We start from the raw sequence: 235152 nt of genomic DNA on the forward strand, positions 1-235152 counted from the left end.
AGCTTGATGAAGACCTTAGAGTTTGTGGTCTACGTGGACTGGATCTTCGTCTACTTTTGAACTTCCTCGCTTTGCTGGTCTTCTTCTTGGTCAGGTGCTCAATAATGAACATGTTTGACCCATTTAGAAAGCTGCCCTGTTTCAGCAGGGAAGTTTTTTGTTAATGGTTACTGAACTTCATGATAATCCCTTTTCTCTGGAGCAGGTGGCATGCTTCAAGGGAGTCACAGTCCAGCTTTATCCCCTTCGACAAGAAGAAAGAAGGGCACCTGTTCCTCTGTGGACTCTCGCCGGGTGATGGCTCACCAGCTGGTCAGGGCCCTGTCACCACACCGGCATTAGAGCCAGTGTTGTTTTTGACGGCTGTCTCAGATTTAGACTTAGTCTTAGTCTTCAGGACGGAAACTGTTATTAGTTATAGTCACATTTTGGCCATTACAATATCTGTTAGTTTTAATCGGTTTTAGTCAACTAAAACTTAAAAAGGTTTTAGTTTAGTTTAAGCTAATGTTATGTTGCAAAAAAAGTTGGACTACTGTTGGGCAGAAGATTTTGTTTATGAATTAATGCCCTACTTTATACAACAGTGTCTCACAAAAACTTTGAATATAGCAGATCTAGTTCAACACATCATATTGGTTAATATAGCAGACAAGGTAACAAAATGTACAATAAAGGAATGGTTTTAGACATACAAGGTTTCCATCCCGAAGCAAACACTTCCTGATCTACTATGAATTATGCATTACACACAGATCAATTAAATCTTCATTACTCACAAAAAAGCAAAAAAAAAAAAAACATTCTTCTTTTTACTTTGGTATTTGTGGCTTTATTTGTGAGAATGTTTCCCTTTGTTACCGCTGCTCAGGGGTCAAATTCACAGGGTTTTCATGTAAAAAAAAATACAGATAGAACCTACATAACTGCCTTGTAATGCCATGGCAGTTCAGACCTAAATTGAATGAGTATGGTGACTAAAATGTTGAAATGTGTAAAGGAAACAGAGAAAATGTTTTAATGACCATACAAGGAAAGATTTACATCATGTTTAAATGGATAGAAACAAGAACAATGAGAGAAATATTCACAGATCTATGTACCTTTTCATCTGGCTCTTCATCCAGGAATAATCAGAATGCAATGAAATATTTTATTTGTTTATAATTTAGGGATTGCTTTTGGTAGAAATTAAAGAATGTTTAGTACCACCTCTTGTGAGCTGGAAAAAATAAAATTTTGATAGTTAGACCAAAGGGGGTTTTTTTTATGCTTGGCAAAGGAGGATCAGCCACATAGTTTTTTTTTTTTTTTTTTTTTTTTACAGTGTCCTGTCTGGCAATGTGTCAATAAGAATAATTGTCTTGATGCCAAAAAGAGCCCAACAGATTTTACTTTCACAAGTGGAGCAGTATGGCAATTGCCATACTGCTCCACTTGTTTCATGCATGCAAATTGCTTTATTATAATTATGCAGGGAGTTTTACAGTTTATATGGACACTGCAATGTAAATAGAGCAGAAAAACAGAAGAAGAAAAGGAAAAAAGAAAAAGAAAAGATGAAAGAAAGAAGAGAAAGGAGACAATGACAAAACATTTTCAGTCTGCTTCATCACCTGTAACGAGATGAAAAAAGAACAGCACAACCGAAAGACATGGTACGAGACATAAAATAAATCAACACCTTGAAACTATCGCTAAAGTAATATTATTAAGTCTGACATGTACCGTTGCAACTTAAAAAAAATATGTTTTTTTAAGTAGCAACGGAAGAGCCATACTTCTGAGTGGAGCGTGAACGCAGACTCAACTCAGTGCGCAAAGATGCATTTCTACACAGGTACAGATGGAAGATCAGAACAGAGTTTGTCAGTGTTCAGTGCATGATAACGGACCAGGCTATTTTCTCAGGCCCTGCTGCTGCCGCCATGATCCATCTGTGCTTCTGCAGCACAGGATGCAGTTGCACAGTTGATTAGCAGATTACGGCACGCTGATGCAGTTTAAATGTCTGATCGACGACCCGCTGTTTTTTATTTAGCGTCGTCTTGTCTTGTTGACAAAAACTCCAACCTATGGCTCATCGTGTTTTAGTCAACAAAGATCCATGTTTAGCTCGTGAGTTTTCGTTATTGTCATGAAAAAAAGCGTCAGAGAAATGATTTTGTCATCGTCATTGTTGATAAAAACAACATTGGTAAGAGCAGGGCTTGACACTCAGTCCTGTGATGACATCATTCATTCCGGTTTACTGTTTCAAGTCAGCCACTTGGTCTTCCAAAACTGCAGTCTGTTTGTTATTTTACTTAGCAGTCGTAAAGCCTTCACCTCTTCAACCAAGTCCAGAATGGACTTTTGCTGGAGTTGAATGGCCAAGGTTTCTCCTTAAAGGAAATCCTATACTTTCCTTATCTCCTCAAAACCCTCCAAGGCTGGATTCTTCCTTGGGCCCATGCTGGCAACACCAAGGTAAAAATGGCCAAGCAAATGCCAACAAAATGCAACTTCCAGTGTAACAGGTTACACTCCTGCTAGGGTTTGCTATTTTTCTTGAATAGTTTAACCCCTGTTTAATTGTATTGCAAAGTATATTTTAATTTTGTTAAAATAGCTCGAAACATGATCACATCTACATAATCATATTGCAGCTCACTTGCAACATAATTGTACTTTCTTGCAGTAACAAGAAAGTTTTCTAAATTCTTTGACACTTTAAATCATAAAAACTAACTGAAAAGTAACCTGGGCAAGTAACGAGTTTCTTTCACTGAGCAGAAAATTAGTCAGTAATTCAGTTGCTTTTTTGATAAGTAACTAGTAACTCTACCTAGTTACTTTTTTAAGTATCTTGGCCGACAGTGTTCACCATAAAACTTTAAAGGAATGCTCCTTGGTTCTGGTTGAATTGTCAGGTTCTCTGGTTCATGCTTAACATATTTTACTTCATCACAGGACATTGAGCTTGCTCTATGACATTTAAAATATCTGCTCCTTCTTTGTTAGTTGTTTGTGCTGCATTATTATTTCCAAGACAGCTTCGCTCTAGCACTGGAAGCTTTTTGGTTGCATGTGATGTTCACAGGCGGGACAGGTTTTTGTGTTTGTTACAGTGTAATGTTGTATTGAACTCAGAACAGTTCAACAGACAGGCAGTGGTTCAAAATGTTTAAATAGGAACGCGGGGCTGCCCGTCACCTGCAGGGCTGATCTCTGCAGGGATAGGGAATACAGGTCAGTGACTGGATTGCAGGGCTGATCACGACTTGGAGCAAAGTCACTGACCTGATTCAAAGTTCAGTCCGATCCTGAAGGAAAGAATAGAATCCAAACGGGAGTTGACTCCCCAGCTTGTGGTGGGCCTCTTCCCCCCAGAGTTCCTAAGGAGAGAGAGTGAGAGCAGACCAGGCGCCAGCCGACACCCAGCAGCAACAGCGTCCTTGAGGCTTAGAAGTCGGTAGAACAGAGCAGACAGGGGCAAAGCAAAACTCAGGATCCACAAGGAAGAGACAGGTCACAATCAAGAAAACAGAACAATATTTAGATCACTGGAGTAAATCTCACCAAACTGCTTGAATAATCTGGCGCAGATGGTAGGCTAGCAAACAACATATATAGCTGTGGAACCATATGGAAGTGATCAGCACTAATCAACTGCTTGACCAATTAGAAAGGAGAGCAGGAGTAAATGAAAAAATCAGCGCCAAGAACTTGACAAACGCTGCTCCTTTTGTAATTTTTTTTATTAACTGCTCATGCCCTTTTTTGCTTGTTTTAATGTGTTTTGTTTTTTAGAAGTCATACTTTTCAAATTTGTGTAGTTTTCATTAAAACATCTAATTTAAAATAACAGATAATCATCATTGCAGCAAAAAATGAAATGTATTCTTATATTTTGCCAAACATCTCTTAAGATTGGTTTCTGATCTGCTTAGGATTTTGAACAGATAATGCATACATTTTTTGTCTTACAAAATGTTTAATTTATATTACTATGTGATATAGTGACTTACATCTTTAGTGCTCTAAATATACATTTTTTTTCCCCACACATTTTAAACATTCTCAGTATACAGTCTAAAGCTTGAGCATTTTGTGTCTGTGAATTGCTGAGTTGTTCGTAAAGCTATGCGAGAATTACAGCATGGTGGTTGAAAATAAACCCACATATTTTTCTCTTCCTACAAAAAAATACAAAATGGCATTACATGGATTTTGTGGGACAAATGAGTGAAACAATGAAGCACACCTACTACGCCCTGGCTTCCTTACATGTTGCTCTCAATTGTTTACTTTCCTGATTTCTGTCCCACTGGTGACAGCATCAAAGCAAACCCAGCATGATGGTTTGACCATACACAGGGTGTGTGTGTGTGTGTGTGTGTGTGTGTGTGTATATATATATATATATATATATATATATATATATATAAACGTAAGCATCTTTGTGTGTCTCAAAACGTGTAAATCTTGTTTTGAACTAGTGTCTTAATTAATATACAGATCAGATTCTAATGCCCAAACCGTGCAGTGGAGGATAAGCAAATGTTAATATTTATCACAATGTCTCAAATCTGGTTAACAACATAGTCTTTTGTTTGTATGGAGTCATTGTGACACACAAAAAAAACCACTGCTACAATAACATGGATTTTGTTCATAGCTGTTTGAGCTTTCTACATGTGCACTATAAATAATATTTAGCATTAATGTTATTATTCCTAAATCACAATTGATTACTTACTGATTCTTACTACTTTGTGGCTCAGAACTGGAGCTGTGCTACAGAAATGTTTTTTCCAATTCTTACCAGATTTTCATATTAATTCCCAAAAATCAAATATAAAAACAAATATAGATGTAATTTTTTTCTAATGTTCTTTGAACTTGAATGAAAATGAATACTATTACTTTAATATTCTGCTTTTGAATGTTAATATAATACTAGTATAGTCATGTAATTCGAGTAAATAGTCATGTACTCGAATTACATGACTGCAATATAATTTGAGTTAAGAACTACATAACTTTTTTTTTACTGAAAATATCTTTGTTTAATCACAAATTATTAGGGGTGGAACAGTGCAAAAAAACTCACGGTTCGGTATGTACCTCGGTATGGAACCTACGGTTCGGTACGTTTTCGGTACAGTGCAGGAAAAAAAACATGAACAAAAGGCTATCCTCAAAGGCAACTTTTTATTTTTTTAATTCCTACCTGAAATAGCTGCAACTTTCTATAAAACAAGATAACAAGCAGCATATTGTCAAATATTGATATACATGAAAGGAGTATATTTATAAGTGCATCAGTGCCACACATGGCCTTTCTGGGTATTATTATGCTACAATATAAACGTGCCCTTTTATTCACATAGCTCTGAACATGAGCTGTAGTTTTAAAGCCTTGCCTTTCACATTAATCCACTATGTACAGCTGTGTACTGTACTAATTTAATTTAACATTTTAACATTAAACACCTGCATTTGCCATCACCGACTGTACAGCTATGTACTGTACACCTTTATTGGCAGTGACTATGTCACCTGCTGTTGAAAACACCCTCTCACTGGGTACTAAAATGGCAGGTATGGCCAGGTAACTCTTTGCCAATACGGCAAATTGGGATAAACAGACTCATGTGTTTTCCACCAGGCAAGAGGGTCAGAGTCAACTGAGGTGCAGTCCTTTGCCATGTAACCACTGACCTCTTCTTGCAACTGATGTTTCAAATTTGGCTGGTTCCTTTCCTCAACTTTGAAGAAGGAGCCAAAAAGTTCTGCCATGGCTGACCTCTTCAACGGTTGGGAGGAGGATACCACTGCCATCCCTGGCAAAGCAGTGGCCTCAGCCTGTGAAGTGGATGGACTGTCCTCTGCTGCAGACAGGGTGTTGTCTTTCTGCAAAATTATTTTTTCAGAAAAGACAATAATATTAGAGCATATTATTCCCTTAAGGAATACCATTTATAGTCAGTATATAATAGTAATAATTTGTATAAGGATGGTCAGTTGTATTACATTATAATTTTGACACTGCCACCTGCAGGCGTTTTTTGGTATTGCAGGTAGACAAACAGTCATTGCAATGTCTGACCAAACCCCCATTGGGGGAAGCAGGGAATAATAATAAATTATTATTATTATTATTTTATTAATATTATTACTAGTTATGATAATAATAATGATGATAATAATGATACTAGTTATTGTATAACAAAATAATGATAGTTTTTTATATCCATACCTTTTCTGCTCTGCTCAGAACCTCTTTGATGAGATCTTCACAAACTTTCTGCTAACGGGTTGGACCAGGCGATTCAGTGTTTTGAACCTAGGGCCCAGCGCTGTACATTTATTTAAGAAGTCCCAGAGGTCTGGGTCATCATATCGCCCTTGGAAGTTGTCCCTGATGGCATTTTTTTTATGTCTCTTGCGATTGGTGCATCGGCTGTATTTGTTTCTGTTGATTTCAGAAGTGTAGTTTGCAGTGGCAGGATCATGGGAAGGGATGGGGTGGTTTCTGTGCTCATCACTGCCGTGATTGTCTTCAGTGCCCTCATCATGTCAACTATGGCCTCTGCGTTGGGCAGCTCCAGATCGGAAAGTTTCTGACACTCCTCTCTTGAGTTTCAGCAAGTTGCGACATCACTAATTAGGCAGTGCTTTGGCAAGCCCAGCATTTCTTGCTTGCACTCCAAAAGTGTGCTGTGGTGGTGCTGCGATGGAAAAATCTGACTGTGGATCTCATTTTGGCAAGCAAATGCGAGACCTGCTTGATCTCAAGGGCTTTTTTAGCAGCCATGTTGAGGGTATGCGCAAAGCATGCGATATGCGGCCAGAGTCCTGCTTCCTCAACTGCATTAACAATGTTCCTCGCATTGTCTGTGGTGAAGCCTATGGGCATCCCAGGTTTTTGTAGGTTCGCTCACGACTTCACTCAGCTTTTCAGCCAGATGTTGTTCTTTCAAAGGATGCGTTTGTAGCACTAAGGTCCTCATGACCCACTCAGAGCTTATGAAGTGAGCAGTGACAGTTAGGAAACTCACGGTTGCCTGGGAAGTCCACAAATCTGTTGTGAGTGCAATTGAATGTGCGGCTTTTAATTCCTATTCCACAATTTCTCTTGTTCTGCTATACAAGGCTGGCACTACCGAGTCCCTTACATTGCTGCCAGAAGGAGGATTGTAGCGAGGTTCGAGCACATTCCTTCTACTCAGGAATATGGGCGCATAGCAGATGCGTTGTAGATTCCAATTGCTTCGCTAATTGTTTGTATTCGTATCAAGGGGTTGTTGTAATACATTTGGGAGACATAATTGAACACTTTTCTTCCGTTTCGTGCCTGTGATAGAGATATCTGGGTTGTATCGTTTGATATGTGTCGACGTATTTGAAGTATTCCCACTCATATAATGAACAGGTGTCGAACAACGACGACAGACCGTCTTTGTGTTGTGAACCACTCACTCTCAATCGCTATTATAACTCAGAGGGAACCCGAAGTTATCCCACACCACTGACTTCAATGATGATGGTGGGTTTTCTAATTCTTCGCCACTCGCCATTGTTAGCACTCTCTCGCAACAACACAACAGCGGTACTTTCCCATAGAGTGCAGCTTGTATTTTAAGGTGGTATTTACTATCTAGACTAGGGCTGCAACTAACGATTATTTTGAAAATCGATGAATCGGCCGATTATTTTTTCGATTAATCGATGAATCGGACACAAAATATTTTTTTTATATTAACCTCTTTATTCCAAAATAAAATTTTAGACAGAACAAACAAGCACACAAGTACAGGTTGCTCATTAACTGTACTGGTGCTATATGAAAAATTAAATGTTTGTTTTAAAACTACGCAAACTTACATGAGAAATGTAGCTGTACATCCACAAAATATAGGCTACTTTGTTTCATAAAGCGCAAAAAGAGACATTTTTGTTTTTTAAAGCCCCTAAGGGGTTCAAACAATAGGCCCCCCCCATTTCAACAAATGAGGTTTTTTTAGACTAGAAGAGTTCTGCCTTTTAAGACAGGAAAGTATAGCAGTTAAAGTTGCTACTTGAGAAAATACTGAACCATAGAGATAAAAATAGCCCTGTGATTCAAATTATAAATTGTATTTGGAATAAAAATGAGAGAAGTAGGGGTGCTAAAAAACACATCCTCCAAAGACAGATATTTACATGGGAATGTGGCAGATAATTAATTGACATATTACTGATCTTGCTGGATTTTATTCTGCTTTACTTCCATAAATTGCAGGATCTTCTTTACTTTATCTTTGCCAGAAGATTTAAACTTTAAAAGCCTTGCCCTCATAATTTGCAAGTTATATAAATATAAACGCTGCTTAAGCTAATTCAAATGAAATTAAAAGTAAAATAAGTAGCCAACCTTATCACTGTCTGTAACCTACTAACAAGCTAAGGAAAGCATCAGATGAGCTACCTGAGAAACTAACGTTACGTTTCCCCACTTTAAAATGAAACAAACATGGTTACTCATCCTGCTGATCAGCTCTCTTCACTGCCATCGAAGGCTCCAACATGTTTTCTTTTCAGGTGCTGCGTCATAACAGTGGTGCTTCCGTGCCATGTTTATTTGTCTTTACAAAAGTTGCATGTTACGACTTTTTTCACTTTACAAAGGCTATTTTAATTATTGTGATCAATTTGCGCCGTCAATCCCGGGGCATGCGCGCTTCATTTGCAGTTTGGACGCTGAGGGTAAACTCCTCACTAAAATCCTGCGGCTCGGACTGCAGCGCTGAGAGGGATTCTTGTGGGAGAGGGAGAAAGGCGTTGGGATGGGGGAGGCGCCCCACGGCAGCAGCTGCCGCTGGAGGACAAGAGTAGGAACGATACATGCTTTCACGTAAGAGTCTCCAAAAGCCGCCAGTGACACCGTAAAAAGTCGCCAGATTTGTCGCTAGTCGCTTTTTAAAAAAATAGTCGCTGGAGGGGTCTGAAAAGTCGCTGAGTTGGCAACACTGCAACTGCGGCGCTGACTCGCTCCGCCATATTTTTTTTTCTTCCCCGGGATGACGGCGGCGGCGGATGACGCATTAATCGCGCGACACAACTAATCGATGATTAAATTCGTTGCCAACGCTTTTAAAAGTCGATTTTTATCGATTTTATCGATTCGTTGTTGCAGCCCTAATCTAGACCAATCCAGGCACCAACCAATCAGAGCTTGCAGGTGGTAGTGGTTAAATGGGTCCTGAAGGAAACTCTTGAAAAATAAAAGTTACGTGTCCAGATCAATATTAATCCTCTGTACTGTGTGTATTCTGTGTGGAAATACGCCTGCTGAACCATGACCCCAGTACCGTGATGGTTCGGTACGAATACATATACCGTGCAGGCCATACAAATTATATTGTTTTTGTTTTCTTTTCAACCAGTATATCAATAACATGTTCCACTTTAAGTGGATAAAAGTACAGCATCACCACCAAACCTAATGTGTTGCTGTGGAATGTCTTTAATTTTACCTTTCCTGGTGGGGCCCTGTCATTTTAGGCAGAATGTCTCTGACCCTTTACACAGTGAGACAGCCCCCACACCTCTCCAGCTCCTCCGAGCAGTTGACAGGAACAGACGGAGAGTGTGAGCTGAGATAGCAGAAGGAACCTTGAGTAGGGGCCTATCAGTGGCATGCGGCCTGTATGAGCTGGATGCCACTTGAAGACCTAGCCCTCCATTAATCATATTCAAATCAGCATCCCAATAAAGCCTCTGTAGTGCCTTCCACTTCTAACCCAGCCTTATCTTAATGTGGACAGATGAAACCACACAGTGTTGTCTGTCACTTCTATAGTTTGTAGTCTTACTATCCCATCACTCACCAGTGATTATTGCGCATTTCTTGATGCCTTGAAGCTGTGATGAGAGCTTATAAACAGTTAATGAATTTAATGCAGCAGCAGTACAGGATTTAAATTAGAGGCAATAATATCATGTTCTATAATGTGCTTTGTTTGAGCTTCCACATATACAAAGTGTTCCACTTCACTAAAAACTACTAATAAATCTTTGTTGTCACTGTTGATGTTCAAACTTTACTCATTTCAGCATCAGCTTGAAGTGACAAGTCATTTTTGATAGATCTATCTCAAATGTACAGCTGTTAAAGGAACTCTTTAATTCTACCGAGAGCAGAGGGAGATCTACGCATGTTTGGAAAGATAAGAATTTCATTATACTCTCAAGCAGTATGAATATCGAATAGGAGTTTGTCTCCGACGGCTTGTCTGTGTCTGCATCTCAATGATATGCTGCACAGCGCCAAGATCTGAAAGTGGTGTTTGCCTGTTTTTCCTGCTTGGAAGAGTTGTTGGGAATTACTTTAGCTTTTTCAACGAACATGTAACTGGATCCTGACCTTCGGTGCTTTGCAGAACTGATCCTGCATGGGGCAGATAGCTGAATCAAAGTAACTCTGTAAGTGTATATATTATGTGCTCCTAATGTAGCATGACTACGTACAGTCCCAGCCCATTAGCTGCTATAATCTGACACTGTGTACTGATAAATTTTCTTGTTTTTATTTCACAGAATCATTTATATTCGCTTCTTATAATGTGGAAAATGATGCATTACATGTCATTTCTTGATAAATGATTAGAAATTTGAACCAAATGATAGAATCATACTCTGACACAGATGTCGAAACTCTATTAATGAGGTTTGTATGCAGACTATAATACAATCATTGTTTTGGCTCCAAGTACAAATATGATATGATTAAGCTCTTTATGTTTGCACTATAAGTGCTAATTTGTATAATATTGTCATTTCCATGCAGAGCTTAATGTGGTAATTACTGACCGTCAAGATAAAACTGATCTTTACCTTACAGGCTTAAAACAACCACTTTCCTGTTTCAAGATTTTTTGTAGTTCTTTTTTTTATGTCCATTATGTTCTAGCAATCAAAGATATATAGGTATTTGAAATGCCTTAATAGTTTAAATATCAATTTTAGCTAATATATATATATATATATATATATATATATATATATATATATATATATATATATATATATATATATATATATATATATATATATAAAAGCAAATTCATAAACTATGTATACTTAATGAAAACGGTTTTTAAATAACTGCAATTTTGTTTTATGAGGATTAATTCTAATTGGATGGTTGTAACTGTTGCTTTTGCCATCACATCATTTTTTCCTATTGGGTTAATCATTCCAGCAAAGAAAAGAGAACAGATATATAAATATTAATCTTTGCAGCACTCTGCCCTATTTAGTATGAGGCAAAAATGACTGTTCATAAGTCACTTCGAATCCATGCGAGGCACTTCTCTTCTTTGCTGATGGGGGGGAATCGGGGTGGGTTTGCAGTACTGCTGGCAGATATCGCACATATCTGTTTATGCTTGTTCAACATGCACTTTACTGGACTTCTATTTAGGCTCAAAGAAGGCTATCCAAACAATATTAAGATATACAATACTTTTTGTATCTGTCATGGTCTTGGTTCTGTTTGACTTTACTTTGCTCCTTGTTTTCTAGTTTTATTGGTTTAATTCCAGTTTTGTTGTAATTTATAGATTTATCATAGTTCTCATGTTTTTCTGTTGTCCTCTGTTGCCCGTGTGTGTGTGTGTGTTCCTTTCCCCTTGGCTCCCTCGTTGTCTCCTCACACCTGCTCCTTGTCAACTCGTTAGCCCTGCCTTTGTCTCACTCAGCTATATATGCTCTCCCTCTGCTCTCACTCTTTGCTGGTTCCTTGTCTTTGCTGTCCTCTCATGCTGTTGTCCACCTACCTCATCTCTCCCTGGCTTCTCGTGTCTTGTTTCCCCAGATGTCTCCATAGTTCTGGTTTGCTTTATATTTTTCATGTTGGATTTTGGATTTTTGGATTCCCGACCTCTGTTACCTGTGTTTATTTCATTAAAGCTGCAAGAAATCTCCTCAGCCTCTCTGCCTCTGCATTTGGGTCCTCAAACCACAACTAAACCCTGACAGTATCAAATCTTTTATTTTTTGTCTGTTTGTAAAGGCATATTATGTGACTATACCCCTTTAAGTTTTCCATAATCAGGGAGCCCCCTTTAACAACTAAGAGTCTTTATGTCACTTTTTTTTATATTTCTGACCTATTAACATTTAGATAAAATGAAAGAGGATATGCTTCATCTTCTTATTGAATTATTTTTTTCATATCAGCCAGAAAAGAATCCACATAGTGTAATGGTGCCATTACAACATTTGAATCAGGGGGTTGTCCTATTCTTTATTTTATCAACCTTAATAATAGATCAGCAGCCAGTTTCTCTTATGCATTACTTTTAGCCAAGTAAATACAGACAGTAAGAAATGCCACCTTGCAAAACCTGTAATTGGAATGCTCACCTGGCTAATGTTATGAATTTGAAACCCCTTAATTAATAGGCCACTAGCTTTTGCTGCCCTCTTCCTTTAAATAAACATTATTGTTTGGCTGTAAAACTCTAAAGCTGCACAAAGCAAATTTTCCTTTCTGTCTTTAGCAGCTTTAAAATGTTTCTAAAGGAGGTAAATGGAAATTTCATGAGGCTGAAATCCTCTGAGGTGTTGTCAGAAAACTGCACACAGTGCATTTATTTTCTCAAGCGGCTCTGTGATGCTTTACTGGAAAGAAAGGCAAAAGATGTTAATGAGTTCAGCTTTCTCTGGACACTGCTTCTGTGTACTGCTGCAGTGGGTGTCTAATTTTGCTTTGCCTTTCATTTGTCTGTCATGTGGAAGAAGAACGAATGCCTAAAGGGCTGACTTAAAAGCAAATGCTTTTACAGTATATGTTCACTAAGAACATACACTTTGTACACGGAATGAAGTATTTAAGTTTTTTGAATCTTTTCACAATTTGTCACATAACAAACTCAAGCCTTTTATTTGAATGTTCTGTACAAAAACAAAGCTTGAAATTGCAAAGTCAAAATTAAACAATGCATTGTTATATAATTATGAAAAGTTCATCCCACTTTACCCTGATACAAATAATTAAAATCCAGTCAAATCCAGTTGCCTTACGAATGCTACCGCATTCATAAGGCACCTCTCTAGGCTCAGTAAAAATTAAACTACTTTCATAGGTTTGTTAGAAATAATAGAAATTCAGCATCATGAACACCAATGGAAACTATGGACATGTAAGGAAGGAAGCTGTTGAGGAGCATAAACAGTGTCAGGTAATTAAGCAATACCCGAAGGTTAAAAGTTTTAAGGACATTGATCAACGAGAATGGAAGAAGTTGGAAAGAGTAAAGCACAAAGCAAAATGTGCAAGTTATGGCTATTTGCTAACAGTGTTGTTTTTGACTGCCATCCTCAAATTTGTCTTGGTTTTCGTCTTTAGCACCAAAATTGATATTAGTTTTAGTGCCATTTTAGTCATAATGATATGTGATAGTTTTAGTCCAGTTTTAGTCGACTAAAACTCAAAAAGGTTTTAGTCTAGTTTTCTTCAGTTTTATGTTGCACTTAAAAAAAAAACACTTAACCTTTACATTTTCTAATAAAGACCAGATTTTTTTACCAGACTTGCAGCTCTTGCCTGTCACAGTTCTGGTTCTGTTGTGTTTTTTTTTTTTTGAGTGTTCGGTTTTGCTTTGCTCCATGTTTTAGAGTTTAAGTGGTTTTATTCTTATTTTGTTGTGTTTTACTCTTATCTTCAGTTTTCAGGTTTTTATTTGTTGCCCTCCGCTCCCCTCTTGTGTTCTCCTTTTCCCTAGCTCCTTTGCTCTATTCACACCTGCTCCCAATCTGCTCGTTAGTCCTCTTTTTGTTTCTGTCTCCCATAAATACACTCTCTGTGTAGTTCCTTTGTGCTGGTTCCTCATCTAACTTCCTCCAACTTTGTCTCTGAGTCTTCCTCCTCATAATAATTTCCCCCCCTGATGTTTCCATGGTTTTTGTTTTTTTGGGGACTTTTTTCATGTTTGATTTTTGGATTCCTGCTTCAGTTGTTTGTTTACACTTAATTAAATCATCAAGAAACTCACCTCTGCCTCCCTGCCTCTGCATTTGGTCCTCAAACTTCAACCAAATACTGACATTGCCTAGATACAACTGCTGGAGATACAATGCTGCCGTGCAGTTCATCATTGCTGTTGGGCAGAAAACTGATGTCTATAGTTGAAATAAACTTAATTTTTTTATTAATGCCCTACTTTATAAAATAGGTTGTCACAAAAGTTGTGAGAATAGCAGATCTAGTTCACACATAATATTGGTTAAAATAGTACACAAAAAAAGCAGTTATGTGAAAAATGAAATGGAAAAAATGTGCAACAAATGAAGGGTTTTAGACATAAGGTTTCCATTCAAAGGCAAACACTTCTGATCTACTATAAATTATACATTACATACAAATCAATCAATCTTCATTAGTCCAAAAAAACTAACAAAAATCTTTTTCTTTCTACTTTTGCAATTTTGGCTATATGTCTACAAGTATAGCCCTTGGTTACTGCTGCTCAGAGTCAAAGTAGATTTAAATTCATAGGGGTTATTAAAAATACACTGAGAACCTACGTAATTGCTTTATAATACCATGGCAATCTGGACCTTAATTTCAATATGTTAACTAAAATGTTGAAATATTCAAATATATAAAAAAGTTGAGAGAGAAATATTCAAAGATCCATGTAGCTTTTTATGTGGGTCGTTATCCAAAAATAAACAGTATGCAATGAAATATTGGCTGTCGATAAAATTTAGGAATTCCTTTGGTAGAAATTAAAGAAGGTTATCATCTCTTCCGAGCTCGATAAAATAAAATCTTGATAGTTAGATAAAAGGATTTTTTACGCTTAGTAGAGGATGATCAACTACATATAGTTTATTTAGTAGTGAGGGCAGGTAGAGCCATACCGCTGAGAGTGAACCATCAGTGCGGAGCGTGAAGTGCAGCCTTGGAGCTAAGTGTGCACAAAGACCTATTTCTGCAAAAGCACAGCTGGAAGAGCAGAGTTTGTCAGAGTTAAGCATGCAATACCAGACCATGCCGGATTTCTTCCAACCCCGCCGCTGTTGCCACAGTCCATTTGTGGTCATGCTGAATGTGCACTGCTGCACGCCAGGTGAGTGACATGACCACAGAGGACCCAGCATGGCTGATACTGCTTAGAAGATTACAGCACAATGATGCATTTTAAACCTCTCACCAACAACCCACTAAGATTTTTACTTAGTCTCATCTCGTTGAAGAAAACTCACACCCACGGGTTGTCATGTTTTCGTCATCAAAGATTGATGTCGGTTTGTTGGTTTTCCTTATTGTTATGAAAAAAAAGGAGCATCAATGAAATAATTTCGTCATCGCTGACAAAAACAACACTGCTGGAAGGAATAAGCATTTGAAAAGAGGAAACCTATAGGCCATTGATATCTCTGAAGAGGTGTATAGATCCACAGCTCAGAAAGAATCTGCTGACAACTCCTACTGTAGTTGTATTGGTCATTATGGAGGTGTGGCCTGAAGAAAATAACTTCCTGTATGCAATCTTTGACAACTTTCATGCTGTGAATATATTTTTCCTCAATAAAGGTTTAAGCTAATCAGAGTTTTTTGCACTTTAGATACTGCTAAATGCAGCTCAAATCCAGAGGGTATTAGAGAGAGCAGAAGACTGGAATGGATTTATTTTAGGTGTCATGCAAATTGGTGCCCGGCCCTCATGTGCTTATATGACATTCCACATAGAAAGCAAAGAGTGGAAATATTTTTTAAATATCTCCAAGAAGCTTTTTAACATTTAGACTTCCAAATACATATGTATGGCAATCACTGGATTGATGTTAAAGCTTTTAAATTGCTATTAAGTGTCTTACTTTGGAAAATACGGTATGTGTGCATGCATAAAAAAATTTAATAGAAACGCACAATATGATAAGCCAAAGTCTGCATCAGCCAATTAAATTTTTTTTCGGATAGGTAAAACTGAGCCAGTGTTACTATTCAATTTCTCTTTTGTACAAGTTTCTGTAGAAGTGGAGTGGGTTCCGGGTTTCCCCTAATGTAGTATTTGACTGGCAGGCTTTTTATTCATTGATAAATTTATTAATTTAATTTATTGGCTTATGTTTTTCAACATGCAGAGTGGAAATTTATAAAATGTAATTAAATAAATATTTTCAAATGTCTTGTGTACTTTTATTATCTTTTATGGGGCACAATGGGCCTCTGGTGGGCTGACCTAGAGGCACCTATCCCTAGACTTAGCCCATTTTGGGGGGAAAACCTTGGGTACAAATGCATGGTAAATATAATAAATAATGCCTGTATTTGCTGTAACTCTCATACAAAAGGTTTTTTGATATGTTCAAAACATTGGGCTTAGCTTAGAATCAGACTGTGTATACTTCAATATCAGATGCACTGGCAGCTGATATAAAGTGTTACAAATCAGGTGAAAGACCCTTTTTTACACCAACTTCTTTAAGCAGTGTAATGTCATAGAATATCAAAGCACATGTCAGATTCTGTAGACTCAATGTGACAAGATTTTAGAATTAAGCTGCTCTTTTTACAGTTAGAAATGCAGGTTCACTTTTTACTTCAACTTCTTAAATTACAAGTCTATATAAGCATTAAGGATTTACAATAATACAGGAAAAGATCTAAAATAATTTTCCTGTTTTCTGTTAAGAAGATAACATTTTACAGTACCCATCTCTTGGTCACATTTACAGATGACTGATCTAACCCTCTGCGTGAGCTGTCATCACACCTGTCTAATAATTTAAAGGTGGTGTCACAGGGTTACAACATATTCAGTTTATACAAGCAGCCCTCTGAGCAAAGGTCACCAGTATGGAGCTCTACCAAATCCAATTAGAGGACTGGATAAGCAAGAGAATTTAAAACAAGCAGGACCTGCCTTCAAACTCCTTCATGCTCGAGCAAGCCCTGCTTTTAAAGAGGGTCCTCAGAGGGTGGGTGGATGTAGTGTGATTTGCTTGGAAGAACTACATGTGAATGCTCAGGGACAATAATTTATTACAGTCAAATTAAAAGGAAAAATGAACAGAACCATTAAGCATCACCACTGTTAAACTGCTCAAGGTTGATCCACTAGGTAAAGGATTAGCTGTTTTCTTTTTACCACATTTTGTATTTTTTTATTATTTTTTTACATTGTTTGATGTCCGTTTATGTTTTTATTAATTTGTTTCAGATTTAGTTCTCAGCTAAAACAATTAAAGCATTGCTATTGCTCTTCTTTATTTTGTATTTCTAAATTCATGTTTTGGTGTATTCATCAAATGATACAGAGCTCATATAACTTTTTGCAGATTTTCAATTCAAAATATAAAAATTCAGAGTGCCCTGCAAAAGAAATCATTCCCCCAAAGTTCCATATCTTTAAATTCATATCAGATGTGAATCTCCCAGCCTGCAAGCTGAATCTGCCCTGTATGTTTATTTAAAAAGGTAGAATAAAGCACATCTTTACTTCTGTTTTTGCCATCAGCAACCCTGTTTAATATGATAGATCTGCTAACAATAATGCATAGTTATAAAGCAAAAAAGAATATAATTTTTTATCACTTTGTTTATCAAGTAAAGTCTAGATATTTTGGTCTATGTTTGGATTTAGACACGGAGAGTAAGTACTTTTCTGAAGTACCTGTTGCTGCAAATAAAGCTGCAGGTATTTTTTAATGTCCATTCTTTAAAAATAGTTCAAAGTCATCTGATTTGAGTTTTTGAAATAATATATTTAAGCATTGCCACAGATTCAGTTTTAAGATTAGGCCTTGAGTTTGACAAGGTCGTAACAGTACATTGATAGACCACATGTCAACAGCCAGTGTCATGCATCATTTAACGCATCCTTGGTTCAAAACTCTTAAATCAAAAGGCTCACTTATCCTGTTAGCTCTTAGTCAATTTCTTTGGAGTCTTGGTGAGGATGTCATGTTTAATAATATACCTTTTTACATAACTGCCATTTCTGTGTAAAAAAATGGCTACAAAAAATACTACTCATAGCATAGTTTTCCCCACTAAATTCTTGTGTGATTGACATTACTGAGTATTTAGTTACACTTTTATGGAATGAGCAACATTTCCAAAGACTTCTGCAACACTTACAAAACTGAAATAAAGCCACTAAAATGTCCATCTGTCATGTCCTATTATTAGACCGAAGGAACAGTTTAGTTTATTGAAATATGATGTGAGTTTTACCACTTGGGTACCTTAACTGCAAAAGAGAGGACAATTTCACAGAAAATGCTTAAAGAATACGCTGTTGTGAAGAAGCACCGTGAGGCAAACACTTTCAGTTTTTTCCTGATTTCTGGCAACATGTGTATGATTGACATTATAGTCTTTTGCTAGAAAATGCTTTGATTCTTGTTCGGCGCCAGGCTGTTTCACTCCAATAAGTCCTGCCGCTGAACTAATTGGGCTTTGTGTGACACCTTGAGTTGTTCAGCTGGCTCTGACAGGCGAGAGAAAACTGTCGTAGGTACAGCTGCATGCACTTTAATAAAAACATGTGTAGGCTGGCATCATAGGCTGTCACACTGATTCTAAAAAATAGACTCACCAGTATTCTCTCTTTGACAGGAAGCAACTGACAAGTTTGAGTTTTGACATATTCACACATTTAGTTGGAAAACAAAAATACCTGTCCTTTAACAGTTAATTTTTATGTGAATCGAATGTTTAACCATTAAAAAAAAAACAAGACCCTGCAAAAATGACTTACAGATTTAATTTCTGTATTGTACGAGTAAATAGAATTTAAATGAAGAATAATTATGACACAGTCCCTTGTAATGAAGCTATAGTAGTAGCATTTCCAGTAAAACTGACAGAGAGCTGCTGAGCTTCCTTCCAGAATCTGTGAAAAACTCTTTGCAAGTCTGGGAAATATTGGTGGACAGTGATTTAATAAATCACAATATAATTTAATTTAAGAACAGTGAAATGATTACCGTGCAAGCCAGATGAATTGTAACAAGATTTGTGAATTCACAAACCAGATTCAAGAGACTTAAAATAGAAGTGTTTTGGACCAATTAATGCAATGACGTGTGTGACATCAGCGTGTCAACCATAAGCTGAGGTGTGAAGTAAAACAAATATGGCTTTGCCGGTTTTAGCTGGGATAGCCTCTATTTCTTTTTGAAAAACAAACAAAAGGATTTGACTTTTGCCAGGAAAAAAGTTTGCGCTTCACCCCAACTGGATTTGGTAAGAGTTTGATTTATCAGTTGACTCTGCTAAGTGCTAAGCAGATCAAGCTGCTACTGCTGCTGTTATGGGATAAAAAGTACACAAGAGAGGCAGGTACCCAATCAGCTCGAGGAATTGTATTGAATGTCCCTCCCTTTTGCGAACACTTTATACATGAGGCTTTCCAGATTGATAAGTGTAATTGAGTTTGAATTCTACACAGTATCAATCTGTCTTATGCCAAGTTAGTGATATGATGTGACTTTTCTGATATTTCAATATATATTAGTTTATTATTCCAGATTTTTTTATGTGAGTGATGTTCGGAGTATTATGTAGTTCTGTGTGTTTTTTTTTATAACAAATATTTCTAAAATTGAATTGAATAAATTGAATGAGTTTTTTAAAGATGGTAAAATAATTGTCATGAATATGTACAGACATCTATTGTGTTCTGATGCTTTTACTTTTCATATACATTTCAAACATTATATGGTGACAAAAAGTTAAGAAATATATTGCAATACAGGTTTGCATCATATCCTTAAGACTCAATTGAAACTAGAGATAAACTCCTTAAATAGGACTTTCTGATGCTGAAGAATTTCTTTCTGATAAAATCACCGTATAGAGGCTAAAGAAAATGTAACTAGAGATTAAAAACACCATGTACAGGCCAGCACTGTACCTAGCTGGCCTTTGTTGCTGTGATGCTACCTTGAAAAGTGTAAAAATTGAACTGAAAATGTACCCTGCCAACCGCCCATGGACTGCCTGAGATAGGTGCTGGCCCCACCGCGACCCTGACGGAGTAAGCGAGAGAAGATGATAGATGGATGGATGTAATGTTACAGCCCTCTGCAATAGAAGCACCTTCTACTTAAGTTTCATGTCAGTAGATGAATCCTTTGGAGAAGGCTCTGTGATGATGTTGTCAAGTACAGGGTTGGAAACATAATGCTTTCAGTCTGTTTTTTTCTTTTAAAGATAATGGAAACTTAATGGTAAGTTGACCTTAAAGGTCAGCATCTTTCAGTTGGTAACTTTACATGAGATCCCAAATAAAATAATGGGGCATTCTCCATGGGTCCATCTAATGGGCTCTACTATTTAATATCAACATGATTCTTCAACTCAGATCTTAATAAACAACAACATAAGTTACCATAAGTATGCAGACGACACACAGCTGTACATTATCATCTCTAAAGGAGAGTATGAACCAATTCAAGGGCTTGGTAAATGCATAAAAGAAATGAATGCATGGATGTGCCAATTACCTTCATCTGATAAAAAACATTATAGTCTATGGAACAAAAGAAGGGTGTTTAAATGTTAGCACAGATCTTCAGTTAATATATTCAGAAACTACCAATGAAGCTTCAAATCTGGGTCTAGTAATGAACTCAAAGGTGAATCTATGAAGGCGCATAAAAAAACAACACAGTCGGCTTTCCGTATCCTGAAGAACATCCCCAGGATTAAAGGACTAAGCTCTCATCAGGAGCTTAAAAAACAGTTAGATGCATCCCTCTTTAGTAGAACTGACTGCAAATATCTTTGCAGATCTGCCAAAAAAGTCAATCAAGCAGCTGCAGCTCATCGATAGTGCTGCTTATCTCCTCGCCAAAACTAAGAAAGTGGAGAATATTATCCCCATGCCAAAAGAATTATCCCATATAATTGGTTGTAAACTACTTTACTTATTCTTTAAATCATGGAATGGCTTCACACTCAGCACTGTTACATCAATTTAATGATGAAGATTGGTCTAGATTTTGATTACCATTATCCTAGTGGTCAAAAGATCTCATTTTAACATCATATGACAATTATGTATGAAACACGGATGCCAAATTTTCATTGTAATTTGGTCAAAAGGGTAAATCAACTTGACATGAATTCTATGTCATTTAATTGATCTCATTTTTGCAGATACTTTTGCAGTTTTTTTGAATTTTCAAATAATGATATTGATGTGTGGACATTGTATGTCAAACTTTTGCTAGTAAAATAATTTTTCTGATAATCATTTGGACTTTATTTTTGGAAGTAGGCAAATAATTAATGGGATCAGGGAGAGGGGGAGGACACAGAGCACAGGTCAGCAGGCTGGGACTCAAAACTGTCTCTGACCAATGCTGATGTTCATGGGTAAGGCGCTTAACCCTTCCACCACAGTCGCACCCTTAACTAATTCAATTTCAAAATAGTTACAGAGGAAGAGATCCTGCACTGTCTTGTATTGCAAACATTGTTAACTTCATTTACTTAGAGGGCTGTGAAGTCTGAAGGGATATTCATCAGGATTAAAAACTGATGGTCCTGCAAGATGAAAATGACATAAATGAAGCCAAATCTGTTTTTGTTATGCTTGGATGTTAGATCTTCCAGAGAGTGAGAGTGCAATGGGGTAATAGCTTAAATATAAAGCTGCATTTCCTTGCATCATTTTTTAAAATATATACGTATATATAAATATAATGCGCTATATGAATAGCCTTGCTTATACTTATAATTAGAGGTTTCCATGGGCATAGCCATGTAACAAAAACATGGGAATCTGAAAAAAGCCAATTATGAGAATCAGCACTATTTGCAATTGCAACTTTGAACATTACACTTAGCCTCAGCATTTTTTCTCCATGCCTAAGGGAGCAGTAGCTGCCCCAAAGATCATTCTTGGGCGCTAAAGTTCCTGCTCTGGAGCCAGAGTGGTATGCTGTGGAATCTGAACCAGTGAACTTGCAGCCCTCTGATGACTCATGCTGTAACTACTAGCCTGTGGTGATGTGATGTGTGAGTGGGGCTCGAACCCAGAACCTCAGGATTACAAGCTCTATGCCCTAACCATAGGCTGCCACTCCCCCCATATAATTTATATCTCTGTTTGTATGCTGTCTCTCTCCATAAAATTGACCAACCATAGAGATTTAAGAGATCGTTTCTTTATAATTGAATATTTACAAAATCAAGAAGGTATGAAAAGATTATCTGTCATACCATTTATATCAGTTATTTTAACTCATATTGAGGTTTGTTCTTCTTTTGTATTTCCAACTGGCTCGACCTTCTCTCCGCTGCACAGCTCTGAACACTGTGAATCATTCCTGGTTTTCTCTCCTGCGAGATTGATCTCAGACTGTGAAAGGAAACTTGCCAACTTTACATAATTGGATTTCAACAGATTGCTTCTCTGTTTGAGACTTTCGTCATTTTTTTTTTCTATTAGAGGGAGTAAGCTAAATCTTATTGTCATTTCAATTGCTTTTTTATTGGAGCTTTGCATCAAAGGTGTGAATCCTGTGTATGTTCACATTACAGCTCCTACTACTCAAAACTGACGTGATGCTCTAGGCAAACTTTGAGTTGATTTCTCTTTACAGTACGTATTATTACTATTATCATTACAATTTTGGTGATTGTTTTTGGGGGGTTTTAGAGCAGATTAGGAACAGAATGGCAAGGAAGCCTGTATGCAGCAATGAGATCACAAAACTCCCAACCTTCAGTGCGCCTTTCAGTTCATGCTGCAGACTGCAAACACCCTATTCACTGCACAAAAAGATTTACAGACTAACTTAATTTTTTTTACACAAGCAGTGGCTATGTGGTTATGTCCTACTTGGCAACATAACATTCCTAAGTCACTTTCCCACCTTTCTCGTCCTAAATTCTGCATGCAGAAGGAAAGCTCTGCATTTAGGTGGCTGCTGTGATTAATTTAGACAGAGTGTATTAGAGAAATTGACCGGGATGGCAGAGTGCTTCTTGTTTTTACATATATATTTACCTTTATCTATACAGGTTGTCTCTTAGAGATCCAAGATTTAATTTACTGTTCAATGTTTATGTGTCTTTTTTTTTTTTTACAAATTCACTGTAATATTGCATTTTTACAACACAAACTTTGTGTCTGTTGAAGTGAGACCATACTAACCGGTGCAACTTCAGAGTCCAATAATTTTTAAATTTTTTTTATTTTAAGGGAGAAGTGCAAGATGTAACATGCATTATATGATGCCGATTTGTGTAGATATCATTTTAGTTATTTTAGTTTGCTTTGTATTTTTAACAACTTATACATTCTTTCATCTAACATATCCCTGTAGTATTTTGTCAGCAAACAGATTTCTCTTAAGCCATTTATTTCCTTCTTTCCTTTTTCTGCCACTCGTTTTTTCCATGCGTTTCTTCCATGTTCAGGCCTAAATGTAAAAATAGAGGTGCAGCTTTGGAAAAGCATCACTGCAGCTTCACACCTGACCGCTGAGGTCAGGAGCTGCAGGTGGTTGTCTGCGTGGCTGGAGTTAATAACAAGGACTAACTTCCATTGAATTCTTGCTAATAAAAGGGTTACAGATTTGGCAGAAAGTATAATGTATGAATGTGAGAGGAGAATGTGTATGTTAGAAATAAAAGTATGCTTGTGAGGGATAAAATATATGTGCATGAAAGTTTCAATAAAGGTATATGAGAGTGGCTGTATGATCTACAGTATGGCTTGGACAGCTCCACATATATATATATATATATATATATATATATATATATATATATATATATATATATATATATATATATATATATATATTAGTGCTGTCAATTGATTAATTTTTTTTAATCGCGATTAATCGCATCAATGCCTAAGTTAACTCGCGATTAATCGCATTTTAATCGCAAATTTTTTTTCTGATTGAAAATCATTTAAATACTCTCGATGACATACAAAAAATACAAACAGGCTAGGTTTGTGCCAATGTTCTTTTTTTTAAATGAAAACAGGTCACAGACACTGATTTATGCCATATAAACATATGGCAGGAAGATGGGGAGGCATCTAGCAAAAAATAACAAATATGTAGCCAAAAAAAAGGCCCTGAAAACAGGCTGATGTAAAAGACAGTCTTTACAGTTAATACAGTCTTTTGAACAAAGACAAGTATTTTACCCTACTGCTATAAAATGTAGAAGAGTTAACATTAGATGTTAATTAACCAAGGTAATAATGAACAATTTTCAATCAATACATCAAAATCAATAGACCGACATCACTAGATGGAGGTAGTCTATGCTCTAGAAAGTTACTTTTCAGCCTCTTAACAAAAATGAGAACACACACACACACACACACACCCACGCACCCACCCACCCACACACACACACACACACACACGATACTGACCTGTGGCGTACACAGACAGCAAGAGTGCCGTAGCAGATTCCATTTCACCTCAGTAATCTGTTTTCTCAGCGTATTTCAGGTTGCTATAGGCACCAGACACTCAACTTGTTTGTTGGTGGTGGGGCTTAAAGAAAAGGCACTAGCGCCACCCAGTGTATGAGTGTCTTTTTTCCTTGAGGAGCTCCGCTCTCGAAGCCTATGGAAAATGCATAGACTGGGGGAAAATAGCCCCACCTTCTCGCAGGCTGCAGCGGGATGTACTTGGAAAATTGTACCATAAAACCACATAGCGTTAATCTCACGTTAAAAAAATTATCGCCATTAAAATGGCCTCGCGTTAATGCGATAATAACGCGATAATTTTGACAGCACTAATATATATATATATATATATATATATATATATATATAATATATAATGTTATGGTTGACCCTTTGGTTTGTTTTCCATTTTGTATAATATTTAAGCAGTCTTTAGTTACTCTTTGTTGCCCCCTTGTGCCTGTCTCCTTTCCTCTAGCTCTATTCTAGTCACTTCCATCAACTCCTGCTCCATATCCGCTAATTCCCCCAGTCTTTGTCCGGTCTCTCATATATACTCCCTCTGTGCAGTTCTTCAGCACTTGTTCATGTTGTTTTTTGGCTCCCATGTGTGTTTTCCCTAACATCTCCTGGATTTTTGGTTTTTTTTAGCATTTTGTTTTCTTTTTGGTTTGACTCTTGGCCTTTGCTTCTGTTGCCTTTGGCTTTTAATTTAACCTACAAGAACTCATCTTTACCTCCCTCATCTCTGCATTTGGGTCCTCAACCCACCTCCACCCTCACGTTGACATATAGGTTATATTGGTTGAAATCAGAAAAACAATATTAAAATGCATGCATGGTTTAAAAAATAAAATTGGCCATAAACTTGTTTGTAATGTAGTTCTTACAAGAATTGAACTTTACTTTCGCCGCTCAACATAGGTGTATAATAAATATGACTAGATTTTTTTTAGCAAAGGCTTATTAAAATCTTCAGTGATTAAACTGCAAAATACAGATATTGTGCTATTTTATTTTGCTCTACATTAACCCTAAACTGGTTAAAAAACATGCATCAGCAAACATTGTTTGCTGACTGGCCTCCCCATAAAACCCTCTGGCTCTGCCACTGATTTTCTGAAGACAGAAAATGGTTCAAAGGTGTTTTGTACACATGTTTGGCATTATATTGTAAACAGCTAAAAAGTGGTTTAAAACAAATGTTGCCATGGTTATATACTCAGGAAGGGACCCAACTTTGAGATGCAGAAAACTATAAGATAAAAATGGAATTTCAATGACAAACTAATCGGACTGTATTCCAGGCAGACTTTAAGTCAGTGAACATTTTGAGAAATGTCACCCAGAGAATTTTCTGAAAATTCTCATTGTGCAGCCTGAAAACCAGTGTATTTAGAGCATGTTTGATTAATTAGGAGTCTCCATGTTGGCCAAATTGATTCTAAATAGCCCCTTTTTAAAATGCAGTCTCTAATGTACGATTAAAGTGTTTAAATGAATAGGGTGCATGCACAGCAGTAGGGTGCATGCACAGCAGTATATACTTGGAGAGGATTAACACATGCTGTATCTCGCTACTACATCACTGTTAGCATTGATACAATGCATGGCTATTCAGCAAAGTTCAAGTAAGTTGCACATGACTTTCTATGAAAATGGCTCTTAAACGCAAACATCAATTTTCAGTGTCTTGTGCTATCCATGAATAATGGGAGCAGAGGCCCACAAGGGCTACTGTTACTTAGCTGTAGCCTCATGTATAATTGATGATGAAATGTGTTGCATCGCTTCAGCAACCTTTGCTCTGTTGTACTGGTGCATGGCAGTCCCAGTTTTTGTAACATAGATGTCTGGTGCTGTGTGAGGCAAGATAGACTTTTCCTGCTTAACTCCTATGTAGCCCGCAGTTTGGTGAGGCTTTTGTTTTTGCATTGTCTTAAAGCTCCAGTGTGTAATAATTACAGGGAACATAACATTTACAAACTGAAAAGACTCAATCTTTATGTTTGTGATGCCTTAGAAATTGCTATTTATAATTACATAGTAATCAGTCATCTATGGAGGCAGACATCTTTGCACTATGGCAGCAGAGAGCTGACAAACTAGTGACTGTAGAGATGCTCAAATGTGACTGTGGCAAGTATAGTGTAACAAAAATAATAACCTTACTACATGTAGCGCTCAGAGATGTTAAAAAAAACCAAAACAAACGTATTAAGATAATTTATTTCACAGAGACCACATGGGTATAAACTAAAATTATTTTCTGGATACATACTTCGGTTTCTTCTCTCTGGCTCTTTTGGAGAGTTTTTTTTTTAGTTTTTGCGACACTAGTGGATCGTATTTTTGACAGTATGCTGACAGGCAAGTGGGTATGAGAGAGGGCAAAAGACAAGCGGCAAAGGACCACAGGTCGGATTTGAACCCGGGTTGGCTCCGTTGATGACTAAGGCCTCTGTACATGGGTCATGCGCGCTAACAAGTCCCCCACCTGCACACTGGGACAGTTTTAAATATTGTAAGCTCCAGTCGTTCCGCTAGCACCTCTCCCTTACCCCTGCCCCTTTCTACACACCCAACACAGCCTCTTTGCTCTCTTCTTCTCCCTCTTCCTTGTTTAATAATCCCCCATGCCATAGTGGAGACTCCAGCCGTTTCTCAATATGCGTACTTGTGTGTTCTCATGTGCACGTAAAACGTCATCAGCCTGCCCCAGCAATGTTCCAATTAACAAGAACTTAAGACCGAGAACAGACAAAGTCCCCTGATGTTGTTCTCACCCCTCCCTCTTTACCAAGTATGCATCAGAGTAGGCTTGTATGTTCCCACAATTGACAGCTGTCCCAGCATGGACTGCAGGAAAAACAGGTTCTAGGTTAGCACTCACAGAGCTCAGAGTATTAAATGTTCACTTTTCTATTTACCTTTCTGTTAACTTTTCTGTATAGTTATAGTTTCAACAAGCATCAATCCTAGCTATCAGCGTGTTACCATTTTATGGAATATTGTCTAAATTGTATGTAGTCGGATAGTATGGTAGTGAGGAAACACATTTAACTTGACGCTTTGGGACAGCATTGTTAAGAGGCCAAACAGCAGAAAGCAGACTCTCAATGTGTCAGTTCATCCATTTATTTGGTACAGATTTGTGTCATTCACGTATGGCCATGTTCTTCAGTTAATGAGCTCAACCGATTATGTGTCCTGTGCCACAAAATGACAGCTCTGCCTTTTTTAGCTACAGCGCTCTGAAAAATATTGGGCACATTTCCATAAGTGTTTGGCAAAGTTTGAATTAATAATCGGTGATCCCCTGAGCAGATGCCAATCTTCCAAAGAGAAGTTTGACATTTAAATAAAAACCTCTCATAGCATATAATATGCTGCCAAATATATATTTTCATCACATACTATAAAATATTTTATAACAAGAATGAGTTTGGCAAAATCTGTCCAGGTACTAAAACACTGACAGACTTGGATCATTTTTGTTTAGTTTATGTGGGAAGTAATATTGCCTTCATTCTTTACTCACATGTTGATATTTAAAACTATCAGGTTTACAAATATAAGAGAACAGGCCTTCAAGACACAATCATGATTTAGAGGTGTCCCAGAAAATCTTAAAAATCTATTTTTTTATTTGACATTTGATAAACAGTCCCTTCAAAGTGGTCATCACAAAAATCAGACTTTTTAATTTTGAACGGTGTATGTTAGTTTGGGGATTCGTTAAATCTGTCTGTCAATTTGTGCTTGTATCAATGCTTTTGCTAACCATGACTGGAATAAATTCTGTTAATGCTTAAACATATTTCCTCCTTTGTGTTTACTATCTGAAAACAAAACCCCATTGGATCTGAACCGGGTAAGAAAAGGCTGATTCAGCAAGACATAAAATTATCATATTTTAAAGGAAATTATCATAACCAAAATAGCAAGTCAACTGATGCTCTATAGTTACTCTCATAGATTCATGGTATCATGGATTCATCTGCAGAGCCAGAGTTGTGTTAGGGTAATATATACACTATATTGCCAAAAGTATTTGCTCACCCATCCAAATTATTGGAATCAGGTGTTCCAATCACTTCCATGGCCACAGGTGTATAAATTCAAGCACCTAGGCATGCAGACTGTTTTTACAAACATTTGTGAAAGAATGGGTCGCTCTCAGGAGCTCAGTGAATTCCAGCGTGGAACTGTGATAGGATGCCACCTGTGCAACAAATCCAGTCGTGAAATTTCCTCGCTCCTAAATATTCCACAGTCAACTGTCAGCTGTATTATAAGAAAATGGAAGTGTTTGGGAACGACAGCAACTCAGCCACGAAGTGGTAGGCCACGTAAACTGACGGAGCGGGGTCAGCGGATGCTGACGCGCATAGTGCGAAGAGGTCGCCAACTTTCTGCAGAGTCAATCACTACAGACCTCCAAACTTCATGTGGCCTTCAGATTAGCTCAAGAACAGTGCGCAGAGAGCTTCATGGAATGGGTTTCCATGGTCGAGCAGCTGCATCCAAGCCATACATCACCAAGTGCAATGCAAAGCGTCGGATGCGGTGGTGTAAAGCACGCCGCCACTGGACTCTAGAGCAGTGGAGACGCGTTCTCTGGAGTGACGAATCGCGCTTCTCCATCTGGCAATCTGATGGACGGGTCTGGGTTTGGCGGTTGCCAGGAGAACGGTACTTGTCTGACTGCATTGTGCCAAGTGTAAAGTTTGGTGGAGGGGGGATTATGGTGTGGGGTTGTTTTTCAGGAGCTGGGCTTGGCCCCTTAGTTCCAGTGAAAGGAACTCTGAATGCTTCAGCATACCAAGACATTTTGGACAATTCCATGCTCCCAACTTTGTGGGAACAGTTTGGAGCTGGCCCCTTCCTCTTCCAACATGACTGTGCACCAGTGCACAAAGCAAGGTCCATAAAGACATGGATGACAGAGTCTGGTGTGGATGAACTTGACTGGCCTGCACAGAGTCCTGACCTCAACCCGATAGAACACCTTTGGGATGAATTAGAGCGGAGACTGAGAGCCAGGCCTTCTCGTCCAACATCAGTGTGCGACCTCACAAATGCGCTTCTGGAAGAATGGTCAAAAATTCCCATAAACACACTCCTAAACCTTGTGGACAGCCTTCCCAGAAGAGTTGAAGCTGTTCTAGCTGCAAAGGGTGGACCGACGTCATATTGAACCCTATGGATTAGGAACGGGATGTCACTTAAGCTCATATGTGAGTCAAGGCAGGTGAGCAAATACTTTTGGCAATATAGTGTATGTATATATATATATATATATATATATATATATATATATATATATATATATATATATATATATATATATATATATATATATACATATAGACTACAAGTCAACTATGGCAGCGTACTGGCTAGTAGTTACAGTAGTTGCTATGAATCCAACCTGCAATCTTACTTCTGTCACATTCATGTAGTGTTTTTCCAGGTACATCTCATTTTATCAAATCTTCAAAAAAAAGTTACATTTCAGTTACTGAAAAACACTAAGTAAAATATTGTATTATTAATTACACACAAATTGATGTTTTAAAAATTTTAGTTCTATCAATTCTGATAATTTTCTGCTTGTAGTTTATGAAAACTCATTATAATATCATATACATTTTTCTATACTATTATACCCAGCATTTCGATTAAAGATATAATGTGGCATTTGTTTGTGTGTCTAAAGATGTCTAAGAAAACAAATTTATTATATTCCCTTTAAAACAAAAAAATGTCCTGCAGATTGCACTTAAATAGCTATTTAACAAATGTTATTTTAAATGTAAAATTCAAATCAGTAATTTAAATAACTGATCTTTGCAGTAATTTGTTTACAGTGAGAGGACATATAAAACTGTTATCATTTAATTTTGAGGGAAATAAAGCCAAGGATAAATAAAGTTTATGTAACTGAGCTGTCTTTTGTCATAGTTGGGGGATTAAAGCAAAGCTATGTTTTTCTCTATGGTTGCCATATTTTCTGTCTTTTTGCCTCTACTAATTAAGCCCACTGTTATTTCTTCCAATCTTTTCTTCATATCGGGAGGTGACATTCATACACAGTACTGCCACAGTATTTGCTTACCTGCCTTGACTTATATATGAGCTTAAGTGACATCCCACTCCTAATCCATAGGGGTCCAATATGATGTTGATCTGTATGTTGCAGTTGCTGCTTCAACTCTACTGGGAAGGCTATCCATTAGGTATAGGTGTTTATGGGAATTTGTGACCATTCTTACAGAAGAGTATTTGTGAGGTCACAATCATTTTGGTCGAAGGCCTGGTTCTTAGTCTCTGCTTTAATTCATCTGAAAGGTGTTCTTTTGGATTGAGGTTGGGACGCAAGTGAAGTTTGTCCACACCAGCCTTTTCCATCCATGTCTTTGTGGACCTTGTTTACAGCACTGGTGTACAGTCATGTTGGAAGAGGAAGGGGGCAGCTCCAAACTGTCACCAAAAAGTTGGAAGCGTGGAATTGTCCAAAATGTCTTGGTATGCTGAAACTTTTAGAGGTTCTTTCAATGAAACTAAGGGCCACACACAGCCCCTGAAAAACTTTCCCTCACCATAATCACCCTTTCACCAAATATTACACTTGGCACAACGCAGCCAGACAAGTACTGTTCTCCTGGCAACACATACTCATCTATCAGATTTCCAGATGGAGAAGCATGATTCATCACCCCGGAGAACATTTCTCTACTGCTCTAGAGTCCAGTGGCTGTTGACAGGGCCAATATGGTCATAATGAGCATATCAGCTTCATTTCAGCATAGAAGTGACAACTTTCAACATATCGGTCTGCTACGATGAAATGCGCTGGTGAGAACCCTGAGGGGTACAAAAACAAACTGCTGTAGAGTTGAATGGGACATTAGCTGGTTTATTAAATAGCAGATGGAGAAGTTTTTTTTCCTAAATTAAAATGTGTTGATTGGACTTTCTACAAAAGAATGTTTAATAATCTTGAACTAAAAATACTTTATCTGTACTGCTCATGAATATGTTTGTATTTTGCACACACATGTATATATGCCCAGGTTACTAGATTTAGACTAGAAACCTTTAAGTGCACATTTATGCAACCTTCATCATACTTTATTCTCACAGTGGACCTAGACTTAAGATAAAAAAAAAAAAAAAAAACTCAATCACAGCAACACCTGTGAGCACTAACTCTAAATCTAGAACAAATAAATAATCATTGTGGATATTCAATAATTAACAGTCTGTAAAACATCTATTTTTGGTGTGGAAGATATTGCATTACCCTTAATTTTAGGCCATTGTTTCCCCGGCCTCCTACTCAAAATGGAACCAGAGACCTGGCAGTAATGGGTGTCTTGTCTCCTGGGTGGATCTGCCATGACTGAGACCCAGGGAGAGACAAATTAATTGAAACCACTGGAGTGCATGAAAGGGCAAAAATAAAGGTGACTTTTGGGGATACTCTTGTTTGGGCAAAAAATTCAGGGTAGAACAACCATGTTTCCTATAAACAATATCTATCCGTGTGTCCTTTTGTCTGTTAGTCTGCTGAGAAACTAAAGGTATTTACTTCCAGTGCATGTGAATGTGAGAGAATAATAGTCACAAGAATTACAATAACCTTTAGTCACAAAAGTAATCTCACTCAAGTGTTGCTTTGTTCTTAGTGTATACAAGCCATACATAGGCTTGATAAAAAGAATCAAGATTATATTTGGATTTTTATTTATATTATTTTCTTCAGATTTGCCCTTGCGGTACTGGGGAAATACACCCCAACCCCAACGTTACAAAAAAATGTTTTTACTGTTGACACACCTTCTAATAAGCTGCTCCGGTAAAGTTTACAATGCTCGATGTGCTACGTTAGAACAAAGAAAAATGGAGACTAAATCTTCCTCTCTGCTCTGGATCAGGTAATCCATCACTTTATAATAGAACCATGGGTCTCACCTGAGGAACACAACCTTAAGGTTCTGGTAGAGCATACTTCGCATTGCTTTCACCTACGGAAAGCCAGCTCTCTGTGCAGTTTCCAATCAGCATTTGTTAGAAACTCAGCCAGCTGTTGATCTTGGCTAAATTAAGTTATAATTAGGTCTGTTAAAAAAGTTATTGTTCAGAGGCTTCAAAGTTTTTTTGGTTGATCTAATTTTTACAGATCTAATATGAGGCGCCAACACAGCATCTACAGGTTCGGGCTGCGAGTAAACAGCCTTAAACCGAAGAAACTGTAGAACCTGGACCTCTAAAGAAAGTAATAAATGGGATTGATTTTGACTTCAGCTGGTATAGAAAACCAAGAGCTCCACAGGTGGAATACATTTAAAATGGGCAGTAATTGTATTTTAGACATAACTTTTTTTTCACGTTAAAACATTCATATTTTGCACTGTGAAATCTGTGGTGTAGCTGTGATACAGTATGAGTTCCTATAACTTTTTGGCTGTAACTTTTTTATTACATTTTTTTAGAGTTTCTACAAGAGTCATATAATTGTAAATATTTCAAGATTAATTTCCATGATTAAAAAAACTTTATACATGTCACTAGAATATGAGCAAATCTAAAATGTTTTCTATTTTTCATCTGTACTCCATACTTCCACAAATGTTGTCCAAATGTGCCACTTTAAGAGCTTTTTTAATGTTGTTTGATATAATTAATTAAACTAAATCTTACACAATCAGCGCTGGATGTTTGAGATAAAGCACAACTATCCACAACCTCTGAGATCTGCTTTAGCTCCTCACATCTAAGCTGCATCCACCATATCTGAGAATGTGCAGATTGGCCCTGTTTGCGTTTTTTGCTTTATCATGTACTTGAAGTAAGCACTAAAAAAACTTGCACAGAGCATGCGTCCTAAGCTGTGTGCTTGTTACAAAACGGGAGTTTCATCGTTCTAGAAGACTAAACTAATAAATAATTTAGAACGCCACGTGTTCTTATTCCTGCTATATTTATTTACTTATGCATCTGAGTGTTCTTTGATAAGGAAAACTTAAAAAGGACATTTGCTGAACAAATTTTAAAGGACACTCATGTTTTATTAAACATATTAATCCAAATAAAAATCTTAAATGAATAAATTTTTATTAAGAAACTGATTTGTCATATTTGAAACTGGGATTGAAGAGTAGCTGATTTTCATTTGGCTTGTACATACAGTATCCAGCAGACTGAGAACATTTGTGATGGCGGTCATAAAGACAAGATGCTATTAAAGCCCAAAAATAAGATGAACACAAAGCAAAAAATAACTTCTGCATTTCTCTATTCGGGAGGAAAAAAAAATGTTTTTTGTATTTTCATTATTGGCTTAGAGTCAAAAAACTAATGATACACAAATACAAAATGATACAGAAAAACAATGTTACTCATTGTTTCTATAGGATCTTATTTTATGTGCTACATATATTTTCTATTACACTGAGAATTCAAGAGCAGTGCGCAACTGCACAAGTTTACAGCTTAAAGGAGAATTCCGGTTTTTAACACTTTTAGCCCATTTTCTGTAGTGTCCAGGATGAAATCGAATGATCAACACCAAAATTTTGACAATTGGTCCTGTCTCTGCTTTTTGGCTAATGCAGAATCCCCCCCTGGCTGCTTCAGAATGGCTTTCATAGTGCATGTCCGATAATGTCCTTAAAACAACCTTAAACGTTCTTTTTTTAAAATATGCTACTCACCGGGTCGTCAGCGCTGTTCAACGACGTTCCAAAAAAAGTTTCGTAAAGAAAAAACGTTCCTGTAGTGTTTTATTTAGCATTTTGTAAATCCCATTGAGTTCTGTTGGAAAAGTCAATATTCCTCTGCCACCGGAAACGGAAATGGGGCCTGTTTATACAGTTGTACCTTGGTTTGGGGCACATTCCAACTATTTTGTCCCTGGCCCAGCTGACTCTGGCTCTAGCTATTGTAAAGCTTTGTTGCAGCTCCTTAGCCATGGAGAGCCATCTCATAAAGCACTGTAGACATCATTCTTTGGCTTACCTGAAAACCACACAAAGGTCAGAAGTTTGCTCTGAAAATTGTTGCAAGCGCCTCAGCATCCACTGATTCCATATTGTGCTATTAGTTGACCTACCACTTCATGTCTGAGTCAATGTCACCTCCATTCACCTCCATTCTATAATAGCATAAAGATATTTTAGAACTTAATTTATCACACAGGTGGCATTTTATGTTGTAATGCTGTAGTATACTGGGCTCATATAAGTGACCCATTTTTTTTAAAAAGGGTTGTACACTGATTTTTCCCCCCTAAATCATAGTTACAGGTTTTCTGATATTCTGTTTGGTTCTATAAAATGTCTTTTAAGTACTGTGACATTTCAAAACAGCATATTGATGGTTTTATTCAGGGTTATCATAACATAACATCCATTAAATGTTTTTAGCTCTGTTTCCTTTGCTTCCAACTGAGTATTTTCCCAGTCTGCTAAAGACAGGCTTTTTAGCAGAATAATTCTGTGATTAGTATGTTTCATTTAAGTGTGCTCAGAGTTCACCAACTGCAGCAGTTATTGAAATATGCTGTGCAAATCCCATACTGACTTATACTAAATGCATTTAAATCAATTTTGATTAATTAGATTTGTGATATGGCTATAAAACTAAAGTAACAGCAGCTAGTTTGATATTCTGCCTGTTTATTCTCTGCAAGAGGCATGGGTAGCCACATTGTTAGACATGTCTTCCTTTTCACAAGTGTTCAAGTTCAAAATTCGATTTTCTTTTATTGCAGAGAAATGAATTAACCCCAGTGTCAGTTTTATTCACCATCTCGCCACCTTGTCATGAAATTGGAATGGTAGAAATTTAAATAAATAACCCAACAGCAAGGTCAAGCTTGTTGGTTGTGGGGTAAATTGACTGAGCTCAGTGAAGGCTGACATTTTTCTAGAAGATTGAATTAAAAACTACAAAAACATGCTCAATTTTCTTTTTTCTGAATACCAGAAACATTTTTGGTCACGCTGTGTTTGATTATATTATGCTTACTGGGCTATGCCATTCTTGAACATTCAAATGAGAAACTCAGGTTATATTTGAGAAGTTTATAATTAATTCTTATTTACTTCAGATCTTCTCGGTTTTCTATTATTCAGTTGTTTTTGCAATCTTTATTGATAATCTGTCGTAAAAACTGAATCCCATTCTCAGTTATTTTTTGTTCCTCGGACATTTATATACAACACATTAATGCTAGCGGTGCCTATTTGTAAGTTGTATGTGTATATTGCTGTAAATCAGCATTAAGCAGCAGGATTGTTGTCAGCAAAGTTGACCATCTTTGGACCCCTAAATCCTTTGCCTGTGTTGTATTAAGAAGCTTTGAAAGCCCTCTCATCCTTGCAAACTGAATTTAGACTTTAGTGTTTTCTGCAGTTTGTGAGGTTTTATTCTCCCTTCACTTTTAACAGCTTGATAGATGTGCAACCATTTGGATCAAGTACAGGAGCATAAACAATGAATCCATGAGAACAGGCCATTATTAAAGACCAATAAAACAAGATGACATAAGAATCCTGCATCAAAGTAAGTACTCACTGACCTCCCTGCTGTGTTTAACTTAGAATCACATATTAAATTTCATTACAGCCCTGCTGACATTTTCCTCTTTAAATATTTTATACAACATAATAGCAGTAGGAAAGCAGAGACTTGCCCATCTTAATGCCACACTGTCTCAATTAGAGGCTTATTTCACAAGCACTGAATTAGGAAATTCCACAATAAGAGATTGAGTCAAGCTGGACCTAGTGTGATGAGTGCATCCTAGCTTCATATCTTCATCCAAGCCAGGCTCAATAATCACAGCTATGTCAAGCTAGGGGTAAGCAATCAATCTAAATGTAGGTGCTTCACTTCTTGTAAGAGACTACAATGTTCAGGTTCCTAGATTCTGTTGTGATTCTGCCCTTGTGGACTTTGAATTTTGAGTTTTCACTTATTTAGGTCAATCTGTTTTGTTGATCTTTGGTTTATTTTCCATTTTGTGTTATATTTAAGCAGTCTTCAGTTACACTCTGTTCCCAAAATTTGCCTGTCTCCTTTCATCTAGCTCCCTTCTAGTCACTTCTATCCACACCTGCTCCATATCAGCTGATTACCCAGGTCTTTGATCTGTCTCATATATATGTTCCCCTTGTGCAGTTCTTCAGTGCTGGTCAAGGGCGCAAAAACTAAACTGTTCATAATTTATCATTTATGGTCCACTAGCATTCGTAACATGTAGGCAAATAACTGTCCCCCAGACATCCGGGGTTATATTTTTATATTTATATTTTTTAAAAACAATGCGTCTTATGTATGTTGTATGTTGTGTTGTATGACGTGTTGGAAAGAGCGTAAATTATATCTCACATGTTCACTTTTGATTACAATGTTTACAGTTTATCACTGCTGCACTTTAAGAAATTGAAATATCTTCAGAGCGGTATACAACAAAATTTTGTTCTATACAAATGACGATAAACTTTGTCTAACTCTATGGAGGCCTCAATTCCCACAATCTGAATTAACAGCTAAACACCTAGTGGTTCAGTGTACCAACATTCACAAATGGCAGCGCCTTTCATAACTGGAGTACTAGAATATCCAACAAATGAAAGCTATGTCGATGGGGAACAAGGACACAAAGTCAGATGAGGGCACTGCCATCAACCCCCCTGATATTGGATATCAAGTCCCAATGAATCAAGAACAGTTTTAGTGGAAAAACTACTGACGTAAGAAATAAAATCATGGCTCAGATGAGAACCTTTCAACCCTGGCAAGAGCTAGCAAAGTAAAGTGAGGTACCACTATATGACTTAGACTTAGTCTCAACTATATGAATCCCTTTGGATTACTCCTTTAGGGAAATTCTGGTTCCAGAAGTTTACATATATAGAGTACAAAGAGCAGAGTTCAGCAAGGTGCCATTAAAGATAAAAAATACCTTGTCCCTCTTCCTATCACCTCATCCTCACCCGAAGTGAGGAGTTGTAAAGCTTGATGGCTTGAGTAACACAGCAATCTGTTGGTCCTACAGTTGGGGAGGAGCAATGTCCCACTGATCAGGCTCATCTGAGTGGTGAAGACAGTGTGCAGAGGGTGACTGGCATTGTTCATTACGTCCAGCAGTTTAAGTGTCCTTCTCTCTGCCACCGTCCCCAGAGAGTCCAGCCAATCACAGAGCTGGCTCTCCTGAACAGTTTATCCGGTATGGAGGTGTCCTCCTTGGATGTGCTGCTCCAAGAGGACACTGGCAACCACAGACTGGTAGAACATCTCCAACAGCTCATAGCAGATGTTGAATGACATGTTGAACCTCAGTCTCCTCAGGAAGTACATCCTGCTCCATGTCTTCCTGTGCATGTGTTTGGTGTGTGTTGACCAGTCCAGTTCATTGTTCAGCCACACCCCAAGGTATTGGGATATGAATCCACAGCCTAAGTCCCCTCCAGTAGTACTGGCTTAGTCTTTAATCCATTTCTTTCCTAGTCTATGACGTGCTCCTTTGTCTTGGAGATGTTTAGACCCAGGTGGTTGGTGTGGCAACAGGTGGCAAAGTCGCCTACCAGACTCCTGTACTCTTCCTCTCCTTTGTCCATGACACACCCCACAATGGCTGTCTGTCTTAAACTTGGCGCTGATGGTTTGTTTTTTTCCTTTGCTCCCTGCTCCCCTGTCTAATTGGTTCTGCGGCTGATTAACAACGATCATTTCCACCTGGTTCCTCTGCTATTTATGTTGTGTGCTTGCTTTCCATCAGCACCAGGTTAGTCGAGCATTTTGGTGACACTAACTCTACCTTTCTGTAGTCTGTTCTGTTTTCCTGATTGTGACCTGTTTCTGCCCTGTAGATCTTGCCTTGTCCCTGTCTGCTCTGTTAGTCTGATCTGTTCTGGACTGATTGCTGGATTCTACCGGCTTCTGAACTTGGACCTGCCTTCTGACTCCGGCTTTGGATTTCCCCTTAAGCTGCTTAAGTTGCTGCTCTGTATTGGCTGGCGCCTGCTCTTCTCTCTCTCTCTCTAGGTCCAGTGAACATCTCAATTGCAGACCTCCAATAAAGACCCTTAGTTATAAAGTAGTGGACAAAACCAGTCCCAAACATGATCCACACCTACTGGCTGATGAAGCTGATTTTTCTCCATGAATTCTTAACAACATAAATAACCTGGCTGTTGAAGAGCTGGACCCACCCTCAATGGCTGACCGAGGTTGAAGTGGGCACATGGATCAACAGACGACAGAGGCACGGCAAGGCATTTGAAAAAAAAAAACCACCAGAGGAGCCACACACCAACTACTGGTTGACAGAACAGTCGCCTGAGACTGCAAGACCGGACAAACAAACCTGTGCACAGCATTGGCTGATTACAAGAAAGCCTTCAACTCAGTGCCACTCTCATGGATTCTGGAATCCCTAAAGCTGTACAAGATCAACAACACTGTAAGAGCCTTCATTCCAAAACTCCATGGGGCTGTTCTTCAAGCCCCTTGCAAAAATCTCCTTCAAATGTTGAATATACCAAGAAGATGCTCTGCCCACCTGCTTTTCTGCATAGGCCAAAACCCCCTCTGCCCACTAATGAACAAGGCTGTCTACGGATACTGACTCAGACCATGCATAGTGGATTCAACCTAAATCCAGTATCAACAGAGACTCACCACAAAGAGGGAGGCAGAGGGCTAATGAACATCAGATTGGCCATTGAAGATGAAACATTCAAGCTCCAACAATACATCAGGAAGATGGCCCCAAGGGATGAAGTGCTCGTTGAATTTCTAAAATAGTGGAAGCTGGAAATGAAGGAACTGGAGGAACTATCATGAGAGCAAAAAAACCCTACATGAGATGTACCACCAAAAGATAGCTTAAGTGGCTGATATGACCAAATCCAACCAATGGCTAGAGAGCGCCAGGCTGAAGGATGGCACAGAAGCACTGATCATGGCAGCACAGGAGCAGGCCCTGAGCATCAGAGCAATAAAGGCTTGAGGCTGATTTATACTCAGAAACCAGGACGTCTGCGTGTGTGTCACAGTGAAAAAAAATATGCCTCCGCCCCTGCCACAGACACTCTGCAGTACCACTCCAAAATTGTAGGTGACCGCAGACAGTGACGACAGGAGGCCTCTGATTGGTCAAATCAACATCCACGCTACTCTATGTGTATTTCATGTTTGGTACCGTACCGGCTTGTTTTCTTTGTGTGATTGCCATTGCGGAAAACGACTCATGAAGTTGGACCAGCTAGAAGAGTGAGGTGCCCAAGAATGCTGGGACCCTTTTTCCACCTGGATCCCTGCTCTTTTCCACCCTCATGTCCCTCAGTTGTCGCACAGAATTGCCCCCACTTCCTTACCGCCTCAGCCGTTTCTAGACCCACAGCTAGCTTGTGATTGTTCCTCTTGTGTTTTGGCTTGGAATAACATAGCGCAGACCACCCTACAAGCTCAATGCGACAGACTGCTGCAAGGAGTATAACCAGCCCTTTAGATATACCATACCAAGCAATCCTAGGTGAAGGCTATGCAAAGATGCACCAGAAACAATCCACCATCTCAGAGCAGGTTGTAAGATACTGGCAGGAAAGGAATACATTAACCATCATAACCAAGCAGCTGGTATAGTGTACTGAATAATCTTAGCAAGATACAACCTTACTAAACAAAACTACTAAAGTTCTAGTTTGTCTTGGTGGGTTCTAAGCTGAATCCCCCCAGCTTCACATCAGCTGCTGATACGCACTCCCCTTTCCTCCACTAACCTGTACAAATATGATCAGTATAATAGTATTGTAAAATATGATCAATATAGTGAATAATTTGAAATTAGATACCTAAAAAGAAATAATTTTCTTATAAAATTAACGTATTTTCACGACCATAAGGCGCACCGGACTAAAAGGCGCACTCTCAGTTATGTGTCCCATTTCTGTATTTAACACACACATAAGGCGCACCGGACTATAGGGCGCGTTTTTTATATACAGGTACATGTCCTCTACTACCTTTAAATACCTCTACTGCGTATTTAAAAATACAGCGGGGGCAAAACTGAGTATGACTGTGCTTTATCCATGTATTTATTACAAAGTATTAATCAAACCTGGCAGCTGGCCGTGAGACAGACACATCGCAGATGACACAGCGCTGTGATCACTCCTAAATTAACCTAAAATCCTGAAACCTGCTGACGGAATATGTTCGCTTTTATTGCCGGTATCCTGGTGCCTGCAGCTAAAATTATTTAGATGAAAAACACCTGCCAGCAGCCGTGATGAACCCCAGGCTGCCCAGCCTACAGGCTGCTGATGAAGAGATTTCTGCTGTCAGCGCACCGCTGGTATGTGGGGGTCTGAGCGCCTCCGACAGAAATAGATAATCTGGATGAACTGACTGCAATTATTAAGTTTTCAGGTGGACTTTCTCACTTAAAAACATATTAAAACTACTTTATTCCCACTGATCACAGCAAATATAGCTGCAAGATTTAGATTATTTAGATGAAAAACACCTGCCAGCAGCCGCGGTGAACGAAAGGATTTCTCCTGTCGGCGCACCGCTGGTATGTGGGGGTCTGAGCGCCTCCGACAGAAATAGATAATCTGGATGAACTGACTGCAATTATGAAGTTTTCAGGTGGACTTTCTCACTTAAAAACATATTAAAACTACTTAATTCCCACTGATCACAGCAAATATAGCTGCAAGATTTAGATTATTTAGATGAAAAAACACCTGCCAGCCACCGCGATGAAGAGGAGGAGACGCGCCGGGGCTGCTGTTGAATTAAGTTTTCAGGGAGAAAAATACAGCGGGAGCAAAACTGAGTATGATTGTGCTTTATTCATGTATTTATTACAAAGTATTAATCAAACCCATCAAAGTCATCATCCTCTGTTTCTGAATAAAACAGCTGCGCTAAATCAGACATGCCAGTTTCCCCTTCTTCGCTGTCAGAGTCACTTTCCGTGCAGCGCAGCTCCTCAGAAATAATGCCGGCTTTTGCGAAAGCTTGAACAACAGAGCCAGCAGACACTTTAGTCCAAGCATCTACAATCCATCCGCAAACGATGGCGTAATCTGCCCGGCGCTGCCTTCTTATCCTGAAACTGTGGTCTCCGTCTGTCATCCATCGCTCCCACGCCGCTCGCAGCCTTACTGTGAACGGCCGCTTCAAACCGATGTCGAGCGGTTGAAGCTCCTTTGTCAGACCCCCGGGATAACGGCGAGCACAGCGTTCATTTGATTCATCTTTTTTTCACATCGGCTGTGAGATGGGCACGCAGCGATGGTGATGCGTGGAAAAAACCACCTAGTCTTCTCAGATACACCTGCCTTTCATCATCTCCTCATCGATCCAGCCTTTTCATTTGCGTTAATATCATATGTCATCAGAGCGCTGTACTGTCTCGCTGTCAGCTCCCAGATCAGCTTCTCTGATTGGTTGATGCGGCGCGTCCAGTAGCAAAACTTAAATTTTTCCATGTCGAGCAGCAGCAGCGCGTTGGCGGTGCGTCAGATGCTTAAACGCTCCCGACGTGCTGCACCAAAACGCGCTGCAGGACCTTTTGCTGCACCTATATGCGCGTCAACCATTGACTTTGCATGTAAACTCGCTGCTTCTGCTGCACCTGCTGGGTCCGGTTCACACCGATGTCGAGCGGTTGAACAGCGAGCACAGCGTTAATTTGTTTCCCCATGTTTTTCACATCAGCTGTGAGATGGCCACGCATGGAGTTACATATTAACAGCGATGGTGAGGGGTGGAAAAAAAAACACCTGGTCTCCTTACATTCAGCCACTCTTTCATCATCTCCTCAATGAGGTGGTCTCAAAAGTCGCAGTTACAACACACATAGGGCGCACCGCACCATAGGGCGCACCGCACATTTTGAGGAAAAAAAAAGACGTTTAAGTGCGCCTTATAGTCGTGAAAATACGGTAAGTATTTTATATCATTCTCATTTCACCAATCAAATATATATATATGTTAAAACAAACAACCTTGTATAATAACCAAATAATTTCTAGCTTAATATTTATCAAATAATAGAGCTATTTACTTTAAATATATTCTTGTCTTAGGGCTTTTAAAGCTGTGCAGCAAGTGCTTCTTTATGAATTAAAGTTGCTCCCTTTTCTGAGGGAACTCTATATCCCATCTGTAAATTACTGACATTATTACTTTAAAAGGATTAACTATAATCTGAAGAGAGGTTTTTCTTTTTTTTAACTTAATTTTTCATTAATGAAACCCTTAATCTCCTTGTAAAAGCACACAAACTAAACATTTGAATTAAAATTTCATAGCATTGGGTCAATTTTACAAGCATGGGAAAAAAAGAAAAAAAAAATGAACTTAATATATGAACCTGTCAAAACTAAATGGAATGCTCTCCAATCAGCCAGCTTCTCTAAAGCATAATTTTTGAAATAAAAAAAAAAAAAAGGGAATTCCCAAATATTTTGCAGAATGTACATCTCATCTCTGTCTTCCAGGATGGATATAGATTAAGTTATCCTGTAAACTGGTTGCACTGTTTCATCTCTACTGTTAACTGTGCACTAGAGTCCCTTCTCTCTTATTGCTGCTGGAAGCTTTCACTGCAATACTTCAGGATCAACCGATTGTACACTTATTTTGTGATTGTTGGTCCTGGAGAGCAAATAGACAGCTGTGAAGTTGATTCATATGATGACAATACCGAACCAAAGCCAAACCAATGAAAATAGTTGAATTGCACACACCAGTCTTACCTAAAATTAGTCATCTGTCATATGACCTACTGGAGGAAGGATGATAAAGTCCCTCTTCATTGTCTGAAATACCACAGCTGTCGTACACATTACTCGGGTGACTGACAGCTGCAATTGCCACGCCAAGGAGGAAGCCAGGCAGTGTTGACAGAAGCCTGAGTAGCTGTGATGATACTGTAGGGTGTGAAGATGCTGGTGTTATAGTATCAACAGTTTATGATTGAACCTTTTTTTTCCACCAATATCCTATTTTTCTTTCTTTAATCATAGGTTTACAGAAGGAGTCTTCACGTTTCATTGAAGTACATTTTAACTAGGGCTGCTTCATTGTTTCTCTCCTTGAGCAAAGATATTTTCATTAAATTCTTTCAACATTGTTAATTAATGATTAGTTTTGAAAAAAAGATGGATGACAGTGACATTTACATTATTTGCCCTCTACAAAATGTATTTGTCTTTCTTTCTTGTAGATATAAGCAACATTCTTAGATAAAAAGGAAACATTTAAAAATCAAACAAAGAAAACAAAGAAAGTTATAGGTTTGGGGTTTCTAAATAATTATTTTTTCAATGGTTAAAATGCTATTAAAACCAACTAACCTGTATGAAAATAAGGATTTCCCCATCCACTTTTAAAGGAAACGTCTATTCAGCAAAGCATAATAAACGGATCATTATCTATACTTAAAACTCATGCGATTGTGGTGATTAAATGAATTTAACATTAATCAGTAAAAAAGTAAAAATAATATTTTTGATTGCGATCACTGAGTCTGTGAGTGGCCATTTTTGCCCAAATATAGTAACTCCTCACTCCTGACATCTTCCAGCAATGACGTCACAGTGCGGTAAGCCTGGCTTTACAGGCAACATCAATGGGAACTATTATACACACCTGCAATCAACAACAATTATTTTAGATTTCGAGAGAACTTCAGCATTGAAATTCGCGAGAGCTATAGTTAAAGTGACAATGGCCACGTTCATGGCAGTTGGATGTTGCGATATATTGGGTATTAAAAGTGAAAAAAGAATGAGTTATTTTACCTTTCCGATTCATGATCCACCGAGGGTTTGTCGTTGGATTGCCAACCTGAAGAGGTGGGATTTGCCATCAAACTTCTGGCCAGAGAAAAAAAAAACACATAATATGTAGCAAACATTTCAAAGAAGAATATTTTCAAGATGGCTTGGATAATAGCATGGAGTTACAAACACTAGATAGAGCATTGGGACTTGATCAACAGCCGATAGATACCACAACGTGACGTCACAAACCGGTGGATGCAGTAGTGTTCTTTGAGGAACATGGATGTCTCCAGTAAAGCACATTCAAATGAAAATTACTCCTAATTAAAAACGTTTATCATTTATCGAACAGTATGTAATCATTTTATATTGAAATTACTTTCAGAAGTTTGAATTCCGAATATGACCAGACTTTTCCTTTAAGTCATTACTGCAGTTGCTGTATGAATACATTTTCAAAACAACACCTAGGACTAATAGGTCCTGCCAGACCAATTTTTTAGATAGCTGAGTTCAATTTCACCTGCCTCATTTTACCACCTGACAGGAATAATCAATAACTCACTTTTATCAAACTTATAAGAGAAAAATATATGTCTTAGGGCTGTTTTTGATTATTTCCTTATTGTAGATACTCAAGAACAGACGAAAAACATTTATTGATACCAAGCAGACTGCCAAACCATTTCTAAGATTTTAAGGACTCTAGAAATTTTAAACTTAGAACAGTTAATGAAAAAAGTGTGTAGCTTAAAAAAACACTAAAAAAGAATAGGACTGTGAAAAACATCCAAGGACATAACTACTACGATCATAAAGAACACAAATTTGCTTTAAAAAAAGCATTTTTAAAAAATAAAATATGCTAGTGTTTCTAAACACTGGATACAGTAAATAACGTAAATTTGTCCATTTTCTATTCACAATTATTCAGTATTTATTTGATTATTATTGTTTTACTCTGAATAAAATTACGTTAGAGTTTTGCATTTAACCCATTCAACCAATGAAACTATTTTTGCCCACATTTAGGGGATGATAAATGTAGATTATTTTAATTATTTAATCACTTATTAATTGTATGAATGTTAAATAATGTTTATGAGTTTATATCTTTCACTATTTATGTGCTGGATCAGCCAATCATTGATAGGATTTCTGTTCTCACCATCTTATCTGCTTAAGACACCTTGAGGCTTATTAAAAGGTCTTTACTGAGGTAAAATGCTAGGAATAGTATTAGATTTAAACAAATTCCAAGTTTTGCCTTAAAATGACCTAAGAGCTGCTATTAGGATTCTTGTGAACACAGGCCTTTGTTTTAATCTTTTAACTGCAGGTTCATTTAGAGGTTAACCAACGTTTCTTTATGTGGGTTTTTTTGTTTTCCTTTGCCATTCTGACTTTAAATAAAAGATTTTCTAACTTAGCTTGTCAGCTCACACAAATAAAGAGGTTTACCTAATTCACTGTATGTTAAAGTGAAATGTCTCATTTAGTCTATGTCCACTTAAGTATGCTTTTGCTGAAGAATGACTCTCATATTATCCGCTTCTTTGTGCTACTTGACAAATGAGACTTTTTATTGTCTGTGCAATAAATTGGCAACAGATCTTAGAGCAGTTAAACGCTTAACTTCCAGTGGAATACATTTGTTGGATAGAAAAGGCCTGATGCAACGTAAAGGAATACTTAAGAGGCCTGAGATTTAATACCATGAATTATTTATTTTTGGCACTTTAATGAAACTGAGAAAGGGTTTCCCTATCACTCATAATCTGTATAGCTGGTGTAATGTCACTCTAGCTTTGGGCACTTGCAGTCATTGGATTTCTGTGACAACAAGGCATTAGTGGAGGGGGTTTAGATACATTTTTTATGGCAAAAGAAGACAGATAATCTGAAACTTGTTCAACAGTTTTAGTACTTTTTAGAAGGAAAACTGTTTGATCAGAACTATAACTCTGAAGCCATAATTTATTAAATAGTCCAATTCTTTATTCAAGCTCCCTCTGAGCCAAATGATGCCCTAAAAGTGTATGTTTCCCCACCTCTGTGTAATTTCAAAGACAAGTCGAACAAAACAAGGCAAACACATACGCTTTTGGGCAAAAGAGCCCGTGCTGCTTTACTGCTGCTATGATTATAAAAAACCTTTTGTGGTCATTAACATTTGCCTAAGATCTTCTAGATATAGTTTGATTAGCTCCACATAGGGCCTGTGTCTAATTTTTGTATATTTTGTCATAAACTTGCTAACAATAAAATTGTTACTCAGGGAACTTTGTTTTGAACTATGGTTGGTTCCTTGTTTTGATCCCAGGTTCCTATCTATTCTTGACCTGATTCTTTAACAACACTGTTCAGAAAAGTTGTTAAAAGCAAAGAGACTTTTGCCTGTATGAAATGGTCTGAACATCTCAATGAAATTTAATCCCTTATAAATTTTTAAGGTATTGTGGAGGATTTTTCTGAATATTTTAAAACCCCAATAAGAAAAAATGCACATGTTCAACCCTGTAACAATTCCTGAGAGGGAACGGCTATTAAAACCGTAGGGAAATCATATTTAAATGTCAAATCATTCTGGCTTAAACATGTATTAAAAAGTACTCTTTATCATACGATATTGTCCCAATAAAAAAAAAAAAATCCTGTCTTAAAATCTGTGAGGTCTTTTTCATTTATGCAGGCCAGGTAATTATACTTTAGCTTGTACACCGAAATTCGGCAAATCATATATCAACGGTCATCTGTCAATCACGTTTCACTCATTGCATCTTGATTCATATGTCCCAGCTAATATACGCAACAGTTGAAATAAGAAATAAGAATCATTTACTTTACCCCATGAACACTGTTACTCCCCAGTGTTCATGGGGATGGCCGTCTGTTTCTTTAGCAGATGTAGAGCTAACAGAAATGGCAGCATTGCAAGGCAAGGGCTCAAACAGGCTGTAAGCCTTCTACACCAAACAAAGCTTTTGCCGCCCTGGCGTCCTCTTCCACAATATCTTTATCCCCACTTTCTTCCTCTAAATAAAAAATGTATGACGGTGATGACTCATCCCCGACCTCCGACACAAAACTCTCCTCCTCTTGCATGTTTCCGCTGTCCATAGCGTTCCTTGACAGTGTTGTTCTTAATTGCTACTTGTTCCCAATGTAATTTCCCATTGGGAACCTACTGGCACTAAGCTGCTAACTAGTTAGCAAGATGATTCTGAGAAACCAGCCGCAATCAAAGTTGCTTGCGAACACAACAATCCTGCCCTTTCGATAAACGATAAAAGTCCTGCACTACTCGGGAGAATTTGGAAATGCAACGGTTGGAACAGCTGTTTCCCTACGACTTTAAATGCATGAGAGAGCATGCATGAGACCATTTCTCCTTGTACACTCTCTAAAAGTTGCTGTTCTCATAGCTCATACAAGTTTATTGTGTCAGCCCTAACCCCTCAATCCCTATATAGAGTAGGAACTATATAGTGGACTTTATAGCAGACTTGGTTAACTTAGCATTCGGACAGATAATCATTACTGTTTGCTCCTTGTTGGTCTTGTAACTCTTCCTCCACTGCGCGGTCCTGTGCCATCTTTATTAGTCGCGGCTGTGGAGTAGCGACAGCGGCATGGAGCATTCTTCTGGAAAACCTTGTTAAAACATATTTACATGCATACAATGTCTGATGCTGCAGGTATTCATGCTGTATGAGGTCATTTTTTATTTTATTTTATGTACCCGATTCTGGCTGTAGTGCAGTATTAGGCTGAATGTTGAATCTGGATTTACATTAAAGTTTACATGCTATCCAGACCGCATAGGAAACGAGGTAGGTATCTGTTAATATGAAAAACGAGAGAAAGAAAGTTATGAATTAAGAGGAGGAACAAATTCTATGTGGTAACCTACCTTACAACATTGGTGCAGCTGTTTATAGACATGGCCAGCAGGTCAAAGACGATGCTCTCACCCTGAACTACAGTAGGTAGTGGTTAATCATGTTAGCTATTATAAAATGCTGTCCTTAGCATAGTATAATCCCATTGCCAACTAGTCATTTCTTTAAGTTTAAACCACACTTTTGAATGCTGCCACCCAAACAGATGGTTGTGTACACCCTTCTGCAGATTCCTCTTTGGTGATATTTGGCAGGCTCTATTTCTAGTCAGCGGACTGTGCTTTGAAACTAGAAATCGATAATAAAATAAAAAATAAATTAACAATTCCTGCAAAACAGGTTACAACCAGTTCTGACCTATTATAGATATTTAGTGCCCAACCCTAGTTTTACCTCTACCAACCTTCTATGCAGTTCCACTAAATCATGTTAAGTTTTGTCTTGTCATTAAAACAAGACTTATTAAGAGAGGGGGTTAATGAGGATAGAAGGAATAGTGGTATGATGGGGTTTTAATGCCACCAGGTCTAACAGTGAAAATACACAATAATAATTATTATTGCAGTGAAGTCTGTCATGTACTGTAAAGAGTTTATTGTTGCTATCAGTATGTCATTTTGTCTGGTGAATAATATGTAGGCTGTCGTCATGCACCCGCTTCTGGGTTGGCATATTGTATGTTCGACACTTGTATTTCTAAGTGACCGTAAAGCAGATGCAGCTAGCATTCAAACTCCACTTTTTTTACATAAAGGACTGGAGAAAATTGACTAACCTTTAGGGAGCCATTGGAAACTTTAAAATAAAATGCACTTCATCTTTCATTTTCAAGTCAAGCTTTGGCTGCTGGAGTGGGCCCATACACTGTTTCAAAGCATCAAGAACCCATTCATTCCTGGCAGCAACATGAATCCTGGGTGATCCAGCGATGTCTACTTAGGGCTAAACTCGTGGATGAACCCTGCATAGAACTGTTAGGGCCAAACTAACGTGTTTCTACATTATTTAAGCAGTCTGAATGTAGTTTTTCTTTTAATTACATTGAAAGACAAATAAAAAAAAATACACTTTTTAGGCATTAATGCATATAATGAAATCACTTGTAAACAAAAGATAAATTTCCAGATAACAGCAGAGAAACAGAACTGTCAAATAAATCACCATTATCTGTTTCAGATTATTTCCAACCGTCTTAGTTATTTGGCATATTATGTGAGAAGGTGAAACACCATTACTCTCCTTGTCAAATACATGCTGCAAGAACAAGGGCGTGATTCGTTGGCCACATCACGTCCAAACAGTGTGAACACATCGGCCACTCATTCATACACTGGTACACAGCCAAAGCAAATCACAGCCTGATTTGTACAGTAAGTGAGTGACTGAACCATCTCTATGACAGCTCACTACAAATCACCACTAATTTGTACAGTCCTGAAGAAGGTTAATCATAGCTATTTCTGGTGAATACTACTTGGGGAATCCCTGCTCTTCAGCATTTATCTGTGTTAAGAAGGTTAGCTTGGCAAAGCTAAGGCGGTAAAGGTCAATGATTAGCACTCTTAATGCCATTAAAGCCATATCTATTGCCTGATAAATGTGAAGGAGCGGAAAATGCAGTTAAAGCTTTGTCAATAGCGCACTATGTAATTGAAGTAGCTCATTTGTAGTATAAAACCATAACTGCAGATACATGAACTCAGTGATTGGGTGAATGAATCTTTTGAATGAAAAATTTTGATGTACTGGTTATAGTGATCCAGATCATTCTAAAGAACTGTTGTTCCCATTACTTGTTTCACCAAATTTCAAGTCCAGGAAAAAAAGTAGAATTTGTCGGGTTGACAAAGAACCTGAAACAAAGTTCAATTCCAATAAAATTAATTTCTAAACATATTTGGCTTTCTTTTTTTGCACATTTTTATTTTTATTTTACAATATTATACCCCTCTCCTTCGTGGTCTAGTTCAAGTCTATGCACCTAACAGATTTTCTGTACTTTCTTTTACTCATTGTTTACTAATGAATCACTTATTATCCAAACTAGGAGATTACATCATGGTTCTAATTTCTAGAACTTTTGAAGAAAGCCTAAGGCCAGTTATTCAATAAGGACATGCAAACAATGTGAAAAGAAAAAAATGTGGTGGTTAAATAACATTGAATAAGCTTTCAGCCTCTTTAAAATATTTTTTCTTGTAACTGGCTAACTAACAACAGGTAATACCATGAAATGCTGAAACATGAATCATAGCCTTTTCAAATGCCTTAAGTTTGAGAATTTCTTTTTGTTATTTGTTTGTTTGTTGTGCTTATGCTGAAAGAGAGCCATTGCCTTATCTTTTCTGAACAATAATTGAGAACAAAATAAAAAAAAACAACATCATAGTCTCTCAAAAATATCACGGAACAGGATCTGTGCTCTAAAGGGTGGCAAAGTTGCATGAGCATGTATTTCAAGATAACCTTACAGACTGTTGTTAGGACAAGGACAATGATACAACAGCTGTTTTTATAGTACTGAAATGAAAATAGGGTATTTTGGTGAGCCGCTTTAGCTAACCTTAAACATTTATCAGGAGATTAAATTACTAGGCTCAAAAGAAAAACATTTTCTAAGGTAACTGATCGATCAAAGTAATCCACCTGAACATTTGATATAGAAGGACAGCTAAAAAGCTAATATAGAGTATAGATGACGCTGATGTCTTTTTTCAGAAAAACAGTTTCTCAATTTCTTTGAAAACAAGATGATACTTGCCTTCTGTCTTCTGACATCCACCCGTGACTCTATGCAGAGTAAAGATGGTATTTAAAATGATGAATCAATTCTTCTTCGTATGATATTTTGCTGTAAAAAAATTTGATGATAAGAAAGAGCAGTCTACTCATTAATATCATGTTTTGGGTTCTCCAGGCACCTTCCGTCTCTTTGGTTGCTCTGGGCCCAACTAACAGTTGGTAGCAGTTAGCAACTCAGCAGAGGTGCCAAAGATGGAAAAAACATTATAAGAAGAAATGCAGTAAAGAGTAGTGACTCTAGAGTTTCACTATTATTAACAGCTAGCTTATTACTTTGTTGACATTTTATTCTGGTTTGTTAGAATTCGTATAAATGGCCTTACTTAAACTGTAGTTTCAGGGAGTGTTCTTTGCAGAATAGAAGATCCTTATTAATTCTTGATTTCCAATGATTGATTATATAAAGCAACTTTGCTCCATCCTGTTTAGCCTTCCCCAATTCAGCGACGGTTCAAGGTTTCTTGCAGCCTGCAGACATGTCACATCATGTTTAAACAAAAACATTAAAACAAGGTTTTCATTTTAAAACCTTATATTTTCCTGTGCCCAATCTTTGTTAAATTCAGTCAAAACACATCTGACATAATAATTCTCTTACAAAGTCTTAACATCAACAATGAAAAAGGCAATGGGTTTTTGCAATGGATTCTCTCTTGAATTTCAATGTATTTCATCTTGCTTAAAGTTTTCGCTTTTTCAAATACAGTAAGAACCAAATGGAAACAATTTTTACAAATCTTTTAGTTGTATTGAAGAATAGCTCATGTACAACTCTAACACTTTATTAGGTTTTCTATTTTTATTTCACAAAATATATTGCTGTTTGTTATGTCTTTTGTGATGTAAAGCATATGCCAGGGTTTTATTTATCCGCCCAACCACTCATTCCTTTTGTGATTACATTAATTTAGTCTGTCTTGCAGGAAACTAAATTAGAATGAGTAAATAGCCTCTGGTGATGAGGCGCAGACATCCAGGTCTTTACAATTAGTTTTGTTTTGTGTTAAATTGTTGAAGTTATAGGGATTATTAATACTCTTTTTTTCTGTTAACACACAGCTCACTGAAGCACAGAATTATTTTAAAAGTTTTCTGTTGATCTTTTTCCAAGAATGCACATTCCACATATTACTTTTTTCCTTTGACTTATCCAAGGTCTGACTCTGAAGGTAAAAGGACCAAAGGAACATTCTCTGCAGTAACACTGATTGAGCATTTCAGGCCGACACTATATACATTGGAAAATAACATTCCTAGCATCTACAAACTGTCTAGTCCAGGGGGCTTCTTAAAAATCCAAGAATGGAAACAAGATAAGATATTTTGTATTCAACCTAATAAATTATACAGAATGATAGAATGATTTATCTCATCCTAAGCATGTTATGAAGAACGGTGGTAGCTGCCGGTCCCTGCCCCTTTTGTAGCGGGGCAGAGATTACCTGCCTCTTTTGCATCCTGCACATAAACGCTCCTCTAAAACTAAATGAAAAAAATCTAGTAATGATTAATCTTTTAATATATTTTGTAACAGAAATTACATGACAATGCCCCCAGTCACCTTGTTACCTTTGCTTCTGGTGGCCACATTAATTCTCCTCTGCACACTGTGCTTGATCATACATACAAAAATTATGGAGCCAGGAAAAAGTAACCTTTGGTCCAGATTTCAACCCAGTTGTTTGTCAATAAATGTGTAAATAAGATAAATTTGATGTTAAAATGTAAGCACATTTGTCAGATTAAAACAACTATGTTTTGTTTCTCCCTGGTGTAGTATGAGCAGAGGTGGCCTGTACCACACAGACCAGGGAGCAGAAAAGGAGAGAGCTCTGTGTTACATTTTCAAGAAGATTTTTTCACTCTATAAATCTAAGGAGGAATAAACACGGTTACAGAAAATAAGCGCTGCTTGCAGACGTTAGACCAAAGGCAGCTCCATCTGGATGAATGTGTACTCTCTGCGCATTTCGGCTGAGCCACATTGAAAAAGGCTGTTCTGTAAAATGGTCAAGGACATTGAAGGAGAGAGATGGCTGTTCTGAGCGTGTGGTCTGGCCTTCCAATAGCCCCCAAAGTGTGCTATGTTGTTGATTCTTTTTTGTTTTTGTTTTGTTTTTTTTTGACAGTAGGCCATATCACAAAAGCTGTCCTCAAAATGAAACATGGAGTGCTTGATTATTACAGTAATCAAAGCAACAGAAAGTCAGTAAATTCTAAGACTGATAGAGGAGCAGGGATGAACTCTTATTTCATGGACGTGTTTTACAAAAATCCTGTTCATTTATTTATAGCTTTAAAAATATATATATTTGGAAATATTATCATGTGAAACTTTTCTTGTCTATGGTGATTTTATAGGGATGTTTTTATGAAACCTCTCAGCTCTCATGTATGCTATTTGAACAAAATATTTCAAACTTTCGACAGTGTCCAAAGGAAAAAAAAAAGACGTTCTGAAGAGCAAAAAACCTACTGCAAGGTCACAAAACTAAATCATAGCAAAAGAAGTGATTATTTCAAATTGAAAAAGTCGATATATTTTCACATTTGTGGAATGTGAGGGGTAGTTCATCAAAAAGCCATATAAAATTTCAAATTATTTTAACAACTTCCTTATAAATAAAGTAAATGATTTAAGATCAGACATGAATATTACTGTTTGCGACTCATGTAAATTAGATAGTATAATGTGTGGTAAAAACTGGCCATTCGACTTTAAAACAGTAACTCAGGAAGCTGTCGAGTAGATGGTAAAGTTCTCTAAAGATACATTTTCTGGTGTTAACTGTGGAGGCAGCAGTAAAATACAGTATTCTGCTGTTTATGCAAAAGGTTATGATTAATAATACGCATCCTTATTTTAAAGAACAAATACTATTCAGCAGACATTACCATGAGCACATAACACGCCGAGTCAGCAAAAACACAGTTATAGTTCCAAGCTGTAAAAGCTATTTTATGAACAAAACTGTTATATATAGAGTGGCTGTAGAGTGGAATTTGTCCCCATGTAGTGTCAGGGAAATCAAGATCAAAACATTTTAAAGAATACCATAAAAAAAAGATCACCGCTTTGAATAAACTATTTATTTTGTATGAGTTGTTCTCTGGACTGCATTCCTTGTTTGGTCAATTTTGCAGTCGGTGCCGGGTAGCTGTTATAGCTTTAAAAATTCTAATGAAGTATGTGCTTATTTTTTTTTTATCATATACACTGTTAGTTAGTTGTATTTTTGTGTTTTGATATTATGGACCCCAGCAAGACCAGCAACCTCTGCAATGGAAGCTAATGGGAATCCAACTAAAAAAATTTACAGAAAAATGAATTTGAAGAAAGTGGAAGCTGTACTTGTTTATTGGTTGCTTTATTAACCCTCTTTATTTCAACTACTATTACATATATAATGATCTATTTGTTCTGCTTTACATAGGCCTTTCTATTTATTCATTTGTTTTTTTTACACTTTTCTGCTGTTTCATCAATTAAATTTCCCCTATTGTGATAACTGAGAAATGACCCTGTTAATAAAAGGGATATTTATATCAACAACAAAACAGCATCCATTTATTCAAAAACAGTGTAAGATATGATGAGAATCAGCGTTGTTCCATATCTGAGAGTTTAGCTGCTAGAAAGAGTTCGGCTTGAATGAGTCGACTCAGCTCAGGTAAATGGATTAGTTGAAAAGTAGGGTTTTTTTTTAGTTTGTTTTTTCTTATGAATTCCCTAGTTCAGTGTCTCAAATTCATCTCAAATGGGGGAACCACTATATAGGGCTCTATATAGTGATTAAGGCGGACAATCGGACATAGCCTTTTTTCTTTTCTTTTCTTTCGGCTGGCCCTTGACAACCTGAAACTTTCCCCAAAGGAGCTGGGGGAGGTTTCTTGGTAGAAGGAGGTCTAGGAGTCTCAGCTAAGATTGCAGCCCCCCCACAACCTGGTCCCAGATATTGCAAAAAAGAGTATTAGTGAAAGTGTAGACATTAAGTTGAGTGAAAAGGTGATGATAAAGATAGAAGGCTGCTTTTGCACAATAACCTGGAGACGCTGCAGTTGTCCACCCTAACCAAACACAACCATGGACAAGCCCTGTTTTCTTTACATGGATCTTGAATTCTGCCACAGAACCTTCAACCAGGATTTTCTTATAACCTGCAAACTGAAGTTTTTTTTACTTTAACTTGACACAGTATCTCTCAAATCCTGATGAGTTCCTTCTGCAGTGGTGTCCAGCGGTTGGTCATCCAGCTACTGTTTACATAGTCACAATGATTTTTCTGACCATAGCTCAGAAAAGCATCTCAAGCTGAGGCATTAAATTTAATCTTTTCAGACACCCTTCTCAAAAAATGTAATCATTGCTAGAGTTATCATACAATTTGCTCGTAAACACATTGAAACACATATGAAATATTTTTAATGAAAATATCTTTCATAATATAAGTGTTAGTATCTGAGGTTTCCAGGAGTATTTAGTATAAAATGTTATTTTAGTCATTATTGGGGCGAGGGGTCTAAAGATCATTTGTAATCCTAGATAGGAAAATCAATGTCTAAACTGAAGAACAGGGTTTCAGGTAGGCTCTAATGATCTTGGCAGTATAAACGGTAAATGGGGCAAATACCCAGGACAACACAGCATCTAGGAATCGTTATTGGTTCTGTAGTGGAGAACTAAATTCCCGAATATAGGTTAAGATGATAACATCTGGTATTATTGGCTGTATTCTTTGTGCTATCAGTTGACTCATCATAGTTTTAAGGCTTGCTGAGCTTTTTCCTCACTCTTGATTTCTCGCTGTTCTTTCTCTGTTTCTCTCTTAGCTGAAAGTAGTGACTGTATCTTGGCTGGAACAGAAGGAGCAAGAAAGAGCAGACCCCTCTTACTCTGTGAGTACTCAATCAGTGGGAAACATGCTTGTCGTTGGGCTTTGTGATTTATTGCCTGCTATAAATGATTGCGACCATAGCTGTTTTTCCAGGTAGCAGGTCCATGGCAGCCCACGGTTATCTCCTTTTCCTTGCAAAGGTGTGTCTGAACAGATGTCTCTGGTCTTTTCTATATATACTTCATTGAGTGTCTGTTTTCTATGTCAAAGTGTATATTAATTTACAGTCTGTAAAGTATAAAATTAAATTGCATTTCAGAATAGACAATTTATACTAAAGAGTTTTTAGGACTGTAATTTTGGAGTGATAAAACTCTGAATAGGATTTTGTTTAAGTAATTAGCCAGCTTATGTATTAGAATGTACAGCTTGAATAACAAAATAAAATTAGTATAAAGGTTAATTAGTCATGTTCCTGAGTTGATTAAATAAATACAGGGAATAAAAGCTGAAGTCTGTAAGTTTTTAAAAATCACTTTTTTGTCATATTGGCTAAAACTGTCCCTATGCCCAGACAGCAGTACATGTGATATGTAACCTGTGAAAAAAACTGCTTCAATTGGTCCCGCATACTGCCTGTATTTCAATCTGGAAAGAATAATTCGGGACGAGTCAAAACAACCAATCACAGCCAGAGGAGCGTCTGATGGAGTGTCAATCACAGCTCACACACGCTGAATCCGCCCGGCTGCTGCAGTCAGGAGGACGCGCGTGGAAGTCATGGCGGAGCGACAGCCACCAGCGAAAGAGAAACTGCCCTTACTGCCCCTGCCGACAACTGCTTACACGGCAAACTTCGGTATAACCAGCATCTTATATCTAGCTGCTTGGAGGTGAGTGTTATCGCTCTTAGCGGTTCACACTCCATGCCGCGTACGCTGCTTGGACGCTTCTGGTCGCATGCGGTAGCCGCGCAGATGCTGTGAGAGGGGTGGAGCTTGGAGGTGGGGCATGAGTGAAGCAGAGAGGGTGGGGGAGTGGCGTGAAACCTGTTTTTCTTCAAATTTTCAGTCGAAGTCTGCTCTCTTCTCAATGTTACAAACTGCAGCTTTAACAGACACCAAAACACCTATATTTCTGTATTTTTATAACTGATGCATGATTAAGAATTAATACTGTACTCTCCTTGTTACATGTGGCTAATGTTATTAAACAGCTAAACTCTTCCACATATCATGGCTGTTAGGAAAGTAGATTTCTTGTCCAGAGGTGTATCAACCCCAAACAAATGTGAAACTTGAACCATGAAATAACGTATTTATTGCAAGAGCTTAGTCTGATAGTTAACTAACAATAATACTAGTATTAAAATACAAAAATTCCACAAAAATAATGATGTATGATTAAATATTAAACAGAACATGCCCATGGTGCTGCATTCATACTGAAGATACACTATATTGCCAAAAGTATTTGCTCACCTGCCTTGACTCACATATGAGCTTAAAGGAATAGTACACCCAAAACATGATTAGCCTTCATTTTCTACTCACCTCCATGCTGAACAACACTCTGGAGTACTTTTTTGATATCTCAAATGCATCTGGAGATCTGGGAGGCTTCTTGCTGTCTGCTGACATTCAAATAATGGAGGTCCATGGCGCCCGAGACAGAAAGGTCCATAAAAGTCCACAAAAACGTGTCAATATTCCTCCATACTGCTCGTCCAATGTAATCCAAGTGTCCTGAGTGGGTAGCATCCAGAATTTACTCGAAACGAAGTCATTTAGAATGTTTTTAGAGCATAAACAGTAGTGTATAGGATTTCCTAATAGCGCCCCCATGCGCGCTCACGATTCTACGGAAGCCGGCAGACCAAACCAGCGCATTCAGCTCGGCAAAGAACTCATGCTCTTCCTCAACACTGAAGTCCTCAGACATTTTTCTTTCGTTGTTTCTTTCTTTGCACAGGTAAACAGCACATTTCTTCTTCTACGCTTGCATTATCGGCAGACCAGACGCTGAATGCGCACTTTCTTCCGGTTTGGTCTGCCGGCTTCCGTAGAATCGTGAGCGCGCATGGGGGCGCTATTAGGAAATCCTATACACTACTGTTTATGCTCTAAAAACATTCTAAATGACTTCGTTTCGAGTAAATTCTGGATGCTACCCACTCAGGACACTTGGATTACATTGGACGAGCAGTATGGAGGAATATTGACACGTTTTTGTGGACTTTTATGGACCTTTCTGTCTCGGGCGCCATGGACCTCCATTATTTGAATGTCAGCAGACAGCAAGAAGCCTCCCAGATCTCCAGATGCATTTGAGATATCAAAAAAGTACTCCAGAGTGTTGTTCAGCATGGAGGTGAGTAGAAAATGAAGGCTAATCATGTTTTGGGTGTACTATTCCTTTAAGTGACATCCCGTTCCTAATCCATAGGGTTCAATATGACATCGGTCCACCCTTTGCAGCTAGAACAGCTTCAACTCTTCTGGGAAGGCTGTCCACAAGGTTTAGGAGTGTGTTTATGGGAATTTTTGACCATTCTTCCAGAAGCGCATTTGTGAGGTTGCACACTGATGTTGGACGAGAAGGCCTGGCTCTCAGTCTCCGCTCTAATTCATCCCAAAGGTGTTCTATCGGGTTGAGGTCAGGACTCTGTGCAGGCCAGTCAAGTTCATCCACACCAGACTCTGTCATCCATGTCTTTATGGACCTTGCTTTGTGCACTGGTGCACAGTCATGTTGGAAGAGGAAGGGGCCAGCTCCAAACTGTTCCCACAAAGTTGGGAGCATGGAATTGTCCAAAATGTCTTGGTATGCTGAAGCATTCAGAGTTCCTTTCACTGGAACTAAGGGGCCAAACCCAGCTCCTGAAAAACAACCCCACACCATAATCCCCCCTCCACCAAACTTTACACTTGGCACAATGCAGTCAGACAAGTACCGTTCTCCTGGCAACCGCCAAACCCAGACCCGTCCATCAGATTGCCAGATGGAGAAGCGCGATTCGTCACTCCAGAGAACGCGTCTCCACTGCTCTAGAGTCCAGTGGCGGCGTGCTTTACACCACCGCATCCGACGCTTTGCATTGCACTTGGTGATGTATGGCTTGGATGCAGCTGCTCGACCATGGAAACCCATTCCATGAAGCTCTCTGCGCACTGTTCTTGAGCTAATCTGAAGGCCACATGAAGTTTGGAGGTCTGTAGTGATTGACTCTGCAGAAAGTTGGCGACCTCTTCGCACTATGCGCGTCAGCATCCGCTGACCCCGCTCCGTCAGTTTACGTGGCCTACCACTTCGTGGCTGAGTTGCTGTCGTTCCCAAACACTTCCATTTTCTTATAATACAGCTGACAGTTGACTGTGGAATATTTAGGAGCGAGGAAATTTCACGACTGGATTTGTTGCACAGGTGGCATCCTATCACAGTTCCACGCTGGAATTCACTGAGCTCCTGAGAGCGACCCATTCTTTCACAAATGTTTGTAAAAACAGTCTGCATGCCTAGGTGCTTGAATTTATACACCTGTGGCCATGGAAGTGATTGGAACACCTGATTCCAATAATTTGGATGGGTGAGCAAATACTTTTGGCAATATAGTGTATATGCAGAGGGGGCTGGATTAACACATGAAACACTAGGGCCTTTTCCAATCAGTGGCTACTACCTCCCCCTACCCACTACTCACTCCATTTGCGAGTGCCCATAGAGGGTCAGCCATATTAGGTCTCATCAGAAAACAATCATGAATGAGTACAAGTGGCTTATATGGCTCTCCACAGCAAGTGGGGATCCATTGCCTACTCAAGCAGAACATGCAGCACCAAATTGTACATGGCATGAAGAATAGGACGTACAAAGCTAAGTTCCACATATGCCTAGCAAATATTTACTAAGTAAAGTAACAACTCACCAATAAATATCATTTCACATAGGCTATAATTTTGTAAAAAGTGCAATTTTCTTGACAAGTCAGACAGGTTTTTTTTTTTTACAATTAAAGTCATAACTAAAAAGTCTCAAAAATTTGGGCCTATTTAAATATTTTCTTTGGTCTTTTAAAGTAGCCTTGATACTATGATTTATTACTACAGTTTGCAAAGGTTAAACTCTAAGACACACATTGCTTTACCTGTTGATACATGCACATAAGGTGCGTGCTAACTGTTTGTGTCTTCAAGTCAATCTCTAGTCTCAAAAACTAGTATTTGTGACCTCCTTTGGGGACCAAAGGATTCATTCTAAAATGTTTTTAAATAAGTCATCACCAGAAAATATGACTTTTTCATGTTAATGTATGTGAGGCTGTTTGGCCTCTGTTTAAACCTTCCAAGAAAATCAAGGGTTTTAAACTGGCTTGGTTTCTTTGTATAGGCTTTTTTCATACATGACAGAGTGCACTTTCCAAAACAGTTTGGTTTGGTTTTGCTAATCTGTTGTCATTTATTGTGAGGTCAAAGATAATGTCAGGGCAGTGACATAAGCCGTGCACGTCTATCTACCTCCACCTAAAGTTGCGACATCAAGTTGCCTCCATTACTAACAAATTGCATTAAAAAAAAAACATTTCCAACCAGTGGCTGGTTGTCAACACAAACAAAAATTTATTTTAGATTAGCCTGTTGACCAATCTACCAGGGAGCAATGGATACAGTGAACACAAATGTTTCGCTAACTTGGGAAAATGAAAGGCAAAGATCTAATTTGGTCTGCATTTCCATATGGAAAAGGGGGCCTTTCCAACAATTAGGGACTCACCTGCAGTCCCTTTGCTAAGTGTTGCAGCTTTACCTGTTTATTTATCATGCGAGTCAAAAAACTATGTTAAACAAACCATGGAAAGCTGCTTATATTGGTAACACTACATACATGATGTAATACTCATATTTCTACCGTGTATCAATTTCTCGGTTACTCAGCTGATCTGCTACATGGATGTTTTGTGAACCGCTGTCAGGAGCACAGTTTTGTAATTTCACACTGTTGTAGAACAGGCAGAAATTCCACTGTCTTAGCCTCCTAACTCTGAAAGCCTTAGGGTGCATTCAGTCCGAATGCAGATTACTCTGTGATTTCTGCAAGGACCGTAGGGGGTTCACCACTGTGTGTTTGAAGTTCACAGTCAGGGCTCAATGTTAACCATTGCCCGATCGCCCGGGGCAAGAAGTTTTTATTGTTGGGAGAGTACAAATTTCGCAAAAAAATTTTATTTATCACTCAAAATACTTTAAAATCACCGACATTCACTGAAAACGGCCCACAAGCGTTGCCGGCACCATTTTCTTGTTTTGTACACATTCTCACGTGATTTGAAAAAGCTCTGTGATTTTCCGCAAGATTTTTGTCCACCTAGCGGTAATTTTGATGTAGTTACCAAAACGACAAACAAGCTAGAAAGCGATATCATATGGCAGTCTTCTGTACAGTGATGCAGGTCATACATTAAAAAATGTTCATAATTTTTTTTTCTCTTAGACATTGGAGAGGTGCATTTAAATGTTATAGAACTTAACATGTTAAATTGGTGACCTGTTATGTTATTATTATTGTCTTGCCTTTTTTTTAAAAAAAAAGCTTAAAACCCACTTTTTTAAATTAGCTTTTAATTCTGACTATAATACTGTCTCTTAGACGTCATCTTTCTGTGTGCTCCTTTCTATGCACCTCTGGAAGGCTTTTAATGTCCTGCAGCGCTGCACCACTACAGCACTTTTAATTGTATCTTGTATGTTTTTATATGTGTTATGTATTGTTTTTATGGCTTTGTTGTAAAGCACTTTGGGTACCATTTGGCTATTGTAAAGGGCTATTCAAATAAATTTGATTTGTTGCTGCATTTATTTTGTCAGGGAAAACTAATCCTGAGTCAGTTAAAAGTCAGGGGATTCTGAAATCATGTAAGACTGTGGAAACCCTGTATAAAATAACTATGTATAATGATTCTCTAGAAAGTCACGTTATATTAATAGTATTATCTTGTATAAACATACTGTGACTCTAAAATAAGTTATTCATTTGTGACATTGACGTCTATCTTGTGATTTATCTTAAGTTTTTAACCTGTCAACTTTTTTTTAATTATTTTTAACATTACAATTTATATTTTTCCAAGCACACAAGAGTTTAAAGCAAAGTTTAGTTTGAAAAGAATGTGAAGGAAGGATTGAAAAGCATGTTAACACGGTAATGTAGGCTTGAGTTCATTATCTGACGCATGCATATACACACCAGGAACCTGCAAACTTAAAAAATACTGAATTACAAAAAACATTTAAAAAACAAACATGTTTCATTGATATATCTACAAAAATAAATATCAGGAACTATATTTATCAAACATTATAATGGGCAAGTAAAAATTGTTTCTGGGCAAATGAAATGTTTCACATTTCATGACAGTGGCTTCATCAAGCCTCCGCTCTTCTTCAAGTAGACTACTACACAACAGCTCTGAAAGGAACTTTGAGCTCCCCATACAAAATATATTAAATAATAATAGACGGAATGGTTAGTACTACCTTAATGCAGACTTTTGAACTAATTTTATTTTAATTTATTTTATAAATTTTTATTTCTAGTCATTTTTAATTTGGGTCGATGACATCACCATCCAACCGGACATTAGTGCAACGCTCTTATATGAAGTTACTCCGAAACCTAATGGGTCATTCACGTCCTAGCACTGAATGTAGAAGCAGGCATGTTAACCTTATTTAGAGCGTGTAATAATTGTTTTACAATATTTAGTAGTTCATCAGACTCCCTGATCCTTCAATTTGGATGTTCTGTTACCCCTGGCAAGCCCATTGCATTTCCTGTCAACATCTTGCTATCCGGACTTACAATAAAAGCATAGGTGAAACGTAACATTATCAATTCATGCTAAGTTTTGCTGTATGCACAACTTTTGAATCAGATTGGAAAGACAATTAACTTTTGGAAAAATCCCAGATAAACTGAAGAAGTGATCCACTTGGGTTTGTCAAAGAGCACTGATGTAATCAGCCTCAAATAAAACTGATTATATCCTAAAAACCAAAGCAGCAAAAACTATAGTTTGTAAAAAATGTAACCACTCTGGTTAATCCAAAACCCTTTCTGGATGACAGTAGGATTCTGCAGTACTTCCTGGTATCAAGCCAGGCAGAGAACACCATTGCTGAGGATAGGCAGTAGCTGGCCAGGGAGATAAGGGAGGATGAAGTACAGACATTCGAGGGCTATATTAAAAAGTTTTTTTTAAAAGCCACCTGAAAAAACTCTTATTTCATCCTTTGTCAACATTATTTTCCCTAAATTCAATTTTGCTGAAAAAAAGCTTTGGCTCCACTACACTCCTTCAACCTACGTCACAACCACAGACAGTTCCTGATTGTTGGCCATGACGCAGTTTCACAAAGAAGTTCTAATTTTTCAACTTTAGCTGTCGCTGTTTCGCTTTTTTGACATGGTCCCGCTAATTGAGAACACCTTAGTGCTGTGAGGCAACACAGGTGAGAGCATAGCAGTGACCGCTCTTACCACATGGAATTTATCACTGACGGCTTTACACATTTCTCCCACATTGTTTGCATAGGGAGAGTATGTAATTTCAACACTCAGTGTGATGCACCCTCAGTCTGATTTGGCTCGTCTCTCAATGTCTTCACCATTGTTGAGATTTTATTTTTTGGAGTGAATCAACTAGTGTTAAACTGAACCAGTCCCCATACAGGGTCTTCGAGTGTCCGTAACTATAATAAACTGTGCAGATGCTAACCTTTCCATGTTACCCTCTTCTTAACATAGAGTGTTTTGTTTTCATATACAAAGGGTGACAGTTAACACATTAGGTGTGGAATCTTATGCACTGGACTGACAGATTGCAGATAGACTGGATTGTCAGATCAGCATTCTTTTTAGTGTGGATATGTATTAATTTCTGCATCCTATAAATAATAATAATAAAGAAGGAAATATTCCAGAAAGTATTGGATTAAGGAAAAATTACCTCTAATATTAAACCAGTATGTTTTTATTTTTTTTGTAGGCTGCTGGCTCACTTTGCAAGAACAAACACTGTCTTCATGATGTCTTCATGAAGTCCCATGCTTTGAAAAAATTACATGTTGGGGCTGGTATTAAGAAAAGGGAGAAGGGAGGGGTCTTAATTAATACTCAAAAGGCTGCAGAGAGTTAATTTATATAGTCACATATTTAACCAATTACTCAGTGTGTAATGAAGTGGAACATGGCTCAGCAGTTCCCAGGACACCCTCTAGTTCTCTCTACTTCTTCTTCTTGTCTCATTGTAGCTGCCACATGATTGAAATCTAATCTCCTCCAAACTTATAGCAGGACAAACCTTCTTTTGAAAACCTGCATTTTCTGGGTCAGTATTCTTTCTTCATTTATGAATTTTAACACTGCTATCTCAGTATCACAAGCTGGCCAAAGAAACACTCTATGGCTAGATGTTGCATTATTTGGATCTTTCCTCATAGATTGTCTTTTTAGGCACCATTAGCCATGTTCCAAAACATTTCTTACCCCCTTTTTGAATATGTAGAAATTATGTACCTGTACCTTCATTTTCTTAACAGAGCAAAAAGACATGTACCCAAAACAGGATCAGGAGGATCTATACATCACCGAAACAGACTTGTTGCATCTGTCAATTCCCTCACTTAAATACCTCCAGGATTCGTGGCCTCCTAATTAATAGCTGCTGTGCGCAGTTACATGTGATCAAGAACTCTGAGCATGACTTTGAATGCTAATCCAAGCAGAGCCACATTTGTGTGGAAGTGGACAAAATAAAGTTGATTAGCTTGAAAGTGAGAGTGGACAGCCGACTGCGGTGAGCACAAATGAACATCGATCACTGGGCAGAGCAGCTCTGCTAATGACTAAAAAGCTGCAGGGGCTTGTTATTCAACCTCTGTGATAAGCATTCATGCCTGCCGTATACTCACAAAGCACTAAATACTAACAGTGTTTTCATTCTTAATTGAGCATCCCAATATTGGCAAATAATAGGCTTCTGATCCACACTGGATGGGTGAATTATGGGAGCATTATGAGGATTATGTGGAAATCGGTGGTGTAGGTGAATGAAATGCTCTTAGATCCATTGAGCATGCTTTGGTTATTTTTGAAAGCTCTCAAAAAGGCAGACCCTTTGAGTCAGATTTTGCAGCCAAAGCAAAGTAATGAGTAGTTAATACATAACACATTCATAACTAAAAGTAATATTTCAACCACCTCAAGTTGAATTTCAGAAGCTTGCAAAAAATATTCACATCTTTAACAGCAATGTTTATGTCTGCTGATCTCGCCAACTGTCAAAAATATTTTTACACTCAAAAAGGACCAAGTAAATAAAATGAGATAAAAGTTTGGTTTATATCCTTTTTTATTTTCTGTGTTATTTTATAGTAAATGATTATGACTAAAACCCTTTAGCATCATCCAATGTGACAACCACATCAGTGCACATATTGGGACCAAAATAATGATGTGAGGAATTTAAATGCTAGAAGTAAAATAAACTGTTTTTATTCTTGTGCGTGGCCAATTTTGGCTACAATTGTCACTACAAATCTTATTTGAACCCCTTAACACACATTTTTTGTACGTTCGATTAAAACCTCTCAAATTTTTCTGTCTTTAACCGACAGATGTGTCTTAGAAAACATATTTACAAATGCTCCATTCCCTCTGCCGTAATTATTAAGGTAAACCACCATGGAAAAAAATCAACCTTGCTCTTTCTCCAGTGTTGGCAGTGACGGCGGGCCAATAGAAGGCGCTAGGGAGCCGCCCCACCCACCCAATGACCCTAATTAGGGTAATAGGGAAGCAGCCGTTCCAACGGTTTCAGTTCAGAATTTTCCCGAGTGGTGCCCGACTTTACACGAGTGAATAAAGTGAATGGGTTACCCAATGGGAGATTACATTGGGAAGTAGCACTTAGCAACGACACTGTCAAGGAATGCTATGGACAGTAAAAACATGCAAAAGTAGGAGAGTTTTGTGTCGGAGGTCGTGGATGAGTCTCCTCCGTCATACATTTTTTATCTAGAGGAGGAAAGCAGGGACTAAGATGTTATAAAAGATAACATTTAAAATATTTCTAAATCTATTATGTTTTTTTTAGATGTGCAAGTTACATATACAATCTCTAATGACTAGTAAAGCGTCATTCAATTTTTGTTCAGATTGATGACATTTCCATCCTAGGGCGCAAAAAATATTTGCCCATTGGCTCTCGTTAAAAGTTGTACATGCACAGTAGCTTCTCTGCAATACAAAGGTATAGGAGAGCTCTACTTTATATTGTTAGTTTTTATGTCAAAATGATTGCCAGAAAGGATCATGGATGTAACCTTAACGGTTTGTTGTTTCAGGTAAAGAAGCCTATTTAATTAGCCTATTTTTGCCATAGTTCCTCAAGTGCTAATTTGAAGCTTGTATAAAAAAAAATTCTGCGCAGATCTTCTTTGTATTGTTAGTTTTTAGGTTAAAATGATTGCCAGAAAAGATCATGGCTCTAAGATTTTAAAACGGAAAAGTTTTCTGTTTTTATATTTAAGATTTTTTTATTTAAAAATTCAGTGTATAACATGAATGCATAAACACCTCATATTATTTCAGTGTTAAATTCTGTTTAAAGTAACAGATCATTAAAAATGTCTCCGGACCTTTACTGGTTGATAATTTTCTTTATTCTGACCCCGCTGATTTTTAATTGGTTACCCCTGGTTTAATGTTTAATATTTCATGTCATGTGCGCTATCCAATGCAGTTCATTGGCGCCATCCACATCTAGTGAAAACTAGTGTAATTGGATAAGTCATATATCGCAAATACTCATTGGTTAGCTAAAAGACATCCTTAGAAGCAAGCAGTTGTTATTCTAACGCTTGAAATTGTCTACACCATGCTACAATGTCGGATTCAGAAAAAGATGTTGAAATGTCTGAAAGGTCGGAAACAAGCGAGAGGGTATCAGGAAATGGAGACAGAGACCAACAAGACCTCCCTCATCCTTGGCCCAATCTCAAAGAATTTTTCAAAATAGTTGAAAAATTGAGCTTTCAATTCATATAGTGACATCTGGCTGTTTTCTTTTTAAAGGTTACTTCATACTTCTATACTTTAAGTAGTTTTTGGAGCAGATACTTTTTCACTTTTACTTGAGTAAAGAAGTCAAGTTGCAGTATCAATACTTCTACTTGAGTAACAAATGTGTGTACTTTTGACACCACTGACGGCAGTCAGTTCTAGTTACAACCGGCCAGCTCTAGCTTCTTGCCACCAGTTTTTCAATTTCAGATAGATGTGTATATTTAAACCAAGTAAAACAAGTCACCAGTGACAAAAATGCTAACATCATAACACTAGTTAAGTAATATCTTGTCAGCAGCACAACCAAGTAGCAAAAAAACCCAACCAAAATCAGCACGAAGCTCACCTTTCTTGATGCGCTGTCCGAAAACAGCAGATGAAATTCGATGTATAGTCCTTGCACTCTCAGTAACTGTAACATTGCAGATTTTACATTTAGCTCGTCTTCTATTTTGTTGTGGTGTAATCTTTGTAGCAAAAATGTAAAATTTTCGGGATGTTGCTGGACAGATTTGTTTCCATCTTACTTATCACTCATTAGACTGATGCAGGTAATCCCCTTAATACTTTACGTGGAAGATTGCCATGTTTCCTTATATGCTGCAGGTCAGGGGCACCCATGCAAAATAAAGCAATGATTATCTAATAATATATTTGCTAATAATGATAATATAAGAAACATGATTGCAGTGACTTGGCAAGTCGCATGACTCAAGCCAAATAAATTCCAAGGTCAGGAAGGGCAAGTCAAACTCAAGTCTTTTGTTCATTTTAATCACGCAAGTCATAAGTTCCACATCTGGCGACTTGAGACAGACTCAAGTCAAGTTATTGACTTGAGTCCCCCCATCTCTGGGTTCAGTTACATACTTTCCATGATACAGGGAACAAGGCTACCTGACATGTTTAAAACAATGGATATTGTTTTATATTCTGAACTAACATAAAATGGCTTCACAACTATTTCCTGGACCTGTCTGCTTTTTGTCTGGTTTTCATTTTGCTGATTTTTCATGACTACTTTATAAAAACTTCTAATGGTGTCACAGATCTGATTCATACATAGAAAATAGGACAAATTGAATGATGGATCTGGTATTTAATTAATATCATCCTAGACACTGATATCCTGTTGTCACTGTACCCTTATAACATTACCTTAGGTAGCAGTCTATTGATGATCTTAGATTGATTTTCAATCTCCTAACATGTGAAACATATTATGTGAAACAAAATATTGCCTCTCATGTTCTAGAACGCACCACTGTAAAAGATAAAGCTATCTATCTTAACTGACAAACAGGCAAAGACTTCATAAATCACAAAAGCACCTCTGTGAAGGAGTCTTTTGGAAAGGATAGTGTACGCACTGGATATGATTGTGAGGATTGAAAAAATAAATAAATAAAAAGGAGAGGTCTACAGATTTAAAATTTGAAAAACACATAGATCAGATACAGTCCTGATGCCCAGTTGGTTTCAAAGCAGTTTTCACTGTCATGTATGTGAACAAACATGTCAGACAGCCAGATGCTGACAAAGCCTCATTAGAGAAGTCCAATCTACATGTGTTTTTTAGACAGCTGAAAGAATTGGAACTTCTCCCTTACTAGTGTTGAATTAAGGCCTTTGGATGATAATTTTCGGGTGAAGGGTTTTTAAATGCAAAAAATTAATTCAAGATTATTATTATTTTTGCAATAACGTAGGGTGACCAGATTTTGATTTCTGAAGAGTAGGGAAGTTTTTTTTTGTTTTTTTTGTTTTGGTGGGGGGGGCATTCGGACCAGGCATTCGAACCAAGCCATCAGCTCCGGGGCTGGTCCAGGAGCGACCCCACCCGACCCAGTGACGGTATGCTTCCCCGCCTGGCCAAAGGCCTGAAATGGAATTAACATTTGTGTGCCCCTTCTGGCTAAAGTAGTACAACAATTTGACATAGATTTGGAGTCAGTGGGTCACATGACCTGGAAGCTATTGAAGAAATATCAATTATTTTTGTAATAAATGTTTTTTTTAAATATACAAAGGCTTAAAATGGAATAAAAATGAGTGTGCCTCATCAGGCTAATGTAGTAAAACAATTTTACAAAGAATTTGAGTCGGTGGATCACATGACCTGGAAGCTATTGAAGAAAAGTCCCAACTTTCTTCTTTAAAATTATCTTAAAATTTTAAAATTGCTTAAAATTGCATAAAAGCAAGTGTGCCTTACATATCATATCATATGGCTGACATCAGAGTCCCTCAGTCAGATCAACTGTTTGCTGGATCCCGCTGACTCTGCGGAGCTTGAATATCCAATATCCAACTTCAAACCAACTTCCCCATGGTGCTGACGGTTTGGTTCTGCTGCACTGTAGTCGACCAAAATCCCGGACGATTTTAAAATTCCCCCTGTACATTTTTTTAAGGTATGAAAAGTAGGACATATCCGGGAAAAAGAGGACTTCTGGTCACCCTAGATAACTACTAGTAAAAGGTGTACATTAGATGTTGTTTTGACAAGTTAAATGTATGGCATTACATCTTTTCCTAATGTAAAACAAATAATGCCCCCTTGTTGTATTTTTTCTCATCTTGAAAACCCATTTTGCACATCTTAGATATGTAGCTATAATTATGACATGTTTGTCTTCACTTGTAAATATGTGCCTCCTATAATCACTCCACGTGGAAAAAAAAACATGTATTTAATATGTTTCTGCCTCTGACGGAGGTGGAAGCACCTTGCAAACTCAACCCTTTTTATACTAATCTCTGAAGTGCATTTGTGTATCAGTGAGCGTAGAAACTCAAACACTGCCTAGAGAGTGCATCCGAATTCCAACACCCATTGATTTGGTGATACTTAGAGGTGGTGGACCATGACATCATTGATTTCAAGTATGCATTTTAAGAAAGTATCGGAAAAACAATTTACGTGGATTTAGAATATCACCAGGGCCAAAATTAAAAGCGTTTCATCCAACTTTAATTAACATTGTTTTGTGGAATTGACTTTAAATATCTGTAAGTTGTTTCCTTAATGAAAATAGAAATTATTTAGAGTCTAAAATAATTTTCAGTATAACAAGGTTAGATACTTTTGCGAGAGGGAAGCTTGGGTTGTCCAAGGTGAAAGAATACACCTTATATTGTTTGATGGCTATGGTTTCCTTGCTGGTTATTTAATGTTGTTGTTTTTTTTTTGCAAGAACAGGAAAATCTATCACCTTAGCCGGGCTCATAAGCAAAGGCATCAACCAAGTCTCCCATTATCGATCAGTGCTTCTATGTTTGATTGAGACCCATGACAGTGCAGCAGGCAGAATGACAAACAAAAAGTCAGAAGGTTCAAAAAGTGGAAACCAAATCAATAATGATGGCTGACAAGATGAGGCTTGGATGATCAGTACTGAACCCTCTTAGAATAAATAATGAGTGTTGAAAATCTACTGCTCTTCCCCTGAAAAATTATTTCTACTCTCCTCTTCATTCATGATGACTGCTGATTTCTCTGTTCCTGTTACAGACATCTGTTTGGGGCCGATTAAACATGGAAAGTGAAAGTAAAAAGTAAAAAATTAACACTTTAAGTTTAAGACACTTTGTTTGCCAAAAATACTGGTTCACTTTGGTTTGCAGATATATAGTATGAACTTAAATAGGATTCCATTCTGAATAAAAAGGCTCAATATTGTGTCAAAAGCCTTTTTTTAAAGATCTGCTTCTCTTCAGGAAAAGTGAGTCTAAGAGGTTTAGGCAAACAATGGGAATTTTAACAATGGAGCTGATTTTGCGTATTTTCTGAGATTTTTGGATTAAACAAGTTTTTTCATGAGTCATGAAATAACTAGAGATGAGCAGTCAGAAATTTTACTCAAATAAGATTACTGTTAGACTAAAAAGAAAAGAAAATACACAGTTAACAGTAAACGTGTTGTGCCTCAAGGTAATCCTAAAAGTAACTCGTCTACAACCCATTTCTGGTAGAGGTAAAAGAAAATCTGAAAAGAGCCATTGAAGATTTTTCTGAACCCCTTAACAATCAGCCTCACCTAAAATCTATTGGCTCTGTGATTTAGGGAATTTACTGTTTTAATCCAAAAGTTACATTTCTTACTTATATGGACGCTCTAAAAAGATACTTTAGGACATAATGAATGCAAAGTAATACAAACTGCTTGCATTTTAAACAAGCATATCGGTTTCTAATGTAATTTTCAATCTTGGGAAAGTTCTAAGAACATTACCTACTTTATTATGGTAACAAATTCAAATTAAACGTCATAATTAGAATTTAACTGAAGAACTTCCCTCAGTCAGACGTTATTCTCATTTGTCATGCACGGCTTAAAGCTTAGAACCGTCTTTCATCTTTTGTATTATAGATGAATGAATATATCAACTTTCCAAAAATTCTGTTTTTTTGCTTTCTTCAGACCTATGGTGGGTAGATTTTCCATGATGAAGCAAGAATTTTGGTTGTATTTACTTTAAAAAGCTTCCATTCCTAGCTGAGGTTGACTAGATTTTTATGTTTTAGACATGTTTAAAAAATACAATTAAGATACGTCTAATAGATGTTTTATTTATTGCAGATCAGCAAAATGATTATGACAGTTAAATTTACCTTTTTTCATAAGTAGTATTATTCCTTTTGAATTAGGATAAAGTATGTTTAGTTCTTAGCTTTACAGACTAAGAAATCCATTTACTCTACTGTTCTCTGATTCAGCTATATTTACATTACTATATAGAGGTCTGTGGTAATACTTACAAATGTCTTGGGTAACACTTACTTCAGAACAGAGGCATATTTTTTCACTTAATTAAATTTAATGCCAATACCTGTAATATGAATGTTTGAAAATACTGTTGATTGAGTACTGTGTGTAATGCATTTCAATCTGAAAATCTTGCACAAAGAGAAAAGACAATTAGGAGAAATTTATTGATACAATTACTTTGTCTTTGGCACTCAGACCTCAGCAGGAAACATAGCACTTATTTTGATAGATATGCATGAACAGGAGCAAAGAATAGGGCTGTTTCCCCCCCAGGCCTGAAACTGGTGGTGGAGTGGAGATAGATGAAGTTGGTCAGTCTGTAGACTGCTGGTTAGTGAGACGGTCTGCTAAGCTTAATGGGGAGATCCAGTGGATTGCATGAACTGATACTAGAGCTTCACCCAGGGACCTGGAAGATGGAAGTCCAGTTTGGATAACATAGGTTGAGAGAACCTGTCCATGATGAGCAAGCATGAAGCGAGAGTGGAGAGGAAAAACTCCCCGTTGGGAAGTAACCTCTGGCAGAACCAGGCTCAACATGGTGGTCTTCTGCCGGACCAGTTAAGATGAGACGGGGAACGCAGTAAGTTCTACACGGAAGGTCACCTTGCTCCATTTACGGCTCCATTCAACGGAGAGATGTGTTAAAATAAAAATAAAAAATAAATTAAACTTTATGTTTGGAGACGGTGATAGAGAGAATGGAACTGCATGGAGTGGGCACAATGCAGTTCATGAACTCCAGCACGCTGTGTTCCAGAAAGCTTATTTAAAGGGGAACACCGTTTTTTTTTACATTGGGCCCTTGATTTTACGTTATTACATCATGTTCTACTGACCCATATTAGTTTTGTGTCATTTGGAGCTGTTCTGAAGTCATGTATGAAGGTGTGTATGACCTCATCCTTGGCGCCAGCTACCATTCCTTCATCCTGTCCGCTGAACTGCAACCAGTTTTACTTACATGCCTGGAAGATGTCTAGTGCTACTACCACAGATGATGGTAGATTAACACGTCTCCTTCTGCAAACTTGCTCCATGCACTTAGCTAGTGTAGTCGCCTGTGGCCTGGGCTGCCTGTCACAACTCCTGTCCGGCGTTCGGATGACGTCATACACACTTCGCTTTGTTTTAAAAAAATGTAAATATAAAAAATATAACCACGGATGTCTAGGGGACAGTGATTTGCCTACATGTTATGAATGCTGGTGTGCCATAAAGAATAAATTACTGTATGAACAGTTCAGTTTGTACCTTCAACTCGTTGCCTATAGGGCGACGTTACTTGGATATAACAAAACCGAATATCTTCGGAACAACTCCAAATGACACAAAACTAATATAGGTCAGTAGAACATGATGTAATAACGTAAAATCAAGGGCCCAATGTAAAAAAAAAGGTTTTCCCCATTAAGCATCCAGCAGTAAAGACGTGCTACGCAAAGAGTTAGACCCTGGTCATCAAGCTGCTGTTCATGCGGTCCCGCACATTACACATCTGCTAGGAGCTACGGCAACAGCTGATGTACCATCGTCAATAGCTGACTGTGTATGAAAGTAAAAAATATCTCATTCACACTAGATATAAATGCACTTTCGCCATCTCCTGCCCGTTTTTGGTTTTGGATTTACAAAAATCAAATTTAGTCTTCAATCATCCATGCAATCTCTGATCCCATGCCCCCACACCCTCCTGGCATGGTTGGAAAATACACACGCATATATATATATATATATATATATATATATATATATATATATATATATATATATATATATATATATATATATATATATATATAATATGAAGATAATATATATGAAATATGTCGAAAAAATTAAGTTTTTGGATATTTGAATCCTCTTTAGAAAAATGCTACTGCATATAAATTTGCTGTATGAGTTTACATATACAGTACATAAAGTAGCACAGGGTGCAGATGCATGCAATCAATCTAAAAATAACAGGCCAGCGTTTGTTGCTAGACCTGCTGATTTGGCCCCTTATTAAGTTCACGGAGCTCGCAGCTGCACCACAAGCCATGGTAAAATACTCAAAGAAGCAAATTAGATTCCTGTAAACTCAAAGGCTGACTGCTTTTTTTTTTTTTGCACTAATTTTAACATAATTACTCAGATTTAAGACTTACTACAGTCATGATCATTTTAAGGTTAAGTTTGAACACTCCAGGGCCTTTACTTTACTCATAAATAGTTATTAACACTGTTGTTAACTATACAATTTAAGGTTGATAAATGCCAAAGAACCTACATAGATGTTTTTAGGATTTCTCTTTCTCTATCTTCTACAGCTTTTTTTGGTTGTCAAAAAATATTTACCCTGCTAATATATAATCCTAGAGATGTTTACCATTTCATAGTAGAACTATGAGGCCAATTTATGTAGCCCTATAAAGGGTTTAATAACCTATGCATAATTTAACACCTTTCATACAGTTCAGACCATAATTTACCTGATGCAAACCTTTTTTTCAATAATTAGCTTAATTTTTGAAGTATTTTTTAAAAAAGAGGTTACAAATAAATCATAGTAATATTAGATCCACTCTAATTTTAATATTTTACACTTTACATCATTTCATCTTACATTGTTCTTTGTTAAATAAAATACTTTGTTTTTACAGCTTCAGCTATACTTGTAAAAGTAGACATTTGATAAGGTTTCTTTCGGCCAACTAAAGATAACACATTTGTTTTTTTTTCAGTTATTTTTTTACTTTTTGACCATAATGTCCATTATTTTCATCATAGTTTTTGTCATTCTTTCTTTCTTTTTTTTTTTTTTTTTGCTCATTTAGACCTCATTTTGTGAGATAGGAATTTGGTGTTTTCATTAGCTGTATGCCAAAATCATTTGTATTAAAACAATAAAAGACCCGTAAATATTTCAGTTAGTGTGTAATGAATCTAAAATATATGAATGTTCAAGTTTATGAAAAATAATGAATTTTATCACAATATGTTACATTTTTAGAAGGACCTGTAAATGTACCCTTCATCAGACTATATTGTCCCAAATCCAAGTGACAGTCCTCCATTACTCCTCCGGGTCCAACGTATGTCTACCTGTCCGCTCTCCAACGAGTTCCCTCTTCTCTGGCTAATCCCACACAGACTGGATTCAAGGATTGACAAGAGCCCCCTCAAATGTGAGTCCCTCTCCAGCATAATTCAAGCCGCAGTCTGATTTCTCTCGGTCCCTAAACTGATCTCTGTGATCTCCTCTTCAGACCTTTCAGTTCCAGATCCAACCTCTGTTCACTTTACATCAAATAAACCTGTTAAACCTTTTCCTGTGTTCTCTGAGTGTTTTTTCCGCATGTGGGTCCAATTAGTTAAACCGATCATGACAGATGCATGTCATTCAGTTTTTCCTAGATAATTGGTTAATTTCAACAACTCCAGTTTCTGTCTCCGCATATGGGTCCTCTAAAAACCTCCAGACAACCTGATAGTCTTTTATGTGTATCTGTGTCCACCTTATCTGTCCTTATTTGTGTGTTTTTTTATTCGTATTTATTGTATTCTAAATATGACCAGCTATTTAGTTTTCTAAAGTTACACACTACTTTTAGCAGGAGCTTAGCGTTTCTGTCACGGACCTGCTCTTTGAAAATAGTGGAAGTGCAGTACATATAATCTATATCTCAGCTTCGACAGTATTAGCAGCTAGCTCACTCCACAGCATGAGATTCAGGCCCTGGTTATTTGGTTGAATGAATTATTAATGTCACACCATTTTTTTTTTTTTCTTGAAGACTCGATGGAAATTGCTACTCCTAATGTTCACAGAGTTCATGTGGCCTCCTTTTCTGTGTTTTTCTCAGTTTCAGACAAAGGGAGTGTTTCCCCAGGAAGTGTTCTTCACTGTCTGGCAGAACAGGAATCTTTCACCTTGGAAAATGAAGATGTTGTTGCCATGGGAACTCTTAATCCTTCTGTCACTCAAAGAGTGCCTTGCCGGTAAGATGCCTAGACAAGTCTTCTTTTATGACACTACAGATATGTAGGCATATTTCAAAGACTGAGTTTGCCTTTTTTCCTCTCACTTGTGTCTAGTTTATTTTTTTTTCTTTCTAAGACGAGCTTATAGCACACTCAAATAGATTAACTCTTTATTTTCTTTTATATCTGTGCAGTTTTGTAGTTTTTGGGGCAAAAAACCTCAAAACATTTTAGATTTGATTTAAACTCAGCCTAGATCATTTCTGAACCAAGGAAAGTATTTCACTTCCAGTTTAAGGAAGTTTTCAAATTCAACTGTCTTTTTAAGTTCTGGGATGCAAGCTGAGTCTGAAGTTTGTGTACTCCATTTATTCCATAAAACCTTGGGTTTTTATAATGCACTTGAATTATTCTCAAAGGGAAAGTATGATATAACCAGAGGTATAATTGACGTGGTCTTTTATTTTGAGTCTCGGAATAAATGTTTTTCTCCTCTTGACAACTTGTTTAACATAAGCTGCAGTCTTCCTTTATCAAGCATAACCAGTAGAGCACGGTTTGAAAAAAAGTCTGGATGCTGAGCTCACCAGATCATTTTCTTGTACACATGCAAGGGCTGCTTTTTTTCACCTTAATTCAGGGGATGAATGAATGGAAAAATTTCTGTGACATTCTTGAAAATAAATTGCTGCTATTTACCAGAATAATTAAAATGGAATGATGATGGATATTTTCACAGGACAATGATCTCAAAAACAGAGCCAAGAAAACAATTTTCAGAGAAAAAAACCCAGAAACAATGCAGCTTAAGTAGTCCAGCCAATCACGTGACTCAAATCTAAATAAGATTTAGCTGTTTGTATGTTTTTTGAAATAAACAAAGCATTGTTTAATTGCCAAAATGGCAATCGGACTATGTGTAAAGCCTTAGAGTTAACATGTAAAGCCTTAGAGTTAAGGCTTTACACTAACCCAACCCACAACAGCTCTTCAAACAACTTGTAGCCCTGAAATTTACGACCAACAGTCATGTTTGAGGGATATAATGTGTACCCAGATCAAGCCGACCATTTACAAGTTGTCACACAAATATACACTGAAATTTATACAGCATATGGAGTCTGCTCTATTGCAATGTTATTTATGCCTCTGTTTCAATTGATTTAGCATCCTATCTCAAGTCAGCACTACCACTGGAGTGTATCATGAAGTCTGCAGATGCAGAGCAATAAGAGCTGAGGCCAGTGTCATCATTCTCTGCAAGTACTGTTGTGTTTGTAATAATAGCAGTGTATTTTAGAACAGTGTAAAGTTTTACATTCATATAACAGCTTCATTTCAATTGACATAAATGCATTTAGAAACATGCAGAATAAATATCGAAGCAAAACGTGATAATGATGGGATTACCTTTGTTCTCACTGTAATGTCTGTATTCCTCTTCACAAATACAATGTATAGCATAAAAATCCCAAATAAAAAAAAAATAAAAATACACTCCCTATACATATTTAATTCTCAGTAAAAAATTAGAGATCATTCTTTGATAAGATCCTCGTTAAACGGACATGCAATGTTTGTTTTTAAAACCTCATTTGTCTAACGGACCTATTGAATGATGTGAATGTATGTATGTATGTATATATATATATATATATATATATATATATATATATATATATATATATATATATATATATATATAAATATATATATATATATATATATATATATATATATATATATATATATATATATATATTTATATAAATATATATATTTTTTTTTTTTTTTTTGGTATGTATGTATATATACATATATATTTATATATATATATATATTAGTGCTGTCAATCGATTAAATTTTTTTAATCGCGATTAATCGCATCAATGCCTAAGTTAACTCGCGATTAATAGCATTTTAATCGCACATTTTTTTCCTGATTGAAAATCATTTAAATACTCTCGATGACATACAAAAAAATACATACAGGCTAGGTTTGTGCCAATGTTCTTTTTTTAAAATGAGAACAGGTCACAGATACTGATTTATGCCATAGAAACATATGGCAAGAAGATGGGGAGGCATGTAGCAAAAAATAACAAATATGTAGCCAAAAAAAAGGCCCTGAAAACAGGCTGATGTAAAAGACAGTCTTTACAGTTAATACAGTCTTTTGAACAAAGACAAGCATTTTACCCTACTGCTATAAAATGCAGTAGAGTTAACATTAGATGTTAATTAACCAAGATAATAATGAAAAATTTTCAATCAATAGACCGACATTACTAGATGGAGGTAGTCTATGCTCTAGAAAGTTACTTTTCAGACTCTTAACAAAAATGAGAACACACACACAAGCACCCACCCACACACACACACACACACACACACGATACCGACCTGTGGCGTACACAGACAGCAAGAGTGCCGTAGCAGATTCCATTTCACCTCAGTAATCTGTTTTCTCAGCGTATTTCAGGTTGCTACTAGTTACCAGACACTCAACTTGTTTGTTGGTGGTGGGGCTTAAAGAAAAGGCACTAGCGTCACCCAGTGTATGAGCGTCTTTTTCCCTTGAGGAGCTCCGCTCTCGAAGCCTATGAGAAATGCATAGACTGGGGGAAAATAGCCCCGCCTTCTCGCAGGCTGCAGCGGGATGTACTTGGAAAATTGTACCATAAAACCACATAGCGTTAATCTCACGTTAAAAAAATTATCGCCGTTAAAATGGCCTCGCGTTAACGCGATAATAACGCGATAATTTTGACAGCACTAATATATATATATATGTATATATACATATATATTTATATATATATATATATGTATATCTATTTATATATATGTATATATGTATATATACATATATATTTATATATGTATATATATATATATATATATACATGTATATTTACATGTTCACGAATGAGGGAAGAAGGGAGCGGGAGATCGACAGGCGGATTGGTGCAGCGTCTGCCGTGAAGCGGGCGCTGTACCGGTCCGTCGTGGTGAAGAGAGAGCTGAGTCAAAAAGCGAAGCTCTCGATTTACCGGTCGATCTACATTCCTACCCTCATCTATGGTCATGAACTCTGGGTCATGACCGAAAGAACGAGATCGCGGATACAAGCAGCCGAAATGGGTTTCCTCCGTAGGGTGGCTGGGCTCTCTCTTAGAGATAGGGTGAGAAGCTCGGTCATCCGGGAGGGACTCGGAGTAGAGCCGCTGCTCCTCCACGTCGAGAGGAGCCAGTTGAGGTGGCTTGGTCATCTGTTTAGGATGCCTCCTGGACGCCTCCCTGGTGAGGTGTTCCGGGCACGTCCCACCGGGGGGAGGCCCCGGGGAAGACCCAGGACACGCTGGAGAGACTATGTTTCTCGGCTGGCCTGGGAACGCCTTGGGGTTCCTCCTGAAGAGCTGGAAGAAGTGGCTGGGGAGAGGGAAGTCTGGGCCTCCCTTCTTAAGCTGCTGCCCCCGCGACCCGACCCCGGATAAGCGGAGGAAGATGGATGGATGGATGGATGGATATATATATATATATTTTTTTTTTTTCAGTAAACCTGCCTTGTGAAATGGACCGAAGGTGGGCCTGTCTCTGCTCAAAATTCCCAGGCCGAAATTTGTCCCAGTCCTGCCCCGTCATAACTGATGCTTTATACCTAGATTTAGCAGAATGCATGTCATGACTGTTTGGTTTTTAGTATTCGACTACACGTGTTGCTAAATTATTTCTTCAATAAAAATATAATTTCAACCAAAAAAAAAAATCTGATTAAATGTGTTATACAGCCTTTATTTTAAACACAAATGCACAGAACTCCTTCAACCTCACATTTGCATGCATTCCCATGAAAGCTAATTAGGTGTAATGTGTTATGTATGTCTGCTCACTTGTAGCAGTGGTCAGTTGGCTTGTTGTTTTTACTGGGCATGGTTGTTCTTAGGCAGATATGCAAAGCTCCCCACCATTTCCCTCAGAGAAATAACCCAGCTTTTAAAGGTTCATTAATTTGTTTAATTTAAAGGACATTCCAAGCAGGGCAAAATCTGAAACAACTCCCTCAGAGACAGGAAGAGGGAAACAAGGCCCTTACCTGAGGCAAAGACTCCCACTCTCATTAGAATGATCATAATGATGACGACGTGGGAAGAAAAAACTCTTTGTCCTAGTCAAGGTTAGAGACGTGTATCTAGGAAAGAAAAAAAGGGAGAAACATCTCATCTTTCATCGTCTCAAGTGAACAAAGAGAAAATTAACATTTTCTTTTCCTGTAAAGCAGTGGTGTGCAGCTTGCCGCATGACACATGGTGTCTGAGGAAATGGAGGGTGTGCACCAGTGCGTGGCTGTGTGTGAGAGTGCATCTGCTAAAAAAAAAAGTCAGATTTCACGGGAGTAATTAGTGCGCCATTGGTTAATTACTCCTGTGTATTGATAGTTTGGCAGAAGCAACCAAAACAATGAGCTTTACAGAGCACACATACAGATTACATGCACATAGACAGTGTCTCTTTTCTAATTAGATTGAAACCATTATAGAAGCTATATTCTGAATATCCAGGCTCTTATATGACCTATCCTCGATACATTAAAAAGTAAAGATTCAACAGATGATAATCTCTCTAGCCAATATTTTAAACCTTTAAAAGATATGTGTTTTCAAAAATGTTTTTGTGTCCCCTTTTACGACCTGTCCAGGGTGTACCCCACCTCTTCTCCACCAACAGCTGGAGATAGGCACCAGCACCCCTTGCAACCCCAGCAGGGATAAGCATGACAGAAAATGGATGGATGGATGTCTCCCTTTGCAATCTATTTATAAGAAAATCGCACATTTTATCCAATTATGGCACTTGGCAGCAACAAATTCCAATTTAATATATGTTATTTGCACAAGAATAACATAAAGTAGTGCATTTATGTAAAGTTAGAGGAAAGATACCATGTTATCTATTTGTGGGTCTCTCTCTTCTTCTTTTGGTCTACTGATGGTTGGTGCAATACCACCATGAACTAGGAAAGAATGAGGACTTAATGTAACTCAAGACATTAGTAAGTCTCTACTTTGATACCTCCAATGATACTATGTTCTGTGTAAATACTCCATCCTGATTTACTGTAGGGTGTCCATTTAAAGTGTTATAGGACACCTGTACAATTGTTCTGATGAAACAGCCTGATTATTATAGATTATTGAGCTGGCTCACTCTAAAATTATATTTATTATCGCTAAACATACCTGTTAAGCTGTGATCCACTGAGCTACAGGTTCTGTGGCCAGAGCAGCTTACCTTGGCAACTCTTCAGAAGAGATATTGTGAAGTCAACTCTATTTCTTGTGAAAAGCTTTTGATTTTTATGGTAAAAAAAATCAAAACACTAATGTATTATTAATTTCTTTAATATCAATTCCTTTCATAAGCCACTATTCTATTAGCTGGATAATGTCCTTTAGTTGTCCATTATCAGAATGAATGGACTTCACAGAAGCATGTCACAGATCATTTCTCTGCGATGTGCACTATTTCTGATAATGGACATATCGTCTGTAATTATCCCTTACATATTTTCCAGTGCAATACCTTTTTTTTTTTTTTTCCCAAAAACCCAGAAATACATTATGTAATTATTTTTTTCAAATTTACCGTCACAGTATTGGGGAAGTTCACCCACCGCACATTTCCAAAAAATGGTTTGGCCATAGACAAAGCTTCTTGGAGTAGTATTAAGCAGTTCTAGTAAAGAACCTCATGCTTACTGTGAAGGTCGAGACCAGGAAAAGTTAGACCCTGAATTTTTGTCTCTGCTCTGGGCTAGGTAGTTGTTACGTCACTTAACCATGACTCATCTGAGGGAAATATCTCAAACTGCAGGTACAGCCTACAGCCTTTTTATTCTTCACATGTGTGCAAGGTCAGTGCAACCAAAGTACCTTGCTTTAGCACCCACGCCCCTTTGAGCAGTGTCAATATGGGGCATACCTTAAACAATATGACTAAAAGGACATTCCCCCTGCATGAAAACATGGTTGAAGTGTGACAGCTCCTACTGGCGGGTGTAAAATCTAGAGAACTTAAGACCATAAGTAGTGTCATAGTCAAAAGGTCGTGACAAACTTTTGGAAATAATTTACTGTCCCTCTTGGATGACATGAAGGTGCTTCAAAATTAGTAGAAAGAGCTATTTTTCTACTTCTACATATTGGGCCGGATCTATCAAAGGTTTGCGTGTATAAAAACGTGAGCTATTTCACTGCGCACGCTAAAAAATGTACAAACTGATCTATCAACAGCGTGCTAAAAGGATTTGGTCTTTAAAACGTGCTAAAAAGCGCCTCTTATCCATTTAGTACTTTTTCTGCAATTAATATGCAATATGGGGCGTTTACACGCAGAAGTGCGTCTTGTGGCAGGAGAACATGTAAATATATTAATTAAGCACTCGCAAAGTGATTTATTAAACCTGAAAGCAATTCTGCTAACGGTATCTGACTCTATATTTAACACGTTTCAAAAGAAGGTGCAAATGGTCTGTATGCGTAATTGCGCACACATGGCAGCGGTTATTGTCGCAAGAAGGAGACATCGAAATGAAGCAAGGAGACGCAGAGAACGCATTTTTTCACTCCGTGTGAATATTTTTGGAATGAACAAGGAAACGATCATCAAAACATATCGTTTATCCAGCATTGCCATTTTGGAGCTGTTGGGGGAACTCCGAATGGATTTGGAGCCAGCCACAAGGAGGACCCACGCAATACCAGATATCACAAAACTCCTTGCAACATTGCACTTTTTTGCATCTGGGTCATTCCAGCGTACGGTTGCAGCCAGAGCTGGGATCTCCCAATCTCGTTTTTCAGAAGTGCTGTCCGACGTTCTAAATGCCATGTCGCCCTGACGCCCTAACGGAGAACCCCGACCACCCCTTGCGCCTGTGGAGCAACATGCCTATGCTGCGGGGATGCGTCATCTTATCCACAGTCACTTCTTGTGAGCCATTTGGTATGTGCATTTTTCTACAGCCCAATATAAAACACCTGTTTTTTTTTGTTTTTTGTTTTTTACTGCAGTGAAGTAGAAATTCAGCCACATACCACCTTAGGGAATAAAGGTTGCCAAAGTTTATATATATATATATATATATATATATATATATAATTTTTTTTTTTTTTGGAGGGGGTGGGGGTGTCACTGTAAGATAAAAATTTCTTAATGCACTAGTTTGCACAAACTACAAACTACTTTGCCGCAAACCACCAAACGCGCAAAACCATCATTTAAATAGGGCGTCTCCAACAGTTTTGCACCTGCCACCAGTTACGCAATCGCTCTTGTTAAATCACCCGCAAACCATGGTTCAGCCCCTCGCGCAAAATTTCAGTTTGCGAGCGCAAATTACTGCACGCAAAATTGGATCTTGATAAATCCGGCCCATTGTGTGGTGTTGTAAGCTTGTGGTCTGTACTATGTACATAATACACACAGTACATATATGTGTCAGGCCTAACCAAGCCTTACTTTAGATCACTTACTGGAATTTATTATGGGTCTAATAGGTATTGTTAAGAGGCTGTGCTGTTTCTAATTTGATCTAATTTTGTAAGGGCTGATGTAAGGCGTGTTCACCGTAACCCGCTATATATTTTTGATAAATGCCATATGTAGCACCAGCATTCATTTATTCCTTCTGTTGTTTGACCAATCAAAATCATTCTTGATAAAAAATATTCGGTCATAATGACTTGGATTTGTAATGTGATCTGCAGCTGTCTTTTATTATGAGCTTTGTCACAAAGAACCAAAAGGATTACTTAAAAATATATATATTTTGGCATTACTTTAACAAATATTTCAATTATTTTTTTATTAGATTTTCTATTATTACACTAATTGGTCAAAAATGTATATGTTTTTTATATTTATCACATACAACATTATAATATGCAAGAATGTATACAGCTAAGGCTAAACTAGGGGCTTGTCAACAAAATATTAATGTCATGGGTTAGGGCCAATGTATTTTCCTGTGCCTAGGAAAGGCCTGTCAGCTGGCCCATATAAAGTAATAACCAACCATTAAACAAATCTCACCAAGCTCTGTTCAACCAATAAGCCAACTCTAGAAAAAAAACATTGCTATTGTAAAATGTTGGTGGCAGCATCGAAGCAGCAGCATTGAGGTTGTCACCAAGATACTGATTTGTTTCCTAATTTTAATTAGAAAAACAAAATGTGAAAACTTGAAGATTTCACAATAATCTGTGATTGGGTATTATAAGAAATGTCAATAAGCTATACCGACAAAACTGCAGTACAGTTCCAGGGTCATGGAGACCTTTGCAAGCCACTGTGAAAATGTATTAAGAGTTTTGAATCTAAAAGGAAAAAAAAAGTTTCCTTGGTTTTCACTTGAATTCCCCAGTGACAAAGAAAGTCTGACTGATTCGTTTGTGTGTAGCTTCTTTCTGAGCACAGTTACTACATATTCTAATTTTCTCTGGAAAGTCTCAGAGGTGTTTCTCACCTACATTTGAAGTTTACTTTGCTTTCTTTGGGGTCTCTTAACAGATATTTTCCTATGTTTAAGACTCGGCTTCAGCTAGAACAACAGGGATATATTTTCTCTAAAGCTGTCTTTGGCTCTGTGTTTCACCGTTCAGCTAGAAGATGAACATTTGCCCCTATCTCAGGGGCAATAGTTCATGTTCACCCCCCCAATATTTTTCTGCAGTCAGTCCAGCCTTTTCCACACCCCCAAGTCAAACTGCATTGTATAGTCTTGGAGCATTCCCTGTTGATTCAACTTTATTTCATTTCACAATGCTTTAATATCAGGACATTGTGCACTGGGGACCATTCAGAGACTCAAAAAAGAAAATTAAAAGTTCATCACAGATTTATTGTAGGAATCCAGAGAGACATCTTTTGATTTTGTTGATTGGTGTTCTGCCCTACAACTAGGGTTTTTGTCCTTTGTGAATTATTAGATGTTTTAAGATTTAATTGTTATATTTATTTTGGCTTTCGTATGCTTATTGCAAAAGCCAGGTTCCTGATAAAATTGAGTTTTATTAAAGACGGCTGAATCCTCTATGATGTCTCACAACAAAAGATTGCAGCACTTTTTTAGTGTAAGTGCAGTAACAGCACTCAAGTTAAGGCAAGGCAAGTTTATTTGTATAGCACAGTTCAGTATAAGAACAATTCAGAGTGCTTTACATGAAAATAGATGAAAAAGAAAAGCAAAATAAAAGCAAAGATGAAAAAATGTAGTAAAAGAAAACTGTTGGACCACAACCTTTAACAGTTTACCAGTTAACAGTTTAACTTTAACAGTTATAGGCAGTTCTAATGAAATGGATTATAACTTTGACATACAAACAAAACTTTGACATACAAAATACTTAGGAACAAATCCCATCCAAAAATAACAACGTATTAAGGTTTTTCAGCTTAACATAGAACCAAAAACATACCAAAAAAAAAAAAAAAAACACGGATTCAGTACAACTCAGAAGAGGCAGAACAAGGGGAGATATAAAGATTGCCTCCCAGTATGGAAAAAGGTTGCAAGAATTAGGAGTCTGCTTAACCTTTTGAACCACAACCCCATTTTTCTCAAAATTACATGCTCCAATAAAAATTAGTGCATTTCTGAAACCACAAGATCTATTTGAATACATTTGTTGTCACATTAACAAAAGCATTTGTGAGATTTGTGGAGATATTTCAATACTACTATATGTGTTACTAATTAAGAGTAAATAAAGATGACACAGCAAAATTTCAAACCTCACCTGAAAATTCAACACACTTTTAACATCTCTTAAATGATGCTGATCAAATGATCACCAAACTAAAGTACAATATTTTGATATTGTTTTTGCAAAGACCTCCCCTGCTAAGATTATGCTGTACATCAATGTCGTTGTTGACTAACTTGACAAGGTACCTTACAATGTACCCCTCGAGTTCAAAGGATGAATTACCAAAGAGGCAAAAGCAAAGGCAATATTGGTGCAGCAACTAACTAAAAATGCTTTTGCTTTAGCACCCCAACCCAGTACATTTATAAAACATGGTGAGAACCATTTAATGCTCTGACCTTGAGGTCAACTTGCTTTGATCTCCATTTCGGGGGGGGGGAAAGGCAAGTGTCTGAGAATGTTGTTCACATGTGAATAATGGTTTTCACTGTTCAGTGTAGGATTTCTAATGTTCCACAGTGCTTCTCAATGGTCACTAGGGGAAAATTGTGTTGTTGATTGTTTTTATATTTAGGTAAATTGAAACTGTTGGAGACCCGATAGTTCTTATTATGCTCTTTAATACAAACTCTTACAATTGACAGCACTTTTTTAAATATAATTATAAGTTTAGGTTGTCATTTAATGTAATTTCATATTTTCTAGTAAATGTAGTTTAAGTTAATTAAACTTTTGTTTAAAGCTATGCGTTTTGACCCACATTAATGTAGAGTTTGAACATATACACAGATTAGGACATTGTATTACTATTAGCATGTTGATCACGAATGGAGCTAAATAAACTTTGCTGTGCTGCAGACTTTGTAGAATAGGCCTAGACATCGATGTGATACAAGGTTATCTTTTGTTAATTGCTCTCTCATCGCAATATGACATCTGCATCCTGGCATGATGGTTTATTAAAAGCATAATGTACTCAGAGAGCCATCTTGGCAGCTAATTATAATAGGTGTTGAATTAACATATCGTTTCCAGATGCAGAGTGATTCCTCTTTGCATTAATACGTTGTCACTTGTTCCATTTCATAGAACAGCTAATGTTTTATTTATTTCTATTTATTTATGTCTGACACAGAGAACGCCCGGCACGGTCCTGTCTTCACCCAGGAGCCCAGTGACAGTATTTTCCCAATGAGCTCTGGCGACAAGTTGGTGTTTATTAACTGCAAAGCGAAGGGTAACCCACCTCCACAATATAGGTATGTTCTCTGTTTTATTTGTAGGATTGAGTGATTTTCAAAAAATACCAGGTTTACTCTGAAAAGCAATGCTTCATTTGAAATGAAAACCAGAATTTTCAATTACAGTTAGATAAAAAAAAAAAAAAAATGAATCTTGAGGGAAAAAAAGTTTTGTCACTCAGAATCTTCATTTCTAAAACAAATTAATATCTCAAACATTTATTTTGTTTATATTTATTGCGTATGGATTGAAGATAATAAAAACCAAAAGCTCAGTTTCTGTGGGAAATTTGAATATAACACTAAATACATACAAATATGTTTTTAACAGAAATATAAGGATTCTGAAAAGCATATTGAGATCAATACAGTCAAACCTTAGTCTTGCCTCATTTAGCATGAATTACTGCATCTGTGCGGTAATTCATGCAATGTGGTTGATAAGGTCATCTAAATCCTTGGGTCTGGTGTCTCGTCCTCTTTTTTAATATCTCTGATAGTTTCCCTGAATGGTTATGGTCAGGCCAGTGTCCTGACCAGCCATTCTCTAGTATCATGATGAAATTAGATCAGCTTTTTCATAAAACTTGAAAAGCATGTAATGCTCGAAAACCTACTGTCTCTGCAAATTGTGAACTTCAGAAAACAAAGCAAACCGTCACTGGTACCTCATAATGTTACTGACTGGGGTAAAATGCTTTTGATGTTGTCACTGGTTCATTTGACACGATTACTATATGTAACTTATGCATAGGATGCATTGGTGGGTAGGGACTCTAAATAAAACTTTTTGCAGTAATTTTAATTAACTTGTATCTGTGATATGACTGTTTAATTTTTTACTTTACCATTTACTTTGACAATGAACGAATTAATGAAGATTAATTAATAAATAGATAACTTTATCACAGACAATTCAGAAAACAAATTACAAATGTAACACACGCTGACATAATGTATAATTAGTGACATACTATGCATAATTTAATGCTGTTGCATGATAAGGAGTATGAAGAAATGTAACTTATTTACCCCTTCATACCATACACATTCAAATAGTCCATAACATTAATAATATTGCTGATTCATAGTTACCATTCTACTCCATAAGGCTGAAAATAGGGCATCAATAACTCTTTTGACTTTTGCTTAATCAATGTCATAAATCAGTTGACCTTTTATTTTTACATTTAAGAGCAGCTATGACCTCTTCTTGTCCCACAGCTGTGAAAAATACAATGTTTTGATTTCTATTATGTGTACTAATTTACCAAATAGTTATTGAATCACTACAGACCAATCATCAATAACTATTAGGTGCTCATAAAATACTGAAAATTATCATAATAAATTATCATAAAATTGTCCAATATATTCTGAGACTTGGACTTAGATTTATTTTCTCCTTTTGTTACACGAATGTAAACAAAAATAAATTTCATTAAGAACAGCTCTCCATACAATTTCATTTTTTTTTAAAGTGCAGCCTTGAATACATAAAAACAGTAAATTCCATATGTTATTTGATTTATTTCATTCTCATCTAATAGTTATAATTATATAATATTCCCGTTTAATGTCCTTAAAATTTTGGTTGCTGATTGTGCAATACCTTCACCTGCTCAAGTAAATTTCTCCAGCTCCTTGATATCCCTGATGACCATACTCTTCGTGTTCTCTAGTGATCGGTTCAGCTTAAAGGAAAACCTTGCAGTTTGCTGTCCACATCGCCTGGATTTTCTGATATATACATTAGTGCCCCTCAGCCTTTTTCCTTGTATGTGCTTTCTATTGACAAAACACAGGATGATGATTTGTCTGTCCTTAGAGCTTCCTCTCAGCAGAGGGTTGCAAACTTTGATGTGCTCACAGTTCAGGTTAATCCCAAGGGACTGAAGAAAGATGTGCCTTCTTTTGTTCAGTGAATTCAAAGGTGACTAAATTCTGCTTCTCCTCCACCCTAAGTGGCCACTGTGAGCACATGTTCGGGGTTTAATCTGTAGCCTTAGGATAACATCATTCATCCTCATTCACTGTTCCAGGTCAGAAAGGCAATCCTCTTGTCCTTCTTCGTATTTTGATGGTAGAGAGCTTTCACCTCTTTGGCCAGCTAAAGAATACCTTTCTGGTGCAGCCTGATGGCAGACCAGAATTTTTTTTATCCTCTGCCAATGTATGGAAGCCTTTATCACACCATCCTCTGAGGATGTAACAAAGAGGTGTCCTCTCTTGTAATGGCTTGGCTCAATTCTATGTTTATTTTTTTGTGTTTGACAAGAGTTCACGAAATTCCTTCTAAAATCCACTGGGTCGTCGGTGAACATTTTTAAAACACTTACAACTAACAACTCCGGACATATGAAAATTACGCCGGTAAAATGTTTACCAATATAGACATGTTACACAGCGTTGGAAAAGCTTAGATACTCCGCAATTCAACCTCCAAGTTAAATGTATGGACATAGCAAGCCCCAAAGCACAATTAACACAGATATAGCATTATGTCAAAATGTAAACAAGACAAAGCAGCCAAAACAACATACATTTGAAGGCGTCCAGCATGCGTTAAATCCAATCTTCAATTGTTTATACTCCATTCATCATAAGGGTACACAGATGAAATGTGATCCAGCCTATTTGTAATAAAAATATTCCATAATGAGAAAAGCTCCACATAACGTCCTGTTTTGACATCAGAAAAATTAGCTGGTCATAGTTAATGCTTAGCACCTGGCTAATATTTACATCCCAATACTTATTTCCTCAGTTCTTTGCCCGCAATGTTTGGTATGTTTCTTTACATTTTCTTCTTATTTACAAGACAGAATTTTCCAGATCTTTGTATGACTCGATTTGAATCAGGGACAGCCACTGAAGTCTCACAAGTGCTCCTTGCTTGTCAGCCAATGATGCACTGAGTAAAGCGATATTACGTCCCATAGAGTCCTGCCGTTATTGATTAAGACAACGTGGGCTTACAAACAAGGGTAGACATAGCTGGGTTGCATAAAGCAGAGCCGTGTTACCAGCTTGCTTAAGAGTGAAACACACAGCTGGGAGTGCGCAGTACGAAGCTGAATAATAACAACTGTCCTATTTTTTTAAGTTTAGATGCTGATTTTGTTTTATTACAATGTCTAAGGCTGAAAAAAGCAAACAAAACACAGCTCAGAATGGACATGCTGGAGACATTAAAGTTCAGAGCCCCACAGCTCTGGAACTGATGTAGCTAGAGGTCTGAAATGTTCTGCATTTATGGTTGACATGATATAGAACAAATTTAAAACAACGAGACATGGCTTTTCTCAAGCATGTCTTTATTACTGCTGTTAAAAAAGTACCTATTATTTTCAAGAATAAAAAACAACTTTAAGTCATGTTTGAAATGTTGCAGCTTGGGCTGTGTTTTACTCACACTATTTTGATTTATACACTGCCTGGCCAAAAACACCACCAAAAAAAAAGGTCACTTTGTGGGATTGTTTTGATAAACTTCTGCATTGTCAAAAGATTTATTTCCATCCAGTGTTGCATAAATTTTTCACCGAGATCTTGCATTGATGATGGTAGAGCCTGACCGCTGCGCAAAGCCCTCTCTAGCACGTCCCAAAGATTCTCAATGGGGTTGAGGTCTGCACTCTGTGGTGGCCAATCCATGTGTGAAAATGATGTCATGCTCCCTGAACCAGTCTTTCACAATTTGAGCCCGATGAATCCTGACATTGTCATCTTGGAATATGCCTGTGCCATCAGGGAAGAAAAAGTCCATTGATGGAATAACCTGGTCATTCAGTATATTCAGGTAGTCAGTTGACCTCATTCTTTGAGCACATACTGTTGCTGAACCTAGACCTGACCAACTGCAGTAACGCCAGATCATAACACCGCCCCCACAGGCTTGTACAGTAGAGACTGACATTTTTTCGGGAATCCCATGGGTCACGGGATTCCCGTGGGATTCCCGTGGGATGGGAGTCAGTATTAGTAACGATCACGTGATTGGGACGGTACAGGATTAAATATTAACGGGAGCAGACGGGAGCGGGAGCAAACCCATAGTAACTAAAAAAAACTAGGATCGATGCCAAATAATAAAATAAAATAGAAAGAAAAGAAAAAATCCAGTACTTGCGCGGCGCCGCCATTTTGTAGTTTTTTTCCTTGAAGCCTACACTATAATGCGAGTCAAAAAAACTACACGACCCAGAAACCATCAGTGCTTCCGCTCTGAGTTCTCTGAACAACAATGGAGGGACCAACAGTTAGTGGCGAACCAGACTTTGAAAAATTTGATTTGCAACGCAAGCTGAGAAATAAGGATGTATCTGTAAAACTCACGGAGCTGACAGGAAAGTCTCAGATATTACCGAACTTCACAAGAGTTCAGTATCACGGTGTTAACACCCAATACGCCGCTTGTAAAACGTGCTTGACCGTAATCAAGTACACTAGTGAGTCCGGGACGAGAGGTCTCAAAAGACACACTTGCAAGGGTAATACTGGAAAGAATCAGCCTTTCATTTCTTCGTTTGTCAAGCGTAAGGTACCATCACATGTGAAGACTCAATTGACCAATAAAATTGCTCGCATGTGCTGTCAAGATATAAGACCGTTTGCTACGGTAGAGGGGAAAGGCTTCATCAGCGTTGCGCAGGACCTGCTCGATATTGGAGCCAAGTATGGAGAGGTACAGGTGGAAGACATACTGCCATGTGCACACAGTGTCCATGGTGGAAGAGGAGTATGACAAAGTTAAGCAACTTGTCATGGAAGAGCTCCGTCAGGTATGTAACATAGCGTGATTTTGTAAAACAAAAACTTAGTCATTCAGCAGTCTAATCAATAATTATCCTAACACTAGATTTATTTCCTTTTTTAACTGCTCAATTTCTCAGTATTCTGAGTGAGGCATGTATTATGTTAAATATTTGTGGCCATGTAATAAAATACTTAATTCCTTTTTCTGCAGACTGCAGACCATGCTATAACCACAGACCTTTGGACAGAGGAGAGGACCAGCACACACTACATTACTGTCACAGTTCATTACATTATGGATTGGAAGCTAATGAACCGGATTTTGGCTACAAGGGAGATGGAAGGTGTTAAAACCGGTGACAACATCAGAAGAACTGTGGAGGGAATTCTTCAGGTATCTCTCTCAAATCAGATGGATTTTATTTACATGGCATATACAATAATACTTATTTACATGGCATATAAAATTAAACTTGCCAGTTAATTCATAAAATGTCTTTAAGACATGTACTTCGAAATAGAACATTGTGCAATAAGAATATTTCACAAGAGAATGTCAAGATGCTGAAAAAGCATATGAGTAAGCAATTATTTTAGTAATATATATAATTAGGAAAATTACATCTGTAAAATACATTATTATTTATCATTCTGTTATATGATGATCTTATGTCTGGGCTTCTATTTACTAAGGTTTTATGTTTTGTCTTTGTAAAAAAATAACTAACAGGAATTTGGCATCCTAAGAAAGGACACAGTCTTTGTGACGGATAATGGCTCCAACGTAACAGCAGCTTTTAAGGATTATATCAGAATCTCCTGTGCTGGTCATAATATCAACTTAATCTTAAAACATGTATTTGACCACTTGGATGAAGACAACCCAGTCCACAGTAGGATCATCAAACTGTTTAGGGACACAAAGACTCTTGTGACACACTTCAAAAGAGCAGGGTAAGATAACATAAAATATTGCCTTGTATCTAATTATGAAATCAAATGAATTTTTTTTCTTTTTTCCCAAAAAGACCCTCTAATTACAATTTGTAATCCCTGTAACCTTGTCACTCCTCTTTTAATTTCAGGTTACAAAAAGAGCTGGACCAGTCATTAAAGCAAGCTGTCGAGACAAGGTGGAATACCAGACTAGCAATGCTCCAGTCTGTTAATGATGCTCTGAGGTCTGTTAAGCTGCATGAGATCCTGCTCCGCAGAAACGAGCTGCGTTATCTAAACAACATAGATTGCGATCTGCTCGAGGACATCATCAAACTCCTGGAACCTTTTGACGAGGAATGATTTCTTGCAAATGGGCAAGTCTGGAAGTTTACCATATCCAGCTTTTTGAGCCATTTGTGTGTGTTATCTAAATTGTGAATGTAATGCCTTTATGCACTTTTTGGTCAATTAAGCATACATTTTAAATTTCAGCAATTTGAAAATTAAAAGTAACGTCTTTGTTCAAACGAAACAATTAATAAATTTCTAAAAGGCAATATTGTACATTTTGTTTATTAACCTAAGATAAGCATGGTCTGTTTCCTTGTTTGTTACTTTTATTATGTATTTATAATTATTATTCCTTTTACTTTTACTAAATTCAGATTCAATGTATTGGCAGAAATCTTATTGAAGACAACAAGAATGGGAGTGGTGCGGGAGCGGGAGTCATTCTGAATGGGAGCGGGATGGGAGTGGGAGTAATTTCACCAGGAGTGGGACGGGACAGGATTTAGATTTCTGCTCTGGCCCGGGCTCGGGACAGGACACATTTTTTTTCTGTGGGAGTGGGACGGGACAGGAGTGAAAATCCACTCCCGTGTCAGTCTCTATTGTACAGTAGGCACTAGGCATGGTGGGTGCATCACTTCACCTGCCTCTCTTCTTACTCTGATTCGCCCATCATTCTGGAACAGGGTAAATCTGGACTCATCAGACCACATGACCTTCTTCCATTGCGCCACAGTCCAATCTTTATGCTCCCTAGCAAATTGAAGCCTTTTTTCTCTGGTTAGCCTCACTGATTGTGGTTTTCTTACGGCTACACAGCTGTTCAGTCCCAATCCCTTGAGTTCCCTTCCCATTGTGCGTGTGAAAATGCTCTTACTTTCAGTATTAAACATAGCCCTGAGTTCTACTGTTTTCTTCAATTTGACCTCACCACACATTTAAGTGATCGCCGATCACGATCATTCAGGATTTTATTCCGGCCACATTTCTTCCTTGAAGATGATGGGTCCCCACTATCCAGTTTTTAATAATGCGTTGGACAGTTCTTAACCCAATTTTAGTAGTTTCTGCAATCTCTTTAGATGTTTTCTCTGCTTGATGCATGCCAGTGATTTGACCCTTCTCAAACAGACTAACATCTTTTCCACGACCACGGGGTGTGTCTTTCGACATGGTTGTTTAGGAAATGAGAAGCAAGTCATTGCACCAGTTGGGGTTAAATAACTTGTTGCCAGCAGAAAGACAATCGCCCATGCAGTAATTATCCAATAGGAGGCTCATACCTATTTGCTTAATTGAATCCAGGTGGCGACTTTTTTTTTTGGCCAGGCAGTGTATTTTCAGAAACTTTTCAAATGATGTATCACACGTGTAATTTGGGCTTACAGTTCTTCAGATATTTGCTTTTCTATTTGGGTATACTAAATAGGTGAGGATTATTTCAAAATTAGGTGGATATGAAGAGGATTTATTACACTATCCTCCGAGGATGTAACAAAGAGGTGTCCTCTTTGTTGTAATGGCTTTGCTCAATTCTATGTTTATTTTTACTGTTTGACAAGAAATTCAAGAAACGCAACAAAAAATTCGAACTACAGGAAAAAAAATTGGTACCAGAAGTGACCAAATCTAAAGAGTTCAACCATGTCAAATGCTGCCAACAACAAAAATTGTGTAATGACCTCTGCTTCCTGTTGCCTCTGTGTCCTGCCCATTGTGGGACTCTGTTTCATTGCTATACTATGTAGAGTTCACAGCAGGAACTGGGCTATAATCGTATGGTTGAGCAGAACTGATCCCAGATTATACTCTTATGTAGCAAAATAAAACTTATTTCAGAACTTCAACATTTAAGACAATTTTGTCTTCCGAGCTCTCCACCATTTAGAGACTGCCCTTGGCAAGGTGTTCAGTGACATCCATATAAATGCAGACTGTGGAAGTAACACAATGGTGCTATTTATTGACCTTAGTGCAGCATGCGACACTGTTGATGACTCCATTTTATTACAGCACATGAAAAACTGGGTTTGCTTTTCTGATACAGCACTCAGTTGGTTTAAATCCTTCGCAAAGGACCAGGAATTGTTTTGTGTCAGGAGGTATCTGGATATTAAAGACCACAAAACTCTTATTTAATGTTCGCTAAGGGTCCATTTTAGGGGCTCTCCTATTCAATATCGACATGCTCACTGTAAATCAGATTATAAAAAACAAAAAAGTTACCATAACTATGCAGATGATAAAACTATACATGGACTATGCCACCAGATGACTTTGGACCCAGTCAAGCACTGGGTAAATACATAGAATAAATCAATGCATGGATGTGACAAAATTTCCACCAGCTGAATTAATCCAGAATAAACTAAACTATAGTAGTTTTTGGAACAAAGGAAGAGTGTTTAAAAGTTAGCACACAGCCTCAGTAAGTACAACTAGAAACCATGTGTTAGGCTCAAAATCTGGGTAAATTGACCCAGACCTCGGTATACAGGGGCATAAAAAGACAGTAGCAAAGTCAGCCTTCTATTCCCTAAGAACATCTCCAGGATTAAATAACTAATGTCTCAACAGGATCTTAAAAGCCTAATTATATTTTGTAGAATTTATTGATACAATGGTGTCTTCACAGCTCAGCCTAAAAAGTTGAAGAAACAGCTGCAGTTGACCTAGAATGCTTCTGTCTATTTCCTCACCAACACCAAGGAAGTGGAATGCAATGTCCTAGTTCATCAGTTGTTACCCTAGCTTCCCAAATCTCTGACAATAGACTTTAAAATACTTCTGTTAGTCTACAAATCACTGAATGACTTATCATCAAAATACATTACAGACTTTTTGTCAGTGAATCAACCGCTCAGACCTCTCAGGTCTTCTGGTCTTCTAAACGTGGAGCAGCAGCTTTTAGTTTTCATTCCAAGTGTCAGAAAGCTATAAACTGTTATGGTTCTTATTTGTTGTGACTCAGAGTTTTCAGTTTTCTGTTATCAGTTGTTTTGTTTGTATTTTCCATGATCTTCAAGCATTCTTTAGTTACTCTCTGTTGCCCCCTTTTGATTGTTTCCTTTCCCCTTGGATTCCCTCTTGCCAGTTCCACCCACACCTGCTCCCCATTCAGCTTGTTAGTCCAGCCTTTTGTTTGGTTCTTCTTAAATACTCCATCTCTGCAGTCACTCAGTGCTGGTTCCCTCTTGTTGCTGTATTGTCTACTCTGCTCGTCTCTCACCTGCTCCTCAGACTCGTTTTTCCCCTGATGTCTCCATGATTTTGGTTTGTTTTATATTTTAAGTTGGATTTCTGGATTTCTGCCTCTGCTGCTATTTGGTCTGCAATTAAACCTCTCAGAACTCATCTCTGCTTCACTTGACTCTGCATCTGGGTCCTCAAGCAACCTCACCACCCATTGTTGACATAAACGCACTAATACTTTACCCTAAACGATTCGTATCTAGATTTAAATCCTATTTATTTAGAGTGAACTGTGATTGCGCTATTTAAACATTATTAGTTTAGGTTTTCTAGCTTTCTTTCATTGTGCCAATCCTTTTCTTCTTCTTTTTTATTGTCCTATGTACTTTTCCCTATGTGTTTTCATATAACGTACAGTGCCCTGCATTGTCTAGCTACAGAATCATGCTACATAAAAAAGCATACATTGCCTTTGTGCTTTGACTCTCATCTCAACCCTTGTGAAGTTCATATTCCTTGACAATTCTCTCTAAGCCGAGGTATTTCCTAATGATGGTAGATGTTTTTCTACCACACTGTTTCTTTCCTCTAAACAAAGAATCTGTCCTCTCCACGATACTCTAACCTACTGACTCAGAGTGAGGGACTATTTAGAGCCCCAGGTAAACTTTGCAGGTCTTAATTAGGGTGTGACACTATTCTTGTCCAGTATTTACATTTGTCAAAATATTCTACTTTTCTGAAACAATGTATTTAAAGTTTTCATCATCTGAAAGCTTGGCTTGATATATCTCAATCAATATAGCACGTCTATTTAATATTTCCATTTCCCTCTCTTAACATGAATGACAATACAATGTACACTTTGTTTCATCTTAATAATTTTTTGAGATATACCTATGTGTTTTGCAACACTTCTGGGCTTCTTGTAAACACTATTAACAGAACATTTTATCTAAAAGACATCAATTAATTCTAATACTGTTTTATTTCAACTGTAGTTGTGAAATGTAGACGTAGGCTTCTGACACATTTCATTCTCTATCTTACAATGATGATGTGCTACCCAGATCTAAACATTAGAAAAGGAAGCGGTATTGGGCCTTTTTATATTTTTGAATTATTGTTTTGCTATCCAAGTACTTCTGTATTAAATAGTGCATGTTTACAGGATCAAGGGTGTGAAACAATTAAGGACTGTCTAAAGTATAAATAAATGTTTTATTAATAGCTGATCTGAGTTTGAATTATTAAAACACAACTAATCATATACAATAAATCACAAAAAATATATTAACAACCTGCATAATACATATAGCAGTTTTACAGCAATTATAGTTTAGTGCGGTTCATAACTTTTTGATAATATGAGCTTAATTGATCAACACAAGAAGCCAATGTTAGTAGGTTAATTAGTCTTGCTGTCTGCTCAGAGATACCCTGCAGTCAGCTTCTTAATTGAGATGCTTCTCAGAGATCGACATCTTTTGTCCCTAAAATGCAGTGTCTTAGATATACTAATGGCTGTGCACACAATTAGTTTTCCTAATCACAAAATATTCCCAAAATAGTTACATTTGTGTCTTTTTTTAAACAAGGAAAGTTTTCTTGCTCTTACAGCCCATTGAACAGCTGCCCCCTAATCTTATCAATAGCTCTTCACTCATTCACTTTCTCTGGTATCTCTTTAAAGACTTTAAACCGTAATGAAATGACACACCATTTTAAGAGTTTGAAACTTTAACTTTCTAAACTATGGTGTTGCTACATACCACTAACCGGCCTCATCCCTTATCAGTAGTTGGACTGGTTATTAGTTATCTATTGTGAAATTCAAAAGCTTTACACCCAGTGTGTGTGTTTTTACAGGTGGAAAGTGGATGGGAGGGATGTAGACACAGACTCAGATCCAAGCTACAGCCTTGTTGAAGGGAACCTGGTGATCCATAATCCTCATTTCATCAATCATGGTGGAGTCTATCAGTGCATCGCTACAAATGCTTTTGGAACTATCGTCAGCAGGGAGGCCAAAGTCCAGTTTGCATGTGAGTAGTTTTTCTTTCTTTTTCTTTTTTTTCTTGCTTTCAAATCTAAAAACATTTACAGCCTAGAAAAACCTAAATATAGCAAGGTTAACAACATTATACATGAGTTGGTAAGAATTGATCTTCTGATACAACAGTGTAGACAGTGTCGTTGGGCTCTATGATGCAAGAGTTTGTCCCGCAACCCAAGGATCACAGGGGTCAAACACCAGCTCTCTATGTCTGTCCTTCTGTCCTTAGGCAAGAGAGTTCAGTTGCTTTTCCTACTGATGGTGGACAGCAGCCTTCTTTTTGTCAGTGCTACCTGTAACTGCAAGTAGCCTGCCACCGTGGGCAAGGGAGGTGAATCACTGAATATTGTGTACTTTCTACTACCTAACCTGACTATGAGTATCGGTCAAATGGTGACATTAAGTGTAGAACTCAAAATTTAGCAAAGTTAGATTTACATGACCTATATTTAACATTTGACTAATATAATACCAAACTTTTCTTTGAAAAAATATGGAAAAATCATAGTAGAACAAAGAAATGTCTTTATTTTAACTATTTTGTCTTCTCTTTAACTATTTTGTCCTCCCTTACATCAACTAAAGCCACTATCACTGCAGTACGGTAAGGGATTATTTTAAAACTAAGGTCTTTTGCTTCTATGATTTCTAACTCAAATGTACAGTAGAAACTGTATTTTGTTTTTTGACTCCTTACTATGACATGCCTAAGTAAAAATGTACTCCTCAGAGGTTACCTTACTGTCAATGCATATCCAGTTTTGTGTAATTTAACCTTACTCTAAGTTCAGTTTTAAACCTCAGGGGTTTGGCAAAAATTTTTTGAAAAAATCATGAAGATTTGAAACAAATGCAGACAGATTGGGGGAAAAGTTTAAACTGTTTCTTGCTGGGTTTTACTTGTGATACAGTGTGACAAACTTTTCACATCTTCTAAACTGTTCATCATCAAATAATCAGTCAAGACTTTCATGAGAACCATTAAAGAGCTGCAAAGCTCAATTGCATGGGTGAGAGAATCCATCAATAGGAAAACTATTTGCCACACACTCCACTCATCTAGCCTTTATTGATGTATTGCAATGCTATAGTTAGAGTAAATTAAAACTGTATATCCATAAAAAATGCCCATAATGACAGCGATTTTAGGATCTCATTATATCAACAGGGACATGCATATAATACTGCATGGTCCAGGTATAGAACCGTATTGAGTTTAGACTAGAATCCTACACAGGGAGCAAAGTTCATCTTCCAGCTCATCACCAACCCTAAACATGCAGGCAGAGGCACAATTGAGAGGTTAAGAACAGAACACGTTCAAACATAAGAATGGACCAAGTCATACCCCAAAATGGCATGCAGCTGAAAATGATGTAAAATTAAACGTCTCTCAGGAGGTGTTTTTTCTTCCTTTCTTTCTTTTTTAAACAATGTGTACATTTCTAATCAATACAAGGTGCAATTATTTCAGTACTAAATGAATGAAAGGAGTAGTGAGGAAGAAAAAATTCTGGCATCTTCCAGGTATCAGTTTATTATTGATCTAGCTGGCACCTTGGCAACCCTGAACATGATATAATAGCTATAAAAAAGTACTCTGTGCATCAAGAAGAGACTGTAAAGGAAAATCTAGTCAGCAGAAAGCTGACTTTTAAGAGCAGAGAATTTACTCACAGTTGTCACGTGTTGCCTTAAAGAAAATATTTTATTTCCAGTTTCCTGTAAAACAAAATTATAATTTGATCAAGACACTCTTGGGGCGTTTCCAAGTGTTAGTGTGTTCCTGAACTATATTCATCTGTAACGGAAGCCCGAACTTCTTGTCTGGCTCTTCATCTATCTAAAAGGAAAAATCTAATAAACTGCTATCTTGACTGCCAGGAAATTTGGGACTGCTGCTTATTGTTTCTTGAAGGAAGGACAATAATAACTTTTGTGATCCTTCATACTTAATCTTGCCTCACTATCAGATAACGTTTGACATTGAAAATATAAGATACTGTAAAGGGAAAAGATAGTGGCAATTTTTTGTTTTTACGACACAAATGTTTTTTGTTTGACTTCAGTGTTTTAGATATCTTTTCCATCCTTCATGATATACAAAAGAACAATAAAATTGATAAAGTTTGTGGTTTTCTTGTAACAGAAAACGTTTAACAAAATTTAATATTTTTTGTACACAAACTTGAAATACCTCCGTCAAGGTTCTCACCATGATTTTTATGAGCGTGAGGGGAACACTGATTTCTTTATTTGCGTCTTTGCTAATTGAGCCCACTACTTCTTCCTTTAATCTTTTCCCCATGCTAAAGATGACGTTCATTTCCCCAATATTATACAAACTATTAATGAGACATTGTCTGATCCACCTACAGTTGCAGAGGGGAGTTCCAGAGGCACAGCGATGCTGCTTTTTATTGATTATTGGTTTGTTTGGCTTGACAGATCAGCCCTTTGGGAAACTTTCTGAACCTGGAGACTGTCTTTTGGTAGGGCAGAGGCATGTGTGTTTTCCTGCCTACAAGCAGTCATAGTCAGTCTATTACAGAGTCTGAAAGGCACAGGGCTCACATTTTTACAGTACTCTATTTATGTATATTTGGAAATACGTAGGTAAAAATGTTTACGAATACCATATCTACATCTGTAGCGGCCTCCTACTGACTTTCTCACTCAGGCCCTTAAAGTGGGGTAACACATTTAAATTGGGTCTGCTGCCACACAGAAGGAAGTAGAGAGTTGAAACAAGTGTGCATATCAATACATCCAATTTTGAAAAAAAAGTACTTTTCTAGGCAACAGTAAAGTCTTGCTACAACCAATTTCACTCAAGAGAGGCAATCAAAATATAAGCCAAACATGAATGGTTAATCTAGAGAAAATATAAAATATTGCAAATTTGAATATTAAAAAATTTGCACGGCTGCAGTTTCAAGGCTGTTTAAGGGATCAATTGATTAGGGCGGGGGATTAACAGTGTTAACATAAACTTAATATGCTGTAAAAAAAAATTAGGATTTTTCCTGCCAAAAACCAAGAGCACACATTTTCAAATTTAGGACCAGGATTTCCTCTACTGGCATCCCAAACTTGAAATGCTCATATCAAAACTTCTCCTTTCTCTCAAATTATATCATCTTCTCCATAGAATCTTTGCATCTGCTCTCAGATCTAATGCTTCTTGCACAGATGTTTTATCCTCCCGTTTACTTCCTCTTCTTCGCACACAAACCAATCTCTGCTCAAGTCAGAGATAAGCTTACAAAGCCGTTGGATCTGCTTGTGGATTTTTCACACTCTCTCAGACTGTCTCGTACTGTAGCAACCTATCCAGCCAATAGAAGGACATCCTCAGAAAGGGTGCGCTTGTTTTATTCTGCTGAGTTGCCTATAAACTCAGTCGAAGAAAAGCAGCGCACCCTTTCTGAGACTGGTGTTCGGCTGCAAATGCTGCTAGGGGACCATCGGAGTCCAGTATGAGAGCAGAGCCGACGACTTTGTAAGTATATCTCGACTCGAGCAGAGATTGGTTTTCGCACAAGAAGGAAGTAAATGAGAGGAGAAAATCTGAGCAAGAAGTATTAGATCTGAGAGCGGAAACACATATTTGCTCGAAATGAGCAGAAGTTTTGAATGTGAGCATTACAAGTTTTGAACGAAAGTTGAGGAAATTCTGCTCTCAAAAATGTGTGCTCTTGGTTTTTAGTAGGAACAATCCTCCATAATAAAGGAACCTATAACATCATGTGTCTTCAAGTTATCCCAAAATTCATTGATCATAAGTCAGTTTAGATAAAAAAAAAAAAAAAAAAAGTTCAATCGCATAAAAAAATTTAATAAATTCTGTGACACTAATAACCTCCAGTGGACAATTCTGCAGATGGGAGAGAAGACAGAGACTGTCCTTGACCCAGGGCATCTGTTTCAAGGACTACAAGCCTCTATTTATAGGCCACTTTCTCTTCTTTCATGACTGCAGCGACCCAGTTACATCCCTTCTTAATTAAATATGTTACACTTACAATTGTAGAAGGAGCAAGAACTCACAATTAAATATCAAATTAAGATTGTTGAAGAAATCCACTCTGGAAGACGGGGAGTTTGGGTATTTTCCCCATGCAGATTTCGATCAAACTAAATTTGGTCTTGTTTGGATCAATGCAAATCAAAATAATGTGGACTCAAGAGGTGGTCTCCATTCAGGTCCAACAAAAAAGCCTCTGAAAAAAATGGAAACTTGACACACAGACTTGGACCTCGAAAGAAATACAGTGTCTGATAGAAATCTGGTCAGAAAATTGTATTGTGAAGCATTTGACCTGCACACCCATTCTGCATCTCCAATGCATCAGCATATTATTTTCTAGCTACAGCCGCGCTTTACCTTCAACCATTGTTGGCCTATAGTTCTACATGCAAACCATGAAGAAGAAAAAAGTGAGCCGCTAATAACCTGCGTACCTAATCCTACATTACGAAAGATTGTGACAAAAGAAGTTACATAAGCTGGTGTAGAATCAACCTTTTTTAACCAAAACATGAAGCTCTGTATCATTTTGGTATTCGGAGACTCACTGTGGTGTACATTGAACATGTGTGAAAACACTCTTATTTTCTGACTTTGGCCTAAATGAAAAATAAACTCATTGTTTTGCTTCATCACAGTTTGGGTATAACTTCAGAAATAATTAGAAGGGCTGTATATATGACTTTGCTGAGATTCTTAATTAGCTGAGCTTTGATTTGACCCTTGCTGATATTTGCGTGACCTCTCTAGAGACCAGATGGTATTTCAAGGACTTTAGGATTGATATGTCTCCTTGCTATTTATTCTGCCATGCAGACAGCAGCGTTTAATCAAAGGTGAAAGTTGAGCTGCTGCCTCTCTGGTTCAATCTCTTTAAGTTGCAGGGGAAACTAACAGGGGAGCATAGTGTTTTCATGTTGGTGAGAATCCATAGCACCTTGGAAAAATGTTTATGCTTTCTAAAAGTTTAATTTGTGATTTTAAAACTGCAAAAGATCTCAAAGGTTAAAATCTAAACAGTGTAAATGGGGTTCAAACAAATACAGAGAATGCTTTCATTATTTGTATGCAAAATATATTTCAAATACCGTGTTTTATTTTTATTCCTGTTTACCCTACTCTATGTTGTTCTGTTAAAAAGATATATTTTAGATACATTAAGTAGAGTTTCTCTGTGGGGCATTGTAGAATACTGGGGTTTATTTTAAGGAAGATGGAGGTATTTAAACAGACACCATGATGGGTCGTTGGTTTCTTTATATCCAACAGATCTACAGAACTTCAGCCAAAAGCCACGAAACACAGTGACAGTCAGAGAGGGTCAAGCTGTGGTTCTCCTCTGTGGCCCACCACCCCATTTCGGAGGTACTGATATCTTGACTATAACTCCTGTGAATTTTCTTTCAGTTTCATATACTTGCTTGGCTCAGCTCTCTTTATTGGTCTTTTGACTGCTCCTTATTTTCCTCCAGCTTCACCACTGTGATTCTTTTGTTTCTGTACCCTCCCACCTGCGTCCACTGCCGCAGCTGTTTCCAACACTGTTTTCCACTTGCCTCCCCTTATCAATCACGCTCTGCCATCCCAGACCCCTTCTTTCATCTGCAGTTCACAGTCTTGCACTTCTTAACCTTGAACTCCTTTTTCGTGCACATATGATCTGCGACTGTGCTGTCATCTAGAAAGTCTCCCCAGCTCCATCTCATCCAGCTGTCATATATGGTTCCGAGCAGGTTATCTGTTGGGTAATAATGGCCGCTGGTGGCTGCTGTGGGAGCATTTATCCTTTAGCTCAGCTGTAAGTTTGCTCATATGTCTGGGTGCTGCTGATTAGCGGGCCCTCAAAGGGGTCCATGCTCCTGTAGCTATTTGGTGCCCAGCAGCACAATTTCACGCCTCCACAGCAGCCTTTCTCTGCTTTCTGTTTTCAGCCAAATCCTGCAGCCATGTGGAATTCCACACATTAAAATTTTTTTTGCCCTCCTTTCCTCCACCCCTTAGTTTTACCCTTCGCCCTTTGAATACCCCCATCTCTTTAGTATTCAACCTTAAAAGGATCATAGTCACACACTTGATGGGATTTGCACTGGGATATAATACTAGCTTGAGGTGTTTCAGAATTGAATACGACAGTAAAATGTGTGTATGATGTCAAAATTGCTTAAATGCTTTTAAGTAAGGCAGCAACTGTTGAGGAAATATATAATACACCTTATTAAAAAAGAGATTTATTTCAAACTTATCTGAGTAATCGATACCTAAGTGGACTTAAAAGAGCCACCCGTAGAGTTAAACTCAATCAGAAGACATGGGATTATGTGCCTGCAAGTCCTCTGTTGCTTTGGGACTGCAGCTCTTGAACAGAGCCAGACTGTGATAGTCCCTAATCATGAAAGGTCTGTCAGTTCATGCCCTGACTTTCCTCGTAATGATTTTGAATCACAGTTTTCCCTCAAGGAAGCAAATGGAACTTTTTAGTGGCTGCAGTCAGACAGACTGAGTGCCAAATGTTGTTCAATTAATAGAGGGGTGTGTTTTGGGAGGGAGTGTGTTGGGGGAGAGGCAGAAATGGCTTAATACATTTACAGTTGCTGCAGATTTCTTTAAATTACTTTCTTACTCATTTCAGTTGTGCAGTAAGATACAGCACACCTAAAATAGGAAATATGACCCTTTATTTTCTTTCTTTATTTTTGTCACATGACCTTCTTCATTTTTAAGGTAAAATATGAATGTCTTTATCAAAACAGTACAAACAACGTTTACAATATTTGGCATAAAATCAGAGTATGATTTGGGATTAGATAATCAAAGTATAAATTCAGCTGGTATGTGAACGCCTCTAAAAATTTTTAAAGAACATTAGGAAGTACACAAAATGATAAAGATATATAAAGGCTGACACCTCAGTAATTCTGCACTGAGTTATCTATGACTCTAGCCTATTTTCCCTGAATGTACTGAGGGTAGGAAGTTGCTAAAAATTCCCCCCAAAAAAGCAAAACAGAAGTAGGCAACATAACAACTAGCAAGTAACTTCTATAATTCTATTAACATTAAGACAAAAATTGCGCAACAAACAATGAGAGCCTAAAGAAAATTATAAAGGGCTTCAATGAAATATTACTCACATTCTGAAAATAAAGCTTTCAGAAAAAATATATTAGTTTAACCACTGTGGATGTTAACATCTTATTGAATGGCCATTATTAGCGGTGTGTAGATTTTGCCTCCTACCTAATTGGTTTAGTTGGTTTTTGGCACTGAATGAATCCTAACCCTAAGCCTGAGAGAATTCCTTTTTTGCCCACGGAATTGATCAATGTAATTATGTGTTATCTGAACATAATTTTTGTAGTTCTTCATGTATTGTAAAAAAAATAAATGATCTGCATCTCGCTCATATTAAACAAACCAAAACAAAGTAACATATCCTGTTAAATTAGTTATTTGTAAAGACCACATTAAATCTGTATGGACTTTAACATGTGGACTTTATTCAAAGTAGAGGTTTTAAAATCAGTTATTTGCAACAAGTAGGTGCTTTCTAAATAAAGTAGATGAAAACTAAAAGTAGGTCAATTTAAAGCGGCTGTTATCACCTATAAGCTGCATATAAAAAAACCCTACTAGTAGGTAGAGAAGGCCCAGCCTAAGCCATTCTATGGGACTGATATCTGCTAATAACTGCCATTTAATGGTTGATCACATCTGAAACGAGTGGTTTATCAGAAATTTAAGCTGTTAAGTCCATCAAAAAGAGACTGACACAAATATCTATTTTAGTTTAAAGCCAAATTAAAAATAATTCAAAAACTGATTAACAACCTTACATAAAAAGTTAAAGTTCCATGCTATTAATATTAGTACAAACAAGTAAAAAATACAGTCAGGATTATCCAAATCAAATTCACTTAAATTCTCTCATTAATGGTATATATAAAAGAAATATAGTCTTTCTGAATTAAGCCTTGTTTTGTAGTTTGTTAGTTTCTAATCTGTGCAGACTGTAGCAGTTATGATTTAGGAAAAAGGGCTTCAAGTTTGATCTCAAGTCACTAGTTAACTTAGATGATGATAATGTGTCAAAGCTGGATATTTTGATGCTGGTAGATCATTTCTGTATGTTTGATGAAAGAAGAATGAAACAAAAGCCATAGAACACAATGACTACACGGAAGCATGGTAGTGACTAGGTGGTCTGGTGCCAATTTGCTTTTTCTGGCTCTAGAATCCCAAAGTATGAAGGAAAATATTAATTCCAGTAGCAGGAAATCATTGCAGTTAATTTGTCATTCCATCTGTGAGAAATTGAACCTGGTTGTATCACTGAAGCTTTCATCAGCACGATAATCCCAAGTATATCTCCTGCTCCATCAAAGCTTGACTGCAAACAATAGTCTTGGAGGATACCAGAATGCTCACCTAAATGGCCTTATTTGAACTCCTTTAAAGGTTTCTTGCAATACCAAGAATATTAACACACTTGTGTAATTCCCATCTTTTTGTCGGGTTCATAAATGTAGGTTTGCAAAAGAAGAACTGAAATACACAGTAATGGATACAATTTCTGCAGAAAAGAGAGACAGTTGAACCCCAGACTCAAACACACTGTCTCCCACTGGACCTCCTCCGCAGAGCGTTTATTAACACAACATGACACATGGTTACAAACAGAGTATTGTTCTGACAGAACAATTGATCGGTTCATAAAGACAGAATGACATGGCAGGATGGTCTCCTGACTGAATCATGAGACAGGAGTGGAGCATCCCCTCGCACAAATGTTTTATAAGCTCATATTAATTTTATAATCATCATTAAATAAACCTAACACTTTTAAAAATATTTAGCCACGTTCTCCTATGTTATGAATTCTGTCTATTATTATTGCAGATCGGATATTGTTTTTTTGATTTTTGTCTTTTTTGTATTTTAACTTACTATGGATATCCTTTCATAACCTTCAATATCAAGTACAGCATAATGTATGTAATCACCTTCCTGCTGTTATTAAGAACCATCTTCTAAAATTTATCTAAACAGGCTTAAGACTGTCTTAGCCTTAAAATTCCCCACTGTGGCTGCTAACAATCGCAGATATTTCATAAGATTGATTTTTTTTTTTTACAAGAAAGAAAAGAAAAATATACAATACTGGGAGACATAACCTTTCATGCAATCCTTTATCTGTTTGGTAATGAAAAATATATATCTTTTTTCTTTTTTTTTCATCTCTTTTTTGGGGAATGTCACTGCAAATGACTGCATTGCAATTCAAAGCCAGTGTTTGTTGTTTCTTTTCTCTCATCTTCTACAGAAATAAAATATTCCTGGGTTTTTAACAGCCAGCAAAGCTTCCTGCAGCAGGACACCCGTCGCTTCATCTCTCAGAGGACCGGAAATTTGTATATAGCCAAAGTTGAAGCCTCAGATGCGGGGAATTATACGTGTGCAGTAAGAAACATGATGACCAATGCCACAGTGTTAGGCTCCCCAACCCCTGTGGTGGTGCGGGGAGACGGTAAGCATCTTCTGTCCACCTTTTATTTATTCTGTGCACTGTGACCTTCATTAGGTGGGTGAGCAGAGGAGATAAATCATTGGTCTGGAGCATTACACTGTTTTACTTTTTAGCCTTTACCATGGTTTTTAAACATTCACAATTGACACCAGTACAAATATTGCATCTACAACCCAGCTCTGGATTTCACTTACTACTTGCACTTTAGTAAAAATGTAATACAAACTCATCCATTTCCTACCATGTACTGTGTGTGACCTAACCAATCATGCTACACTGACAGGTGCCCCTTGCTTGTATTTTGTAACAACTACATTTTTCCAATTTTGGTATTGGGTTTTTATGTGACAAATCAGTGCAAAAGGAAGCAGAGCTGTGGAGTTAAGGAGGCATATGCAAAATTTTTTTTTTTTTTTTGTCTCAAATAGTGTTTGAAGCATTCATATGCCATCTATGTGATATGAAACCAACAAATTAAATTTAGAAAAAATGATTGCCTTACATTTATATGATTTCTGAACCAGGAAAAGCATTTTGCTTGACGACTATTGACTACTACGACTATTGAAAACTACCTTATAATAGAAGGTAGTTAAAGATCCACAGACGTCATGTAGGAGATATAGCAACAATGCCAAACAAAGTGAAAGCAAAATTCTTTATTTTGGCTAAAAGTCCCCTTTAACACAATAATCAAAAGGTTACAGGATAGTTGACACCTGTTAGAAGCTAAAAAAATTATAGTGTGGGAGGACCACCTTACTAAAGGACCACTAGAGTTACAATGAATTGGGTTAGCTTTACAGGATGACCCTGAGGAGAATAGCCTTTTTCCAGACAACAGAAAAAGGTATGGCAACTTGGAGTTCAACCAGCTAGAGATATACTGTATTACCAACCAAGGTATTTAAAACGTATTTAATTAACATAAGATCTCTGTCAGTATTTTTTTTTTATCAATTACTTATTTACTCATTTAAATCTTGATTTTATGTTTCTAACAGAGACATGGCTAGATGAAAATAATGATATACAGATGTTATTGGCGACACCAATTCCCAATTACATTTTTTTTTATCAGAACAGACTGTAATGATTCACTAAAGCAGCCAGTGATTTCAACCCCTAACTGGGGTGTGAGATGATTTCTGGGGGTCCGCAAATCATTTTAGAATAATATAAATGTGCAAAATTAATGTAGCTTCCAACCAGACATTGAAAGGACGGTAAGCGTTTGGTCTCAAACAGGCTTTGTATTACTCAGAACTAGTTACTGTCAGCCTAAGCCAGGCTTCTCCCATCACTCCCTCTCCCATCTGCTGTCAGCAGGAGCAGCAGGTGCAGAAAGGGTTCGCAGAGTGTCTGAAATTACAGAACTTAAACCTAAATATTTGGCCACTTAAAAATAAAACAAAAATAATGGTTGTTTCATCTATATTAAATTACATAATTTCAAACAGAGACTGCTTCATTTTTTGTGCAAAATTCATTGTATCAACATTTTTGTATGAGATTCTGATCTGTGCCTTAGAGAGTCTAGTCAGCAAGGCACTGTGGTGGAGTGTGGGGGGCAGCAAAGAAAAGAATTACATGAGAGACCTTTGTATCTGTGTGCACAGATGGAGCTGGATCTATGCAGCGGGGCAAGAAAAAGTTTGAGGGCCTAGGATTTGCAGTTAGCCCCCCAATGTGAGATTTCTTCCCTGCATGATCGATAGGACGGCACTTGCTTGAGGGAGTCAGAGCTTCAGGATTGTCTTCAAAAATCATTTAAGATTGTTAATTTTAACAAGGCTACTTGAACTGTGTTAGGGGATATTTTTAATCAGACTGTAGTTCTCCCCTTGCTAAATCTGACAGACCCAAAGTGGGTCGTGAGCCTTGCAGTAGCCAGACAGACTAAACATTTAAATTCCTCCCAAGGCTTTTAATGAGGACCAAACACAAATGTCCCTGTTTTCTCTGATAAGGTCAAGGCATTTAAGAGAAATCTGGAGTAGTGGGCTCTGCGAGAGGCTGGGCAAAGTGTTTCAGATAGTTACAAGTTACAAAATAACAATTCAAACTATGAAACAAATTATTGCCTTTCACCTCAGCCCTCTGAATAATAACACACTGAAAAAGTACAACTGGATACACTAGTCTTTCACCTCCTTCACCGCGCATCACCTCTCGTCAGAGCTGTAGGACAGCCTGTAATGTGATTACACATTACAGATTGCTAGTTCTCTAAAGGTTTCACAACTCTTCAGAGTTGAGAGGGATCTCTATTTGGTCATTTCTAAAATAAAGTCAAGAATACAACTGCTCTGTACAAACAGCCCCAGCCATCACAACAAATAGTTACAGAAATCACCTCTGCTTTTGACCAAGAAGTTTTTTTTTTTTATTTTAAGCTCTCAGAAACATAGATAACTACAATTCAAGATGGGTTGTTTTCCAGTGTGTTTAGCACACATTGTTATAGTTTTACTATAAAGAAGTAAATGTTTGCATCATTTGTTTACATTTTAACTTCAAAATTATGGGATGTAGTGACCACTGTTAGTCTGTTTTGAAAGTTAGCCTCTTTATGTTGCTTAAATGTGTTTCAAAACCTCCCAGTGTGGTCAAATAAGATGATAAAGAGACTTATAGAAGAAGTGAGTTGATAAGTGATCGTATGTAAATGTATATTGACCGTTTATAGGGAGGTTAAGCACAGCAGTGCATGTAAAAATTGGGAGTCGCGACTTAAAAAGATAGAAAATTGATCCTGGGTTTCTATGAATCTTTTGAATATCTGGCTGTCAAAGTACAGGGCCTTGTTCAAGCCACGTTTATGAATATTTATAGGCCTCCAAAGTCCAAAATAAACTTTTTAATGATTTCCTTGAACTTTTTTTCTGTAATATTTGTAGAACTGTGCTATTAAATTATTGTAAGGAGCCTTAATGTACATAATGACAACCCTGAAGAAAGAGATGTAAAAGAACTGTGTGATATACTTAAAAATTTTGGTTTGACTCAACATGTTAAACAGCCAGCTTACAGTGGTCAGTAAAGGTATATATCACTGTTTACTTTAAAAACATTTTCACACTGATCTGATTACCAAAAGAGATGTTAAAAGAAAGCGTGTTTTCATGGACTGGACAACTGAAAACTGCCTACGTTTATCCTTCTGCACCTTACACTGTAACTCAGTAGTTGATCGTTGATCATTCTCATTCTAAAGTTGCTGACATCAATGATTCCAGCACTCTAGCTAAAGTGAAAATTATCTCTAGGAAGATGAAATCTCCATGGAGAAATGCTCCAGCAGTGGAAAAAAAAAAAAAACAGGGAGTGCTAAAGAGCCGGACAAAGGTGGCGAATGAACTCTAAGTTCAATATGAAATCTATAAAAAGAAACTTTACTGATATAAAGTCAAATCTACAAAAGAATCTTTCTTTTCTGAGATTATCAACAAAAACCTAAGCAATCCTGGCGCTCCTACATCTGTTGCCAATGAACTCCAGTCTAACTGGCCTGCAATGACTTTGCAAAGTTACTGAGTGAATACAAGGTATTCGAAAAGCACTTACATACATTAACGTCAACTCCATTACCATACTGCCACTATTTAGAATGACCTATGTTAAGATGCCCTAATTCTACCAAATAAACTGCGAAAGTTACACCTCTTCCTGCTGTCTTGATGCTTTACCCTAAGGGTTTATGAAGGTTTTTATCTGTTTCAGAATCTGATTTGATTCCAATTATAAACACATCCCTTAGGTTGGGTGCTTACCCCCAGACCTGAAAAACAGTAATTGTCAAACCATTTTTGAAAAAGAGAAGCGTGCAGAACTACATGCCCATCTCAAACCTCCCCTTCATCAGTGAAACTATTGAAAAAGTTGTGTTCAAACAGTTAAACATAAGCTGATTTGATGTCTGCCAGTCAGATTTCCTTGCCAACCACAGTATTGAAACCACCCTGATTAAGATTTATTGTGCCATCTCTATCAATTCAGAGTGTGTTATTGTACCTCACTGCAGCGTTTGATATTTTATTAGCGCATATTGAAAACTATATCAGTTTTTTTCGGTACCACACTGGACTGGTTTAATTCCTACCTTGGAGAATGGGATTTTACATGTCAGGAGGGAATTTAAAAACACTTGTAGAGTTCTTCAAGGCTCCATTCTGGTGTTTTTACTCATGTTTTTATCTCTACTTGCTTTTATTCTGCTAATATTTCCCTTCTATTTTATTGTTTCATTTATGTAAAGCACTTTGAATTGTCTTTGTACTGTCCTATATAAGTAAACATGCCTTATCTTGCCTTGCCATGAATGGTTTTCTATTCCTAGGTGAGTTATTGTGGGCAGTTGAAGGCACACCTGGGCATTAATGCAGGTGTCTAATTAGCATCTTGATATGGCACACCTGTGAGGTGGGATGGATTATCTCAGTAAAGAAGTGCTCACTATCACAGATTTAGGCTCTGTTCGAAAACCTAGGACGGGTCCTCCAAGGACGCGGTCTACCTAGACTGGATCCTTCGAAGTCCTTGAAATTAAGGAGACCGGAAGAGTTTTGGCTGTGAATTCGACCAGGTCTACCCTTCGGCGGGTTTTACCGCCGTATGCTCTGTTGCTTAGCAACCGTGAACGTTGACACACAAAGCAGGAAAAGAATGAAAACAGAAGTTTTCAAAACTGTTTATTTATTTCTTTTTTTTTGAAGTGAACAAAGACTACACTCACAAGAATCCAGAGTGGAATAAAGGTTCCAACCACTGGGAGCAGGAACAAATAAAATCAAATGTAATGATAGAAACCTTAGTCAGTTAAATAACCTGCTGCTGTCATTTTGCACATCTCTGATGCTGCTGCTATTTTCAAATATCCATTACTGTAAAAATGTCCATAGCAGCATATTGGTTATTTATTCCCCAGTTTTATATTGTTAAAACACTTTACAGTATTTTATTGTTTATATTTTAACTCTTCCCTATTATGTTATTCTTATACATTTTTCTAAGGTCCACATTTGTGTGACCATTTTCAATAATCTTTCTGCTGCTGTAAATTTCCCCATTGTGGGACAATAAAGGAATTTTCTATTCTATAAAAGGGGTAGAAATATATAAGTAAATCTAAACAATGTATTTATAAAAAATATATCTGCAAAATCTCTAATATTCAACAACAAAAAATACGAAGTTAAGCATATTGTGCAAAACAGCAATAAAAAGATAAAAATCCTATCAGATTTATAGTCCCCTCTCTGCAGATCTATTAGAATCTGTCCTTAAATTACAGCCAAATCCATTTACACAGTAACAGATAAAAACCTTTAGATAAATCAAACATTACCGCCACATATATGACTCAGTAACCATTAAAACAACTATTTTCATTCATTTCAGACGGAACTATTCACAGTTGTATTATATTAAACTGAACTTCCAATTTTCACCACTGTTCGGCGCCAAGTAACCTTTCCTCTGATCACAGCTTGCTTGGTCTCACAATGAATCCTGGGATATCCAAGAATACCGAGGATACATCGGACCCGTCCTTCAAATCGGGCAAAAAGAAGGACGCATTTTAAGGCCGCATAACGAGGACTCTTGGAATCCGACCAGACCTTGGCGCCGCGCTATGACGTAATCGGCCTTCGAATCCGGTCTTCTAAGGATGCGTCCTAGGTTTCGAACAGAGCCTTAGACTGCTTTGTTAACAATATTTAAGGGAAATAGTTATATTATGTATGTGATTTGAGTTAATCTCATAAAAAATGGGAGCAAAACCAAAAGTGTTGCATTTATATTTGTGTTGAGTGTACGTTTATTATGATATCAAGGTTTTACAATGATAATATAAGTTTTGAGTTGTGTCATATTTTTTATTGTCCCTGATGTAGTGCCGATGGGTGAATATGAGCCAAAGATTGAAGTCCAGTTTCCAGACACCCTTTATGTTTTAAAAGGATCATCAGTCAAGCTGGAATGCTTCGCCTTAGGAAAGTAAGCATTGAACCCACCATAGTCCGCTGAGGGTTGAAGTAGCTTGCTTGCTATAGAAAGCAGACAGGCACATCTGCTCCTTTGGTCAGTGTGACCTTTTGTGGGTTCTATCTCTGCAGCCCTGTGCCCACAATCTCCTGGAGGAGAGCTGATGGAAATCCACTCCCTGGGAAGATTAAAATCAACCACTCCACTGGGGATCTGGAAATTCCCTATTTTCGCCCAGAGGATGCCGGCATGTATGAATGTGTTGCTGAGAACAGCAGAGGGCGGAATGTAGCCAAAGGGCAGCTTATATTCCAAAGTAAGAGAAATTTCAACTTTCTACATTTTATTTGTTACATTTTAACTTTAGACATGGTCATGGAATTTTGATCTATCTAAAAGCCTTACATTTTATAAGACTAACATTAGCAAGATGTATTTGTTTCAATTTGTGTTTAATGGGTGCATCAGTTTCAAGGAACACTGATTTCAGTTCATTGGTTTCCAATACGGAAGATTGCCTCAGTATTGGAAGGATAGGTTTCCTTTAAGTCACAGCTCTGTTGGAGCTATTCTAATCAAGATTCTATTTTAATCAAGTTCCCATCCTGTTAAAGCCTAATTTTGTATTGTTATTTCATTCCTGTCACACTTCTCCAGGTTCAGTGGCACATTCCTCCTCACCCTGAGTCTTGTACCTCCTCCCGCTAGCGCTGTGCCGGAGAATCAGACTCACTTAGTGTCCTAATCTATCATAATAAACAAAAGGAGAACTTAACGCATTTGAGAGCTTAACACATTAATCCGCATTTAAAGTCAGTTATAATGATTTATTTAGAGCCATTTTTTCTTAATTTTTCACATTATAGATACAAATACTTAAGGGCTTCTTTGATATGCATATACTGTACAAACATTTAGAAAAGAGTTCTAGAGAGCAATAACGGCAAGACTTAGAACAGAGAAATTACGTGTTTTTTCCTAAGTGTGCAAAAACAAAATTATATACATATAGGAAGCCTAACTGACCAGTAAATCGAGAGCTTTGTCTTTTGGCCCAGCTGTCGCTTCAGCAAAATATACCAGTGAAATGTTTGTATTACAGGGGCAGCTGCAAGGTTTGATTTTTTTTCCAACAACTGTGAAATGTTTCAGTGTTTTTTAGTTTTACCAAGAAATCAAATATATTGAAAACATGTTTTTTTCCCTCTAAATATGTTCTTAGTTCAGGGTATATTGACTAGCTTTATTATTTTTCATCATATAGAGATATATCTTCTCATATAATATATATACACCACAAACATCCATATATTGGCCAACTTGTATATTTAACTGATTTCACTGCAATGAACATGACATTTCATAGAAATCCAGGTATTGACTCAGCTGGGATGGCATACAGTCCTTCTTTTATATGGTGAACAGGCAAATGACAGGGTAGATGAATGAATTAATTTATTTACTGCATCAAAGCACTTGACCTCTGCTACAGTAGCAGCCATTCAAAATGGCCGCCCACTTCCCTCCAACTACCATCAAAATCCTCTCCAACTTCCAGCCACTGGAGTGACCTCCTCCATCTCCTGGGTGTGCATATTTTTCTACTCTGACTGGATTACAGGGTCTGACCAGGAAATTACGCTTCTCTTTAGATCCTAATGTCCACAAATCATGACAGAAAAATATTTTAGTTCAAAGATTTGATGTTTTGAAAAGGAATTTTAGGGGATCAGCCAAGGACTAGCCTATAGCCCATCAAGGAAAGTGGTGAAATTTTGAACGGCTACTACAGTGGCTTATTTTTTTTTTTAGAGAACAAAACCATTTTTTGATTAGAGTTTCTTTTTCTTATGTTTTTCGCCTTAAAACTGCTATGAAATTGGAGAGATTTTCATTGATATTTTTGTCCTTTTTGGATACCTTTGCTGACCACAGCATCCATAGCAAGTTGATTTTTTTTTTTTTTACACCTGGGAGCAGCTCTTTAACATCACTAACGCTATAATATTACATCAACTACGTCCACAAGTACCAGCTGAGTTGAAAAGGAGGTGCCAGGGATGTTAAACAGGATGAAGGATATCATGGGCATCATGGGCAATGTCAGATATTTAGGAAACAAATTAGAAGACCTCCAAGCCCTTGCAAGGACCCAGCCAGTATATTGGCAATGTGTCTTACTGAAAAGTGGCTGCAGGATCATATCTTGGACTCAAGCTTCTCTCTGCTAGGTTTTCTGACCATACAAGCAGGCAGAGATTTAAAGAAGACTGGGAAATTCAAAGGGGTTGAGTTGGCAGTGTTTGTGAACAACAAATCAGTCATGCAGGACATGTTACTAGGAAGATTTGTCACTGTAGCCCAGATGTTGAACTGTTGACATTTGGTTTTCAGCTATATTATTAGCCTAGAGAGTTCAGCAGTGTTCTGTTGGTAACATTTATATTCCACTTTCTGACATTGCCGGTGCTCCATGTGATGTTATAATTTCAGTTGTTACTAAGTTTCCAACAGTTTTTAAGCTGCTGTGCCAGAGAAAACAGAACTGAGGTCTTGTTTTATGCAAATATAAAAGAATCCTACATCTCTAAAGTGAGACCTCCTTTTGGGAAATCATATCACAATCTTGTTTTTCTCTGCTCAGATTATAACCGACTTTATAAGAGACACCCTGCATTAAAAATTACTGTAAGGAGATGGTCAAAGGAAGCTGAAGAAGCCCTGCAAGGTTGTTTAGAGGCAACAGATTGGGATGCATTGGGTCAGCCACATGGAGAGGACATCAATGCAATGACTGAGTGTGTGACTGACTACATAAACTTCTGTGTTCAGGAACAAGTTGAAACCTATTAACATCATGGGAGAAAAAGTGGAGGTACACTACCGTTCAAGAGTTTGGGGTGACCCAAACAATTTTGTGTTTTCCTGAAAAGTCACACTTATTCACCACCATACATTGTGAAATGAATACAAAATAGAGTCAAGACATTGACAAGGACGGAAATAACGATTTGTATTTGAAATAAGATTTTTTTTACATCAAACTTTCATCAAAGAATCCTCCATTTGCAGCAATTACAGCATTGCAGACCTTTGGCATTTAGCTGTTAATTTGTTGAGGTAATCTGGAGAAATTGTACCCCACGCTTCCAGAATCAGCTCCCACAAGTTGGATTGGTTGGATGGGTACTTCTTGCCTACCATACGGTCAAGCTGCTCCCACAACAGCTCAATGGGGTTCAGATCTGGTGACTGCGCTGGCCACTCCATTACCGATGGAATACCAGCTGCCTGCTTCTGCTCTAAATAGTTCTTGCACAATTTGGAGGTTTGCTTAGGGTCATTTTCCTGTTGTAGGATGAAATTGGAAAATGCAAAATTGAGTGATAGCCTTCCTTATTTAGAATCCCTTTTACCGTGTACAAATCTCCCAACTTACCAGCACCAAAGCAACACCATACATCACATTACCTCCACCATGCTTAACAGATGGCGTCGGGCATTCTTCCAGCATCTTTTCATTTGTTCTGCGTCTCACAAACGTTCTTCTTTGTGATCCAAACACCTCAAACTTGTCCGACCTCATCCATTCACAACACTTTTTTCCAGTCTTCCTCTGTCCAATGTCTGTGTTCATTTGCTCATCTTAATCTTTTTCTTTTATTGGCCAGTCTCAGAAATGGCTTTTTCTTTGCCACTCTGCCCTGAAGCCCAGAATCCCGCAGCCATCTCTTCACTGCAGATGTTGACACTGGTGTTTTGCGGGTACTATTTGATGAAGATGCCAGTTGGGGACCTGTGAGGCTTCTGTTTCTCAAACTACCCTACAACACCTGTAACATAATGTATGAGTTGCTGCAACATTCAATTTACCTTTTTGATAAATAAATTATTTTTTATTTGAATTAAACAGATTTTTTCCAAGCCGCTCATCATCCACCGACAGTGGATATGAAGCTGCTAGTTGCTTAATATCTCATGGCCCTATCTCAGCAGTGCATTTGCCTATTGTCAGGGGAGTGTTGGCTAAGTGGTTAGAGCAGTGTGCTTATACCCTTAGTAGGTTGTAAGTAAGTAACTGTATAAAGATGAAAAAAAATATGCAAACATGACTTTGTAGTTTGAAATGTAGGTAGAATACTTCAATCAATCAATTTAAGAATATACAGTCCATTTATAAAGATGCAAAATACTATTTATGTGTATTATATATTTTTCTGTAGATATAAACTCTGAAACTAGTACTAAATGTACAAGACAGTACATTGCAGTTTAAACTTCAGTTCTTGTTTCTGCTTCATGCTTAGTGCTGAACCACTTTTATTATGCCCTATTATTACGTGCCAACTATAGTAAGACCCTGGGGCAGAGCTGCCAGTGAATCCAGTGAAACCTTTGCTAACAGTCCCTGCGGTGGCAGCAGCTCCGGTCTACAATCAGTCAAAAGCAAGTCATGCCATTTCTTCCTTCTGATGGATGCTTTTCTGTACCTCTTTGGTCACTAAAGCATGACTAAAACTGGAGACAAGCAAAGGAGTCTTTAACCTGAGCAAAATGTGATGCAACATCTATGTCTACATTTTGATTACTTATAAACACAGGGAAATAGTGTTAGTCCAAACTCAATTTCAGACTTTGAAATATGGAGTCAAGCATTAATTGTCAAAGGTTATCAAACATTAGCAAGCTTACTGTATTAAAGTTACTTTTACACGTAATTTTGACTGTGTTGGCTTTGCTTAAAAAGCGAACTTCTCCACTAGACTTTTTTTTTTTTACAAGAGGTGCACCAATCTAAAATTTATGGCTGTTTATGAAGATTTTAGACAATTTAAATTTCTCATCAAGGACTGTAATTAGGTTCAAAATGTTTCTCTCTAGCCCTCCTGCACTGAGTTCATTAACAGAAACAGAGGCAACATCATTTGCAAGAGTGGTTGCCAAATTGCAATTATTTTCAAACAAAGAGAAAATGGATTCCATAATTGACAATTTAAGCAGCCTTTAGCTTCTTAAAAACTGTGCATTAAGCATTAACTCTGTTCTTTTTCCTGCAAAATACAGATATTTACTTTAACTACTGACCTAAAGGCTGCCAACATTTCCAAATTCTTCTTATCCTGGCAGATAAAGTTAGGAAACTCAATAAGAAAAAGAGGGGGACTAAGATGGAAAATGTCTTTTTGTTATTTACTAAGATTGGCTTTAAGTTAATTTTGTTTTCTCAGTTTCATTTAAAAAAGTCTTAAAGCAACTTGCAAAATTTGGTTTCTACTTTTATTTTTCTTTTGGTTTGTTTTTTTTCCTGAAAAATCTGGGTAATTAAATCAACACATTCACTAAATAGCAACACCCTATTAAGTTTAGCTTTTGTTGAGGAAGAGCTGACATCCCTCCTTAGAAAATGCTTTTTCCTTTTGAAGTAGCATCTTGCAGCTTTTGTACTTCCCATGAATAGTTTTCTAGTCTTTAAGAAATTAACTCTGTGTCCTTCACTCAGAAATAGTCTGCACACCAAAGAATGTTGTCAAAATGGCCTGGTTATTTTTCTGTTGTTGTTGCATATAGACCAGGAATCAATATGAACACTCAAAGAAAAAAGTGAATTTTTGAGTATGATTTAAGGTGAACCGGAAAATCCTCGTCTTTTATGTTTTTTTTACTCCTTTAAAAACTGATATTGACTTATTTTCTTCTCAGACATTGAACATCTTCAGTGGACCCAGATACTAAAAGATGCCCATATGGCCATTGATGCTAATCTGCAGTGGGAGTGCAAAGCAATTGGTAAACCTAAACCTAGATATCGATGGTTAAAAAATGGTATTCCACTGACAGTGAAGGTAAGACACAAAAAAGAATGTAACGCTTTGTTTAAAAAACGTAAATGCATTTTTTTTTCCTGTACTTCATGCTGAAGACAGAAGCAGCTACTGTACACCCTCCCTATGTGTTTTTTTTCAGGAGAGAGTTCATGTTGAAGCTGGCAAACTGACAATTTCCACAATTAGATTGTCAGACTCTGGGATGTATCAATGTGTGGCAGAGAATGAATATGGATCTCTGTATGCAAGTGCAGAGCTTAAGGTTGTAGGTAAGTTCAATTGACTGTGATCTACAATCAAGATGTAAGCAATGTTGCCAGTGGAGGGATGGAGCCTCATTGTACATAAAACCATGAGAGCAAAATAAAAATAGATAGGCTCTTTACATAGCCTAGGCCTCTTTTTGTTTCCTAAAATCACTTCTGATAACCAACAATCTGTTGGTGAAATGAAATGTCTATAATTGCTGGTGACACACTTGACATTTTGGCTGGTGCACAGTTGTTTGCCTGCTACAAAGCGAGACAATTGGCCTCAACACACTTTTTTTTTTCAGCCTTGCCTCCTGACTTTACCCACCGGCCTGTGAAAAAGTCCACTGTTATCCAGAGAGGGGGAGAGGTGGTGTTAGAGTGTAGGCCAAATGCTTCACCCAGAGCCATGATTTCCTGGTGGAGAAGAGGCAAGCTTCTGAGGAATAGTAAGAGGTAGGGTAATCTCAGAAGACTTGCACGTTTATTATAGAACCATAATATATAGATCTATCCACAACAACAATACGTAAACTATTAATAAATCAATGATTTTCTGTGCTTGCATGTGTTCCTTTATATATAGATATAGAGTCTTCATTCTTCTACCTTAGTCTATATATATATATATATATATATATATATATATATATATATATATATATATATATATATATATATATATAAAAAGACTTAAGTAGAAGAATTAACATTTTTGAAGATCTGCAGTGGAAATAGTCTGACAAGGTTACAAAACTATTTCCAAGTATTAAATATGTTCAACCTGAGTTTATGCTTCTCTAAAACTATCCTCATATGTGTGTAATCTCATAACTTAGATCTGTTATCCCTGTACTTGTCCACAAATAGAACATACATCAGGCAGAATATAAAGCAGAGTCTGGTCATATTATGACTTACTTATAAGAGCAGGTAATGCACAATTCTCGATCCACAAGACTTAAAGGAATCTAGACTTTTGTATCTTTATGGGAATAATAGGAACCTCATTTGTGTTGAATTAAAAGAAGGTTTAATAAAAAAAAATGTATGTATGTTTGCTCTTAATTGCCAATGGAAGCTTAGCAAATTTTAGATTTGTTAACTGAGACAACCTTTTAAGAAACTTTTTTGTCCAGTAAACCAGATGAAAGCCTGTTGAACATTGAAGAACTATCTCCTTTCTTACATCAAAATAAAAACCTCAAAAATAGAAACAGGATGTCAAGCATGAAGCACACATTCTCATATCATTAACTCATAATCAGGGAATTGTATTCGCTTTACCAAATATTTGTACTGATAGCAATATATATTATATGGAGCTACTGCTTATTTAATACTGCATATATTATAATCCTTGTATGCTATTTATAAATTGAACGAAGCGCACTGAGTAGTGTTGTCCTTTCTAAAACTAGTGCTCTGTCCATCTTTCCATTCATCCTTTACATTGAGGATTACATTGAAAACCCAAATTGTCGTTTATCCATTTTCTATGAAACATCCTTTTTCAATAATAGGTTCAAATATATAGCATGTTGTGGTTGTGGGGCAAAAGCATATCTTAAATTAATTGTAATTGTGAAGCCCATGACTGAATCTTGAAGGTAATCCTGACCTGTTGCTACAATTTTTAAACTGGTAAGAATTACCTGTAAGCTACTAGGAAACAGTCATTTATTCCAATGCACCTTTAGAAAAATATTTAAATTTGAAAAATAAAAGGTCAGACTGTGGTTTCTTCTGTTAATTCATTGATAAAAAAATGGTCATTTGCAAAATTCTGCAATTTTTTTGGCTTTCAGTTGTCATAGAGGTACAACAACAAAAAAACTTGTAATTACTAAGTTGGCAACTCAGTTTTTTTTTTCTTTTTTTTTCCCTGACTGACACGACTCTCTTTTACCAAATACCCTGATCACTTTTAAGGATTCAATATTGAGCTGTTCCAGAGATCCTCTGATGGGCCTTGTGGTTGCTCACTGTCTTACTACTCAATATAATTTCAAAATCAGTTAATTCAGCCTGGGATTTTAGAAACAACATTCCCAGTAAGGCTGCCAAGATTTTTCCTCTTTGGCCCTTGTTTTTTTTTTTTCTTTTCGAATGTTAGATGTTCTTGCAGCTTTAAGTTTTTTCTCTTTTTTGAATTAATCTTTGATAATAAGTTAAATTTGTGAGAAATATTTACTTATCATGCAAATAATCCCACACAATAAGACGCAAAACATTGACGAATCAAGAAAAGCATCTCACCTAAAAAATCTCCAAGTCCTTCTGATGTTTCTGTACTCATATCCCATGGATCATTGGGTGAGAGGCGTGCCTATAGAGCGGCCATCTTGGGTCAGACCAAGGTGCTGTGAGAGACAATACATGTCTACTGCGGCTAACCCTGCTTTATGACTTGAGACGCTCTGAATTTGGTGAAGTCTAAACTGATTTCTTGATAAATTTGCTGACTGAAACCAAGAATGTTTAATGAGTTACATGCAGACATGGGCAATGTGGAGTCAACAAGTCATCTCCATGTCATGTATTTAATCTACCCAGCCAATTAACCAGGTGAGTCCAATCTGCACAGGTTAATTCACGGTGAAGATTGGACTCACCTGCTTCAGTGGCTGGGTAGAACAAATACATGACATGGAGATGACTTGTTGACTCCACATTGCCCATGTCTGGTTACATGGGGCCAACTACATAATTTAGATTATGTATTGACAGTTAGCAAATTTCCAGAGCTAATTCTCAGGATGCCAGACTTCTATGCCGCCTATAATGTTACAGTTTGTCTGGTATTTAAATAAGATGATGAGTAGCAGGGATGAAACCAGAGAAGAATGCTTACATTTAAAATTACATAACATCGCCTACCTTAAGTGGAGTACAGTTCCCAGCTGGCATCAATGAAGTGTACAGTAACGCTGAGGTAGTTATCATTATTGACAGACGTCCAGTTGTTCCCCTTCAGTGCTAAACACGTTGCCTCACTTTCTCCGTGGTGTGCTGGTCATGTATTCTCCTCATGATACTTGCAGGTAGTTTGTAAGATGTGCCACCTGTGGCTGCCTGGAGAACAAGCTCGAGCCCATCATCTTCAACCACACTGATGGGCATTCTTAAAAATAAATTTTCCCTTAAGCAAACTCGGTGGCTTTATAGCTGCATCCATGTTAGCACGTCAAGAACGATGTGTTAACAGTGGGCCTACACACAAGACTGATTAATTCTCACCCCCAGATATACATCCAGGCCAGATCCCAAACTAACTGTGAAATAGAAAAAAACTGCGATATTTTTTCTTTAGCCCGATAAGAATCTGCCGTTAACAATAACGCTGATAACCGGCCACCACTGAAATATATATATATATGATAATGTAATTATCAGGAGTATCATTTATTAGTGGTTTGCCACTTTTAAATTCTTTTTTTAACACCCAAAGAAATAGGGCAGAATGCAATATATTGGATATTTTTATATGGCACATGTAGTGCCATAAGAAATATTCTGCTTTTGCTTCTATTATAATTTATAAATCTGATGCAATATATCACTGTTGTCTATATTTTCTTGTTTTTTTTTTTTTTTTTACTTTGCTCCGAATTTGTATTCTTAAAATGTCTTGATTTCATGAAAATGTCTGCATTTTGGGGTTTGCCATTAGAGCCAGTGGGTATGATAAATCCTTTTTGTTAAGAGCAAAGACCTGTTTAAAGTTACTGCAACAAAGAAGGGCGCCTCAGGATTCATCAGTCAAAGTCAAAATTAGTTGATTGATGAAAAGAGAAAATAAATGACTGCTTTCCATTTTTCTTACTGCTGGCAATTCACAGAGCAATGTGAAGAGCCTTGGAATCGATGGAAAACAGTCCAAATCAAGAGGCAAGTGAGAAGCTTGAAAAGTTCTGTCAGAAACCTTTCCCATAGCCATTAAATTTAAAAGCAAAACACATTTATCTTTATCAGTAGGAAAAAATGTCACCATACTCTCTTCAAAAATCTAAACATAGTTTTTTTTCTGACAAACTGAAAAATATATATTTTTACTTGAACGTAATATATTAGTCCATTAGCAACACGTTAAGGACAGAAACTTAAATTCATATATCAGATTAGCAACCTATATCACCATCAAATGCTGATTAGATGCCATGATTAGTGCACAAATTTGACTGCCCACAATAAAAGGCCACTCTGATAGGTACAGTTTTGTTTTATTTTAAATTTTTTTGTATTTCTGCTAAGGAAATACAGGAGGTTTAGGAGCTGTTAAGCTGCGGCGTGTGGATGTTGACAAAACAAGAAAGCAAAAATAGGCCATATGAGACGCAACTCCAAGCAACTGCCTGGCTTGCCTGTCCGCAAGCCCCATCCTTTCCCACACATACGTAAACACAATGAAAGATACAGGGTTTTGTTTGCATTCTTTTTAATCTTTGGGTTTTCGGGATAGTAGCCAGTCTTATCGTGTCAAAAGGCTCCAGTCCATGTAGTTATTTATGAGAAAATCCAAGTCAAATTGCAAGTCACTTCACATTCTGTGAAGCTGAGTCTAAAGTCATCAAAGTCATTATTTGTTATTCAATAAATGGACATTGGCTAAAGAGAGAGCAGGAATCAGTGGCTTCTTAGCCTTTAGCTGGGCCAACATACCACCTGCTTCTCCCTCTTCTGTTTTCGGGCACAATATTTTCTCTTGGATGATGCTTCCTGACTCTTTCCCGCAGTTCAATTTCCTCTGGAGATACTGATTTCAGCTAAGGTGCTAGAGTAAAAACCAAGTGGTCTCTGATGCCCATCAGTTCGGTTGAGCTGTTCTTCAGGCGTGAATTTAGCACTGCCCTAGTGGCCTCAAAATAAACAAAAATAAGGCTTAATCCAAGGAGCCTGAGAAGTCCTATGTTCCTCTGTGCAGTTCCATGGAAAAAATAATAGAAATAAAAATAATCAGCTTGCTAGAGGAGCTGCTGCTTAGCAAAGGCTCTGCCCCTCCCTGCCACTGGCAGAGAAATATGCCTATGCTGTCCCCAGTTCCTACTTACTTCTATAAAACAAAAGCTTGGAATAACTTGATTTCTCAATCAATTTTATTTTCTTGTTATGCATATTAACTTATAATAATTTTGTAAAAAAACATGCTTCCTTGCTAGAAAAAAAAAGAAAATCAAGTATAACTCTTATCTACTGTAAATAGAGTCGAACCTGCAACACCTAAAGCAAATATGATGATGATCTAAAAGGTCATTAAATGTTTGCATAAATTATTTTAATGTATAAAGTGTATCACTCTTTAACAAACCCTGGCATCTAAATGTTCAAACTGTACTTCTTCAAACTGTGACTTTAAGAGCCAAAGGTTCATTGCAAAGCATCTATGGAACAATAGGAAGTACAGTTTCACCTTTCTTTTACAAGCTTTGAGAGACTAAGGATTAAGCAGCCATGTCCTGAAGTTCCCATAATTTGAAAACCTACAATTTGCTGATGCATCTCCAGAGATGTCAAATTACGAAGTACAAATACTTTGTTAGTGTACTTAAAGGAGAAGTTCGGTTTTTTACACTTTAAGCCCATTTTCTGTAGTGTCCAGGATGAAATCGAATGAAGGACACCAAAATTTTGACAATTGCTCCTGTCTCTGCTTTTTGGCTCATTTAGAATCAACCCCTGGCTGCTTTAGAATGGCTAGCATAGAGCATGTCCGATAATGTCCCTAAAACAACCTTAAACGTTCTTTTTTTAAAATATGCTACTCACCGTGTCGTCAGCGCTGTTCAATGACGTTCCAAAAAAAGTTTCGTGAAGAAAAAACATTCCTGTAGTGTTTTATTTAGCATTTTGTAAATCCCATTGAGTTCTGTAGGAATAGTCAATATTCCGCTGCCACCGGAAACGGAAATGGGGCCTGTTTACACAGTTGTAGTCTTTTCGCTTCACTCTGCGTACTCCGACGTCGAGGTGCTAACGTCTCTGTTAAACACTTTAAAAAACTCTGAAAATGGAATACGAAAGGTGAATTCTTGATTCTCTACGTCGGAGTACACAGAGTGAAGCAAAAAGACTACAACTGTGTAAACAGGCCCCATTTCCGTTTCCGGTGGCAGCGGAATATTGACTATTCCTACAGAACTCAATGGGATTTACAAAATGCTAAATAAAACACTACAGGAACGTTTTTTCTTCACGAAACTTTTTTTGGAACGTCATTGAACAGCGCTGACGACACGGTGAGTAGCATATTTTAAAAAAAGAACGTTTAAGGTTGTTTTAAGGACATTATCGGACATGCTTTATGCTAGCCATTCTAAAGCAGCCAGGGGTGGATTCTAAATGAGCCAAAAAGCAGAGACAGGAGCAATTGTCAAAATGTTGGTGTCCTTCATTCGATTTCATCCTGGACACTACAGAAAATGGGCTTAAAGTGTAAAAAACCGAACTTCTCCTTTAAGTGCACTTTTTAGGTATCTGTACTTTAAGCCCGGTTTACACTGTGCGATTTTCGGGACGTTTTTTCAATTGTGTGAGAATTTTTCGATCGGCCCGACTTTCAGCCTGATCGTGTGTCATGAGTTGTGTAGTGTACAGGGGGTTACGAGCGACGATCAGCCTCTCATGACCAACTTTCGATAATGGAATCGGAAGGTCGGAGAAAATTAAACATATTTGATTTTCTCCCGACCGTCGTGGGCAAATCGCTCAGGGCGCATGCGCAAAGAAAGATTCTTCTTTTTATTCCTCCTCTCAGATGTAAACACAGCAGCGTGGCAGGGATGCAATGAGTGAAATGCAGCTCCATCTGGAAAATTTACATACCGCAGCAGCCACGCCTGCTCAGCCACGTCCTTTTTCCAAATACGTTGTCGCCCTTTCTTTCTAGGACCCTCAGCACAAAATTGCACAAATTGCCAAGGCAGCGCGGTTTACTATAGTGAGCTTAATATCCCCCTTCTATTTGTTTGGCTTCCAGATACATTAGATGATTCAGAGCAGCTGCATCTCACTGCGGAGCTCAGTCCGACGTGGTGTTTAGTCGTGCAGTGTGAGCAGGTAGATCGCATGAGAGCGTCGGGCCGATCATAAATCGTGAACTGTGAGCTCAAACTGTAAGACTAAACCCTGCGTTTAATCATATAGTGTGAGCAGCAGCTGCGTGCAATGATTGAAAAAATTGCACAGTGTACGCTGGGCTTTACTCCATCACTTACTTTTTCTTTTAACAAGTATCTGTACTTTCTATTCCTTGCATTTTTAAAACAAACATTACTCGTTACTTTGGGCTTCGGTTTAATATTTATAAATATTTATTTCACGCCATGTGTGCCATCCAATGCAGATCATTGGCTCCATCCACATCTAGTGAAAACTAGTGTCATTGGATGAGTCATATAACGCAAACACTCATTGGTTAACTAAAGGAAATCATCAAAAGCAAGCAAACGTGAATTGTCATTTGCCATGCTACAATGTCGTATTCAGAAAAAAGATGTTGAAATGTCTGAAAGGTCGGACACAGGCGAGAGCGTATCAGGAAATGGAGACTAACAAGACCTCCCTCATCCTTGGCCCTATCTCAATGATTTTTTTTGAAATACCGGTAGTCAAAAAATTGAGCTTTCAATTCATATAGTGGCGTCTGGCTGTGTTTTTTAAAGGTTGATTTATACTTTTATACTTAAAGTACTTTTTGAAACACATACTTTTTCACTATTACTGGAGTAAAGAGGTCAATTTGATACTTCAACTTTTATCAGATTGTTTTTCAACTGCAGTATCTATACTTCTACTTAAGTTACAAAATTGTGTACTTTTGACACCACTGTGCATCTTCTTGAAAAAGATAAACCAAACCCTTTTAAAGCATGGATGAAGATTATAAGTTCCTCTTCATCGACATCAGCAATGTCAGTTTACACTGTTTAAAATATTAACTTGTAGATTACAGCAGATTTATCAGTTTATTTAATTCTAGAAAATTAAAAGGAGGTATATTATTATCTACAATCTTTGGTCATTAAAATGTCTAATGTGAGAAAATTAAGCTTCCACTGGGTTAATTATGATTGAAGTTAAAATGATGAGAATTCTTTCTGATCTAAATAACTCTTTGTTTTTAATCAGTTATGCAATTCCAGGCTAAGGCAAAAAAATAAAAAATAAATAATACTAATAAAAAATGGCAAAAGCTGAAATAAGGAAGCATAATAATCACACTCAGATGTTCTCATGCAATATCAATTTGATTCCTTTGTTTGACATAATGAACTGCTGGCTCTATTTGATGGGGATAGAAGTTATTTTAAGAGCGAGATAAAAAAGGATATATCCTGTAATTCACCAAACTTGCTTTAACGTATGTGTCAGTTTGACTTAGAAAAGGGAGAAAAAATACCCAGCTATGATATGTAGGCACTGCATTTGTAAAATAATAAAAATCCACAGCCTGGACCTGAATTCATCACCGATACAATTAGTGGTGATTTTTCTTTTTTGTTCTGCTCCTCATTGCCCCTCAGGTCATGTTCTCAGTGAATCTCCATCACTCAAAGTTTGATATTTTTGTCAATAAATCAGCACAAAGCAATGTGTTTAAGACATGCTCCCTGGGTTAAGTATCGTCCAAATGAATTATTTATTATGCATTTATTCCTGAGCGTTGGGGAAAAATTGTTAGGTTTTTGTGTTGGATGTTTGTCCAATTTTTGTTTAATTTAATTAGCTGCAATAGAAGAGAATAATCTGCCTTATCTATTCGTATGCTCACATTAAACCAAAATGACCATAAAGAAACACCAAAAAGTAAAGAATAAAATCTAATTATTTCCTTTTTTCATTGAAATCATTAGTGAATGCCCCTCTAAAGTATGTTGATTCGATTTGAAAAGTACTGGTGTTCAGATCAGTTACAGTACATTGGTAGGATACAGTAACTTTTATAATATTTCTAAATAATCATCATACTAATTTTAACATGCATAATAGGTAGTTAAAAGAGTAAATTTAAATTAAACTATTTTAAGGCCTACCTTCCCTATTAGAAAATATTATGATGCCAATAACTGTATTTTGATTTAATGCTTCTTGCAACAATTTTGCTTGATTACTTCCTTCGTAATTAATACATGTTTTCATCTTACTTTTCTGCCAACCTGCAGTAGGCTATTAGGTTTTTAAAAAAAGTAGATTTTTGCCACCATTAGATCCAAATTTCACAACTGTTGGACGATAAAGCTATTTGTATTCTATTTAAAAATCTGTGTTTTGTTGAAAGTCACATAATAGATAGTTCATATGTATAAAAAAGGGGAAGAACAAATTTGTTCTCTAAAGAGTGGAGAAGAACAACCAGAATCATGAAGAACATGAAACACAACTGACAGATCAGAATCGGTGGCAGTTGGCCAGTAGAGGGCGCTAGAGCTACGCCCCACACCCAATGTCCCAGATTAATATATAAAAAATAAATAAATTTAAAGTCAAAAAAATATTTTGAAATATATCTATACATATTTTCTAGATGTGCAAAATAAATATTTAATCTTTAATGACTAGTAAAGCGTCATTCCATTTCTCGTCGGATTGGTGATGTATTTCCTCCCTAGGGCGCAAAAATCTTTGCCCATAGGCCCTGTTTGAATTCATGGGCTGCGTCCTCCGATGGCCAGATTTGAAAGCTGATTACATCATAGAGCAGCGCCGAGGTCTGGATGGATTACAAGACTCCTCATTATGCGGCCTACAAATGCGTCCATCTTTTTGCCCGATTTGAAGGATGGGTGTGGTGTATCCTATCTAACCTTGGTTTTCCCAGGATTCATTGCGAGACCAAGCAGGCCAGCTGCTCAGAGGAAAGGTTACTTGGTGCCTAACAGTGGTGAATGTTGAAAGTTCAGTTTAATACAATGCAAGTATGTGAATAGTTCCGTGAATAGTCCCTTCTGATATTAATAAAAATAGTAGTTTTAATGGTTATTGAGTCAGATATGAGGCAGGTAATGTTTTGTTTATCTAAAGGCTTTTTTCTATTGCTGTGTAAATGGGTTTGGCTGTAATTTAAGGGCAGATTCTAAGGTCTTTGCATTTGCTGTTTTGCATAGTTTGCTTAACTAATTATTTTTTGCTGTTGAATATAAGATATATATATATTTTATACACACATTGTTTAGATTTACTTCTATCTTTCTACCCCTTTTATAGAATATAACAGAATATAACATATCTTTATTGTCCCACAATGGGTAATTCTGGTGTTTACAGCAGCAAAAAAAAAAAAAAAAAACCCCTAGTGGTCGCAGACACCCTGTTGAATTCTAAGGACTTACTGCGTGATGCTGAAAAACTAAAACTAATTCCATCCACATTGAGGAAACTTAGTATTTTCCAGTGTTGCATACCTGAAAGGAAATAAAAGCATATTAAATCTGACAACCAACTTAGTAGCTCAGCAATGACTGTCCTTCCTAATCTCCTAAATATGACATTATCTCATAATTATGAGATCGATATCTCGTAATATTGAGATCTTACCTCGTAATTATGAGGTCTTAACTCTTAATTATGAGATAAGCTGTCAGATTTTTTTTTCCTTTGGTGAATGCAAATGTTTTTTTTTCTAGATGTTTGTTAATTTTCCATAGTTGCTCATAAATAGACAAATAACTCCAAAAATAAATTGTTTTTATATATAAAAAATATATAAAGGTGACTAATATCTTCTACATATTAAACTGGTAAATTTTTTTTTGTTAGCTTTGTGACATGCAAACACAGATTTGCCGTCACAAAACCTCAAAAGGGCAAGATTGTTTTTATGAAATGTTTTTCTAATATTTTTCTTTGTTAGAATAAATATTCTAGTGTGCTAGGTTAAAGTATATGTTTGATTGGTTTTTGGTATACGTCTATTTTGAATTTATAGCCCCCCCCCCCCCCCCCCTGGAGAAAACTACACCCGCCGCCACTGATTCAGAATGAGACTCATGTTTATTTAGATCCTGCAGAGATCCACAACTCTGGGAAGGACAGGGCTATTAGTCATGGGTGCCATCAATTCAGCCTTTATATAAGAGTGATAAGCTATTGTTGAAAAACAGTCAAAAGTTCTCATGTTCACACAGTAAACAAATTAAAGAAGGTTCTCCGGTCAGATGAGTTAAAATGCACATATCTAGCCTATGCTTAAAATGAAATGAGTGAGACAAAACTACTGTAGTAGAGCATTATGTATAATATTTTAGTGTCAGCATAATGTTTGCATTATACTGCTAGCGCTACAATGGATTAGATCAAAGCAGATTTGACTGTTATTCAATAAAGAATGAGTGGTTAGACATGAATATTTGAAGACGTTCTCCGTCCAATTTGATGGAAAGTGAATGTTTTGCATAAACATATTTCAGTGTGAAGATGTACAAAGCTGGTACAAACATATCCTAAATACTTGCAGGTGTAATTATAGTAAAATGTGGATCCAGTGAGCTGTTCATAGAGAGTTAATGCAAACACCTTGATAAAACTGTTGATTGATTTTATTTTTCTTAAGTCTGTTGTCCTGAATCTGAAGAAGACACATTTGAAAATTTTCCAGGGTTATTAGAAGGGTTTCCATGCCGCTTTACGAACAAGCTCATAGATCAGCTGAGTACTGAGTACTATTTTTGCCATGTTCATGACATTTTTACATATATTGAGATGAAATCCCAACACTTACACTTACAGTATAAATGTAAAAACAGTGTATCAAAAAAAGGAACTTGCAGGTAGAGGCTGCAAATCTACCTGCAATTTAGGTTTTAACGCCTCACTGCCCCACACCTCTGTTCTATGTCCAATTAATATGTGCACTTATCTATTGTTTTTTTCAATACCAAACTAACACAGCTGAAAATCTGTTCTGTCTCAGCTAAGATAACTGTAATCATCTCAGGAAAACCAAAAAGAGTTCTGCAACAGATTTGGAAATACTGAATGAAAATGTAAAATAGCCCTTGGAATGAAACCATTTAAGAGCAAGGAATTTGTTTATATATCATTTATATAATCACTGATAAAGAAAATTGTTCATTACCTTTTCTTACTTTACCTGCTCTCTTCAGACAGATAATCCTGGAGGACGGCACTCTACGCATCACCAACATCTCGAAATCTGACGAGGGAAGTTACACATGTGTGGCCAGAAACCACTTTGGAGCCTCCAGCAGCACAGGAGCTCTGGTAGTGAAAGGTATTTCCATATTTTGCCACAGGTTTCCCTTGTTTTTTTTAAGCCGGCAGTTTAAATTTTGTTAGCAGGAAAAAAAAGCACCCCAAGCGTGACTCTGATAATGAAATATAAAGCCGCTTTATGTTCCCGCCGGCTTGTGACAGGCGTATAAGTCATCCATGGTTTTGTCAGCTCTGAGTTATTGCTCATGTAGCAGAGTAGGACAAACCACTGCTGGAGCTGTGATTGAAGAATATTTTTATTCATTCAAAAAGAGATCCCTTCTCATGCTTAGACACAGGTTTTAGAAAAGTATGATTATAAAGTGGGAGCCTTTACATTTTTTTTTTCTAGTTGACGTTGTAATAGCAGTGTGCTTAATTATTCATTGCTGAATTATAGGAGGCATTTGCTTCCTAAGTGAAGTTATTTAAGGTCACTTAATCACGCTGATGGACCACAATCTGTCTCTCTATTCGGGCCAAATTAAGCTTTATTACCTTGTTCATTCGGCCAGATTTTATAGGGATACGTTTTAATGCACAGTAACAAATGATCTTCTTTTATCTCCTGTTCTGCTGCAGAACCCACCAGGGTCATTGTTCCACCTTTAAGCTCAGATGCTAGTGTGGGACAGAGCCTTGTCCTACCCTGCGAGGTATCCAGTGACTCATCCCTGAGCCCCGTTTTCAAATGGTTTTTCAACGGCAAAGCCATAGACTTCAGCAGGCAGGAACACTTTGAGATCATTGGAGCGGTACGTAAACATCTGTGGTGAAAAGTTTGAAAAATTTGCAATGACTTTCAAAGGTATTCATTTCTCTGGAACTCCCCATGCTGTCAGCCTCCGATAATAGAGTTTACATATATTCTGTGTTGTATCTGTTGTGGACCAACATTAACCATCTTTTGCTGCATTGCTTTGTGGAAGTCCTTTGAAATATATCTCTATCAATGTTGCACATGTATAGACTTAATTCCTTCGCCATTGTTTTTGTTTTGTTTTTAGTTCAAGTTAAGCCAGATTGTAGTACAAGGTTCTCTGAAATTCAAATTTCAAATCTTCCACAGATACTCTATTAGATTTGGGTCGTCACTGTAACCAGAACATTCAGGTTCACAAACATGCTTCGATTTAGGCAAGTCCATTGCAGCTGTGGTTGAATGTTAAGGTTCCTGTTGTTTTCTTTCAACATTGGCTTTCTTCTTCAGTACTGTCAAGTTTAGTTTAATGCCCAAATAAATGTGTTCTATGTGTTGACTTTTGCAACTTCTCCAGAGTTACCACTAGCCTTGTGATTCCCTGATTTTCCTCTTTGCTTAGACTGTCATTTTAGGAGGGAGATATCTTGGAAGTATTACAACTGTGACATACTGTTTTTATGTCTGATGTTATTAAACTATCCTTTAGCTTTTGCATTTATAACAGACTCCTTGGTGAATTAAAGTCGACTGCTGTAAAAAACGTTTTTCCTGTTGTACAACAATGACCTTGAAATGACAGACGACCGCCAAAAAATTGGGAAAATTTAGGAAAATGTACTGGGTCAGTATTAGGAGACTTCAGTGCAACTAAATATCTCAGATATGATTTAAAACAACAAATACCTTTTGATTTAGCTGGCCCAAAAATCCTTATAACACAAAAGCTTGATGGATGAACTCACAAAAATAGGAAATCTTTAATTTTCCGAAGAATTTACAATACTGAACATTCCCTTAATAACACATTATATAGTGTGAGTGAAGAGGGACATATGTCAACTATTAACATGTGTTATTTGCATTAAATTACCTAAACACATCTCATTGCTTCCATTGAAAAGTACAAGACATTTGCACATCATAATCAAACTTTTTTTCCTGATACTATCATTGTCATTCAGATACTACTGTCTGTAAAATGTTCTTATGTTTAATCTTGACTAGCACCAGGTCCCCTTTGGTCTAGTTATATAAGTTCTGTATGTATATTAAAAGGATGAGTAACAAAACATTGACGAGCATTCAACGTTTTTAGACCAGATGCCATTTTTGATGCAATTGATAATCAAGCCCAAGTTGAATCACAGTCAGAAAACTTCACATCACTACACCACAAAGAACTGGTGAGGAAACTTCTACTTTCGACCATTTTAATTTTGGATACTTCTGTTAAAACCCACAGAAGTTAGAGAATTCTTGTGCTCTAAACCTCACCCCTAAAAGTTCTCCTCTCTCCATCCACTCATTTACACAGACTTCTTTATCTGCTTGTCTTTCATTATGTCACAAATAGAAGGTTTTTTTAGTCAGTGTGGAAATTTATATCATTGTACTGAAGCACAGGGGAATTACCTGGGAACATTGGGGGCTAAGCGCACACCCTACTGTGGAATCTCAGGGAATTTAAAACTCAGAAAACTGACTTTTCATTTAAGCCATCTTGAGCTGTTCTGGCAACTTGTTTCAAGCCAAATACTGAAATGTATAGTCTGCTTTATATTAATATCTAGAGACACCATTTGATTTAACCCATAAATACAGTATCAATTCAATACTGTATATTGTGGAAAAAAACCTTTTAAAAAACATGATTGTCACTGTTGGATGAAACAAAGAGCAGGAGTGAAAGCAATTTTAAAGTCTTAAAGGTACTGCATAAAAAAGTTCTTGGTTCATTTTTTTTTTTTTTTTTTTTTTTTATACACCGTGCATGCATCTAAAACATAGACCATTACTGTATAACCTACATATAAAAGCTAAATTACACTATTTTATTTTTTTATTTTGAGATAAAGAGTAAATAATAGAATAAATATTTAGGGCGATTTTTAGCTATACTGAGGCTAGCTAAAAGAGGTATTTTCTTTGAAGAAAGATATAGAAAAGTTATTATAGGTTATTTTAACTCTTGTTTAAATAAAAGCAAAAATTTCACGGTTGAATCAGTTTCACCCATTACACCCATTTCAAAGGTTTTAATCATTTGAAAAACTGCCTTATGCTATGATAAAAATCATAATAATAATAAATAAATTTATGACCATACAAGTAATCAAAATCCTAACTCAATGGATAGAAAAATAGGGATATTCCAAGAAGGTATATGTGCCTTTTTCATGTGGCTCTTAAAAAACAAATAAACCACAAGACAATGAAATATTAATTGGGATATGATGTAGGGAATTTATTTGATAGAAATTAAACTTTGGTAAAAAGTTTTAAGCCAACTATCATAAGGTGGAGGAAATAAAAACAGAGTGCAGGGTGGAGCACGAGTACAGACAGAGTACAGACAGAGCTAAGCCCGTCAAAATGAGTAGCAAAGCAGATGTCCTTAACGTGCACCACGCACCTATTAAAAAGCATGTGTGAGGGTTTAAACACAATGGAAATGTCTCTCAGTCGTGAGACTGGTAACTGTGTGCTGAAGTTGGTGTCTTCCTAGTACAAAGTACTGCACTCGACCAAACAGATTTTAAAATGTGGGAAACAGCTTTGGTTGCTATTTCTACAATTTAGGCTTAGTCCGTTTCATGCTTTATATTATATTGTCATTATGAAAGAAATGCCTGATATTCACATAATTTTGAAAACATACCAGATTGAAATTACTCCTTTGTTTTACCTGTCCCATTGTGTCTCTCTCTGGCCACTTGCAGTCACAACAGAATAATTATTATCTTGATTCTTTCTTTAATATGTCAACTTTTATCTGTGACAGCTCTAAATAGTATCAGCAGTCTTGGCCAATAAATCATGGATGAGTGCCCGCTTCCACACAAATGCCTCTTTGATTGGTTCTAGCATTCTGATTGTGTTGCGTTTACTGGAGCTAGGAAATTATAAAACTTTTTATCATTTAATATCATAGGGCACCTCAGTTAATTTCTTATATCCAGAGTGTAAAAAGATCTGAGGCTTGATGAGAATCACTCAGGGCTAGAGCTTAGAATGCCTAGGCCAGGCAACACCACTGCTGCAAGCATGACCCACAGCTCCCCTTCATCTACCATCAGATATATCGATTGGGTCTATTAGTGATGGATGACGGAGCAAAATGTGTCAATGTCTAAGAATCAGAGGAGCTACACAGAAGTATACCATATATGGGGTGTACAGTGTATTTTAGCCAGGGTTTTGTTGATTGAATGTAAGATTTCTATGCAGCTTGATAAATGGCATTAAAACAAATATTTGCTGGCATGTTAAAATATATCTGTCAATAAATGTTAAACTTTGATTTGAATTGAGTTCAGCAAACTTGCATTGGCTTCAAGCATGTGGACCAACTTGTAAAATGTATATATAAACTTTAGATGAACTAAGGGTAACCAAGAGTTGAAGTTTTCAAAGAATCTGGAAAAGTGCAGATTTTAGTTTCACTTTCTTCATATCTAGATTCTTAAAGAAAAAGAAAATAGCACTACGGACATGGTTTTTGTATTTCCAGACTTATTTCCTATGCTTATATAAGTGTTTTTTTCTTCTCCTATTGTTTCCTTCTATTCTTCTTCTTTGTGCCCTTAATGTGTTTCCTTTATTGTACCAATCCTTCCTTCTGCTCTATTTGCCCTCCTTTGCTTCCTTCCCTTTTTGTAAAAAAAAGACACCATAAAAAGCTGTAGAGCAAATTAATGCATAGATTTTTACTTTTTAAGATGTGATTTTTTTCCTCACTTCAGAAAGTGTATGTGTAGTGCCTTCTGTTGATGCTGTTAAAAAGAGTATCCTTAGTAATATCTCTTAAAGATTAGGTTGTTTTTTTGTTACAAGATCTGAATCAACAGTGCGTTTCCCTCAGCGGACACACAACTTTACAAATAAGTGCCACAGGCAAAATAACAAACACCATCCTCTTACATACAGCTGAACACAGCTGATATTTACAGCACTATACAGCTGCAGCCCACCTCAAAAAATACACAGTTGTTCTTCTTGTTCCAATCTTCCAGTCTCTAAATAGATGGTTTCTTACATCCATGTGACTAGAAAACAAGCCTGATGTAGTTATTTTCCCCTAAACTGTCATCATATGTGCTTTGAAAAAATCCCCCAAAAAACTAGGATGTGAGAATGTGTTTGTCTCTTCTTGTGTATGTGAGAAAGACCAGAAAGTAGGTGAACATCTGCTCTTACTGACATGAAACACTGTGGCTGGCAAAAAGAATTACAAAGAAAGGAATAGTGGATGCTTCATGTTTGCTCTAATATTGGTCTGGTGTGTGTAGAAAAAGCCTGTGTGCTTACTTGTCAACAACCCTCAGTTAAACACCCGTTAAGCATAACAATAGCAACATGAAACAAAGTGTTCAGCAGCATCTGGACTAATAAACTGTAGAACGTCTGCCAGCAGCATTTTAAAAGGCAGGAGTCTTTTAATCAGGCAGCCAATTGACATGAATGACCCATAATGTAAACGAGTACCTGCTATATAAAAAAAATACAAATAAAAACACTAAAAACATCCATGCCTGGATAGCAGGTGGTGATAGTGTTTGCAGCTGATGTTTGCTTAGAATTTACAAATGTACAATTTTCTCTGAATCATGAAAGAATAGGTCTGGCTAAACAATTATATTTAAAAATTTGCATTTTGATGAGACTTTTGGATCAGACCAAAATGGGGATCTTCATATTCATTTTCTGTATAAAAGTCTCAATGAAAACATAAAGGCACCGTCAAGACATTTCAAAGCACACGATGGATGAAAACAATATTTGAAGTTCCCTGTTTTTTTTCTATAAAGAAAAAAAGCCCGAAAGGTATTTTTGCTAACCTGCTTGGTCTTCATCAGAGTCTGTACCAGAGTCAAGTCTTCTGTTGTCTATTACCTCAATATGTTGATTACATTATCAAACTGAATTTAATTATTGGAACACAGGTGTTCTAACCACAACTGTAAAAAGGTGATGAAAGATAATCAATCCCAAGATACTAACACTTTAAAATGCTTTCAAACTCTATAAATTGTTTGATAATCTTAAGAGACCTTTCTCACATGAAATCTTATTGGTTGCAACAGCATACCAATGAATTTTTAATCAGATAGACCTTACGTTTTGTAAAATGTTAAGACATATTGGTAATATTGTATATGTAAGGTGGAATTTCAATTTCTGAGTTTGAATTGTGATTTTCCTTTTGCTTAATTTCCTATTTTTCCTCATATCAGTCCAACATTTCCTTAATTATTTATGGTTTGAATTATGTTTTTCCTCTCTCAAATTGCTTTACTTTTGTTTCTTCTGGGAATACAATCAAAATTTTCCAACTTAAATGGATTAAATATTTAATTTTGCATTTTTTTGTCAATGGAGTCCTGTTCAGTATTTTTAAATTAAGTCTTTCAATAGACCAGTCATACAGTAGCCTCCTCTCACTATGAGTTAGATGTTTTAGCAGAACCTTAAAATAACAATGCAGGAATAAATTCTTGCAAAGCTTTCCGTATTGAAACTTCCGTTGTTAGTCGGAGTGGGCAATAACATTAAAATAAAACGGAATAAATAACCAATAATATTTGAAACAAAAAGAGTCTGGAATACTCCCCAATATGCATATTCTTTTATCCAGTATGCAAATATTTCACAATAATGTGGTACTGCTCCTTCTTTAGTTTAACAAAATCCCACAAGCAACTTCGACAGTTTACTCAATGTCAGTCAGAAACCAGACAAAGATAACATTTTTCTTTATCAAACTCCTTCAGGGCCCAGTTTCAGAAGGTAGGATCCTTGCATAGTCATATTTTCGGTTTCAGAAAGCCAGATATCTTTCATCCTGAGACACATGAATCCCACCAGTTACTCTAGGAAACAATTATATTCCGTAGCAGAATTTGTAGAAGTTGTCCTCAGTTTGTTGCACATCAGAGCTGACATCAGACACAAGAAAAGAGTCAGAAATCATGCATCCTTTATTGCAGGAGCCGGTAGATGCTGCAAAGCAAGTGCTCATTATGCTTTAGAGGATTAGGGTTTAAGTGCTCATGCAATCATTATTTTTCTATTTATTTAATTTAAATGTATTAATTTTTTTAAATATATATTTATACAATATAAAAAGTTTAGGTTTTATTCAACTATAACTGAGCCTTGCAGACTAAAAAGATCCAAAAACTTCAGAAAGAAATCAGAATTAACACCATAGAGTAATTAAATCTTAAATCTGGTCTGACTCAACTCGGTTTAGTTGGATGATATATAATGGAGCCTAGGTGGAAGTTCAACTGAAGAAACTCAATGCTCTTCAACATCCACCTGAGACACAGCCAATCAGCTTTGAACCACACCTCCACGAAAGCCAGTTGGCATCCAAAGTTCATCTTAAAAGGCTGATCCGCACTGGTCTGCTCCTGTGCGCGGGCTGTGGATGCGCTGTGTGACTTCTTTCAGATGACACTGTTTCAATCCACCTCCAGCCCCTCCTCCACCTTCGTAGCTAAAGCTTCATCAGAGTGTCATTCCTCCCGGACTCTTACTGTGTTCCCTGTCTCATCTCAATCAGTCCGGCAGAAGACCGCCATGTTGAGCCTCTGCAAGAGGTTTCTTCCCAACAGGGAGTTTATCATCTCCACTGTCGCTCCATGCTTGCTCATCATGGACAGGTTCTCTCAACCTGTGTTATCCAACTGGACTTCCATCTTCCAGGTCCCTGAGTAAAGCTCTAGTATCAGCTAACACAATTCACTGCATCTCACCAAACAGCTCAGCATACCTTCTCGCTAACCAGCAGTCTACAGACTGACCAACTTCATCTATCTCCACTCCACCACCAGTTTCAGGCCTGGGGGGGAAACAGCCCTATTCTTTGCTCCTGTTCATGCATATCTATCAGAATTAAGTGCTATGTTTCCTGCCGAGGTCTGGGCGCCAAAGACAAAGTAATTGTATCAATACATTTCTCCTAATTGTCTTTATTTTTTCTGTGAGTTTTTCATATTTAAATGTTTTGAAACCGAAATTCCTGAACATCACAGAGCTGAATAAGTCGATCAAGGACAATACCTTTCTATTCTATTCTATTCTATTCTAATACAATATCCAGTTAAGAAACATTCATTTCTGACGCTTACACATTTTAAAAGAAGACAGCTCCAATATTTTGTGGAAAGTGAGACACCATTTACTTTTGAAAGATATATATTGTAACGTGGTCCACCTTCTCTTCTACTATATAGCTGAATGGGGGTTGGTTTAGGGTTTAATGCATTCAGTCTTTACCATCTTGTTTCCTCTTTTATCCAACACTCTTTGCTCTTTTTTGTCTTTTGGTATTTTTCTACTATTACTCCTTCTTGGTTTGTTCATTGGTTTGTTCTCTTCCTATTTTTGTATCTCTTTTCTTCCAATCTTCTGCCATTCAAAAAAAGAGGCCTAATAGAAAAAAACATGACAGGCTTGGTCTAGATACTATACTGTACTTTGCTACAGTTAAATAAAATATAGTTTTTGTTTCAGGTATCCTTTAGAACAAGCTTCTTCAATTCTGGCCCTCGAGTCCTGTTGTACTGCACATTTTAGATGTGTCTGCTTCCACACCTGAATCAAATTACCTCCCCAGCATGTAGTCAAGTTTTGCAGAGTTCTGGTAGTGACCTGATTCCTTTTACTCAGGTGACTTGAAACAGACACTAAAAGATGCTGGACACTGGTCCTTGAGGACCATAATTGAGGAAGCCTGCTTTGGAAGTTGGTTATTTTAAGATAAGCTAGGGTCATCCTAGTAAATTCTTAATATAGATAATAATTTTTTATTATTATTTAGCCTATTTCCTCTGCTGATCAATTGTCAAATATGTATAGTTCTTTGCCACTTATAAAAAAAAGTTGTCTGTTCATGGCTTATTGGTTCTTTCTGTTTCTCTGTGACTGATGCCTTTATTTTCCTTATGTGCAACTTTAAGGTCCAACAGCCAATGCTGAAAGTTTTTGTTAGCAAATCATTAATAAATAGCATATGACCAGTACTTACTGTACTTCTCTCTGTCTCCCTCACACCTCTGTGCAGTTTATTAACGACAGCTCATTTATCATTTTGCACTTCGGTGCTCATCTTTAGTAAAAGCATCCTATACTTTTTTTTAACCTTAGCACAACACTGTTAATGTGTCCTAGTGTGAATCACATTTTTTTTTATTACTGCAAGGATCTCTCCTGTGAAAACAGATGATCTATGTATTAATATCTAAGGCAGACTGAGACAGAAAACTGGCTCTGGCATCTTAGACCAGACCCACCCACCACATTGACGAAGCCCTATTTGGTCCGTTTCTTGTACATGTAAATCAACTTTAAATACACCTGAAGCTATTCAATTAATTTATGCTTTTCAATGCTAGTAGACATATTAAATTTCTAAAAAGTGTAATTTATTAATACTACAAAAGTGTTCACCTCCTCCATCATACTAATAATTCTTTGAGCAGTTTTCATCATATTGCTTTTCTGTTTCAGGGAGGATGAATAGAAAGAATCTGAGAGAAAGAACAGAGATTAAAGTAATGCAATGGAGAGGATTTTTTTTCTTCAAATTATTACTCAGATTGTTTTCTATTGATCTTGCATATATGGAATGTGAGCTATTATTTTTATAGTTTAATCTAATACAGAAAAATCGTTATTTCTTTTACTACAAAGATTTTAAAGTAATTTTTCTACCTGATGATTTCAAAAAGGCAATCTGAAGCTTTATTTAAGTCTTTTTTTAAACCAAGAAGTGGCTTATTTTAAATATGCTAAAATTAACTTCTTTCATTCAGTCATCAGAGTATCATTGAAGTGACTGGGCCAAGCTCCTATTCTTTTCCAAATCAAAATATGTTAATCCTAATTTACAACAGGCTACAAAATAACTTGACCACATAAAATCGACTATAAGACTCTTACTGATGTTTTATTAGATTTATCAAGGAGTCATCAGTATCAGTTTATTCTGCCACCTTATGGCTGAAATGTTTTACAAAGCAGGCCCGCTTACTGCAGGTACCTATCTTCTCCGTGCCTCTTTTGCACATCCTCCCCTCACCACCACCAACCCCCACACTTATCCATCACAGCTGATCTAGGCTCTGTAATTTTTCCACCTGTAGCTGTGTTTGAATGGTGAGTGTTTTATTTTTATTTTGCCACATAAATCCTATGTGACTACTTACAGCTTTATCTCCATTTGGAATCATACAATTGGGCTGATCATAGGTGTTACACTATATTCTGTGACCCTGGCCAAAGCGATGATGGATTCTATAATACTATATGATTGGGAAAGCCTTTTGTCAGCAAAGAAGAAAACCAATGGGCTGCAGATTAGCATATATCAAGTACTGGGATCACAGATTTTGGTGTAACATTGGTATCCATCTCTGATCCATATGCACCATAATATCATACAGTACAACAGTGACAATCTAATGTTGTTGTTTTATCTATTTTTTGTTAAAGACAGCATGATCAGTTCTTCTAAAAAGTAGCACTTTTAACCTCATTTATCAGATGCTAAAATCAGGGATATTTTAGGGAACAGGTTTTCCTAAATGGGCACTGTCCCCAGAAAACAGATCTAGCAAACCAAAATCTGTTTGTCATAATCCACCATTTCATCTTTGAAAGAGGAGCATTAAGAGCTTTAAATGCATGAGTTGTTGTGGTCTCTCATGGCATCTGTGGAAGTTTAAATTTGTTAATATGATTGGCTGAAACTAAACTTTGGTAGGCAGATACTAGGTTTCACTTCCTCCAGTCAGCTTGGACAGTTTTGCTGAATGTCCCACTTTTCCCTGTGCAGATATAGTGAGGGCTCTACAAAAATTGATAATGTATAGAACTAAATCTGAGTGCTACATCATGATTAATCTGGCTGCATTTATTATTTACTACTTCAAAACTCAATAAAATGTTGAAGTTTTTTTATTTTAACGTGACTAAATTTTGTGACCTTGTAGTTTGTTTCAGAATTGATGAAGTAATGTACTAAAAATTCAGCAGATGGTCTGGTGCTCTCAACCTGGCATTAATCTCGTCATACAAGTTAAAAAAGTGAATGACTAAATTTCCTGCATATCTTCTTTACTGACAGGTTTAGTATGCCTCTTTTAAACCAACCAGATCCAATGATATTCAGCTAAAATGCTCATATTTGTCAGAGAGTATAATCAGAACAGATGTTTGCAGGACGAGCTTTGATGTGTTTTCAAGGGAGGATGCTTAATGCTTTTCTTTGAGTGTTTGCACAGCAAAAGTGCCAAGAAAAGAAAAATCTAGCCTTGCTAACCATTCATCTGAGCTGTCAGGGTGAGTGTAAGCACAGCAGAGGCTCACCAGAAGAAAACAAATCTCAATTGTGTTTTTTATTTTGTGTGTTTTCTTTTGTTGGTGCGATTATTTAAACAAAAACTAAACCATTTTCTTTTGTCCTCCAAGTGGTCAACATGGTAATTTCTTTTAAACATTTTATCTGGGATATTTAAAGCACATCAAGAAAAAAAATCCTATTGTTGTCATTGCTTCAAGTGGGCCAGTATGCAATGATACACAGTACCATCACTTTTAAGTTTTACCCCTCAGCAGGACAAACACCCGCAACCGACACCACTGTTGCAGCAGTAATATATAACTGCATGTTGAATCACGTTTGTTTTAGTTTTTTTAGTTTATCTTTCTTTTTTGTCTACAACAACAACAAAAAAAAATCCATCCAAACATTCTTTTTGTTTCTCTGCCTCTGTCTGAGCACGCCGTGGAGAGGTGGGCAGGAGTTCAGCCGAGTGAAGCGGTCCCCACTTTAAATAGAATTTATGTAATTAAAAATAAGTTGCATTGATGTATATATGTTAACTCTGATGATGCTAATTAAAACTTTGATTACCAAGATGTTTTGGATTTATCAACTCATAATTATGCTAAGGTATCACCTGTACCATAGGTTTTTCACTACTTAATAATATACTGGGCTCATGGAGGAGGCCACTGTAGAAGACAGTGAAGAGGAGTCTATCTTTTTCTGAGGCAAAACTTTTTAATTGCTTATACCTGCTTATATGTTTCACAGAATTTTTTCAAAATATATTGATGATACTTCGAGCTACTATAATTAAAATAAAATTATATATGTTATTCTTAATTTTCATAATATTAAATTATTGATAAATAGATCTGTGTATATATTAACCATGTTTCTGCTGCATATTGAACATTAAGGAAATTAGTGGCATTTATTTATTTTTCAAAATAAAGTGCTGGTTGTGTTCCAGTGGATATGCAGGAATTATTTTCTTTTCTGTTCGAAGTACACTACTTTTACGCTTTATTTTTTATTTTTGCTTCAACTCAAAGCTTTCATTCTTCTTTGTTTATCTTACCAGGGATTTTCAGGTGACCTGATGGTGAGGAACATCCAGCTAAGGCACTCTGGAAAGTATGTATGTATGGTGCACACTGAGATCGACACTGTTTCAGCAGCAGCAGAACTAACTGTAAGAGGTATGTCTTCTCTTTTGTGACACCGTTTGACATTAAAAAACATTCTCTGTGGAGGTTTTTCTTCCACATGAAATCAGTGTTAGCATGTGTGTGGGAGGGCCTGTGTGTCCTTTACACTTAGGACAGAGGTCTAAAAGGCACTTATTTCTAGGTGCCAGATTACATTTTTCATGTTTTCTTTTTTGTTGTTGACGATCATAGGCTTTTTGTGAAAAATCTAATCAAATTGTGAGGAGTGAAACCTTTTAGTTTAGGATTACCACTACCTGTTTTCCACTTTAAAAGTTAAAGGTGTGCCATTTTCCATCATGCCATTCTTGCAAGATGTATGAGAAACCAGAGACAGGGTTTCTTCTGATTGTTTTTTAAGCAGTGGGGATTGGCACTTCTTTCCCACCCACCCTTTTGAAGTAGGCTGTCATTTAGCTGTAAATATCAGCAAAAGTGGGAATTCCCCAGAGCTTATGTCATTTTTTTTAAATGAAATTAAATCAAATGCAGCTTTATTGTCAGTGTGTTATGCACACAACCACAATGCAGCAAACTGAAAGAGTGTTTCTCCAGGTTCAGCACAAGAATTTCAAAAATTCTTTTGAAATTTTAACATGTTTTCAAAAGATTTTTAAAAAATGGTAATTTAACTGTATTTGTTCGGTCTTAAAACATAATTTCAAATTTTAAGTGTTCAACATTGTTATTTCTAAATTAAAAAATCTTAAATATAGAAATCTTGTTAAGTAAATTATCTTGCTCCATGGAGAGATAATTTCACTAGGTTTGAGTTGCTTTAACCTGGGATTTTGTGGGGAGTTTTCTTTTGATTTTAGACACCCCTTTTTTGCAATGAATATAGAAAAAAAAGGCAGCCATAGTACTGTATCTCTTCTTCAATAGTTTTTCACTCTGGGTTGGAGAAACTTTACAATTTAATGTCGTAGGGAAGTGGCTGTTCCAACGGTTGCAGTTCCGAATTCTCCTGAGTGGTGCCGGACTTTACATGACTAAATAAAGTGAATGTGATTAGTCGATTATCAAGGTGGTGGGATTGTTGTGGCGGAAGGTTCGCAAGCCCATTTGGTTGTGGCCGGTGTCCCGGAAGCATCTTGCTAACCAGTTAGAACCTTAATGCTAGTAGGTTCCCAATGGGAAATTAAATTGGGACCAAGTAGCTTTAAATTGGTGACTTAGAAACGACACTGTCAAGGAACGCGATGGACAGCGGAAACATGCAAGAGGAGGAGAGTTTTGTGTCGGAGGTCATGGATGAGTCTCCTCTGTCATACATTTTTTATTTAGTGTAGAAGGCTTACAGCCGTACATGTTTGAACCCTTGCCTCGCAATGCTGCCAGTTCTGTTAGCTCTACACCTGCCGAAGACACAGACGTCCATCCCCGTGAAGACTGGGACGCAACTCAATGGGAAAGTAAATGATTCTTATTTCAACTGTTGCGCATATTAACTGCGACATATGAATCAAGATGCTATGACCGAAAAAATTAGATTGACACGTGACCGTTGATATATGATTGGCTGAATTTAGGTGTGCAAGCTGACGTATAACTAACTGGCCTGGACAAAATAACGAAAAACACCCCGACAGATTTTAAGAAAGGATTTTTTTTTTTATATAATTTTTTTTTTTTTACTTTTGGGACAATATGGTCTGATAAAGAGTACATTTATATACATGTTTAAGCCAGAATGATTTGAAATTTAAATATGAATTCCCTACGACTTTAAATGCAAAATGGAGTTTTTTCCCATAAATTCATTGATGATGAATTTATACTGGTGACAGAATCAGCTAATTACTCCAGCTTCCAGACCCCTAGTGTAGCAGCACCAAGGACACTTATATGGTACTACCACCATACCTCCACTAAACTCTTTCAGTTTTTTTCTCTTTTTTTCTCTATTAATCATATAAAACTGTGTGTATTAGGGATTGCCTCATAGACCAACAATCTTTTTGTGTTCTTGCTGTTTTCTATACATCTTGGTGAAGTTTTACATTGACATGAAATGGTTCCACTTTAGTTCATGCAGTGAGGTCATGTTACTACATAGGTTTTACACTGTCAGCTTTGTTCTTAGCTCCTCATGTTTCTGCCCTTCATAGAATGACTGTGGTTACATTGACTATGGTTAGCTGATATATACACCTATCGGTTAATCGTATGGAGCCAAATTTGGGCTAAAAAGTGTGTTTAAAAAAATGATCAAACCTTTTTGAAAGAAAAATATTTAAACCTGATAAAAGTAGTTTTCTTTTAAATTGAACTCTGTAATATTTTCTGTCAAACAAACTTTTTCTTTTCCGGGGTAATTTTCTTTTACAAACTTATGGACTCAATTTGGCTCCATTTATTTAAATTAGAAGAGGATTAGAGTGGTCTTCCCCCTGGGGTCCTGACACTGGCGGTGGAGTAAGCCAAAGAATGAGTTGGTCTTAAAATAGAGTGAGGGAGGAGATGGGGCAGAGGTGGGTGAAAGTTCGGCTGATGCGCTGAAGCTGTGCCTATGTTTTAATGAAGAGCCTCTTGAATGATGATTGGCTTTCGAGAGGGTGTGGTTCATTGTTGATTGGCTGAAGCTTGAGATAGGCACGTCAGCAATTGGTCCTGGTGAAGCTGATAAAAAGTCTTCCAGATAAAATTTTCGCTTAAGCTTCCTTAGTGCATTATGAGCTAATCATGTTTTCCATTCTACTTTTCAATAGTGCTCTACATTCCTTGGTGTAATTCATAAATAAGATATTGAAAATGAAAAAAACAAAGCCTTGTGGGGTGTACGGATTTTGGCACAATGCTGCATTCTGTTGAATTGGTGCAGCTGAGGATATGAAGGTTCTGTACTACCATTCAGTTTACAAATTAAAGCCATTACTCTGTTGATTTGTACCTCTAAATGGAAAACTACATCTGAGGGCTACCAGCAAATCCCAATATGTTTGATCTCATATCATGGATCATTTCAAGTCATTGTAAATGAAACTAACAATTTAGTTATTATTATATAAATTGTCTACTATAATATGTTCTACGGTAATTATCCTCTTCTTCACAAGTCTACAATTGGTAATTGGGGATTCATAAGCCACACAGTTTTGATTTTCTTTTTTTTTTCTGTGAGGTTAGATATCAAATATTTTCAAACAACAGACTTATATTGCTGTTTAATGTTTGCTGTTTAACAAACTTTAATGATAATCATAAAACAAGGAGATAAAAACACACAGATACATTTGGAGAACATAATGCACTAGAAAATATTAGTTAACTAAAACATCAGTGTCAAATTAACTGTCAAATCAACTGTAAACAATGAAAATATATTAAGATGCTTACGCAGTGTATTAAGGAGAGGATGAGTGGGGTCATGTATTGTGAGATTTTGGGGAACAACCTCCTTCCCTCAGTTAAAGCATTGAAGATGCTTGATGCTGGGTCTTCCAACATGATGATGACCCAAAGCAAACAGCCAGAATAACTAAGGAGTGGCTCTGGATGAAGCTTATCAAGTTTCGGGCATGGCCTAGCCGGTCTCAAGACCGAAACCTAATAGAGAATCATTGGAGGGACCTAAAACTTTGAATTTCTCAGCAACAGCCCAGAAACCTGACTGATCAGGAGAAGATCTGTGTGGAGAAGTGGGCCAAAATCCCTCCTGCAATGTGTGCAAACCTGGTGAAAAATTACAGGAAACGTTTGACCTCTGTAATCACAAACAAAGGCTACTGTACCAAATATTAGCATTGATTTTCTCAAGTGTTCAAATGCTTATGTGCAGCTGTATCATACAAATACATAGTTTAAAAAAAATCATGCATTGTGTTTTATGGATGTCTCTCCATTATAAATGCGGAAGTTAGGAGAGAGAAGGACTCTGGAAAAAATATAACCACTGCCGTATATTGTCTTCCATCCCAGGCATGAAGCTGTTGCAAAGCTCTTTCAGTGAGGCTGCTGTGTCCTGGATGAAAGGAGCATTATTGCAGATTGTTCCTCCCAGTAGCTGGTGTGAAAAAAAACATGTACTCAATTTTAATTAATTTAATTTACATTTTTGTTGTTTATTACAGCATTTTTTCTTATACTTGTAAATGACATGCTGCCTTTTGTTTTGCACAGTTATAACAGAACAGTGTTGTGCAATTTTCAATTCATAATTCTTAGGACAATATTTAATTTGATCTAAGTAAGTAAACAGTTTTCTGTTTTCTTGCCTCTGAAAGTAAACCCACTGTCGCATGGTAAAGTTTAATTCTGTTCTACATCTTCCTTTGTTGGTAAAATCAAGCACAAACATCCAGCAGTGACTGATGTTGAAGGTATCTACTGGGCTGGTCAATGCCGCTACTGGTGACCCTGTTGCTGATAAGCAATAACTTCCTAAATTTGTCTGGAACCAGAATATGATTACCCATACTTCAGGCAGTAATTAGGGGTTAGATAATTTTAAACCTTTTGTCCAATGTATCTTAAAGGGGGAAGAGAGTACATTTGGAAATCTAAATCTTTTCACACCTACCCCCGCTCCTTCTCTCCTCCAAAGGTACTGATCGTTACACCTCCTATACACATGTGCAAACAGACATTGTTGCTTGCATGAAAGAAAAAAAGTCTAAGCAGTAGTTTGATATAAAGCAAAACTAAGTTCTATACGAATCACCTTGCCTAAATAACATTGTTAGAAGGTTCCGCTTTTACCCCCCATTTACCTCCACACTTCACCGTTTCTATTAGAGGTGATTTTTAATCAATACATAAGTAAAATCAAGGTCAGTATCCGCGATGTTGATACGATACAGATACTTTTTAACATTTAAGCTTGATGTATCATAGAACTGTTGACCATTCAGTCATTCTGAGATTTTTATTTGATTATTACAATTGAATAATGATAATAGTATTTAATAATAATAGTATGTTCTGTTCATAGTGTTTTTTCCCTAATCTACCTCCTATATCTTTCAATCGTTATGTAATTTTGTTTTTATTGTGTATCCTTGCCTGTTGCTTTAATTCTATGAATTCACACATTGTGGGATAAATAAAGGATTAGCTAACGTGAGCCCACTTTGATGATACATTTTAATGGAATAAATGTCCTGGGTTCTTTCAAGGTCTTTATTACATTTTCTGAGTGGGTTCCAGTAACATATGACATATAATATCTTCTATGAAAGTTAATATGAAGGTGATCACACTTATCTACCTGTCAGCAGTGGGTGGTGAGGTTGCTTGAAGAGACGAGTGAGTTCTGACAGATTTAATTGAAGAACACAGGAAACAGAGGTAGCAATCCAGAAATCCAACTAAGATGTTAAACAAACCAAAAACCATGGAGACATTAGGGGGAAACAAGCCTGAGGAGCCAGGGAGAGACGAGCTGAGAAGACAAGTACAGCAATGACAAGGAACCAGCACTGAGTGACTGCAGAAGTGGAGTATTTAAGGAGAACAGAACAAAGGATGGACTAATGAGCTGAATAAGGAGCAGGTGTGGGTGGAACTGGCAAGAAGGAAACCAAGGGGAAAGAAAACAAGCACAAGGGGGCAACAGAGAGTAACTAAAGAATGCTTGAATATGAGGGAAAATAAATCAAAGAAAAAAACAGAACAACTGATAACAGAAAATTTAAAACTCAGAGTCACAACAAATGGGACGAACCATAACACTACCTGGATATTCTCTGGAGGTCTTAAACACCTCTGTCCTTGAGAGCCGAAGGTCTGTTGGAGCGATGTGCGAAGTTTAGTCTCCTCTTTCCTAAGAAGTTAAAAATCCTTTGGACTTAATTTCCAAATTTAAAGACATTCACTTCCCATCCAGGAAGCTTACTCATTGAAAAAGCTTCCTGATTGACAACTGCCTCTAGACAAATTTTCCAATCTATTTTTCTCATACATGTCTTGCTAAAGAGAACCCAGAAGGTGCTCTAATTAAATAAGAATTATTGTAGATTACCTGCATCTCATTATTTAATGTTCAGATATTTATTTCAATATGTTTGAAGTTATTTTAAGTTTAAAAATAAACACTTTACAATTTTATGTCTTTTGCAGCTTGGTATGTTTTCTTAATGCACAAGCTTGCCTTATGATTTTGGCTTTTCTTTTTGCTAGGTGCTCATCTACATTTGACCTTTTTATTTTTGCCCCTTGTTTGAGCTACACATTTTTCCATTTTCTGTTAGTATTACAGAAATTCAACAATTAAAAGTGAGAAACTACAGCTTTGACCTAGTTTCAATAATGTCAGCATAAAATACTGTATAGATTTTAGGTTGTTTTTTTTTTAAATAGTTTTTTAGTCTTGAATTAATTTTGCATGCAACTTGTCTGTAAAAAAAAAAAACATAACTAAGAGGGCATGAGTTAAGCAGAAATTAGGAAAAACACTGCAATCACATCTCTGAGTAGGGTTAAGAAAATTAGTAGACGAGTAAGCTTTTAGGAGCTGACTTTCCCTGCTCACTCTTTATATTGATCATATGAAAATGCCGTGATTCGGAAACAAAGCATGTACTTAGGATAACTGAGACTTGAAGGATTTTTCTTGCAAACACAATTATAATAATTATGAAGTTAGAAGTAGAGAATATAAAGCTTAGGAGAAACTTTTTGAATCTTTTTATATTTTAAAAGCTAGGAGGATTTCCTTGTAAACAACCTGTCCCTGACAGAAACTTTGGATTAATTGGGGAAAAAAGGTATGATAAAGCAATACAAAATAAATTAAGATAAAATATTCCAACCATATCATGTTATTTAATGTTTACCCCATTCCTCCAGTTTATTCCTTAAGCCTCTGATATTCTCTTCCCCTCTGTGCCTCCTGTATTGCCCAGTCTATCTCATTCTGTCTATTTTGTGAGTGTGTTTGTGTCCATGTCATGGGTGTGGCACGTCTCTAACCCTCCTCACTCTCTGGTTGCTCATCAGCCTGCACACCAGCAATCCATCCACCTCTCAGCCTTGCAGTATATCAAGCCCAGTTCTTCAACCTTTCATTGCCAGCCCATTTTTTCAGCCAGTGTGGATCATTGCATGCCGCAAGCTCTCATGCTCATCTCCACACCTGCCAGTCACTCATTCAGCCACGCACACAGCCTGCTCTGCTCTGTTTCACAACCCCACAACCCACACACACACACACACACACCCACACACACACACACACACACACACACACACACACACACCTCCACTGAAAAACAATAATGGCTGTTATTCTTTCTAACCATGCTGTTTGTGTCACAATCTGTTGAACTTTAATATATACAACAGTACTGGTGAGCTTGGTAGTCTCAATTCAAATCAGTTTATTTCTATAGCGCCAATACACAACACATGTCAGCTCAAGGCACTTTACAGTTCACCAGATCATACAGTCAAATTGATTCAAAGTTTTCTATCTAAGGAAAACCAGTTGATTGCATTGACTCATTAGCTTAAAGACAATCCCTCACACTAAGCATGCTTGTAGCGAAAGTGGAAAGGAAAACCTCCCTTTTAACAGGAAGAAACCCCTAGCAGAACCAGGCTCAGCGTGAGTGGCCATCTGCCGAGGCCGACTGGGGTTCAACAAGACAGAAGCAGAGATACAAAAGGCAACTGTAATAGGTGGCCCCTTCCAGGAAACACACAGCCAGGCTGTCAAGCTCCGAGCCAGCTCCCATGGATGAAGAGAGAGCACATCTTGCCAGTAACAGTCAGAGAAACAGGATTAGACTGGAAAACAGGCAGATCTCGAACATCTATAATCAAAGTTGTTGATGGCAGCATCACAGCTGATATTTCTTTCCAGGATGGTGTCACAGCCAAACAGGAACAGACAAGGCAAAGCTACTCTGAGAAAGAGCAGAGAGAAAACTAACAAATTCGGCAGAGTGGGAGAATCGAGATAGAATGAAGCAGGATGATGAAAAAGGAATCCCTATGTCATCCAGAAGTCTAAACCTATAGCAACATAACTATAGAGATAGCCCAGGATAACCTAAGTCCCTCTAACTATAAGCTTTATCAAAAGGTTTTAAGGCTACCCTTAAAAATAGACATGGTGTCTGCTTCACAAACAAACCTCGTAGTTGGTTCCACAGGAGAGGAGCCTGATAACTAAAAGATCTGCCTCCCATTCTGCTTTTAGAAATTCTAGGAAACACTAGTGAACCTGCAGATTGAGAGCAAAGTTCTCTGTTAGAGACCCAAAGAACAATCATATCTCTGACATAAGATGGAGGTAGGCCATTTAAGGCTTTATATGTGAGAAGGAGGATTTTAAATACTATTCTGAATTTAACAGGAAGCCAATGAAGAGATGCCAGGATAGGCGAGATATGATCTCTCTTTTTAATTTTCATCAGAACTCTGGCTGCAGCATTTTGGATCAGCTGAAGGCTTTTAACTACAGTTTGTGGACTTCCTGATAATAAGGAATTACAATGGTTCAGCCGTGAAGTAAAAAATGTATGGACTAGTTTCTCAGCATCAACCTTGGACAGGATAATTGTAATTTTGGCTACATTGAGCAGCTGAAAGAAGAAAATTCTAGAAATATCTTTGATATGGGATTTAAATGACAGGTCCTGATCAATAATACCAAGATCTTTTTACTTTATTATCTGAAATCAGTTTAATCCAATCCAAATGAAGTGACTGACTAATCAGCTTCTTTTTCAAAGACTCTGGTCCAAAGACTATAACTTTCTGTTTTGTCTGCATTCAGGAGCAGAAAGTTAAGAGTCATCCAGGTTTTTAAGTCTTCAAGACATGCCTGTAATCTATGTAATGGGATAGCATCATCTGAATTTATAGAAAGATGGCCTATAGCTGAGTATCATCAGCATAACAGTGAAAACTAATCCCATGCTGTCTAATAGTTCTACCGATTGGGAACATATATATAGTAAAGAGAATTGGTCCTAGCACGGATCCCTGTGGTACTCCACAGGTAACCTTTGAGCATGAGGAAGATTTGTCATTAACGTGAACAAACTGAATTTGATCAGATAGATAAGATTTAAAGCAGTCTATTGCTGTTCCGTTAATTCCTAGAAAATATTCAAGTCTTTCCAAAATAATAATATGATCAACTTTATCAAATGCAGCACTGAGATCCAACAAATGCAGAACACGCGGAGACAGAGGAAAAGGTTAACAGTTTATTGGAGAAACCACAGGCAGGGAACAGATGCAGGAAACAGATCTGGGCTGGTCACATGGGGTTTAAAGTTCAGTGGTTCAGGCTGAGCGTCACGAGATGGGAACCAGTTGGGTCCAGAGACAGAGGGTTCAGCAGAGAGCTTAGCAGCGGCAGAGCTTGGCTTCAGGCTAGTGAGTTTCAGACCTTGAATTCTTCTCCTAGTTCTCTCCAGAGAACTGGCAGGGAGATGCAGGCTGAGGTTCTTCAGGTTGGCTTCTCAGAGCAGGCAGGCAGGTTTCCCAAACATGAGCTCCACCAGAGTTCCAGGTTTCAGTCAGGATCTTCCTAGAAGAACAGAGAGGACAAAAACTGATCAGAATCTGGTTCAAGGTTTCAGAGAGTTTAGACAGACTGGTTGGCTCAGGTTGGCTACCGTGACTTATTCAACACTCTGGCGCTGAAGAGGAGTCAAGCCGCTGCTTAAATAGTTGGTCTCCTGATGGGATGATCAGCCTCAGGTATGCAGGTGGCTTCCGCTCAGGAGACCCAGGGCGCCCTCTGCTGGAGAAGGGGGGCAGATCCCCAGATCCCAACACAAAGTTATGATTTACTTAACACCCGTGGCAGAATCTGACAGAATAATACACAAAGCTAACCAGAAATCATATTCTTTTTACACTAACTTTGTGGTCCATAAGGCTAATGTGGGCATCTCTGTTTATGTGTGTCCATTGCAGGACCTCCTGGTGCCCCAGAGAGCCCAGTGGTGTCCAGTATTACCGACACCACAGTGCAGCTTTCCTGGGGCTCTGGACCAGACAACCACAGTCCAATCACCATGTACATTGTGCAAGCTCGGACCCCCTTCTCTGTTGGTTGGCAGACTGTGAGGACAGGTAAATAACACAGTAAGATTTTGTTATTCATATCATTAAATGAAAAAATGTCATTCGATTTAGATGGTAGAAACATACCTTATAAATAATCAATCCTCGACATCAACAATGTCTTTGTCAATTTTTTCAGCTTTCAAACCCAGCTGCATTGTATGGAAATGCCATGTATTAGAACAACTGACCCATTTCTTACTCTCCAAAGAGTTACTTTAACTTTTAACAAAAGCTGATAGAAGAAAAGTTTTGCGATGAACTTTGTGATATTGCAATTTTAGAGGAAGAGTGATATTCCTATATTTGGCTGTTTGAAATATTTTTTTGTGTTTGTGATTTTTATTTTAGAAAATAATGGATTCTACTACAGAATTACTTTAGGTTTAAACCAGTGTTGTTTTTGACAGTCATCTTAGATTTAGTCTTAGTCTTCAGGACGAAAACTATTATTAGTCTTAGTCGTATTTTAGTCATTACAATATGTGATAGTTTTTGTCGCTTTTATTCGACTAAAACTAAAACAAAAAAATTTGTGTCTAGTTTTAGTCTGTTTTTTGTTGCAAAAAAAGTTAACCTTTACAAGTTCAAATACCAGCCAGATTCTTCTCCAGAGTGACAGCTCTTGCCTAGATACTACTATTGCTGGGTATAGAATGCTGCCCTGCAGAAAAAAGTGTTTCACAAAAGCTGTGAAAATAGCAGATCTAGTTCACCTCATTAGTTAATATAGCAGACAAGCTAACAAAATGTACAATAAAGGCATGGTTTTAGACATACAAGGTTTCCATTCCAAAGCAAACACTTCCTGATCTACTATGAACTATGCATTACACACAGATCAATAAAATCTCCATTGCTCCAAAAAAGGAAAGAAGAAAAATAATTATTCTTTCTACGTCGGCAATTATCTTTTTATTTCTGTCTTTCTTTTATTTCAATTTACCTCTCGGTTACTCCTGCTCAGGGGTCAAAGTAGATTCAAATTAACAGGGTTTCAATACAAGAAAAATACAGAGAGAACCTACAGTACATAATTGCCTTGTAATACCATGATAATCTGGACCTAAATTTAATGAATATGTGTTCTAAAATGTTTAAATGTTTAAAGGAAACAGAGAAAATGTCTTAATGACAATTCAAGGCAACTTTTACATCATATTTGAATAGATAGAAACTAGAACTATGAGAGAGAAACATTCAAAAATCTATGTATCTTTTCACCTGGCTCGTTATCCAAAAAAAAACAGTATGGAATTAAATATTTTCTTTGGATATAATTTAGAGATTTCTTTTTGTAGAAGTTAAAGAAGGTTTTTGGTTCACCTCTTGTGAGCTGGAAGAAATAAAATCTGGATAGTTAGACAAAGGGATTTTTTTTACGCTTTGCAGATGATGATCAGCCACATATAGTTTATTAAGTAGTGAGAGCAGGAAGAGCCATACTGCTGAAAGCGAACCATCGACGTGGAGGGGGAGAAGTGCAAACTCTGAGCTATGCGCATGCAAAAACGCATTTCTGCATAGCTGGAAGAACAATTTTTTCAGAGTTCAGCAGTACTGGTGTTCTGTCAGACAGTGAGACCCATCGATCCATCCATTATCTAACACGCTTGTCCCAATTGGGGTCGCGAGGGGTGTTGTCAACGGGCGAGAGGCAGGGTACACCCTGGACAGGTCGCCAGTCCATCGCAGAGCAACACAGAGACAAACGGGACAAACAACCATTCACGCAAAATGGAAAGATTTTCACCCTGCCATCTGTGGTCATGCAAAATGAGCGCCGCTGAATGGCAGGTGGGCTGAGTGTTCAAACAGGACACAACAGCACGTCTGATACTGCTCAGCAGGTTACAGCACAATGATTGCAGTTAGATGTCTGACCGACCACCAGCTAATTTTCATTTAGTCTCGTCTCGTTGACTAAAACTGACACCCATAACTCTCAAGTTTTCGTCAGCAAAGATCCATGTTTAGATTGTTGGTTATTGTTATCTTCATGAAAAGAAGCGTCAGTGAAATAATTTTGTCGTAATCATCTTTTACAAAAACAGCACTGGTTTTAACAACACAGTAAATGTTGTGCTATATTGGTCTATGCAGAGTAGAATTACTGAGGACTTCTCTGACATCTTATGTTTAAAAAAACAAAACAGTGGCATCTGTATTGTGTTGCAGTTTTATTTTATATTACATATAAATAAAAATATGATATTTTAAATATTTGTTAAATCATTCTTAAATAAAAACAGAAACAAACACCTATCAATTCTCAATTCTTTAACTCTAGTTCCAGATCCTGTGCCTGGACAGATGATGCATGCTACTGTGAAAGATTTGAGCCCCTGGGTGGAATACCAATTCAGGGTGGTGGCAATAAACAGTGTTGGTGTTGGAGAACCCAGCATACCGTCAGAGCAGATACGAACTAAAGCGGCAGGTACTCTCTTATGTTGCTATTTCTGTTCGTAGAAAATTAGGCAGCCCCCACAAGGAAAATTACCTGTTTTATTTAGCTCTGCTTCTAATTGCTGTCTGTGAAAACCTGTTGTCAATGTTCATGCAAGCTCTTACTTTACATAGAAAATTAGAATTGGAAGACATAAAACAACAATCATTTTAAGTGGTCAAGAGTAATGCAGAAATAATTGTTCTGAATTATGTGGTATTAATTATTGGTTGTGGCATTGAGAAATGTAGTATCAGATGATGCACCTTTTAGAGACCAACACTAAGAGCTCCTATTGAAGCTGATAACATGAAAAACTTCCATCCTGATGGTTGGATAAAAGAAAGCTTGTCATGATGGGTTTAAGAGATCTAACCCACACGCAGAGAACCACTCAGAGAGCAAGGGAAAAGGTTAACAGGTTTATTGGGGAGATTAAAAACTCAAAGAGAGAGATTTACAGGTATTCTCAGAGGAGAATCCAGCAGTCTGGTGAACCGGAACTGGAAACTCTAGGGGGGAGATCACAATGATGAGTTCAAGGCCCGTAGGGAAAAAGATCAAGGCAGATGAATGTTTCAGAAATGACTCACTTAAAGGAGTTCATGGTTGATCCCTGGGTCCAGTTTTTGAGGGATTGTCCATGATGATTGTACGCGTGAGAGGGTGGACAGGCAGACTAGTGACGGGTCCAGAGGAGCACGGAGCGGACTGTCACCGAATATTCCAGAGGGGGCTTGAACGGCTCAGGTAAAGGTTTCCCCTTGCTCAGTGTGAGACGAATGTTTCCTTCCAAGGGGGGAGAAGGACCGGGCTTATCCAGCAGATCAGGAGGGTAATTCTACCAGAGAACACAAGAAGACAAAGGCAAAAACTTAGACTCAGAGAGACAAAAGCACAAGACTTAGACTCAGCTAATCTCAGGAGGCTAGAGTACCCAATACTAGCAAACACTCTGGCGTCGAGGTGGTGACATTCCGCTGCTAAAGTACTCCTCTGATGATGACCCAACAAGCCGCAGGTGAGGAGGAAAAACCGGAAGCTGCCCTCCAAGCCAAAAACGGGGAAAGGGCATGATCTGGTGGTGGAGGGAGAAACACAAGTAAAAACACAAAAACAATCCCCACAAACAGAACCCTAACAAAGATAAGTACCCTGTTAGGAAAGGTAGGGACAATCAATAACAACCCGTTGTTTCCCGATTTCTCTATAGGTAAAAATTGAATATATTGAATCAGGGGCTGAGCCAAAGAAGTTTTAAGTTTCTTAAAACACATTCAAAAATGTTTTTACACAAAGCAGATCCTCGAAGAAGGTAAATAATTTATTTTTTAGCCATATTTGCTTAAGCAATTCAGGTAACAGCATGTCGAAACCTTTTTTTGTGCGTGTGCATGTGTGCCTTCATCAATATGCAGATAATATTCTTATAACCAAACTGCGAAAATTCAGTGGTGGAGGATACGTAAAATGGCAGCATTTCTGACAAAGCGATTTTTCAAATCAGAGGTTCATCAGCATCTTTTTTTAGCACTTGTAAAAGTCAGATGCAAACTCACACACAAAAATACCTGCAGTCATTGTTGCCATGAAGGAGGCATTAGTACAATTCCAGAGGATGGAGAGATACTCTTTGTGCATGTAAACATATTTGGACTGTCAGGAATGAGAGCTATAAAATTATATTTAAAAAAGAATAAACATCTATGCATGAGGGCACAAATAAAGTGGAATGGAGGACAGGCAGTTTAATAGTGGGTATTTCATATTAATTGCAATAGGGATTTTTTTTCTCCCTAGAATCCATAATCAAGTATAATGGTTATGTGTTATACATAGTATATGTTCTTAATGAGGGGTGGGGGTAATCAACACACAAGAACAACATATTGATATATTATACTTTTCTTTTTAATTCTAAGGCTACCTGTTTAAAGTGGCCTATAAATATTATTCTTTATCAGATGTATTATTATTATGTAAATATTTTTTATCATTATGAACTTTAGATGATATGACTTAGAGACTCATCTCTTTTTTCGACCAATCTGAACTAGCTAGAGAATAAGCAGTCTGCTCATTTTGATAGGTTGGAACCAAACTTGTTTGCACGTTATTATTTGCGCAACAATCTTTTGTAGATGACCTACACAACACGCCCACTTATTACATGGAAATGGTGGCCTAGTGGTTAGGGCATTGCGCTTGGATCCCCGAGGTTCTGATTTCAAGCCCCACTCCCACAGACTGCCACTCTGGCTCCATGAGCAAGACCCTAAACCCCACACTGCTACCCAGGCGCAGCACAATGCCCCCCCCCCCCCCCCCCCCCCCATATTGTTAGACAACTTTAATTGAAGTTATGCATGCTGCAGTCAGGCCCAAAAAACAACCTATATAGTTCAAAACCATTAAATTTTTGCATAAGGCCAGGTTGGTTTGACATGTTTTTATCCCTTGACAAATGAAAGCACTTAGTACATTTATTCATGTTATCTTTTGTCTAATATAAAAATCAGTAGAATGCTTTGAAGCATAAGTTTGACAGCCCATAACAGAAGAAATCTGTTATGGAGCAAGCACTTTTTCACAGCTCGGTTACTAAAAGGTGTGTGCCTTCAACAGAAGGTACACCTGCCTCTGTTGATGATTATATTTCCTTTTTTTTCCTGTTCAGCACCCAAGGTTGCACCAGTTAATGTGAGTGGCGGCGGGGGAGCTCGAGGAGAGCTTGTCATTACGTGGGAGGTGAGTGGATGATTTTCGACTAAGCGTTCGCTGTGGCAGAGTGTCCTCCCTTTGATGAGAGATGAACTCTGGCAGAGTTACTGTTCCTGCTGTAGACTGGCTTCGGTGGGACTGCTTTTAATTAAAAGCAGAGCCTTTTCTGATTTGCTACCTGCTGACTCCCTGTGTTGTGTAAATCTAGGGAGGATGCTGAGCCAGAACAAGTTGAAAGGTGTAAATCTGGACTTATGTGGCAAGTTTTGTAGATCTGAAATTCCTAGCATTCCCCTTTATGGTTAAACTGTTGATTTAAAGAACAGACAACACATTGCAAGCAGCTTTAAACATCAAGCAACAGTTTATTCACTCAATTGGAAAATTTCCTGATTCCATCACAATATAGCAACAAACACCTTTGAGATGAAAAGAACAGAACAAATACATCAACAATTGTGATATTAAATGTAGACTAGATTATCAAATGGAAGCATGATACTGTAATAAAATCGTAGAGTAATATCCACTTAAAATAGTTGCCTTCAACAATCACGTTGTTGGTGTCTGTCCGTCTGTCCCTGTACTGCATTCTTTATGTCCAAGGTCAGGCTGCGGGGGTTCATTGCATGATTTTCCTCAAGAGAAGCCAATGAGAATGAGAACCAGCTATATTCTAAGATCCTCCACTCAGATGCAACCCCACTCTCTCTATCTGTCTCATGCTCCAGCCTACTATCACTTGTGAGCAAGACAACACTGCAAAAAAATTAAATCTAAATAAGTAATTCATTCTTAAAATAAGTGCATTTTTCCTTGAATTGATGAGGTAAGTGAGACACTTTGCCAATGAAACAAGACAATTTACATTTGAAATAAGAAAAAACTATTGTGTTGTCTTATTCCAAGTGCATATTATCTAATTATCTCGTTTTAACTGTAAAAATACTCATTCCATTGGCAAACTATCTTATTTACCTGCTCAAATTAAGGGTAAATACACTTTATATAAGAAATTTCTTCTTATTTTCAGATCGTTTTTGCAGTGAACAAAATCCTCTGCTTCAAAGTTCAAAGTCAAAAAAGCTAGAACGCTTGACTTAAAGGACAGCTTGAGTCAGAGACTGATTCACAACCAGGAGAGAGCTGTCCAACTAAATCCAGTCGAGAACTATTGGGTCAGAATATGAGAAACTGACTCTCATGGCTACTATATTCTCAGGTGTATAACCCTACTGCCCAGATGCACTGTTAAGGTGCAATTTGAGGTCATGTTGTGAAGGTATTAACAAAACCATTTAATCAGCAAAAAGCACAGACTAGATCCTGAAGTTTCCAAATCAAGTAACCTTTTTCTTCTTGACTCACCTGAGATCTTTTCAAAGTGAACCAAAAAAACTGATTTGATTAAGGCTAGGCATGCCAGAGTTCAACCCTGCACTAGGAAGAAATTCAGCTTTCTTACTGTCATTACACTGTCGCAAGTACAGAGCAAAGAAATACAGAGCAACGAACTGTCTGCATTTAACCCATCCCCTTGGGAGCAGTTGGCTGCCATTGTGCGGTGCCTGGGGAGCAGTGTGGGGTTAAAGGTCTCAGGTTACCCAGAGTGTCAGTCTGTGGGGTTTGAGTCTGTTTGCATTAATCAAATTAAAGTAGAACATTTTTATGTTTATGCTGCATGAGAGAGATGGAGAGGGAAATAAAGGGATTACAGACATGGTATGGTGATGTATAGTTTAGGTGTTCCTGTGTATTAAAATGAGATTTTGTATCATGTTGCCATATTGGTTGAGGGCAAATTAATATTAAGTATTTATTTCATATGTTGCAACTCTTCATCAGTAGTTTAGATTGACTTTTTTCAGATCAAATAATTTTTTTCATATTGTTTTTACTTTTGACTTTTTTTTTTATTTCTAACTCTGTGACAGTGCCACAATGGTATTTACAGCTCTTGTAATTTATTTCCCACTGTTTGACTTTTTACCGGTCCTTTCATTCTGTTCCTTAGCTCTCAGTCAGCAGATCCTTGATCTTTGAAGCCTAAAGTGTTTTTTTTTTTGTCTTCATTGCCATTTATATGAATGAACGTCTTCTGACAAGCATGGGAAGAGTAATTACACAGATTTAAAATTTCTCTGGAATGCATGCTTATATGCATAGGTGGAGTGCATCAGGTTTACAAGGATCTTTTATGATCACTTATACCCTTACCCACTGACGAACCAGTTTAAATACGGGAACAATTGGCTTTTAGTGGCAGTAGGAAAAGCTCACTAACAAGAGACCAGTGTTAAACTCGCCTTGGCTCTGATAGGCATGCTGTGGAAACACCAAACACAGGTTTCCGTCACACATCCTTCACACAGGTTACGTAATAACACTGGGGACAACGTGTGAATTTCTTTACACCGTGCCAGTTGCGTCTAATCTAATTAGTGGAAACAACTCTTTTTTGATGCAATAAAAATGGCGGGGCACTGGTAAGAGAGATTCAGACAAATAAAAGAGCAAAACAATAAAGTTTACTTTCTACACCCTGGCTTTCTTACCTCTTGCTAACCATTGTTTACTTTCCTGATTTCTGTCGCATTGGTGACAGCATCAATGCTAACCCTGCATGATGGTGTCACTGGACACACAGCGGCGGGGGGCCTAAGGCAGTAAGGGTTAAACCCAGCTTTTTTTTTTGGCAATGGGAAGGGGGCCAAAGGCCGATTGTTAGCGGGTTGACCCATGTTTGAAAAACACATGTTAACCCGCTATTATCAGTTAGAAAGAGGCTTTACTGTAGTTAAGAGTGTTTGTTGAATCTGATTTTCAGTGGCACCGAAGGGGTGGCCAGGGTTGGCCACGGCCATCCTGTGCAATGCCCTGGCCACCCCACAGGCCACTACACTCACCAATGTATTAGCATCAATTTAGCATTTCATCCCATTATGCATAGCCAGCGATATAACAGTAAAAATCACACAATAAACCAGAGATATGAGTAGTTGTTTATTTAAGTCTTTTTGAGTTCTACAGGCAGGTTTACAACAATAGTAGACTCAAACCCTGAAATTATAGCTTTTAGTCTCAGTGTGCAACCCCAGGATTTTTAGTGGCACCATCTGCCCACCCCTATGAAACATTTTTGGAGGCGCCACTGCTGATGTAGCACATTTGTAAAAGCAAACGGTAAGAGTAAATGTAAGAGATTTTTTCTTACAATTCTGAAAAAGATTAAATTATTGTTTTTGTAAAGAGGTGCGGATGACACTGCTTCTAAATGTTTTGAGGTTGCTGTCATTTGCTTTTCAGAGTATTTGGTCAGAGGTGTATATTTTTCTGTCTTTCTCTCAGCCAGTACCAGAGGAACAGCAGGGTGGAGAGGAATTTGGCTATCTTATAGCTTTCCGCCCACTCGGCAGCAGCACCTGGATCAAGACAGTGTTGGCTTCAGCAGATGTGTCCAGATATGTGTACAGAAATGACAGCATTGCACCACTGTCCCCGTTTGAAGCTACTGTGGGTGTGTACAACAGCATAGGAGAGGGGCCGTTCAGTCGTATTGTAAAAGTGCTCACTGCAGAGGAAGGTGAGGTATTAGCACTGTAAGCGGGCACATTAGAGGAAGAAAACAGAGATTCTAGAAGATGTGTGGTCGTGTGATTAACTTGAAATTGTTTAATTCTTATTTCCTCTACAGAGCCATCTGTGGCCCCGTCTGGGGTATGGGCTCGGTCTGTGTCTGCCTCTGAAGTTGAGGTTTACTGGGAACCAGTTTTGTCCAGGTCAACCACTGAGAAGATCATAGGATATGAGGTATGAAACATATATTTAAAGCTACAAGCAATATGTAAACCAGGAACAAATGTTAATATCAGAATGACTGACTGTAACAAGCTGGCACACTTTGAATGCATCTGTGCCAGTGGTTACAACCTGGAAATAGTTATTGGAATGTTGTTCATGTTGGTACAGCAGGACTTTAAAGTGCCAATTAAGTGAGTGAAGGAGTCTTTTGGTAGCCGTTCCAAGTTCCATAAACTCTCCAAGTATATTTCTCTATGATAGTTGCCTTAGAAACACAGACAAAAAAAAAACAACAACAAATAAGCAGACGTGTGAACATCATACATCATTCCTTTCAACAACAATACCTCTCCTGTGGTTAAGCCAGAAGAAGTGTGGATAAAAATACTGTTCTCTGCTAGAACTCAGACATCTTATTTGGGAGGCAGAGCCCAGGTGGCCTGACCGGTGCAGAAATGCATGGAGCCAACTACATGGTTAGCTACTCTTATTGTTGTAGGAAAAAGGTAGTTTAGAGCAGGTTTAAAGCGGGAATGTCAAGACAAATTACTAATTTTATGTTATTACTTTATTTATTTTTCGTTTATTTTTTTATGTCCTGTTTTGCCAATAGAGCTCCGGGAATATATACCCCAGAGCTAGATGATAGCCCAACAAATTTGCTTTCCTGAGCCATTATGACTGTTGCACAAGGTTCTGATAGGTACTTTTATATGAAACTTTATAGAAAATTATTTAGGGACTAAAATTTTATACAACAGACACGGAGACAGAAAGGGAGTTGAGAAAGAAAGAGAGGGGATAAACACTAAGGGGAGAGAAAGAGAGAGACAGGAAAGAGCACATGAAAAGAGAGAAAATAAAACAGCAAAAATAGACAACACAGAAAATGCAAATTAACACATAGAAATCTGCTTCCACACCTGTATGAGACGGGACAGAAAATAAAGAACACGCAGTAACACCAAAAAATAAGGATATGTGTGGAAGGCAAAACTTATGGTGATTACACAATATTGTTTAAGGTGGTATATATTTGAATTACATTTTTTTTTTTCATTTTGATTTCAGCTTATTTGTTATTACATTGTCACAGTACAAAGCATCAAAATTCACTATCTGCATTTAACCCATACCTTTGGGGAGCGGTGGGCTGCCATTGTGCATCGCCCTGGGAGCAGCAGCTGTAGCTGAGAATTTCCTGTTAAAAAATGGTGCATACAGTAATTATGAAGTGACATAAAACAATGTTGCCAATCAAATTCTTGTAAAAAAGTGGCACCCTTTATCTTGATTCCTGTTTTTTTATGTTGATTGCTTATCCAGGTTAATATCACAATCAGGTCACTCCTCAGTAGAGAACACACCAGATGTAGGTAATGTTTGTCTGTTATAATTTTGCAAGAAATGACAAATAAAAATTATTATTTCACCATCTTCTACCTTCTTTTGGTGACTGACTTTATTCAGTTTCAATATTCTATTTTCAATTTATACCCTAGAATAAAGTCAGACAAACCAGTTGGAAGCCTTTGCTGCAGTTACAGCTAGAGTATGTCTCTACCAGATTTGGACATTTACAACCTGAAATAGCTCAGGCTCAGTAAGAAAGTATAAGGAACATTAGTTGGCATTGATATTTAAGTCTTACCTAGGCTTCTCTCACCTAAGCTTTACATTCAACTCTTTTAGTAGGTAATTTTGACAAACATTTCATTGTAACTCTGGTCGTATGTTTATGGTTATATCATGCTGGAGGGTGAACCAGATATCTCTTCTCAAACCTTTGCTACATCTAACAGTTATAAAATAGGTCTCCTTGAGACTACACTGTATTTTGCTCCACACATACATTACAACACAGCGAAGAGTCTCTCCGCAGCAGGGACGTTGCACCAGATTTTGAGCCCTTTGCCCTCTCAATGTTGGTGAGCAAAAAAAGAAAAAAGATGCACAACAGATCTGATGTGCTGACAAAAACGAGGAACATTCTTGTCAGCACATCAGAGGAGAGGGACAGAGAGTGAGGTTGTCAGTAGGTTAGATCGAACCCAAGGTAAGCTGTACCTGCAGGTTCCGCAAGAGAAAGTAACAGTACTGTTTTTGAGCAGTTGTCTGACCCATATGAAAGAGAAAAATTCCCTGTATTTTTAATAGTTTTCCTGTCTCTGCTAGTAGCACGGTGGGTATTTTGTTGTTACTTTACCGAAATAGCCTAATGAACTTTATTTGCCCAGCAAGAACGGGTGACAGCTGTTGCAGCTTGGTCAACGCTATTGTTTGTTTGTACAACTAGTTAGTGTTGACAACTAACATTGGCTGGCCCAGCATTGTCTTTACACTTAGAGCCACAATCAGCCTGGCGACTAGCTGTGCTAAAAACTTCACCTGGGCATACAAACACCAGCAGCAGCTGTCTGGAGTGGGCTATGTTAACTTCACCCAAACTTTGCATCACAAGCGAACTGGGTTTACCTTTGGGAAATAAAGTAGTCAACAGCTTCCTCTCCTTTTTCCAACTTTTCTGTTTTTCCATTTCTTTATGCTCTTGCTACCTGGATTCATGCTTTTTGATCAGCCTGATACCTAGCCCGAAGGTCATTTAAACTGTTCTCACTGGTCGCTAATTGCTGTCTGGTGGTCTAAACCATTTGGCAGCCCCAAGAGGGGGTCCCCAGAATGTCTAATATGTTATTTGGACTCTACATAAAATGAATTAAATCAATTAATGGAATCAAAATAGGTGAAATAAATAATGACACCAATTAATTGAAGTACCCAATTCAGTTGAAATGAAAACATAAAACACTAGGATTTTCATGGGCACCCCATCTGACTTAGTCCTTAGTCCGCTTCTCTTGGTAAGTTCTCTGCTCAAAAGGTATTGCTTTAAGGGACTTCACTGAATTAATTTTTTCTTGCGGTATTTTTCTCTCTCCCTCTCCAACGCGTCTCCAACTCCTCAAATCAACCTGTCAATCACCCGCATAACGTCTTTGCTGTGGCGGGAGGTGCTGAGCAAATACGCTTCCTGTCACCTCCGGTTGCTGCTTGGCTACACCCTGGGCCGTCTTATACGTTTGTCTTGCAGAGGAGCTACTGCAGATGTACAACTTTTAACGAGAGTCGAAGGGTAAACATTGGGTAAACAACCCTAGAGCGAAAATCCGTCGCAAGCCTGGTCGAAAAAGGAGTCTTTTGGTATTTTTCTCCATCTAGATGTGTCAAGGTTTGGAGGACCCAAATGCAGAGGCAGAGAGGCTGAGGAGATTTCTTCTCGATTTAATTAAAGGAAACTGTTTAACAAAGGCAGGAAACCAAAAATCCAACTAATAATGAAACACAGACCAGAACCATGGAGACATCAAGGGAAAACCAAACAAGAGGAGCCAGGGAGAGATGAGAAACGTAGACCACAGCATGGGAAGACAGCAAAGGCAAGGAACCAACAAAGAGTGAGAGCAGAGGGAGAGCATATATAGCTGACAGAGAGGGAGGGCTAACGAGCTGACAAGGAGCAGGTGTGAGAGGAGACAACGAGGGAGCCAAGGGGAAAAGAACATACACACACGAGGGCAACAGAGGACAACAGAAAAACATGAGAACTAACATAAATCTAGAAATTACAAAAAAACTGGAATTAAACCAATAAGACTAGAAAACAAGGAGCAAAGTAAAGAACAACAGAACCAAGACCATGACAAGATGTTGCATTTTATGTTCATTTTGATGCCAGTGTTTCATGTTAAACTGGTGTAGGTTTATTGGTTAATTTATGACATCATTTCCGTTACCATGGTGCTCCTTATTTCCTACTTACATTGTTGCCTTGCCACAACTCCTCTAAAAGACAAGGCATTTGTCAGATTGGTGGTGATATAGATGGTGCTAAAGATAGGCAATCAAAGAAGAAGTACTGATACACATTGCAAAAGACTTTCTGATCAAATTAGAAAAAAATAAATTTTGTGAGAGGACGTTTTTGATTTTATAACAAACATCCTCTGTCGTCCCAGGGGGCGACAGTGGGTTCGGATGAAGGCGTTTTCCCTGCAACCCGAGGGTTAGTCCTTTCAGTGTCATTGTGTCCTTGGGCAAGACACTTCACCTGCATTGTCTACTGATGGTAGTCTGAGGGACTGGTGGCCACAGTGTATGCCAGCCTTGCTTCTCCCAGCGAGCTCAAGTGCAGCTGTGGCTACAATGTAGCTTGCCACCATCATTGTGTGAGTGTGAATAGGTGAATGACTGAATGTAGTGCAAAGTGCTTTGGTCGAGTCCTCTGACTAAAAAAAGCACCATATCAGTACAGGCCATTTACCATTTTTGTTTTGTGTTAAGCTGTATTTACCATCATGTAGAAATGTCTCTGATTGAAAAAGCACCCAAATAAACAGATTGTTAGCTATTAACTAACATTAATCCTTGTGAATTAACATATATAATAGAGTTGTTGTGTCTTCTGAGATTTTAGAAGGGAGATATAAGTGAAAGACTAAAATGACAGTGGAAGACAGTATATAATGTCCACTGTTCTTTAATTGGTGCTTCCTCTACAACCCTTAGAGATCAGTCTAATTACCTATGGAAACGCTGCTGCAGTATGCTTAACATCCATTGATTAACTACATTTTTCAGGTGTTTCTTGCTGAGCTGGCAATGTACAGGTTGATTAAGCTTTCTTGGTGAAAGTGGATGCCTGTTGCTTCAGAGTGATATAACAATAGGAAGTTAGTTCTAATATGATAGGTAATTACTTGTTGTTGTTATGTGTCCATGGCAGTAGGAAATTTGTACACAAGCCATTATGTGTCTTTGTCAATGTAAAATAGAAAAATACAACTTTGAATGTTCCTCATCAGCAATCACAGATACCTTGCAGATTCAAAGTAAGTAGGTATTGCAGACCTTACAGGTTTTTTTTTTTTAAGCCCAGTTTTTTTTTTTTTTTTTTTTTTTTTAATACTTGGTAGTACCAGGTTGCTTTGATAACAGTCTTCAGGTCATCTACCATGTTTGTCCTGTCATCCCTCGTCTTCCTCTTGATAACAGCCCACAGATTCTTTTTTGGGGTTAAGGTCATAGGAGTTTGCCGGCCGTTTAAGGTCAGTTACACCACAGTCTATAAATCAGCTTGTGGTACCTTTGGCAGTGTGGACAGGTAGTAAGTCCTAACAGGAAATGAAATAATAATCTGCAGTGTCAGTATTCACAGTCCCATTTTTCTAAAGGTTAATGACAAAATGTGAGCCGTTGTAAGTCAGTGGGTGGGGCTGACATTGATTCTGCTGATTTCATGTAGCGACCCACACCAAACTACACCACAGCAAGCCGTTCAAAGCTAAGAGGATATATTTCAGACTAAACTAAAGAGCCTGGAGTTGCTCCTTCAGTATGCTGTATATTGATTGGAATAACTTTATAAAGTTATTTCCACATTTTTTAGTCATACAATTGCCTTAAGAGTTAATAAAATCCAGGAAGAAATCTTTCTCAGTGAGAAGGAGTTAATTAGATGTCAGGGTTTTAAGGAAGCTGCTTTAGTCCTACCTACTAAGTTTGATTGGTAAAGGGGAAAGTTTAAATGGCTTAATGATGAGTCTGCTACGCAACGACATGAAATAGATAAATACAGAGTGAAGTAATAAATTCTATATTTTAATTAACTTATTTAAAAATAGGATATTTAAATATTTATTGCGATAGTTTAAAATGTATATTCAATTATTTTATAGCTCATTAAGTTTTAAATTTTATTATTTCATGGTACCTGTAATTTATACATGTCTTTAATGATACATTTAATGAGTGATTTATTTCATTAATATTTATTTGATATCGCGTTTCATCAATTCCATGTTATATATATACATTTATCTATTTCAGAATTGATAAATAATAATTCTATCCCCTTTAGCCATGTTAGAGCAGTCACTATCCAATAAAAATAAATTCTGATCTATTTCAACTCAGAAATAAGTAGTATAAATTAGCTGGGAAGAAGTCCTGTGAGTAGAAGGCCTGTGAAACTTACCTTACCTTCGTAGGTTTGCAGTTTTACTACTGCTTCCAATTTCAGAACGTAATGGTATTATAAATACTAAGCATCACCTAGAACTTCTTAGAAACCTATAGAACTTTCTCCAGGGCGTATTAACTTGGTTGGTTAGCACCTATAACAATACAGAGCTTTACTCACTGCAATCCCTGAAAATAGTTGCAATAAAAACTTTATTACAGCTTCAGCTAAAGGAAATACAGAAATGACCTCCATCTGTAGCACAACCTGATTCTCCCAGAAGCAGCTGCCCTTGGAGAGTGAAACCTTAGCCCCTTCCCCATTCATTATGTCCTGTCCAAACACTTTACCAGAACTCAGAGGCTGATGTAATTATTTTATTTTGTAGTTACGGGGAAGTGAACAATGAGCCGCTGGCAGAAACAAGATGTGAATGTTTTTTAGTTTGTGAAATGATTTTTTTATACGGTAGATATATTTTAACTCCTCCCTGTCTGTATACAAAAATAGTTGTAAGGGAGAAATATAACAGTACATGCTTTGTGGATTAATGGAGGCAATGTAATGCAATGGGATGTAATCTCCTCTGCTGAAAAAACAGGGTTTGTCATCATTGAAGGTAATATTAATACAGATAATTTATCTAGTTTCATTTCCAACTAATTCTAACTTCTAACATGTAAATATCCAGTTTTCTCTAAATATGAGAAAAGTGGCTTGGGCCTCAGCATCACACTAGCTATCTACAAGATGCTCCTGTATTACAAACAGGAGCAGGCTAGGGTTCAATTTCAGCCTGTGGAGTCACCTTTAATTAAGTGTCATACAAGCAGAATTTTAACATGAATACATGCAGTATAAGAGTGTATTTTCAGCTCAGCTAAATTAGTGCATGTAGATAAAGGTGGAAATAAAAAACATATTTTAAGCTTATTAAGGTTACCTAAGCGAGCAGCTTATAAAACTAAGCAATTAAATAGTAGCAAAAAGTTAGATGCTGAAATATAAGTTTTAGACTAATGATTTTTACTAACTTTTTATTTTTTTTATGTAGAAAGCCACAGGTTTGACTACAGTCCTCGAGGCACTGTTTTTTAAGGTTTCTCATCTACTTTGTTAGCGTGGTCATTCAGGATCTTAAAATTGCCCACACAATTTAGAGTGTCTCGTTAAAGAGTTCACATACCTTGAACTTCTTGATATGTTCAGCTCCAAACTTTAATCTAATTTGTTAAGACTCCTGACAATTTCTCTGATTTGATTATGTAATTCCTTCTTTTCTACTCTTCTTTTTAGAGATCATAATAGAGCCCATTTTTGGTTTACCTCTGCTCTATCAGCCCTCCCATTAGCTTTGAACAGGTTCCCAGTTGCTGTTAAAGACTATGTATACGATCAGGGTGATGTGCAATTTAAGATTTGTATCACATATTTTCATGATGGCAAAAACGTTTACCTTAATGTCATGTTTTGTGGCAAACTGCTAGGCTAGCTAGCCAGATTGATAGAAAATATACACAGCATACCAGTGTTGTTAGAGCTGGTATAGCTTCATTTCACAGGGTCAGCCTCATCAGGTTGTAACTAATTATATAACGTGTGACGCAAAAACTTCAACGTGCTCTTTTTTTTTTTTGTAATTTTGTAGTCCGTAACACATAAAGGCAAGAATAAAAAAAAAAATGTCAATTTTAAAATGAAATGACACTAAAGCCGTCCATTGATGAGGTTTTAATGTTGGAACAAACACTTAGGATATAAAAAAAAATCTGAAAAACAAATTCCATTATGGTAGTCATCTTGCTCTTATGCTAGCAGTAAAGCAGAAAGGCGCTGAGAGTCACACATCAAGTCCCGCCTTCTGTGCTGTGATTGGTCTGGACAGATCTGGCCGGAGTTAATGATGGTTTACCAGACAGAATTACGCCCTGTGTAATTCATTCTGGCTAGCCAGACTAGTAAAGTGCATACTTTATTTTTATAGCATCTCCAGAATCACTACTAATCACTTGGCTGCTTCTTTGACAATCTCTGGCTCAGGCTTTCCAGTTTGCATTTGTGCCATACTCCTTTTTTGGAGCAGGATTTAAAAGTGTTGCATGAAATTTTCAATGCTTGGGTCATTGATTTTTAACTAAACTCTGCTTGAATGTCTTCCAAACCCTTTGGCACATCTACTGTGTTATTTCCCCTTTCTGATGCAGTTTCTTAAACCTCTGAGACCATCACAGAACAAGTGAATTTGACTAGTGATTTACCTTCAAACAGATGGGCCATATGAACATATTAGGGTATTTTGAATCATATTGATTGCACAGAATTTTATCAAACTGGTCAAAGTAAAATGAAGCAAATTCAAGTTGAAGTAACGTTTCAGATTTTTGTTTTTATAAAATTGAAAACCATTATTTTTTAAATCTGCAATTAGGTCAAGCTTAATAATATCATCAATGAATTAACTTTGTAGTTAAACTGGGATAAGATGTAACAAAACATTCCTCAGCTGATAAGTTTTATAAAGCTCGGCCTCTTTCCTGTGCTTGATGATTTTCAGTTATAGTAAGATTGCTCGAACCTTTTTCCAGTTTCCTATAAGCAGCCGCACATCCAATTAAACCTATTCTGATCTGAAAGGTATATTTTGTCAAGCAGGTCCAGACAGTGCAGTTACATGGTAGACAACATATTCATTATATGTGTCAATATTATATTTATGTATTTATTTATTTTTTTAAGAACACGGTTTTTGATCAGTGAATGTGTTAAGAAGATAAAATGAGGAAATACTTGGTTGTGTTAGACCTAATTTTCTAAATAATGGGAAAATCATAGCAGAGGAGCATAAACTGAACTATTCTTAGCCGGTTTACTCTTTTTTCAAGGCTCTGAAAAAACTGCTGTAATTGAAGTGCAGAGGGAAAAGAAACACCATAGATGCATGTGTTATCAGTGGCTCCAGGCCCTATTGCTAATCTACCTTTCCTGAGAAAGATGTCTGTGAACCTGTGTGCAGCCATCTGAATAAGTACCTGCTCTCATACTGTCTGTTTGACATTTCCTGCCTGCTTCCCTATCTCATGTTTAGGTCATAAATGATCTCCCTATAGATACAGATTTCAACACACTCCTAATCCTCATATTCCTCACTTTCACTGTTGTTTGCCTTATTGCTGATTGCTTTCAGATATACTATCTCTTGGGAAATTGAAAATGTGACTTTGACTATTTGATCACTGGTGGTGCTACCACCCAACAGTGCTGTTTTTTTCTTGGTATTTTAGGGTGAGACTGACTAAATAACTGCTTAGCAAAAATAATGACTTGCATAGCATGACATGCTATAATCTGATTGAAGAAAAAAACATATTTTTGACATTATTACTATAAATATTTGTACTTCCCTTTACTTCAAATAACAATTTAGTCAGGGTCTGTAGAAGAAAGGTTAAGGGTAAAGCAAGATATCCAATAACTGTGATTGCTTTGATTTAGGTTGTCTTTTGGAAGGAAAATTCTCAGCAGACTGAGGCAGACAGAGTAAGAGTTACCAACTGCACAGCTCTGCTCTCCGGTTTGACAAGCAGTACAGTCTACCTGATCTCAGTCACAGCCCAGAACAGTGCCGGATTTGGACCATCCAGCCCTTCTTTCACTGTCACCACCAAGAAACCACGTGAGTCTGCACAAAAAAAACAAAAAAAACAACACAGGGTATTTTACTGTCTATTTTACTGTTCTTTGCAGTTTGATAATAAATGGTATCTTATTTCCAAGATTTAATTCTTTCACTAGCTACGTTTACATGGACACAATCTGATTGAAGGCCTGATCAGTTAAATAATGTGTCCAGTTGAGAGAGATGTTTTTTTTTTTATCCTCATTCCGATTAATATCCATGTAGATATCCATTCAGATCAGTCTATCTTTCCCCACTTATTCTGCTAGTTGCCTATTTCTGACAGTCTACGGACAACAGGCAGGGTAAACCATGAACAGGTCGCCAGTCTGTTGCAGGCAACTTGTAGACAGACAAAGACATACAACCATGCACACACACTCACATCTAGAGTAGCAGCCATTCAAAATTGCCATTGCCAGTCAAATGCCAGCCGAAAAGCAGCCCATTTCCCTGCAACTCCAAGAAAAATCCCCTCCAACTTCCAGCCACTGGAGTAAACCCGTCCTTCTCCGGGGCAAATCATGACAGAAAAATATTTTAGTACAAAGATTGATGTATAAAAAGGAATTGTAGGAGACCAGCCAAGGGCCCATCAAGTAAAGGGGGAACATTTTGAATGGCTATTACTATAAAGACAATTTAGAGAGGCCAATTAACCTAACAGTACCCGGAGACAATCCACGCATGTACAGGGAGAACATGCTAACCCCTTGCAGAAAGACCCTGGGCCAGGAATCAAACCCAAAACCTTCTTGCTGCAAGTGACAGTGCTACAAACTGCACCACAGGGCATCCCATTCACAACTTTGAATAAAGTTCAATGAATTTTATTTATATAGAGTGGATTCAAAACACATGTATTCCCAAGCCACATTACAGAGACGGTACTGCTAGATTATTTAGGAAAACCAGTTGACTACATCCAGTCATTGACTCGCAAAACATGCTCTACCTGGATGAACCTGTGAATGAACTTCACTTGCATAATGTCGATAACCCTTTAGCAATCCCTCACAACGAATATGAAAGTCGAGAGGAAAACTCCCTTTTAACAGGATGAAACCTCCTGCAGCTAGGCTCAGTGTTAGCGGGCATCTGCCGAGGCTGACTGAGGCTGAAGAAGACAGAAGCAGCCATAGAAAAAGAAGCAGAGACACAAAAGTTAATTGTTAACTATCTCCACTGGTGGCTCTGTCTGAGAAAGACACAACCAGGGAGATGAGCTCCAAGCCACTTCTGCTAGAAACAGTTTTAAGCTTAACCTTAAAAGTAAACAGAGTGTCTGCCTCACAGGCTAAAACTGGTAGTTGGTTCCACTGGAGAGGAGCCTGAAAACTAAAATATCCGCCTCCCATTCTTCTTTTGGAAATTCTAGGAACCACTAGTTCCAGGACTATCCTGTTAGGAACATAAAGAACAATCAGATCTCTACGGAGCCCCTCTGATGACATGGTCAAAAAAATTTTTTAATTGTGGCCACGAAGTAGTATTTCGCGGCCACGCAATAAGTATAACGTGCGCACAAATACTACTTCGTGGCCACGCAATAAGTTTAACGTGCGCACGAAATACTTATTAATAATATCAATAAATCCGCCCCTGTTTTCAGGCTTATGTTAACTGTAATGACTTATCTTGGACAGGCTGCTATGTAAACAGGCCTTTAGTCCTTCGTTTAGCTATGCTGCGGTTGTTTACACTACGCCTTTTCCACCTAAAATGGCATCTTAGCAACAAATGTCACGTGACTGGCGGAGACCGACTGGGTAAGCAAATCGAGCGCGCCTTAGACCTTAGAGAAGGCGCCCTCGATTTGCTTACCCAGTTGTCCAGGAATGATATTAATATTATTAATAAGTATTTCGTGCACAAGTTAAACTTATTGCGTGGCCGCGAAATAGTATTTCGTGCGCACGTTATACTTATTGCGTGGCCACGAAATACTACTTTGTGCGCACAAAATACTACTTTGTGGCCACAATAAAAAAAATTTTTTGACCATGTCATCAGAGGGGCTCTGTAGTTCTCTGATAGCTGATGGGGCTTTTATTAAGCCCTTTCATCGCCTCAGTGTGATGTTTTTCTCTTCACTAGCCTTTATAGTGGCTCCTGGTCCTCTTTGGTGGAGAAGTTGGCTCTAAATGCATCTGCACTCAGCTTCTTGTCCATCTTTGATTCACCCAATGACTGATCAGAGTATTTCTGCAGATGACAAGACTCTATCTTGTACTGGAAGGTGTATAGAGTAAAAAGAAGTGGTGAGAATACAGTCCCCTGTAGTACCCCTTTTCTGCTGACTACTTGATTAGAAAGTTGAGCCTCCAATCTTACAAACTGTGGTCTGCTTGCCAGGTAATCTTTAACCAGGTAGTCTTTGATCCAGACAGTTGTCGATGCCTTCACTATCAGTGAAAGGCTACTGACACCATATTAATATAAAGAAATAAAAAGTAGAAATGTATGAATTGAGATTTAGGTAACGAACAACCTTTTTCCGATCACAAGTGCAGCTTTCATTTGGTCTTTCCAGCAACCAGCAATTAGAATCTGGCTAATCTTGTTCAAGAAAAAAATGTAGGCTTATTCATGCATTAAATCGGTATTGCTATCTCTCTTTTCAACACTAGTTGAATAAACAGAAACAAATATTTGTTGCTATGTGCAGGAAATAAATAGGTTCCTTGCCACTGAGTTTTTTGTTGCTTATGTCAATTTTTCTCTTAAGCCTATTTATACTGCACCTCATAAAGAAGGCCAGAAGTAGTGCAACTTCTCATGTCATTATTTCAGTCAGTCCGGGTTGGACAGACCACCTCTGATGTTATCACCCTAAGCACAGGCTCCCCTTAGGGCTGTGTCCTGAGTCCATTTCTGTTCAACCTGATGACACATGACTAGTTCACCACCAATCATATTGTGAAGTTCGCAGACGACACCATGGTGGGGGGCCTCATCAGTGATGACAACGACCAGAACTACAGAAAGGAGGTGGAGCAGCTTATAGACTGGTGCAGAGACAAAAGCCTGATCCTGAATGTGGTGAAAAAGAAGGAGATCATCATGGACTTCAGGAAGAACCAGCCTAACCACGCTCCACTGGTCATCAACAGCTCAGCTGTAGAGGTGGTCATCAGCACCAAATTGCTGGGGGTGCACATCACAGACAACCTCATCGGTACTGTTAACACCACCTCACTGGACAAAAGGGCACAAAGCGCATGTACTTCCTGGGGAGGATGAGGAGAGCCAACCTGCTCCTACTATAGAGAGAGTTCTGACCAGCTGTCTCTCTGTGTGGCGTGGAGGCTGCACTGCTGCAGACTGGAAAAAGTGAGGAGAGTAGTGAGAACTGCAGAGAAGATCATCGGTGCTCCTCTTCCCACGATACAAGATATTTCATCCCAGCGCTGCGTGTCCCTGACATTATCAATGACCTCTCAAACCCCCACCATAGACTTTTCTCCCTGCTGCCCTTTGGAAAGAGGCTTCGAAGCATCCGAAGCAGGTCCAGCAGATTCCACAACAACAACAGCTTCTTTCCCATTGCCATTAGACTGTTATGTAAAATGGGGTTTAAAAAAAAGGGCTGAATGTTGGAAAACTGTAAAGCATATCTCAGTCTTATGTTTACCTTTGATCAATGCTGCACTTTAGAAATGGAAATGTCTTAAGAGCTGCACTGAAAAAAATTTCATTTCGCGTACACTCTGTGTTTACAAAATTACAATAAAGTTTGTCCAAGTCTAAGTCTATTATCTACCTCGAGTGTGTTGTTTCTAACCATCCACTTATTGAATAAATACATTGATTTGGCAACTAAAATTAGTTACAGAACTTTTTAACACCATATTGTAGAGTTCTATCCCTGTTGTATCCCTACTGTTTAAGTGGTTCCTTATCATACCTGCATAACGCTCTTAACATATCTCCTGCGCTGTAATGCTTTGTTTTTGAGCACAGAGACGCAGTATGTAGCTTAACAAAAGAAAATACTGATTGATGCTGCTTTCACTTTCGCAAGGAAATTAATTGTTTTAGAATTATCGTATAATTCAGACGGTTCTGCCATTTTTAGCGGGGTGGCATAGGTGGACTTTGTTTAGGTTGGAAATTGCCACCCCAATTTACCCTGTGACTCTGCCACTGTGGGCAGCAAATGTAGCAGCACTGCAAGTGCAGCAGGTGACAACCATTTTTTTTTTCTTTTTTTCCCAGCCTCAATTTGCATGAAACATGAAATTAAACAGAAATGTGTGAAATCACGCACAATGCGGGACATCTGTTCACCTTAAGCACTTCATCGGGGTTGGCTTTTGATGTTACCACTTTGTATGTATTTGCAGAACACAGATGGAAAAAGCATAAATTCTCTCATTTTCTTGAGCTCCTTTTCATGAATAAAATTCCGTAAATTCAGATTAAATACAAATACTCAATCATTAAATCATTGCCCACTGCAGAGGTAAAAATTGCCACAGATAACATTGGTTTATTCATTTTTTGTCAACATTCTCTCTGCATAATTGTATATCTTGCAGCGCCAAGTCAACCTCCCCGAGCCATTGAGTGGAACCTGACCAACTCAAAGATCTTTTTAAAATGGGAGCACGTCAAGGCGTTGCAGAATGAATCAAAGGTGACGGGATACAAGGTGAGTTTCTCAGAGAAATAGAAGTGTGGAAATAAACACAGCTACAGCAGCTGGCATCTTAGCAAATGGTTTTCTCATTGTGGAGAAAAGATAGACCTCAACACCCCAGTGTTACAATATGGATTGGACCTGCCTGGCCCTTCAAAATTAAAAGATCTGTTCCAGTTGATAAAATGAGTGCCTTCAAGCAGCAGAGAGAGTTCAGCTGTTTCAAACCAATACAACAAGGAATCATGTTTGATCTACTTTGCATACTTTGTGTGGATGAAAACACAGTTTCTGATTATTCTTTTCACTATATATATTCCTTTCCCTGAGATATGCAACCCCAGTCATTTAAAGATAAGCCTTTTGTGGAACTGTGGTAAAAGGAAGCACATGTGCTGCAGATATTCCTTGTTTATTAAACTGCCTAATGCAAAATCTTGAAGAAGCAGGCAGGATTTCTAAGAATTTTTCGAAAAATAAAAGGTCAAATCTCTTTGTTCTTTATGCTTCCTACATGGGTCAGCACAGGACACGTTTATAGCAATATAAAAGCATGACTAAATGTCTTCATAAAACGCCTAATGTCCTGTTTCATGTCATTCTATTGTTCATTTGACCTATTTACATCTTTAAAAGATAGGAAAGCAATACTTTGACCGCAAAATCATGTCTTAATTTTCAGGTAGCCCATTGTGGGACATTATGCTGATCCAATTCTAGATCTGGCAGTTTAATTGTAATAGACACTAAGCTTCAAGACAAAAACACAGACCTGACCCAGAATGTTCATAAAGAGCTGCAGCACTGGTCTGATCTGCTGGATGGCTCTTCCGACTCACTGCTTGGGCGTCTTTCCTGCTTACCCACCTTCCACCACCAGCAATGACTGCAAAACCTGCTTTGGTGTCAATTGCCGGTTTGTCTTAATCTCAGCCTATATCTGCTTTGGAGTCAATGCCTCCAGTCCTCAATGCACGTTCTGATACCATTGTTCTGTTCATACTGAGTCCGCTTCATTGCTTGTTACCTTTAATTCCTGACACCTGTCTCTATGATGCCACTCCCAGTGATCTGAAGGAGGATTTAAGAAATTATGCTCCCCTCATTAAAATGCTCAGAGGGAGGTTATTTAGCAAAAATGTAAAACAATAGAACCACACAAAGAGATGGTTTAAATTACTTGTAATGCCTCCCCATGTCAGCCACCACAGCTTTTCTGTTGCCTATGCTCATGTTGCTGGAACCATGAGGAAGTCCAGTGGTGGCAGCAGGAGATGCCAGGACAACAGCACAGCATACATTCTGTCCTTTTCCTGGAAAACATCACAGTTTCTGCTGCCATTACTTTGGTTCTAGAGGGTGCCACAGCCTCTGCTGCTGTTCAAAATCCCACCAGCCAGTGCTTGTTTTATTTTTTTGTTTTTTTACTCTTTTGTTTTATTTTTAACAGTGTTGATAAACACAGGATAAATATGGAATATCCTTAACTGTAGTAGTATAAATAAATCCTTAACAATACCCATCTTTACTAGGGTCTTGTCCCATATAAGGTGATGATAGGCTCCCATTAGTGATATGCAGCACGTCTGCTATCAGGATATAGTCTGCAGCTTTTTCTATTTTTGATTAATTTTGCAGCTTACTGTTGTGTCAGCATATATCTTTTAAAGCACGATTTGTATGTCTAATGCATATGTACTTTAGTGCTCTCTATTGTCTGATTGCAGTATTTCTCAGCATTTATTTGCATTTCACCTTTGTATATGTTTTGTATGTTTGTGTGTTAGTCAAATTGTTGTATTTGCTAGTCTCATGTTTTTTTTGTTGTTTTTTTTGCTGTATTTTTTGGATTTGCAGTACTGTTGTGTCTCCTGGTAACTGTACATAAGTGGAAAAACATATTTTAAGAATTCGAAGATAACAGAATTTGGGTGTGCAGGTGCTGCTTTGTTTCAGCATGCAACACCCATTTAGGGAGGCCTTAGTCCTCGACGTGGGCGACCCAGGTTTGAATCCTGGTCCGTTCCTGAACGTCTCACCCCCTCTGTCATACCCCTTTCCTGTCAGTCAACTGTCTAAAAAAAAAAGAAAAAAAAAAAACTAGCTACTAGTGCCCTTAAAAAAAAAAAAAAAAAAAAAAAAAAAAAGAACAGAGTTTATGAAAGCTTCTGATGACTTATTATGTTCTCCTTCAGGTTATGTATCGCCAGAGTTGGCTTGGCAGGACTACCATACTGGGAACCAATAAGACCAGCATCGAGCTGCAGGTCCCTTTTGGAGAGGACTATATAATTGAAATTACAGCTCTTACTGAGGGCGGAGATGGCATCAGCAGTGGCCCCATTCATATACCAAAGATGTCCAGTAAGTTTCCAGAAGTTTACAGTTTTGTAAAGACAAGAGATGAAAGTAGAAAGACAAGCAGTGGGAATAAAGAATGCTGTGTAACTAATCCTCTAGAGCAATTAAGAGTGTATAAAAGCTTTAGCATAGTCCATAAGAGGTCCTTAGAAGTCATGTAGAAATTGCAATAATAATGTTTGAAGAAAAAATGCTAAAAAAAAATGCTAAAAAAAAAATGAAAAACTCTCACTTGAGACCTATACTCTGAGCTCTCACTGCCTGTTATAAATATGATTTAAGTGCATAGAGCAGTTGTGGTGGTAAAAAAAAATTCTCAAATTTGCTTTCAAGAGGAGAAAAACTTATGTAGCATCTTTAAGCCTATAAAAGGATAAGATAAGAATTTATTGCAAAATGAAGCACAGTGAATCTGAAATCTAAACGAATATTGACCATATGGAGCAGTTTATATTAAATAATGGTGTGATTAGGTTAATTAATTAAGTAGTGGTGTTCCCTTAATAAAATGTAAACTTCCTCATTAACTTTATTTTTAAGTACTTTTACACAAGCTTTAAGAACTTAAAAACAAAGTGCTGTACATCAGAGATAAACAAAAAATGGAAAACAAGAAAAGAAAGCATTATAATTAGGTAATAAAGCTAATTGTACAGCAATGTATGTAGGATAAAAATAACAGATTACGATGAATTAATAAAACAGATAAAATCAGTGGAAATAAAAATTGATAATAAAAATAAAATAAAGTATTAGCTGGGTTGAGGGCCAAAATGAAAAAAGTGTCTTTTAGACAGGTATTAAAAGTAGGCATGTAGTGTCCCTTAACTTAGAAGTCCTGGTGGAGAATAAAAGGAAAGAGATGTAGGCATAAAAACCCAATAAGTAAATTTGAGTTAAAAATGGCACCTGACAGCACTTACAGTTCATGTATTTCTAGGTTAAAATCAGGTTTATTGTTATTCAACAGATGTCAAAAGTCGGACAATAGCATATATAAAAGCACTAAGTAGTGTTTAAATGGGATGTCTCAGACCCACTTTTAAATATAACTGAAAAAACCAAGCTAGTTACTAAATATTAATTCTTCTTACCAGAGGCTTCATATTTTCAGCTCTGTTCTGTTCATTGGATCAGGACTTCTTTTTGTTTGCATAATACAGTGGCTGTGTATTGAGCCATTTCATCTAGCTAATGTTTCCTTTTCTTTTTTTCTTAGGTCTGAACTCAAAAGGATGTGTGGGCTCAATTCCAGCTGAGATGAGCTATTTCACGCTCTTTCTTCTTTATTTAATAGTGCATCCACTGATACCTTTATATTTGATATAAAAACAGTGGATATCTTCTTCTACATGTGAGTTTTGTTGCAAAAACTACTTCGACTATAAAATATTTTAGTCATGGGTTATAAAACAACTGAAAATGGATTTGTAGAACCATGGTAAAATGTTATCAAATGCCCACAAAGTGCCACTCTTTGACAACAGTAAAAAATATTCTCTCACTTGGCTGCAACACTGCAGAATGCATAAATTTGCTAAACCTGAGGAGCAGCCCTGCTTTCCTTTTACTGATGGAGGAATTCAAGCACAAGTCCATGTCCTAGCCTCCCTTTTTATGTCTCAGTGTGCACCACCTATTCAGTCAGTTTTGATATAAAATGTCTACCTTTGTGCAAAACATAGTCCTCTCAACCAGCAGTTTGACAGAAGGTTTTGCTCAAACTGATATTATCAATTCCAAATGTGTTGATTTCAAAGTTTATGGTAAGACAAAAGTCAACACAATTTTCTTGCCAGTTTGGAGCAGCAATTGTTCTCTGAGTGTTCAGCATCCAATCCAAAGGATAATAGTTTTGTAAATTAAACCACTGCAGGTTGAATACAAAACAACTACTGTACTTGGTCAGCTTTTTCAATTTTTTTTTATATTTTCTTACATGGTGCAGCTTTACCTCTGCCAAAGAAGTTATGTTTGTAGTCAGTTTGTGTGTTTGTCTATCCGTCTGTGTACAGGATAACTTTAAAAGTTATAAACAGAATGATAAAAAAAAAAATTGTCCAAGGTACAACTTCTTAAATTTTGATGATGATCCACAATATAATCCTGATTCAGGAATTTTTTAAATAATCTTTTAGCGTTATTTGGCAAAACAAGCAATTTCCTCCTTAACCAGAGATTTGCAGCAGTGACTATTGACAGCTTCAGCATCAGACTCAAAATAGTTGTGATGCGTTATGCTACATTTGACGATTTGAGCTGCAAAGAATAGCTGCTTCTTCACCATTGATGCTTGTCCATATTAAGGTCAGAAGAACCTAAAGAGCATCTTTGATCCTCTTGAGGAGTGTGAAGCAAAGTGTGTACAGAGTTATCTGATGCATTTGCTGCTCTTGTGTTCAGTAACCGTGACTTTGTAAGGCTATATTTGCAGTGATAAGTGGGTGAAAAGTAGTTTTAATATGTTTTTTAAGCAAGAAGGTCCACCTCAAAACATTGTGCAGTAAGTTCATCAAGATTAAGATCCTGCCTTAAAATATTATTTTGCTGTCAAAGCCGCAGACCCCCACATACCGGCGGTGCGCTGTCAGGGGTAATCCTCAACAGAAGCTGCCTCAGGCTGAGTCGTGGCTCTTTTTGGCAGCTGGAATGGATGTTAACTTTTTCACAGGAATTTGTTACTTCAGGAACCGCAATAATAAAAGCAAACATATTTTTCGTCATGTTAAGTTAATTTAGGCATTAATACACTGTTTCAGCGGAGACTGGGTCATGGGGATAGCAGTCTCAGCTGAGGCTCCCAGACTTCCCTCTCCACAGACACCTCTTCCAGCTATGCTGGGGGAAGCCCGAGGTGCTCCCAGGCCAGCTGAGAGACATGGTCCCTCCAGCGTGACCTGGGTCGTCCCCTGGGCCTCCTCCAGGTGAGACATGCCTATAACCGTTTTTAATTAAAATGTACTTTTTGGTAGAATTACTCTTAAGAGGCTTGGTATTTCATGATCCTGATCTGGGTTTTGACACCAAACTTTAAAACCAGTGGCTTATACTTTACTGCTAAGTGACCTTTGACATTTTTGTTCAACGGTGGTGCTTAACCTGTGCTATATCTGGATATTACATTATACTACGTTAATGCACATTAAGCTTTTAAAGTGCAGCCAGAAAACTTAAAACTGGCCTTGCACATTATGGAGGTGGGTGCTCTATATTCAGAGCTAAGAACTCCTTTTACACAGAGTCCAGTGCATACCTATCTATTTCTCTAAGGGGGTCCAATTGTGGCTTTTTACTGATTAGTGTGGAGACTGATTTATTTTTTAGCTGCCTGGTGCTTCATGGTTAGAGACTCGATTGATCAAAAGACCATTTTCACACCAAAATAGTCTGGAAAACTGAATTCAGTTGGGCAAGGCCACCAAATCTATTTAGTTTAAGGCACTTTCACTCTGAACTTTTGGAATGTATTGTGAATTATATGTATGTCCAATGCAGCACATACATGTGCTAGGGGGTGGGGTGGGGCCGGGGGGGAAGCTATTGGACATTATTTGTCTTCACTTTCTTGTTGAATGTCTAATACAACTAAAAGTGCATTTGTTTTGGATAATTGTTATAAAAAAAAGCAGCCCATGAGAGTTCAATTTAGCTTATGCATGAGATGTAAAAGAATAATTGACTTATGGTTCTCGATTAATGGTTTATTAGATTAGAATTTCTTAAATCCAATGAACTGATAACATATCCTGAAAAATGATTTCTTTAAGGGTTGCAATTCATTGTTAAGAGTAGTCTCACTTGTATTCACTGGTATCAGAAATGCCAGAGCAGAGCATACTAGAGTTGATCACTTTAATATTGTTTAAGAAACAGTTTTTTGCTTATTTATTCAATGTTTTTTACAGCTGGCACAATAATTGTAAAATACAATGATGTACTACTATTTTTAATGCTGCATATTCTCTTGATACAAGAGAAGAATTGATTTTTAAGAAACTGGCTGGCTATTATTTAATTGTTAGTCAATTGATAAGATCAATCAACTTCAGGATAATTCATTAACTTGCATACCTAGTTGGTATCTTTCCATGTTTTTAATGTATTCTTGCCATTGGCCAAAATCACTTAAAACCTTACATTAAAAGCTAGATTAAACCATTGTTTTTCGATATAAAACGGTGGTCTAATCATTCTTTTCAAAGACTTTCTCTCTGTAAATCACACATTTAAGTCAAGTCAGCATCACTTCTTTACACTCTTGCTGGTAAAACATTTGCACAGCAGCCCTATAAAACAGGGTATACATTTCTAGGTTGGACGGAGTTGGCTTGCTGGGTTTGAAGAGTTCAGTTGACTTTTCATACCTGGCCAAACAAAGCAGGACTATCTGAGGAAGCACAATCCTAATAGAACTCGACCGAATAGCTCTGGAGTTAAAGTGCCTTAAATTACTAGATTTGCTCTCAGGTCACTGTGGGGGTGATAAGTGTGTGGCCTTAGTATGAGGCTATCATGGGCACTTTTCCTTGGAATTCTCCAATGACTGATCCACCCAGTGGCTCCTCTACCTAAAATACAAACATACTACATATATAAACTGCCTGAAGGAGACATGGTCTGTCATTTCAGCACATCCTGCACATCTCTGTTTTTGTAAATGGTGATCACACAAACATGCAAAACTGCAAAGTACAGCCTGGGGGGGATTATTATATATATATTTTTTTCCTTTACAAAAATGTGCATGCTTAGATATAACACTGGTGATATATATATATTGGAAAACTGTATATGTAAGTTTTAAAAGTGTCTAGACACACTAACTTGGAATTTATAATCACAGTTTTATACTAGAAGAGCCCTTACTTCATAAATTGTTCCTCTTCTACCAGTTGTGGAATACAGGGAGGTTTGATCTGGAGCAATGCCCACTAAGGTATGGCTAAGGTACTGAATATATTTATAGTGATACACCTCATACCCATTTTTCTCATGGCAAAAGTGGTTGAAAGTGTTTAGATTAGTGTGAAAAGCGTGGTATGATACCTTTCAGATTTCCTGTTTTGAAAAAATCTGGCATTTTTTCCTGTAACACCTTGCCTTCTAAATCTGAGAGATAATATACAACGCTTACATTTGATATTTTTCAAAAAATAAAATTTTTGACTGACTGAATAAACACACTTCCTCTACAGGTGCTGGTCATAAAATTAGAATATCATGAAAAAGTAGATTGATTTCAGTAATTCCATTTAAAAAGTGAAACTTGTATATTATATTCATACATTACATACAAACTCATATATTTCAGATGTTTATTTTGTTTAATTTTGATGATTACAAATGACAACAAATGAAAATCTCAAATTCATCATATCAGAAAATTAGAATATTACTGAAGACCAATAAAAACAAAGGATTTATAGAAATGTTGGCCAACTGAAAAGTATGAACATGAAAAGTATGAGCATGTACAGCACTCAGTATTTAGTTGGGCCTTCTTTGGCCTGTATTACTGCAGCAATGCGGCGTGGCATGGAGTCGATCAGTCTGTGGCACTGCTCAGGTGTTATGATAGCCCAGGTTGCTCTAATAGTGGCTTTTAGCTCTTCTGAATTGTTGGGTCTGGTGTATTGCATCTTCTTCTTCACAATACCCCATAGATTTTCTATGGGGTTAAGGTCAGGAGAGTTTGCTGGCCAATTAAGAACAGGGATACCATGGTCCTTCAACCAGGTACTGGTAGCTTTGGCACTGTGTGCAGGTGCCAAGTCCTGTTGGAAAATGAAATCTGCATCTCCAAAAAGTTGGTCAGCTGCAGGAAGCATGAAGTGCTCTAAAACTTCCTGGTATGTGGCTCCGTTGACCCTGGACCTCAGAAAACACAATGGACCAACACCAGCAGATGACATGGCACCCCAAACCATCACTGACTGTGGAAACTTTACACTGGACTTCAAGCAACGTGGATGAAGTGCCTCTCTTCTTTTCCTCCAGACTCTGGGACCTTGATTTCCAAAGGAAATGCAAAATTTACTTTCATCAGAGAACATGACTTTGGACCACTCACCAGCAGTCCAGTCCTGTTTCTCTTTAGACGCTTCTGACGCTGTCTGTGGTTCAAGAGTGGCTTGACACAAGGAATGCGACAGCAGAAACCCATGTCTTTCATACGTCTGTGTGTGGTGGTTCTTGAAGCACTCACTCCAGCTGCAGTCCACTCTTTGTGAATCTCCCCCACATTTTTGAATGGGTTTTGTTTCACAATCCTCTCCAGGGTGCTGTTAGGGTTTATTATTTATACATCATGTGCACTGTTAATTTGTCAGATTAGACAGAGCAGAAGGCCTTCCTTCACATTGTGGATATCACGGTGTGTACGGAGGTCATCTAATCAAGACAGCCTTTGTGTCTCTAAGAGTACAAAGGATATGGGCACATCTTGGAGCCGGTCTGATAGGAGAGCTGCTGTATCTGTAACCCTGAGACAGAGAGGCAACCTGCATGGAGTTCAAGACATGGATGGCGTGTCAGTTTCTGATACGGACAGCTAAGCATCCACATGATGTGACACAGACTCAGAAGGTATAAGAAGCAGGTGATGACGTTGTTCGGGGCTCAAACTTTGCCGGACGCTTGCGGACGTGATTTTTGAGACCACAGCTGTGCATAGCTCGAAGCATTTTTCTCTGTCCTGTAACGACCTGATCTAGAATAAACTCTGTTACTTTTTTACTCCTGTTTTTATAGTCCTTTTTTATATGGTTTTAACGAGTTTGAGTTAAGAGTAGTAGATAACTTGCTCCCAGGAAAAGAACCGTGTGAGGAGGCCCCGGGGCGTTACAGCCTTTACTTTGAAGGGGACAAATCCTTCTCACTTTAACAAATTGGTGTTTCCGCCCGTGACCTGGAAGCAAAACAACAGAGCCACCGACGGAAAAAGCTCCACAGCCTGCGGCCGAAACAACTGATAAGGTGAGGAGATTCCTTATTACAAAATATCTCCAGTGTTTTTACTGTTAAAACACTTTGGCTGTGTTGTGATTTTCTGAAGTGAGCTGAAGCTTTTTATGCAAAAGAGGACAGAGAAATTGCTCAGAGTGATTTTAGTTTTTGTTTTTGCGGTTTTTGTTTTGTTGTATTTGTTGGTTTTTATTTTTTTTTACATTGCGAACGTGTACAAATAAAAAAAAAAAAAAAGAAAAAAAGGAGAGAGAGAGAGAAAGAAAGTCGTGCGTTCTGCTGTGGGTAGCGGTTGAAAGTCCGACTGAAGGCGACTGCGCAAACGTCTTCAAGAACTATACTATTCACTAGGATAAGTTGGTTGGAAAGCCCAACGGTTTCTGCATGCAGAAAGGGACGGTGATTTTATTCCCGGTCTGCCTGCAGACACGAAAGATGCACTTCTGAAAACAGACGCACAGACAGAAACCAGTCACATAGCCGGCTAGAGTTTGCCAGTATGCCTCCCATAAGGACATGTACGAAAAACCGAGACTGGAAATAAGCGAGCGGGTCAGGTTGAAACGGACCTTTTGAGGTGTTTTTCTCTTTCCTTCTCTTCTCTTATAAAAGGAAAAGAGAGAGACGATAAAATGATATTCCTCATAAAACTAGAAGAGACTGATGCCCGGATTAGGTAACTTGTTTGTCTAGTCCTAAAAGTTGGTGGAGTGAACGAGGCGGAACTATATCTAAATCTTTTCTTTTCTCTAAATTTCTTTTCATTTTTTCCTTTCTTTTTTTTCCTTTTTCACTGACGGACGTATTTCTTTGACGGACGCACTTCCTTAGCAGAGAAGCGGCTCACTGAAGTTTATAGGTAAAAAGTTTAAAGCACCGAGGGATCTCACGTAAGACGTCGAGGTCTAATTTTATACACTGTGTGAACGGAAGGTGTAAAAGATGGATGCATGTGGACTAGAAAATTGAATCCAGAAACACCTCGTTAAAAGCGAGTCTGGATAAAGGGAGAAATATGATCATGGCGAGTTATCCATTGAAGGATGCAGAGCACCACATTAGAAAATTTGATGAATGGTAGGAAAAAAAAAAAATGAGAGAAGATGGAGTGTTTGGGGAATTAGAGGGGCCCCCTCCAAACACTTCACAACGTGGTTTTTATTTGGATACTCTAAAAAATAGATTGTCACAAGCTCGTGAAAAAATGGCTGGTGCTGGTGTGTTCGGACGAGACAAACACCAGAAGGAAGAAACAAAACTTTTGGATTTGATTAGACAAACCCAGTTCAATTTTAGTAACTATTTTTCTGACAAGGACCCTGAACAGGAACAGGTGGAGCAAAACGGGGCTCAGGGAGGTGAGCAGGCACTCGACACTTCAGAGGGTAAGAAAAGCCTTTCATGAGTACATCTAATATTGCAGAAACAGAGCCTATTATGGACCCCAGTCCACACCAAGGTGTCAGAGAAATGTTTCATAAGGCTGGTGATGCAATGTTTCCATCAAACCCATGTGTGCAGATGCCTGTTATGGAGTTGCGTGAAGGTCAGATAAATTGTGAAATAAGGCCTACAGAGGAAGAATTGGGACAAGAGGTACGAAAGGAGTTTCAGATGCAAGATTTAATAGAGGAGGTGGTAAATTTCAGCATTTCAGTTCCTATTGTTATGAAAATGTCGATGTTTCTGTGATTTTTGGAGGTGAACCTTGGAAAGGAAAGCTTAAAATATAAGAGGTTGATATATTTACAATTTACGATGTCTTGAAATTAACATTTTAAAGGTAAGAAGATCAATTAGTACATTTTCAGTGCGGTAAACCCCAACCCCGGCCCAACATTGAGCTCCAGAAGGTGGATCACACAGAGCAGCCGTTCACTTAGAGGCAGGAGAGAAAAGAAAAAGAAGACACAGAGAGACTGAGTGCACACAGGGCCGGTCACAGCAAAGGCAGGGCCCAGGAGTCTAGAAGCAGTTTTTACCTTAAAGACATCTACCAATTACTACACTAGAATGGTATTGTTATCTGCATTTAGAGTGACTGATTCAGGAGCTTATATTTGAAAATGTTAGACCACACAAGCTAAGTTTGTCAAACTTTAGCAAAGTGAATATAAATTAAACACTGATCACTGAGGATACTCTAAGGTGGATTAAATGGATCTTTACTCAGTCAACTGTTCAGAATAGAGTGGGTTACATCAAATAGATAAATTAGGAAGGTTGAGTTCAGTGGATAAAAAGAAGAGAGGCAGACAGCAGTAGATGAAATGGAGGGTGAGTTGGATAGAGAAGGGGAGAAATGGGCAAAGAAGATCGAAGTGCGGGTTCAGTAAGAATTAGAGAAAGGAAGTCAATGCAGCAACACTAGGGAGGCCGGGATCCCACTATTTGTTTAGGTATGGAGGTAGTTTTTTTTTAGAAATTTCCAGCAGCAGTGATAGATATTTTGATTGAGGGCAGTTACTGTCCTATTATGGTTAATACGGGGGCCAGATACAGCCCCATGAATCTTTATGTGCCCACCTGCCAAAAAACTACACAGGTAATGGGATTTTCAGGAGAAAAACAAAACATACCACTTTTTCAGAACCCCTTAGAGGTGTTCTCATATTTGAAAATTCAAACATGTCATTTTTGGGGGGCGCTTAGAATTAAAAATCATTGGGTGTGAAAACTTATTTTGGTGTCTAACGTGAGCAAATAAATCTTAGGTTTCCATAAATGTGCACATATAGTTTAACAAGTATCCTAAAATGAGGCTGAAAAGCACCGGTGCAGAGGTCTTAAGACCGGACTGGTGAAAAGATTATGACTTTTTGTTTAAATTGGGAAAAAATCCTCTAAGAAGATAAATCTAAATTGATACAGATGGATTAAACAAACTTTATGTGGCCAATGTCTGTCTGTCTGTCCTAAATGTGGAATGCATGTGAGGTAGAATGTGTGTGGTCAAGTTGGGAATGATTAAGAATATTTTTTGATGTGACATTAACATGATTTGCATTTTTACAGGATTGAGAAGGAGCACTGGGGGCATAACAGAAGGGTAATCGTATCAAACATGTTGCTCAGGGGCCCCACCTATGAGAGGCCCTGACAAGACCAGAGCAGGTTGCTGTTGTAGGGTGTGAGGTAATTTTTGGGTGTGGAGTGCAGCTGAGATACTGTAGATTAATGGATTATAGGAAAAATTAAATATAAAAGTAATTATCCAGAAAGAAGCAGAATGGGTGTTTTTACTTTTTGGGAAACTAAAATCTCAGACGAGGGCATTACATGATTTTAATTTAAAGGTAGTTTCATTTTCAATCATTAGAATTGCATTAGAGATTGATTAGTTTCACTTTTCTCTCATTAGGATTTTATTAGTGATTGATTAGGGACAGGATAAATCACACTTCGAGCTGGAACTGGACACAGCATATGGCCAAGATACCCGCAGGAGCTCAGCAGATTAGCGGGATCAACTTTTATAAACAAGGCTGGAGAGTTAAGAACAATTTCGGTGTGACCTGACCCTGGGTTTTTTCAGCCTTCAGTTTTTATCCATAATTATTTCTATCTGTGTATAATGCCGCTTGGAAACTGCCTAAGCACACACTGATTAATTTGAATCTCTAATCATTACTAACACTAACACTTTTCACTGTTCATCTGGGCCTTACCTTGTTTGCATGACGTGTTAAATTCCGCTAACTTTACAAATTTCTGTGAATGAAGTGATTAACTATTGACTAATTGATGAATTTTTTGATTGCTTTTTCCTGGTAACAAACCAGAGGGGTCATTTACTTTTTCCCTGCTTGTAGAGAGTGACAGTGCGGCTGTCAGGGAGCAGGCATGATTATTCAGAGGCCCATTTAAGCCTTTACTTTGAAGGGGACAAATCCTTCTCACTTTAACAGTGCGGTTATCTCTCTTGCTTGTACACTTTTTTCGACCACATCTTTTCCTTCCCTTCGCCTCTCTATTAATGTGCTTGGACACTGAGCTCTGTGAACAGCCAGCCTCTTTAGCGATGACCTTTTGTGTCTTGCCCTCCTTGTGCAAGGTGTCGATGGTCGTCTTTTGGACAACTGTCAAGTCAGCAGTCTTCCCCATGATTGTGTAGCCTATAGAACTAGACTGAAAGACCATTTAAAGGCTTTTGCAGGTGGTTTGAGTTAATTAGCTGATTAGAGTGTGGCACCAGGGGCCATCAATTTTGAACCTTTTCACAATATTCTAATTTTCTGATATGATGAATTTGAGATTTTCATTTGTTGTCATTTGTAATCATCAAAATTAAACAAAATAAACATCTGAAATATATGAGTTTGTATGTAATGTATGAATATAATATACAAGTTTCACTTTTTAAATGGAATTACTGAAATCAATCTACTTTTTCATGATATTCTAATTTTATGACCAGCACCTGTAGTGCTATTAGAGATGCTTGTTTGCTTGAGGCAACACAGTTGCCGTAAACATTGCTCCACTATACTGTATACCTGACTGTTGCAAGCTCAGGCAAATGTCTTCATGTGATCAATGGTACTAATGAATATCTCAATGCATTCTCATCAAAAACCAAGGTGCATTTAGACTTCTTTTGATGTTTTCAAATAAACACACTTACCTTTTGATGCTGTAAAACATAATCATGTAGGGACACACTTTGAGTTTCATTTGTATTTTGTTGTTTTTAGTCAGAATTACAGCAGATCCATTTAAAGTTCAGTCAATAGTTTTATGTACTATGTGTAGATGTGTCAAAATCTTTTACTGGTACTGTGTATCAAACAACATTGACATTATTGTAGTTGTAAGGACAGGGCTTTATAATTAGAAAGTATTAAGATTTTTTTTCCCCATTATTTTTATATATTGAATTCTATGATCTGGGATTTTGTTGAGAAAAAATAGTAGTTTAAGAAAAAAAGGCACACTGCAATTGAGTTTTTCCCTAGTTTGTACAAAATGTTATGAAATATATATAAGTATTTTCTAAATCAGAGTTATGTATTAAGACTGAAATGTATTATATGGACAAAAGCACACCTTTCTTGATGTAGCAGCAAAAGTAATATACACATATTTGCCTAGCTAAAGTACAGTATTGATAACTCTTAACTTTTTAAGAACTTCAAATCACTGCTACCACCAGACTAAAGTGTTTTTTGACGGGAATTTTGTGATAGGACAACACAAAGGACTAAATACTGCAATTATGGACTGGAAGGGACAATATGCAGTTTTTTCAATTTTTTAAGCCTACCTTACACAATCACGGTTTCGTGCATTTAAAGCTTTAAGACTTTCAGTGTCTTTTAGATACTTTGTTTTCCTTCTGTTCTTTCAGTTTAGAAAAATTGTCAGATGCATGAGATGTAAGGGTGCAATTGTCAGTAAAAATGTCTTAAATAAGATCTAAACAAATCTAAATCGTCATATAATGGGTAATGTAAGGTGAAACACTACATGCATCTGTTGTTCTTTTTTTAATTAATTTGATTTTAAATATTTTAAGAAAGGGCAAACATTGGCAAGTATTTTACTAGGTATGCTCTTATGCTCTTATGGCTAAACTAAAAGATTACCAAGGTAGGACAAAGTTTACCATCCCAAAATATGTGTTTCTGGTGTTCAAGTAAAAAAGAAAAAGAAGCAAGCAGTTTCAGCAGTTTTAAGCATCACTGTTTAATTGTGTACAAAATCACAGGGCTGCACTTTGCAAAGGGCTGTAAAATTACAGCACTGTGCAAATATTTACAGTGCAAATATTGTCCACCTTACATCTTCGGCCGTCATGACAAAATGTTGACACCACTAGTTTGAATTTTAGCTGGGGTTCTTATATATATATATATATATATATATATATATATATATATATATATATATATATATATTGATCTAAAGCATTTCACTGTAGCACTGATAGAGTATATTTAGGGTGTTGAGTTCCAGCCTCAAGCTTTTAATCCCTTCTAACAATTATATGATTACCCTGTGGTTTAGCTCTTGATACCTTCACAAAAACATTGTTTCTACTGAAGAGAGGCTCTTACACAGCATGATGCTGCAACGGCCGTGGTTGTGATGGGCCTTTTTTGTTAGATTGATTGTCATGTCTTGGTGGTCTCAGGTGTAACATACCACTTAAATAAAGCTTCTTAAAATGTTCAAGACTATTATTTTACACCCAATATTTATTTCACCCTTATACTACTTAATTTTATTGATTTTTTACAGATTTGTCAGGTAGTTTTTTGATCTTTACACATTTTTTATTAGCAAGCCCGCTATGGCCTTAAAAAACAACTGCATATATTTAAACTAAATTGCTAGCATAATTTTTATTTAAAGGTACACTATGCAACCGGTGTTGATTTTCCAGTGAGGCTCCCTCCAGAGGGCGAAAGTAAAAGTGCACTGTCGTAAATATGCACAGCTGTTCTCCTGGTTTCTCCGTCAAGCTAGGCGCGGTTGTTTTGAGCTTAGCAGCGAATGACTAACGCTGCGTTCACACTGGATGTAGCTGGCGCGACAGAAGCAGCGAGTTTACATGCAAAGTCAATGGTTGACGTGCGTCAAGGCGTTGCAAAAGGTCCCGCGGCGCGTTTTGAGACGCACGCGCAGCACGTCTGAGCGGCTGCAGCAGCGCGTCGGGTGCGTTTAACGCAGGGAGAGAGACACAGCGCTGATGATCACTGCTCTTAAACAGTTTATTGACGCCTAAATTAACTTAAAATGCAGAAATCTGCCGGCAGAATATGCAGTTTGGATTATTTAGATGAAAAACACCTACTAGCTGCCGCGGTGAACCGCTGCTGATGAAGGGATCCATACTGTCGGCGCATCCCTGGTATGTGGGGGTCTGAGCGGCTCCGACAGAAAAAATATTGTAAGGCAGGATAATAATCTGAATGAACTGACTGCACTGATTACGTTTTCAGGTGTATTTTCTCACTTAAAAACATATTAAAACTACTTTATTCCCACTGATCACAGCAAATATAGCTGCAAGGCAGAGAAAGGATAGTGAAGCTCCGCCCAATGCGCCTCAGACACACTTTTGCAGCCAGAGCAGCAAAGCTGCTTCAGCCACGCGTCAGAACTAACTGGTACAAGCAGCAAAAATGAAGCAGCAGACATGATTTTGCTGCTTTTGCTGCGTGAACGTAGCATAACTGCACAAAGATTGCCACTGTGCTAGCAACGAGAATGCTTTTAACTGGGGGCGTGTAGCAGTTCTCGCCGTAAAGCAAGACTGACTCTCACGAGACTTCTGAGCCTGTGGGTGCGGGTCGGTGCTCCTGCAATTACAAGTGCAGTATTTCCCCCACAGACCACCAGGGCGGCCGAGAATACCTTTGTTCAACCTGAAATGACTCATTTAGTCATCCATAACGTTATGGAACACATTAATTAACTGAAAAATGTTGCATAGTGTCCCTTTAAGGGGAACAGAGTATCAGAGAGCAAAATATAAATGAAGGCTACTTTTTAGATTTTTTTGCTGCATTGAAACATTTGTAAAAATATTGACATCACAATCTGCTCCTTCCTTCCTTCCTGTTTGTCTGTCACATAAAATCCAAATTAAAATACATTACGGTTTGAGGTTGTAATGGTCAAAACATTTAAAATGGTTGGAGTAAATACTTTCACGAATGTCTTATGCACCGATCCACTAAGAATGTAATTTTTTGGTTTTCTTTGTGTGTTTAATAAGACATTGCTTGTTATTTCAACTACATTAAAACTAAATGTAAGGCATTTTGGTTTTCATCATTCAGCTTTAAGTAGTAGATTGCAGTAAAGGCATTTTACATATGTAGTATAAATTCAAGGTGTAAACATTACATACTTACTACACTCTATTTTCACAGCAAATAGCAGCAGCTCCTATTTATGATGAAATATGCTTTGCAACATAAAAAACAACATGAATCTGTCCTAAAGCTTTTAAATACAATAGAAAACAATACTCTGTGGGGAATTTACTTCCTATTAACACAATAGATACAGTTAAAAAATTTCAACAACTACCGTGTTATAGGTTACTACATTTTTTTATTTTCTAGAACCCAAATTGATACCCATTACAATTATCAAATCTATGAAAACATCTGTTTTATTTAATATTTTTTGAGCTTTTCATTTGAACTCACTTCTCTGTTTTTTATTTATTTACGTATGTTGCATTTAAATGTACTGTAATTCACAATATATTTATGTTGATTTTCAAAGATGAAGTGAAGCTGAAATGTCCCATATATGTGTGCATTTTTATGACGAATGTTATTAAAAAATACAAAAAAAGCTTATACAGGGCTTGTTTTATAAAAGGAAAAAAATGCATATTGATGGTTTTAAAATTGCCTTCAATTATCCAATTAAAATCTTTCTGTTGATGTTTGTATTTTATAATTAGGTGTTTATTTATATAGCAGCTATTGAAAATACACACCTGATTATGTTAATTATGATGTTTTTTATGTTATAAATTATAAAAAAAAAGACAATTTCTCATCTTACAGTTTAGGCTATGGTGTTACTGTAATACTATTGTATTATACAGATATCTCTGTGAGACTCTTCTGAAAGATTTAATAAAGGTTCATATTGAAACCTTTTAATCAGCTTCTGTGTGGGTTTGTTTTTTCTGGTCTTACGCACAAACCTTTCGGTGAGAGAGACTTTTATTTATATTTTAATTAGTCTGAGGAGATTTCTCCCATACTGCAGAGAAAGGAGGAGTAGAGCACCATACATGCTGAATAAGTAACCTGCAGACTGCTAGGACAAATGCTGTGAAGGTTCCCTCAGGAGGTACAAATATAAAACAGAAATATTCTTTTGCAGGGGTTGCCTTGGCAAACAGATCATCTTTTGATGCTGAATATTTTTCTTGGCCTTCTGTTCAGCAGCTGAATGTTTCTTAAGAGAGGGAACTCAGGAGAATACAATCATTGCAAAACTATTTGATTCTATAATATAAATTAATATTCGCAACTTGAAGCATTAATCATATTCTAAAAGTATTGCTGAAATTCTTCAGAGGATATATTTATGTTCTGTTACTTTCTAAAAAAATGTGTGGTTCACATTTTCCAGTGTCTGTCTTTTTCCTAACACAATTTTTCTAATGTTTGTCCTTTTCTGTTTATTACGGAATGCAGAAATCATAATAATGAAACAGTCACACCCAAATTAAGTGTTCTAGTTTATGTTCAGAAGGCCAGCTGCAATTGCTGTTGGTCCTGTGACCAGGTTACCATTATATAAACAGCCTATGAAAACACTGTGAATATATGAAACTATAGTTGTTAGAGGATATACAGTTAAATCAGTTAAATTAGCGATTATAATATCTATGAAATCCAAAAAGAAGCTATTGCTGTAGCTTACTCCACCATGTGTACCTAAGGCAGTCATTTGGCATTTAAGGGTTTGTGAGAAACCTCAAAATTTAAACAGGGTTGGTGAATTCTGAATTATATTTTCTCCGTTAAAAAAACATAAAAAGATAAATATCTGATCAATCATTTATGCTGATCAATCTGCAATAAATGCCATGAAAGCTGTACAAAACAAAATTTTGTTTTGTATAATCTCTGTGTATACAAAATGACAGTAAAAGTTGTCTAAGTCTTAAATAAGGTAAACATAATGTATGACCTTAGGAGTCTGTAGTTCTAAGCTCCCTGTAAAAAGTTAAATACTCATGATGACCATTGTTAAAGGAAAGCAAACAAAAGTGTGAAAAAATTAATTTTGCTATGAGCAGAGACTTTATCTGTAGTTGGTGAACCTCCGTCCAGCATTAGACTAATGATTTTAGAGAGCCATTAGCTTTTTGCTATAGCAAACAGTGTTTAGCAGTACTGTGACATAATCTGACGTATAAAAAAATTGTAATGTAGGGACCATCTCAGTCTCCTGACCTAATAATAAGCCATTTTGTAGATTTTTTTTTTTAAATATGCAGTTAGTTCTAGACAGTCCGATAATTAAAAGAACCTATAAAAGCTCTATAATCTACAAAAGGCTTGTCATCTGTGTTAATGGCAATAATGTGGAGTATTTACAAGGTTTTGTCAACCTTTGATCAGTAATTTACGTGCAAAACACCAAATATCTGTGAAAACATTTTTATGAAAACATTACTTTTTAAACATACAGTTTTTGTCCAAACTAAACTTAAAAAAAGATATACTTGTAAGTGGGTTGTCTGATTGATCAACCATAACCATTTTTTTAAACAATTTTTTTAACCTTTACTTTTTAAATGACAGCTTAATGATGTTTAGACAAAGTGAACTGTAATATCTTTCAGTGATTCTCAAAAGAAAAAATATTCAAGGGTGAGGACTCCACCATCACAAAAATGAGCAAGTAAAAAAGCAGCTACTGCTAACAGTTTCAGTAATTCTAAAACAAGTAAACATATGTGAGAAGCATGAAAATAAGTTCAAACTAATAATAGACTTTATCAAATAATATTAAAGGAATTCAGAACTGAGTTGACAGGGGCCACATTTGTTCAGATCACCCTATTTAGCAAATGGAATGATCTACTGGCAGTTTGGGTAAATAATGCTAAATTATTCATAAAGCATGTCACATATAAGTATCTCAAAGTTCTGGAAAGCAACAGTAAAAGCATTTAAAATTTTAGTTGTAGTAAGTAGATGTAATAAGTTAAACAAATAACTGTCTAACATAAAACCTTTGGCAGGGCAGAATCTCCAGGACAGTCTGGGAAGCAGATGTCAGCCTTACCGCAAAAATAAAGCTCTAAACAGCTGAATTTACCTCTACAGGCTTCTTCACAACACAAGCCTGACACAAATCATCATGATTCAATAACATATGATTGTTCTACATACAGAGCCTGAAAAGGGAAAGTACGGGAAAAGAGGAAATAATTTGGGTTTTCAACCTGTCTTTCCACCCATATGTAATCTTACAGTCGATGTGATGTTGTTCTCTGGTGACACTTAATGTTAAGTTTAGTTTGTTTATAAAAAATACACATGGGTGTCTTTTTCCTTACTAATACTAATAAACTACCGTTATTTCTGCCAGTCAAAATATAATCAGATGCACATTGATTCTTTTGCTGCCATTTTTCATTGCCAATATGCCTCAATAACCACAGACATTTTGATGCCTGTGATTTTGCACATTATTTTGACACATGCCAAATATAAGCACAAAAACTGTACACACAATCAGACTTGACAACTCAAACAGCAGGTGGTAAGGAATTACATTTGCATATCTACCTCCCAGCTCTTTGAGCGTTTAATTGATCATCTGTATATTCATGAAAGCAAACACAATATTAACTGCATCTTATTCATGTCACAGGAGCAATTCAGGCAAGGGCTGGTTAGTAGATCTGCTTTGGGCATGCTATCAATTTAGCATGTGCTTTTCCATAGTATCATATTAGCATAATGGTCTTCCAGTTAATGATGTCAGGTAAGATCAGCTCCATCTTAAGGCAAAGCTACAAAATTTAACTTTTTACGATTTTCATGTTTTTATGGATGTATAATAATGTGTACCTTTATCAGTTTTTATGATCCTTGAATTTATGTCACAAATAAATATAATACAGTTATCAGTTCCAAATGGCCTTAGCATTGTGCTTTTTTATGTTTAGATGACAAGACATCGTGAAAAATGCATAATACCATGAGATTAAACAAGCATAAGAACAACCCTGGTTTTATTACAAAAAATATAAATGAATAACTCAGATTGAAAACTGTAATGTACTAAACTTGTAAATGCTAAGCAAATATGTAAAAAATAAATATTTCTTGGAAAATTCAGCAATTCACCTTCCTATTCCTCATTTAGATTAGAATGTCATTGTACTCTGTCAAAGTGCTGCACAATCTCCTTTGACCTAAGCCGTCTGTTCTGCTGGTGAAATATTCAGCTTTAAATATGTTAAGCAACTGGAAGAACCGGAGCTTGACTCGCAGCTTGCAGCTAATCCTTTATTCATGGAAATCTCCTGAGAATGGCAGCATTCAAGGGATGCCTCCCTTCCCTTCTCCTAGGCTGTGCACACTGTGCAGCATCCTCCTCTGCTCATTATTATCAACACGCAGCGCCTCCTGTGGGTCAGTTACTAGGAACTGCTTGGGTCGCCTGATTAGCATGGGGTGAGCTGACATTTGCTGAACCCAGCACTCTTATTTTAAGCGTTGCATTCTTATCCTGAATATATTCCACCAGCAGAAGTCAAATGTGGATTGGATTGGTGTGGAGAGGTTGGCAGGAGGCTCTGCTGTCATGATCTGCTGTACTGGGATTTTGGTTTTGTTCAGGTTTTCACTTTGGGTTTTCAGTATGGCTCTGACTTATGGTATTCAGTGTTTTCTGTTAAGATTTGTATTATTTTTTAAATACTTAATTGTTTAACTATTCCTTTTCAATGTTTTTTTTTTTCAAATATCTCACATTCAGCATTCTTTAGACTTTGCTTAAGTTTCATTTTGCCATTTATTTTTTAAAGTTACTGTATCTTTAGGTAATGTTTCTAATTGCATCATAAGTATCTTAAGTTACATCAATAACTTTCCTCTGTCCTCTAGTTCCCCTTTGGTCAGGAGTTGAATTCCCCTTTAGCTTAATTCAAGTTATTTCTAAGTTCTATTTAAGCCCTGTTGTATTCTCTGGTTGCTCTATGTTGCCCTCTGGTGCCACTCTCATTTCCTTCTAACAACTTCTAACCACACCTACTCCCAATCAGTTGATTACTCCATTCATTGTTCTGTCTGCAATATATAATCCTCCTCTTCAGGTACTCATTGCTGAATTATTTTCATTCCCTCCTGAAGTTTTGTATTACCCTCGGTTCTGTTTCCATTGTTCCCTGGTTTGTTCTTACTAGATTTATGCTTATGTTGCCACCACCCTCATCATTAAATCTGCAAGAAACAATCTCTGCCTCTGCATTTGGATCCTCTACAAACCTCCACCCAACATGACATCTGCTCCCCCATCAAGTTTGAAATTATGATTTGTTGTTCATGTTGAAAGCAAGTCAGGAGTGGGGAGGAGCTGACAATGAATTTTGGGGGGGTATTGTTAAGGTGCAAGCTGTGAGATACACTATATTGCCAAAAGTATTTGCTCACCTGCCTTGACTCACATATGAGCTTAAGTGACATCCCGTTCCTAATCCATAGGGTTCAATATGACGTCGGTCCACCCTTTGCAGCTAGAACAGCTTCAACTCTTCTGGGAAGGCTGTCCACAAGGTTTAGGAGTGTGTTTATGGGAATTTTTGACCATTCTTCCAGAAGCGCATTTGTGAGGTCGCACACTGATGTTGGACGAGAAGGCCTGGCTCTCAGTCTCCGCTCTAATTCATCCCAAAGGTGTTCTATCGGGTTGAGGTCAGGACTCTGTGCAGGCCAGTCAAGTTCATCCACACCAGACTCTGTCATCCATGTCTTTATGGACCTTGCTTTGTGCACTGGTGCACAGTCATGTTGGAAGAGGAAGGGGCCAGCTCCAAACTGTTCCCACAAAGTTGGGAGCATGGAATTGTCCAAAATGTCTTGGTATGCTGAAGCATTCAGAGTTCCTTTCACTGGAACTAAGGGGCCAAGCCCAGCTCCTGAAAAACAACCCCACACCATAATCCCCCCTCCACCAAACTTTACACTTGGCACAATGCAGTCAGACAAGTACCGTTCTCCTGGCAACCGCCAAACCCAGACCCGTCCATCAGATTGCCAGATGGAGAAGCGCGATTCGTCACTCCAGAGAACGCGTCTCCACTGCTCTAGAGTCCAGTGGCGGCGTGCTTTACACCACCGCATCCGACGCTTTGCATTGCACTTGGTGATGTATGGCTTGGATGCAGCTGCTCGACCATGGAAACCCATTCCATGAAGCTCTCTGCGCACTGTTCTTGAGCTAATCTGAAGGCCACATGAAGTTTGGAGGTCTGTAGTGATTGACTCTGCAGAAAGTTGGCGACCTCTTCGCACTATGCGCGTCAGCATCCGCTGACCCCGCTCCGTCAGTTTACGTGGCCTACCACTTCGTGGCTGAGTTGCTGTCGTTCCCAAACACTTCCATTTTCTTATAATACAGCTGACAGTTGACTGTGGAATATTTAGGAGCGAGGAAATTTCACGACTGGATTTGTTGCACAGGTGGCATCCTATCACAGTTCCACGCTGGAATTCACTGAGCTCCTGAGAGCGACCCATTCTTTCACAAATGTTTGTAAAAACAGTCTGCATGCCTAGGTGCTTGAATTTATACACCTGTGGCCATGGAAGTGATTGGAACACCTGATTCCAATAATTTGGATGGGTGAGCAAATACTTTTGGCAATATAGTGTATGTCAGAAAAGTGACACTGTGTTGACCTGAGCTAAGCTCCAAAGTAAGGATAAAGTGGTGTGATGGACAGAAGATTGGCTGGGAATTAAAAGACCCAGAGCCCTCTTCGGAGCACCACGGGACAGCTGACAGGCAGCCTGTAGAGCTCTCCTCCAGGCACATGGAGAAAAAGCCAGCCTATGTTTGGAAGACTGCTGTGGAAGGCTAAGACTGACAAACGCTGTTCTCATTACTTTCATTCTTCACCGTGGACTCTGCAGACATTTCTTTATATACCAGCAATGGAACACAATCCTGCTGTTGTCAAAAAATAACCCCTAATTTAGCAGAATATCAGGGAAGATAAAGCTGATTTCATGTGACACAGGCAATAAAATATTGTCTGCTGTAAACTTGCCCTAATGAAACAGATAAATTTTCCGTTTGGCAGGTAGATAGAATGTGGCCAAGGATCGTTTCTGTAGAACAACAGCAATGTTGACATTTGATTTAATTCAATTCAGAATCAACTTTATTGGCCAGGATTTTGTGCAAAGACAAGGAATCTTACTTCCACTGTTCACATAATTATTAATAGTCCAAATTAAAAAAAACATGTAAAAAAATAACTTTATGGATAAATACATACAAAGAGCATAAGTACTTAAGTGTGATAATATATTATATTAATCCCGGCTTTTTTACACCCCTTAATCACAGCTAGATGTTGCTTTAACTCATAATTTTCCGTTTTATTTAGACTTGCTTGTGAGCTTCAGTCTAAAAGCGCATCTCATCCGATTGTTCAAAACTCAGCATTTAAACCTAGAAAGCCAAGGATGTTCTTGATTTGAACTGCTGAACTGCAACCTTCCTTCTTCCCTTCATCTCCTTTATTTCACTGGCCTCCCTAAGGCTACAGTCATTCTTCAGCCTCCATTCCACTGCCAGTGTCAGACTGAGGCAGAAAGACATTCCTAACCAACATCTACCTGTTCAAGCAGATCTACTGCATTCAGCACTAAAGTCTTTTGCTCGGGTTAAAGTGCCTGACTTTTTTGACACCCCTTAATGCCTATAACACTTTCTAATTGCTGCTTTTTCTCTGTGTGAGTCTCACCTGGGTTAAATATTCCAATATTAAATGTTATTTTCTTCAGCTTTAAGCAGTAAATTTTCATAATTAAAATAAGAAACACTTTAAAACTGCAAGTTATCAATCTTAATAATATTACAACTTTTTAAAACTGAGTTATTGATATTAATAGACTTTAACATAATAACTAATTATTTTATATAGTGAGCATTTAATTTTTTTTTAAAACCAAGAATATTTGATTTATTTGAAAATCTAAAAAAATAGAAAGATAGAATTGTAGTTTCTTGATGTAGTCACAGAACAAACTATTTTCTATGGCAAGTATTTAAAAATGCAGTGAGCCCCCAGTCAGCCCTGGCACAAGGCTGCTCATTCTTAGCCTGTTTCTTTGAGAGGTTTCTTCCTGTTAAAAGGGAGTTTTTACTCTCCACTCTTGTTGTATGCATTCTAGATTGCTGCAATGTCTATTTTCATTCAGTACATACTGTAATCATCCAGGTGGAGCACATTCTAAATAAAATCTATGACTCAGTGCAATTACTGATTTCCTGAAATAGAAAACTTTTAAGCAATCTATCTCATTGATTTGATTGCATTGTCTCTGTGAAGTGCTTTTAGATTAAATGTTTTTTGACATTGTTGTATGACAAAGATAATGAAAGCATTCTTTTAAAGTAAAAGTATTTCAGGCCAGTAACAGATAACCCAATATCAAAACCCATGCTTTCCACAGAGAGTGGAAGATTAGCAAGGGTTAATTATGTTTTTGGTTTTTTTTACCTTTACTTCAAAGGTTTTAAAATGTTTTTTTTTCTATAATTTTAATGATCAAGCCCGTTGCAGGATAGCTGCTCTTGCAGGAGAAGGCTGTTTAATTTCAGAACAAATCTTGATTGCTTGTTGGTCAGTTGCTGATGGACATCTGCTTCGATATATATATATATATATATATATATATATATATATATATATATATATATATATATATATATATATATATATATATATATATATATATATATATATATATATATATATATATATATATATATATATATATATATATACTAGCTAGACTGTATACCAAGCGTAGCGAGGGAGGCCGAGGGCTAGTGAGTGTCAAGACCACTGTCCAGGATGAAACAACTAAGATCCAGGAGTACATCAGGAAGATGGCCCCCAAAGACAAATGGCTTGGCGAATACCTCAGGCAGGAGAAAACTGAAAGTGAGGACAAGAAAGAGGAAGGAAAACCATCATGGAGGGACAAGCCGCTGCATGGCGTGTACCACAGACAAATAGAAGAAGTGGCTTATATCAAAAAATCCTACCAGTGGCTGGAAAAGGCTGGACTGAAGGACAGCACAGAGCCACTAATCATGGCAGCACAAGAACAGGCACTCAGTACAAGATCAATAGAGGCCAGGGTCTACCACACCAGGCAGGACCCCCGGTGCAGACTGTGCAAAGATGCCTCTGAAACAATACAGCACATAACAGCAGGGTGTAAAATGCAGGCAGGAAGTGCATACATGGAACACCACAACCAGGTAGCTTTCATAGTGTACAGGAACATCTGCCATGAGTATGGGCTGGAAGTCCCAAGGTCAAAATGGAAGACACCTCCTAAGGTAGTTGAGAATAACCGAGCTAAGATCCTATGGGACTTCAAGATCCAGACTGACAAACAGGTGATGGCTAACCAACCAGACATCGTGTTGATCGACAAACAGCAGAAGGAGGCAGTAGTGATAGCTGTGGCAATCCCAAGCGACAGCAACATCAAGAAGAAAGAACACGAGAAGCTTGAGAAATACCAAGGGCTGAAAGAGGAGCTAGAAAAGATGTGGAAAGTAAGAGCAGCAGTGGTGCCAGTGGTAATTGGAGCACTGGGGGCTGTGACCCCCAAACTGGGAGAGTGGCTACAGCAGATTCCAGGTAAAACATCAGAGGTCTCTGTCCAGAAGAGCGCAGTCCTAGGAACAGCTAAGATACTGCGCAGAACCCTCAAACTCCCAGGCCTCTGGTAGAGGATCCGAGCTTGAGGATGACACATACTGTACCACCCCACGAGGGGGTGAGAAAACAGTTTATAAAAATGTAATTTTCTCAAGGTTGGTGTAAACATGGCTCTGGACAGAATGTTTTTTTGCTAAAAGCAAGGCAAAATGGTCAGTTGAATAAAGAAGTCTACTATCCCCTGATATTTACTACAGTGGTCTATTTTCTTTATTTATGGAGATGACGAAAAAATAAAAACTAAAGAAAAACTGAGATTTCTTCAAACACATTTTAGAATTTTTTGGACTTTGATTTTATTTCTGATAACATAGAATAACATAGAACAGTACATATTCCAAGAAAATAAAGAAAATTGATAGGCATATGAAAACCTAAGTGTTCATTTAAGCCTGGACTGAATTAATCTACTATGATTATAGATTCTTCAAAACTGTTCATGATTTGTGTTTAAACAAAGTGTGCATTTTTACTTTCCACAAAATTATATAGCCCTGATTTAAATTTGATGTAGTAAAGCTAGCTGTAGTAAAGCTATAAGTACAATATATGTAGCAAATAACGTCTTGGAACATTGCTACGAACCACTCTACTCCTGTTATTATATAGTTTTCTTTTAACCTGCTGTCAAATCAAGCATTTTTTCTATCCAGTCAACTTATTTCTTGCTGTGGGGCTGTAGTAGCAAAAAAAAAAAAAAAAAAAAGGATCTCACACATTTGCTATCAAGCACATCTGATATTTTTCAACTTCTGCTGAATGTGAATATTTTGTCTTTTCATTGTGGTGTACAACAAAGTAGGTGCACTGCTATCCTTGTCATTCACACAAGAACAATAATCTCTTCATATATTTTATGCCCTGGGAAGCGACCTCTTTCATCTCAGCAAGTCAATGCATGTAAGCCATTAACCTTGGACTTCCTCTGGGACCTGGATGCTGCTGCACTCATTTCTCCATTGTAAATTATTGATCAGAGGAACATGACTTTTTTTCATATCATATATTGCTTGCTTTGCATACTGCTTAAGAGCATACTTATTGTCTTTTACTTAGCAGTATTGTTTTGGTGAGTCACTGTCAGTCATATTAATTAACACCCTGTGGTAAAGATATCTTAGAAGCCTTGAAAGAAATTAGTATTTTAATATAGAAGCAAAACTTTGTTTTGAGTAAATAGAATAAGGTGTATTTTTTTTCTGTTATTTCCAAACTGACACAGCCCCTTCATTCATGAAATCCATCAGTTTTTTGACCTGTTGACAAACTGTTTTGGTTTTAGCAGCTTCTACAGTCACTCAGACTCAATCTTAAAGAGATGGAATGCCTATCTTCACCATAACGTTCCCATTGTGAAGAATCCACAAGTTATTAACTGGGTTTAGGTCAGATTAATCAGTGGGCGATTTCTTTATTTTTTGATCTTTTGATTTCAAAGCTGTAGTCTGTATGTTTCTTTGTTAACATCATTTAATAAAAAATTTTAAAACTTGATTATCTAACTTTTTATGATGTACTGAACATTAACCTTGAATATTGTATCTTCACTGTAGTCCCTGTTCAAGACCATGGGTCAGTGCGCCTGTTGCACTGGTAATGGTTCCTGTTATGACAAGTAGACTGAAAGCAAAGAAAGAAAAATATAAGTTAGTCAATTTTTCTTGAAACAAGTCTCATAAAATGGGCCCGAAGGACCTAGTATTCAGGCAAGACAGACGGTGGGAAGTTTCAAAATGTTTAATGACAAAAATAAACACAAAGAGAAACAGATAAATGACCATGTTAATTTGACAGAAGATGATTATCCATGGGAGTCACTTACATGGTTTAACAGTTCAGTCCATCCTCTCGGGTGAGAAAAGATCAGCCGATGCACTGCCAATGAGATGTACAGAGTGTCCCCGATGCAGCAACCTGAGCGAGAAGGCAGGAGCCCGATCCAGGTCAGAGAAACAGTTTAGAACAGGACCTTTCTAAGGTCAAAGAGTCTGTAACCTGTCCAGGGGTTCCAGGAGTCCACAAAGTGTTCAAGCAGGTTCAGAGTTCTAAGAGTCCAGCAGCAAGCTCAGAAAAAAAAAAAATACTCAGATGGAGACAGGCAGGCCCAGTGGTTAAGAGGAATAGCGAGCTCAGAAAGAAACACTCAGATGGAGACAGGAAGGCCCAGTGGTTGAGAGGAACAGAGACAAGACATGGTACCAGGAGAACTGCAGAACTTTAAACTGGCTACATCCAGGAGCCAGGATCACAGGACTTAAAACTGGCTCTCCATGCACGCTGAGCCAAAACCGAGAGGGCTCTGCGTAGAAGAGCAGAGAAACAACCAAGTGACCGGAGACAAACACTAAACCCTCTCATTTCTCTGACCTCCAGGGATGGGAACATGAACTGTGGAAACAACCTAAACTAGCAACACAAAAAAGAAAAAAAAAATGAAGGAACACAAATAACAACTGATCTGGCCCCAAAAGCTGGGCTCAATCGTATATATAGCAGAAAGAGCAGGTGGATAAGACGAATGATAATTATACAGCGGGGAGGGCAGGTGAATAAAGTGAGCAATTAGATCAGCTAACGGGGCTACAATAATGACAACAAGTGTATTTTCCTTGGACTTGAGCAGGTAGAAAGGAAAATTAGCTAATTAAGCAAAAGGGTTTGCATTTACAATAAGGAAAGAAGCAACTACATTATCTTATTTCAAGGGCATAACTTTTTATTATTTTATCTAAAAAATAGCATAAATACTAATCACTCTGGCAGATCCTCTCATTTACCAACTCAACTTCAGTGGAAATACACTTTCTTTTTAATTGTGTCTATCTGTTCTTGGGAGGGTAATACTAAATCAAATTCTTATGATTATATGCACTGAAGAAAGAGGCTGAAAATGATTAGTTCTTTGGACCAATTTAATATTATACCTTTGCAATTTACTCAAAAAAGAATTCTGAAATTAAATTCACCTTTGAACCTCAGCCTTATTAAGATAAAATAAGGTTGGTAATTTGATATATTTTTTCAAATGAGGAAATATTTTTTTTTTTTTTTGCAAAAATGTTTCCTTCCTTACACCACATATTAAAATCGGATACTCTAATGTTAATAGCTGTAAGGAGTACAGGTCAAAAAATACATGCTCAGGTCACATTTTAATTGACTTGAGTAATGACTGAAATGAAATGAAAACATAATTTGTAAGTCTGTTAGAACATTTAGGGTTCCATATCATGCAAAGTAGTTGGTGCTGTCCTGAAGCATCCTAATTACAATGATTAATTGGGTACATCTATATTCATTATTTCAATAAGTGAAAAAAAAAACGTCATATCTAAATGTGTTCAAGTTCCTGTTGCTACAATAAGCTATGTAAAAAGATTCTCCACATCATAAAAATCAGGATGTAGAAGTTCAATTTGAAACAACACACTCTAACCCCTTGATGAAATGTGTGATGGATTAAACGTACAAAAAAAAAAAAATCATCCTAAAGAGTGTGGGCCATGCCTGTGGTAACATCTTGAGGCAGACAGTTCAACACTACGTATGTACTGCTGCATACAGCTGATCCAGACCAATAAAGAAGGCATTTCTCAAAGTAAGATACAAGATAGCCTGCTTGGCTTTTTCAATATCTCACATTAACAAATATGAATTTGATCAGAAGACACAAAAAAATCACATGAGTATAGATTTTTGTTATGTTTAAAAAAGGAAAAGCACTGCATTTTTCCTACATCACCATCCCCACAGTCATGCATCTTGCAGGTAACATAATGCTTTTGGCAAGGCAACAATAATGGCACCATGAAAAAGCAGAGAATTTTTATTTATTTATTTTAAGATAAATATTATCTTTAGAAACATTGGACATTTTAGCGTGGCAGATAAAAATGTTGTCAGAAACTAAACACATATTATTCACCACATTTTCCAATAATGAGGAGGTTGGCACTAGCTGTGTGCTTAAACACACCCTGCCTTTCTTCCAGTTTTAAGCATTTCTCTTTAAATAGTGAGCTTATCATGAACATATTCTCTTAAGCTAAAAATAACAACATTCATGCCTTTCTTTTTTTTTTTAAACAATTTCCTGTCTGGCGAAGTGGCAATAAGAATAATTGTCTTGATACCAAAAAGAGCCTAACAGATTTTGCTTTCACAAGTGGAGCAGTATAGCTATTTCCATAGTGTTTTCCGCTTTATTTATGCATAGAAATAGCTTTATTATAATTCATATAGAGACGACCCAGAGGAAGACCCACAGCCACCGGTACAGTCCACCACTACGTACGACATCCGGTGCCAGCACACACCCCCCAATCAACAACCCAGAACCCTCAGTGTCTAAATGCGAGAGGGGGTGGGGGCAGCCATCCGAGGTGAGGCCCACGAAATAAGGTGTCCTTGCCCCCCAACCCCCCTCACAATGCCCTACATAGATGTGTGTTTTGAAAATGTTGTAGATGAAAGTGTCAAAATTGGGATGGGGGACGTCATTAGCAGGTGGGCCCCTCCAGTAACGACCCCCTCCCCAAGAACCTACATGTGTGGCAGTGTGATGGAGCAGGCAGAGGGAGGAGTCCGGGGATAGGGAGAAAAGGACAGGGAGCCAGCTCCCCTGTTGACTCCAATAGGCACCCCCATTCCCCAAGAGCCCCCCCGAGAGGTGGGCCCCACCAGTTGTACCGCCATAGCCCGGGGACCAGGGACAGGCGGCAGCGCCCACGAGCCAGCCAGCTACCAGGGCCAACACCGCCACCCCCCTCATCCTGTCCATCCACCATACCTCCTGGCTTTCCTGAAAGAAAAAATAAACAAAAAAAAAATATATCCCTGGCTGGCCAGCCCGCAAGTAACTGGCAGAACCGCCACCCCGGATGAAGCCCACACAAGGAGACGGCATAGACCAGGGCCGAGACAGGGAGCCAGACAAGAAGCCCTTCAGACATCCACATCCATTTCACCAAAAGAGTAGTAGTAAAGCCTTGATGGTGCAGGTGAATAAAATCACATTCTTTTAATTCCAGAGTACTGGACCTATAAGTGTTAAAAAATACATTGAAGCTAAAATAATAAAAAAAAAATCAACCAATGGAAAATAACCTAAAATTTAAAATAATTAACTGCATATATATATTTTTATTTATTTTTTTATTTTCCTTTATTTTTTTTTCTACAGATAGAGCCTGAATTATTTTTGGATTAAAGAGATTAACACCATCCTGCAGCTTTTTTAAGCTAAAGTTATGCTGCCATTTTTTTTTTTAGAAATCATCTACTAAAAGAAAATATAAGTATATTTTAAGCAATTTATGAAAAGACCAAATAAACCAAAGGAAAACTAATGGGACATAACACTGCACATGTTTGGCAATAGGTTGTAGACAATTAGTTAGAAGGCATTTTATTAGTCTAATCAAATATTCTAAATTTTAATGTTTATTTTCATTAGCTGTAGGCAGAAAATCATCATGTTTAAAAGACATCAACACTTTCAAATATTAGAATGTATGTAAGTAATTTTTTTGTTTACTGAGACAAATCAGTTGCTGGAAAAAAGCCTGGCTTTCTCTCTTAAGCTAGAATTTCTGAATTCAGCTTTTGTGAAAAAGGCCTCTGGAATAAGATAAAGATGGTGTGAACTGTAGCAAACATGTTAAACAGTGAACTTTAATATTACATTTCACGGTATCAGAAAATGGTTTCATAAATTAGACAAATTCATTCAGTATCTGAAAAAGTCTGGAATTAAATTGTCAAAATTACAATGGTAAGTCCTAAATTGAACAAATTTGTGTGAATTATAGGTATAGGTTAGACGGTTTTTCTCTTTATTTAGACATCTTCTGCCAAAATGTAAATGAGAGGCAATGGAGCTTAACACCGAACAGTGAAATGAAAAATACAAAGCTTTGTAAATCCTTGACTGAATGTTCCCACAAAGAGGAAAGCAAACTGAGTTGCTGTAAAAAAAAAAGGGGTTAAAAAGGAGGGTGATGGTCCTGCTGATCCTTCTGATGCTGTATTCAGCTGGAAATCTGTACAACTGATAATTTAATTCCAATAACAGTTTCATTCCACTTGTGTGCATCCTCAGGAGCAGCAAGTGACTGAAAACGATGTGAGAAAAAGAAATCATCACTCTGCAACTAGTTAGATTTGTGGGCAACAAGTCAGTGAAATAATTGGCTGTGGAAAGAGCTTCAATGATAGGCTTTCTGATAAAACACTCTTTAATCTCTGTAAAGCAAAACACTTAATGCATATCCCCTCTGACAGTCAATTTAGGTCTGACTGATCCAGATTTGAACAAATTACACAGTTTCCAAACTTCACTTCAGAACATAATAAACTCCTCACAAAATAAAAAAAAAACATTAGATGCGAAGAAAGTACGGAATTGCTTTGCTTAACAATCTGTTTTCTGAACTATATTTTGTTCTGATGCATCTGATATATACTTGATAAGTAATTCCAAATGACAGAAAACAGAGCGCCAGAACTGTCACAAGGTGGCTAACCATGCCCCCCTCAGGAGGAAAGAAACCACAGTGGGAGATCGGAGGAGCCCACCTGGAAGACACCATGACAACGGGAGTTAAGGCGGCGGCTTGCTGGTGCCAGCTCCGGAGGAGAGTGGAGGACAGCAGGAGATCAGAGAAACCTGTGGAAAACCACAGTGCCAGAGTGGGGAGAGGTTAGGGTTAGGGTTAGCATTCCCCACCTCTTTCTTTGTTTACGTTATTTTCTCTATATTTCATTTTCATTTAAAGAAAAGGCCTACGCTGCTTCCTTTATTGTTGTTGCAGCCATATATAGTCCCTGATTGGATTTCCAAAAGCAAAAACAAACAAAATCAGCCTTTTTGCAACCTTGACCTGATCTGTGTCAAAGCGCATAGAGAATAACATAAAGATAACATGGAAATCCTTCTCTCCAGTTAAGGATTTCGCTTCAGTTGTCAAAGTACTTTAAGCATGTTTAGACTTTTTTAAAAACTTTCATAAGGTTTAAAAGCATTGCTTAGTGAAAAGATACCTGTTTTTTCCATGTTGAATATTAAATGATTAAGTCTTTTCTTGGTTTTTTTAAGTTTTGACATTTAATCATCTGACCTCAACCTAAGATGCATTCCCAGTAGACAAGAATGCTTCTTTAGGGTTCCAGGCCTGCAACCCCAATGAGATTTCACATAGTTTTTGTTATTATTCTAAAAGCCTTTAAGCAAAGGAAGCAGATCATGGTAGAATAATTTTGAAAGTGCAGTCTATTAGAAAAACAAAATTATTACATAGACTCAAATTCAGACCCCCGTAGTTATTTTATACTTTTGGAAACTATCTGTAGAGAAGAACAACTACCTAACTACAGCTTAATATATTTTCTATATTAATTGTTTATCTAAATATCAGAATAAAAACATGTAATTTAAAGATTATGAGGGGGGGAAAATTTGCTACTAGCTAAAATAGCAGCAAGACTATTGTACTACTGTACGTATCAAACCAAGATTTGTTTGTGGAAGCTGAATAGTCAAGTCTAAACATAATGGATTTCCAATAGTCACATACAGTAAGATTCTTTTTTTTTTTTTTTTTTCTGGCTAAACGCTTGACAAATTAGTGTAATCAACTATAAAACCTTTGGTTGTTTTTCTCTTTTTCTTTAAACTAGACTTATTGTTATATATATGAGTTTTACAAAAACCGATCTGGTATTTTTTCGTTTTCAGTTTAGAAATAATAAAGTAACTTTTGTTTATTTAAAATACTTATTCCAAAAATTAAAAAATACCATCGATTAAAGTGTTTTTGTTTTCGACTTAGGAAAAGAAGCCACTCTGCACATGACAGACAAATTCTAGCTTTTTGTGAAACTTTAACAATTTGATCTTAGATGAAAGACACACTTTATAAAATGATACATTTACATTTATGGCTTCTTAAAGTTACATATTCTTTTCTTTTCACTTGACCATTATTCCAGACCTATGACTTTTTTAATGTAACAAAATATACAGAAAGTTTATCTGATGAGTTGCAATTAAAACAAAAAATATTAAATAAAGCATCTTGTGTGAAAAAGCAAGTCAAGGCAAGTTTATTTCTATAGTACCATTCAATATAAGGACAATTTAATGTGCTTTACATGAAAATAGAGAGAAAAAGTAGAATAAAAGCAAATAGATAAAAAGATTAAATATGATAAAAGCAAGTCGTAAACTAAATGAAACAGTGGGAGTCCAACCTAAAATTAATAATGCATCAGTCAACAGTTTATGTATCAGTCAAAGTCAAAGAAGTTTTAATATTTTTATATTTGACTTAAAAGAAATTAGGCTTTCAGCACTTTTACAGCGTTTTGGAAGTTTCTACCAGATAATCGGAGAATAGGACCTGAATGCTGCTTCGCCATGTTTGGTCCCAATTGTGGGTGTACAGAGTTTAGTAGGCTTGAACTAGAAGACCTTAGTGGTCTGGGAGGTTGATACAATAACTGAAGGCCACAAAAATAAGGAGACTAAAGGTTTCTGGTACAGTTTATGCATTCAGCTCTTTCTAAGTTTACACTCGTTTTTTGTTTTACCATGTTTCAGTAATTGCACAAATTAGCTATGTCAGCTGAAGGCATTTTGGAATTTGCTTCAACTTTTTTTCTCAAATCACCACTATTTAATACCTCTGGACAGTAGTGATAATCTTTCCTTTGCAGTCTGATAACTGCACCAAAGTTGTTTCCCTTGTAATTTTTTTTCCTGGCATGCTTTTCTTATACTTTTTGGCACAGTAAGTTATCATGCTAGTTAGCAAATTTAAAATTCTTCCTTTTGTTTTTTCTGTAACTGAAGCCATTTAGGGGGGAAAAAAATAGAAATTCCCCCCTTGCTGTTTTTCTTTTCATCTTCTTTGACTTTTCTGCAAACTTACATGGAAGAAACGCCTCTGTTACTCTAATTAACCAGCTGCAGGGAAACTGATTTAATGGGAGGCCTAAATTATACATTTTTTATCATTTGAAGCATTGGCATTCTTACAAATTTTACTTATAATTTAGTCTACTGAGGATGAGGTCAAAAAATGTGAATGATAGGGTTTAATATTAAATGTGCTACATTATAAAGGATTATATATGTTACCATTTATGTGAAAGGACTATACTGATACGTCCTCTTTCACGATATCAATACAAATTTTGTTTCTTCATCCACTGGTAGAGTGGTTATGCGGCCTTAATCATCCCATCCCAGCTTCCACAGCACTCTTTTAATTACCAGTCTGAGAATTGGCGTTGCACTCTCTGTGAAGCATTTTGTCTTCAAAGATGCAATTACTGAGACAAGCAATGCCTTCAGCATCATTATGATTCATAGATGTAGCAGAAACAATAGGCTTGTTAGCTATATCATCAGACATGTATTTGCTAAATGTGGAAAAAGAAGGAACTTGAATATGGGTAAATATGAGCCATAAACAAGACTATTCCGATTGCCTTTTTCTTGCATCTATCTGATGTTTCAATTGTATATTCCTGTGGAAAAATCTCAGGTACTACATTCAACAACTATTAAGATATCTCTTAAGATATTTCTAAACGGAAGAAGTCTGAAGAGAAAAGAACACAGCTATAGGTGGATTATTGACCAATATCTGATGTCACAGTCTAATCAGTTGTTCAGCTCAGCTGTTACAAACATTTTCAAAGTTTCTTCTCTGTGATGAAGCTGGAGCAGTCTGGTACTGCATACCAGTAATAGATTTGGGGCGATACGCAGCTCCAGCAAGGCCTGCTCTTTAGCACGACCAGCTTCAAAGCACAGTTACCAATATGAGCAAATGTTTGGTTTGCATTTAACAAATCCTTCTCTGCCAGCTGTGTTCTGACACAAATCAGTTTTGTGCTTAGCTCGGTGTCTGTGCTTACACTGCGTCCCTGTAGTGTGCTCAACAGCCCATTGCTCTCTCAACATCATCTGTCCTTGGGACTTAATAAACTATATGTGGCTGAACAACACCATCTGTGAAGTGTAAAAAAAAAATGTCTTTGTCTTACTTTTAGGATTTTATTTCTTCCAGCTCACGGGAATGTATGCAAAACTTTTGTGAATTTTTAAACATTTAAGTTCACATAGTTCATAAATTAAGTTCTGGATTGTTGTGGCCATAAGAGGAAGTTTTAAAGTTTTTCTGTAATTCGTATTATTAAGCCCTTATTAGATGACCAGAAATTTAAGTGGATGTTATGGGTTAAACTGTTATACCCATAAATTTAGTTTTTGATCATGAAGATTTTAAATAACTGGTAATCTGAGTTCTGTAGGTATTGCATTGCCTAGGGATAGCTTAAAAAATGACTATCCCTGCTTAGTTTTATTGCCATAATCTTCTGTTTTCCCTATTGAACATGAGTCACACATGTGTGAAGCTTCCACTGATTTACCAAATTAAATATCAAAATGTAAATAAAACATTTAGCATAATTTGTTTCTTTAAAACTGTTGCAGTGACAGAGTAGTGCATGGGCATGAAGTCAGTGGCTCTACACCCCAGCTTCTCAGAGCAAGGAAAACTGAAGTTTTTTTTTTTATTATATATATATATATTATATATATATAACTTTGGATATTTGATTTTTATATGCTTAGTTGTGTTTTGAATCATTCAAATTTGGATGGGTGTTTAATAAAATATATCTGTGGTGTGACAAACAAAGAACACTTATACTTTACATGGGCTTCAACTGTCCGTCAATCGGGTCTCTAAGGCCTCCGCCTCTGACTGCTGCCCTTTCCTCTTTGCATAAATCCAATATGAATCCCACTGCACATTCTGGGCCCCTTGGGGATGGCCTTGCATCACCACCCTGAGTGTCTTTGTGTCACCAGAACCCTTTAAAAACCGCTAAGGGCATTATCAGCCCTGAAATCCCAAGCTCAGGGCCTATTTTAAAGTCATCACCTGCCTTAAATTTTGTTTTTTGTTTTTGTAATAAGAGGGATTTTAACTAACCTGACATGAGCGAGATTGATGTGCGCAATTCATTCTGAATTCTACATGGTATTGATCACTTTCCATTTGAAAGGGTTTGCAAAAGGGAGGGACATTCAGTACAATTCTTGTTAGAGTTCTGGTTCTGTTATGTTTTTCTTTTGGATGTTCAGTTTTGCTTTGCCCCTTGTTTTCTATTTTTTTATGGTTTAATTCTTATTTCATTGTGTTCCCTGGTTAATTCTTAGTCACTGTTTCAGTCTTGGCTCTGTTATGATTTTCTTTGATTATTCAGTTTTACTTTGCTCCATGTTTAATAGTTTTGGTGGTGGTTTGATTCTTATTTTGCTGTGTTTTCTATTTATTTTCAGTTTTCTAGGTTTTTTATTTGTTGCCCTCTGCTGCCCTCTTGTGTTCTCCTTTTTCCCTAGCTCATTTCCTTGTTTTCTGCTCACACCTGCTCCTAATCTGCTCGTTAGCCCTCTCTTTGTTTCTGTCTCCCATAAATATTCTCTCTGTGCAGTACTTCAACGCTGGTTCCTCGTCAAACTTCCTCAAACTCTTTCTCTCTGAGCCTTCCTCCTTGTGATGGTCTTCCCCCTGATGTCTCCATGGTTTCTGGTTCGTTTGACTTGTTTTCATGTTTTGATTATTGGATTTTTTGACTCCTGGTTTCCTGTTAGTTTGAACTTTGTTTTCATTTTTGGATGTTGGATTCCTGTTTGTTTGGACTTTGTTTTCTTATTTGGATTTTTTGATTACCGGCCTCTGTTTTCAGTTAACTCATCATTAAAGTCACCTCTGCCTCCCTGCCTTTGCTTTTGGGTCAACAAACCATAACCAAATCATGACAATTCTTTGAGCTGATTGGGTACCCTCATCCACTGTTGAGTTTTTAACCAATCACAGCTGTAGTAGCAGGTGAGACGTATCACAGTCTTGATTTGTTTCATGGAGTTAACTGATAAATTAACCGCTTACCAAAGATGGTCTGGAGGAACAGGCAAACATCTTCTCCATCCACCAAAGTAGAAAAAAAAATGCACCCTTTTTTTGGTTCTCAAAAAGAAATATAGGTTATTCCAGCTAAAACCAGCACAGCCCTGATTGTTTTACCTCAACCTTCTGCCTGTAGTTGACGTCATATACTTGACAGCATTTCATTGGTCTGAACCATTTCTGTACCGTGCTGAACATATTCATGTTTATTAATCAAGTAGAAGTATAAATTCTACTCTTTAAAAAAACTTTTTTAGAAGTTAGATGTACTTAAGTTTTTCACTCAAGTAAAAGTGTAACGACCAGCTTTAAAACTACTGAAAGTATAAAAGTAAAACAGGAAAAAACTTTTAAGGACATATGCTTTAATGCATTGCCCTTTTTAATTAACATTTTTCCAAAATTCTAGATGATAATTTCTTATCCTTAATTCTTAGTTTTATAACTAATGGTAATTTTGTCAAATTTAACTTTGCATCATCTTGAAAAATATTTTATGTTGGTATGCGGCAACTAATTACAAAGAAATTGTTTATTTTGACGGTTTTTATTATTTTTTTTAATACCAACAGACCATAATGAAAGTTAAGTTAAATGAAACAAAACTAACAAGTGTATTTTTAAAATTTAAGCAGTAGAAAGCAAAGGCAATTGTAAAAAAGGTAAGGAGTAGAAGTAAAAAGTTGTCTAAAAATAGTTACTCCAGTAAAGTATAGATAAGCCAAAGTTTCTACTTAAGGTAGTATTTGTTTGTGTAGCGACCTCAGAAAACTGTCAGCCTGTACAATTGATTAGACCCCCATTATAAGACGACCCCACATTTTCACATAGATTTTTAACAAAAAAAAAACAAACCTTATTTTATATTTGGGGGGGAAAAATGTTTTATTTTTTTGCCCAAACTGAGGGCCCCGACTTGGCATTGATCTGTGTGTCATTTGGGCTTTGCCATCACTGCCATAGGAGACCATAACAGGGACATTCATGCCTCAAACAACAATGGATCACCTGAGCATTGAAACTTTCCACAAAGTTCAGGTGGCAGATCAATCTTTTTGTCCTGCTTAAATGTTGCAATTTATCAAGTAATTTCAAAGTCAGACAAAAAACTGTTTTTTTGCAGATGATTTTATATCTTAGCGTAAAAATTCTTCTGGAACAAACCCATGTACGAATGTAATTGTCCAAATAAAATCACAGCTGGTTTAGGAAAACTGGACATAAGTTTATTTATGTAAGCGGGGAGAAAAAAATGTTTGGTTGTTCTCTGTTTGCACTGTTGTTTTTTTAAGTGTATACAGCTTGCTTAAGCTTATAGCAGGGGAAAACGTGCTGCTGTTCATCATTGTCTTTGGTTTTCCACCAGCAATAAGATTTTATGATTCACTCCATTAATCTAAAATGTCCAGATTCTGAAGTAACAATGCAGTGCTGGAACATAACACTACCACTATTTTTGTGAATGACTTTACAATTATCTTTTTCCTAAAATGCTTAAATGTTTTGTCAATTAATATAATGGGACACACAAAAAAATCTGATTTACTTTTATTAGTCTATGATGTGGATAATTTTACCAAACTTTCTGAGCAATTGCTTCAGGCTTAGAACTCCATCATGGGCACCATTTTTGCCCAGGGTCTTATTGACTCATGAACGGTGAAACTAACTAAGGCCAGTGAGTTTTACAGAGGTTTAGAGGTTGCTTGTGTTGTCAAATGGACACTTCTGATTGAATTTCAATAAATCATGGCAGGAAGATGGAAAAGACAGGAACTTCAAAATATGCCAAATATTCACATACTTTAGTTGTTCTGGCAACATCAAAGTCATCTAAAAGGAGCAGTTAAATTGTGAAACGGCTGGAAGAGCAAGACTTTTTGTGTAGAGGTCTCTGTTGAAGGTAATTGTATTCCCAGGTTCCCACTTAAAAGTTGCATCAACCATCTGGTGAACATAAACAAGTGTAATATCTGTCCTTCTCATCAGGGAGCGTGTAGCTCTTAGCGGTGTTCATTAGCCCCAAATGAACTTTGAAGGTGAATGGGAAAATTGAGCAAGCCTCTCTAACACAGTATGATTTGTGTGCTACTGTAGTCACAATAATTATCACTGAATTAAATAATTGTTTTTCTAATTATAGACTGTGAACCCACAGTTAAAAGCCGCAGGCTGTCCATCACTCCTTGGAGTAAATTGAGTAATGGGGTGTTGCTTGCAACAAATTAACGGTATACTGTTTGCAACTTGTTTTTTTCTAGAAAACAAGGATTTCTACACACTGTGCTTAGGCATAACTATACTAACATGAAATCATCCAAAATTTCTGACTTTTGTGCTCTGTCCCAGAAGAAAATCAGCTAATTTGTAGACTTTATCCTCTCATTATGTCAGTAAATTATCCAAAGAAAACCAATGAATAAAAAGGGGGAAAAAAAGATATTTCAGGGAAGAGACTCTAATTAGAGATGTCATCTTTTTAGTATAAATAGCGGAAGAGTTTGGGCGGCTATAAATATCCAAATAGGTGATGATTGTCCCTTTTTTTAACTTCCTCTGCTGTCACGGGACTATGATCAAGGTTTTTTATATTTTAAAGACAACTATCCAACCGTGTTTGGTTATTTTGGTTTAAATTGGCACACTTACCACTTAGATAATGCCAAACATTGATGAGCCCTCAACTCTGAACACAAATTGTTCTCAGTTAACAAAACAAACTGGTGCTCTTGAATGACAGAGGACCTAAAAAAGCCCCATTCATTTTTCTTTTTTTTGCAAGTATTGCAGCATCCTTGTAATGCTTTAAATTCATAAACAGTTGGGATATTATTACATATAATATAGTATATTAGGATATATTTTTTAAATGTTGTGTTCTCCAAATGCCCCTCAGCAAATACAGGCACTATTAAGAATTAATGTTTACTTCTCTGTGAAGCTTATTTTCCCCTCTCCTGGCAGGGTGCCTTGCTTTGAACAAAACTGGCAAAGAAATCCTATTTTTGACTGATAGATGAAATGGTTCAGAATTTCTAAAGTCTTGATTTGGGTTAGCAATTCTAAGCAGTTTATATATTGCTGATGTTAGGTCCCCCTCTTTGTGTATTAATTTAGCATAGGTCCAGATTAGGTGGTTCCAGCGATAGATAGTAGGGGGTCAAGACCAAGCAGAAATCTCCAGTGTCACTTTCTGCAAATCATATGTACCTTTAAACTGGTATTACATTTACATTGTTTTTTATTCATAGTTGTTGTTTATTTTCTCAGGAAACAGAGTAACACTGTAGGATGCATTGATTGAAGTCTAGTAATGCCAGGCTTTCAGAGATGTCGGTACAGTAGGTGGAAATTAGTAGGAAGCAGGTTACTTTAGACATGCACCAATACTATAGGAAATATCTAGTTGCTACTCAAATATGGCAGCTATTACCCAATAAATAAAGAGCTAATCTACTTCAATACTATCTAAATGTATTATCTGTCATGATCGGTGCCTTGATAGCTGACCTAATTCCTCACTTCACTCACCTGCCTAACCCTCCTTGGTTACTAATTATCATTTATCTTATCCGTCTGCTCCTGATGCTTTATAGTTGGCTCAGCACAGCTATTGGGGCCAGATCATCTTTTGTTTGTTTGATTTGTTATTCATTTGTTTGATTGGTCTTTTTTTTTTTTTTTTTTTTTTTAAGCTTTATATGGAGATCAGTGCTGATTTACATGGTTCTTGTGCATGTTCTTGGAGGCCAGGGGTATCCGCTGAGCGTACCTCTCAGTGGAGGGAGCTAGTTTAAAGTTCTGTAGTTTTCCTGATGTCACATCTTGTCCTGCCTCTCAACTGCTGAGCCTACTTGTGTTCCATCTGAACGTTTCTGCCTGAACTCACTGTTGGACTCATGGATTCCTGAACCTGCCTGAACACTCTGTGGATTCCTGTCTCATCTCAAATTCTGGGTCCTCCATTCTGATTTTCATTACATTATCTTCATTAATAAAGCATCAATTATTTTGGGACCCTATAGGCTTTTAAAACCACAAGACAGTTACATGCCAAAGTCCTAAAAAGCTGAAACATGGGTATCCACATACTTGATCCTTATAAACAAACACTATTTAGATCAGGAGTGCTTTAAACGTCACACAATACTTTTCAGAGGTGACAGGACTACGCTCCATAAAACTGGTTTTAAGGAGCAAGTCCTGAGTCATTTTAAACTCATGCAAGGGCCCTGGGCAGAAACTTGTGTGCAAGTGGAATGTGGCATGTTGGAGGAGAGGCTGCACCCACTGCAGGTGCTGTTAACAATCAAATTTTTTTTTTCAATTTATTTTACTCTTGTTGGTTTTGACATAAATGTAAGGCAATACTTTAACTAATGGGATCAATTTATCTAGATTTTTATTGAATGAAGAGACAGTCCTAGACTGCCAAAACAGTCATAAATTTGAAAGGTGAGGAATCTGTGTTTTCCTTTCACACAACAAAGCTACACTTGGTTGAATGCCTATTCAGGCAATTTCTAAGATTCATGGGCTTCTATGTGATTCATTAAAGATGGAAATGCAGCAAGGCCGCCACCAGGTTTTGATTGACAGATGTTCCTCTGAGGCAACCGTCTCCCGAGATCCTCCTCTCAGTGTTCAGGAGAGCCCACTAGCTTGACTTGATGATGATGGATGAGGCTTATAGAACAGGCCTAGCTTATGCATCAGACATAAAGAAATGTGACACTGAGAAATGACTTGACTGAAATGCTTCATTTGATCAAATGGTCTTGGTTTAGTTTTATCATACTATCATTCACATGGACAGCTGGAGTTGTTTCATGACCACACTTCTTGAGGTCTCTGAAAAAAAAATAATACAGGGTTTCCGCAGGTCATTAAAAATCATTAAAAGTTATAAAATTATTATTTTATAAATTAAGGCCTTAATTGGCATTAACATTCATTAAATGTGATTATAGTGGCATTTAAAATACTGTATTAAAAAATTAAAAACGTTTGTGAAAATTTCCTCAGATATACACTGCCTGGCCAAAAAAAAAGTTGCCACCAAAAAAAAAAGGTCATTCACTCTAATACTTTGTTGGACCGCCTTTAGCTTGGATTACGGCACGCATTCGCTGTGCCATTTGGTTCGATGAGCTTCTGCAATGTCAAAAGATTTATTTCCATCCAGTGTTGCAATACTTTTCCATCAAGATCTTGCATTGTTGACGGTAGAGACTGACCGCTGCGCAAGGCCCTCTCACACACATCCCAAATCCCAAAGTTTCTCAATGGGGTTGAGGTCTGGGCACTGTGGTGGCCAATCCATGTGTGAAAATGATGTGTCATGCTCCCTGAACCAGTCTTTCACAATTTGAGCCCAATAAATCCTGGCATTGTCATCTTGGAATATGCCTGTGCCATCAGGGAAGAAAAAGTCCATTGATGGAATAACCTGGTCATTCAGTATACAGTATTCAGGTACTCAGTTGACCTCATTCATTGAGCACATACTGTTGCTGAACCTAGACCTGACCAACTGCAGCAACCTCAGATCATAACACCGCCCCCACAGGCTTGTACAGTAGTTACTAGGCATGGTGGGTGCATCACTTCACCTGCCTCTCTTCTTACCCTGATTCGCCCATCACTCAGGAAAAGGGTAAATCTGGACTCATCAGGCCACATGACCTTCCATTGCTCCACAGTCCAATCTTTATGCTCCCTAGCAAATTTAAGCCTTTTTTTTCCAGTTAGCCTTACTGATTAGTGGTTTTCTTACAGCTACACAGCTGTTCAGTCCCAATCCCTTTAGTTCCCTTCGCATTGTGCGTGTGGAAATGCTCTTACTTTCAGTATTAAACATAGCCCTGGGTTCTACTGTTGTTTTTCTTAGATTTGATCTCACCAAACATTTTAAGTGATCGCCGATCACGATCATTCAGGATTTTTTTCCAGCCATATTTCTTCCTTAAAGATCATGGGTCCCCACTAACCTTCCAGTTTTTAATAATGCGTTGGACAGTTCTTAACCCAATTTTAGTAGTTTCTGCAATCTCTTTAGATGTTTTCTCTGCTTGATACATGCCATTGATTTGACCCTTCTTAAACAGACTAACATCTTTTCCACGACCACGGGATGTGTCTTTCGACATGGTTGTTTAGGAAATGAGAAGCAAGTTATTGCACCAGTTGGGGCTAAATAACTTGTTGCCAGCTGAAAGATAAGCGCCCATGCAGTAATTATCCAATAGGAGGCTCGTACCTATTTGCTTAGTTGAATCCAGGTGGTGAGTTTTTTTTTGGCCAGGCAGTGTATTATATCAGATACTGTATAACTGGTTCCACGTGTTTGTGCAAAAATGTTTACAGTTGATCGTAAAGCTGTATGTTCGGAAAACAAGCTCTAGGCAGAGAAAAGGGGGGTGGTCGATAAGTATCTCCCTGAAATTAGTTTTTGGAAGCTGGGATGTTTGGTATGGGAAAATGCAAATTTAAACAAAAATGGCTGAAAAACGAGGAATTCGAGACATGGCTGTATGTAACTCTAATTTAATGGTCTTTTAATGCTCTTAGAAATAAATTTAATGCCATCAACAAGTACCCATCACTCTTATTTATATATATATATATATATATATATATATATATATATACACAAGTACCCATGACTCTCACATATATTTATATATATGTGAGAGTCTTGGGTACTTGTTGATGCCATTACATTTATTTCTAAGAGCATCAAAAGACCATTAAAAAGCATTAAATTAGAGTTATTCATTACTGTATAATCCCTGTAATTTCTGGAATGCAAATATACTACAGATCTCTGCTTATTCATTAATTCCTTAAATAGTGCAGGTTTGAAACAATGTTAAACCATTTTTTGTCGTATTATTTGCCTTTCAACTGAGCGTGAGAAGATGATGAGACCTTGCCTCAAGGTCTTACGGTTAATTTTATTAGGCATCTTCTCTACCTGAATACATGATCAGCAACTTACAACAATTCACCTTTCACCCTACAGTTGAAAGTTCTCAGTATCCTCTATCACTCATTTACACCTGAAAGTCGCACTTTATATAAATTACTCTCTCTAGATATTTCTATTACTTACAAATTCTGAACCAACTAGTGAAGTAACACTTAAAAGCATCTGAGATTTTGATATACAGTATCTTCCTCCACGCTTGTGGAATGCAGCCATCTGTGAGTATATTAAGTGTTGCTGAGACATCTCTCAGTAAATACTGTGGTCTTAGCCATTTTACCAAAGATAAAGTACACGCTCCACCAACAGTGCAGCAAGTAAGATAGTGGATTTCTAAGAAAAGAAAACATGCTGTGTCCTGCCCACTATAATCATGCTGCAAAATGTAAACAATTGTAGCTATCCAACCTATAATATGCCATGTAGTAATAGTTTGTCTAGTGTTCTGTAAAAGACTGGTGTAACTTATTGCATAATTGTGAACCGAATTGATTTGTGAAGGGAATCTTATGGCTTATCTGTTTATAGAAATGGCTCTTTACTTGTCACTTTTTGACATCTTGTCTGTAAGTCACAGTATAGCTGACACCTTTAGGCCAAACTTAAAGACATTCATTGACACTGCATATCCTCATCCTGAATACTCTGAGCATGAAAATGATTTGTTTTGCTGTGAAAGTTTATTGTTTCAATTGCAAATGTATTAATAACTATGATATTCCAGGTGTTATTAAGCCGTTACTGGATGCCTGGAAGGGAACTTGAAATCCAATGTTTCAATAATGTGGTTTAAAAGTTAAGAAGAGATATTCATCATTAACCACAAGCAAAATATGGTGTCTGTCTATTCAAGTTGTTAGCTTAAAGGAAGTTGAGCTTTTACAGATAATCGGTTACTGGTATAAAATAACCACAGAACAACCACAATTTAAATAGGGTGCTGCTAAACTGTGAGTGAATGAAATACTCAGGTACTGTTAATCAGTGTCATTTGGTCTGTTATGTGTATGGTAATCAGTTCAGCATTAAATTAAATTTTTTTGTGCAAATGAATATCATTTTTGGAAAAAAACATATTGACTGGCTGAAAAGTGGCATTCTAATATAAAAATAATTTTTTGGGGGTGGGTCGGGGGGTTCAGCTTAGAACCTTAGCTTCAGTCTCCCACCTGTAGAAAAATGTAAATGACACCCCAAGATAATATTATTACAACTATGTGAATAAAAACAAGTTGGGTAGATGGACACTATAAAAAGCCACACATTTTGCCTCAAATATATTTTGTCATACTTGTAAAGACAAAAAAAAAGAAAACATGTCTTTCACCAATGACTCTGTGACTTCTTGTTCCTGATTGGTTGTTAATCACATTTTAATAAGTGGGTGATGAGACTGAAGTTTCTCATTGCTAACTGGCATTTTAACATGTTTCTCCACAACGAACATTTACATTCTATCAAATGGCATTTATGTCAGAATGGTAAAGATGAGGAATTGTGGAGCAATCATTAAAGGATAACAGTCCATCTTTAGTGGACTAGGGCGCATTTTTTCTCCATCTTGCTGCTAGTCTGAATTTCATTCATCCAGAAAACGTATCCCACTTACTGTAAAATCTAAAAAAGATCTTTTTGTCAGAGTATAAAGGCAATTAAAATGTATAGTATAGTCCAACACAAGTCCACTGAAGCACCAAAGGAATCTGCAGTATTATATCACAGTTATTCATTATTAAAAATCTACTGATGAGGTTTTTTCTTTAAACAGCTTTGACCTCCCAAGTTCTCTAAAGCTACATTCATGTAAAATAAAAAAATCATTCTTTGTGAATTTCACCCTGGGAAAATATGTCTGTTTCAACAGTTTGTCGTATTTTAAATTTTCAGTAGAAATTGATCAAGTTGGCCATGGAAGAGCACCCAAACAGCAGCCAAAACCAAAGGCTAAAAAGGACATCAGGAAGTCCACAAACTGTCGTTAAAAGCCTTCAGCTGATCCAAAAACGCTGCAGCCAGAGTTCTGACGAAGGTTAAAAAGAGAGATCATATCTCTCCTATCCTGGCTTCTCTTCATTGGCTTCCTGTTAAATCCAGAATAGAATTTAAAATCCTCCTTCTCATATATAAAGCCTTAAATGGCCAAGCTCCATCTGATATCAGATGTCTGATTGTTCCTTATGTTCCTCACAGAGCACTTTGCTCTCAATCTGCAGGTTTACTAGTGGATGCTAAAATTTCTAAAAGTAGAATGGGAGGCAGATCTTTTAGTTGTCAGGCTCCTCTCCTGTAGAACCGACTGCCAGTTTTAGTCCGTGAGGCAGACACCCCGTCTACTCTCAAGGCTAGGCTTCAAACTTTCCTTTTTGATAAAGCTTACAGTTAGAGTGGCTCAGTGCAGGTTCTGATTGGTTCCAGCAGGTCCACAGCAGGATGCAGGTTCTGATGGGTTCCAGCAGGTCCACAGCAGGATGCAGGTTCTGATGGGTTCCAGCAGGTCCACAGCAGGATGCAGGTTCTGATGGGTTCCACCAGGTGCACAGCAGGATGCAGGTTCTGATGGGTTCCACCAGGTGCACAGCAGGATGCAGGTTCTGATGGGTTCCAGCAGGTCCACAGCAGGATGCAGGTTCTGATGGGTTCCAGCAGGTCCACAGCAGGATGCAGGTTCTGATGGGTTCCAGCAGGTCCACAGCAGGATGCAGGTTCTAATGGGTTCTAGCAGGTCCACAGCAGGATACAGGTTCTGATTGGTTCTAGCAGGTCCACAGCAGGATGCAGGTTCTGATGGGTTCCACCAGGTGCACAGCAGGATGCAGGTTCTGATGAGCTCCAGCAGGTCCACAGCAGGATGCAGGTTCTGATGGGTTCCAGCAGGTCCACAGCAGGATGCAGGTTCTGATGGGTTCCAGCAGGTCCACAGCAGGATACAGGTTCTGATTGGTTCTAGCAGGTCCACAGCAGGATACAGGTTCTGATTGGTTCTAGCAGGTCCACAGCAGGATGCAGGTTCTGATGGGTTCCACCAGGTGCACAGCAGGATGCAGGTTCTGATGGGTTCCACCAGGTGCACAGCAGGATGCAGGTTCTAATGGGTTCCAGCAGGTCCACAGCAGGATGCAGGTTCTGATGGGTTCCAGCAGGTCCACAGCAGGATGCAGGTTCTGATGGGTTCCACCAGGTGCACAGCAGGATGCAGGTTCTGATTGGTTCTAGCAGGTCCACAGCAGGATGCAGGTTCTGATTGGTTCTAGCAGGTCCACAGCAGGATGCAGGTTCTGATTGGTTCCACCAGGTGCACAGCAGGATGCAGGTTCTGATTGGTTCCAGCAGGTCCACAGCAGGATGCAGGTTCTGATTGGTTCCACCAGGTGCACAGCAGGATGCAGGTTCTGATGGGTTCCAGCAGGTCCACAGCAGGATGCAGGTTCTAATGGGTTCCAGCAGGTCCACAGCAGGATGCAGGTTCTGATGGGTTCCAGCAGGTGCACAGCAGGATGCAGGTTCTGATGGGTTCCAGCAGGTCCACAGCAGGATGCAGGTTCTGATGGGTTCCAGCAGGTCCACAGCAGGATACAGGTTCTGATTGGTTCTAGCAGGTCCACAGCAGGATGCAGGTTCTGATGGGTTCCACCAGGTGCACAGCAGGATGCAGGTTCTGATGGGTTCCACCAGGTCCACAGCAGGATGCAGGTTCTGATGGGTTCCACCAGGTCCACAGCAGGATGCAGGTTCTGATGGGTTCCACCAGGTGCACAGCAGGATGCAGGTTCTGATGAGCTCCAGCAGGTCCACAGCAGGATGCAGGTTCTGATGGGTTCCACCAGGTGCACAGCAGGATGCAGGTTCTGATGGGTTCCACCAGGTGCACAGCAGGATGCAGGTTCTGATTGGTTCTAGCAGGTCCACAGCAGGATGCAGGTTCTGATGGGTTCCAGCAGGTCCACAGCAGGATGCAGGTTCTGATGGGTTCCAGCAGGTCCACAGCAGGATGCAGGTTCTGATGGGTTCCAGCAGGTCCACAGCAGGATGCAGGTTCTGATTGGTTCCAGCAGGTCCACAGCAGGATGCAGGTTCTGATGGGTTCCACCAGGTCCACAGCAGGATGCAGGTTCTGATGGGTTCCACCAGGTGCACAGCAGGATGCAGGTTCTGATTGGTTCTAGCAGGTCCACAGCAGGATGCAGGTTCTGATTGGTTCTAGCAGGTCCACAGCAGGATGCAGGTTCTGATTGGTTCCAGCAGGTCCACAGCAGGATACAGGTTCTGATTGGTTTTAGCAGGTCCACAGCAGGATGCAGGTTCTGATGGGTTCCACCAGGTGCACAGCAGGATGCAGGTTCTAATGGGTTCCAGCAGGTCCACAGCAGGATGCAGGTTCTGATGGGTTCCAGCAGGTCCACAGCAGGATACAGGTTCTGATTGGTTCTAGCAGGTCCACAGCAGGATACAGGTTCTGATTGGTTCTAGCAGGTCCACAGCAGGATGCAGGTTCTGATGGGTTCCACCAGGTGCACAGCAGGATGCAGGTTCTGATGGGTTCCACCAGGTGCACAGCAGGATGCAGGTTCTGATGAGCTCCAGCAGGTCCACAGCAGGATGCAGGTTCTGATGGGTTCCAGCAGGTCCACAGCAGGATGCAGGTTCTGATGGGTTCCACCAGGTGCACAGCAGGATGCAGGTTCTGATGGGTTCCAGCAGGTCCACAGCAGGATGCAGGTTCTGATGGGTTCCACCAGGTGCACAGCAGGATGCAGGTTCTGATGAGCTCCAGCAGGTCCACAGCAGGATGCAGGTTCTGATGGGTTCCAGCAGGTCCACAGCAGGATGCAGGTTCTGATGGGTTCCAGCAGGTCCACAGCAGGATGCAGGTTCTGATGGGTTCCACCAGGTGCACAGCAGGATGCAGGTTCTGATGGGTTCCACCAGGTGCACAGCAGGATGCAGGTTCTGATGAGTTCCAGCAGGTCCACAGCAGGATGCAGGTTCTGATGGGTTCCAGCAGGTCCACAGCAGGATGCAGGTTCTGATGGGTTCCAGCAGGTCCACAGCAGGATACAGGTTCTGATTGGTTCTAGCAGGTCCACAGCAGGATACAGGTTCTGATGGGTTCCAGCAGGTGCAGCAGGTTATCCTGAGCCATCTCTATAGTTATGCTACCATGGACTTAGACTGCTGGAGGACATAGGGACCCCCATTTCATCATTCTGCTTCATTCTATCTCTGTTCTCCCACTCTGCAGAATCTGTTAGTTCAATCTCTAACGTTCTGCTCTCTCTGCTTTTTCCTCATAGTAGCTCCATCTGGTCTGTTCCTGTTTGGCTGTGACTCCATCCTGGAGAGAAATATCAGCTGTGCTGCTGCCACCAACACCTTTGTTTCTAGATGCTGGAGCTCAGCCTGTTTTTCAGTGTGGTCCTGTTTCTCTGACTGTGACTAACTGGATGTGCTCTCTTCATCCTCTGACATGGGAGCTGGCTTGGAGCTCGTCTTTCTGGCTGTGTGTTTCCTGGACGGGGCCGCCTGTGGAGCTGGTTGACAGTTGCCTTTTGTATCTATGCTTCTTTTTCTATGTCCGCTTCTGTCTCCTTGAACCCCAGTCGGCCTCGGCAGATGGCCGCTCACACCGAGCCTGGTTCTTTAAGTCCCATAATCAAAGAGGTTTCTAGAATTTCCTTCTTTCATCTGAGGAATAATGCAAAAATTAGAAATCTCCTGTCCAGGGGAGATGCCGAGAAACTAGTCCATGCCTTTGTTACTTCAAGGCTGGACTATTGTAATTCTGTGGTAACTGTTTTTTTTTTTCTTTTTATTAAGCAGCCAGACCATGTAACAAGCTGAACTACTTGCTTCATAAATGTTTTCTGGCCATCAAAATACCCCAGTGTTAATCTATGTCTCAAATAGTAAAGCAAAGCATAGTAAAAGCATTAGGTACAATTTGGCACAGTTGGACATTTTCGTAGATGCTAGAGACACCAAAAGTTCTAAGCCCCACAGCTCTGGAACTGTTGTAGCTAGAGGTCTGATATTTTCTGCATTTATGGTTGACATGATGTATACCAAATGTAATACAATGAGACCTGCCTTTTCTCAAGCATGTCTTTTTTACTGCTGTTCAAAAAAGACCTATCATTTTCAATAATAATAAAAAAATACAACTTTGAGTCATGTTTGAATTGATGCAGCTTGGTCTGTGTTTTACTCAATATTGTATTGCACATGTAATTTCAGTTTACAGTTCCTAAGTTATTTGCTTTTCTATTTTGGTATGCAAAAAGCCAAGGTAAGAATTTCCCAAAATGAGGTGGCTGTTAAGAGGCTAATGGCTTTACTTTTAAAATGAAATTTTTGCATCACGGTCCTAGTTATCTGATTGGTTCTAATCAGTTTCCGCTTACTTTTTTAGTACCACTCTGGTCCTGCCTTTCTACCAGTTTTCCCTCCCAGTTCTTTCCTGAGAAGAGATAAATTGGGACAGACTCTTTAAATAATAATTCATAAAGTAAATGTAATAAATAACTATGAGACATGACAGCAGATTTCGACAGAAAGTGTAAATATTACACTTTGTTTTTAGATCAAACACACCGCTCTCATTCCATTCCCAAATCATTACCATGTGCATAATTAAGATGACCTTTTATCCTGATAGAGCAGGTGTAACCAATTAAAAATCAGCGGGGTCTGAATAAAGTAAATCAACAACCAGTAAAGGTCTGGGAGACATTTTTAATTATAATTAGTTACTTTAAACAGACTTTATTACCGAAATAAAGTGAGGTTTTTATGCATCCATAGTTTTATCAATCCATGTCAATGCTATACATTGACTTTTTAAATTAACTTTTTTTTTTTTTTTTAAAGAACATTTTTCCATTTCAAAATCTAAAGTGTTTTTTGAAGTAGAGAACAAAATCATTCCGTTCGGTATATTGACAATTTTCTGATTCACATATTTTATAAAACACCTGAACTGACTGTTTATTTGTTTTTTCTTTCTTTTTTATGAAAGCAGTGGGCTTCAGGTTGACCTGCACGGCTTTAAACCTGGGTCTGATTGGCAACAAAGCCATTCTCAAGCACATATCAAGGTGCTCCTTCCTGAGCCTGGATTTATATTTATTATTGAATATGTACATGGTGGAGAATCCTGCTTCACATCGGGAGGTTGAGCCTAACATACTCAAAATGCGCAGGGTCATCTCTGAGTACACCATTGCGCTTTTCTGTCACCAGTTCACCCGCGCTTCTTCCAGCAGTCTACACTTTCTTTCACGTTTTTTCATCATCGTTACCCACCGCCAGCCCTGCCACACTTTTGCCTGCTGTGTCGAAAAGTAGCTAGCAGCAACAGCCCTGACTGACACAGCTCATTGGCTAATATGCATCACGTGTAGCCTGGTCCTGGAGGGCTTTATCGTCCAAACTGAAGAAGCGGCGCAAGTGAAATTACTGTAGACACTGCCGTCAGACATCATGAGGTAATTTATAAATGTTTTAAATCAGGTTGGGTCCGGATTAGCCAGTAGGTTGGACCGGATCCGGACCGTGGTTCGCTAATCCGAGACCTCTATGATAAAGGAACTGTCCCAATTAGATTAATTGATTGTGAAAACATTAGTTTTGACGCACAACAGGCAGGTAGGTATTGTGGGTAAAACAGACTTGCACATCATCATTAAGGATAATCTTATCAGTTTATGTCATATATATATGGTGTAAGTCAGTCTTGCTGGCTGGGCAACCGCATGACCAAACCGCCAGAGACTGTTTTTTCTCTGTCCACTCCTGCTGAAAAACAAAGCATGGCAGAGGTAAGTTTTCACTATACTATTAAACTGTTTGTTGTATAGTAAACAACCAAAATTCCATGTATAGAAATATCACATGGAAAACTTGACACTTAATGTTTGTTTTCTATTATGCATAGGGAAATACTCATTATGCACTATTTCCTCCAGTGTCAAAATCTATCCTAACATTTCAGCCACACATCAACAATATGATGCAATGAAGACAAGTTCTTTGTGTCCACTTCATTTTAATGCTGAGGGGAAAATGTCAGGGATATATCATTCAAATGTTACCGTATAGCTCAGAATTTCTTTTCTGCTTAGTTCCTGTTGTTATAGATATTTTAGGTTTTGTTTGATAATATTTTAAAGCAACCCTCAGTGTTTGCTGGCATAATTAGAAGGCAGAGAAACCTGCTTCTTACCAGGTTAGCTCTAGGGAGAATTGGGGTCATGGAACAACATTTTCGTATTCTTGTAAGATTCAACAAACATTTTTAACTTCAGAAAAGAGCAAAAATGACTCTCTTAAAAGTGATGCAGCCCACATATGCGTATGAGAGCCCGAGTTCCTTAGAGATGTAAATCTTTATAATTGCTGCCCCAATAAAGCCATATAAAGTAAAAATGAATAATAATAATAAGACTTCCTAAGCTTGTCGGAAGGTGTTAATTCATAGAAAAGGCATTGATGACAATTTGAAGTGTCATGATCTGCCCTGATAGCTGGCTTTAATTGGTCATGTCTTTCACTTGTTTATTCTGTCAGGCTCCTGATTATCACTCATCTTATCCACCTGCTTTTTCTGCTTTTATATTCGGCTCAGCCCAGTTATTAGGGCTAGATTATTGTTTGCTCTCTGTTTTTTGTTTGGTTTATTTCTAAGGTTCATTTCTTCATTCCTGGCTGCCAGTGGGTTGAGAGGTTTAATGTTTGTCTTGTCTTCTGACCCTGTTTTGGTCTTTCTCTACCCGCTCAGACCACGGGGAAGGTCAGTTTTATTCCCGTAAACCTGGCTCCTAGGAGGAGACCAGTTTAAAGTCCAGCAGAAACCCTGGTACCATCGGAACCACCTGGAACCCATTGCAAACTTCCAGTATTTGGAACTTCAGAATGAGTCTTCTCTGTGGCTGCCTGTTGTCTGGATCCAAACTCCGGATTCCAAACTGCCTGTCTGTTCGCAAACACCAACACCATGCCACACCATTCAAACTCACCTCTCTCCACACCAGGATCAGACTTGCGTCTCTAAGCAAAGTAAACCCAAATGCATGCAAATAATTTTGTGACACCAAATCCACCTCAGCTTTGTTCCTTTTTAGCCTCACACAATGACAAGGCTATTGTGATTCTTCTCTGCGTAAAAAAAAAGGCAAATAAAAGGAGTGGCATACCACTGCCCTCATTATGTCATCAGAGTCTACAGTCTGCATGTTCATACTCATTCACCTGGGCATCTATCTAATTTATGGGGGATTTTCTCCTTGCATTTCCACAGACCAAAGCAAGGCTTTGCATGTGAGTATTACGTCACATTGTCAAAAGTTACTACTGGAGGAGTCATGGTCTCCTTGCAGTCCTGCTGTCTGTTGCATGAGAGCAGATGCCTCACACAGGGAAGCAGGGGGCAATTTCAGTGATGCGGATCTCAGAAGAAATATCCACTTCTGAAACAACAGTGCGAATGTAGTGAAGGACTTTTTATTCAGCTCAACACCTCACAGAGGGTTGTAGCTCAGTGTTGCTGAGGCATGTGTTTCTCTGCTTGGTGATTGCATTAAGTGCTGTTGCGATCCATGTTTACCCCTTTTACCTTCGAGGAAGTCTTACAGTTGGTTGTCTACAGAGAGCTGGTTGGAGGGTGTGGTAGCAAGCCAGTCTAAATGTAAGAACAGGCCATGGTGGTTTATAAATAAAATTGACAGCAGGCACCTCAGTGAACCATGACTTGAATGTTTAAAGGGTTGCTCTGTTTTTGTGAGAAGCGAGGGAAATCTCTGGCTGGCGAAGCAGAGTGAGCACACCTCACTCCTCACTAGTTATAACTATGAAATAGACCTATCCCTTTGGAGGAGCGCTCTCAGGAGTTGTGTGATGGTATAGTTTATGTCAAAACTGTAGCAGATTCTGAAAAAGGAAGGGAGCTGTGTGCATTCACATGCAGCATTGTGGGGAATAGGCTGATTTTGAGGATTATTTTTTTTTATCTTAAACCCTTACATGAATTCAGCAGAAAAAATGCTTTGCAGACCAAAGCAAATGCTGTGATTAGAAATAAGAATTTACATGAATTGATGCATAATTCCTTAGCTACAGCACTTAAAAGGACAAAAAAAACTATTTTAATTTTCCATTCCTCCACAAGCCAAGACAGATAGCCTCAAATCAAACAAGGCGCCCACAATGTCAAAATCTTTTGATGTATGGCATGTTGGATAATCTCAAATAGCTGGTTGAAATCAATATTTATCAAATCCTGTTATCACCTTGAGACCCCATATAAAATGTTTGTGTGCGTGTCTTCTATTACATGCAGAGTAAAACAGCTGCTGCAGCACATTTCAACACAGGAATTAGGTTTAAATGACAAGTAGAGTTGATTCTTTTCATAAATATCAATGCCTCTGGGTCAACACATGAACATAACACTGTTGGTAGGATCTATGGGACAGTTTTAGCTTTTTACATTAATAGCTACGATTTAAAACCTACATATTGGGAAGACAATAAAGCCCCCCCCCACCCCAACTTCAACGTATAGCTTGGCACAGTTAATGCCAAGACAACGTAAGACAAAATCAATGTTTCCCAACCCCTAGCATACCCTTAGTGGTCTGCGAGGGTATTGCAAGGGGCACATGAAAATATTCTTTTAGGTAGTAAAATAAAATGGGTCTGGGATCTGTTTTGCTTCGTTAGGACCCAATTAAAACATGAAACAAGCGTTTATTAACAAAAAAGTATGGTTTTCTTTGAGTTCACCTTCAGCTGTGACACACATCCAAACCAAGCAGATGTAGAGAACAGTCTGGGATCAGCTGTTTTTCACACTGAGCTATTGGGGCTTATTAAAGTAGCTCAGGTGTCTTGATGAAATTAAATAAAACAAATTAAGTCAGTATGACTATAATTTTTGTTCAACATTTTTTTCCAATTCATGACGTTTAATATATTTATATGATTTTAATTTGTATTTATTACAACTCCTTTCTAATTTCCTGGCAACACACTTATGTTTTATTTTTATTGAAGATGGAAAGCATACAATGATAAGAAGCTAGATAAAACACAATAAATATAAATAAAAAGATGGATGGATGAATAGAAGTATGATGGACGGATGGATGGATGGATGGATGGATGGATGGATGGATGGATGGATGGATGGATGGATGGATGGATGGATGGATGGATGGATGGATGGATGGATGGATGGATGGATGGATGGATGGATGGATGGATGGATGGATGGAGAAAAAAAGTGTTTTACCTGTTAAATTTATCTTATAATTCATCTTATTTATCATATAATTCAAAACACAACTATTTTGTTGCATGTTTTTCAAGACAGTGATTAGCAGGTGATTGAAAAATATTGATTAAATTACAACTCTTAAATTTGCAGTCTAGTTTGGACCGATGACCTAAAGCACCAATATATTCTAATTAACACAATTCCCAGCTTTTAAAATTACCTTATCTATATAAAAGAGTCTTAGTAAATCGCTGGATATATTGCAAAATCATGCACATTGGACACAGAAAAAATGTAGTTTATCGTCATACCAATTTTATTAACACTTGTAAAAGATAAATATTTCTTGTTTCCCCTGTTTAGAATTTTGCAAACCCACAATGAATTCGCAGAGCCACATTGATTCACAAAGCCACAATGATTGACATTATCACGAATCTGATGAGAACACTCTTGCTTTAGGAAAAGAGCCAGCAGCCACAGGATATCCTTTTTATCAGCAGTGAGGAAATTAGGTTCTGGAGTTTGTAAAGAACTTTGCTGGTCACATCCTGGGCATAGAAACTACATATGAAGTTTCTGCCAACACAAGGCTTGTGTGGCATCTCTTATGGAGTTCTATTAAATAG

The 235152-nt window shown here is 37.6% G+C and overlaps 1 protein-coding gene and 1 long non-coding RNA gene across 3 annotated transcripts; both read left to right on the forward strand.

Moving 5' to 3' along the window:
• Positions 1–55803: 55803 nt before the first annotated feature.
• LOC119785994 (contactin-4) lies at positions 55804–182084 on the forward strand. Of its 2 annotated transcripts, XM_038289020.1 has the most exons (24): positions 55809–55866; positions 55959–56005; positions 75547–75682; positions 86510–86633; positions 97665–97840; positions 103151–103246; positions 107202–107405; positions 113303–113405; positions 113525–113709; positions 119094–119236; positions 119358–119487; positions 119775–119925; positions 131571–131698; positions 132262–132434; positions 144022–144139; positions 154025–154183; positions 156465–156614; positions 159301–159371; positions 162693–162927; positions 163039–163154; positions 172657–172837; positions 177382–177494; positions 179678–179846; positions 181063–182084. In XM_038289020.1, the coding sequence occupies exons 2-24, from the start codon at positions 55970–55972 to the stop codon at positions 181170–181172; spliced, it is 3207 nt and encodes a 1068-aa protein (XP_038144948.1). In that variant the 5' UTR covers positions 55809–55866; positions 55959–55969; the 3' UTR covers positions 181173–182084. The 2 variants fall into 2 exon arrangements, with proteins under 2 accessions (XP_038144950.1, XP_038144948.1); XM_038289022.1 differs by lacking the exon at positions 55959–56005 and having other exon boundaries at positions 55804–55866.
• Positions 182085–187752: 5668 nt separating this feature from the next.
• On the forward strand, positions 187753–188450 carry LOC119786003. The gene is made up of 2 exons (XR_005281127.1): positions 187753–188191; positions 188328–188450. It is a non-coding gene; the product is annotated as an uncharacterized LOC119786003 (long non-coding RNA).
• Positions 188451–235152: the final 46702 nt, after the last annotated feature.

The sequence above is a fragment of the Cyprinodon tularosa genome, unplaced genomic scaffold (assembly GCF_016077235.1).
Source record: "Cyprinodon tularosa strain WSP-4 unplaced genomic scaffold, ASM1607723v1 ctg261, whole genome shotgun sequence".
In the NCBI taxonomy this organism is placed as follows: Eukaryota; Metazoa; Chordata; class Actinopteri; order Cyprinodontiformes; family Cyprinodontidae; genus Cyprinodon; species Cyprinodon tularosa.

What these genes read in the sequence shown, in the direction of transcription:
- LOC119785994 (XM_038289020.1), top strand. Translation starts at nt 55,970, where the DNA reads ATGGCAGCCCACGGTTATCTCCTTTTCCTTGCAAAG. An exon ending in AACCCACCTCCACAATATAG is followed by an intron (nt 86,634 to 97,664) that starts GTATGTTCTCTG and finishes GTGTTTTTACAG; the next exon opens with GTGGAAAGTGGATGGGAGGG. An exon ending in AGCTTGTCATTACGTGGGAG is followed by an intron (nt 159,372 to 162,692) that starts GTGAGTGGATGA and finishes TCTTTCTCTCAG; the next exon opens with CCAGTACCAGAGGAACAGCA.